Genomic DNA, 288,358 nt, shown 5'->3' with positions numbered 1-288,358 from the left:
AGATTCAAGAAAAGAAAGTTGCAAGAAAGAGTATTTCAAATGCTTGGATTTCAAACACCAGTGGATTACTTTGTCCTGGAGTAAAACCTACTTTATAGAAATCCATTTCCTCCTAAATAACTGGTGTAGGGAAGGAAAAAGTTGTCCTCAATACTCTTAGGGTCCTTGACAGGGTCTAAAAATTGAACTGACAAAGAGAGCCTAACAGGTGAAAAACATACAAATTTTTAAAATTTTATGTGACATGGGAGACTTTATAAGGAAATGACCTGAAAAAAACAGGTAAGCTTGAGTACTTTTATGCTAAATTGCACGAAGTGTGGACAGTTGTGTAGAAATTATGAGAAATTAGAGTATGAGTAAATGTAGTAAACTGGGGGAAACGCAGCAAGTTTGTTTGTAAGGATTCTTCTCAGCATCCCTTAGTTTTTGGATATAAGGATGCACCTTTCTTCCGAGTATAAGGAGGGCACTTCTCACATTAGGTTTTGTGACTTATTTCAGGGAAGAAGTTGGGGGGTTGTGGATGGCGGGGGATATCAGAGCGATCTTCCTGCTTCTGCCATTTTCTCAAACTCCTTCAGCTTAATTTATTCAAAGTGCAATGTTCCCAAATTTGGGGGTAATGTGCCCTGGACTCCATCACTGGCAAGTGAATTTTATGAAGAGGAAACCAATCCATTTTTCTGAACACTCATTTTGAGATCATTTAGGGTTTATTTTCCCAAAGACATTTATTTTTCAGAAGATTCTTTAGAAAGAAGTTCTTTGCATTTTTTCTAAGTTTTTGGTAATCTAGGATGGGCTCTGTCTTAGTCAGTGTGGGTTGAATAAAATAGCACATATTTTAAACAAATTTATTTTCTCCAAGTTCTGGAGGCTGGAAATCCAAGATCAGGATGCCAGCATAGTTGAGTCCTGGTGTGAGAGCTCTCTTTCTGCTTGGAGATGGCCACCTTCTAGCTGAGTCCTTATGTGACAGAGAGAGAATACTACTATCTCTTCCTCTTCTTACCAGGTACTAATCCCAGAAGGTCATGAGGACTCTACCCTCATGATCTCATCTAAACCTAAATACCTCCCAAATATTGCACCACAAATACCATTATACTGGGGGTTAAGGGACCAACATATGAATTTCCAAGGGACACAATTCAGCCCATAAAAGCCCCCAAATGTAAGATTTTAAAATATGGATCCACTTTGTACCCTGGGCAAAAAAAAAAAAAAAAAAAAAAAATTTCTTGTATAATTCTTTGTTTTTTAACATCTTTATTGGAGTATAATTGCTTTAAAATGGTGTGTTAGTTTCTGCTGTATAACGAAGTGAATCAACTATACATATACATATATCCCCATGTCTCCTCCTCTTGCATTTCCCTCCCACCCTCCTTATCTCACCCCTCTAGGTGGTCACAAAGCACCAAGCTAATCTCCCTGTGCTATGCTGCTGCTTCTCACTAGCTATCTGTTTTACATTTGGTAGTGTATATACGTCCATGCCACTCTCTCACTTCGTCCCAGCTCCATGTGTCCTCAAGTCCATTCTCTACATCTGCATCTTTATTCCTGTCCTGCCCCTGGATTCTTCAGAACTTATTTTTTTTAATTCCATATATATGTGTTAGCATACGGTATTTGTTTTTCTCTTTCTGACTTACTTTACTCTGTATGACAGTCTCTAAGTCCATCCACCTCACTACAAATAACTCAATTTCGTTTCTTTTTATGGCTGAGTAATATTCCATTGTATATATGTGCCACATCTTCTTTATCCATTCATCTGTCGATGGACACTTAGGTTACTTCCATGTCCTGGCCATTGTAAATAGAGCTGCAATGAACATTGTGGAACATGACTGTTTTCGAATTATGTTTTTCTCGGTGTATATGCCCAGTAGTGGGATTGCTGGATCATATGGTAGTTCTATTTTTAGTTTTTTAAGGAACCTCCATACATGTTCTCCATAGGGGCTGTATCAATTTACATTCCCACCAACAGTGCAAGAGGGTCCCCTTTTCTCCATACCCTCTCCAGCATTTATTGTTTGTAGATTTTTTGTTAATGGCCATTCTAACCAGTGTGAGGTGATATACCTGATTGTAGTTTTGATTTGCATTTCTCTAATGATTAGTGATGTTGAGAATCCTTTCACGTGTTTGTTAGCAATCTGTATGTCTTCTTTGGAGAAATGTCTATTTATGTCTTCTACCCATTTTTAGATTCGGTTGTTTGTTTTTTTGATATTGAGCTGCATGAGCTGCTTGTATATTTTGGAGATTAATCCTTTGTCAGTTGCTTCATTTGCAAATATTTTCTCCCATTCTGAGGGTTGTTTTTTTGTCTTGTTATGGTTTCCTTTGCTGTGAGAAAGTTTTTAAATTTCATTAGGTCCCATTTGTTTATTTTTGTTTTTATTTCCCTTTCTCTAGGAGATGGGTAAAAAAGGATCTTGCTGCCATTTATGTCACAGAGTGTTCTGCCTATGTTTTCCTCTAAGAGTCTTATAGTGTCTGACCTTAAATTTAGGTCTTTAATCCATTTTGAGTTTATTTTTGTGTATGGTGTTAGGGAGTGTTCTAATTTCATTCTTTTACATGTAGCTGTCCAGTTTTTCCAGCATCACTTATTGAAGAGGCTGTCTTTCCTCCATTGTATATTCTTGCCTCTTTTATCAAAGATAAGGTGACCATACGTGTGTGGGTTTATCTCTGGGCTTTCTATCCTGTTCCATTGATGTATATTTATTTATTTATTTATTTATTTATTTTTGCCAGTACCATACTGTGTTGATTATTGTAGCTTTGTAGTAAAGTTTGAAGTCAGGGAGTCTGATTCCTCCAGCTCCATTTTCCTTTCTCAAGATTGCTTTGGCTATTCAGGGTTTTTTGTGTTTCCATACAAATTGTGAAATTTTTTGTTCTAGTTCTGTGAACAATGCCATTAGTAGTTTGATAGGGATTGTATTGAATCTATAGATTGCTTTGGGCAGTACAGTGATTTTCACAATGTTGATTCTTCCAATCCAAGAACATGGTATATCTCTCCATGTGTTTGTCTCATTTTTAATTTCTTTCATCAGTGTCTTATAATTTTCTGCATACAGGTCTTTTGTTTCCTTACATAGGTTTAGTCCTAGGTGTATTATTCTTTTTGTTGCAATGGTAAGTGGTAGTGTTTACTCAATTGCTCTTTCAGATTTTTCATCATTAGTGTATAGGAATGCAAGAGATTTCTGTGCATTAGTTTTGTATCCTGACACTTTACTAAATTCATTGATTACCTCTAGTAGTTTTTGGGTAGCATCTATAGGATTCTCTATGTATAGTATCATGTCATCTGCAAACAGTGACATTTTTACTTCTTCTTTTCCAATTTGGATTGCTTTTATTTCATTTTCTTCTCTGATTGCTGTGGCTAAAACTTTCAAAACTATGTTGAATAATAGTGGAGAGGGTGGGCAACCTTGTATTTTTCCTGATCTTAGAGGAAATGTTTTTAGTTTTTCACCAAGGAGAATGATGTTTGCTGTGGGTTTGTCATATATGGCCTTTATTATGTTGAGGTAAGTTCCCTCAATGCCTACTTTCTGCAGGGTTTTTATCATAAATGGGTGTTGAATTTTGTCAAAAGCTTTTTCTGCATCTATTGAGATGCTCATATGGTTATTCTCATTCAATTTGTTAATATGGTTTATTACATTGATTGATTTCCATATATCAAAGAATCCTTGCATTCCTGGATAAACCCTACTTGATCATGGCATTTGATCCATTTAATGTGCTGTTGGATTCTGTTTGCTAGTATTTTGTTGAGGATTTTTGTATCTATCTTCATCAGTGATATTGGTCTGTAGTTTTCATTTTTGTGACATCTTTGTCTGGTTTTGGTGTCAGGTTGATGGTGGCCTCATAGAATGAGTTTGGGAGTATTCTTCCCTCTGCTGTATTTTGGAAGAGTTTGAGAAGCTTAGGTGTTAGCTCTTCTCTAAATGTTTGATAGAATTCTCCTGTGAAGCCATCTGGTCCTGAGCTTTTGTTTGTTGGAAGGTTTTTAATGACAGTTTCAATTTCAGTGCTTCTGATTGGTCTTTTTATATTTTCTATTTCTTCCTGTTGCAGTCTCGGAAAGTTGTGCTTTTCTAAGAATTTGTACATTTCTTCCAGGTTGTCCATTTTATTGGCATAGAGTTACTTGTAGTAATCTCTCATGATCCTTTGTATTTCTGCAGTGTCAGTTGTTACTTCTCCTTTTTCATTTCTAATTCTATTGAGTTTTCTCCCTTTTTTCTTGATGAGTCTGCCTAATGGTTTTTCAATTTTATTTATCTTCTCAAAGAACCAGCTTTTAGTTTTATTGATCTTTGCTATTGTTTCCTTCATTTCTTTTTCATTTACTTCTGATCATTATGATCTCTTTCCTTCTGTTAACTTTTTTTTGTTGTTGTTGTTCTTCTTCTTCTAATTGTTTTAGGTTGTTTATTTGAGATGTTTCTTGTTTCTTGAGGTAGGATTGTATTGCTATAAACTTCCCCCTTAGAACTGCTTTTGCTGCATCCCATAGGTTTTGGACATCATGTTTTCATTGTCACATGTTTCTATGTAGTCTTTTATTTCCTCTTTGATTTCTTCAGTGAACTCTTGGTTATTAAGTAGTGTATTGTTTAGCCTCCATGTGTTTGTATTTTTTACAGATATTTTCCTGTAATTGATATCTAGTCTCATAGTGTTGTGGTCAGAAAAGATAATTGATACAATTTCAATTTTCTTAAATTTACCAAGGCTTGATTTGTGACCCAAGGTATGATCAATCCTGGAGAATGTTCCGTGAGCACTTGAGTAGAAAGTGTACTCTGTTTTTTTGGATGGAATGTCCTATAAATATCAATTAAGTCCATCTTGTTTAATGTATCATTTAAAGCTTGTGTTTCCTTATTTATTTTTATTTTGGATGATCTGCCTATTGGTGAAAGTGTGATGTTAAAGTCATCTACTATGATTGTGTTACTGTTGATTTCCCCTTTTATGACTTGGTATTTGCCTTTTGTATTGAGGTGCTCCTATGTTGGGTACATAAATATTTAAAATTGTTATATCTTCTTCTTGGATTGATCCCTTGATCATTGTGTAGTGTCTGTCTTTGTCTCTTGTAATAGTCTTTATTTTTAAGTCTATTTTGTCTGATATGAGAATTGCTACTCCAGCTTTCTTTTGATTTTCTTTTGCATGGAATATCTTTTTCCATCCCCTCACTTTCAGTCTGTATGTGTCCCTAGGTCTGAAGTGGGTCTCTTGTAGACAGCATATATATGGGTCTTGTTTTCGTATCCATTCAGCCAGTCTATGTCTTTTGGTGGGAGCATTTAATTCATTTACATTTAAGGTAATTATCAACATGTATATTCCTATTACCATTTTCTTAATTGTTTTGGGTTTGTTATTGGAGGTGTTTTCCTTGTCTTGTGTTTCCTGCCTAGAGAAGTTCCTTTAGCAGTTGTTGTAAAGCTGGTTTGGTGGTGCTGAATTGTTTTAGCTTTTGCTTGTATGTAAAGGTTTTAGTTTCTCTTTCGAATCTGAATGAGGACCTTGCTGGGTAGAGTAATCTTGGTTGTGGGTTTTTCCCTTTCATCACTTTAAATATGTTCTGCCACACCCTTCTGGTTTGCAGAATTTCTGCTGAAGGATCAGCTGTTAGCCTTTTGGGGATTTCCTTATGTGTTATTTGTTGCTTTTCCCTTGCTGCTTTTAATATTTTTTCTTCATATTTAATTTTTGGTAGTTTGATTTATCTGCGTCTTGATGTGTTTCTCCTTGGATTTATTCTGTATGGGACCCTCTGTGCTTCCTGGACTTGATTGACTATTTCCTTTCCCATATTAGGGAAGGTTTCAACTATAATCCCTTCAAATATTTTCTCAGATCCTTTCTTTTTCTCTTTTTCTTCTAGGACCCCTATAATTCGAATGTTGGTGTGTTTAATTTTGAGCCAGATGTCTCTGAGACTGTCCTCAAGTCTTTTCATTCTTTTTTCTGTACTCTGCTCTGTGGTAGTTATTTCCACTATTTTATCTTCCAGGTCACTTATCTGTTCTTCTGCCTCAGTTAGACTGCTATTGATTCCTTGTAGAGAATTTTTAATTTCATTTATTGTATTGTTCATCTATGTTTCTTTGCTCTTTTGTTCTTCTAGGTCCTTGTTAAAACTTTCTTGTATTTTTTCCATTCTATTTCCAAGATGTTGCATCATCTTTACTATCATTACTCTAAATTCTTTTTCAGGTAGACTACCTATGTCCTCTTCATTTGTTTGGTATGGTGGGTTTTTACCTTGCTCCTTTATCTGCTGCGTATTTCTCTGTCTTCTTATTTTGCATAACGTAACTGTGTTTGGGGTCTCCTTTTCGCAGCTGTATGTTCATAGTTCCCATTGTTTTTGGTGTCTGTCCCCAGTGGGTAAGCTTGGTTAAGTGGATTGTGTAGGGCTCCTGGTGGAGGCGACTGGTGCCTGTGTTCTGGTGGATGAATCTGGATCTGGTCTTTCTGGTGGGTAGGACTGCATCTGGTGGTTTATTTTGGGGTGTCTGTGACCTTATTATGATTTTAGGCAGCCTCTCTGCTCAGGGGTGGGGCTGTGTTCCTGTCTTGCTAGCTGTTTGGCATGGGGTGTCCAGCACTGGAGCTTGCTGGTTTTTGAGTGGAGCTGGGTCTTAGCATTATGGCAGAGATCTCTGGGAGAGCTCTGACCAATTGATATTACATGGGGCCAGGAGGTCTCCGGTGGAGCAGTGTCCTAAATTTGGCTCTCCTGCATCAGAGGCTCAGTCCTGACACCTGGCCAGAGCAACAAGACCCTGTCAATCACACAGCTTAGAAGAAAAGGGAGGAAAAAAGAAAGAGAAAGAAAGAAAGAAAGGAAGGAAGAAAGAAAGAAAGAAAATTAAAAAAATAAAAAAAATTATTAAAGTAAAAAAAAAAATCATTAAAATAATATAGTAATTAAAAAAAAGAAAGAGAGCAATCAAACCAGTAAACACATCCAGCAATGATAGCAAGCTCTAAAAACTATACTAAAAAAGGACAGACAGATCCCTAGGACAAATGGTAAAAGCAAAGCTATACAGACAAAATCACACAAAGAAGCATACACATACACACTCACAAAAAGAGAAAAAGGAAATATGTATATATATATATATATATATATATGTGTGTGTGTATATAAAAAGGAAGAGAGCAACTAAGTCAATAAACAAATCTACCAATGATAATAAGCTCTAAATACTAAACTAAGATAAACATAAAACCAGAAACAAATTAGATGCAGAAAGCAAACCCCAAGTCTACAGTTGCTCCCAAAATCTACCGCCTCAATTTTGGGATGTGTCGTTGTCTATTTGGGTATTCCACAGATGCAGGGTACATCAAGTTGATTGTGGAGACTTAATCCTCTGCTCCTGAGGCTGCATAGAGAGATTTCCCTTTTTCTTCTTTGTTTGCACAGCTCCTGGGGTTCAGCTTTGGATTTTGCCCTGCTTGTGCATGTAGGTGGCCCTCTGGCATCTTTTCTTCTCCCAGACAGGAGGGGGTTAAAGGAGTGGCTGATTAGATGGCTCTGGCTCACTCACCCTGGGGGGAGGGTGGGGCACGGAATGCAGGGTGAGCCTGTGATGGTAGAGGCCAGCGTGATGTTGTACTAGTCAGAGGCATACCATTTGTTCTCCCAGGAAGTTGTCCCTGATTCATGGGACCCTGGCAGGGGCGGGCTGCACAGGATTCTGGGAGGGGAGGTGTGGATAGTGACCTGTGCTTGCACACAGGATCCTTGGTGGCTGCAGCATTTCATGCCTGTCTCTGGTGTCCGCGCTGATAGCCATGACTCGTGCCCATCTTTGAATCTCGTTTTAGGCAGTGCTCTGAATCCCCTCTCCTCACGCACCCCGAAACAATGGTCCTTTGACTCTTAAGCAGGTCCAGACTTTTTCCCGGACTCCCTCCCAGCTAGCTGTGGAGCACTAGTCCCCTTCAGGCTGTGTTCTTACAGCCAACCCCAGTCCTCTCCCTGTAGTCTGACCACTGAAGCCCAAGCCTCAGCTCCCAGCCCCCAACCACCCCAGTGGGTGAGCAGACAAACCTCCCAGGCTGGTGAGTGCCGGTTGGCACAGATCCTCTGTGGGGGAATCTCTCTGCTTTGCCCTCTGCACCCCTGTTGCTGTGCTTTCCTCTGTAGCTCCGAAGCTTACCCCTCGCCCAACCCCCGCCTCCACCAGTGAAGGGGCTTCCTAGTGTGTGGAAGCTTTCCCTCCTTCACAGCTCCCTCCCACTTGTGCAGGGCCCGTCACTATTCTTTTGTCTCTGTTTTTTCTTTTTTCTTTTGCCCTACCCAGGTATGTGGGGGAGTTTCTTGCCTTTTGGGAAGTCTGAGGTCTTCTGCCAGCATTCAGTAGGTGTTCTGTAGGGGTTGTTACACATTCAGATGTATTTTTGCTGTATTTGTGGGGAGGACAGTGATCTCCACATCTTACTTCTCCACCATCTTGAAAGTCCCCCAATGTTCCATATATAATTCTTACCTGTAGATTTCTTCACAGAGTATAGCTATCAACAGAAAAATTTAAAAAAAGGAAGTATAGCCTATATGGCCCATATCTTTTACCTTATTTTTCTGCTTTAGCCATATTTCTTTGACTTATACCAAGACTTTACCTTTCTTTGCAAGAATATCCCTGTCCATATTTGAACTCTCTGTTCTAGAATGTTAACTATTTCTTACGGAGCTGGCAGACAACACCACAGAATTTAGGTAAATGCAATGTACTCTGCAGCTCTGTCATGATAGGGTCAACTCATCAGATCCAAGGTAGAAGCTACAGGCATCCTATTCTCTGTTAAATTTCCCTCAGAGAGTTTTTGCAAATCTTAATTATTTACAACCCAAGGATTACAATTTTCCCCACAAATACTGTAATAATAATATACATATTTATTGAGTTCATACTATGAACATATTCTATTCATTTACACAAATATCTCGTTATACTTTATAAAAGTTCTACAAGGTAAATATGTCCTTCAGTTTTCAAATAAGGAAAATGACACTTGGAGAAATTTCCCTAACCAGCAAAGATGGTAAGTAAGTACTTCAATAGTAATTTGAACACAAGACTAATTTTCACCCATGCCATTGTCACCCCTGTTGTTTCTACCATAACTGAGTAATTCAAACAATTCTACAGAGAAAAATGTGGCACTGAAACTTAGAGTTACAGACTTGTTTTTCAAAGCTAACTCATGAGCTTAGCATCTTTTAACACGCTTTGAAAACAAAAGATGTTTTGACATTATTTTAAAAGATGGTATTCAATAAGAATTAGGACAGGCTAAATAAAAATGAATCGGGAAAAGTTAAAAGTATTTTTATTTACCTAAGATTTGACCAAAATGGCCTTAATGTTTCTCTCAGCTTTACTTTAGTGAGCTTATCATTATAAATTCTTTCTCTAACACTTTGTGATATATGTAAATCTCTTTTAAAGGCTCTAGCCAGTTGTACAACCCAGGAATTTCTTTCTCCAGGACCTGAGAGCCATCCCTTTGAAATGTATTTATCCAGAAATATAGAAGCTGTATCTCTCAGTCTCTGTGGAGGGTAGGAGCCTGACTTTGATGGGTGCCAATTAGCAAACACAGATGGCCTAATCACAGAGAAAAACAGTTGCAAACTCAGCAATAACTTAATATCACACATCCCATTGATCAACTTCCATTCTAATGTTCCAGTACTTTTCCACTAGCTCACCCCAGTGATGAAAAAAAAAAAGAACAAAACCCCCCTTCCCTTTTTGTCAGCAGTGTTCAGCCTGAACCCAACTCTGTCTTTTCTCTCCTATTGCAATAGCATTGAATAAAGTCTTTCTTGCCTGTCTAGTTTTGTCTGGTGCAATATTTGCTTTGATAGATTATATGTGCAATTAAGGAAAACAATTTTCATTATGATAAATCCTTTTGAATTTGGGATTGATTGATAATGAATTAGGTGAAGTGTCTCAACTATCTAAAATGAAATTAATTGATCTTAGTAAAAAATTTCTGAATGTATATCCATTTCCCAATGACTTCATTTTTTTTATTTGTTTACTTTTTCCATAAGAACTGCTCGTTACCTAGAAATAGAGCCCCTCCAAACATGTTTGTAGATGAATTCAACATATGTGGATCATGGTTGCTTGGACTTAAGGACATTTAACCAGAGATAGACCAAACAGATTCTCTTTTCTAAAGAATTTTAAAAACATAGAATATTAATTTCTACAAGCACTAGAGCCCATAACTTATAGAACAAGGTCTGTGAACTATCAGCTAAATACAATATACCATGGACCAAAGAGAAACAAATTGGAACAAATCATAGGGAGCTGGCACGATATTCTTTTGTTGCAGAGAATTATTAGCAGTGATTTATGTAAGAAGTATACACTTTTGAGGACCCCACTAATAGTCTTCCACCTAGAGGACAGAGTTAGAGCAAAAGTAAGTTACAAAAAAGGCTAATACCACCCCAGCCGGCTCAATCATGCTGGCTGGATTGGAGGTGAAGCAATTTCATCATGCAGTTATACTTTCTTTATCCTGATTCTGGTTGTAAACTAAGAAGGCAAAGTCCTTTAAGGAAACTGTAAGTCTTTACAATTTCACATTTGTAATCAGAAGTGACATGGCAATGCAGAAAAAATATGTGCTGAGTAACCACAGACAAAAGTCCTACAGTAGTGTCTCATTATTACCAGTGTTCTCCATGAATTAGATGGGAATACCCAAAGCTGAAGTTAAAACAGAAATCTAAGGTTAGGGTAATTTTTATGATAACATTGGTAAAATAGTTTCAACAAAATCAGAGAGAAAATGTCCTAAATTGAAGTTTTCCAACTGTTGACTGCTGAAACAAGTCCCTGTCTCCTTTCTTTACTCTCCTCAGGGAGAGAACTGCTGACTCATAAAAATAAAGCATGCACATCCAGTCCTCCCACTCAGGTGCCAAAAAGATTAAGAGTCTCCAGGTAAACAGAGAAGAGATGCTTTTTGAGGCAAATAGTAACCCAGATGGAATTAATCTCATCCAAAGAAAATTTGGCAACAAAACAAAAAATCAAAACCAAAGCAAAGAAAAAGGTAAACTCTACTCCTACCAAATTTTATATATATATATATATATATATATATATATATATATATATATATATATATATACACACACACATACATATACATATATATTATATATGGAGAGACTAATGTATAAATATGTCTATATAAAGACATAAAAAATAATGAAAGCCCAAAGCATGAAAAAGAATAGGTAAGAGGACATTTTGAAACTGAAAAAATAAATAGACTATAAATATCTTTTCAAGAGAAGCATATTCTTCCATTTTATAGTTTTAGAATAATTTACTTACCCATTCTCTTATATACTATGCCTTTTAGATTATACTGGCATTTGTTTGTGTATTCTATTATAAACATAGCTATACTGAAGTTATTTATGTGTACATTTTTGCATAGTTCTGATTATTTCTTTTGGATATGGTCCCAAAAGATAAATTAGTAGATAAAAGATGTAAATCTTTTGAATTACTGATACTTTGTGGCAAAATGCCCTTCAGAAATTATTGTCTACCACCTGTATAGAAAAGTAGCTCTTTCATTGAACTCCTTCCAGAATTGACCATTTAAAAAAATTATTCAATATTTATTGAGTACCAAGTATATTTCAGATACCATGCTAGGTTCTGGGGCTGGATACAAAGATGATCAAGGACAACATAGAGGTAGTGTGCCCTAAAATAATAGGTCCAGGAACTATATCCAGGCATGAATAAACATGAGATTTACAGCATTGACCAAAAAGTACTAAAATAAAATGGATAGCACTATTTAGGATAAAAGTAAAAGAAGCTGTCTCTCTGTTCGTGTCTTTGCTAAGCAATTCCAGAAGATATGTACACATTCTTCTCTGTGTGGGGTAATGGTTAGTAAACTTCTATTGCTGGTTCCCTTTGGGAAACAATGTTATTTTCATAGGGAAATGGATCCCAAACAATCAAATTCAAGGTGAACAAACAAGGAATCTCAATGGAAATTGCACTTGCCTTGTTCTCACAGAAGGAAAGGGTTATCATTTACTCCAGTGGGCAGGAATTATCCTTTGAGGGACTGTAAAGATAAAAGGCCTCATCCAAGAGTGTTTCTTCTCCTGTCAAAAAAGAGCCACTCTATATATAAAATCTGAAATTAATTCTTTCAAGCAATCTTTCTTTAAACTATGATCAACTAGCAATTTAGTAAAATAATAAACTAATTTAGAGTAAGTAAAAATGAAAAATTATTTTAAAAACTATTAAAGTGAATCTGATTGCCTGGTATGCTCATACCAAAATAAGTCTTACATAATATCTGGGTATAGATTCTCATTCCCTTCTGTGCATTTACTAAATTTATGCATCTCAGCCATAAGGCATGGGTACAAACAGGTCTAAAATTAATAAGGAACGTTGGAAAATCTTTTAAACTGAATTTTCTCCATTGTTTCCCTTAGTAGTCTAATAGAAATTAAAATTTAAAAAAATAAAGATTATTAGTGAATATGCTAAAAAACACATAAGGATCCATTTAGGGTTAATATTTTATTATAATCAAGGTTTGAATCAAAGTTTATTTTCTTATTGTTTTGTTCTGGTTTGGGTTTGCATATGGATTTCCAACAGTTCCAGCACTACTCATTTAATGTTTCCATTCTCCACCAAATTGCCTTTGCATCTTTCTTGAAAATCAATTATATATATGTTGACCTATTTCTGAACTATATTCTGTTCCATTTATGTATTTGCTTACCTTTAAGCCAATGCTATACTGTACTATTTACTGAAGGTTGACTATTGAATTCAGATAGTGTAAGAACTTCATATTTATCTTTAAAATTTGGCTATTTTAGGTTATTTGCCTTTTCATATAAATTTTAGAATCAGTTTTTCAATTTCCACAATATTGTTCAACACTAAAAAGAAATTAGCTTTCAAGTCATGAAAAGACAAGGAGGAAACTTGAATGCGTATTACTAAGTAAAAGAAGCCAATGTGAGAAGGCTACATATTATACGATTCCAACTATGTGGTATTCTGAAAAAGGCAAAAACTATGGAGACAGTAATATGACTAGTGGTAGCTGGGGCTTAAGTGGGAGGGAGCAATGAATAGGAGAAACCCAGAAAATTTTTAGGGCATTGAAACAGTTCTGTATGATGTTATAATGGCAGATATACATCACTATAAATTTGTCCAAACTCAGAGTATACGACATCAAGAATCAACCCTCATGTAGTTATGGACTGGGGTGATAATGTTATGTCAGTGAAGGTTCATCAATTATAATAAATGTACCACTTTGGTGGGGGATGTTGATGATGGGAGAGGCTGTGCATGTGTGTTCATCACACCCAATTCCTCATTTAATTTTCACAGACATTTCATGTAGTAAGTGCTATTTTTACCAACATATTTTTTAACAGATACCAAAGATTAAATTTAGTTCATTAATTAAAGATGGTACCAGAGGATATTACAACAGATTCAAAACAGGATAAGAGAATACACACATATGTAGGCAGTCAGGGATATTGAAATAAATGTGTTAACATATATATAAACCTGTTTTGGAGGGGAGGGAGCAACCGTATCTGCACTGGATAAAATTAATTTGCATTTCTGTGAACAAGAATCATTTCCACTACTATCATTTTTCTATAGCTTGACAAAACATAAAAATGTTCAAAGAAGATGAAAGGCACAGATAACACAGAAGGGTACACTAGATACTAAGTAATCTTTTTTGCCTATTTCAGAGTCTTTCACAATTTTTCCTGACAGTACTTTGAGGTGTCTTCTATCAGTCAGTCCAATCATGAGATGGAAATCACACAGTAATTTGAACAAGAAAAGCTTAATATAAGCAATATTTAACTACAACCAGGACTGGGGTAACAAAAGGTTGACTAGTAAGAGCAATTCAAGGGACTCTAAAGCATATAGGAAGACCAGCTATAAGGAACAGCTACAACCCTGGGACTGAGGTAGGCGCCCACCCCAGGGCTGAGATCCTGATTGTGTTGGAGAGGGCACAGCTTTGACTCACTAGGTGGCACAGAAGCCATCATAATGCTGGTTGGCCAAATTTGCTGGAAATGCATCCTCTATGGGGCTAGGGAAAGTTATTCATGGGAGGTATCTCACTGAAGGCAATCTGCTACAAAATCATCCAAGAAGGTGCCAGGGAAGCTTCTGGCCACCTGGTGCTCTTGACTGCCACAAACCACAGGAGCAGGACACTGGAAAAGGCACACACTCTGGAAGAGCCAGGACCTAATGGATCCTCCTCCAGTGTCCACTTTAGAACAGTAATCACTCCCCATTTCCACTCAGTCTACTGACACAAGGACAGTCATTCCCCCTGACACAGGCCAAGGAAAGCTTGTCAGAATCCAGGGTGAGTGAGCTATGCTTCACAAGGGCCTAAATTTCTCTAAAGAGCTGCAAACTAGCTGACCATCCTCAAATACTCCAAGCAGCTCTCTGCCTCAAGCCTTCTCACCCCTTCCCCTACCAACACATGTTTTGAGCACATAATACCCACTCAATAATTATACATTAAATTGGATCAGAAATATAACTCTGTGTGTGTGTGTCTGTGTGTGTCTGTGTGTGTGTGTGTGCGATATTACGTTATTTGTATATCTCCAATTTCTGTGTTTTGTTTAGGAAATGGGTGGGTAATTGTAATTTTCATGCAGGCCTACACAGCTTGCATTCAATATGTAATTGTTCTATAAAGTGAGTTCCTGTACACAAAGATGAAGAGTTTCTTAATCAAAAGCTCTGGGGATAGTAAAAACAGAGGAACAAAAACAGAAGAATAAGCCAAATTGATACTAAGTCAGGAAACCAGATTCAAAGCAGCCACAATGTATATGTATGTTAAATCATCATATTGCACACTTTAAATATATACAATTATATTTGTCATTTATTCCTCAATGAATCTGGAAAACTAATTTTTGATTTTAGAAAATATACTTTTCCAGAAATAATGTTACTTATGTTAAAATACATCAATTTATGATTGTCATTTTTTCAAAGAATCAATAATTATTTTAAACTGTAAAAAACAGAAAACCAAAAAGTCACATGGTTCAGAGAATTAGAACATGGAATAAAGGTTCATTGAAATAAGAAAAGAAGAGCAAAATGATATGATAAAAAGTGAAGAGGAAGCTAAAGATACTTTGTTCATAGCTTGAATGATAATAATAATACGAGTAAACATTTATGCAGCCCTTATTATGTTCCATGCATTTTTTTTAAAGCTCATTTAATTCTCCCAACAGTTTTGTGCAGCAAGTACTATGATTATCTCTGTGGAAGAGAAGAGGACAACAGATACAGAGGAAGCATGGATGACTGATGATTATTAATTACACTAAAACCTCCCACAGAGTGAAGTATTGTCTATAAATAAACAAAGGTCTTTGAGTTACTGATATAATTTAATACCTTCAGTGTTATCCAATGTCTTTGTGAAGAAAAACAGATACTTCTATAATTAAATGAAATCAATTATAGTGCTTTATAACAAGAAATTTTACTCAGAAAAATTAATACAATACTATAATGGCCAAATAACAACTCCCACTGCAAAACACTAAGAACTAATAAATGCAGAAAAATTACACACTTATCTATATACACTGGTTTACATCTTTCCAGAAAGTTTACCTTTATACAAACACTTTACCACTTTATGAATATGAATTTTCAATTAAACATTTGGGAGAAGTATTAGGTTTTCCATTCACTGCTCTATAGGAAATAAGTCACTGATGGGCATACAAAAAGAACAAAAACTATTTTAAAGTAACTGCCATGCCTGTCTCTTCAGAAAACTTTTACTACTACACTGAGTCACAGTTTAATTTCTTTGGTGGAAGAGAAGCATTGGGGTGATAATCACAAAGGTTTTCCAAAGCAAACTCTTATATATTAATTTCTTTTCACATATCATCTATTAGCAAAGCAAGGTTCAAGAAAGTTTTTTGAGATTTAGGTTTTCATTTAGAAAGTTTCCAAAGAGCTCTACAAACATACCCTCCTAAGTCTGATGGATCTTTACTAGACACGGAAACAATACAGTGTTTTTCACATCCTTCTATGCTAAGAGTTTAGGGCACAGGGATCATTTAAACCATAAATCCTTACATGAAGTTACTTATTCTAAATAATTATTAGACTTCATTTCTTCTACTGGTTGTTGAACACTTAATAAAACTAGTTGGAGATACAACAATTCTCTATTTCTCCTTCGGTTTCCATGTTATTTTAGTCTACATGCAATAGAAAGAAAGAATATATAATAACATTTATCACAATACTTCATTAAGTTGAACATATGTTAGCAGAGCACACTGCCATTTGTGGGGGGTTTTGTGTGTATGTGTAAAATTGATGCTGCCCCCTTCACTACAAAATATCTAGTAACTGAAATTGCAGCCCTGACTGAACAAATGGACTTATTTTAGCTTTACATTGGAAGGAAACAAGCCTGCGCATTCTCAATTCACAACTCCCTTTGGCTAAAAGGCCCAGACTTCACAATCAATGCATTATTTTGGTTTATATTGCTCTTTTTTCAGTTATTGAAGGTTTGATCATCACAGCACATAAAGAATATATTATGTTAATTTAAAGCTAAGCAACTGATGTACTAACTTATCATTTTATAAGGGTAAGCCTGACACTTGTGTGTCAGGCTTTGGAAAGTTGTGGCCATCTGGAGTAGCAGCATGAAATTTGGTCTCCATATTTGCATCAATGCAAAGGTTAGCCATATTTTCTCTTTCTAAACTTCCTCTCACAGGGAATTAGGCATACACATTTTCTGTAATCTTTTCACCTCTCGTGGTATGCATACATTGTAATAACATATGGGGGAAACATGATAGTCAAAGCAATTATTTGCGCTTTCTGTCTTCATGGGCAATCCAAAGGGAAGTAAGAAACATTACAGAAATATCCACAGCATACACTTCTTTAGCTTCCTGGCTATTTCCATGCAGTCATCTTGCTGGTATACTGCTATGGGTCAAATACTTTGAATTTCAATTAGTTAGAGCAATGCTTCTCAAAATATCTGTGGTAAAGGACCATTAAAAATATATCAGCCTCTCAAAACTGATACATTATGAATTATAACAAAAATAAACTACTATTTAAGTGGAAAACCTCTACAATACAGGCTCTATTTTGTTAGCATTAGATTCAACAGACATGAAACTATTTTGTCAGAGTGCTCTAAATATTTCTAGATGCTTACTTTCAATTTGGGCATTTACTTCAACTTTCTTGGTGTGTACTGGTATCTCACTGTGGTTTTCATTTGTATTTTCCTCATGACATATTGTTAAGCATCCTTTAATGTGCTATTGGTCATTTGTAAATATTTTATCGTTAAGTGTCTATTCAAGTTGTTGGCATATTTTTTAAAAATTGATTGTTTTATTATTGAATTATGTTTTTTATACAAGTACTATGTCAGATACTTATGCTGTAAGTAAGTTTCCCTGTTAGTGCCTTGTCTTTTTACTTTCATAATGATGTTTTTCACAGAGCAGAAGGGTTCTAATTGTGTTGAAGTCCAATTTGTCAAGTCTTTATTTTAGGTTTTTTCTTTTTTGTGTCCTAAGAAATGCTTGTCAAGCTCAAGGTCAAAAAGATTTTTTCTTATGTTTTCATCTGGTAATTTAATAGTTTTAGGGCTTGTATTTAGGGTTAAAGTTCATATCAATTTAAATTTTGTGAGATAAACATTGAGATTCACTTTTCTCCATACCTCTATCTAATTGTTCCAGTACCACTTGTAGAAGCAACTATTATTTCCCCATTTTATTATGTCAGCATTTTTGTCAAAATCCAATTACCATATACGTGTCTGTCTATTTCGAGCTTTTTATTCTATTCTGTTCATCTATTTGTCTCTTCCTTTGCCAAGATTAGATTCTCTTTATTAGTATAGCTTTAAACTGAGTTTTTATATCAGGCAGTGAAATCTTCCAAATTTGTTTTTCTTCTTTAGAATTGTTTTGACTATTCTATGACATTTACATTGCTATACAGATTTCACAATCATTTGTCAACTTCTATAAAATAAACTCTTCTGGGATTTTTATTGGTCCTGTACTGAATTTATAGATCATTTAGGGAGAATTGACAACTTAATATGAGTCCTAGTCTGTGCACATGACATGTTTCTCTATTTGGTAGTAGTTCTTTAATTTCTCCCAACACAGATGTATAGTTTCAGTGTAGAGGCCTTGTACATAGTTTGCTAAATTAATACCTAAGCATTCTCTAACTTGGATGGTATTGTAAATTATATTTTTTAATTTTAGTTTCTAATTATTCATTTCTAGTATAAAGTAACACATTTTATTATTGTATATAAATCATGTATCCCTTTACCTTGTAAATTCATGTTTCTTATTTCTAGTAACTTTTAATAGATTATTTTGGATGTTATATACATTTAATTACTGTGATTACTGTGTATTGCTGCCATATCATGCTTCAGTGAAAGACTTCCCACCCAAATGCTGGGAATGTTCTTGGTAGTCAGTGTGCAGCTATCACTCTTTCAGAGAGTGCCTCAGTCGAAGGCAGCAAATTTGCCTGAAGATCAATTCCTTCCTGGATCAGTATAAAGGTTTGTCTACCTTGTCCCAACTCTAAAGTGGCATTCTAACTCCACAGATTCCATGGGGTTACTTGAAGCTTTGTTGGTTTTGTATCTCAGCATGGCTTCTCCCTCTACCCAATATTGCTTCTTTATCCTCCCCACCACAGATATTGATTACAGAGATGTTTCTAAATAAAATCCCTACTTGCTAGTCTCCATCTCAGAGTCTGCAGGCAATCCAACCTGCAAGAGTGATCTTGTTTTCTATGAATTGAGGCTTTTCCTCTTCCTTTCTAAGCTTTGTGCCTTGTACTTCTTTTTCTTGCCTTATTGTACATGCTAGGACAGCTAATGTTGACTTGAAGTTGTGAGAGGAAATATACTTGTCGGTTTTTAGCAGCTTCCCTTTACCAAGTTAATCAAGTCCCCTTATATTGTTTATTTCCCAAGACATTTTATCATAAATGAGTTATTCAAAATATGTTGTTTAATTTCTAAATATTGGGGATTTTCCAGGTATATCTGTATAATTTATTGAGTGCTAGACTTGATGAATGTTATGCTGTTGAATGTCTGGATGTATTTTCTTCCTTTAAAATGTGTTGACTTTTGTTTAGACAGCCAGTTCCTTGTGGATTAGCCAGGGTTTCAAAGCCTTATTTTGGAGGTCTGTTATAGAGGGGCCATAGCTTTTCCTCTAGGGAAAGTTTAACCTTACTATGAGATTATAATCTTTCTACAGATTCTACTGAATTATCTTAGTATTTAACATTTTTTCTCAATCTGCTTTGTTGGAATTCAAATGCCTACCCCATGTTGTGTGAGTTTTGGGCATTGCTCACCTTATAACTTTTTAGTTTTCCATTGACAGACCGTATGGAGATTCTCCCTCTGAACTTACGGTCTAGGTTTCAACAAAAAATCAAGGCTACTCCATTCAGATTTCTGGACTTCATTCTCTGCTTTGCTTTGTTTTCTTGGTACTGTGATCTGTAAATTATAGCCACTTCAGCCTCCTTCAACTTTATTTTCTGTTTCCCCAACTCAGTAAGATCACACTGTTATTCATTTCCCTTCTCTATGTCTGGATTTCCCCTCCCTATGCTACAGAATAGAAGTACCTCCAGGCAGAAAGCCAGTGATGTTGTAGAACTTCTTCCTAACCCCAAGAATCACAGTTGTGTAATGTCTTTTATCCACTGTCTGTCTGAAAGCCTGAAAGCACTTGTTTATATGTGCTGTTCAATTTCCTAACTGATAAAGGGAATGTAAATCTGGTGCCAATCATTCCATCAAGGCAAGGAGAGAAAGTCTCTTTATATACTTTTAAAAATATATTCCTATGGGAGCTAAACACAGACACAGACACATATTACTCACATACACATGTACACACAATGCTTGAAAACTCTCTGGCTCTCAAAAAAGAAGCAAGAAAGAAAAAAATATAAACATACAGCAGTGCTAGAAATTTTTTATTGAGTAAGAGTTCTGGAGACACTTAGACTTGAAAAGATGAAAACTTGGAATTTGGAAGAAACACAAAATTATATCTGAGATTAGGGCAATAATTTAATTTCTGGGAAATGTTCTCAGATATAACTATCAATGTGTGATAAAGTTTGTGTATATTTCTAACGGAATGAGGAAGGTCATGTATATCGTACTATATTTGATAGGGATTTAGGAAATGGAGAGATTGTTGGGATTTTTGTAGGTATACAAAATCAATTCTTAACTCAATGCTTAATTCCATCAGTTCCTTACTCAAAGTCTGTAGATTAATTTTTATAATAGCTATCCTCACTGAAGTTTAAGTTACATACAAATTTGATTCTTAAAAGCAATATTGGGAAGCAAAGAAGATGAAAAGAAAGTTTCATCTTCATCATTATCATTATTGTTATTATTACTCTTATCTAAATGTCGTGCCTTAGTCCTTCTTTACTTTTTCCTCACCCTTCTCATAACCCTCATAGAGCTTTCACACTCATTTTATTTTTAACACCTTTGACAAATTCTAACTCTATGAAGAGAGAGAGAGATACAAGAGTTATGACCCTTACTCCCAGAGTCTAAAATATAGTCTACTTGAAAGGACACATAAAATAACTCAAATGTTAGATTTTTTAAAAGCTGGCTTTATTTGGTTTCCAGCTGAGTTCTTCAAGTGGATCAGAGAGCAGAAAATTAATTGGTGCTTCTCTGAACCAAATAGTAGTGCCTATGGCTAGTTGCCCTTCCCAGATCCTTGTAGCATTGGGTCTTATAATGCTATTATGTGAGTGTTCTCTGGTGGTGGCTGTCCTGTGTTATAAACTGATTTTGATAGCAACAATCCCTGATTCTTCAAAAGTCAAGTTTCAGACCTCATATATTTTCTGACATTGATGAAGAAAAGCTTCAGAGAATAGTCATGAAAGGATTTTCATTTTTAATAGCATATTTAGAGGTTTGATACCTAAAAATATAACTAAAACAATAATTGCCAATCTGAGGACAAGGCTGTTAGAATAAATTTTGCATATTTTACACTAAGATAAACAAGAAAACCAAGCAATTTTTATTTAACAAGCTATCCAAATCTGAAGCTAAGACTAGGATAATATAAACATCCACAGAATAGTATTTTTATGGCTCCTCCATAACCAACTCTTCAAAAATCTTAGCCATCTCTCAGAAATCTGATGCAAAAGCTCTGAAAGTCTTTTGAGTTTCTTGAGAATGGGGCTGGAGAAGGAAGGGGCAGTTGTGTCATATCTGCTCTAGAAACTGCTTTTCATAAAGTTATTCTATTCCTTATAATAACTGGCCTTTGGCACAAATTCCATTTTTACTTAGATAAAAATACCACAAACCTATAAAATATATAAAAAGTAAAATTAGGAGATCTGTAAGTTTGAGTAGAATTATACCATCATTATGAATATATGATATCATTTTATGTCTTTATATTTAACTGGAGGTATACTCTGAATAAAACACATTGGAGAATAAGAACAATAATTTACTCTCTAAAATTGTCTGGGAAGTCATTACTTGCTGTGGTACCCAGAGAATTTTATCTTCACCCTCTTCAGTTCCTCTAACTCTGAATTTGTTTGTCCTCATTCTTTTCCTTCTTCAGAATTCTCCTGCTTCACTTTGGCTGCTGATTTTCACTATAGTAGTCTTGCTGCAACCAAAATATTCTGTTCACTATTCCCCTGACCCACTTCAGTTTTGTCCCTAATATACTATAACTTAGTAATACTCTATTTATGTAATTCTTGCTTTTTGTCCTAAACCAAAATAAATCCAATATTTTTCTTATGATCATATGCAATCTACCCCAGTTTAAATGAATTGGCTAACTTCTGATCACCTCTAGCATTTATACATAGAAAACTGTTTGTGTTATGAATGGATATTTACAAGCTGTTGTTTCAAATCATGGAGATCAACCATTAAACATTTAAGTATTTCTTTGTTCTGTCTCCACAAATCTACTGTGTTCTTTAGAGAAGGAAAAAATAGCCCTTAACTCTTTTACTCACATTGCATACTTTGAAAAATCATTTTCATTTGATTTTTAAAATATCTGTTGCATTTTTATTTTCCCCCATAACCCTAAGGCAGATTTTCTTTAATTAATGTTGAATTATGAAGAAATTTGGGGTTCATTATAGTTGTGACTAAATAAAATGATATGTAATAGTCCAAGGATTAAGGATACTTAATCTCTGCCCTCTAATATCTAGCTTTGTTTCCTGAGCTACTAATGGAAATTTTATTAAGAAACAAGGTGAAGAGGTACAAAGGAATATTTCATCACCCACAGGGCTTTAAATCCAAACACATATAGAGGTTTGTTGAGTTACTTAAAGAAGCCTTTTCTTCTTGAACTGTCACGTTCATATAGACTAGAATAAAAGCCAGCAGAAAGGTTAAATTTTCCTACTTCCAACCTATTCTCAAAGATAATATGGTGTTTTACCAATTCAAGACAAGAGAAGGTATGATGGATGAGAATGTAATTACGAAGTCAAGGGAGAAGTGAAAGGGTTGGTCCCAAAGCTTCAATAAACACGGTGTATGCCACTTACTCCAGGTCAAAGTCACAGCAAAAATTGCAACAAAGCTAAACAGGGAAGAAAGACTTTTTTCAAGGTGATCGCACTAGGAGAGAGAGATCCATGCATAGTCTGAGCTCAGCTCTGCTGAAACAAAGAGTGGGAGAATTTTTAAGATCTGGGGTTGGGGGAATTGTAGGATACCTGCAATTGCTAATTGGACTTACCCAAAGAGAAAGTAAACTTCCTCCTCTCTTTATGACAGGAGATAATTTTGTAACCTGGAGCAAAGCATCACTGAAGTTAGGCTCCTGACCTCTCACAGAGACTGGGAGGTCAGAGTAGTATCTTCCTTGATGATTACATTTCAAAGGGATGCCTCCCATGTCCCTGAGAAAGATAGTTGTAAGTTGTAAAACTGGCAAGAGACTTAAAAAAAAACCCAAAAACCTACATTTCAAAGGGGCAGAGAAAAATTGACAATGAAGTAGATGTACTAAATTTTATAAAGTAAATGCTCCAAGAAAAAGAAGGAGAGAAACCTCTCTGGTTATGCTATCTGGATACTCTAAGGACTGGCGTGGGAAGGAGTTCGGGGACATAGAGGCACGAAGAAGTCTATTTAACATTTAGTCAGGCTGAGGGAAATGTTAAGGCCATCTTGGTCATAAGGAAGAGCGACCTCAGAGATACCCCTGAAACTGTCATCTTAGCCATATAAAAGTAGGAAGAACATCCAAAACATAATAATTAGATATGACATTTGCCTCAAATTCCAAAGTAGAACTGTAGAAAGGTTGACTGAATATCATATATAGCTTTTTCTCACCTGGTTGTAAACACAGGAAAGAGCTAACAATAAATTTGTACCCTAGAGATATGATGTAAACTGGAGAACAATAAAGTTACCGTCCTAGAGACAAATACTTTTTTTCCTACTGTGAAATAAAGTTCATATTTTATAGCAAGACAAGAAAAATTTAAACCTAAAAATTCTCTGCCCTTTGGCCTCCTCTCTCTCTCCACTATACATTGTGTATCAGCATTATGCATTGACCAAACCTTCCCCATCAGCAGGAATACCTGCTCAAACATAAAGAGCAATATTCTCCCAGGGTCAACAAGACAACTCTTTAAAAGATAACATTCCTTCTTGATCATGTAAGGGGTCACATGGCCCACCACAATGGCGCTTAGATCTGAATTATGTAAAATGTCAATAGTACATTATCTGACATACAGCCCTCTGTCTCAAAACAATTTATATTAGCTGTGTCTTGACTTCTAAAGATGTGGAACAGTTCTCAGAGCCTTCTGAGATGGTCTTCCTGGGTTATTATTCTCAAATTCGGCTCAAATAAAATTTTACAATTCTTTCTTAGATTGACTGATAAATTTTTTGTTGACACTACTCATTCTCATTCTTTCACACTTCTGTTGAATTTAATATCTATCTTACATATAGATAAATCTTCATTTAATTTAAAATATATTGAACTCTGAAATATGCTGGGCACTGCACTGGGTATTTGGAAATCAGAGATAAGTAAAAATTAGTCTTTGCTTTTTAGCAGTTTAAAATTCAGTGGTAGAATTCCATAAGCAAACAGTTAATTATAGTATCATGGGTAAATACTGTAAAAGATATAAGTACTTATTGCTAAAATGTTCATTTAACTTAGCTTTACTTTGGGAGAAGGGTAGGTCAGAAAAGACAAAGTGAATAACACTTGAAACACACTTCTAATGCTATCATACTTTGCTCAAAAATCCATTAAAACTCATACTCTAAAATGTCTAAACTCCTTAACATATCTTTCAACCTAGCATCAATTTACCTTCTCACACCCTGTCCTCCAGCATATTTAAACTGCATTAAATCAACTCCATAGGCCTAAATAATTCCCACAGCTATAACTTTATTTATAACATTTCCGTCAACTAGAATACTCCTCCCCCTTCTATATATCCAAATTCAACCTCTCCTTCAAGGTCTAAGTTCACATCTTCCAGGAAATGGACTGGAGAGCAAACTTAAAATGGTAGGAAGACAATCCTCTACTTGTGCTTTCCACTGACCTTAGTATGGTGCTTATCTTTTGGTGAAAATGCCCTATAACATATTTTTTGACTAATTCAAGGTCTAAGTAGCCTCCATCCCTGTGACTTAAGTTGGAAAAAAGACCTCTTTTATATTAAAATTCTGCATTAATTTCAATAGTATTATCAATAGTACTGATTTGCTCCAGTATAAAATATTAATAAATAAATGAATACAAATTACCATCTATTTGAGGGCAAAGTCATGATTTTATTCCTTTTTTTAACTTCCAAGATTCTGTCAAAGTAGCTTCTATATTGTAGCTTTTCAATGAACAAGTGTTAAGTTAATGTTTTCTCTCTTTATATCTCTATTTCCCGCAAATTTTCAAAACTGCTGTATCCATAGGTGTTAAATAAGTGATTTTTAATACTAAATTCTATCCAGCTCTGAATTCCTTGAATGTTATTCTGAGGATATATCTAACCTTTTTTTTCCTCACCTCTTCAATATGTTGCTCTCAACTTTGTCACTTCTCTGCTCTCCGATTTTCATAATTAAATAATATGCTAACTCATACGGTGTTATAAATTTATCCTCAAGTATTTTGCTTCCTAACATCAATTCTAATACAAAAATAAGAAATTTAAATACATGAGATTTGAAGGAAAAGACCAGAGGAACACAATTCCTCTGTGCCTGCCCTAGACAATGAAATGCACAAATTAACTCTACTCTCCAACACCATCTTAAGTTCATCTTCAGCAGCTGACCTAGCCAACTTCCCCAAGGAAATGGAAGCATTCGGGTGTGAACCTCTCTCCTAACAGCTTTATGCCCCCCCATCCTCTTTTTGCTTTAACTCCTTTTTTGCTGACTCTTAGGAAAAAAAAAAACTGATTTCTTTTTTTTTTCCCCCTCCAAAGACCTTTTCTTTGTACTTCAAAGATCTGTCTTAAAATTTTCTTCCAGGTTGGTTACTTTCTTTTAGATTACTTCCATTTTAAAAAGAAAAAAAAAAGTCAAATGGTTTATAATTAGCCCTAATAAATTTCACTTCTCTCCTTCCCTTCTCTGTATAAGTATCTTAAATAAACATAGGCTTTCCCTATGTTCTTCCTCCCCTTTGTATATGCTAGTCGACTGACTTTAATCTCCTTCCTTATCAGTTACACTGGTGAACCTTCTCACTCTAAAGCCACCAACAATTTCTAATTACCAGACCTTTGGAATCTTATGTCCTATTCAAAAACTGTATCATTTGACATTGTTGTCTGCCATCTATTCTTGGAATTTTATTTTTTATGTTTTAAGACAAAATTGTATATTTCTGTTTTCCTCTGACTCTTCCATCCTAATATTTTACTTTGTTGCTTACTCTTACCTTTTACAGACAGAATCTCTAAAGGAATGGATTTTGGTAAAGGCAATGGGTGTGCATAACAGCTTGGTGCTTGCTTTTGTTTAGTCAACCTTGGCAGGAGACAGAATTATAAGTGCTAATTGTGTTTCTTTTAGAGTGAGCTTATTAACTATCTCTTTTACCACTTACTAGCTCTGTAAACTTTCCTTCATCTGTAAAATGGCTATAATAGTAATAACAAAAACATCTCCCTCAGAGCCGTTTGTAAGAATTACAAAATAAGCCATGTAATGTTTTCAAAACAATGGTTAGAATATAGTAAACATTCAAAACATTTTGGCTATTATTAGCAGTAATAAGACGTGAAAAGTGGAATGGAAGATAAGTGAGTGTGTGCATAAGACAATTATTTCAAACACTCAGAGCACTTTGTTATCTCAGTTTTTTTACACTAGAAAATTTGCTCAAATCATTTCACACCTTAGATTAAGCAGCTGCTTTAGAGAATCATCTAGTTGAAGGCCTCCCATTTAAAAGAAGATGGAATTGAGGTTAAAAGATTGAAAATGTAATGTCTACATCCCATAGGTAGTTCTGGAATTTTTCTGTGTAATATTCCATTAGATGGAAACTGAATACCAACATGTTCATGCTTAGGTACTATTTTAAAAGTAAATATATATATATATTTAGAGGGTTATTATTTTGGGTCAATGTATACCTCTGAGTTTATGCACTAAAGAAATCTCTAACTTGTATTTAAATTTCACCATTTCAGAAGTTTTGGTGGGACTAGTGGGGGAAATTGAAAAAGCTTTAATTTACCGATACATATTGAAATAAAATGAGAAATACTGAAATAACTCATGTTACAGTCTTTTATTTCGAGTCTTCAATTTTTACCTTCATTCCATATCCATAGGGACTAGATTAAAAAAGAAAGTTCAAATGATTCACCTGAGAGCAACCGGATAAGCAGCCCTCATTCCCAGAAATTTCTGAAGATCCGTGTATTTGCATATACTTGGAAACAGTGAGACCAAGGCCAGGTCCACTTCCTATTGTGGTAGTTCTTACGGGTGTCACCAACAGCCCAGATAGTGCTGCCAATCATTACAAAAACCTTGGGATGGCTGATTACAAGAACAAAAAGAGAGTTTTTCAGTGTTTCTTTTTGGTTTGTACTTTCTAACTACAAGGTTTACCTTAGGCTTTTTTCTGGGAGGGTTATATCCTTAAGGCCAGGTCCAGCTGCCTGCCTCTATCACAGCTGACAATTAAAATTTCCTCTGCTGGGGTGAGATATCATTGAACCTAGCACCTCATATTTCTCTTATCTTCCCTGCATATGTCCTAAGAATATGCAGCACCATTAGTAAAATTATCTTTTAAAAAGTTAGTAAAATGCAGGAAGGAGAAAAGAAAATGAGTTTATCTTGAGAGTCTTGGCTTTCATTGACACAATCTGAATATATTCCCAACCAAATTGTGTTGTGTTGTGGTGTTGTTAGTTTGAATTTGTTTTGATTTTCTTTCTATGGGGGTGGGTGAGGCAATTATTACAGTACTCTGCTTTTCCAATAAGGGTTAATACTAACCTTACAGAAAAAAGAAGGTAAAATATAGTTATTCAGGATGATAAATTATGAAAAGATACATGGGTTTTGCTAAGAACATTATTCAGATATTATATTTTATCATTTTCAAATAAATAAGAAAGTACAGTCAAATCTTATTGGGAGATAAAATTATATACAGTAGTGCCCCCTTACCCAAGGTTTTCTTTCCATGGTTTCAATTTCCTGCAGTCAACCATGCTCCAAAATTATTAAATGGAAAATTCCAGAAATAAACAATTTTTAAGTTTTAATGTGCGTGCTGTTCTGAGTAGTATGATGGAATCTTGCACCTTCCCTCTCTGTTCCACCCAGGATGTGAAGCATCCCTTTGTCCAGTGTGTCCACATATACTACCCAACCATTAGTCACTTAGTAGACATGGTTGTCAGATTGTCAAAGTATTGCAGGGCTTATGTTCAAGTAACACTTATTTTACTTAATAGTGGCCCCAACTACAAGAGTAGCGATGCTGGCAATTTGGAGATTCTCCTACTGTGACTATAAATTAAACTTTATCATAGGTATGCATGTATAGGAAAAAATCATAGTGTATATAGGGTTTTTGGTTTTTTTGTTTTTTTCTTTTTTTGGCTACGCCATGCGGCATGTGGGATCTTAGTTCCCAGACCAGGGATTGAATGTGCACGCCCTGCAGTGGAAGCATGGTGTCTTAACCACTGGACCCAGGGAAGTCCCAAGGGTTTTGTTCTATCCATGGTTTCAGGCATGCATTGGGGTTCTTGGAACATATTCCCCATGGATAAGTGGAAACTATTGGATTGCTACTGAGCTTGTACTGTGAAGGGGAGCTTCACCAGCAGTAACCTGAAAATGACTTCTGGCAATATTCATCTATCTAAGTTTGGCTAAAGAATTATAAAGTATTCTTAGCTAGTTAGAAAAATAGTACTTTAGGGCTTCCCTGGTGGCGCAGTGGTTGAGAGTCCGCCTGCCGATGCAGGGGACACGGGTTTGTGCAAAAATAGTACTTTAAGACAAATTAACTTATTAAACTTGGTTTAGCATTTAAAACAAAAAGCTGGCCTCATGTTAAATTAAAGGAGTCATAAAATAAAAGTTAGTTTAAAAATTTATATGCTAATATTATTCTAATATAAATCTACAATTAATAGGGTAAACTTTTACTGTTGAATGTGAAAGTTGTGACCGTAGCTGCCAAATGCTACAATTCATTAAAAATTAGTATTGACATGTATATTTAACTCATAGGTATAAGAAGGAAAGAATCATGTTTTAAATAGACCACGTCAGTTTTAATAAGCAATCTCCTGGATAGTTGATATATCCAACAGTTTTTGTCACAACACTCCTGGGAATTTGAGATAATAAATTGTGCTTTATTTTTCTTCGAGAGTACACTGATAATCTCTGAGAATTCAAATATTTTATCTTTGTGATATCTTTGTAATGCTCAATAATTAGCTTCTTTGACCTACATTCACAGTACAGAGAATAAAAGTATGGTATGAATAATTATTTATTAATAATATAACTTAAATTAAGCACAGTTACTTTTTCCCCAAAGATGTCTTTCTTAATCTTTGATGCCTTTGCCTTCTATCATAATTGCAAAACAGATTTTCTCATTATACTCATCTGCCTATCTGCAACCCATAATTTTCTAGTCTTGAACAAATGCATTCATTATCAACACTAAAACTGAGTATTAAGGGAGAGATTCAAAATGTGGCATTGATATAACAAAACTTGATTTTCATTAAATCATGATAACTTCAATGGAAGGATTAAAAGTAATTATAACCTAGCAAATCTGTTTCACCAATAAGACTATAGAGTTAATTTTATATCTCTTCCCTGAGTCATAACTATTCCTTAGTTCTTCAGATTCTTCATAATAAAATGTTTTCCCCAATCTGTTAGTGGGTATCAGCAGAACAAAAGTGCTGAAATCTTTGTATATGTATAGTAACATTGAGTTTAAATATAATTTAAAACAATAGGTGGTAAGTGTAAAGTTATATTAGGAAATCATCAAGTGGAGTCTGTAATACTGACAACATGGTGGTATATGGTCACACTCAAGGACCTCACCATACTTGAGTCTGATTGTGATTAATCAACAAAACCACCTTTTTCACAACTCTGATTCAATTTTGGAGAAGTTTGAGAAAAATATAAGGATTATGAAGGAACATTTGTTTCATTTCAAAAAGAACTAAATCTGAATGCTTAAAAAGAAAAAAAGAGTAAAAAGCAACTGAAGCCAAACCTTCTTATCTAATCCTGTCATCATCACCCATCCTGTACCAAAATGACAGAAAGAAGCATTCAGACTTATATTTATGGTGAAAGAAGAAAGGCAAGACAAAAAGAAAGGAAGGAAGGAAAGAAGAAAGGAATATAGGACAGAGTTGTCAGGCTAAAAGTCTAGAGACATGAGAGAAGAGATAATTTTGGAGAGTCTTAGAAGTGTCTGTTTCCATGAGTTTTAAAAGAAGACAAAAGCAACTGAGTGAAACAACACATATTCAGTAATAATATTCAAATAGGTAGAAAAGAACACTTTGTACTTCATTTGAATAAAGTAAATAATTTGAAATTCATATAGACCTTTCCACAGACATCGGATGTGATAGATATTTGAAAATGTCATTGATAGAAAATAAATAGCTCTGACTTACGATGAGAGATGCTCACAAATGTTAGGAGTCAACCTGATGATGAGGAGAAAAGGAATGGAGATAGCTGGGTGAGGTAACAACAGTCCTTTAAGAGAAAGTGAGGCAAGCCTCTAGCATCATCACAGAATTATAGCACTGCAAGGATTACTGAAGCAGAGGCACTTTACAAACCTGTCAGGTGGTAGGAATAAGAAGCACAGTTGGCACTGGTGAACACATTTTTCTGGAAACATTCTAGATACCTGAATTAGAGTAAAAAGACTATATCTTAGTTTTTGGCAGAGTGCTTGTGCAATCTTCCCTCTAACCACCTCATACTATTTCTTTAGTGGATTTTTATTCGTTAGGAGGCTGAACCAAATAGAATCTCTCTGCCTGCACTGAAACATGTAGGTTTTATTAGACATAATACCTGCAAAAGGGCTGGAAACATTTTGTTCTTTTCTAATCCACCAATTTTTTAATCAACAAAGAAGTTTTGTATCCTAACAATGTCCCAAAAGATGACTCCTTTGGTAAACAAATATTAGCTTTTTTTTTTCTTACATTGCATTTTGGAGGTACTCTTTGGTTTTGCAGTATCCATGTTGAAAAAGTTAGTGAGAAATTTCTCATTTAAAAAGTGGACCACAGATCCAAGAATACAACATACACTACTAAATAAACAACATTATTCTTTCTCTCCATCAACAATTATCTAGTTTATTCTATATACAAGGCTCTGGGCTTAGTGTGATATCAGGCAATACATCATCCAGGATAGTCTAGGTTATGCTCTGTTATCAAACAACTAAGCAATCCAAGTGGTTTAAAATAACATTAGGTTGTTGTTTAATCCCACTGAGCACCGACATCAAAAAAGGGGAAAGTGCTCTATGGAGTCCCATATCGGCAATTAAGTGCTTGGTCACAGAAGTGACCCACATCACTTCTGCTCACAGGGCACTGGTTACAATTAATCACATGGCCACAACAACCACAAAGGGACCAGGAAATGCAATATTACTGTGGCATGGATGGCAGAAAGCTGGGAATATTTGTGTCACAGCACTCGTGATTACTACAACAGGACTGAACAAAGTCGGTTTATTCTCTGTCTTCCTGAAATTCACAATCTACTAGAGAATTCAGAAAATAAATAGGTAATCAAATATGTCTACAGTTCTAAATCATTGTGAGTACTGTGAATGAATGAAGAGGGTTTATTATTAGAAAATAATGGATGAGACACTTTAGCTAATATCTCTTAGAAAGTGGCATCTAATCTGAAATCTAAAGCATAAAAAGGAGTGTATTGAAAGTCAGCAAGAAATAGGATCATGTGTCATAAGGCAATGATCCATGTAAGATGTAAAACATAGTAGTAAATAGTTGATATTTAAACTAAACTTTAAAATACTTGAGATTTAAAATAAAATGACATGGGAGAATTTTAAGCATGTGCATTAGATATACAACTTGTAGATAACAATATCCAAGAAAATGTAACATAAAAAAGATTTGTGGGTTGAAGAATTAAGAAGCTCAATGATGTCAGGGTTCTGAATAGAGCAATTTATATTTTTCCTGGATTTTCCCTTATAGTAGAGGCCATGCTATACCACCCAGCATCTCCTATAAGGGCTGAATGACTTATTATTCCAGCAGATCACCTGTATGCTCTCTCTGGCAATGAAAACTGCTATCAGTTGAATACAACCATGTTGCTTAAGGTCCTAATACACTCCTGGGGCAACCTATGTCCAATGAATAGTTAATACATGAGTATGAAGTCATGGCCCCTTCTCTCCAACTCGGAAAAGTATGCATGGCTATTCTTACTGTCAAGATCCCAGTGGGGTTGGCTGAGGCTTTGGTTGAGATTGCAACACACCTGATTTTCTCCTGTGATAAACCATACTTCCTCCCCCTCTGCCACAGTGCTGATTCTAAGAGGATTTCCCCCAATTTTATTTTTCAACAAAATTTCTGTATGCATCTCTATCACAGAGTCTGTTTACCTAGGAATCTGAACTTTAAAAACTGGTTCCAATGTTAAGAACTGTGAAGGTTATGCGATTTTTTAGCCTACCTGCAAACAAACCATCTAGCTTGCCTAAATTTGATGGATGTTGGCAGAAGACAGAAGAGGACTATGACAGACACAGAGGGCAGTTTATTACCCAGAGTAATAATAATAGTCAGATTAACATTTGTGTTGATTCCCCAAGCTCAGGTACCACAGGGTTACACAATGCCGGATGATGTAGTGCATTCATAGTGATGTGCATTACAGGAAAGGAAACCAAAGTTTAGTGTACCCAAAACTTATAAATGGACAGTTAGCCTGACAAGGCTTTGCCACAGGAAAACAGTATCTTTATATTAGTGGACAGTAAACAAACCTTCCCTTCGCTCCAGAGGGAGACACTATCTCTATTTTAAAGGGTATTTTCTGTATAAGCATTCTAGAAAACATGGTCTGAAACAAAGGCAGTTATTGGAGAGTTGTATCCACACACAAGGAGGAATTCTCAGAAAATGGTAAAAATGGGTTTTCAGAACTGGATATTCCTCCAGCTGGCTGGCAATGATAATCACAGCACTGTGCATAAAAAAAAAAGTGCAATTATTAAAATATTCATCAGTCATGAACTGGGACGTTATATTTGTAAAAGGAATTGTATTAGCCAGTAGAGTGTATTAGGTGTTATAGAAATGTGGGTGAGATATTAATTATAAGGATAATGGAATTAAATATTTTTTGCTCAGAGCACTTAATTTTCTAGATAAATACAATAAAAGGCTGACTGTGATAAATCTAAAAGTTAAATGTGTAAAACTCAACAATAAGTAAACAAACAACTCAATTAAAAAATGGGCCAAAGACCTTAACAGACAACCCATCAAAGATATACACATGGCAAATAAGCATATGAAAAGATGCTCACATCATATGTCATTAGGGAAATGCAAATTAAAACAACAATGACATACTACTATACACTTATTAGAATGGCCAAAATCTGGAATACTGACAATGCCAAATACTGATGAGAATATGAAGCAACGGGAATTCTCATACATTGCTGTTAGGAATGCAAAATGGTATAGCCACTTTGAAACACAGTTTAGTTTTCTTACAAAGCTAAATATATTCTTACCATATGATCCAGCAATCATGTTCCTTGGTATGTACCCTAAGGAGTAATTGAAAATTATGTCTACATAAAAAACCTGCACATGGATTTTATAGTAGTTTTATTCATAATTGCCAAAACTTGGAAGCAATCAAGATATTCTTCAATAGGTGAATGGGTAAATAAACTGTGGTATATCCAGACAATGGAATATTATTTAGCACTAAAAAGAAATGAGTTATCAAGCCATGAAAAGGCATGGAGAAATCTTCAGTGCATACTAAGTGAAAGAAGCCAATATGTATGTGATTCCAACTACAGTTGAACTTTGCAATGTCAGGGTTAGGGCTGCCAACACTTTACATGGTTGAAAATCCACATATAACTTATAGTTGGCCCTCTGTATACATGGTTCCTCTCCATCAGTGGTTCTGCAACCACAGAGTCAACCAACAGTGGATCATGTAGTACTGTAGTATTTACTATTGAAAAAAATCCACGTTAGGTGAACCTGTGCAATTCAAACTTGTGTGTTCAAGGGTCAACTGTATATGACATTCTGGAAAAGACAAAGCTATGGAAATAATTAAAAGATCAGTGGTTGCCTGGGGTAAAATGGAGGGGGAAGGATTAATAGGCAAAGTGTAGAGAATTTTTAGGGCAGTGAAAAAACTATGTATGATATTATAATGATGTATGTACATCATTATACATTTATCCAAACCCACAGTGTACAATACTAAGAGTAAACCATGGACTTTGGGTGATAATAATGTGTCAGTTTAGGCTCATCCTTAGTAACAAAGTTATCATTCTGGTGAGTGATGTTGGTAATGGAGGAGGCTTTGTGGAGGCAGGGATACATGTGTAATCTCTGTACTTTTCTCTCAATTTTGTTGTGAACCTGAAACTGCTCTAAAAATTAAAGCCTGTAAACAATTAATTGTGGCTATCAGAGAACCTACTCAGCAGCTATAAAGAGACTCTTATCTCCCTTCAGTAAGCAGGCAGAAAAAACTGAGCCCTGATACTTAATCATAAGCGTAATGAGGCTCCTAGACACATCTGCTATGCCAAGATCAGGGTCTTGATTAGGAAAGAATGAGATACTGTGATACATCATTAAGGTATCTGAGCTGATGCACTTGAAAACTGTGAATTCCCAGATCCTCCTAAGCCGGCAAAAGTAGTCTACCCCATCTACTAAATTTTGATACTTCTCCTTAGTTGAAAATTATGCAAGACAATACATTCTTTGACTTCCACAAACTGTCTCTATCTTCCATTCTAACATTTAAACCCGTGGCTAAGGTTAAGCTGCAGCCAGGAAGGTGCTGAGACTGTTAAAGGAAGAATGGAAGAAAAGGTACTGTACCCTGAAACAGTGAAGTGTATAACCTACGTGTGCAAGCTGGATCCAGGAGAGCACAGCATACAGGGCTATATTCTGAGGATGCTGAATCAAATGAGCAATGGCTAGAAGGTAAGTTTGGCTAAGGGAAAGTTTATCGATGGGAGAGCACTTTCCTGGAATTCATGATTTATTACTCTGGTAAGAACCCTGGGAAGTGGCACAAACATGGTACTCATATGTCTCCTGGAAGACTGGAAAATTTTATCAGCTAAACTAAGTGAATTAGAGATTCTAGAACTGCTGTAATGGAGAGGAACAAAAGACTCAGAATTGAGCATGCTAGATTGCATATGCTTATGTAAAGCTGGAAGATTTGTCAGAAAAATATTTTCACTGGAGGACTTGGAGGACAATCCTTTTACCAAAGCAGTAACAGTTGAGAGAGACAAAAGCATCACTGAGAATCTACTTTGTTGGCTTGGAGGAAAGACTGTATAGATAGAAACTGAAGATGGGGATTTAAGGTTTAATTTGGAGGGATATTCAACGGATATCACTGACAGATCAGAAACTGTGATAAGGTGGTGAGGATGCATATATTTTCAATCAAAGCCAAATATTTTCTTGGAACAGTTCAGTTCATAATTTTTGCCTTTCGCTGATAAAAATATTTTCTTGTCACAAGAATAACAGTAGTAATAATAATGCATAGATTCACACTTCAAGACATATCTGTGTTAGGAATTTACATCTCATGTCCAGGTCAGAGTCTTCTTTCATGAGTTATTCAGGTAATTAGTTTTATGGACTATTGCCTTGTTGGCATAGCACTCTTTTCCAGTACTCCTGATATTATATGTGCCTATAAATTATTTTATAAGCAATGTTCTCACTCATGTTTCTGTTAAGAAATTCCATTAACAGGAAATAATATAAATTAAGCAGAGAGCCAGGAAACTTACACTAAAGACCAAATTCTCTGTGCTGACCAAATCTCAAACTGCTCGTGTCCTTTACCTTGCTTACCATGACTGAAAAGATCAGAGACCCAGGTTATGATCAAAGCTGGTGGTTCCTTACATCTACTGCTTTAATTCCTCCTCTAAATGAAAGTTCATGCCAATGTTAACAAAAACTGTGACTTGTCAGATTGATGTCCATTTATGATCTATTTAAATTCATCTGCAGAGTTTACCTTTTTTGCAGGATAAGTGACCTACAAAATCATTGTGAAACACCCAAAATGGTCCATGAAATGTTGATTGTACAAGCATACCTCATTATATTGCAGTTCACTATATTGCGCTCTGCTGATACCTTGTTTTGTTTCGTTTTGTTTTGTTTTCTAATAAATTGAAGATGTATGGCAACCCTTCATCAAACATCTATTGGCACCATTTTTCTAAGAGAATTTGCTCACTTTCTTTCGCTGTTTCACATTTTGATAATTCCTGCAGTATTTCAGACATTTTCATTACTAGTTGTATTTGTTATGGTGATCTGTGACCAGTGATCTTGATGCTACTATTGCGGTTGTTTTGGGGTACCATGAACTGTGTTCATATAAGATAGTGAACTTAATCTATAAATATTGTGTGTGTTCTGACTGCTCCACCAACTGGTCATTTCCCCATCTTTCTCTCTTTTTCTCCCCCGGTCTCCCTATTCCCTGAGACACAACAATATTGAAAGTAGGGCAATTACTAACCCTACAATGGCCTCTAAGTGCTCAAGTGAAAGGAAGAGTCAATCTATGTAGCAAACTTCTTTGTGGTATTATTTCAAGAAATGGCCACAGCCACCCCAGCCTTAAGCATCTATCACCTTGATCAGTCAGCAGACATTAACATCAAGGCAAGACCTTCCACGAGCAAAAAGATTTTAATACGCTGAGGGTTCAAATGATGGTTAGCACTTTTTAGCAATAAAGTATTTTTAATTGAGGTATATGCATTGTTTTCTTAAACATAATGTTATATAGTGTAAACATAATTTTATATGCACTGGGAAAACAAAAATTTCATGTAACTCACTATATTGCAGTATTTGCTTTATTGCAGTGATCTGGAACCAAACCTGCAATATCTCTGAGGTATGTATGCTTGTACTTCATTATAACAATTAAGCTTCATGGTTAACTGAGCCATAATTCTACTAGATCATAAGCTTTTAAACTTTGAAATCCAAGTCACTCGATAGCCATAGCTTTCAAACAAAATCAGATTACAAAGTAAATATCTTATGTGTATTGACTTGGGCAAAATTCTATTTACTCAAATAAGTGACCAATTAACCAGTGAAAACTACAGTTTTTGGTTTTGAGAATGAATGTAAAATGAATGTGCTATCACAAGATGATGTTTTAGGAAATACAGTGTACAATTATATTGGCTGTGGTACACTGGCATCTGGGCCTGAAGACTGATTTTATCAATTGCAAAAAGAGAGAAAAGCAGCTTCCAGAATTGCTGGAAGAACTATGAAAAAAATAAATCATTATTTTGAGTTAGCATTTAAAAGATGTCTGAATATTTATTATTTTAAAAATGTTGGGAAGTTACTAGAGCAAAAACACATTATGCTTTAACATAAAACTTGAGTTTATGGAAAAATTACAAAATCAGACTGAGAATTTTAGAAAACAACCTTTATTTGCCAAATATTATGTTGGCATCCTAAAGAAGAAAATATAACAAAATTTCTAGAAAATACCCTAAGATTTTAATTAATTTATACCTTTTATTGATATATAGTTCTACCTATCTCTCATCTATTATCTGTCTATCTATCACCTGTATATGACATCATAGCGGATTTTGGGGAAGGCAAACGTCATTTACCTCATGTGCAGAGAAATGAATATTATGAGTATCTCAATACTGTTAGTCTTTTTCTGCTCACTCACTCACTCTAGCTCTGGGAAGGAGGAATTAATTGGCATCTAAGATCTCCAGAAGGAATTCTGTACTTCACTGTAGAGGAAACCTGGCATTTGCCAGGTCTGCCTGGAAAAGAGTAAGGAAACCTTTACTTCTGTGGTTTTGTATTAAGATGTTCATGTTTGCCAAATATTTAAGTAATGGTCTCCAACTGTTCTATCAATAACAACATTGACACAGTAATTTGATCTTTACCTGTGTATCTCCTGAGTCTTTTACTCAGAGTTCATATTCTTGAAGAAGATGTGCTACAGATCAAGTCCTATAATGGTGACTAGGAATATGGCTGCTAAACAACTCAGATGGCTAGGTACAAATCTTAGCTCCACCACTTTTAGACCTGTGAATTTGGTCAGTTCACTTATATAATTTCTATTAGTTTCTCAATATGCAAAATGAGATTTGAATACTACCTGATACTCCCAGGTACATAACAAGAGCTCAGTAAGTGTTATCTATATTTATACCAATAAAGTATGTTTTATGATGTCAAGTATACATATTTAATATTCACAAATTAAATTAGATTTTGTTATACTTAATATATCAGGGAATGGACTACATTCTTCAAAATGTAATTAACATATGGGATAAAAACGATTTTCTAGATTTTTCCAATTTATTGAAAAGTGAGCTGAAACTGATTATCAGTAATCTTCAGTTAAGTTTGCACAGTATTTAAAAGGTAGGCAAATATAACTCTCTGGAATTAGATTGACATAAATGAATAATGCTTTCTAGTTAAAAGTACTGTAAAATGAGAAAATCCAGTTTACCTCATCACTTTGTGAATTTTTTGAAGAGGAAATGTAAATTGATCTTTCTCTCTAAAACAACAAAAATGCTTTAATAAATTGAATGTGTGAAAGTTCTGAGGTTTTAAATAGAACATTTTCTCAGTAAAATCTACTAACATCATCAGTTTCACACAGCAGAAGGTAGTTAAGATATACGCTAATCATGTTTACAATGGCAGTCTTAGGAATTAATGTCTTCCAAAATATTTTTTTTCAAATTTTGAATGTTTTCATGGAGGGCTGACTGTATTGCTAAATTTTAAAATATAAGTTCATACAAAAGAATAAGTGTAAAACATTTTTTAATTAACTCATTCCAAAAGAGCTAATCTATTTTTCTAAATGCTGTTTTTAATTTATACTTTATGCTTTGTGGAAACTGTCCATATTTCAACATTATTGAACTGAATTCTTTTTCATTCATTATGAAATGAGAGAATTTTTTTTAATTAAATTTTTATTTCCTGGAAATTTATAAGGTATTTTATCTCCATGCCCTTTTAAACTTGTACTCAGCTTATTTGGAGAAGTATGTAAGACATTCCCCCTCAAGCCCTCTGGCCTCATTTAAAGACATTATTTTCTCTCGGGAATTCCCTGGCAGTCCAGTGGTTAGGGCTCTATGCTTCCATTGCAGGGGGCATGGGTTCGATCCCTGGTCAGGAAACTAAGACCCCACAGGCTGCTCAGCATGGCCAAAGAAACAAAACAAAACAACAACAACAACAAAAAGTCACTTTCTCTCAGTTTCAAAGTTATAGCAAATGTTTCTGGAATCAAAGTGTGACAGTTAATGTTAATAAATTAATATAACATCTTATCTACCTTAAAATTAAGAATAAATCAAATTCTCCAATATATTATCTCATGGCAAAAGAACCTTTGATAATTCTACACTATCTTTCTAATTGAATGATGTGATTGTATCATTCATAAAGTTTTATCATTAGGATATATATTTATCATTTTATATATACACAATCTATGTAATGTGTTCCTAACATACATGTTGAAAATCTCCAATATAGTTTTTATCATATGGTTGTTCTAGAAATAATTGGCTAATTCAATAAATACACAGTTTTGCTTCTGAGTGATTTTGAGAAGCTATTAGTAAGTCAGCACTTCTAATGAAATCTATTTTAAAAATTCAGAGAAATAATCTTTTTGAGAACAGAAAAATCAGGAATGGGCTAAAGCTGCAGAAAATTATGAGCCATGGAGAGGTAATCTGAACTCAGCCACTAATATTGCCCTGGAGGTATTTCAGTTACTAGATTAAGATACAAATCAAAGAACCCAAGATAGCCCTTCTGGGGACAGAAAAACCAGCAGAACTTCTGAAGGACACATGGGTGAGGCACTACATAATCTGTTTTTTTCCTAGGACATCTGCTGAAGTTTTGGGCTGTGCAACTTGAGCAGGAAGCTAAATTCCTAAGTGAAAAGGTGTTGAAAAGCAAAGAAGAGTTATTTGCTTTTTTATGAAACAAAAATCCAGAGGGACCATGAAGAACACTCAGGACTCTAATTTGAGAACATGTAAGAGCTAATAGAAATGTCGAGGTAGCATAAGCATTACCAGAACAGCAACCCAGCTGAGGGTGAGCACAGTCCCTGACTAGGTAAAAGATATTGACTACTACTTTATCACTCTAATAGAGGGAAAATTATATTCTCTCTGGAAGAATTTAACATCATTTGGGGTCTTTATATTTTTTATACAAAAAATACTAAGTCAATTTAAAAAAGACATCAGACATGCCACATGACCAAAAATCATAACAAAAATGAGGCCCCAAAGAAAAATATTTCCAAGGATTATCCAGATATTAGAGATTGGTGACAAAGTCTTTTAAAGATCTATGTTATATTTAAGAAAAGAGACCAAAATATGGAGAAAACAATTGAAAAAACAAATTTTTTCCATAGAATTGCATAACAAAAAATTAAATAGACATACTGAAACTGAAAAATCAAACATTTGTAACAAACAATCTAGTGATAGCTTTCACAAAAAATTAGTGTTGACCTTAAAAATAAAACAGTGAGTTATTTTATCAGCAAAAATGGGTTAATTCAGGAACAGCAGAGGAATTACAATTTGGGACATGCAAGCTACAGCAAAAGCCATAGGCAAGGCCAACAAGCAAAGGAGATGAACATTATTTTATAGAGAAAAAGGAAGAAGTCGGGAGGGGTTGTTTTGAATGAAAGAGCATTGAGGAAATGTGAGAGTTCAGGGTGATAATGGTTTCTCATAGGCTGGGCTGCTGGCATAGTCAATTTCTTGTAGTAGATGCAATGTACATCTTTTCCCGTTTCGGCCTGTAACTGATGATTCTTTCCTATTGATGATTCTTTTGTTAGGGTCTGCAACTGGCAATTCTTCCTGTAATCAATATCGAGTGATACTGCAGAGAGCTCCCCCTTCTGGTCTCCTGATTCCACTTTAGTGGGATTTCCCTTTATTAATTTTCACATTAGACACCACTGAAGTCAGAAATAGCTAACTATAAGATATATCAATATCAATCATATAGACTGAAGCACAGAGGGGTGAATGAAAAATACACAAAAATGTTTTAAAACCTTGTGGGACACAAGGAAAAGTTCAAAGATACATGTAATTGGAACCTCAGAGAAAAAGAAGAGAGTGAATGGCATTAGACATTATTTGAAGATATATTATTTTAAAAATTTTTTCAAAAACTGTCAAAAGGCCGTAAGTCACAGATTCAGGATATTCTGTAAATTGTAATTGAGAGGAGGAGGATGAAGAGCAGGAAGAGGAAAAGGAAAAGATGATGAGAAGGAGGAGAAGGAAGAAGAAAAAGAGGAGGAAGAGGAAAGAGAAGGGAGGGAGGGAGGAAGGAAAAACATAAAAGGAGAAATAGTAAGACATTAATTTGATTTTTCAGTAGAAATAATGGAAGACATGGACAATGGAATGATATCCTCAAAGGTCAAAAGAAAATAATTATTAAATTATAATTCCACACTCAGTGAAAACATCCTAAAAGTGATGACAAAGTAAACACATTTTCACACAAACTGAGAATTTATTGTCAGAAAAGAATGTAAAATGACAGACATAAAACTACAAAGGTAAATCAAATGTATATTTACTGAACAAAGCAATAATGGTTATGTGTTAAAAATATAACTCTCTTGATGAGAACATTCTGGGAAGGTGGCAGAGTAGGAAGCACCAGAAATCTTTCTCCCCAACTAGACAATAATGGCACTGGCAGAATCTGTCTGATGTAACTATTTTAGAACACTGGAGCCTATTGATGGTCACCACTTGCAGATCATGGCTTGGATGGTAAATTGTGGCTAATTTACATAAATTTTAGATCTTAGTACAGTAGTACCTACCCATCCCTCACTCCTTAGCTCTATGACAGGCTCCTGTTCACATGTTCCTGGAGCAGTTTACATACAGCATTCAGAAGTCAGGGTGGGCACAAAGGATGCTGTCCTCCAAAGATTGGAGATATGGGCTGTGATACCTGAGTGCTGCTTCTGATCACAGACATGAAGACACAGAAGTGGCCAGCCATTGTTGTCACACCTCCACTCATGTTTCAAGCCCCTCCTTCTGTGGTTGAAATGACTTTCACAGAATTTAAAAGGGCTGGCACATTTTGTCCCCCCCCACCCTTTATTTTTCTAATTTTACCCTTTTGGGAGCCAAATATTGAAGACGAGGACATCAAAAGCAACTACATATTAGGGGGAAATTTAACACAAACCATGCATGCCCAGAGGAAGGTGCAGGCTCAGAAAAGACCTGAGAAGACCTTGAGATTACACCTCATACTGATCCTCGATACAGAAACAGCCTACAACAATCAAAAAAGTGAAAACAACAACAAAACCCAGCTAACCCTGGGGAAGGGAGAGACTTTGATTTCCAAAGCTGCTACATTATTTGATTCAATTATTTGATGTCCAGCTCTCAACCAAAACATCGCAAGGTATACAAACAAACAGGAAAGCATGGCTTATTCAAAGGAAAAATCAATCAACAGAAAATGTCCCTGACAAAAACCTGATGGTGGATCTACTTAAAACAACTATCTTAAACATGCTCAAAACATTAAAGAAAGATAAAGAGAAAGTCAAGAAAACAATTTATGAATAAAATGGAAACATTGACAAAGAGACAGAAAACCTAAAAAGGAACTAAAAATAAATTCTGGAGGTGAAAAGTATAATAATGAAAATGAAAAATCCACTAGAGGTATTCAAAGGCAGATTTGAACAGACCAAAAAAGAACAAGTGAACTTAAAGATAGCATGAAAATGAAAAATCCACTAGAGATATTCAAAGGCAGATTTGAACAGACCAAAAAAGAACCAGTGAACTTAAAGATAGAATGATGGAAATGATCAAATCTAAGAAACAAAAAAAAAAAAATAAATTGAAGAAATGTGAACAGAACCTCAGGGACTTGTGGGACACCATAAAAGAGATGAATGCACACATTGTCAAAATTCCAGAAGTAGAAGACGGAGAGATGGGGGCAGAGAGAATATTTGAAGAAATAATGGCTGAAAACTTCCCAAATTTGATGACATGAACATAAACATCTGAATGTTTCTGTGAGAGTGTTTTTGGATGAGTAATATTTAAATTGGTAGACTGAGTAAAGCAGAATGACCTCCATAATATATGTGAGTCTCATCCAATTATTTTAAGGTCAGAATGGAACAAAATGTTGACCCTCCTCCAAGGAAGAGAGAATTCTCTCTTGTTCTGACAGGCTTCAAACTGGATCACTGGCTCTTCCTGGTTCTAGAGCAACCTGATGGCCTCTGAACAGGAACTGAGATATCAACTCTATAGATTTTGGGTTTGCCAGCGTCCATAATAGCACAAGCCAATTTCTTATGTCCTATTGGGTCTGTTTCTGGGGAGAATTCTGACCCTAATACATTGGCAGTGAATGAGTCATTATCTTGAAAGTTGTGGAGAGTCTGAGGATAAGCATTTAATCAGGTATTCAAAATCAGAATCAGAAGTACATGGTGATTAATTTTCTTTGCTTTCAGCATAAGCAGATGATACTTAACCCATTGTTTTCACATGTACATCATGTGTGCTTCTTCAGTCAGCCAAACCACCCAGGAATTCTCAAATATTCATCTTACTCTTTCTATGGTCCATTGTCATATTGGGAGCTCATGGTATTTTGCTTTAAAATCACACCATACTGTATAAGTTTAGCATGGAAAAAATACATTTAGGACAAGATAAAGATCATGTGAGTTCTTTGAAACATGAAAATAGTGCATGAGTACAACAGACTAAAGAATCATACAAAGATATTTTTATTTCAGTTTTGGTTTATGCATACACAGAGTATATTTCAAATATGTTTTTAAAATAATATTCTTTGTCTAGAAACTGCTGTGTTGAGAGAATGAGTAAATTTTTTGCCTGAAACTGGAATGATAAATATTACTTTTTATAGTTTTTTAGATTAAAATGACATAAAAATATCATTCAAAACATGGCATAATTTTTCAAAATCTGTTAGTGTAAAACGTTTTTAACTGAATAATCATCATGTCAGATAACACATAAATTTGTAGACAAAGGATGCATAGAAATTAAAAGCAAAAGGAGAGAGGGGGAAATGGAATTTAAATGTTCTGATATTCTAGCATTATCAGAAGAGTGATAAAAGTAACAATATTTAAACTGCAATTTGTAAAGGGAGCATATGGTAATATCTAAATGAATCAATAAAATAGGGCTTCCCTGGTGGCACAGTGGTTGAGAGTCTGCCTGCCGATGCAGGGGACACGGGTTCGTGCCCTGGTCCGGGAAGATCCCACATGCCGCGGAGCGGCTAGGCACGTAAGCCATGGCCGCTGAGCCTGCGCGTCCAGAGCCTGTGCTCCACAACGGGAGAGGCCACAACAGTGAGAGGCCCGCATACCACAAAAAAAAAAAAAAAAAAAAAAAAAATCATAATTAACAACATAGGGAAAAGCAGAACAGTAAAAATAATTCATTAATCAAAAAGAGGCCAAGAAAGAAAAGAAAATTGAATACAAAATAATAGCAAGCAAATAGTAGTATGGTAGATAGAAAAGTAAATATTAATTACTTAAAGTGAAGAGACAGAAATCTTCAATTAAAAAAACAATTTTAATGCTGTTATGTCAACTTCATGTTAGATATCCTCATTCCCCTTTTTGCAACTCAGCAGTCAGGTATCTATGGACTTCAGTACAACTCTGTAGGTGTCAAAGACAACTTTGTAGGTATAAAAAGGCTTCTTCCATTTTTAGAATCCTATTTTAGTCATTCCTCTCTAATAGCTTTCCCATGAGCCTAAATTCCAAGGTTCTACCAATTGAGAATGGACATACATGCAAGGAAAAAACGGTTAAATAATTAGAAACTTCTTCATACAGGTATAGAAGATAAATATATGATTATTAAAATTAATTAATATACTTTAATTTTATGAACTCATGTTCATAAAGCTATGAACTCATCTAGAACAAATAAAGCTATGAACTCATCTAGAACAAATAAAGCTGACTTTTTATAAACCACACAGTATGCCATGCACTGTATGAGGAATTGGTGTCAACACTGGGATTCTTGGCCTTTGGGGAAGTTGACCTATTTTTCATATTTCAGGACATGTGAAAAAAGGAATGTGTCTTGCGTTCCAGAGACAACCTTATATAGGCATTGATTTTGAAGATCTAGGAGTCATAAATTACCTATAACTTGAACACTACATACAGATTTTCCCCTCGCTAATTGCTTTATTATTTATGTATTTGTCTGTTTTTGAAATAGGTAACCCTTCTTAAACATTTTTATCCCATAAAACATTTTAAGAACTGCTTTTTTGGGCTTCCCTGGTGGCGCAGTGGTTGAGAGTCCGCCTGCCGATGCTGGAGACACGGGTTTGTGCCCCGGTCCAGGAAGATCCCACATGCCGCGGAGCAGCTGGGCCCATGAGCCATGGCCGCTGAGCCTGTGCTACGCAACGGGAGAGGCCACAACAGTGAGAGGCCCGCGTACAGCAAAAAAAAAAAAGAATTACTTTTTCTTGAAAAATTCTGAATAGCCAGCAATGCTAGGTCAGCACTCTTTTACAATTGCCCAAAGGGGAGTGTCCCTGCTTCTTTAGAAGGTCAATGTGCTTTGCCATTAGCCACACCCTCCTGACTGCCTGTGTTCTCTGATAATGAGACCAGCCAAAAGTAAGCTGTAATTTATCATTTTGATTGCTTTGTTGTTTGTCATAAAGTTAAAAATTATGTAAAACACATTTTTCTTTTTATATATGACTACAAAACATGGGAAAATAAAATCTAGCCCAATAGTGGGAGAAATTTCAAGAATAATCCAGTCCACTTTTAACATGAATTTTACCTTATCATACACACTTGAGTTTGTTTATTAATATAATATCTAACTTCCTTGGTTTTCTGAATACTTTTTTAAAGTCTAATGTTTGGCTGTTGATTCTTTTATGTTAATATTTGTAAGATATTTTCTATAAATAAGCAATCTTTATACATTTTCTTTTCCTTCTCATACTACATCATGATTGTTATTTGATTATGAATAAATGCATTTGACTGAGATTAGCGACCAGTCTGAGAAGGTTTTGAAAGGACTGGAGTGAAAGGAGTGAAGGTTTTACCACCTTAGGATAAATCATGTCTTAGGTAAGATGGGTGATTTTGAGGCAAGAGATAGATGGGCCCCCAGGGCACACAGTTGGAATTTGTTCCTTGTGAACTGATACTCCAAGACGAGAAAAACAGGACAAATAAGAGAAGAGGCTGGGCCCAGCCCAGGTAGAAGATAAGAGACCATATATTCCTCATTCTCGAAGTCAGGAGACCTTCCCAACTACACAGGCACAGAAAGGCTCCCTGGAGGTCAAAAGAGGAGTGATGCCAAGTGATGTCAAGTTTACCCATAGACCTCTTAGGTAGAATCCATCTTGGCTAAGAGATGTGCACGCACACACAGGGGATGATCCTGAGATATACCAAATATGGACTTTGAACCAGGCAAATCAAAATGATTGGCCAAAGGAAACCCGGAAGAAATGCCCCATATAAGTGATTCAAACTGCCACAAGGGCGCGACTCTCTCTCTGAGCCCACCCATGTGTCTATCACATGCACTGTACTCTTCTTTTTCTCCTAATAAATACTTTGCTTGTTTCACTACTTTCCGTCTTTGTGGGAATTCTTTTTCTGCAAAGCCGTAGGGCCAGGGCCTTGTCACCATCCACTGGTCTAGTGGCTAGGATTCAATGCTCTTATCACCGTGACCCAACCTCAATCACTGGCCAGGAACTAAACCCTGGTTCAAGCTGCTGCAGGCTGAGGCCACCCGAGATTAATTTGACAAAGTTATCAATTTTCTTTGAAAATGTAATATCTCTGAGAAAAGACAGTAAATAAATATATAGAATTGGTCACAGCAATCATCTACTATTTAAAATACTACAAAAGCAATTGCAAACTGGACAATAGTAAAATCACAGAAAACTTCAGGTCCTCATGGTTTCGGCTAAAGGCTTACATAAAGTAGATGGATGTTTCAGTAAACGCTGGAGTTATATTACTGACTATTCCAGAAGAATGCAAGGGATAGATTTTATTCAGAACAGTGAAGAAATACAAGGTTTCTTACGTCTTAAATGCTATTGGAAAAAATATGTTTGTCATAACAAAATCTGAATTGTTTTCAAATAGGTAAATATATACTCCCTGTATAATATTTATAAAATTTTTAAAAGTAGATATGTATGTCAAACGATGATAAATATGAATGAGAATTCATCTGATTATAAAAATCTGTGAAGTCAGTTGTAAACAAATTTATTTGCAATAGCCTGTTATTTTTGTTGAAATAAAAATTGGTAAGAAGAGACATACTCTATGGCACAATTATACAGGTATTATAATTATATATTATATATATACTATAATTATACAGGTATAATAATTCCATAATACTACAGCTTTAAATAGTAATTCTCTTTCAGTTCTGTATAATCCAGAGGATTTGGGGCCTAGAAATTCACTTTTTTAAGTTATTTAGTCAAAAGAAGAAATCTTTTAAAGAAACGATATTATTTAATCAATAAATATCCACATAAGAACATCTCTATTAAATTTTAAAGCTATAGCTTAAACTAAAAGATTTAAATGGAATGGACAAAACAATTATTTCACTTGAAGCAATTAAAATATTTGTCGCATGAAAAATTTATTACAATACTAATTTGCTTAAAATGTTATGTGAGAATGAGGCCAAAATTCAGGCTGTCATTTAATTAAGGTCTTTATTCATAAAAATGGTAAAGTTGACAACTTGAAAAGTAAAGCAAAAACATATTTTAAAGGCCTGTTTTTAAGAGTGAAACAGGGCTCTATATAATTTGTCATGAGTTAGAATGAATAAAGCCTTCTCTCAGTGGAATTAGCATTTCAAATTTGGTATACAAAAGAAAGTATTGTTAGTATTTCCTTGTGCCTAGCATGATTCCATATTCTTTCTCTTCCTTTTTCTCTAACTGGAAAGTGACAATGGCCACATGTCAACATAAAAGTAAACCTAGATTTACTGTACAGTTATCTAAATTATAACTAAGTAATTAAAGCAGCTGTTTGTCCTGAAACTTCATATGTGCGAATTTATATAGGTAAATCAACCAAGGATCTTAGTAAATATTTAGGTTTTGTATTTTAGGTAAGAATTAAGAATTTGAAGATATGTGGTTTTTTTTAGAAGATGTTGGGGGTAGGAGTTTATTAATTAATTTATTTTTGCTGTGTTGCATCTTCGTTTCTGTGCGAGGGCTTTCTCCAGTTGTGGCAAGCAGGGGCCACTCTTCATCGCGGTGCGCTGGCCTCTCACTATCGTGGTCTCTCTTGTTGCTGAGCACAGGTTCCAGACACGCAGGCTCAGTAGTTGTGGCTCATGGACCTAGTTGCTCTGCGGCATGTGGGATTCTCCCAGACCAGGGCTCGAACTCGTGTCCCCTGCATTAGCAGGCAGATTCTCAACCACTGCGCCACCAGGGAAGCCTGAAGATATGTGTTTTTGTTTTTTCTTTCTTAACCTACTGTTACTTTTCATTATCCCTTTAAAGTGATTATTTGGTTTGGACTCAGTCAAGGGAATGAACATCACATTTATTCCCTTTGAAATCCATATTTTCTTTGATAAAGGGGAATCTACCATGATATTACTTCACTTATAATGTCAATTATTTTTTTTCTGTTAAAATTTACACTTTAAAGAAGAGTCTTTACCACCACCAAGCCCAGTCTTCTTAATTCTCCATTTTCAGACCCATCTGTAAGCATATAGCTACCTTAAAACCAGAGTATCTCCATCTTTTCAACAATACTTAATGAGCTATTTGTGTGGGTAACTAAAAGTTATGCTTCTGCGACACTGTTCTTTGTGAGCCTAAGATATGTTTCTGGAGGGAGTTGCATGATTTCCTTCTCTGGATATTTAAAAAATGAGATAAATTCTATGGTTTCTGAGTGATTGGAATATTTCTGCTCAAGGGCAAGAAAATGAACTCTGTGCTTTTTAAACTTCCTACAATCCTAGCAATTCTAACTTTTGAAAAAGTACAATCAACTGTATTCATTAAATCAATAGTTATGCAATAGCCCGCAGCACTCCATGTTAATCAGTCACTTTAAAGGGCTTGTTCTCTGAAAGAACAGATGTATTTTCACATTTGTTCAATTAACTGCTTTCATGATTTTGTTCCTTCCACTCCTTTCCCCCTCTGCCCTCCCTCCATCCTTTCCTCCATTGATTTCTCCCATCCTCTCTCCAGGCTTTTATCCTACTTTCATTCCTTTTATTTCTTTCTTGACTAATTCATGGTTCTATCTCATTTTAAATTAATGAGATTAAAAGTTTTATTAATTTGAAACATAACCTACATATTTTAGAATGTTTTGAAAATATTTAAATGGAATTTGAAATATCTAGTTATATTGTTAATCTTTCATTCACATTTAAATCTAATTAAGGGGGGAGATTTTAAAACTTCAGGTATGTTATGTCAATCTTAGACTGATGAGATTTTCAAAAATGACTTTAAGGATCACATACATGAAAGAAAGTTATTCACATTCAGGATGATGGTACCCTCTGGATTTATAAATTGCTATTCAATTAACTGAGATAAGGCCATTGTCAATTGAATTTACCCTACCTGATATTAAAATAAAATTGTATTTATTCTCCTCCAGTAGTAGTCTTTTCTGGAATTCATGATTTAATGTTTTCACTGAGTCCTCATGTGGCAGAAGGAGCAAGGGATCTCTCTGGGGTCTCTTTTATAAAGGAACTAATCCCATTCATGAAGGCTCCTCCCTCCTAACCTGATCATCTCCCAAAGGCCTTACCTCCAAACACCACCATGGTGAAATTAGGTTTTCTTTAACACATGAATTTGGGGGAAACATAAACATTCAATCTATAGTGTTCCATCCCTGGCCCCCCCAAATTCATGTCTGTCAGCCCATTAGGGCTGCTATAACAAATTACTACAGATTGGGTAATTTATAAGTAACAGAAATTTATTTCTCACAGTTCTGGAAACTGGGAGTCTGTGTTCCCTTATAATTATTTTATTTCTGTAAATTGCTTAAATTATTTCTATAAAGAAGTAGTGTCCCTTTTCATTTCTGATTAATAATTTGTATATTATTTTTTTCTTAGTCAATCTAGCTAAAGCTTAGTCATTATTATTAATCTGTTTATAGAAACAGCTTTTGGTTTTGTTGAGTTTTTCAATTGTTTATCTATTTTGTATTTCACTGATGTCTGCTCTAACCTTCATTATTTCCTTTCTTCTGTTTGCTTTGTTTTAATTTACTCTTCTTTTTACACTTTCTTAATGTGACTGTTAGGTTATTGCTTTGAGGTCTTCTTTTTTAAATTCCATTTTAATAAAGGCATTTACTACAATAAAATTCCCTTTAAGCATAAGCACTGCTTCTGCTGCATCCCATATGAGATGTTACACTGTCTTCATTTTCTTTCTTCTCAAAATATTTTCTAATTTCCCTTGTTATTTCTTCTTTAATTCATTGGCTATTTAGGAGTATGTTGTTTAATTTCCACATATTTATGATTTTCCCACATCTTTCTGCTGTTGGTGTCTTATTTCATTCTGGTATAAGAACATACTTTGTATGATTTTAATCCTTGTAAATTCATTGAAGCTTATTTTATAGCCTAGGATAAAGTCTTCCAGAAGAATGTTCCATGTGCACTTGAGAAGAATGTATCCTCTACTGTTTTTACATTGAATCTTCTGTAAATGTCTCTTAGGTTTAGTTAGTTTACAGTGTTGCTCTTGCTTAAGTTTTCCATTTTTTTGTTGACAGACTGCCTAATTACTCTATCCATTCTTAAAAGTGGGGATGTATAATCTCCAACAAACACTGTTGATGGTCTAGTCCTCTCTTCATTTCTGAAAGATTTTGCTTCACGTATTTTGGTGTGTAGATGTCAGGTAAATATGTTTTAAAATTATTATATCTTCCTGATGGATTGCTCCTTTTATTATTATAAAATATTACTCTTCATCACTGTAAAACTTTTTGTTTTAAAATCTATTTTGTCTGATATTATTATAGCCACTTAGGTTTTCCTGTGCTTGCTGTTTTCACAATATTTTTTTTCCATCACTTTTTCTTCAATTTACTTTTATCTTTAGATAAAGTGTGTCTCCTGTGGACAGCATGTAGATGAATCTTATTTTGTCATCTAGTCTGACAATCTCTGCCTTCAGCAGAGATTTAATCTATTTATATTTAATGTTATTATCGATATAGTTGAATTTACACCATCATTTTATTTTTTCCCTATATGCCTTGTATCTTTTTCATCCTTCTATTCTTCTTTTATGATTTTCTTTTCAATTAAGTATTTCCTAATGTAATATTTTAATTTCATTAATGATATTTTCTCAATAATTTTCTGAGTTTTTTCCTTAATTGTTGCTCTAAGGCTTACTATATACATTTCAAGCTATCAGAATCTATAAGATAAATCACAATTCTAGTAAGATATATAAATGTTACTCCTGTATAACTCTACCCACTTTTTCTTCTTTTTTTGTGGTATTATTATACACATTATATCTATATACAGTGTTGGGTTACAAACCCTACATTCATTGTTTTGTCTATTACTTGATATAATTTTGTTTTTTTAGGAAGTTGAGAAATGAGAGCATGTATACATTTGCAAGTTTTGTAATATTAACCTTTCTATCTACTGTTTCTTGTCTTTTTTTTGTTCCTATAGGTTTGAGTTACGATCTGTTGTCTTTTCCTTAGCCCAGTAGAACTTTGCTCCCACCCACTTACTTTGTGATATCATTGGCAATTACACTACATTTCTAAATGTTATAGGTTCAATAATTATATACACATTGCTTTATACAATTAAAAAAATCAGTTTAAAGAAGGTGAAAAATTATGCATTTATACTGTATTTTATATTCACTTAGTCTTTAAATATTTGTGTGTGTTTGTGTGTGTGTGTGTGTGTGTGTGTGTGTGTGAATTCTAGTTACTGTCAGGAGTCACTTGCTTTCAGCCTGAAGAAATGCTTTTATTATTTCTTGTAAGACAGTCTGTTAGAAACAGCTTCTCTCCATTTTTATCTAGGATTTTAAGTTTTTATCTTTATTTTTTAAAGAGTTTTGTTGAATGTAGTATTATTGGCTGATACTTTTTTTTTTTCCTTTGAGAACTTTGAGTATGTTAAGTCACAACCTTCTGGTCTCCACAATTTCTGATGAAAAGTCAGCTTTTAATCTTATTGGGGTTCCCTTGTAAGTGACTAGTAGATATTCCCTTGCTGCTTTCAATATCTTTGGCTTTCAACATTCTTAGTATGGTGAGTTTGTTTATGGGCCGTTTTCTTTTTATTCCACTTAGAGCTCACTGTTGTGCTTGAATGTGTAATTTAATGTTTTCACCAAACTGGGGAGATTTCTGAACCTTATTTCCTCAAATGTTTTGCATGCTCCTTTCTTTCCTCTCCTCTGGCACTCCAACTACATGTATATTGGGCACTAAATATTATTCTAAATTTCTTTGTGTCTCTGTTCACTATTTTTTTCATTATTTGTTATGTTTTTCAAATTATATAATTTCTAGCAATCTATCTTCAAGTTTGCTAATTCCTTCTTCTAGCTGTTCAAATCTATTGTTGAAACCCCTTTATAAAAATTTCACTTTAGTTGTTGTACTTTTCCACTGCGGAATTTCCACTTAGGTTTTTTTATATTTTCTCTTTACTGATTGATAATCTCTTTTTGATGAAATATAGTCATCTTACTTTCCTTTCCTTCTAAAACTATGCTTTTCCTTAGTTTTTGAAAGTATTTATAATGGCTACTTTGAGATCTTTGTTAAATCGAACATTTGATTTCTTTCATAGAAAATTTCTGTTGCCTACTGTTCTTTCCTCATGTTTAATTCATGCTTTCCTTCTTATTTTTATGTCTCATAGTTTTTGATAGAAATTGGACATTTTCAACAAGATATTATAGCAAATCTGGGTATTGGTCCTCTCTGTACTCCTCTAGAGCTTGTTTGTTTGTTTACTTATTTGTTTATTGACTGTCTGGATTATTTTATTGAAGTATATTTGCTCTGTAGTATAAAATCTCTGATATTGCTCTCCAGAGGGTGTGGTCTGGGAATATGCATAGTCACTTTAAGATGACAGCAGCTTTAGTAGGGCTCCTTTTGACTGTCTCCTTCCCTCATTACATCCACTAATTGTTGACTGATGGCTCTGTCTATCATTTTTTTAAAAACACTGCCCTGGTGTATAAATTGATTCACAGACTGATCCCATTAAATTTGAGTGCCTTTGTAAGAATGGCTTATTGATACCAGTGTTTGAGATTGAAACATTGCTCCCATTGTTTAAAAATAAAGATCAACACAAAACCTTCATATTCATTTTATAAAAATTATCTTTTAGTTCAGAATGATTCATAATATATTTGAGAGCACATAATCCTTTAAAAAGATGATTAGATAATCAATCCACTTAGATAAAAGTACATGACTTTTTGGTTTTCCCCAATTTTTTTTTTTTTTTTTTTTTTTTTTTTTGCGGTACGCGAGCCTCTCACTGCTGTGGTTTCTCCCGTTGTGGAGCACAGGCCCTGGACGCGCAGGCTCAGCGGCCATGGCTCACGGGCCTAGCCGCTCTGCGGTATGTGGGATCTTCCTGGACCGGGGCCTGAACCCGTGTCCCCTGCATCAGCAGGCAGACTCTCAACCATGGCGCCACCAGGGAAGCCCCTTCCCCAATTTTTATAATTTGACTTTCACGTAAAGCAAATGACTGCTAACCATTTGCAACCTTATTTGACAAGTTATTCATATTTTTATATTATTAATTCGATTATTTACATATGTATTGACTGGACTTTGCTTTAATATATAAGGTGTACATTTACAAGTCATAATTCTTACAAAATGTAAAATTACTTTGGAATATATATTTTTCTTTTAAATAAGATTCTAAAGTGCTCATTAGTATCCCTGAAAACTTTAGCATATGGAAAACACTTTTTTACTCATTGTTTAATATGAAATGTCCCATAACACAGCAAAGCCTAATTGGCTATAAAGCCAACTTTAGAAACAAAACAAATTTATAAAAAAAAATAAGCATTCTTAGTTATATGTAAAACCTTATATTGCCAACATCCCATTTTTTGTATTTATATCCAGACTTAAAACCTTAATTTCTACTGTCTAAGCAAAGGATATAACTCTCTAAAAGTATGAGATAATTAAATTGCTCCTGACATCCAACTCTCATGACAGTAGTAGGAGATATTCCTCTGAGAAAATAACTTGGAAATTTTTTGGTAAATGTTACTTTTGTGTGCAAGTGTAGGGTTTATTTTTCAAAACAAACTCTCATATATTAAAGGTAAGTATTTTAATTATGCTGTAAGATTGTGTCTCTGGATGTTATACTGTATGCCAATATTAATACGGGGTGAATTTACTTTAACCCACATAGCCAATATGTGTATGTTTAACTACAGATTCTACACTAATGCTGATGCATTTTGGTTGTATGCTGAAAAGAAAGATAATGTCAGAATAAGTTAGAACAGATGATAAAAGGAAAGAACTGACACCAGTCACCATGGGAAACAGTGCCATACTATAGTTCCAAGTGTTGGTTTATCAAGTTCTTACAACTGAGACCCAAACTGAATAGACAAGACAGGGAAAAGGCAGGAGAGTGAGGAATAAGTAGGTGTTTTCTGATTTTGCTTTATTTTATTTTCAGGAAGGAACACTATTCATGGAAGTGTACCATGGGTATAAATAAGTTCTAGAGATGGGGCCACAAAGAGGTAGGTAGAATATCTGGACCCTAGATATAGGATGAGTATTTATTATTGAGTGTCCTGGATGTAACTGCTATGGAGCAAATAGGTAAGATTATGTGAACTGAGGTCTATGACGGTGCCGAAAACCAATACACAAACACCACCTAGATAGCAAGTAGAATAAGAGACTTTTAGACTTTCAGATGTTATAAAATAAAAGCAGTATGAGAGATTATATTATCATATATATATATATATATATATATATATATATATATATATATATATATATATATATATAAATTTCCTCTTTGATTTCTTCAGTGATCTCTTGGTTATTTAGTAACATATTGTTTAGCCTCCATGTTTTTGTGTTTTTTACTTTTTTTCCCTGTAATTTATTTCTAATCTCATAGTGCTGTGGTTGAAAAAGAAGCTTGACATGAATTCAATTTTCTTAAATTTACCCAGGCTTGATTTGTGACCCAAGATGTACTCTATCCTGGAGAATGTTCCATGTACACTTGAGAAGAAAGTGTAATCTGTTGTTTTCAGATGGAATGTCCTATAAATACAAATGAAATCTACCTGGTCTATTGTGTCATTTAATGCTTGTGTTTCTTTATTAATTTTATGCCTGGATGATCTGTCCATTGGTGTAAGTGAGGTGTTAAAATTCCCCCACTATTATTATGTTACTGTCGATTTCCTCTTTTATAGCTGTTAGCATTTGCCTTATGTATTAAGGTGCTCCTATGCTGGGGCATAAATCTTCATAATTGTTATATCTTCTTCTTGGATTGATCCCTTGATCATTATGTAGTGTCTTCCTTGTCTTTTATAAAATTCTTTATTTTAAAGTCTATTTTACCTGATACTTTAGCTTTCTCTTGATTTCCCCTTGCATGGAATATCTTGTTCCATCCCCTCACTTTCAGTTTGTATGTGTCTCTAGGTCTGAAGTGAGTCTCTTATAGAAAGCATATATATGGGTCTTGTTTTGTATCCATTCAGCGAGCCTGTGTCTTTTGGTTGGAGTATTTAATCCATTCACATTTAAGGTAATTGTCGATATGTATATTCCTATTACCATTTTCTTCACTGTTTTGGGTTTGTTTTTGTAGATCCTTTTCTTCTCTGTGTTTCCTGCTTAGAGAAGTTTCTTTAGCATTTGCTGTAGAGCTGGTTTGATGGTGCTGAATTCTCTTAGCTTTTTCTTGTCTGTAAAGCTTTTGATTTCTCCATGGAATCTGAATGAGATCCTTGCTGGCTAGCGTAATCTTGGTTGTAGGTTCTTCCCTTTCATCACTTTAAATATGTTGTGCCACTCCCTTCTGGCTTGTAGAGTTTCTGTTGAGAAATCAGCTGTTAACCTTATGGGAGTTCCCTTGTTTGTTATTTGTCATTTTTCCCTTGTTGCTTTTAATAATTTTTCTTTGTCTTTAATTTTTGTCAATTTGATTACTATGTGTCTTGGTGTGTTTCTCCTTGGATTTATCCTGCCTGGGACTCTCTGCACTTCCTGGACTTGGGTGGCTATTTCCTTTTGCACATTAGGGAAGTTTTCAACTATAATCTCTTCAAATATTTTCTCGGGTCCTTTCTCTCTTTCTTCTCCTTCTTGGACCCCTATATTGTGAATGTTGGTACATTTAATGTTGTCCCAGAGGCCTCATAGGCTGTCTTCATTTCTTTTCATTCTTTCCTCTTTATTCTCTTCTGGGGCAGTGAATTCCACCATTCTGTGTCCAGGTCACTTATCCATTCTTCTGCCTCAGTTATTCTGCTACTGATTCCTTCTAGTATATTTTTTGTTTCAGTTATTGTATTATTCATTTCTGTTTGTTTGTTTTTTAATTCTTCTAGGTGTTTGTTCTTTAATTCTTCTAGGTCTATGTTAAACATTTCTTTCTTCTTCTCGATCTTTGCCTTAATTGTTTTTCTGAGGTCCTGGATCATCTTCACTATCATTATTCTGAATTCTTTTTCTGGAAGGTTGCCTATCTCCACTTCATTTAATTGTTTTTCTGGTGTTTACCTTGTTCCTTCATCTGGTACATAGTCCTCTGCCTTTTCATTTTGTCTATCTTTCTGTGAATGTGGTTTTTGTTCCACAGGTTGCAGGATTGTAGTTCTTGCTTCTGCTATCTGCCCTCTGTCCTACAGCATATATTTTTTAATCAAATATTTTCTTCTGCAAAGTAGTCATCATGTAAATCTATACAGTACTTTTTCCAAAAATGACCAGAATCTCTTTGAAAGTAATTTTTCTATGGAATTTCCCTCTACACTTGAAACACTGTTTTAGAGTGTAGGTTCACTTTTTAGTATGCTTTTTTTAAATCATGAAGCAACATGGTGATATATTTAAATAGTGTAACCAGTTGAATCCTGTGTGATAAGATGGTTTTACAATTTTTAAGTTCTTAAATTCTTAATTGGGACAGGAGAGTATGAGTCATGAAACAAATATCCTATGTCTGTTGTAGAACTGTAGAAATTATATCCCCAAACATTTTACAAGGGGGAGTATGATGAGCATCAAAAGACAAAAAGTGTGATAATCTCCAAGATTTCAACTCTGGAGAGTTATACAGATCCTGAGTCCTTTAGCTAATATTGTAAAACAAAAATCCAAAGTCACTTGCTTGTTTAAAACCTTTCCAATAATTTTCTATTGTCCCTAAGAGAAATTCCCAAATCCTTAAAATTACATTAAACACCCCTTATCATATGACCCCTGTCTCTCTATTCAATCACTTGCCCTTATTGGTCTATAGGACCCAGATACACTAGTTCTCTCCTGATTTTCTTTAAGATATTCTGTATTCTCTCTCCTCAGGTTTTTTAACCATGCTATTTTTTCCTTCTTGAAACATTCCTCCATATTTATTAGCTATCATCTATTCATCTTTCAAATCAGCTTAATTATTAATTTTCTATGTAGGCCTTCTGTGATCTCAGACTAGGATACATTTTACTATTATACATTTCCATAGCAGTGTGGACTTCTCTTTAACACCCATCATGCTAAAAATTCCCATTTACCTGCTAGACTCTCAATTCCATGAGGACTGGAAAAGCAGCTCTTTTATTCACTGTTGTATTTCAAACTATATATTCCTCCTATCATATACCCATGTATTTGTTAAACTGAATTGAAACTTTTATTATGTATATGTAGTGCATTACAACTACCACCTACTCAATGAGATTTTTCTTGATTCTTATAAACAGAAATTATTTCTTTCTAATTTACATAGTTTGACCTTCTCTCATGGCAATAATGCTGCTTCTTTAATAAGGCAGTGTTTTTAATAATAAGGGGAATAAAAGAAGAACTTCAGTTTTTTAAATGCATGCTTGTGTCAGATACTTTAATTATGTTGTTTCATTTAATCTTCCACAAAGCCCATGATGTGAGAATATTATCCATAATTTTCATCCTGATTATCAAACAGCACAGCTATTAAATGGCACACAGGTTTGTATAACACCACACATTATGCCACATTTTCTCTTCTTTCCTCTTCATGACAAGTCTGCCAAATTATGGAGGAAGTAAACATTTTCATTTGCTATGATTTCTGCTATCTATTGCTGCATAATAAACTGTTCACAGTGACATGAAACAAAAATCCCCATTTTATTAACCTTACAAATTTTGTAGATCAGGGATTTGAATATGGCAGTGACGTTTTTGTGGTCTGCAATATCTGGGGCCTCTGCAAAGTCCTGGATGGCTAGGGATGAGTTGAATGTTGGGAAACAGAATAATCTGGAAGCTTCTTCACTTACATATTTGGCATCTGGGCTCAGATGACTCAAAGGCTGGGCTCAAAATGGTTGTCCAAGAGTGTATGAACATAGCCTCTCCTTGTAGCTTGGGCTTCCTCAGAGTATGGAAGCATAAAGGTAGTTGGGCTTTCTACAAGGCAACTGAAGGCTCCAAGAGTGAGTCTTCCAGTAAGTAGGTATATGACCTTTTATAACCTAACCTCAAAATTCACACAGAATTACTTTGGCCATACTCTATTGGCTGAAGCAATCACAAGCTGGTCTGACTTCAAGGGGAAGAGACACGGTACTTACTTCTTGATGTGAAGATTTTCAAAGTATTTGTGGCTCTATTTTAAAACCTCCATTAAGTATTTTCCCTTGTAAAGAGATATTAAAATTATTTTAGCAGTAGAATCAGGATTTGAACAGAGCTTGTTAATATTACATGTGTATTTTTCTCAGCTTCCTTGTCATTATAATCTTTTTGAGAAAGGATATAAGGTAATGACTATGTTTACTCCTCCTCAAGTTTCCTGTAATATATAACTTTTAATTTTGTCAACAAATAGTTACAAAGGAAACTAAAAAATTAGTTTGTAGAAATCAGAAAAAATATAAGTTTTATGTCCAAGGTATAGATAAGACATTCAAATATGAATAAGATTTGGAGCAACTGTTTAAAAAATTAAGTCTTCTAATTTTGTAAAAGGAACCAGGATAACTGTCTACCAATCACCCATTAAATCTCCTCCTTATGTTTAATCTAATGGAATATGTAGCGATCTATATAATCCCTTTGGATTTCAGAGTGAAAATGGAAAAAGAGAAAGCATTTGGGGAAATGGATGGTAGAGCAAACTTAAATTACTATAAAAATAGATGATTCATTACTTGAAAAAGGAGGGTATAGTTCACATTTCTAATTTCACTAGTTCTTTGGTACCAAGACTTAGATTTAAGTGATTTTAAATATGGCATATTTAGATTGATCTCATAAGGATGTTATATGCAGAGATGTTATGTAGTACTGTGCTCTTGGTTTCAGAAAAATATCTAACTGGAGCAAGCTTAAGTTGGGTAACTGTAGTACTTCTAATCCTTTTAAATACACTGTAAAACAATTTCTGTTGAAAATCAGAGTTTCAATATTTAGTTAGATTTTATTTATATTTTGGAAATTTAAGGACTCTTGACTCTCTTTAAGTAAATTATAATTTAATGAAATTTTAGTTACACTCAGCAGTGTAGTTACATCTTGATTAAAGTTATTACAAAAGACATGTAATCACATCCTCATGATCTTACTCACATTTCACTGGGTTAAGGATCAGTTGATTTTATTGTGATTACCCTTCAGGAAAAGGAGTATCACCTACATGCACTATGTTATTGTCTAAGCAACAGCTAGGAGCTTGATTTGCATGTTTTTTCTGTATGAGAGTATTACAGTGTAATTAAACGTATTTAAAATTGAAATGTAAGTTTTCTTTTCTGTTTTTCAATATGGTCTTTCCTTGAAACTGACCTTACTAAATAGCAGAAAAGATACTTCTAGTTGGTTATTGGAAAGTAGCAGTTAGAACAATTGTTTTTGTGAAATTTTGTGAATAGCATTTATCTCTTCCAGACTTGGTCAAAGTCTAGATACTTATACCTTAAATTGGAATTGGTTTAAAAAATTATCTGAACAATGCTAATTGCATACTTTCCATGTCTTTTATATTATAATTGCCACTGCCCATATCTGGTGTTTCCACACTAGAAAATACTTAGAAGTCAGTTTAAGGTAAAATATCCTTTTCCAGAATTCTCATTGTGTATATCTTCCTGTTTCACTAGAGGCTCCCTCTTCTCTCTTTTAGGTCATGTCTCCTGGATTTTTACTACAGCTGTTTATATTTCATTCCCCTCTGTGGTCTTTGGAAATGTGTTCTGACTGTCTTACTGACCTCTGTTGCCACCCAGCACTTCTTATCCCTGAATTGGTGTTCTTGATTTCATGACCACCCAGAGAACTCTATGTAAGGCACTCACATATATTAGTTTTCCCTATTTCACACTCAAAAACTTCAAATAATACAGCTCCCTCCTCTGTCTCTTTGTACTAGTAAGGATAAGGACCTAAGACTTTTAAAAACTAAGCTCAACCACACTTCACTGTAAACATAAAAACTATAGTGTGCAATGATTGTGGGAAAGATAAAACATGGTCAGAATGGAGAACTTTCACAGTACAATGTGTCATGTAAGTTCACAACAGTTATTCTACTAGTAGTTCATCTGCTTGACAGAAAAGTGTGATAGAAGAAAACTAAACAGCTTAATTCTCATGATTTCTTGTATGCCATCATAAATATAAAGTCCTTCATTTCTGTTAAATAGGAAACCACTGATGATACCGCTTACTGAAAACCATCTGCCCCTGTTCATCTAGATCAACAAACTCTGGCCAATTTGCATTAACACAAGCTCATATTTCTGTCTTTGCCAATGTTTAACAATGTCAGTTGATTTTACCTCTACTCAGGCAGCATAATATACGAAATTCTCAATGACTTCTGATTTTCTGGGAAGATAATATTTTTATTCTTCACAGAGTCAAAAATACATTACGCATGTTATGATCTGTAAAATATCTGCACTAAAATTGTTTCAGTTTCATATATGAACACTTCTTTATGATGGTTATCTAATAATCTAAAATATTTATATTTCAATTAACGTTTTACTTAATACGTTGTATTCATTCCTCATAATCAATCAAAAAGAAGATAATACCTGTCTAAAAGAAGCTTAGCCGTGAATTATGCATTTGGAGCCTAAATGAAACAATTCACTAAGCAATGAGCCTTAGATGTTAAAAAAGGACATTAGAACTACACTGTGCTCTCATCCTGTTTACCTAGGATGAGGGGACTCTGCACTGGTACCGCCTGAATTACACAGATGCAGATGATAGATAGCTAGCTTGCTAGCTAGAGATTTTTTTACAGAAAGCCACCTAATGTGAAGGAAATTCTTAGTTTCCAGTTGGCATTTCATAAGATTCTTTGCAAATAAAATTATACTGGGGAGACCTTCAAGATGGCAGAAGAGTAAGACATGGAGATCACCTTCCTCCCCACAAATACATCATAAATACATCTACATGTGGAACAACTCCTACAGAACACTGGCAGAAGACCTCAGACTTCCCAAAAGGCAAGAAACTCCCCCATGTACCTGGGTAGGGCAAAAGAGAAAACAGAGACAAAAGAATAGGGATGGTACCTGCACCAGTGGGAGGGAGCTGTGAAGGAGGAAAAGTTTCCACATGCTAGGAAGCACCTACACTGGCAGAGACAGAGGTGGTGGGGGGAAGCTTCGGAGCCACAGAGAAGAGCACAGCAACAGGGGTGCGGAGGGCAAAGCGGAGAGATTCCCGCACAGAGGATTGGTGCCGACCAGCACTCACCAGCCTGAGAGGCTTTTCTGCTCACCAGCCAGGATAGGTGGGGGCTGGGAGCTAAGGCTCGGGCTTCGGTCGGATTCCAGGGAGAGGACTGGGGTTGGCTGTGTGAACACAGCCGGAAGGGGGCTAGTGCTACACAGCTAGCTGGGAGGGAGTCCAGGGAAAAATTCTGGACCTGCCTAAGATTCAAGAGACCATTGTTTCCGGGTGCGTGAGGAGACGGGATTCAGAACACTGCCTAAACAAGCTCCAGAGACGGGCGCAAGCCACGGCTATCAGCGCAGACACCAGAGATGGGCATGAAACGTTAAGTCAGCTGTTGCGGCCACCAAGAAGCCTGTGTGCAAGCACAGGTCACTATCCACACCTCCTCTCCCGGGAGCCTGTGCAGTCCGCCACTGCCAGGGTCCCGTGATCCAGGGACAACTTCCCTGCGAGAACGCACTGCGCACCTCAGGCTGGTGCAACGTCATGCTGGCCTCTGCCGCCGCTCCCCCCAGCCTGAGTGAGCCAGAGCCCCCGAAGTAGCTGCTCCTTTAACCCCGTCCTGTCTGAGCAAACAACAGACACCCTCACGCGACCTACGTGTAGAGGCGGGTCCAAATCCAAAGCTGAACCCCAGGAGCTGTGCGAACAAAGAAGAGAAAGGGAAATCTCTCCCAGCAGCCTCAGGAGCAGTGGATTAAATCTCCACAATCAACTTGATGTACCCTGCATCTGTGGAATACCTGAATAGACAACGAATCATCCAAAATTTGAGGCAGTGGACTTTGGGAGCAACTATATATATATATATATATTTTCTTCCTTTTTCTCTTGTAGTGAGTATGTATGTGTATACCTCTTTGTGTGGTTTTGCCTGTATAGCTTTGCTTTTACCATTTGTCCTGAGGTTCTGTCTGTCTGTTCCATTTTTTTAGTATAGTTTTTAGTGCTTCCATCATTGGTGGATTTGTTTTTTGGTTTGGTTGCTCTCTTCTTTGCTTTCTCCGTTTTTTTTATAACGTTTTAATTAATTAATTTATTTATTTATTTGCGGTATGCGGGCATCTCACTGTTGTGGCCTCTCCCGTTGCGGACCACAGGCTCCAGACGCGCAGGCTCAGTGGCCATGGCTCACGGGCCCAGCCGCTCCGTGGCATGTGGGATCTTCCCGGACTGGGGCACGAACCCGTGTCCCCTGCATCGGCAGGCGGACTCTCAACCACTGCGCCACCAGGGAAGCCCTAATTTTTTTATATTTAATAATTACTTTTTATTTTAATAACTTTCTTTTCTTTTCTTTTCTTTCTTTCCTTCTTTGTTTTTTCTCCCTTTTCATCTGAGCCGTGTGGCTGACAGGGTCTTGGTGCTTTAGCCAGGTATCAGGCCTGTGCCTCTGAGGCGGGAGAACCAATTTCAGGATATTTGTCCACCAGAGACCTTCCGGCTCCACGTAATATCAAAGGGCAAAAGCTCTCCCAGAGGTCTCCATATCAACGCTATGACACAGCTCCACTCAACGACCAGCAAGCTACAGCACTGGACACCCTATGCCAAACAACTAGTAAGACAGGAACACAACTCCACCCATTAGCAGATAGGCTGCCTAAAATCATAATAAGGTCACAAACATCCCAAAACACACCACCAGACACGGTCCTGCCCAAGAGAAAGACAAGATCATTCCTCATCCTCTAGAACACAGGAGCCAGTCCCCTCCATCAGGAAACCTACACAACCCACTGAACCAACCTTAGTCACTGGGGGCAAACAACGGGAACTACGATCCAGCAGCCTGTGAAAAGGAGACCCCATACACAGTAAGTTAAGCAAAATCAGAAGACAGAGAATCACACAGCAGATGAAGGAGCAAGGTAAAAACCATAAGACCAAACAAATGAAGAGGAAATAGGCAGTTTACCTGAAAAAGAATTCAGAGTAATGATAGTAGAGATGATCCAAAATCTGGGAAATAGAATGGAGAAAATATAAGAAACGTTTAACAAGGACCTACAAGAACTAAAGAGCAAACAATGATGAACAAAACAATAAATGAAATTAAAAATTCTCAAGTAGGAATCAATAGCAGAAAAACTGAGGCAGAAGAACAGATAAGTGACCTGAAAGATAAAATAGTGGAAATAACTACCACAGAGCAGAATAAATTAAAAAGAATGAAAAGAATTGAGGACAGTCTCAGAGACATCTGGGACAATATTAAACACACCAATATTCGAAATGTAGGGGTCCCAGAAGAAGAAGAGAAAAAGAAAGGGACTGAGAAAATATTTGAAGAGATTATAGTTGAAAACTTACCTAATATTGGAAAGGAAATAGTCAATCAAGTCCAGGAAGCACAGAGAGTCCCATACAGAATAAATCGAAGGAGAAACACCAAGACACATATTAATCAAACTCTCAAAAATTAATTACAAAGAAAAAATATTAAAAGCAGGGAAAAACAAGAAATAACATACAAAGGAATACCCATAAGGTTAACAGCTGATGTTTCAGCAGAAACTCTGCAAGCCAGAAAGGAGTGACAGGACATATTTAAAATGATGAAAGGGAAAAACCTACAACCAAGATTACTCTACCCAGCAAGGATCTCATTCAGATTCGATGGAGAAATTTAAAACTTACAGACAAGCAAAAGCTTAGAGAATTCAGCAGCACCAAACCAGCTCTACAACAAATGCTTAAGGAAATTCTCTAGGCAGGAAACACCAGAGAAGGAAACAACCTATGATAACAAAAACAAAACAATTAAGAAAATGGTAATAGGAATAAACATGCTGATAATTACCTTAAATGTAAATGATTAAATGATCCCACCAAAAGGCACAGACTGGCTGAATGGATACAAAAACAAGACCTGTATATATGCTGTCTACAAGAGACCCACTTCAGACCTAGGGACACATATAGACTGAAAGTGAGGGGATGGAAAAAGGTATTCCATGCAAATGGAAATCAAAAGAAACTTGGAGTTGCAATTCAATATCAGATAAAATAGACATTAAAAATAGACTATTATAAGAGACAAAGAAGGATTTGTCCTTCTAATGATTTGTCCTAATAATGATTAAGGGATCAATCCAAGAAAAAGATATAACAATTGTAAATATTTATGTACCCAATATAGGAGAACATCAATATATAAGGCAAATGCTAGCAGCCATAAAAAGAGAAATCGACAGTAACACTATCATAGTAGGAGATTTTAGCACCCCACTTTCACCAATAGACAGATCATCCAAAATGAAAATAAATAAGGAAACACAAGCTTTAAATGATACATTAAACAAGATGGACTTAATTGATATTTATAGTACATTCCATCCCAAAACAACAGAATACACTTTCTTCTCAAGTGCTCATGGAACATTCTCCAGAATAGATCATATCTTGGGTCACAAATCAAACCTTAGTAAATTTAAGAACATTAAAATTATATCAAGTATCTTTTCCGACCACAGCGCTATGAGACTAGATATCAATTACAGGAAAAAATCTGAAAAAATACAAACAAATGGAGGCTAAACAATACACTACTTAATAACAAAGAGATCACTGAAGAAATCAAAGGGGAAATTAAAAAATACCTAGAGACAAATGAAAATGAAAACACGACAACTCAAAACCTATGGGATGCAGCAAAAGCAGTACTAAGAGGGAAATTTATAGCAATACAATCCTACCTTAAGAAACAAGAAACATCTCAAATAAACAACCTAACTTTATACCTAAAGCAGGTAGAGAAAGAAGAACAATAAACCCCAAAGTTAGCAGAAGGAACAAAAGCATAAAAATCCGATCAGAAATAAATGAAAAAGAAATGAAGCAAACAGTAGCAAAGATCAGTAAAACTAAAAGCTGGTTCTTTGAGAAGATAAATAAAATTGATAAAACATTATGCATACTCATCAAGAAAAAAAGGGAGAAGACTCAAATCAATAGAATTAGAAATGAAAAAGGAGAAGTAACAACGGACACTGCAGAAATGCAAAGATCATGAGAGATTACTACAAGCAACTCTATGCCAATAAAGTGGACAAACTGGAAGAAATGGACAAATTCTTAGAAAAGCACAACCTTCCAAGACTAAACCAGGAAAAAACAGAAAATATAAACAGACCAATCACAAGCACTGAAATTGAAACTGTGATAAAAAATCTTCCAACAAACAAAAGCTAGGGCCAGATGGCTTCACAGACGAATTCTATCAAACATTTAGAGAAGAGCTAACACCTATCCTTCTCAAACTCTTCCAAAATATAGCAGAGAGGAACACTCCCAAACTCATTCACAAGGCCACCATCACCCTGATACCAAAACCAGACAAAGATGTCACAAACAAAGAAAACTACAGGCCAATATCACTGATGAACATAGATGCAAAAATCCTCAACAAAATACTAGTAAACAGAATCCAACAGCATATTAAAAGGATCATATACCATGATCAAGTGGGGTTTATCCCAGGAATGCAAGGATTTTTCAATATATGCAAATCACTCAATGTGATACACCATATTAACAAACAGAAAGATAAAAATCATATGATCATCTCAGTAGATGCAGAAAAAGCTTTTGACAAAATTCAACACCCATTTATGATGAAAACCCTCCAGAAAGTAGGCACAGAGGGAACTTACCTCAATTTAATAAAGGCCATATATGACAAACCCACAGCAAAATTTGTTCACAATGGTGAAAAACTGAAACCATTTCCACTAAGAGCAGGAACAAGACAAGGTAGCCCACTCTCACCACTATTATTCAACATAGTTTTGGAAGTTTTAGCCACAGCAATCAGAGAAGAAAAATAAACAAAGGTAATCCATATCAAAAAAGAAGAAGTAAAACTCCCACTCTTTGCAGATGACATGATACTATACATAGAGAATCCTAAAGATGCTACCAGATTGAATTTAGTAAAGTTGGAGGATACAAAACTAATGCACAGAAATCTCTTGCATTCCTATACACTAATGATGAAAAATCTGAAAGAGAAATTAAGGAAACACTCCCATTTACCATTTCAACAAAAAGAATAAAATACCTAGGATTGGGCTTCCCTGGTGGCACAGTGGTTGAGAGTCCGCCTGCCGATGCAAGGCACATGGGTTCATGCCCCGGTCCAGGAAGATCTCACGTGCCGCGAAGTAGCTGGGCCTGTGAGCCATGGCCTCTGAGCTTGTGCATCTGGAGCCTGTGCTCCTCAATGGGAGAGGCCACAACAGTGAGAGGCCCGCGTACGGCAAAAACAAAACAAAACAAAACAACCTAGGATTAAACTTGCCTAAGGAGACAAAAAACCTGCACACAGAAAACTATAAGATATACAATGTTCTTGGATTGGAAGAATCAACATTGTGAAAATGACTATACTGCCCAAAGCAATCTACAGATTCAATGCAATCCATATAAAACTACAAATGGCATTTTTCATAGAACTAGAACAAAATATTTCATAATTTGTATGGAAACACAGAAGACCTCAAGTAGCCAAAGCATTCTTGAGAAAGAAAAACAGAGCTGGAGGAAACAGGCTCCCAGACTTCAGAACTATACTAAAACCTACAGTAATCAAGACAGTATTGTACTGGCACAAAAAGAGAAATACAGATCAATGGAACAGGATAGAAAGCCCAGAGATAAACCCACGCACATATGGTCACCTTATTTTTGATAAAGGAGGCAAGAATATACAATGGAGAAAAGGCAGCCTCTTCGGTAAGTGGTGCCGGGAAAACTGGACAGCTACATGTAGAAGAATGAAATTAGGACACTCCATAACACCATACACAAAAATAAACTCAAAATGGATTAAAGACTAAATGTAAGGCCAGACACTATAAAACTCTTAGAGGAAAATATAGGCAGAGCACTCTATGTCATAAATCACAGCAAGATCCTTTTTGACACACCTCCTAGAGAAATGGAAATAAGAACAAAAATAAACAAATGGGAGCTAATGAAACTTAAAAGCTTTTGCACAGCAAAGGAAACCATAAACAAGACAAAAAGACAGCCCTCGGAATGGGAGAAAATATTTGCAAGTGAAGCAACTGACAAAGGATTAATCTCCATAATTTACAAGCAGCTCATGCAGCTAAATATCAAAAACACAAACAACCCAATCCAAAATTGGACATAAGACCTAAATAGACATTTCTCCAAAGATATACAGATTGCCAACAAACACATGAAAGGATGCTCAATATCACTAATCCTTAGAGAAATGAAAATCAAACCTACAATATGGTTTCACCTCACACCACCTCACACTGGTCAGAATGGCCATCATCAAGAAATCTACAAACAATAAACGCTGGAGAGGGTGTGGAGAAAAGGGAATTCTCTTGCACTGTCGGTGGGAATGTAAATTGATACATCCAGTATGGAGAACAGTATGGAGGTTCCTTACAAAAGTAAAAAAGAGAACTACCATATGACCCAGCAACCCCATTACTGGGCATATACCCTGAGAAAACCATAATTCAAAAAGAGTCATGTATCACAATGTTCATTGCAGCACTATTTACAATCGCCAGGGCATGGAAGCAATCTAAGTGTCCACTGACAGATGAATGGATAAAGAAGATGTGGCACATATATACAATGAAATATTACTCAGCCATAAAAAGAAACGAAACTGTGTTATTTGTAGTGAGGTGGATGGACCTAGAGTCTGTCATACAGAGTGAAGTAAGTCAGAAAGAGAAAAACATATACCCTATGGTAACACATATATATGGAATCTAAATGGGAAAAAAAATGGTTCTGAAGAACCTAGGGGAAGGACAGGAATAAAGACGCAGGAGTAGAAAATGGACTTGAGGACACAGGGAGGGGGAAGTGTAAGCTGGGAGAAAGTGAGCGAGTGGCATGGACTTATATATACTACCAAGTATAAAATAGATAGCTAGTGGGAAGCCGCCACATAGCATAGGGAGATTAGCTCAGTGCTTTGTGACCACGTAGAGGTATGGGATAGGGAAGGTGGGAGGGAGATGCAAGAGGGAGGAGATATGGGGATATATGAATATGTATAGCTGATTCACTTTGTTATAAAGCAGAACCTAACATACCATTGTAAAGGAATTATACTCCAATAAAGATGTTTAAAAAAAAGGGGGACATTAAAAAGTAAACAATTGAGAAAAAACGAAAATGAGAAAAACAATTGAGAAAATTAAAAATCCTCAGTCATAGATATTTCACGATTGGTACTGAGAAACTGGAATATATTTGAACGAAAAGTCTGTATTAGGACACCAGATTGGAACTAAAATTTAAAGAAGGAAATACCGTGTTGTGTAAAAATAAGACTTATTTTTCCCCAAAATGTAATCTTTCAAATCAGTGACTAAATGTATAGAATAAAATCTGGTATGTCAACTATACTCCAATATAAAATAAAAATTAAAAAAAATAAAGAGTTGTTTCCATTAGTTTAAAAATAAAGGACTAACAAGTTTATAAACATTGCTCTATGTCTAGAATGATCCTGAAAAATAAATTTGATTCTCTTTAATCACTGATGTGTGGAAAAGGTATACCTTTGATAAAGATGGTTAACTTTTCATTTTCTGTATTTAAGGCAGTTTTACTTACACTTTGGTTTTTTAAATAATTACCTTCACAGTATTTGTCATGGTCTCATCCTATGATTATTTTATATACTTAGAAGTTTCTTTTTTCAACTTATTTTAATAATAAACTTTATATTTTCATGAATTAAAAATAGATAAATTAATTAAAAATCTGTTGAAACATACTTTTCTAATTGATGAGAATTCTGTTCTAAAAAGAAAGACTGGGCTGCAAAGTAAGAAAAGAAAACATCAAATCTCTTTCTTATGTTTGTTCAAGCAGAATTTACCTCTGTGACTCATATAATTTTTGATATAATTATGTATAGGTATATTTTGATACCTCAAAGCATCTAAAAAGTTCCCTAAATGGAAATCATTTTAGATTAAACATAATTTTAATGATCAGGTTTGTTTTTTATATTTACATGCAAGCTGGTTTATATTTCACCAAGTATCTTCCTCATGAAAGCAAGTTTTCTTATTTTTATTTCATGGATCACACAGAAATTCATGCTAGACAATGAAAGGAGATCCTGCTTTTTCTCTCCCTTCTCCCTTATAACCAATTTCTTCTGTGTTTTATTCTACCTTTGTTAAAATGGTTGGAAACAGAGAGAATTACAAGAATAATTACCGAGATATGTTTTCTGAGCCTCCAGTTTACCTCTACATTCACCTCACCACTCTCTTCTGATTCCCACACATTTGTTTGTAATCGCACAGAGCTGTGTGTTAATGTGAAGTCTAACATATCACCTACCTAGGGTCTGTAGGACATCATACCATGTGCTGGTTCACAGTGTTGTGAACATGTTGCTGGGTTATGATATTTAAAAAATTTTTCATCTTTCATAAACCGTCAAAAGCAAAAATATACATTATACATTTTTGAGATGTAACTGTTACATTTTCTTACAAATATATGCATGGTAAAAATTAATGTTATATTTTATGAATTTCACCCACCAAATATGTATTGGGGTGTGATTACTCATTGCCCACTCTGCCTTCAGATCACATTCCTCACCAGCCTGTTCCAGAATCAAGACACACACAGGTAGCTGATTGTGACAATCGTTGGAACTCTGGGGTGTTCAATTTGATGCAATCAGATTACCTTGGGCGTATACTTCTTTTGATTACTGGTAAACTCTCTTTTAAAATGAGATGTGAAATCATACAGGTATCTATCTAAACTCTACACAACATCTTTTCCTGGAAACGCAAATCCTTAGAGCAGCATGTTACAGGAAGCAGAGGAACTTGCAGGCCAATAAACAAATTAAAAACACTTCTTCTTAGCATTACATTTTGTTACTAACAAATGCATGAATCTACTTATGTCTTTATATTTTATGTTTGTACTCTAAAAAAATACATTCACATTATTACCGCTATTTCCTTGTCCTTTTTTCTTAATAATGCCCTCATCTTCATTATCAGGAATGAAAAAATATTGGTGATCCCTAACACCTTTCCAGGCAATATAAATGGCAGCTAGGACAATATGAGATACTAAATAATGATTGTTAATAATTAAAAAGATGAAGTATTTGCTACAGGCAAGTTGCACGTTGATGGCTTACCATTGTATAAATATTTGAGTTTTTTATGAAATAATTGGTATCCATTTTGAAATGTACTATTTTGAATAAAATATATCTATATTAGTTTGAGATAAGCAGACATTTGTAATGACACTGGGCCTGGCTGAGATGTTATGTTCATATTATTATCATACTGTCTGATAAATTGAGGATAGGAAAATCAACATACCCTATCCTTTCCCTCCCACACAATTTTATGTTGCTGGGTGTTAACATTTCTGGTAAATTAGTCTTATAAAATCATTTTTCATTTATTTCTAGAGAAAATATACACAAAAGTAACATATATTTTTCTTTAAAGTACCAGGGGTTTCTTAGATATCTATAACCATGTGTTTGTACTTTCCATCAATTTCCAACACTTTTTTAGGAAATAAAAAAGAAATATTTGTGTGAAAGTCATTACTCCCTTTAATTATTAGATGGTTCTATTTGACTTTGGCATAAATAAAGTTGATTGTTTTCATTTTCAGTGTACTATTACATAGGAGTTTAGCAGAGATCCTGGAGCAACTATGGCCTTTGAGAGGGTGAAATCAATGACAGGACATTAGAGCAATCAACCACTGCTGTTTCCTTGCCAAAGCTTCTCATCATTGAAAAAAACATTTTTTTTTTTTTGGCTGTGATTTGAAATCCACACAAGAGGTACATAAAAGAACACCAAAAATTGAAGAACAAAAACAAAACAGTTGAATGCACACCTCAGCAAACAATGTTAACAGTGTTTGTAGCTCAAAACAATCTCTATGCAGCCTGCAACTTCAGAGTCCCTTTAATATATTAAAGCTTTCTTCTTAGGAAAGGGGCCTTGATGCTTCTATTATGCATTCTTATTGCAAAAAACTTTTCAAATATAGGAAGAGGAAAGGAAGAAATATTTTTTGAGCACCCATTGCAAGCTGGACATTGTCCTAGGCACTTCAGAGAGGCCATCTTGCCCATATTTTTGGAAAACTAACCCATATAGAAAATAATGTTTGTAAGCTGTGAAAGATACCTTTCATTTGCCCCTTCAGATACATGTCCCACATTTTTCCACTCTGCCTTATTTACCCAGAAAGCTGACTTTTATACATTTTATAGCTTTGGGTCCTTTGACTTCTGCTTGGTCTCCAGCCAATGGGGAGCTCCAGCAGGAGATCTGAAAGATGAAGCAAGAGGTCAGGATACTATTCCTCTTCTCTGTTTTTGTTTTTTTTCTGAAAATAGCTGCATCCTTCAACCACTGATGCAAAGAAAGCAGTCTCTACAGGATGTTTTACTTCTGATTTTGAGTACTGCTCCCTCTACACTCTTTTAGACTTAGTGGTGGTTAGGAAGTGGCTGCTAGAATGTGACAGGTTATTTTATTATTGTCTTTGGTCTCTCTCCCACCTCTAGCATACCCACACATTTGTAAATAAACCCTGCTTGAATTATCCTATTCTCAGTGTACTGTCAGTGTGTGTTATGGCCTGACTTATGTGTAAACTATTATGAGTCAGTAAAGCTTGACTCAAACACTATTTCCACATCTTATGGAATAGAAAATTTGTCCCCAAATTTCTATGAATGTTAAGGGTCTTGAATTCTTACCTTATCTCTGGATTTCTGCTATTGCTAAATTAATTTATTTATCATATTACTACTAACTTATCCCAGGTGTTATAGCTCACTAAGTTGACTGAATATAGTTTTTATCTGATTTACATATACTCATTCACACTCATGCACAGACACACATGCATGAACACACAAGATTTTGTGGTTGTAAAAATTACTAAAGATCAGAGGGATGAACGCATAGGAAAGATGTCATATTTACAGAAGTAACCACAATTGGAATATCAGAGATTCCTCTTGTAAACTCCTTTATCTATTCTGTTATTGAAAATTTTTACTCTTGTAGTGTCCCAAACTCATACTACCTATCTATAGCCATTCTTTCTTTTTCCTTCATATATTCTGTGCTCTTATCTAATATTATCCCAGATCTCTTCCTGTTTCTATTCCCAGAATTTCAAAAATATCTTGTCTCTTTTATAGATAAGAGAAATTCAATGTTGTTATTTTGCATATCTCTATTTATCAAGTTTTTCAGCAAACTGAAAATATTGTCTATGCAACAGAACCTACTTTCCTGAAAAAGACTTCTGTGTATATTGTATGTATGTAATATCCTATGACACATATATGATATTCATATGTATGTTAAATAGGTATATGTGTTTGGTTATCATCTATCAACTGGTTACTTACTCCTATGATAAACTAAGGGGTTTTACTTTGAGAAAATAGGTAAAATCATCTATTTTGAAAATTTGCCTGCCTGTCTTACTCTGCTTCACTTGAATTCTATTTGAACTTCCAACAGAAGATGGCAAAACACATGAGAAAGAAGGAGAAGCACAAAATAGCCTTGCAAGAAGTATAAATTGAATTCATAGAAAGAAAGGAGGCTGTATCTGGCAACAGGATGCTCAGAGAACAAGGAGAGAATACTGAGTCTTGAGCATTCAGTCTCCCACCGCTCCTCTAGACTGGTATCTTCATTTGCTTCGGCTGCCATAGCAACATGAGGTGAATGGGAGACTGAGTGTCTTAAATGACAGATATTTATTTTATCGCAGTTCTGGAGGCTAGAAGTCCAAGATCAAGGTTTCAGCAGGTTTGGTTTCTTCTGAGGCCTCGCTCCTTGGCTTGCAGGTGGCCACCTTCTTCCTCACTGTGTCTTCATACGGTCTCTTCTTCTTATAAGGACACCACCAGTCAGACTGGATTAGGGACCACCCAAACAGCCTCATTTTAACTTAATTTTCTTGCTGTGTTCTATGTGGTATCTCTCAGTCTATGTACTAGTCTATTTCTCTTATAAGAACACTATTCATGTTGAATTTGGACCAATCCATGTGATCTTATTTTACCTTAATTACCCCATTAAACGCCTCCTCTCCAAATACAGCCACATTCTGAGATACCAGGATTAGGACTACAACATATCAATTCTGGGGGGACACAATTCAGCCCATAACATGTGACTTCCAGGCACTCAGCTTTAACGATATTGGTGTCTTCTGTTCATTTTGAATCAAGTCCTGATGATAAGTTTAATTATCCTATTTTGGTTTAAATGCTCATCTTTAAACCAATTACTATGGTTGGAAGATGAAATACAATATTGATAAGGTCTTGATCATGTGCTAACCTCAGTAATCAGGGAATGAATATTTTCCTATTAAACATCAAAGACGAAAAGATTTAAAAGGGAAAATCACCATATTCTTATAAAATTGATGGATTAAAGTAGGCTAGGCAGACAACAACAGCAGATGTCTACTAAAATCCATCCCAATCACTGCTCAGAATCAATATAGATATTGGGACTCCAATAATATACTCTCAAAAATCCTCTGGTCTAATATAATGCAATTATTTCACATACATTTTATAACATATTCTACCTTCATCTCCATAACAGAACATCCACAATTTCATCTAGTCTTCCAGATGCAGCTACTTATGACCAAAACCCTAAACTTAGATTATAAATTTAATCGTAGCACATTCAACATTCGAAAGCCGATTTCAAAATAAGCTATCTGGAGTGAAGTCTTCTATTTGGCAAAGGGAGGAAGGGGAAAACACGTGGACTAATAACCTTTCCTAGTATAGATTATATCCTGCTTGAAAGGGTTGATAACTCCTTGCGTATTTTGTTTCTTGATCAGCCAATATGGTAGCCCCTGAGTCTGCTCTCTGAGGAGATTCATCTTGCCTTTGGTTTTTATTGATTACATTTTAGAAGGTAAAGGGAAGGCTTTTCTTCCTTTATGACTTTTCTTGCCATACTTTAGTAACTGTGAAGTAAAATTCATATTTTATGGCAAGACAAAAAAATGTAAACATAAAAATCTTATCTGCCCTTTGGCCTCTTTCTCCCCACTGCGCATTATGCATAGAACAAACCTCTCTCATTGGCAGAAATACCTGCTCAACCATGAAGAGCAATATTCCCTCAGCATCAACAAGACAACAAGATTACCTACCACTTTGTACTTGCAAATCTGGATTGTGTAAACTCTCAATAGTAGATCCTTTAATGTACAACCCTCTGTCTCAAAAAACTTATATAACTGTGCTTTGATTTCTAATGGGCGGAACAGATCTTGGAGATTTCTGAGATGCTGTTCTCGGGTTATAATCTTCAATTTGGCTCGAATAAAATTTTCCATTTCTTTCTCAGATCAATTGATTAACTTTTCATCAATATAACCAACAACCTTAAGTTTCTGATTCTAGTACTGGAATTTGTCTTAGAAGTGAGAAATAATAGGCTTTTGTTGACCAGATTTGTGGTTTCTCTTAAAATTTAACACCTTAAAATGTAGAAGTTCTGACTGTTTGATTTCTGTTTGCCCCATTATTTAATACCAGAGGTTTTATTGAGTCGTGGTTTCTGACTATAAACCACATCCTGGTGGTTTCTGTCTCTTAAAAAAATGACTAGGTACTCAGGGCATCTCTCTATCCTTCATTTAAATAATCTACATTTTTCTTTGTCCTGCAATGATGTGAAATATTAGGCCAGAGGGAGAGGTGCAACTAATTTGTCCCCTTGCCCCCCTACTCCTTCCCAAAAGCTGGCTCTTTAAAGTCTGGGTAGTTGTCATTTTGTGAGGCACTGGTGTGAAGTTACCAGAAAGAATTGATAAGGAGCATGACTACCATATTTCCCCAATCCCAATTTTCTTTTGGGCTGTGTCTGTATTCTCCCTGAATTTCCTTTTACAACCTTTAGTTTAAAATAGAGAATTCAATTTTTGCAACCTTGTGAGGTACATGGCTGTCAGACTTTCACTTGTCTTGGTTTGGTTTCATCTCTCTTGGCAAGCATATTTTTTCCATTTCATTTTTACAAATAGTCTGATATAACAAGACACATTAGAACATCTTTATAAGTAGGAACATGATCTGATATCTAAAATTTTGCAGGTGACTGTTTAATAAATGATTTATATCACTTAATAGGTATTGTCAACTTCTTAGTTGGAAATAGAAGATTACTTCCTGCCTCATATCCCACCTCTAATTAATTAGAATTAATCTAATTCTACATGCTAGGGTTTATCACTTGCAATCCCTAATACCAGGTACAACTGAATCTTTCAGAACATATGGTAGAAATATTACTCCAATAACATAATAACTAGCATATAACCAGTATGTGCTAGTAAATATTTATCAGCCAGCTCTCAAAAAAGTGCCAATATATACTACATCAATTTATTATAAGTTTTACTAATACAAAGATGCATAACACAAAATTGACAAATAATGACAAAGTATATGTGCCTTTTTTTTTGTAATTCCATATAGCCGATTGATTTTCAGAGAGAATTTTTGCAGATTTTTGCCAAGTCTTTAAATCCATAGCTAACTGGTTGCAATTGAGAAACAACTGTTGTCCTAAAATGAATGTTGATTGCTACTTTATAATAATACATAAGATGAATGAGAAATTTAAAAAGAAATATTTAGGAGCTTTAATCATTCACCAATGACATGAATAAGCACTGTGCTTAATCTCATAATAATTTTTGAATACTAGAATAATATTTCTATAATACATTGGGGCTATTCACAATGTAATGACTATAGACACAAAACAATTTTGAGTATAATCTGCATAGTAACATATTCTTCATTAAAGTATTAATTCCAGAATACCAACAAAACAATAAATCAAGCAGTGTTATGCAGTGCTTGTCTATTTCGGTGGTGTAAATGTCTATCTACTTCATGACTGAATTACAAGCTACAACCTCAGGTCACTAAACATGAAATTGGAGAGAAATGCATATTTGCTCACCATCATATAGGGTTATCACAATACAAACACAATAGGCATAAATAATTTCAATAGCATAGATAATAGTAAAATGCAGCTTAATAATTAGGAACCATTAGTTTTGAGAATTTATTGCCTTTTAAACATAATTTATGTCATTATAAATTAATATACTTTTACTGTTAATAGTTGCTATATTTAACAGCCACATCACAAAATTCCTGAAAATTTAATAGTTGGCTCTTATAACCTGATATGAGACAGCTCAAGAACATATAATGAAAAAGTCTAGGCTTATTGTTACTTTTAGAGAGCACTTTATTTCTCTCATCTAGGACATCCAGTTGATTGATCAGGTTCACACAAACCTAACTGGCTGAAACTTAGAAATATGTTATTCTTAACAAGAAAACTGGGGAAAAGAAATGCTGAACATTTGTTACATGCATCAAAAACATAGTGTATTTCAGAATAAAATACTAATTAGTGATGAGAATAACATTTATTGAGCATTTAGTACATTTCAGACACTGTGCTAAATACTTTTTATGCACTATTTCTTCAGATAAAGTAACAGTACTTTGGCATTCATATTGCTTTTTCTCCTTACCTCTCTAGGAATATCTTTACATTTAAGATCAAGTAGCAAGTATGCTTTAGAATCTGGATTCCAATCTTGTCTTGATGACAGAACTTACATTTTATGTATAGAATCTAAGACATTTAGTGAACCCCATATTCTCAATAGTAAAAGTTCATTTTTTTTTAACCTGACACTTTTTTTTATGATGCAATAAGACATTTTAACTATAGGGCAAGACTGCTGATTGTCTTGAATGTGAGAATACGTAGAGGTACTATCAATCTAGGATAAAAAGTAGTAAAAGTGCTTCTAACGTAGGATGCCTTCTTTTGAAGGTAATGAACCTGAACAATAAATAGTAAGTTAAATAAATATAAATATGTCAGTAACTATGTTTTGATTCTGAAACAAGGAGATGATTAGAGTGGCACATTGCAAGTAATGGGCTGGAGTTAGGGACAAATGCAAAAATGGTAAAAAAAAAAAAAAAAAAACTTCAAGGAAGAAGAATTTTTAAAAAGCCACCTTTCTGTTTCTTCATTTTAGGTCTATTTGGCTTGATTAAGCTTTTCCTCCCAAGTCCATATACTCCAGGAAAACAGTAAATTTCATTAGATTTGCTCCTGATGTTTTAGAATTCCTCTTTAACTAGGAACTTTCCAGCTATTTTAAATATCATATAGAATCCCAGTATGGAACATATGTAACAGTCATCTGTTACAGCCTTCTTTGATTTTTTTTGGTACGCGGGCCTCTCACTGCTGTGGCCTCTCCCGCCGCGGAGCACAGGCTCTGGACACGCAGGCTCAGCGGCCATGGCTCACGGGCCTAGTCGCTCCGTGGCATGTGGGATCTTCCCGGACCAGGGTACGAACCCGTGTCCCCTGCATCGGCAGGCAGACTCTCAACCACTGCGCCACCAGGGAAGCCTTTCTTTGATTTTTTAAATTAAATTTTCCATTATTTTATATGTAATACAAGTTCGGAATAGTAAAAAAAAATCAATAAAGATAAGCAAATGAATGAAGTCATTTCCAAATCAAAATAATCACCCGGATTCCTGCTATATAAGGATAATTACTGTTACACATTAGGGCCATGCACTGTTGTGGGGGCAATTAGCTTCTATGCCCCAAAGTTTCTTTCTGATACTCTAAAATTGTGACACTGTTACATGTAGCCCTTGGCCTGTGATTCCAAGTCTTTTCTTTATTGTATTATTCTCTCAAATTCTTAATATAATGCTCAATATTGTCTGAAGGAAGAGCTTGTGGGCTAGGAATTTGGAAGCTTACATTATTGTCCTAGTTTACCAATCACAGTTATATAACCTTAGGTCACTGGATGTCTTTAGCTATATATTATCATGGATGAAATATAGCTATCAACATATTTCAAAGCATGAGTTATAATGGGAAGAAAATCAGATGAAGATGAAAGTCATTTAAAAGTGTTAAAAAAAATCAAAGGGCAACAGAAGAGAGTCTATGGGGAACAAAGGTATACTATATTCTTTTTAATAATTACTTTAAATATATTACATTTTATGATACAAGACTTATGAGTTTGCTCAGATTATATCTACCTGATGGAGATGCACACACATATCTTTTCAATTTCTAGTTTAGGAAATTTTCTTTACTTACACCTCTTTAAGTGCATATTCACTCCAATATAAAATAAACAAAATGATACAGCAGACTCAACATTTTTTAAAATATCTAGTCCTAACATTCTATAGTTCTTCCAGATCTGATTTTTAATACCTGATAATCAGTATTTCAACTAATGGCAACAACATAGTAAATTTATTTTTAAAATTGGCCTTCAGTGGAAAGGATTGTAGAGCTTTATTTTTCAACATGTAAAATCAGTCTAGACATAGATATTTGCAGGTATTCTAACAGATGATCTAGCCATTAATTTTCTGTTCTGACTTATCGCAATCTTTTTTTGGATCTGTAGGATAGAAGATACTTGTTTACACTGAACATGTCACCAAACAGTATAATAGTTTAAGCTAAAAGTAGTTAGGAAATGCATAGTGACTCACAATGCGTTTGAAACAAAGTTTATGAAGCCTGGCCCTTGGCTAATAGAAACATTTCTTCACTTCTGATAATGTCAGAATAGATAGGCAATCCTTGAACACATACTGACTATAAGAATGAATTACCCCAAGTGAAAATTGTCTCAATGCTTACTTAAGTATATATGGTAAAAATTCTCAGGCAAGAAAAATTGCAAAGAAAGTCTTGGGTGAAAGAACTGAATATCAATATCACAATGAAATCTACAGTTTACGACTTCCAAGTCAGATCATGTAGCAGGACCTGCTATGTTTAAAATGATTCTTTGAACTTGCTCATATATTCTTAGCACTGAAATAAGCAGTCCTCTTACACCTATAATTTGTTGACATAACTAAATCACCCCAATAGCCAAACTTTAGATGGAAGCTTTCCATTTTCCTATATACTTGGAAAATCCTATATACTTGGATTTTTTCACTTGTATTTGATAACCTAAACCATTTTACTTAGAATTCCCTGCTTGATATTGTAAAGAATTTACTTTGAGTTTTTTAAGCCTTAAACTGTTCCAACCTGTCACCTCTAATTACGGTAACATGTAGGCGTAACAGGACAGCCAACTAAACTAGGTATGACATACCAGTCCTACAATATATCAAATTTGATATACTACCTCCTTTTACTTTATATTATAAAATAACTTTATTTCACTTTTTCATAATTTTTATCTTCTTTTCTTTCTAGATTTAGTGATACATAAAAAATATCATGGTTTAAAATTAGTGGCATAAGGTCTAAGGACTTGAAAAAATCAACAAATAGAACAATATATCCTTAAATGTACAGATTCATTTAAATATATTTATTAATACAACCACTTAGGAAGACTCGATTTACAAAGCATCTGCCAGATATGGAAAGCTGCTGCTTTGTAGCAGCTTAAGCTTTTGACCTTGATTAACAACGCTCTGGGAAACCAGTCATTAGATCCTAGTGGAATAATGACATTAAAACAATTTAAGTATGAGATTGTGTTCATATGCACATCCCCTCTCCCCCAAGTCTCTGGTAGAAAACAAAAAATGTGTTAATGTTCTTCAATTCCTTACATAAATCCAATCTATTACTGTGTATTTTCCAATGTCTGTATACTGCAGTGATTAATTGCTTATCTGGCACTCCCCCATAGTGATGCTTCTGTAAAATTCCTGAATAAATGTCTTCATAATGTGTTCCTGCATTCTGATTGCAGTTTCTGTTTGGCCCTTTTGATTTTGAGATTTGAGTCTGTCACTCACAGCCCTCAGAAACAAACATAATGATTATTTTCTTTTAAACAGAGTAGTTAAGATCTATTCCATATAGACCCTTGGGAAAAGGGCGGACTTTGTATTTATTAGGCCTAATTTGAGAGTTTATTGAGTCTGTTTTAAAAAAAGTCACTAAAAACCTTGAAAAAATGCCTGAATATCATGGAAGGAAATTTCAGTGCTATCCTGGGGCACTGCCTTATAGACACACCCACAGATAAATTATTTTCTTCCTAAGCTTTGCAATGTGCAGTTACAGCGCATCTGTAGATTTCTCTCTGCAGAAATGAAAACTCCAAAGATTAGTTTATTGCCCTATAGGATATTAACCTGTTTTATATTTTACCTAGTCATCTTATTTTAACATTTTCCCCCAAAATATCTTTATATGCAGTTCTACAAAATACCTTTTGAACCAGCTTTACCTTATTTTTGGTTCCTTCATAAATTAATGAGTTGAATACAATCTTTAAATGTGCTTACAGTATGTTTGTGGGAGAGTCGTATTTTTAACTTTCTGAAAATAATACCTTGATAATTCTGCTAATTATGATAACTGGGATTACCTGAAGCTTTTATCCTGTTTCTTGTGTTATATATAAATGTAGTGAGATCAGGTTTACTACTGTGAAAAAAAATGAATATACAAAGTAACACTGCATTTATAAAATATTGAATACATACAATATGTGTACTAGGACTAAGCATTTTGGTATCTGTTATTCAATTTCTTAAATTTGAGGAAATTGAGGCACAAAGACAAGGAGTTAAAGGATCAGGTACAGGCACCATATGAATAATAATTGTCAAGAGTTTAATGACAAATGCAAGCAATGAAGAAGACACTTGACCTAAGTGATGGGCAAGGTAAACAAAAACACCTAGAGCACACTGACGGTGCAATAGTTTTCTAGAAATGCAGCAAACCAAATCTTAATAACATAGACATATATTAGTGTCCATTATTTAAGTATGATAAATGTTTAAGAAAAAGTTTAACTTTGTTTATATTCACTGTCTACCATCTGTATTAAGATTAGAAAACAGAGAGAAAATAAAATATAGGTTGGAGGATTAAAGCATTTTAATAACCCAACCAGTTCCATATCTATTTTTCTGAGATAAATATGTGGTGTCTTCTCCCTTGAGAATTTTCTGTTAGATTCAAGTTACTGACTATTGTTGACAAGTTCTTGTCCTATTACAATAATAGAAAATTTCTACTTTTGGTTCTGACTCAAATAAGAGATAGAATGAAGTGATTATACCTGAATCTTTTTTTTTTTTCATTCTAATTAAACTTTGTAACATGTAGTTAATTTATTTCAAGAAATGCATGTGGAGGGACTGCTTAGGGAGGTGAAGTGATAGGAACTAGTCATAAAAATGCCTAAAACCTGATCACTTCATTCAAGAAGCTCCATAAAATATAAAGTAAAAAATAAGAGATAAAACCTGATAAAGAACATTTATAGATATACTGTTTCATGTAAAATATGAAATGTTCTAAAAGCTGGTTAAATGGAAATGGATTTATCTATAAAATGACTCTAAGAAAATATGTCATTACTACTAAAAATTAGGTAAATAATAAATTTATATTACAAATGATACTGTGTAATATCCCCCACCAACCATAATTCCTCAACTTCTAACTTTTCCATTTCTAAAACTAACAATCCTTCCATTTCCTTGATGTTCTTGGCCAATGCTTCTCATTTAAAGCAATAAGCATTCAACAAACAGCTAGTGGACTATGTTACTGATATGAAGGATACAGATATGGTTACTGCCTTTAAAATTCCCAAGTCTAACTGAATAGACACCACAGACACAAAGCAGTTCTAAATACTATACCACTCTTAGTAAAAGGCAGTTATAATTTCATAAGTGTAACATCCTTTCCATTGATGTAAATATGGAAATCAGGTCACTAGTACATTCCTTCTAAATCTTCTTTTACTCATAAAATATAATTTTATTAGGAATGCTGACCACATTAACTGCCTCACTTTTCTATTGGGAATGACTTTAGATGCAAAATGTTTCTTAAATGAGGTTTTGTATTTATCTCCCAATACATCTCAAGCATTTTAAAACATAAATAGCCCACAAATACAATTTAAGTTTATGGATAGCAGGTTTGTAATTTTGATTTCCAACAGAAAATGCTGTATCCTAATTTACCTGGAAAAGAATAGCAAATTTTGAGATAAAAATGTTTTCCTTTTTTATTCAACTAGTTACAAATAATTAATGGCTCTCATAACAATTAAGTAAAAAGTATCTTTTGCAGTATATAAGATCAAAATGATGTACATATAAACATTACAGATAAGTCTTAAAAGTTTATAAAATATTCTTAGTAGCCAGTTTAAAGTTAAAATCTGTCATAGCCAAAATTATACCAGTGTAGAGGATCTAATAAAATAGGTCTGGTTAAGTAGTCATAAGGGTTTATAACAAATAGTATAAATTGAAACAGATCAAGTATGAAGTCCAAGGGAATGATCTAATGCTCTGAAGTACTGGCAAATTTCAAAGACTTAGCGGTTACAAAAATAGAAAGGGGCTAGTGAGTAGTTCGAGATCAGTGGGTCCCTCAAAAGAGTCATGACATATATGATAAAATTACTTTACAAAGGAAAATGGAAATTTCCCAGAGATTATCACCCTATCCATATTTTCTCTAACTAGTGCACAAGTGACCTCCCAAGGGAGCACTTATTAACCTTTTCTCAACCTGACACTTTCTCAAGTGACATATACAAATCTGGTGTTCATGTATACAACTGAGGTGGCAGGTAGATAAATGAGACCTTTAATGATATGAGATTCCTGTAATACTTATTCCACTGCAAGAAAAAGCAAAGCAAGTAAGAGCCAGGTAGCTGGTGTTGAGATTGAACATGACTGTGAGAAAGGGTTACCATGGCTTACCATCTGCCTCTCACTCTTTCATTTCAACATGTATTTATTCATCCACTACTATGTTAATTCACTGAACTAGGTGTCAGAGATAAAATAATGAGAAAGATAAATGTGGTTCCTGCTGTCACAGTGTATTCAGGTAAAACATAGTCAATAAACAAGCAATGCAACAAATAGCAATGATGTTTCAATGGGAAAAATACAGGTTAACTATGGCAGCATATTTAGGAACAAATAACTTTCTATGAAGAATTTTGGAAGATATAACTATTACATAAATAATTACTCATCACATTAAACACACTCAATTATACATTTATATTATGTTCTACATTCCTATACTACAATTCATATATTATACTTATCTTCTTTACTCTCTACAATATGAGTTTAACCTGCTGTAAAATCCCACTGCTCGCATTATGAAAAAGAAAAGAAAAATGTACACATACATACGCATATACGTATCTACATTTATATGAAAACTTAGTCTCTAACAGTTTAAAAACAAATTCATGTTACTGACAATTCCAATGTTCTCTCAAATTAATGGCCCCTGTTCAAAAATCATAGGTAGATTTTCAGTCCTAAGCAAATTTATGATGTACATTCATGAATTTTTCTTCAAATCAATATTTTATGCCCAAAATAGAATGCTTCTTGGAGAATAATTAAAAGAAGGAAATTCATTGTGTAACACAGAAAACCAACAGTTGATTGAGACAAAGCAATTGTTATATGCATGAGTTAAAATACTTAATTGTGTTTGGATCCTATCTGAGAACTAATTTCCTCCTTTTTTTATTTTGTTTTGTTTTCATTCGGGTGAGCCCCTTGAATGACAAAGGCACATTACACAAATGTTTTACAGTGACCAAAGGCATTTATAAATTTATGTAAATCTGATTACACACTTCATAATATTATGAAGGATCTGTATGTAAGATTCTTATTAATTTCCCCAGAGCTCTTAATGGCAACTTAGGAAAAATCAATTAGAACAACCATATTTTAGTAAAATTGAGTCAACGAACAAAGACTACCACATATTTAAGGGAAATAAGGGCAGATGAAAGCTGTTCCCAAGGAATGGAGTAAGGAGAGTTTGAGTCAGTGGCAGATGGAGGAGGAGGAAAAAATAAGATAGAATTGGTGATGTCTGTTAAAATAGTCTTGCAAGAGTAATTTACACACCATGGATGAACAACAATTTATTCCTGGAAAGCGCTTGCTGCCGAGGTCATGCTAATTCTTAGTTATTGAATAGATTTAGCTATTGATTAATCAAATTGCTTTCAGGAATCTTATTCTGCTTGGATTGTAAAAAGTATCCTATTTATGCAAGCAAAGTCCATTTGCTTCAAGGACATTACATCAGTTTAGGACATTTGGAGGCCAGTATCCTTGGAGACAAGGGCATTCTGGAAGTCAAATGCTTTTAGGGCAATCATCTCAACTAATAGGATAATTGTGTGTATTTCTTCTATGTGACTTACTATTGGTATTCACTTATATTTCTTTCAGGTCTGAAAGGCTCCTAAGAATATACCAAGTTAATTAGCATTATCCTAATTCTAATATTAATCTATCTAAATTGATGTTCTATTTTACCTCAAATAAGGTATTTATCTATTACCCATATTTTTTTATCCAGTTGAGAGCTCCTGTCACCCAATGTTTAAAAAGAGATTGTGAAATTCCCCTGACTCTATCCCCAAGTTTTCAAGGGATCTTGGCTTACCTGTTGAATAATCCTCAGGTTTCTCTGAGTATAGCGTTTTCATTTTCTCATTCTTCCCATTAAAATCCTATCCTCTTCATTCACAAAGGTGGGCATTATCTCCAACAAATGATAAATAATAACAACCCTAGAAACAAAGTGTAAAATAATGATTACAAAGCATTTTATGATCTTTCAATTTTTCCTCACTTCTATAGAAAAAATATAGTCAAACGCAAATAAGAAAGAGAAAAGAAATGGACTTTAATATATTTTCCAACCTGAGATTATTTCAAGACTTGAGGGAGAAGGGGAGGTTACAGAAAATAATTTTTTTAAGGAAAAGGACAATAAATGTAGGAAAGACATTATCAAAGATCAAAACAAAACAACAAAAATACATCAGGCTTTTTGTTTAAAGGGATTCCCATAAAAGGACTTTGTATCAGAATGGAAATGAATAAAGCTGACATGAAGTTAAAATCAATAATAAAATATTAGAGCTGGAAAGACCTTAGGGAACATTTAATAAAAATCCCATTATATAGATGAAAAACAAATCAAAGCTCAAAAAGCTTAATTGATTTGCCTAAGGTTACATCACTATGGAAATTCAGAGCCAGGCTCATTTCTAAGACCAGTGCTTCTCCAACCAGAGATTAATAAAAGGAAGAAAGAAAAAGAAAAAGAATGAAATGCAGACCTTAGTCTTTGATTCACCTGGAGGCTCTGATTAAGTTGGTCTGGGATGAGACGTTAAATACCTTATGTTCTTGGCTAACAACACGGAACCATAAAATGGAAGAAGATGACATATTCACTGAAGTGATAGAAGAAGAAAGGACAAAAACAGAGACAAGAACTTGTTTTGGATAATTTTCCCTTAATGCGTGTCTTTCTCTCTCAGCAACCACATGCAGAAGGATGGCTGTGTCTCCATTAACGCTCAGGTATTTCTCTATTCTTTGGGCAAGTTTACCTCAAAATATCTTTAATAGACTGTCATATCAAAATCACCAGACAGGTGATCATACCCATTCCTAGGATTGTCTCAGTATGACTTAATTAAAATATTTTTGGCTAAGGCCCTGAATTCTGCATTTTAAACAAATTCCACTGTGACTCTTCACTATGTCACTTGTGTAACTGTCTCCTTGAGTGCAGGGAGGGCATGCTGCTTTACTTTGTATTTGAAATGCTTAGTGCAGATTCTGGCTCTTAGCAGGTACTCAGTAAATACGTGATGGGTAAATGATTAAATTGAATGAACATTAAACTGAATTAAATTTCAGTGTTTAAAAAATTAATTTACACATGTCAACTACTGGACATGAATATTCGTGTTCTTTTTGTTCCTTATTTTAAGAAAGAGTTGGCTTTTGCATTTTTCTAAAAATATCAGTTGCTGTGCTGGACTCTATAGAATCAGAAGGAAGTCAGCTTGGGCATATAAAAATGACTATTTCTAAAAAATACTCTTTCTAAGATATCAAGAATACATTGTTAGAAGCCTGTTTTATCTTTGAAAGCTATTAATCATATAAAAATCTCCAACAAAAATATCTAAGAGATTTTAATAATTAAAATAAAAATACTAATGATACTATGAGTAAAGGTGTAATGTACTTGAAGGTTGAAATAAACTTGAAGAGTTCAGTTTCTGTATACCTTTTGCTTGTTTCAAGAACTATTTTTGCAAGATATTGACTAGGCTGCAGAGCTAACCCACATAGAGATGTTATTAATATGCAGTCTTTCTACCTGAAGCAGTTTACATATGCAATATACAGCATCTGGACCTTGTAATTGAATATTTGAAGTTTGCTGTGGTTGGGAACTGCATATGGGTCAGTAATCATTATCAAGACACCACCGTTCATAGTACACATATAATTAATCTACTCATTAATTATAGAAAAAGAGTCTCAGAGAAGTCTAGCACACCTATTTCTGAAACAAATATTTTATCCTTGAGCTGTAAAAGTAGCGTCTACACTAGCCATTGCCTTAGATTATTGTTAGCAATTTATTTAGGGAGCTTTTAGAACAAGGTCCATAAGAAGAGTCAATATAAAAATCTTTCAGACACAGGACCCATCATATATACTCACAGAGTTTAATCACTTTCTGATTAAATCACTGCTTTGGATCTTTATCTTCTGAAGTTAATGTCAATAACACTTTATTTTTAATTTAACTAAATTCAGCCAACTGTAGAAGAAACAAATCATGCTCTTTTTTATTATTAGTTTTGGTAGACGGTTGCCAGGGTGAAATTGGTAATTAGGGAGAGTAAAATATTCCTTAAAAGTTTTTTTTTTTTTGTTATACATTAGCAAGCCCAGTTTGTTTAATGGAAATACTTTATAGATGCTTAAGGAAAAGAAAAAGTCTGTAAATATATTTTCTCACTTTCTTGGCTCATTAGCTCACCTGACCTAACCATTTTCTTTCCCAATTCGTCAATCCCACTTTTTGCTATTTTTTCCATACTCCTAGCAATTCATCTTCATGTTGGACTGACTTATATTATGACCTACAAAACTCCTTGTAGAGAGACCTACAGCATTAATATGAGAAAGAGGTTAATTGCGTAAGAAAAATGTTAATCCTAAAATAATAAAATATAATCAGATATTAGCTCCAGGTAGAGACAGAAAGGACGGTTTAATAGAGTTGTTGTGAAATGTATAGAGAGCTTAAAGAAGATGAACAGCTGTTTGCTATCTTCACTGAAGCTAGAAATAACTTAGGCTTAAAATGAGAGACATGAAGAAGAAATTTCGTCCGCAGATTTCTAATGAGATTTCTAGTCAGAGAACCATGCAGTCTATAGAATTTTATTTCTTGTTAGATGCAGAGAATATGAGATAATTTAAGGACTATTCAATTTAGAGGTAGGAGGAAAGATCAATTGATGTTTTAAGGTTCCTCTTTTTCTAATGCCACATTTTCCTGACTACTCTGAGCCTTAGTTTTCTATTCCTGAGCCCCTCTGCTTTGAAATTATAAAACACCACACAGATCAAGGCTTAAACTTCTAGCTATTTGGGCCAAGGTCCTGCAGAGGGTAAGCAACAGCTAAGAAAGCTGAGTTCCTGAAGTTTTAGAACTGTCACTTACATATCACAATTCAATCCAGTTTTAAGTGCTTGTAAGAAACATTTGCTTCTTACTTATTATCTAGACACTAAAATCCTTTTTGATATCATTGAGTTACACTCCCAACTATCAAGTTTGTCCCTGTGTCTTTGCTGCATGGTCATTTATGACTTTTTGTTCTCCATACTAAGAGATGAATGTAGGACAGTGTGACAAGTGGTGTGAAAGTGTAGAGGTGGTGGGTGGAAAAGAGCATCTAGGCAAAGGAAACATTTTGAATAAAATCAAAAAAAATGTTTCAAGACTTTTAGAAGGTTATAAGGAGAAAAAAAAAAAAAGGAAAAGAGATCACAAAAACCCTGTATGATAAGCTAAAAAGTTTCATGGATAGTTCTCTAATTTTAGCTACTGATATATATTCTTTTCAAAATAAAGGTTTTGCGGAAGTTTAAACGGAAATTAGATAAACAAAGAGATGGAATTCCAGTTGAAGAAGCAGTAGGGAATCTGGAGATTTTAATAAACGGCTTTAGCATCCAATCTCAGCAGATGCTAAAACTGTTTCATGAAGCCATTTCGATTCACATAATCAGTTTTCAAACCCTAGCCCTCAATGCTAAAAGCAGGTTTTGAAGTAGCAAAAGAGCACAATCAGATTTACATCCTCACCTTTACATATGACAACATATGGTTGTTCAGACCATATCAATATAGACCATCAGTGCCCTCATTATGCCCTCTGACTTAAACCAGCTACCATCACAATACCACAGAATGCCAGTAACTCCAAGAAAAAAGAAAGCAGGTGGTACTCTTGTTCTCTAATTAAAGGTAGGGGGGAGGGAGAGAAGCAAGTACCACTCCCACTCCAAGTATGTGCAGGGCTGGATTAAACCAGTATAAGATTTTGTAAGGTGGAGGATTAATTCATAACACCCTGTTATATCTATTAAATCAATGAAAAATAAGTCAAGATTTATTTTAGCTTTCGTTATCCTTTTCTTCTCGAAATACCTATCTCTATCATCCCTACTATCTCACTATTATCGTACCTATCCCTTAAGTTTCTGTTTTTATTATTCATTCTTCTTATTTTATTTTTTCCACCTTTCTCTCTCCTTCAAGGTTAAACCTTCCTTGAAGGACAAGGATCATAACTGAATGATATTTATACCTATGTTAACTAACAGGTAACAACAGATATTAAGTATGAACATAGCATGGAAGACTCTTTAATAGTGGAGAAACCACACACATCAGTCCAAACAAAGATGCACAAAGAACTTACATTTTCACAGCTAATGTCCCTTATTAATAAATACAGAATTGAATGGGTTTTTAATCATTTTGCTTTTGAATTATTAAAAGTATAATTTTTCAGTTTTCATTTTCAAAAGTCTATTTTGTTTGATTTTAATCATCTTTACTCCATCAAAAAGCTCACTAATACTAGGAGTTTAGAATTTTGTTAAACTAGTTGAGATAAAAAGCCCAGTCAGAATAAAACACTAGATCAAATGAAAACTAGAACGAAGTTTAAAATTGTTTTAATGTCTGTTCACTATTAACCAGCAAAAACAAACAAAAAACCCTGTGGTAGATAGCATCATTGTTCAAAATGACTACTGCTCTCCACTAAAGTGGTTCATATATTTCTGCCTAATACCATGTAACGTTCACTGGCTTCATGGGGAAAGAATATACTTCCCCATCCCACTGTTGTCAGTCTTGAGCATATTACAAAGTTGGCACATTAATCTGTTCAAGCTGCTGTAACAAAATACTGCAGACTGGGAAGCTAAAACAATGAAAATTTATTTTCTCATGGTTCTGGAGGCTAGAAGTCCAAGATCAAGGTGTGGGCATGTTTGTTTGGTTTCTAGTGAGGCTTCTTCTCTTCCTGCCTTGCAAAAAGCCGACTTCTTGCTGTGTCTTCACATGATCTATCTTCTATGTGTGTGCATCCTTGGTGTTGTTCTGTCCTTACAAAGACATTGGTCATAGTGGATTAGAGTCCCACATTTATTACCTCATTAACCTTAATCATGTCCTTCAAGACCCTCTCTCCAAATACAATCACACTGGGAGTTAGGGATTCAATATTTGGCGGGGGGCATAATTCAGTCCATAAAACTTGGGTTAATGGAAAATGAGTGAAAGTAACATATGCAAATTCCGAGTAAATGATTGAAGAGCCACTTCTTGGTTCTCCTATAGCTCTCTCCTCTCTACCATGAGGTCAGCATGTACTCAGAAGTATAAGGTGTATTATTGCCTCTTCACCCTGGGCTCTGGATTAAAGAGAACATGGAACAGAGCAGTAGCCTATTTGTAACTAACATGTAACAAAAAAATAAAAAAAGTAAAACTCTCCCCCCACTGCCATCTCAGTTTCTTTGACACCACAGCTTAGCCTGGCATAAACTAATGAAGAAATTAGTACCCAGAAATAGAAAACTTTTATTTAATAATGAGGCTTTTGTTTTGGGGTCAAGCTCCAGGCAGCAAGGATTTTATTATTAGAAGCTGAATGAAATGCAGAAACAAACGGTTTGGTAAAATTATTTAAAAGGCAATTGATTAAGCACATGGACATGATACTAGCATACCACTCACCTCTTCAATTATCATTACCTGCATTAGAAAAGGTACTACAAGAAAAAGATGAGGTAGAAAGGAATTAGCCAGTTAACAAGCAGAATTAAAAAGAAGAAAAAATACAGAAATTCTGGACTTGCAGAATTACAACGATATGCCTTTCTTATATCCAAATTCTAAGAGACAAATTAAAATGTGCCTCTTTTGGCAAAGGCCAATTAGGACTCAACCTTTAGTGAAAAATTAAAAGTGTAGCCTTCATATCCTTGTTGAAACCAACCAATCACCTAGTAATTCCTTTCTGTTGGACAAAAAGGCTCAGAGAGAAGAGACTAAGGATATACCCTTACTTGAAAGCCTGATAATGTAATGAAACTATAATTTAATTTAGTGATAGACTTGCATATAGAAAAGGATCATGGATGCACCTGCAGGTACAGTAAGTTGACTATAATAAAATTATTTTTTAAAAGTCCATTACCGTTTTAGAAAATTATACTGCCAATAGAGGCACCACCCTGAATTAAAAGAGATCAGGGGCTTCCCTGGTGGCGCAGTGGTTGAGAGTCCGCCTGCCGATGCAGGGGACACGGGTTCGTGCCCCGGTCGGGGAAGATCCCACGTGCCGCGGAGCGGCTGGGCCCGTGAGCCATGGCCGCTGAGCCTGCGCGTCTGGAGCCTGTGCTCCGCAACGGGAAAGGCCACAACAGTGAGAGGCCCGCATACCCCCCCCCCCAAAAAAAAAAAAAGAGATCAGAATAATTTGGGACTCAAAATGACTTTTGGCCCCCTTCAGATTTCTTTAAGAAAGATAAGGGGAAAGGAATACTTTCCCAGAGGTTGTAATCAAGAGCTGTGGAAAATAATGGAGAGGGGAGATACTGCTGGGGATTTTTGAAGAAACATTAACACCCCCAACAAGGTATCAGAATGATCAGATGTACTCTGGGCATTCTAGTCTACTATTTTGTGAATGGAAGTTTGTGAGTGTAATGGAGTGTGTGTGTGTGTATGTGTGACAGAGAGAGAGAGAGAGAGAGAGGGGGTGACAGAGAGAGAGAGGGGGTGACAGAGAGAGAGAGAGAGAGAGAGAGAGAGTAAGAGAGAATAATTATTTTAAAGCAGACTTTTTTATTCTTTCACAATTTTACTGTATAGTATGTATGTATGTATTGTATGTACTAGTTTTCTGAATTATTTCAATTTTACTGTCACTGTAGATTTTGTTAAAATTGTTCTTTTCCTTTTTCTCTTCCTCTTCTCTTAACCTCTCCAAACTTCTCCCTCTCTCTCTCCCTATCTCCCACCTCTTCTCTCTCATATAGATGACTTTTAGTAATACAGAAGGAAACATGACTAAGTGTTTCCAATGGCTTGTACAGTGCAAGTAACCAGTTTAGTTTATAAATGGGTGAATAGACAATGACCTCTGTGGAGAAATCTAAAGGAGAGCCCAGGTAGAGATCACTGTCCGTACACAGTGAAACTCTTGTTAATCCTTCCATGGAATGTCACTTTTGTTGTTGTTTTGTTTTTGCTTTTAGACTGTTTAATACCTGCTTGATTTTCAGTTGTAGCAAACTAATATTTGGATGGCCTTGGAAAATAATTAAGATTTTTATTATAACTTTAAATCTTTGTTAGATTTAACAAAGTGTAAGACTCTTCAAGAACACGAGGAAGGACAGTGTGTGGGGTGTAGGGCACAGGACACACACACAAAAAAAGAAGGAAGGCATGAAACAGAATAAGGAAGTCTATGTACATCTTCACCCTCATCTTTTTCCCTGGAATATGTTGATACACGTACATTACTAAATTCCCTTGTTTTGGGAATTGTGCATATTTGGAGCCTACTTTTCAGTTTCTCATCCTCTAAAACCACTTACAACTTAAGATTACATTTTTCTAAATACATGATATAGATACTGAAATCAAAATCTAAAATTTTCTGGTGTTTCTCACATTCTAAGTATTTATTGTTTGTTAACTTATATCAACATCATAGTGGTGTTTATTTTATTGTGCTACTGGAATAGCTTCTTAGTATATGATGGCATATATTTAATATTGCAGAACATTGTTTTGCTAGATATCACACTGCTGAAATTATGCTTATGGGGAAGTATTAAGCAGTCTAATCCCCTACAGCGAGGAGACTAATGGGAGTTCAAAGAATAAAAACATATTACATCGCAGTTCTCTGCTACACTAAGTGCATCTGAGAATTATTCTTCAACTACTCATTGAGTAAGTTGTTTATTGTTAGGGGCCTCTGTTGAAGAGGTGAGGAGTGATTGTAATTGAAGGCGTTTATCTTGGAAGGTTCTGGGAATTTGGGAAAGAAAAGGTCCCAGCGCTGAGCCAGTGGGGAAGGAATTCAGTGATTGGAAGGTAGCATAATGGGAAATAAGTTAAAATGAAGGAGACAAAGACAACAGAAGTAGGGACATGGAATAAGCTTTGAACAATTGCTAGGAAAAAACAAGCTAGGCTTTGTACTGATGTGCCTAAACAATGTGCTGCAAAATTACAAAAGCAGCTTGTTTATAGATCACACAGGGACTTTAAGTGATACGTAGCAGAAGCAAACTTGATAAGGCAAAAATATACACTACATTTTTTCCTACAATTAGTTTCAAGATTGAATCAGACACCTATCCTACAAAGCCGAATAACCACATACTTTAGTTCAAGTTAAATATTTATTGATAACTTATTGTATACCTGTTGGAAATTATAGTAAATGAAAGAATAAGTAAGACAGACTCTGAGTTTCAGGAACCTGCATCCTGACTTCTAGGGACAGGTTTGGGTGACCAACTGTAAACAAGGTAAGCCAAGTGCCGCAACAGAGATAAAGAGACAACATTAGAGGGATCAAGCAGAGGAAGCCAACATATCTGGTAGAAATGCTCAAAGTTTTATTGGCAGATATGTCATTCAATATGGTCAATAAAAGAGGATAAAATATTGAAAAGTAGAAAAGTAGAAATGATGTCTGCATATTCTACGCAGGGAAAAATATTTAAACAAAGTCTCAGAAGTTGAAAAACATAGGACATATTAGTTCCAATTTGTCCCCCCCATAACAAAGCCTCCCCCACTTATACACATACACACACACACAAACAGGTTGGGAAGATAGACTGGGATTTATATTTTCTCTTTTATTACTATTTCCCAAATTAATAATAATAAACTCTACCCTCCTGAACATATAAAACAAGTTGGATCAGTAAAAATTCACTCTACTCATTACAATGACTGTGCATTTATTCTTTTATTTATTCAACTAACCAAAAGACATTGAGTACTTGCTATATTATTGGAAATATATAAAGTGTTGGCATGAACAAAATAAAGTCCTCAGCTTCACTGAGCTTATATTCTAATGAGGGAAATAGAACAGCTGGTGATGGGGGAACAGGGCTACTTGAGAAATACAGAGAAAGTTTTTCTGAGAAAATAACAATTAAGTGGCAATCTATAAAAATGTGGTGAATCAGTTATGGCAAGAGCCAAGGAAAGAACAAGTCAGAAATAGGGAAGAAATGCAACGTTGCTAGTGTGAGAACATAGTCCGTGGTAAGTCACAGGCAACAATAACCCTGGAAAATTGATCACAGAAGTGGTCACAATACCCCACTAGTCACAATACCCCGCTCTCTCTGTCTCTGTCTGTTGTGATACGATATTCCAACTCTTTCCATCAAGTTGTGGAGTCTTTTTCTCCTCCAAAGGAGATGACTCTGGATTGACTCTGTGACTTTCATTGTACAGAAGAATATGGTAGAAATGACTTTGTGCCAGTTCGGAGTCCATGCTTTGACATTCCAACGCATGTTATTGAGAATCCTACCACCATAAGAACAAGTCTGAGCTAGCCTGTTGGAAGATAAAAAATTTTTGTGGAACTTAGTTAACTGCAGCTCATTTGTCACAGCTAAGTGCCAAGGCCAACCAAGCTGAACTGCAGTTGACCTCTTAAATGACCATGAATGCTTGACTGAGTCCAGCCAAGATCAATCAAACTTGGTCTAGATCAACAGAATCACATAGCCAACTTGTAGAATCTGCACAACAATAAACTGTTGTTTAAGCCACTAAATTTTATGGCAATTTATTATTAAGCAATAGATATTTGATATAATAGCTTAAGTAATAAAATATATTTAATGGCCCATTACAAGAAATTTCAGGTTCGTTTAGATGCTTACCATTGTCATTAAGGGCACAGATGTTTTCTGTCAGTTTCAGCATATTGGGTTTTGCTATTGTTTATTTTTTTGTCCTTAGGCTGGTACTCTTATAACTGATACATTTCAAAACATTATTTCTTTTTTTTTTTTTTTTTTTTCGGTACACGGGCCTCTCACTGTTGTGGCCTCTCCCGTTGCGGAGCACAGGCTCTGGATGCGCAGCACAGGCTCCGGATGCGCAGGCTCAGTGGCCATGGCTCACGGGCCTAGCCGCTCCGCAGCATGTGGGATCTTCCTGGACCGGGGCACGAACCCGTGTCCCCTGCATTGGCAGGCAGACTCTCAACCACTGCACCACCAGGGAAGCCCAACATTATTTCTTTATATAATGATATTCAAGACAGGAAGAAAAATATTATTTTCTTATTCATATTTTACTTAGGGGGAAAAATTCCCACCCCAAAGTCCCTCAGTATACTTCTTATACCTTGTTGGCCAAAATTGGGTTACCCACCCTGACTGCATTACATATAAAAGAAATTGAAAGGAAATTAACAGACTTGCTTTATTATGATTTATTCCATGAACATGTTGCCACCCAAACAAAAGTGAACATCTAAAAGTTAAAGAAGGTTAAGAAAGCAGATAGCTAAACAAAGTAAGAATACAAAAAATCAAAACTTTAAAAAAATATTTTAAGAATTTTTATTGGAGGAGAGTTGATTTACAATGTTTTGTTAGCTTCAGATGTACAGCAAAATTAATCAATTATGCATATACATATATCCACTCTTTTGTAGATTCTTTTCCCATATAGGCCATTAGAGAGTATTGAGTTCCCTGTGCTATAGGGTAGGTCCTTATTAGTTATCTATTTTATATATAGTAGTGTGTATGTGTCAGTCCCAATCTTCCAATTTATTCCCCCCCACCTTACACCCTGGTAACCATACCTTTGTTTTCTACATCTGTAACTTTATTTCTGTTTTGTAGATAAGTTTGTTTGTACCAATGTTCATTGCAGCACTATTTACAATAGACAGGACATGGAAGCAACCTAAATGTCCATCAACAGAAGAATGGATAAAGCAGATGTGATACATATATACAGTGGAATATTACTCAGCCATAAAAAGAATGAAATAATGCCATTTGCAGCAATATAGATGGACCTAGAGATTATTATACTAAGTGAAGTCAGAAAGAGAAAGACAAATATCATATGATATCACTTATATGTGGAATCTAAAAAAAATTAACACTTTAGAAAAAGTTTCTAGTAATTAGTAATTAGTAGGCAGCATGTCTGAAAAAGAATAGTGAATAAAGGGAAAGTGGTTTAAGATAAGATTGGGGAAGAGGGCAGGGTCCATTTATGTAAGAGGTCATGGTAAATATTTTGTATTTTTTATGTGTAAAGGAAAGTTATAGCAGCATTTATGGTGAGTGGAGAATGAATCTTAAGTGAGTAAGTATAGGAGAGTGGAAATAAAGAAATCAATTAGGAAAATATTTTCCTAAATTCAAGTGAAAGAGTAGACTAGTGTGACTTGGGCTAGAATAGTAGAAGCATAAATAGAGAAAGTGTATGGATTCAGGATGAATTGAGCAGAAGTGGATGGATTCCTGATGAATTTTATGGGGCTATTTGCTAAAAATCACTTTCTCTGAAGGAAACAGAGCACTTCAGATTGATTCCAATGTTTGCATCACTGGAGTTCATGGCCTAGCCATTTCCTAAAGTAGACTATACTGGGACAAGATTTGGAAGAGGGAAGGAGTGTTTTGAATATGTTAAATTTAAAGTATCCATTAGACATTCAGGTGAAGATGGTCAAAAAGCAATTAGATACATAAATTTATACCTGCTGAGGATTTAGGACTGGAAATTCCAATTCCATACTACTTATATATCCAAAAGAATTGAAAGAAGGGCCTTGAACAGATATTTGTATACCAATATCCATAGCAGCATTATTCACAATAGTCAAAAAATGAAAATAACTCAAGTGTACATGAATGGATAAAGAGATAAACAAAATGTGTGGTGTATACCTACAGTGGGTTATTATTCAACCTTAAAAGTGAGTGAAATTCTAAACTTGAAATTTTGTCCTAAGTGAAATAAACCAGAACTGAGGACAAATATTGTATGATTCCACATAAACGAGGTCCCTAGATGAGTCAAATTCAGAGACAGAAAGTAGAATAGTGATTACCAGTTTCTAGGAGAAGGGAGGAATGGGGAATTATTGTTTAATAAGTACACAGTTTCAGTTTGGGAAAATGAAAAGTTTTGGGGTTAGATGATGGTGATAGTTGCAAAACAATGTGAATGTAATTAATTTCACTGAACAGTACATCTAAAATTGATTAAAATGATAAATTTATGTAATGTATATTTTAGCAGAAAAGAAGGTAACAGTACAAACTATCATGGGATGATTTTTATTTGACATTATTTTTCCTCCTTACTCTTTCAAAGTTGAAGTGGGCTTCAAATTTAATGTTATTACTATTATTAAAACTAAAACATGATTGATATATCATGGAGTCAAAGAATATACCAAACAAAATAAAACTGCCTTGAAATCTAAGCACTCCCCAAAGAAAAATAGAGTTTGGACTTTTTCTCTCTTGCTATAGTTCTTTAGTGTTAATTCATCCTGTTACTGAGTCTTATCAATTCTATTTTCAAAATATTTGTTTTATTCTATATTTCTTTTCTAATCTCATTTAAATTATAGATCACCATGAAACCACTGATGTTATCTTATTGAACCACTCACTACTGAGAATCACCAGTTTATAAAACCTAAAATGGCTGGAATCACAAATGGTTAGTTTATCATTGTATCTGCAGTGCCTAACACAACCTCAATCACATAATAGTTGCTTAATGAATATATGTTTTAACAAATGAACTACCACATCAGTCTATGGGCCTACTTACTTGTCCTGGTTTTATTGTTCTCTCCCATCAAAATATCTTCCTTCTTCCTTTCAAATTGAGTTTTTGTGATAGAAAAGAAAAAAGTTGGGGAGGGTTGGGACAACCTCCCAAAGTTGGGACAAAACATAATACAAAAAGATAATTAGTGCCCAGTTGAGGGGTAGCAATAATTGGGATCTTGCTGAAAAAATACATGGAGCATTTCGGTGGAATCACACACTACAAAACCAGAACAAAATCTAAGACTAAATTAAGAGAAGTAGATTTTCCTAAATATGAGAAGTAATAGCTCCACTTCACTGTACTCTGTCTTAATAAGATTATCCAGAGTCTTTGTTCAATTCTAGGCACCATATTTGAAGAGAGGCATTGACAAAATTCCTGAATTGAATGGAGATGGATGTATTTGCACAGTTCCAATTGAGTTTGACAAGCAGGAAAGTGATGTTTGCAGAGCAGAGAAAGATATTTGAAATCCAGAGGAGTTGATTACAAAGATGACCCCAAGAACCGAGGTGAATGAGGCTGTACATATGAGATGCAACTTTCCCCTGCACTTTCAAAACTGGAATATTGCTTTGATTGTTCTGACAAAGTACAGTCATCCCCAACAGTCTTTAAAATTTCCTATTAAGATTCATAAAGTCTAGGATGCTGGTAAGCACTTATTATCATCTTGTGATCATTTTTCTGACAATTCCACAACCCTCACTCACCTGCCCAGCCGTATTATCATTCAAAGTCCCATACTTCTCTTCTGCATAAGCAGTTAATAACTTGCTCTGCTGCATACAGCCATTTGTAAATTTCCTCATCTAATATTATTTATAATTCAGTAGTAAAGAAATGGTAAAGTCTCTGGACATTTTCTAAAGTTAAATTAAGAGAATTTTAGTAACTTATCAAGGAAAGAAACAGATTTGACAAACTTTCTGATGGTTAGACAGTGTGTGATATATTATGTTTGACACTTCGGATACAAATTTTAAGAGACACATTGACAAATTAGAATGTGTCTGGAGGAAAAAAATGAAAAGATGTTGAAGTGTCTGGAAGACAGGACATAAAAGAAATGACTGATATTTTATATTAACCTTGAAAAAGGCCACACAAGTGGCATTAATAGAAGTATTCAAATATTTGAATGGTTATCTCATAAAAGGGAATCCATTCTCTTACTTCTAAGTAACATACTAAGAACAATGGTTGAAAGTTATAAAAAAGATGAATTTGGTTCAGAATAAGGAAGATGGTTTTAACAGTTATGATTTTCTAAAACATTTAGCCTGCTGAAGGAGTGAGTTCACTAAAAATTCAAAATTTTAATCATTGACCAGATTACTATGTATGCACTATTATGAGGAACATAGTTCAAAAAGGATTATAAGAGGGATATTGGAGCATGTTTTATTATATATTTTACTCTTCCTATAACTCCATGAGGTAGGTATTATTATTTCTGTTTTGTGTAGAAAACAAAATAGAAAACAGAGAGTTTAAGTAACTAGATGAGTTTATACAGGTAATGAATGGTAGAATTTGGTTTCTAGTTGAATTCTATATGATCACAAAGCCTTTCTTTTAATTCCCTAATATAAAGCACTGGAAAACAACAGAAAGTACAGAGACAAAATGTCAATACTAGTTTTCTCTGGGTAGTTAAATTTTTTTAAAAAATGATCATTCTTTACTTGTGTGATTAAACTCTACATAATAAGTATTTAATATGTTAAAACAATTATGACTATTTTGAGTTTTAAAACAAATGGGAAGAAGACCATATTTTCAATTAAAATCTCTTTTAATTGTACATCTTTTTAATTTCAGGAATATTTCCTTCAAATAAATTTTAGTTGAAGCCATGGGCCCTTATGACTATTAAGAGGTCCAGGTATATATATATTTTTTCCTTTTTTATTTCCAATCATAATCAGAAGCATACTCTTTTGTTGATATCCTTTCTTTTTCTTGTGTTTAATAAACTTTATAGGGCATCCCTGGTGGCACAGTGGTTAAGAATCTGCCTGTCAATGCAGGGGACATGGGTTCGAGCCCTGGTCCAGGAAGATCCCACATACTGCAGAGCAACTAAGCCCATGCACCACAACTATTGAGCCCAGGTGCCACAACTACTGAAGCCCTCATGCCTAGACCCCATGCTCTGCAACAAGAGAAGCCATCACAATGAGAAGCCCGCACACCACAACAGTAACCCCTGCTCGCCACAACTAGAAAAAGCCGTGAGCAGCAACGAAGACCCAACGCAGCCAAAAATAAATAAATTAATTTAAAAAATAAACTTTATATATCCCTTGTTCTATTTATTTGTTTGTTTTATTGAAGTGTTTTCTCTAAATGTGATCCTTTTTTTTTTTTTTTTGCGGTACGCGGGCCTGTCACTGCTGAGGCCTCTCCCGTTGCGGAGCACAGGCTCCGGATGCTCAGGCTCAGTGGCCATGGCTCACGGGCCCAGCCTCTCCGCGGCATATGGGATCTTCCCGGACCGGGGCACGAACCCGTGTCCCTGCATCGGCAGGCGGACTCTCAACCACTGCGCCACCAGGGAAGCCCTAAATGTGATGCTTTTTTAAGAGATGTTGAAGATTACTTATGTCTGTTCATGATGCATCTGGGAATTCTAACATTTTCCCTTTCACATACCCGGCTAGTGAGTAAAGCAATTTGTAGAACTTATATCCCAATTTTCAGTGACTGGCAGACATTCTTCTCATGAAGATCTGCTATTTTGATAGTAGTGAAAGAAACTTCATCTACTTCTGTTGCCTGGAGATGACATTTAGCTCAGATGTAGTAAGTGAAACGTCATATTTTTTTTGCATGCACTGCTTTTTGCATTCTTCCTGCCTCTGCTCCTGACTACTTGCCTGGAGGCAACATCAGTGAGATGGTGATAGCTCACACAAGCTTTCAAGAGCCCACTGAGTGCAACTCTTCCTAACTCCGTGTTCATGGATGACACACTCACTTGAAAGGGGACATTGTGGGAATTTACAATATGGAAATAAGCAAACACCATAACAGAGGGCTTGTATTTCTGGAAAGACAGTTAAACATTCACCCAGACACTACTGGGTGAATGCCTTATCTTACCTCCTAATTAAGACAAATGAACAACTACGTATAAGAGAGTTTATCTTCTGAAATATGCAAGGCATAGTTCTCATTTAATCTCTGTATAAATGATAGAACTAAAACTTCCCAAATCAATAGTTTGATTGTGAATCTTAGTTTATGTGCTATTATAATCATATAGACTTTCAAGAAAAAGCTGAGAGGGTAGAGAGTGGGAGTGGATTTAAAGAATTTATTTTCTGGAATTTCTAGCCTAGTATCATTTTTACCTGAAAATTTCAATAAAAAGCAAATATTTTAATGCATTTTTCCTATAATTTATTTCTCAATATGAAATGATTTGTTATAATTGTCCTTGCTCAAAATGTAAATGTAAAAGTGTTGCTATGTAAATTAAGATTGCAGACAACTTAAAGTGTATTTATTTTTAACTTTTAAGACACGATTAATACCCACAATCCTATGCTTTCTAAATAATATGAGAATCCATTCATATATTGATTGAATGTCTAATATTATCCAGACACTCATCTTAGTGATAGGGTGGGGTACAACAAACATTTTGGCCTTCATAGGGTTATCATTTCTGTTCAGAAGTTTTCAGTTTAGATCATTACTTGTTTCATTTTGTGCAAATAACTTTACTTCACTTTTTATCTACCTTTCTCCAAAACTTGATTCTGCTGATAGCATTTTGTTATTGACAATATTTTTCATTGTTTACATCCTACCTTGCTTTAGGCAAAGGCAATAAAGAAAGCATCAGCTGAATCATCTTAAAAATATGAAGGAGTATCTCTCCCCAAACTTTCTGCCATGCAACTTGCTTCTACCTAAACTTTTATGAAAAATAAATGTACCAGGTAACATGTACACACATATGCATTTATTCATTTTTGTTTTTATCAGAAAAAACAAGAATATATGTGAGGTATAAGTACTAGCAGTTTCCTCTCTATCTTATTGTTTTGCAAGGATCGTTGGTTGGTGCCATTGGGCTTTGAATCCTTTTTTGAGGTCAGGGATATTATTGGCTACCATGCAGATATTTTCACGTGGGTATTCTATATTCCTGAGGTAATTTGTGTGTGTAAGTATGTGTGAGTGTGCTTAATGATCAAGGCATAAAAACAGGAACAACATTAATTTTACTGTAGTTATACTGAATTCAAAGGGTAGAAGTATACAAAATTAAACCACTCTCTGATGACACTCTGATCTGAGCACATTTTAAATAGGAATGTTAGAAAAATTTAGTAAAAAATATAGCATATCAAAACTGTTTAAGTGATCCTCCCGAAAAAAATAAACATAGAAAAAGTAAAAGAAATATGTAGGCATCACAAAAGAAGGGTGAACATAACAGCAACAGATCTGTGAGCTTATGGGCTGACAATGCAGGGCCACTGGTCAGTTTGGGAGAGAGGGTAGGAGAGAGTGGGATAGGGTTTAAATTTAATCTCTAAGGAAACAGATCAGACTTTGTGACTGTGATGTATCGTGAAAATCAAGACCTTGACATGGCAGTGGGACTTTTGAAATATTGCACCTTCAAGAAAAGGAGAATTGGCAAAGGTTTACATGTTGGTTCAGGGAGGTCGTACAGCATTTGTCTCTGCTCAAAATCTGGATATATGAATAAAAATCTGTTGTGAGAAACAAAGAAACAAAAACATTTTTTTGCTAAGTATGGGGTTTAAGTCTAAGTTACAAGCCATCTTGATGTAGGGAAATACCAGTGAAAATTAACATAAAATTCAACCTAACAGTGATACTTCTAAGGCATCTGGCTGAATAAATGAAACAAAGTAAAACAACAACAAAATCTGTGAAAGGACATATCCACAAACTGAGCCACATTTTGTTCCTTTGTGGAAAAGAAATATCTTTTTTTTTTGCGGTACACGGGCCTGTCACTGCTGTGGCCTCTCTCATTGCGGAGCACAGGCTCCAGACGCGCAGGCTCAATGGTCATGGCTCACGGGCCCAGCCGCTCCGCGGCATGTGGGATCTTCCTGGACCAGGGCACAAACCCGTGTCCCCTGCATCGGCAGGCGGACTCTCAACCACTGCGCCACCAGGGAAGCCCAAGAAATATCTCTTAAAAATGAGTTCACATTAAAAACTTATGAACCAACATGAAGCAGAATCAGTAAGGGCAATGACTAGGAAAATTTGCACTGCAATTCTCAAAAACATAAGATAATGGAACAATACAAAAGTGACTATAAATTATATCTTGTATCTTATGACTTCTTATCACCATCACTACTACAATCCATTCTATGCAACTATTATCTTCTATCTCAATTTTAGAAATAAAACCTAGATCATTTTACTGCTTCCACCAGTGTCCACTACGAAGTGTTCTCACCATTGCAGGCAAACGGAACATGCTAAAATCCAAGTCATTTAGCCCCTTTGCTCAGAACCTCTCATTAGTTTTCTAGTTCACAAACAGTAAAGCCCAAAATCTTTGCACTGGCTCAAAATGTCCAACATGGTATGCCCCACACCTCCTGCTTCACTGATCTCATCTCCTGTTTGTCTTCCCTTCACTTGCATCCCTCAAGCCACACTGGCCTCCTTGCTGTTCCTTCTATCCCTCAGAGGACAGAATCTCTCTTAATTCCTTCAAATGTTTACTCAAGTGTCCTCTTCTATGTGAGGACTTTGTTGTTACCCAATCCAAAACTGTAACCCAACTCTCAATGTTCTCCTTCTCTCTTGAGATTTAATTTTCTCCCAATATGTATCACTGTCTAACTCTGTATCATATACTTACTTATTCTTATTTTCTGCCTCCTGGAATCTATATTTAATAAAGGCAGAGTATTTTTTTTGTTTGTTTTTTGGGTTTTTTTTTTAAGCTGTTTGCTGTCTGGTACCAACAAGAAAAAGCCTAAAATATTTGTGTTCAATATACTCAACAAATACACATGGAAACTGTAATTATGCAAAAGTGTATAAACCATTACAAAAACCATTAAAAACAGTCATATAACAGATATAATAGCAAAATAAAATAGCAAAATTAAAAAATAATAAAGAATAAAAATAAATATGTAAAAACAAAATCAAAAAAGTTATGGATCTTGAAATGGAGAGATTGTCCTGGACTATCTGGGTGGGCCCAATGTAATCACATGCTTATAAGTCAAAGAAGGAGACAGAAAAGTTAGACATGTGATGATGGAAACAGAGGCCCAGATGATAAAATTGCTGGCTGGAAGGAGGCCACACGCCAAGGGAAACAGACAGCCTCTAGAACCTGGAGAAGACAAGGAAATGGATTTTCCCTTAAAGTCTCCAAAAGGAACACAGCTCTGCTCACAAGTTGATTTTAGCCCACTGAGACCTATTTTGGACTCCTGAACTCCAGAGAACTGTAAGATAATAAGTTGGTATTGTTTTAAACCACTAAGTGTATGGTAATTTATAATAGAAGCAATAGAAAACTAATACAGTATATGATAAAAAGACATTATAAGTCAGTAGAAAAGTGATGAGCCATTCAATAAGTTAAACACTCCTTTGTGAAAAGCAAATCTTCAGAATTTTTTAAATTATCATAAAAGATCTTGATGACATCTCGGCACAGAAGAGTTTCTTAAACAGGTTACAGAAAGTACAATCCAAAACACTAGATATTGATAATCACAATTCTATTATAAAAAGATAATATCTGTATGTCAAAAGCCACCATTTGGAAACACAAAGCCTCAAATGAGCTGAAATAAAATATGTAAGTACATGGATTTTGTGTCACAGCTGAATTTCAAGGGTGTTAACAAGATCTCTATTCTCTGGCTCAGCTGGAATTCCAAAAACCTCTAGAAATGCTCTATCACTCTCAGTCTCATACTAGCCACTCTTTGCTAAGACCTACAAACACTAAACCCAGCCTTTAGGCAAGAAATGACAGAAAACAACCCTCAACTCCCACAGAATTCTTTCTACTACCACCCTTCTTTCCAGTGTCATACTTCTCAGATCAGCCGTGAATGCTGTTCTCTGCCTCCTTTGCTCAGTGGGCCCATTTTTCCTGTTGGACTCCAGCTCACTGCACAGAATTTGGGAAATATTCCTAGCTAGAGAGGCAAGAAAATGTAGGTTTTATTCCATGAGGTGTCTTTCTTTCAGGGATCATAGTCCTACCCTGCCTTTGTCCAATGACTAAAAACAGTTGCTTTATATATTTCTTCAAGTATTATAGTTGTTTATGGCAGTGAGGCTAAGTCCCTGCAAGAATTTGCTAGAAGCCAATTTATTCATTTCTGAAAATATTTTCTATAGACTGTAAACAAATATTTATTTATATCTACTGTGTATGAGGCTGAGTATTAAGCATGTGGAGATATAGTGGTAAACAGCACAGACATGCTTCCTGTCCTAATATAATTTTTCAACTAGTAAATTCAACACAATTATAAAGATATATTCATATAAATTTAGTCTCAATGAATTATTTTGTTATTCACTGATGAACAGTGTCAGTGGTTCATATGATTATCTTTCAATTCTTGAAGAGAATGATTGATGCCAAATATTTACCTGTCAGATTCCCCACCTAACAAAAGCACTTAAAAGAAATAATTCCAGAAAGAAGTGTTATTTTGTAATTAGGCAATTTATATATATATATATATATATATATATATATATATATGCTATTTTTCTAAATGGTTCTTAGTACTAATCCACAACTGGATAACACACACATTAATAACAAAAATTCATTTTTCAAACTATCATCTATTCCACCATAAATAATCAACATCAATATTTATAATCATGTACACAACCTTTTTTAAATGTTGTATTTACTTAATTAAATACATAGCCTTTGTTCAGGAATGAAAGTTTCATTTCATAAGCCAGGCATACGGTTCATTTATTTCACTGAATGGAAGTATATTATGGACATTTCAGTGAAAGAACAAATATTCTATGTAGTGCAGGAGAAATTAATCATAAACATGATTTCTATGTAAAGTATTCCCACAGGAAATCCTGTAAGACTTGCAAATTTTAAAAAATAACATATTTCATCTAGGGAACACTATCAAGATTAATTGAATGGGAATATCCAACGTTAGGACTGCAGCAGAATCATGACTTAATTAAAATAAAAATCTCATGGTGTCCTTCAAGTGACACATAAAGAAATATCAGTAGAGAAGAGTTTAGAATTAATTAAATATCACAGTGAATAATAACTCACATATGCCTATAGTAAAATAAGCTGCAGGTTAAGTTAAGCAAGAAGAAATCAAGGATTTTGCATACCTATGGATAAAGGAGACATTTGATATTTGGTATATATTGTGGGAATATTTTTATTGAAACATACACAATTGTTTCTTTTTAATTCATGCCTAATTATTTTACTAATGGTTATAGAAATTTTATATTCCAGCATTAGTCTTAATTATCTCCATATTTTACACTGAGGAATACTTGAAGCAAAAGGGATTAGACAATACACAAAGTCATATTACAATCTTATTTCTGAGTCTTGGTCTGGCACAAGGTTATGTGACTAAATGTGAATGCCCTTCACAGTTTCCAACAATAGAATCTAATTAAGCAGCTTAATCAATGTTTGACCTTGGAAAAAACAGCTATTCTACTTACCAGCTACATGGAATTCAGCAAGTTAGTTAATTTTTCTGTTTTGTTTTCCTCATCAATACAAACTAAATGATGTATTTACATTACAGGATTAATGAAAATATAAAATAAGAGAAATAATTAAAATATCTCATGTGTTTCTCTAGTTGATCAATATCCTCCCCACTACTCTTCTTTCTCTTTGAGATGGTTCTCTTTTGTGAAAAGAAAGAGATTTGAACTAGAATCTCTCTCTCTCTCTCTCTTTCTTTTTTTCTCTTTCCCCCTACACAAATACCTACAACCCCATCACAGACAATATATTTAGACATATTTGGATATATTTCACATCTAATTTTATTTTTTATTACAAGACTAAAGACCTGCACTGCTGCCTGTGTTTTTAATGAGCCAATGATTTAAATGTAGACATGTTTTTGGCTATAGTCTTTCTTGGCATTCAAATGTCATCTTTGAAACTCCAAAAGAGTTTTTATCCTATTAGCTTGGCACCTTCTCAAAGGGAACCCTCTGCTTTATCCAGTCTTTTTTCTTTAGTCCTCAAACCTGCAATTCTTAATTCCCTCTGTGCATCCCTTGTTTTCCACACCTGTAATATTCAACCACCTCTACTCAAAGGAATTCAATTCTACATTGCCTCAGGGTCCAGCTCAAATTCTATTTTGATGGATTGCTAGTACCTACTGATAGAGATGTTCACTTAGACATATTCCAATTATATGCCCTACTTCTCTAGGACTGAAGTATGTAAGTCCCTTGAAATAAGTCTATGAGTTAGGGTCCTTTGCTCTCAAGTAACAAAATTTAAACTCGATTTAATTTTTAGTAGAAACAGATTTTTTTGGAAATACATTAGGAAGCATATAGGATTTATTGGGTAGGTTTCTAACCTGGAAACAGGTTAGAAAACAGAACACGCACTGCCTGACTCTCTTCAATGCAGCACTACTGCGTGATTTTATTTTATTTATTTTTTTACCTTCCCTTCAATCTCTAAGGTAAAAAAGTCAGTGTTCTGGGGACAGGGCAGAGGGAGGGAGTGTGGGCCTAGTCCATTTAGCTGAACTTGGATTACATTCTCTCTATTTCTCTATTTCATCCTGTACCAGGATAATGAGAAGACACTGCTGACCAATGTAGCCTCCAGGCCTTTTTAGACTTCTGAAAGGGTAGGGTAGAGCCACTTTGTTTACTGTTTCACCAAGACTGCATACAATATCGGGAAGAAAATTACCCCCAAAAAATTCATGTGCTGTTAGGGAAAGGAAACCCATGCCAACTACTTAAAACAAAACACCTACTAAATGTAAGAGGCAGATTCTTTCTGTTTCACGTATTGAGTATTTCATCAGTGCTACAATCTGAACGAGATGACTTCCCTGCATTGTTATTGATGAAACCACTATTTAATATTAAGTGCACAGACAGTGGCATGCTAAGGGAACCTGGAAAAGAGGTCTTAAAATAGGCAGGGGTACCAAGCAACACTTCTTGGTGTTTTATTATATTACCTAAAGGAATTATTATATAATACTCAATCAGTTTATTCTTAACAAGTCAATGGATCTATTTATTTGAGAAGTGTTGATTAGAAAGCATATAATTTGTTCAGTTCACATCAACTTAGGTTACAGTCAGATATAGTCAATAGGACCTTACTAATCTAAGAAGATATACTTATTTCTGCTACATCAATTTGTCTACCACTACCAATACTCATAACAGCTACCTTATTCATATAAGCTATCTGTTATTATAGATGAACTATTTCAATTTATATTTAATGCCAAACATTTCACAAGGGTATTACATGCCATAACCTCTAGCCAACTCCAGATATGTCCCCAAAATTCTCTTCTCTTCTTCCTTTACCAAAAATTGTCCTCCCTACTGAATCACCTCTATCAGTGGATGGGATAGCTGAGTAATGGCCACGACAAGATGTCTAAGTCTTAATCCCCAGAAACTGTGAATATGTTACCTTAGATGGAAAAGGAGATTTTGTAGATGTAATTAAGTTAAGGATCTTGAGAAGGGGAAATATCCTGGATTATTCAGGTGGGCCAATGTAATCACAGGGGTCCTTATAAGAGGGAGGCATGAGATCAGAAGGAGAGAAGGAGATGTGATGATGAAAACAGAGGACGATTTGCAGATGCTATGTTACTGGTTTTGAAGATGGAAGAAAAGGCCAGGGGCCAAGGAATGTAAGGGATACAGCTCTAAAAGCTGGAGAAGATGAGCAAATGGATTCTCCCTCAGAGACTTCAGAAAGAACCAATCCTGCAACACCTTGGTTTTAGCCCTGTAAGACTTCCCTCATCTGTCAGAGCAAAAGTAAGAATAGTTGAAAAAGTGCCAAAAATGTGCTTTGGTTCCTACATCCTTACTTCTCTGAGCTTATCTCCTACTATGCCTCTACTTACTTATTCTAATTCAGCCCTGCTGGTCTCCTTGGCCTTTGTTGAGCACACAGCATGCTTCTGTCTTAGGGATGTTGCACTGCCAGTTTTTCTTCCTGGTATAATACCCTGGCAATACCTACATTGCTATATTTCTTACCTCTTTCAAGCCTTTTGTCAGATCTTATCTTGTCAATAATTTTTATCCTGGCCATGGTATTTTATACTGCTCTCTGCTGCCTCAGTTTCCACACAGGCAGTCTTTATTAAAATATTTTTTGTATTAAATAGTGCAAACATACAGAAACAATTCTTACTATGGAAGTTGTTACCTTAGAGAAAATTATAGTTTAATCAATTGAAACATATACCAAGTGTGGTAATGGTGGAATGGTACAGAGGGACCTAATCTGGAAAGCTCTTCATAACAACTTAAGTAGATTCATGAGTAAGTTAACCCATTCATAATCTTCTCTTCTCAGAAGGCAATAAGATGCATGTGCAAGAAGGAGCAAAGAAATAAGAACATTTCCATTATGGAAATTTTCCATTTAAGTAAGCAATGTAGAGTGAAGTTAAAAAGCTAAAACTAGCTAGTAGGTAGGAGAATCAATTATTTCCATATCTGTGTGACTTCAAAAAGGCATCTAGTTACAATTGATGAAATATAGCATCATTAAACTCTAAATATTTTTATGATAATGTTAATTTGGGGTATATATATTATACATACATACGTAAAGAGAATCATATATTCTTTTCCAAGTTAGATGTTGAACACTAAAAAACATGAATAGTTTTGCTATATACCTAGTTTGAAAATCCATTACAAACTATCAAGTAAATAATAACCCTCTTAAATTGCCTGCAATTAGGCATTTACACAATAATCCATGATGACTCCACTGTAATCTTACGTAGGATAGAGTAGCAGTGATTAGGTATTTACATAATAGTATATATCAGCTCTGAAGAAACCATCACAGACTATCAACTAAATAAAGCAGTGTTTTGAAATCTTTAATTTACTATTTACTAAATTTTGTCAACTCTTGTAAATACACATAATAAGCATCCTTATCTTTTGATGCTAAGCAGTGTAAAACTGTGCCAAATGTCCAGACCACAAATTTATTCGCAAACCTCTGCTCCCCCCACTTACAAAAACACGCATTGAGACAATTCTCTAAACTCACTTTCTCCATGTCTTCATTTCCAATTATTTTATTTAAGTCTGTAGATATATTTTCACGCCTATTGTTCCACTGAACTCAGTCTTGGTAAGATCTCCTCTTGTCAAACCCAGTGCCTTATTCTTAGCTTTAATCTTACTTAAACTATCAGCAGTTAACACATCTGATTCCTTCTCGATTCATTTCATAACTGGTCCTTTGAGATTACGTACTCTTCTATGCCATTGCATCTCCTTCCAAATACAATTTACAGACTTGTCCTCTCACTTGACTGTGTTGCAAAGCACCGGGGTTAGTTGTAAATTCTTCTCTATCTTTAGTAACCCAAGACATCTTATCAAATCCTTTGAATTTAAATACCATTTATACTTTTGCAACCCAAGTTTTCATATCTGAGTCCTGGATGTATGTAATAACTGCTTACATTAAATCTCCATGGTCATGTTTATTGGATAGCGAGGTATAGGAATTAGGGATAATTTCTGCCCCAAAGAAGGCTAGTAATAGAAGGTAATTAAGCTCTGGGATTGATATGAAGGTCCTATTTGTGAGAGATGATGAGAATAGAAGGGATTTGGATTCCCTTTCTTGCACATTATGTTCATGTTAAGTCCATGACCTCTTAAAACCCTAGGCTGTCTCATATCTGACAGAAGGGCATGAGTGTCTCTTCACTCATGCCCTTCTCTCTAATCTGAATGTCCTTTCCATCCTTATCTTACCAATCAGGCTTCTAATGACTCCATGTCTTTGAAAGTGAAGTAGGAGTGTATAAAGCCTAGGAACCAACTCTGCTGCAAATGTGCAGTGATACAGAGGTAGTGTATGTGGAACAGAGAGTGAGGAAACTAATTATTTCCTTCAACTTTACGTATATTTCTTTTTTCATCTTTCTTCTGTTCTATTTTTTTAGACTTATTTAAAATTGACTTAGTAATCAAATGAAATTCAATTAGATGTATTGTCTAAGCAATTTACTGACATACTTGAGACATGGGGAATTGATATTTAGTATTCTGAAAGGCTGATTCTGATTCCAAGTAAGACTCATCTAGATTAAATACAGAACTCAAATGCTAAAAACATTACACCTGAGAATCACATTTTCATATTCATAAATTAACGTAAGCTTTCATATATTTGATATTCTTTAGACATTTTCTATTCTCAAGTCTTTGTTAACCCTGAATGGATATTCATATGCAACCACATGATTTAAAATACTTAAAATGCTTTTCTGATTATTCAACTTCTTAGTATATATATACTTAGAAAATATGTCTTGAATAATTTTCTATGTATTTTCAGACACATTGTGTTGGTTTTCAAAGTAGTTTATTAGGTTAAATTGATGCTCTATTAGGTTCAATATGCACAAACCCCTAACGATTTAATGACATTTGCTTATTAACTGCCTAGAAAAATTGCAGATTTTTTAAAAGGTAATGACATGCACATTGAATTTAGTTAAAATTCATTAAAATGATTATAGATAATTGTAAGACATTTTATCACACTGTGATAAAAACAGAGGTTACTGTTAAAAGGTGTAAAATATGGTTTTATTGTACCAAAATGCTGCAGTAAAAATATATTATCATAGTTCCCCAAGTATTTTACTATCTAAAATATTGAAACTATTTTGCCTTTAACACGTGTATATGTGTGTGTGTATACATACATATAGTTAAATAGTCAATTACATTTTATAAAAGGCTTAAATAAATGATTAGATGTATTTTCTATTCACCCAAATATTTGATTTCCAGAGGTCAGCCTACTCTTATGTAGATCCAGATTTCCATTTCATATCACTTTCCATCTTCCTGAAGAAATATTTTATAATTTTCTGTTGTATGTCTGCTGATGATAAATTCTCTTAACTCATGTTTATCTGAAAAACAAAAAGCCTCTTCCAGCATGTAAAAGATTTTGTCCCATAGGCTTCCAGACTGAATAGTTTCTGATGAGAAGTGTCCTATCATTCATACATGCACAGTGTGTCTTTTTTGGCTGTATTTTGGATTTTCTTCCTTTTACTGGTTTATTAGCAATAAGATTATAATGTGCCTGGATTTTCTTTTATGATTCTTTGGCTTGAAATGTGTAGGGTAAAATTTCAGAATGCACACTACCTGATTACAAGACTTACTTTAAGGTTACGGTAAATAAGACATTGGGGTACTGGGAAAAAGATAGATACATAGATCAATGAGACAGGAAAGAAAGCCAAAAGTAGTCCCACAAACATATATGGTTAACTGAATATCAACAATGTTGGAGGAAGAAGAGCCTTTCAACAAGTGGTGCTGAAAAATTTGGATAGCCATATGCAGAATTAGAAACAACTCATACCTCACATTAATTCAAATGAAGTAAAAGTCAAGTAAAAGTAAAAGTCAAGTAAAATTCTAAAACTATGTAACTTCTTGAGGGAAACATATGAAAATATCTTTTCAACCTTGGATTATTCAAATATTTCTATAGTCTGACACCATAAGCATGAGCCATTAAAGAAAAAAGTTGACAAACTGGACTTCATCATGGTTTAAAACTTCTGCTCTTGAAATGATACTGTTAAAATGATGAAAATAGAAGATACAAACTGAAAGAAAAAGATTACACACAAAAATCTAATAAAGGACATGTATAGATTATATATCTGTATATATATATATATATATATATATATACTCAATAATAAGCAAAGATAAACAAAAATGGACAAAAGTTTTAAACAGGTGCCTTCACAAAAAATATGTACAGATGACAAGTAAGAACTTGAAAACATACTCTTCTCTAAACTAAATGACTAGTCATTAGAGAAATGAATATTCAAACCAAAATTAGATGCACACCTATTAGCTGGTCAGAAAAAAAAAATGTAATAAAAAGCTGACAAGAAAGCTAATCAGCTGAAACTCTTACACATTGTTGGAGGGAATGCAAAACAGTGAATCACTCTGAAAAATAAATGTGCAGTTTTTTATGAAGTTATGCATACACTTTCCATAGAGCCAATCTAACCTAGTCCTGGGCATTCAGGCATTTAGCCAAGATAAATGAAAAATTATGTTCACACCAAACCTCTACACAAATGTTTACTGCCACATGATATATGATAACTAGTATCTGGGAACAATCCAAATGCCATTCATTCATTGAGTAATTAAACTAACTCTGGTAAATTTATAAAATGCAATACTTCTCAGCCATAAAAGGAAAGTACTGATATACGCAACAGCATGTATGCATGTCAAATACATTACATTGAGTGAAAGAAGCCAGATTCAAAAGAATACATACTATATGATACTCATATAACATTCCGGAAAATGCAAAATTATAAAGAGAGAAAACAGATCAGAGGTTGCCAGGTACTGATAACAACTGAAGAGGATTGATAAAAAGGAACAAGAGGGAGTAGCTTGCAGGTGATGAATCTATTCTACACCTTAATTGTGATAGTGGTTATATGATTGTGTTCATTTGTCCAAATTCATAAATATACCCTAAAAATGTTGAATTTCACTTGTATATAAATTATGTCACTAAGCCTGACTAAAAAATGTAAGAAACATTTGGCCTGCTAGGTGATTTACTAAATGATCATAAGAAATATGGATAATTTCAATTACAAAAGTAAATAATTGTCAAATTCCCTTTATTTACAGGCGTAATTGCAAGGAACAAGGTAGTGAGCTATAACGTGGGTAGAAATAAAGAGGTAACAGGGGTTGTGAGGAGTGGAGGATCAACAAGACACTGAACGTCAAGCTGAAGAAAATCTATCAAAAAAGGAGTGATGGCACCATGGTTTAGGGGTCACACCTCAAGTGAATATGGCCACATTAAATATTTTTTCCCATAGTTTTATCCCTAACCTATCTTTTCCATTTTTCTTTTGCTGGATGATGCCTACTATCTTTCTAAAGCCTTATTTCTAGTTAGCCTGCCTCCCAGAGGTACTGGGGATGTTTGTCTCTTGTTCTATTTCTCAGCATCAGGATCAGGAGGTACCAGAATCAGCCTGTTGTAGCCTGTAGTGTCTGAGAATGACTGATTGATGGAGAGTAGTGTCCTTCCTAACTACATTTATCCCGAATCCTATCCCAGAAATCATACTGTTCCCCCACCTCCTCTCCTCTCCTCTCTCTCAATCTTACTCTCTTTTGTTTTAATTCATAGATCGAGGAGCTATTTCTAGCCAAGATGAGGTAGCCACCACTATATACCTAAAACAACTTACATGATATAAGTGGGACAGTAGGAAGAAGAGTTATAATTCTAGAAGTTTGTATGTGATTTTTAAATTCTTTCTCACTCTGACATTGCCTACTGGCAGCTAGCTTGTACCTTGATGTTGGAGAATGTTGTTGATAACTATTATACATTCTGGCTGAGCTGACTTTTTTCTGTATTCTTTAGGTAGACAGACACTCTTTGACATAGCCATGTATTGTCTCTGCCTAGTTATTCTGAAAAATCTATATTTTCTATTGGCATTTGCCAAGAATGAGTGTACTGTTGTTTTGTTTTTTTTTTCTGGAAATTATAGGACCTCCTAAATCTGTCTCTCTCCATAATTATTGGAAATTTTATAGTGAATTAAGTTAGTCAAAGAGAGCTCAGATATTTTGCCTTCCATGGTCTTTTTGAGGACTAGCGATAAAATATGAAAGATACTAGTCACACTGACTTTGCTAAATAACCTTATTTTTGTTATTTTTAATAAACATTATGAAACATCACAAAGAGCACAAAATTGTGAGCCAGATGGCTCTAGACTTGAATATCAGCTCCTTGAGTTACTAGTTTCATTACACTTGGAGTTTTTGTATTCTCATCTCTAAACTAAATATCTAATAATTATTTCTGAAATAATTATTTATAGGCAATATATATGCAAAACACATAATGGAGTTCTCAGCATATGCTATGCACCTGAGAGTTATCATTTTCTTACCTTTGCAGTAAGCAATGTTGTTTTTAGTAATCAAACTCTTGTGAAGAGAAAAAGCTTAACAGTCAGTTCAATTTGAATCAGTCAAAATTCTAAATAGCTTTTGCATATACTGCATTATAATTAAATTTTTATATTTCAGGTTTTATTCTTGCTTTGTGTTTTTCATAGCTAATATTTTTATTAAAAGTACCTTTGTTAACTGAATCATTCTTTAACTTGTATTTAGTTTTGCAACAGTAAGTGGGCAGAAACTTTCTTCCTTGTTTTAAATTAAAAACAAGCATTCTGACATTACTGGAAGAGGAAATGTCACAAGAACACAAAAACAACCATGACCTGGAGCATCCAATGAGGTAAAAATGGTATTAAAGAAGATTTTTATTGCACAGATTTCTAAAGGCTGGTGTGATCTTTGTAAGAACCCTACTCAATTGAGAAATGCTAAGTTTATAGTACACACTCAAAACCATAATTATTCAGTTCCCCCTGTCCTGCCCTATTAGAAACTATCTGACAGCCATCAAGGTTGGAACAGTAATGCATTGTCATCAGCCATACATTATTTCCTACAAAATAATTTTCTTCATTTAAATATGTGGGTACAAGAACAAATTCATTTCATTTCTGCTGACCTAAATGCAAAATGGAATTTATGAAAATGAAGCTCATATTCCCTGATATTAGCTCAGAGAATCTAGTTAACTGAATAACTACTGTATGCATATTCTCATTCCAATACAATGATTTGAATTTGTTACATAATATCCTAGCATTTTATTTTCTAATTATATATATGTACACACACACATATATGTGACTTAAAAATAAATTGAAGAACTCTGCCATAAATGTGGCAAATCTTATTGTCTGAAAAACCTGTGTTTACACATTTTGTGTCAACAAGATTGAAATTTACTTACATGATAAGAAAGTGACCAATGAAATGCAGGTGGCACTAACAAGATCTCTGAATGCTATCTTGCATACTCAAGCATAGCCTTAAGCTTGAAAATGTATGACTGAAGGTAGCCCTTAATTACTAAAATTTTAAACATTGTCACCCTAATTAGATAAAATCATTTTGGATATGTGATGAAAGTATTTTGTACAGAAAGTATTTTTTGCTGATATTTTAACTTTCAAAAATAGAATTTATCAAGATATATGCATTTTATAATACCACCATTCTGTATGCATGCTATAAATTGCTTCAGCACAGGGCTTCCCTGGTGGTGCAGGGGTTGAGAGTCCGCCTGCCTATGCAGGGGACATGGGTTCGTGCCCCGGTCCGGGAAGATCCCATATGCCGTGGAGCGGCTGGGTCCATGAGCCACGGCCACTGAGCCTGCGCGTCAGAGCCTGTGCTCCACAACGGGAGAGGCCACAACAGTGAGAGGCCCGCGTACCAAAAAAAAAATAAATAAATAAATTGCTTCAGACAGATCTTTTCCATAAAGATGTTGTCAAAGCAATGTTAATATGCCTTGCATAATTCAAATTTTCAGAAAACCTTCAAACTGCAGGGTTAAAAAATTGAACATATCAGTGAGAGTATTAAAACATTAGCCCATCCACAGGCTTATGTAAGATGTTATTTAAGACAGATTTATTATCTTAAAATTATTATATTTCTTATGGTGTGTAGGGTTAAGTTCTTAAAATACTATATATTATAGTCTTCTACATCTGATAAAAGATGTGTGGGTAATAATCTAATCTCAAAGCAGGTTCTTCAGAAGTTTTAAGATATAATGCTCCAGATAGTTCTAAAAGCTAAAACTCTCTCCCAGTGTTTACACACTAAATTACTAGAAGTATGACATATTTTACTTATCTTTTTAAAAATGTTAACAACTCATTTAGTATGTGAATTGAATTGAAAAGACAAGCAAATTCGTACCATAAGCTGCCAAGGGTAGGGTTTTCATGATGGCAGTGGACATCTTCACTGCCAATTATCCTGGAAAGCAGTATGGAAAAAGGAAAGGAACCACAGGAATCAATCATCAAAGTAGAGGGAAGGAACAATATATGCAGAGGTTTCTTGGAGAATGTAAAGGTTGACCAGCTCAGAGCACGCTGCCAGTGGGGGAGTATTATAGACAGTTCTAGTCCCTGCAACATGGAGGGCTAAGTCTGGAGGCTTCCAGAGTTACAGTGAGGATATGTTTGGACTTGTGCAAAGACATTTAGTACTTGTTAACTATTTTTGTGTCATTATTTCTTTCCGTTATCTCTGAACATAGAGCCAGGTCAAATTTTTTTCTGTTTATTTCATTCCAAGCCTTTTTTTAAAGTCATACTAAGGGGAATTGAGGCACAAACCTGTCTCAAGATTTTATAGGAGGGGAGACCCAGGATTCCTTTCCTGAGTTTAGAAGAGAAGTAACAACATCAGAAGAGATGTGGAGACGACTGTGTACAGTGGAGTAATGCTCTCATGAAGGTACTGGGAACAGAAAATTGCCCTCATGGCTTGAGGAGGCCTCTGTAGGAGGAGGTATTTGCAGGTGAAGACACAGAAAACCTATTTCTAAACCTTAGAAAAGACCCTAAGTAGTGAACTGGGATATCTGAAAGGGAGTCTTTATTTGTGTTAATGTAAAAATCTTTGTCATGTACAGATTGATTACATTCTATTGGTTGTATTACATATAAATAGAAATGTGATTTCTACTTGAAGTCTATACTGTAGTCACAGGATCCTGGTAGTCTACAAAACTGTCATGTCAAGTTTGAAGTTTTTCCTGTTTGTACACAGTGCAAACCTTAATTTCTTCAAAGTCTACTTGTAGAATTTATAGATTGCTCTTTTAAAGCACTGTGTTAGTTTTTATCTTAATTTCAAGTTTGAGATTTTCTCACTTCAGTTCATTTGCATGAGAAGGATCCACATCCCACATACATTTCTGTTTTATTCATTTTCACATCATGTAAATTAGGCCCAAAATATCCTAATTTTTGATGGAGTTTAATTATCTATCAGATTTAACATGTGTTACTTTCTTTGGGTGCAATAATTAAAGAGTGGTACATAGAAGAAAATGGCTTATGGTTATTTCTTCTGTTTTCTAGAATGACAAATATTGCATTCCATTATAAGGACTATAAAAGTGATATTCAGAGGGAACTGATAAGATATGTAAGACAACTTAACATTTTCCCAGGTGGGAAATAACTGAAGGAGTAGGATAGTAAACTGAATAAAAGGGTACTCCTGAGGAGTCATAAAAACTGTACCAAATATTTAAAAGTGTATTTATCTTTCTGATTTGTCTGCATGGTTCCAATATAACTACATCTGTGAAGCAAATTGTCAAACTTCAGTTTGAGAGAGTTAGGTACCTCATTTTCTATTTGCCTCTAGTAATTTGCACATAAAACTATGGTATCCGATTTTGTACTTACTGTGTTTGTCTGTGCGTGTGTGTGCAACTCATTGAATTATGAATTATGACCTTGAGGTTGGGAACCTCATCTTGCATACACACACATACAAATGACTCAGTGCTAGAGATTGTTATAGCATCCTCCTCCATGCCATAATTATAATCACCATCAACATCATCATCATCATAACAAACACTAATAACACATTCTTTGTATGATGTGTACTGATGGTAGTCCTTTACATGGGTACCTCTAATGCTTATACAATCCTGCAAAGAAATACCATTTTACCTATTTTCTCAATAAAGAAATTGAGCATTGGTGTACTTATGCAAGTTCCCAAAAGCCACATAAACACAGGTTTGAATATAGGGTAGTAACAAAGCACATGGTAAGCTTTCCAATGCAAATCTGGTCTACAAAGCTATAGATATAATTTTCAGTAAAGGTATTTTATTAAAAATCAATGAGTGGAGAGGGCAGAGAGCAGAAGCAAGAAGAACTACAGTCCTGCACCTGTGGAACAAAAACCACATTCACAGAAAGATAGACAAGATGAAAAGGCAGAGGGCTATGTACCAGATGAAGGAACAAGATAAAACCCCAGAAAAACAACTAAATGAAGTGGAGATAGGCAACCTTCTAGAAAAAGAATTCAGAGTAATGATAGTGAAGATGATCCAGGACCTCAGAAAAAGAATGGAGACAAAGATCGAGAAGATGCAAGAAATGGTTAACAAAGACCTAGAAGAATTAAAGAACAAACAAACAGAGATGAACAATACAAAAACTGAAATGAAAACTATACTAGGAGGAATCAATAGCAGAATAATTGAGGCAGAAGAACAGATAAGTGACCTGGAAGACAGAATGGTGGAATTCACTGCTGTGGAAAAGAATAAAAAAAAAGAATGAAAAGACATGAAGACAGCCTAAGAGATCTCTGGGACAACATTAAATGCAAAAACATTCGCATTATAGGAGTCCCAGAAGGAGAAGAGAGAGAGAAAGAACCCAAGAAAATATTTGAAGAGATTATAGTCGAAAACTTCCCTAACATGGGAAAGGAAATAGCCACCCAAGTCCAAGAAGCACAGAGAGTCCCATACAGGATAAACCCAAGGAGAAACATGCTGAGACACATAGTAATCAAATGGCAAAAATTAAAGACAAAGAAAAATGATTAAAAACAGCAAGGGAAAAATGACAAATAATATACAATGAACTCCAATAAGGTTAACAGCTGATTTCTCAGCAGACACTCTACAAGCCAGAAGGGAGTGGCATGATATACTTAAAGTGATGAAAGGGAAAAACCTACAACAAAGATTACTCTGCCCAGCAAGGATCTTATTCAGATTCGACGGAGAAATCAAAAGCTTTACAGACAAGCAAAAGCTAAGAGAATTCAGCACCACCAAACCAGCTCTACAACAAATGCTAAAGGAACTTCTCTAAGTGGGAAACACAAGAGGAAAAAAGAACCTACAAAAACAAACCCAAAACAATTAAGAAAATGGTGATAGGAACATACATAGCGATAATTACCTTAAACATGAATGGATTAAATGCTCCAACCAAAAGACAGAGGCTAGCTGAATGGATACAAAAACAAGACCCATATATATGCTGTCTACAAGAGACCCACTTCAGACTTAGGGGCACATTCACACTGAAAGTGAGGGAATGGAAAAAGATATTCCATGCAAATGGAAATCAAAAGAAAGCTGGAGTAGCAATACTCATATCAGAAAAAATAGACTTTAAAATAAAGAATGTTACAAGAGACAAGGAAGGACACTAAATAATGATCAGGGGATCAATCCAAGAAGAGATATAACAATTATAAATATATGTGCACCCAACATAGGAGCACCTCAATACATAAGGCAACTGCTAACAGCTATAAAATAGGAAATCAACAGTAACACAATAATAGCGGGGGACTTTAACACCTCACTTACACCAATGGACAGATCATCCAAAATGAAAATAAATAAGGAAACACAAGCTTTAAATGACACAATAGACCAGATAGATTTAATTGATATTTATAGGACATTACATCCCAAAACAGCAGATTACACTTTCTTCTCAAGTGTGCACGGAACATTCTCCAGGATAGATCACACCTTGAGTCACAAATCAAGCCTCAGTAAGCTTAAGAAAATGGAAATCCTACCAAGCATCTTTTCTGACCACAATGCTATGAGATTACAAATCAATTACAGGGAAAAAAATATAAAAAACACAAACACATGGAGGCTAAACAATACGTTACTAAATAACCAAGAGATCACTGAAGAAATCAAAGAGGAAATCAAAAAGGAAATGAAAAAATACCTAGAGAAAAATGATAAGGAAACATGATTATCAAAAACCTATGGGATGCAGCGAAAGCAGTTCTAAGAGGGAAGTTTATACCTATACAAGCCCACCTCAAGAAACAAGAAAAATCTCAAATAAATAATCTAACCTTACACCTAAAGGAACTAGAGGGAGAAGAAAAAATGAAACCCAAAGTTAGCAGAAGGAAAGAAATCATAAAGATCAGATCAGAAATAAATGAAATAGAAGCAAAGAAAATGATAGCAAAGATCAATAAAACTAAAAGCTGGTTCTTTGAGAAGATAAACAAAATTGATAAACCATTAGCCACACTAATCCAGAAAAAGGGGTAGAGGACTCAAATCAATAAAATTAGAAATGAAAAAGAAGTTACAACAGACGCCATAGAAATACAAAGCATCCTAAAAGACTACTACAAGCAACTCTATGCCAATAAAATGGACAACCTGAAAGAAATGACAAATTCTTAGAAAGATATAACCTTCCAAAACTGAACCAGGAAGAAATAGAAATAAGAACAGACCAATCACAAGTAATGAAATGAAAATGTGATTAAAAATCTTCCAACAAACAAAAGTCTGGAACCAGATGGCTTCACAGGTGAATTCTATCAAACATTTAGAGAAGAGCTAACACCCATCCTTCTCAAACTCTTCCAAAAAATTGCAGAGGAAGGAACACTCCCACACTCATTCTGTGAGGCCACCATCACCCTGACACCAAAACCTGACAAAGATACTACAAAAAAAGAAAATTATAGACCAACATCACTGATGAATATAGGTGCAAAAATCCTCAACAAAATACTAACAAACAGAATCCAACAACACATTAAGAGGATCATACCCCATGATCAAGTGGGATTTATCCCAGGGATATAAAGATTCTTCAATATATGCAAATCAATCAATGTGATACACCATATTAACAAATTGAAGAATAAAAACCATATGGTCATCCCAATAGATGCAGAAAAAGCTTTTGACAAAATTCAACACCCATTTATGATAAAAACTCTCCAGAAAGTGGGCATAGAGGGAACCTACCTCAACATAATAAAGGCCATATACTACAAACCCACAGCAAACATCATTCTCAATGGTGAAAAACTGAAAGCATTTCCTCTAGATCAGGAACAAGACAAGGATGTCCACTCTCACCACTATTATTCAACATAGTTTTGGAAGTCCTAGCCATGACAATCAGAGAAGAAAAAGAAATAAAAGGAATACAAATTGGAAAAGAAGAAGCAAAACCATCACTGTTTGCAGATGACATAATACTATACATAGAGAATCCTAAAGATGCCACCAGAAAACAACTAGAGCTAATGAATGAATTTGATAAAGTTGCAGGATACAAAATTAATGCACATAAATCTCTTGCATTCCTATACACTAATGATGAAAAATCTGGAAGAGAAATTAAGGAAACACTCCCATTTACCACTACAACAAAAAGAATAAAATACCTAGGAATAAACTTACCTAGGGAGACAAAAGACGTGTATGAAGAAAACTAAAAGACACTGATGAAAGAAATTAAAGATGATACCAACAGATGGAGAGATATACCATCTTCTTGGTTTGGAGAATCAATATTGTCAAAATGACTATACTACCCAAAGCAATCTACAGATTCAATGTAATCTCTATCAAATTACCAATCGCATTTTTTACAGAAGTAGGACAAAAAAATCTTAAAATTTGTATGGAGACACAAAAGACTCCAAATAGCCAAAGCAGTCTTGAAGGAAAAAAACGGAGCTGGAGGAATCAGACTCCCTGACTTCAGACTATACTACAAAGCTATAGTAATCAAGAAAATATGGTACTGGCATGAAAACAGAAGTATAGATCAATGGAACAAGACAGAGAGTCCAGAGATAAACCCACACACCTATGGTCAACTAACCTATGACAAAGGAGGCAAGGATATACAATGGAGACAAGACAGTCTCATCAATAAGTGGTGCTGGGTAAACTGGACAGCTACATGTAAAAGAATGAAATTAGAACACTCCCTAACACCATACACAAAAATGAACTCAAAATGGATTAAAGACCTAAATGTAAGACTGGACAGTATAAAACTCTTAGAGGAAAACATAGGAAGAACACTCTATGACATAAATCACAGCAAGATGGTTTTTTGCTCTACCCCCTAGAGTAATGGAAATAAAAACAAAAATAAACAAATGGGACCTAATGAAACTTCAAAGCTTTTGCACAGTAAAGGAAACCATAAACAAGATGAAAAGACAACCCTCAGAATGGGAGAAAATACTTGCAAACGAATCAACGGACAAATGATTAATCTCCAAAATATATAAACAGCTTATGCAGCTTACTATTAAAAAAACAAAGAAACCAATCCAAAAATGGGCAGAAGGCCTAAATAGACATTTCCCCAAAGAAGACATACAGATGGCCAAGCATCACATGAAAAGCTGCTCAACATCACTAATTATTAGAGAAATGCAAATCAAAACTACAATGAGCTATCGCCTCACACCTGTTAGAATGGGCATCATCAGAAAATCTACAACCAACAAATGCTGGAGAGGGTGTGGAGAAAAGGGAACCCTCTTGCACAGTTGGTGGGAATGTAAATTGATACAGGCACTATGGAGAACAGTATGGAGGTTCCTTAAAAACCTAAAACAGAACTACCATATGATCCAGCAATCCCACTACTGGGCATATACCCTGAGAAAACCATAACTGAAAAAGAGTCATGTACCACAATGTTCACTGCAGCACTATTTACACTACCCAGGACATGGAAGCAACCTAAACACCCATCAACAGACGAAAGGATAAAGAAGATGTGGTACATATAAACAATGGAATATTACTCAGCCATAAAAAGAAACGAAATTGGGTCATTTGTTGAGACGTGGATGGATGTAGAGACTGTAATACAGAGTGAAGTAAGTCAGAAAGAGAAAAACAAATATCATATATTAACGCATATATGTGGAATCTAGAAAAATGGTACAGATGAACCAGTTTGCAGGGCAGAAATTGAGACACAGATGTAGAGAAATAACATATGGACACCTAGGGGGGAAAGTGGTGGGGGTGGTGGGGATCGTGGTGTGATGAATTGGGCGATTGGGATTGACATGTATACACTGATGTGTATAAAATTGATGACTAATAAGCACTTGGTGTATAAAAAATAAAATTCAAAAATTCAAAAAAAATCAATGAGTGACAACAAATTTTAAAAATGCACATTGTTTCAATTGTGTGCTTCACCCAATGAGATCCTCACTCAATGATATTAACCACTATGTCCTTCTTTGTGACTTTTCTCCAAAATTTTTGTTAATTTTATTATCTCATATTTGGATCTGTGTACTTCTTTTCTGTGTATTGCGTCTCTAAATGTATTGATGTTGGTAATATATTCTCTTTTTATACTGTCTAAATATAAATTACTTGAACAAATGTAGAATCAATAAATTTGTTGATTTAATACTTTCAAACTACTAGAGTTAACTTGCCCTTCCTTAAAAGACCGAGTTGGAGTAAATATGCACGTTTAGAGTACAAGCCATGAAAATAAACAGAGCAGGTTTTCTTGGATCCAAGAATATTGTATGACATTCCTTTCTTCTTCCTTGTCTTTTTCTCTCCAATTCAGAGTCAAATTTCTGCTGAAATTATAAATCTTTGCAATTACATATATTTGTCTTTCTCATTTACTGCCTCTCAATGTCTGGACAAATGAGAGAGTTAAAATACCTTACCTCAAGAAACTCAGAGACGGGTTACTAAAATTCAGACCCTCTTCTCAAAGATCCTCAAGGCCATATTCTTTTCTTTACATCATAGTATGTTGAAAGCTTACCGAAAGGTTATGAAAATTGACTGTAATGGTTCTCATCACTGATGAGAAAACATTATTTTGTTTAGTTGTAAAACCATATTAACTTCTACTCAGTTTTTGGTCAAGTTATCAAGTACATGTATTGAAATAGTACTTGTTCTCACCAGTGTCTCCTTCAGAACAGCCCTGTGGATATGCACTAGTCTCATTTCTCTTTTTAAGTCAACATATTCTTCAGTATCTGAAATCCAGGTATTTTTAGCATATTACCAATATCAACAAAATAACTTATTTCTCTATGTCTCTGCTCTTCAATTCTGTTACTCTTTCTCTTTGAAAGACATATACTGGAACTGTGTAATGTAAAAATAGTTTTAAGATAGTTTTTCTTGTTTTATATATTTAAAATATACTTCAAGGTTTCATGTATCTGTGATGAGATTAGAATAAAAAATGATGACAGACACCTGGTTTATATTTGCAATTATAAACCACTGCTTCTATTTTAATGTGAGGATAATTTCACATGGGATTCGGCTCTTTCAAATATCAGATCCAAGTTTGTTTTTTTTTTTCCCTCTACAGATAACACAACAACAACATTTATATTTTTATTTCCTTAGAGAGATATAATAAAAAGTCAAAAAATACTGTCTTACTTGAACAATAAATGCACATTATGCCAGCTGGGATTGTCTGCGGGGAGACAAAGTGGGTCAGTACATTGTCTCATCAGCACTTCTGTTCTCCAGCAAACCCACCTGGCTTGGCTGCAAAGGAAACAGACTAAATGCGCCTTTGGTAACAAATTCCATTACTAGCAAGATAACTGTTCAATTTTGTGGCCTAGTTAATTATATTTGCAAATTTAATATTACCACTTTTAGCAAACCTCTTTTAGAGGGCTCTTTCATTGATGAGATATTTGTGATCAAGAGGCAGTGTAGGGATAATGGGATTTAGAATCAGGCAGGTTGTGAATCCTGATTGGCCTACTTATATTCTCAGGGTAGCCACCATGCTAATTTACAATAATTGCCATTTACTGAATAGTAGGCATATGGCATGTATTGGATAAAAGTTTCACATGCATTATTTCATTTGTTGTACATCCATAATGTAATACAGGTTTTAGTATCTCTCCCACTTTACAAATTAAAAAAACAAAAAAAACTGAGAGTAGTTGAAATGATTGTGCAAAAACCCACAGATGTCAAAAAGCTAAGGAGAGATTTAAATTCTGACTCTCTGACCCTACTTTCCTCTTTAATAGAAGTAACATTATCACATATACAACTTCACTGGTTTCTTTAACAGAAGAAGCAATAGAAATTGGCTTGATATGACTGCATGAATGACAGCCAGATAGATAGATAAATAAACAGATAGGGATTTTAATTTTTTAAATCTTTCCTTTCCTTAGGATAATTTAGAACAGGTAGCTAAGCCTGTGATAAAGCACTATCTCATTGAAACAACCTTATTATTTTATGACCTTCAAGACAATAGCAGTTTATTTCAGCACAATTCTCCCAATTTATTGATAATGTAAATAAAGACATATATTATTAAAGTATAAGAGAATATTTGGAAAACATTTTTAAGGGACATCTATTTTTACCATTATATCAAATTATAAATATTAATATATCAAGCCAATCAAAATTATAAAATATTTTCTAATATCTAACATAACAAAGTAGACAATAAAGTATTCACAAGAGTGAAAGAGAAATGTCCACACAGAAATCTGAAATTCAAAGCTTGATTTGCTGAACTATACTACTAAATTGGCCTTTAAGTATAGCCCTTGATGTTTAGAAAACTAAATCAAATTCGGCTTCTCACAAAATTAATCAACATATTCATATTCTGGGAAATTATACCAGGAATGATGTAAGCTGTTTATAATTTTATGAGAATACTTATTACTGCTTCTAAGGAAATCCGTTTTTCATTGAAACAATATCCTGTTTAAATTTTCATGAACAAATTTGTATCTATTGAAATAGTTCCAGTCTTTAAAAAAAGTTATGATTTTTACTTGCAGTTGGATTTGTATTTTGAAAATGCATGCTGATTGATATTATTAAGATTCATCATTCCGGAACTCCTTTCAAAATAAGTATGTGTGACTACAATTGTGTATAATTTTTGGCTGGGTAACAAATTTATGTCATTGAATTTTTTTCTAAATTTATACTGTTACACGTTTGGTTTCATTGCTGACATTTCTAGCAATGGAAATAATTATTCTTCCTTTAGTATTTTATAAAAAGTGAAAATAATTGTCTTTATTTTTGTGTTCCAAGTGTGAGGCAGAGTTATTTCCTAAAAGCACCTGATTTGTTTTTATCTATGGAATAGCTCTATGAGGAGAATGGAAAATTAAGGTAAATCTTTTGATTTGAACGAGAAAGATTTCATATATCTGAAATTTCTGATAATTAAAAGCTTCATTTTCTGACTTTTTATGTATAATGCCACCATTTTCTGACTTTTTATGTATAATGCCACTAATTGTATAATTGTCTTTATACAATGCCGTCTCATTTTTAAGGTTATGTGAAATAAAACTCATGAATTATGAGTTTTAAACATAAATACTACTAAAATCTTTTATAGCATGTGGTTTAATATTGTTCATCACCTATTACATATCTTTTATTGAGTTATATAACTTTTTCTTAAAATTCTCATGACTAATGAATGATTTGTTAATTTTCTAAGATACAGTTATAGTTTATATATTTGAAATATATTTATATGATAGTAATATCATTTGCAAATAACACTAGGTATTATAATATAATAATATGACCCTGACCTCATTCTAAAGTCTCCAGCCCTCTATTAATCTCATGATGATTAAACAAAACAAATGGCAGGTAGCTATCGATCTGGACAGCAGTTGGTCTGGGCAGATACAGTTGAGAATTTTTTATCATAATTTTAGTTGCCACAACTATGTGAAAGAAAGGGTCTCTAAACTCTGGTAGGTATGCAATATTAAGATCACTACCTCCAGACTGCTACTTCAGTTCTTTTAAGACATCATTGTTAGTTCTATCTTCCTAAATGTCTGCTTTGAGCTCTTCCCTTGCTCAAAAGTCTTTAATTCAATAAATTTTCAACTCTATGACATTGGATTTCAAGCCATCTTGTAGGGCCAGACAGATTCTAGCACTTGACTTAGGTATGAGTCTGAAGGCCAACCCCTAAGATATCTTTATGTTCCTGTGCCACAGAGAATGTCTCTTCCTGATGAGATGAAGAAATTGGGGCTGTAAGATCAACTACTGGAAAAAATATTTAGAGATTCACTGATGGAAGAAGAAGAGGTAACAAAAGATGAAATTTGAAAGCATTTTGAGCCTATATTATCTGTGCAGAGGTATGGAATAGGGATTTAGTAATATAGACAAGTTCCAGAATCACCACTGTGTGTGACACCAGGATGTGATTTTCCTAAATCTGAAGGCTCCTGTATGCCTCTGCTGAATTTCAGTTATTCAGTAAATAGTCAAGGTTAGGCAGCTTGGACAGCTCCCATTGGTGATTGTTCCTACAGTAAATTAGTATCATCCAATCAAATATTCCTATCATCTGGAGGGCCCAAGCTATCATTTCATTTCCAAATACTCTCTCCATCCCCCACATAAACCTTGGTCCCAGGAACTTAATATACATACTACCTCACATAGAGGCTGAGTTAACTACTATGACTCCCTAGAATGTGATTGTCTTTTTCCATGTATTGCTTACCTCTTATAATAGATTGTATTATGTTTTTCCCATGTCAGTGCCTTATTGAAATCAGACTGATTTTAAATTGTTTTGGCAAATGAAATATGAATGAAAGTAACAAATACCAGATTTAAGTATTACTGTTGATTTTTATCCCTGCTTTTTCCCTTATGCAATGTAGCTGGCGATGTTTCAGATAAGGTCTACTTCATTAGCCTAGATCCTGGAATGAAGGATAAGTACGTTGAGCAAGACTACAGCTTTCCCACAGTGACATATAAGTTAATTAAACTTTTATGGTTATAATCCTATGAGATTCTAGTACTGCTTGTTACTGTAGCATAAGTTAACTAATGCTGACTCATAGATCCATTACCTCAATTTACTAATTTTAGTTCTCATTGGATTTTTATTGCTACAAACTAACCCACACGATTTAACCCATAATTTTAGCTATAATTAGCTTGCAATTGTTGAGTTTTGCTACTATTTAATTGTCACAACAATGTGATTTGTTTTATATACTCAAAACTAAGGTTTAGGTATATAATGTCATATTCCAGAGGTCACAAAATTACTACTTTATAGAGCTAGGATTTGAATCCAAATTTAGGTAATGCTAACACTATGAGATTTACTCTCTCATACATACAGAAGATGTTCAAGTATTTGTTGAATGAAGGAGAAAACGAGCGACTGAATCATTTAAATGCTGTTGTACTAGGAACACAAAGAATAATATACTGCTCATATAGCTAAATAGCTGATAATCTGCAGAGGAAGACAGAAAGTAAATTTGCACTTGTAATAAAATTGTAGGAGGGCAATGATAGCAATATGAACAGAGTTCTAAGGGAAACCTGATCCAGATACCTGGATGATTTCATACATGATGTCATTTCCTTAGTCTTCCCAGTAATCTCAAGGAGTAAGGCATATACAACTGTTTCCTAAGAATTCAAGCTGGTAAAAGTTTTGTTGTTTTTTTTTTGGAAATTTTTTAAAGAGTTCAGCTATAAATATGACAAAATCAAAATTCAAATTACTAAAAAAAATCATGTTCAGTTATTCCCTCTGATAGCCTGCTAGAGTTCTTTGATGAATAGATTCTGAGGTTTGGGTGATTCAAAATGTTTTATATACTTAGTTCATTTTTCCACAGTAACTTTCAACATAGTCTGAGAAAAATTGGGTAAACCGTTTGCTCCCTGCCCTGGCAACTTGCATTCAGAGTCAATTCATGATGAAGGCCAGGCAGAAAAATCACAGCCTACTCCAAATAGATGTGAAAGTACCTTGTAAACTGTCGAGTATAATTCTTTGGTCATTTTGTATTTTTATTAGCCTTAGCCTGAGAGACCAGAATCATGAACAACTCATGATATTGTAGAAGAAGGCAGAGTAGGCTAAAATAGATTTGCTTCTCCTGCAAGGTCTGACCAGCCCCAGTTACAAAGATTCTTAAATCTCAGTTACCCATCACAATTATAAGGGCAAAATATGACAGAGGTATAGGCTCTCTTTAGTTTTTTTAAGAGCTTTAGTAAAATGGACTGTATAAATATTAAGTATTTATTATAAAATGTTATAAAACTGTGTTATTTGCATAAATAATGAAATATTGATAATGCAGCCAATAAAATGATTTAGTATGCCCTTAATTTACTTCAGTGAGTGAACGACAAGCTTCTCCCCTTAGGACAATTCAAGTAGCAAACTGATGGTGTGCAATGCATTTCATGGATCAAGAGATAGTATGAGTCATATAAGCACTACTCTCAGAAAACCTTCTCTGGAGAGTTAATTTATATTCACTGCACCAAAGTTCATATTGCTTTGAGTTGGCAAGTAGACCCTCACATTTTTTCCTCCAGTATATTCCACCACCATGAATTCTAAGTTAAAGCTGATTTCTAACTATGTGCAGATGTTTGCTCATGAAAAGGTATATCTAGAAAAAATCAGAAGTTGTAAGCAATACAAAATTTAATAATATTGTAATATTACAAAATTTAATAAAATATTAACTCATAATTAGATGATATACCATTTTAAGTCAGCAATACATTACGAGATTACTATATTAAAAAAGGACTCTCAAAATGTATCTTTCTCTTAAAATAATTGATAATACAAATTCAAGTTGCTTTTGCAAGTATGTAAATTATGCCTAGGAAATAAAATATATGCTTTGGGGGAAGAAATTAACACTTAAAGCCCTTTATTATGTTGCAGAGAATGTTTGCTAACTTGGATACTAATTGCAATGCTTGTACAATAGTCTGGTAACATTAGTAATCATCTCTCATATTTACACAGAGCTTTATAATTTAGAAAGATCTTACGCCTGTATTACTTCAGTTAGTCTTAATTGAAACTTTAGGTATGGATACATATTTGACATATATTTCAAAATTAAAGTTGGCTTTTTTAAAGAGGAGAAAACCATTGGTCTCTTTGGTTTCTCTGAGCCTGAAAACTACCACACTATTGATTCCTGGTCTATTTTCAGGAGTCTCAGGTAATACATTTATTTGATTTACCAATACAGGAAAACTACAGAAAATAATAATAGTGATGATAATACTAACAATAATAAAAAATCACTTTATTCTAGGTACAATGCTAAGAACTATACAAGAATTAGCACATTTCATGCACATTAAAAACGCATGAAATAGAGCTAGGGACTATTATTTATCCATTTAATGAATGAGGACTCTGAAACTAGGAGAACACAATTTTTTCAAAAACTCAGCTAATAAAAACAGAAATGCAATTGGAAATCCATTTCTCCTATTTGTAAATGATTAAATTATTACATTCTTATCTGTAAATTAATAAAGATGAAAAAGTACAAAAATAAAACAGTAATCAAGATACCCTGAAACTCTGCAATATACTTCTTAAAGGTAGTTTCTTTTAAAATGTCTAATGAGCACACAGGCTTTTCCTTATGTCAGCACTCTTACAACACTCATCATGTCAGATCATTATTTTAGTGGTCAGGTCTTTTGACTTCTGCATAGTCTAGGGTCCATTTCTTACCAAATTTAAATGATGTTAATGGGTCTTTTGTGATAGTGTTCTAATTTTAATGGTGCTAGCTTAAACCAGAGCTTTCTAAGCAAGTTAGACTGGGCTTAATTATTCATAAAGCTTTTCAAGGAAAAACACTAAGTTTAAATGACTTCAGAAAAACAAATATTTTATGGAAGTTAGTGTCTCATTATTATTTTTATAGCATTTTTTCAGAACATTGCAAAGAAGAGACTCTCTTATTCAATTAATGGTTTAGTTCCTCAATAAAGAGATTGCTTTTCTTCAGTGTAAAGTAAGTTCGAGGCAATAAAAGCACATGAGACTGAAGTGACATCTTGGTTGTATGAACAGCTAAATATTAAAAGGCCCAAGAATATATTTTTTCTATAAACTACTTGTTTCGTATGACAAAAAATAACACCTATTGCAAAGAATTTAGAAACCTTAGAAAGGTAGAGCAAATTATTCCAAATGTCACTCCTGAAATACACATGGTAATCAACACATGGTTGGTTGCCTCTAGTTTTTTTCCTTATAATTTAAACAATTAATATAAAACAAATAATAAAAAATAATAAATTGTCTTATACTTTTTTTAACATCTTTATTGGAGTATAATTGCTTTACAGTGTTGTTAGTTTCTGCTGTATAACAAAGGGAATCAGCTATACGTATACATATATCCCCATATCCCCTCCCTCATGTCTCCCTCCCACCTTCCCTATCCCACCCTTCTAGGTGGTCACAAAGCACCAAGCTGATCTCCCTATGCTATGCGGCTGCTTCCCACTAGCTATCTATTTTACATTTGGTGGTGTATATATGTCCATGCCACTCTCTCACTTTCCCAGCTTACCCTTCCCCCTCCCCATGTCCTCAAGTCCATTCTCTACATCTGCATCTTTATTCCTGTCCTGCCCCTTATACCAGCTTTTCCTACTTTACTAAGTTTTTTTTTTTTTATATATTAATGGCTTCATGCTAGTGTACTCTATGGGTAAATCATCATCATTTAGTACAGTTTTTTTTACTATTGGACACTTGAGTTGTTTTCAAACAACTGTAAAACCTTAAACTTATCTTTTTATTTTCTTATGATATAGTCCACTTCCTAGGTTAAATCTATGCATTTTTAAGCCTCCCAATACATAGTGGGGAATAGCTTTTCAGAAAGATAGTTTTTATTTACAAATAACATTTTAATCTTTTAAGTAATATTGTACAAATTACGTAAAACATTTTAACTTCTGGCAACCTCTGTGAGACAGAGACTTGTCCCCCTCAACCAATCCAACTCCCACCTGCAAAATCTAGGACCTCCATTAAATTGGTATTTTCTATCTATATCTGTATTTTACTTTGCTCCAAGCTGTGCAACCTCGCACATATGTGTTCTTCACAAGCAAAATGGAAGGAAGGTATTACCATTGGCCTATTATTGTCAAAAAAACCTGACACTCAGAGTTTAATTAACTCTTCCTAAGCCACACAACTAGCAGTATATGCAGCTAGAACTGGATCTATGACTTTGTCCTCTACAATATATCGAATGTCCCAAACTGCATCGTCTGACAATTAGGAATCTGAATATAGGTGTGTGCACACACAGAGAGACTACTGAAAACATGTGCTATATGGGTCTATATTATTCTCGGTGTTAAAGGTGTATTTTTCCATTTGTCACCACTCTGATGGTATCTCATCCAGTCTCAAGTAATCAAGAATATCTATATGGTCTCTACTACCTAACCTTTCTTGTAAACTCCAGACTGTTGTAACTTCTTTTTTTTTACGATTTTTTTTTTTTTTTTTTTTTTTGCGATACGTGGGCCCCTCACCGTTGCGGCCTCTCCCGTTGCAGAGCACAGGCTCCGGACGCACAGGCTCAGCGGCCATGGCTCACGGGCCCAGGCACTCCGCAGCATGCGGGATCCTCCCGGACCGGGGCACGAACCCATGTCCCCCGCATCAGCAGGCAGACTCCCAACCACTTGCGCCACCAGGGAAGCCCTGTTGTAACTTCTTAATCAATCTATCCACTTGGATATCTTATCATCATTTTAAACTTCATGTGTCCAAAACTGAGTTCCTGATCTGTTCAGAAACCTCTCCTACTCCATCTTCTTTATCTTAGTTAATAACTACTTAACTTCTATTTGTTCGGGCCAAAAACTTTAGTCATCCTTCATGCCTCCTTTTACTTTCACCTTGAATATCCAATTTATAACTAAGTTCTGTTGGGCTTTTTCTTCAAAATATGTCAATAATCTAACCACTCCCTACCACCTTCCCTCCTAGCATCCTGATCCAAGTCTCTGTTGGTTCTGACCCAGACTACCCTAATAGTCCCCAAGTGGTATTTCTGTATTGACTTATCTTCAAGTATATTCTCAGAAGCCCAAGTGATTCCTATAAAATTGAAGAAAACATTCTGCTGCATGAAACTTTACAATGACTTATAATAAAGCTATGAGTGGCAATAAATTCTGATTTGCTAACCTGACTTCTCGTCACTCTTCCCCTTTATCTTGTGTTAAAGTCCAACAGATGTCTTTTCTTTTCCATGTGGAGAGGATGAGACTTTAGCTAAAAGGGATCTTTATGAATACCTAAAATATCCTCTCCTTTACTCTGCAATTACCCTGGCTGTATCTTCTTCATAGAACATGTAAATCTATAATTACCATGTTTATTCATCATTTGTTTATTTATTATTTTTTCTCTGTCTTGAACAGCCAATATTTTAGCTCTTACTCCAAGTGTGTCTCAACCTTCCTTATCAGTATAAGGTAAAGAGAGGGCAGTTTAGTCAGCAGCATTCCATAACACCTATTATTCTCTTTTACCTCTACAACATAAAAATTCTCTCCCTATCCTGGAATCTAGAAACACATGAATGCCAGCTGAAGAGGTTGAGGTAACATGAATCTGCTGATATGTATTTATTTTTAGGGACCATAAGTTCTAGAAAAACTATATATAATTTTAGGTTCAGTTTAATTTATTTTTACAAAATATGAAACTAGATTTCCCCCAAGCATCTCCATTGAGCATTTTACTCTGTTATCTCCTTAAGGGGCTATATTAGGTCATCCTTTCTCATCATGCTATTTTATTATTAGAAAAAAAATCATCGTTCTAATGATGATTTGCTGATGCTTAGTACGTTTAATAAGACCTAACATGTTGTAGGTAGTACTCATTACTTTCATTTGTTCAACAAATATTTAGTGAATGTCCACTCTGTGCCAGGAACTGTCCTATGTTTTGAGGATACAATGGTCAATAAGACAGCAAAAAATAGTCCAGCATCATGGACCTTAATTTCTGGTTGTGAGGGGGTGGGAAAGAAAACAGTCAATCAGTCAATAGATAAGATAAATAAATAAATGACATATTAAATAATGAGAAATACTAAGTAGAAAAACATAGCAGGAATGAGCATAAGGAGTGTTAGGGGAGGGGTGCCGTTAAAAGTAGGGTTATAAGTAAAGGCCTCCTTGAGAAAGTGATGTTTGAGTAAAGATCTGAAAGAGGGGTGTGAGCAAGCTAAGAAAACACTTTGGGTGGGGAGGGGGAGAGAACTCCAGACACACGGACTACAGCAAGTGTATGCAATCAATGGCGTTGGCTGTGGATGTGACTGGGTGTAACCTAGGATTAGCAGTGAGGCCACTGAGGCTGGGGCAGCATTAGCAAGAGGAGAGCAGTAGGAGATGTCGTCGTTGTTTTCAAAACTTTGGCTTTTACTCTAGAAGTGATGGGAAACCCTTAGAGGGATTTGAGTAGGAGTGACATGATTTGACTAACAGGGTCACATACATTTTCATTGACTGCATAAATAAACTGAATCTATTAATCAGTTGTTCATAATAGATAAAGGACTAGTTAAGGATAATAATAAACTAGTTAATAGCAAGCCAGTACCAGAACTCAAATCTGGTTCCTATTTTTATCCTGGTGTCAAATTGACTAGTATTTTCTTTTATCCTCCTGTAATCCACACCATATCCCCAAATCTCTAAGGGCAAAACAAACTAATTTACATTTTATTGTGGTGTAAATGTCACATGCTTTCAAAGCATGAGCATTTACAGACACAGAGATTTTATCTTTTGAAAAATCCCAACAATGTCTTCTTCAAATAAATAATCTTCCTGAATATTGCTATTTGTCCTTTAAAAATAGAATTTTATGTAAGAAAGATTTTAGAAATATGTACAGTATGATAAAAAGAAAGTGTCATACAATTCAAAATAAGGAAAATCCCCTTGCCTAAGACTGCCAGAAAACCCCAGTGTCTTGGCAGGCTAGAAACTAGCCTTTGGAGACTGCAATTATTGACCCTTATTTCTGAGAAGCAGCATTTAATTGAACTCCTCTTACTAACTCCATTTTCTAGAATGAACAGAGGCCCTTTTGCTTAGCTCTAGATGAACATTATCAAAATGAAATGCCATTACTTAGGCACCTCTTGCAAGCATTTTGTTCGCCTTTATTGGTACTGTAGTTCATATTTAAATCTTTTCATCTGTCATTTTCATTTCTTAGGGCAGGGCAATCTAATGTGTTTGCTCTTACTCTACAATCAGCATAAAGCAAGTTTAGTAAGCAGTAAAGCTATATTTGCCAAGGAAGACACTGGATGAGGATGTTGAGTCCTATTTACATGTACTATGCCTGCCAGGACACATGGTAGAGAAGATAAAAGTAAATTCTATTGTTCCATAATCATTAAATCCCACATTTGTCACTGAACATGCAGGGCAAAATGCACGGAAAGCCCTTGGGTCATTGCAAGTGGAAAGATTCCTAAAACTGTAATGCTACCTTTATGAACAATAGCATCATGAATTTTAGCATCGCTCTGAATGGATTTGTAAACCTGAGACTTTTCAGTCTAGTCTAGTTTCGTTCCTTATTACCAATTGCTAAGGTCTAAATGTTTTCACTCCGCCAAAATCCATATGTTGAACACTAATATCCAATGTGATACTATTTGGAGATGGGGCATTTGGGAGTTAAGTAGGTTATGAAAGTGAAAACCTCATGATGGCATTAGTGTTCTTATGAGAGGAATAGGGAAGTTCTCCCTCGCTCCTACTGCCATGTAAGGAGACAATGAGAAGATAGCAGTCTATGAACCAGAAAATGGACCCTCATCACATCGTGAATCCACTGGTGCCTTGATCTTGGACTTCTAGCTTACAGAACTATGAAAACTAAATATTTGTTGTTTATAAGCTACCTAGTCTATGATATTTTGTTACAGCAGCACAAACAAAATAAGACATCAGACTATCAACTTTTTGTTCATTTATTCAGTCTTAAAAATTCTTTCATTAAAAATGTTTCCTGAACATGATCATATAATCATTAGGATATTGTTGATCATATTATATATCTCCTTTATTTTGTTAATGTGCAAATTGTTTTGGTGTTAAAATTTTAAACCAAAAACTCACACATTATATTTTGGCTTTTTAAATCTTACTTGCATGTCTATATTCTGTTGTATTAATGATCCTCCTAAATCAACAGTGCCTTATTTTATTATTTTTACATAATTCTGGATTTGATTTACTAATATTAAAAGGAATTTTGCATTTATTTTTCTTAATGATATTGACGGTCAAATTTTTGTTGTTATTGTTAGATAATCCCCAAAAAATGATTATGGTAGTCTCCCCAAATGAGGTACAGTGTAACTGCTCTTTTTTTATCCCCCTCTGGAAGTTTTAACGTAATATTCAACTTTTTTTCCTTTCGGTGTTTGGGTAAATTCATCAACAAAGACATTTTGGCTTGGATTTTTCTTCACGGAATGTCTTTAATTAAAGATTAAACTGCTTTAGTACCATTCTACAAATTGAATGCTACTATTTATGTCAGATTTCATAAATGGAATTTGTCCATTTCATTTAAAGTTTATAACTTATTGGTATAAATAATTTAAAAATAATACCCCATTATTTTCTTTTTAACATCTGAAGCATCTTAGATGGTGTCTTCTATTTTATTTCTGACACTGTGCTCTTAAAGAGGTTTCTTTATTTTCCTTGGTCAGTTTTATGAGAACCCTTTCAGTCTCTGGTTTTCTTATCTGTAAAATGGGGAAAATAGTAATCATTTCATAGGAATGGTGTAATGAAGGAATATTACTTCAATGTTAAAAACTTAGGACAGGGCTTCCCTCATGGCGCAGTGGTTGAGAGTCCCCCTGCCGATGCAGGGAACACGGGTTCGTGCCCCGGTCCGGGAAGATCCCACATGCCGCAGAGCGACTGGGCCCGTGAGCCATGGCCGCTGAGCCTGCGCGTCCGGAGCCTGTGCTCCGCAACGGGAGAGGCCATGACAGTGAGAGGCCAGCGTACCACAAAAAAAAAAAAAAAAAAAAAAATTAGGACAGTTCTTAGAACTTAGCAAGTTCTCAATACAGGTTACCTGCTGACTAATACTTCTATTATTATAAATTCTTCATATTTTTATAATCTTACTAGGTCCTTCTGCAGCATAAGACAAAGAAGAATACACATAGGGTGGGATAGGGAGGGTGGGAGGGAGACGCAAGAGAGAGAAGATATGGGGATATATGTATATGTATAACTGATTCACTTTGTTATAAAGCAGAAACTAACACACCATTTAAAGCAATCATACTCCAATAAAGATGTTAATAAAAAAAAAAAGAATGCAGAATATTGGTGCTGGTTGCAAATCAGCATGAGGATGAGGCCAATTCATAAAGAAGCACCAGTGCCTCAGAAGGTTTTTCTTAAAAACCTCTTCAGCTACTGGACAGCTTTTCAGTATTGAGCCCATAGACAATGAGGTGAGGCAGTAGAGTTTGATGAGTCAAAGAAGTACAGCAACCTCATTGTGGCCCGTTAGTGATGAAGACTATCTGTCTCCTCTCTACTTCTTTCCCACTATCAAGTGTTAGGGAACAGAAGAGAGGAAAATGTGTGTGGGAACAGGTACTTACTCCTACTCCCAATAATTCAATTCATTCAAAACTACCTTGCTAGCTTGAGGTAGTGGGAGTGGTGAATGGTTTTCAATATGACTTAGTTTTAATAACCAACCAAATAAAAATAGAGAATGGGATTCCTGCCCTTAATAAAAAGTAAATAAAGAGTTACAGAATCTGATTAAGACTTATTGTATGGGAAATGCAGGTTTTAATATACATCTTGGTAGGTACAGTAAATCAGGCAGCTAAATACAAAGATAAATGGAAGACAGATATAAACACATACAAATAAATACACACATACTTGGGGAGGTTAGGGCAATAGTGTGGGAGAGAGGGATAAATGAATTAGTTAATGTTGGTTGTTGTAACAAATTTTAAAATAGTAATGAAAGATTATCATCATTTAATTTCAAAATGAGTGTTTCTACCTTCCAGTGATTGATATTTCAAATCTCTTCCATCTTATGCCTCCCCCATGTCCTAGGAAACATTATTATAATTTTTTTTTTTTTTTGGCCACCAAGTACTGATTTCACTCCTCTTCTCATACACAAAAAACATACTCTTGTATCAATGGTGTCAACCCAAGTCCAATGCAGTCATTGCCTCCAGCTTAAAATCCTAAGTTACCATGTGATATATAGTCTTTTTTTCTTCCAACTGCTTATATCCTATAATTTATTAATTCTCTCTATTCCATTTTTTTCTGTTTGAAAATTGTCCAGTTCTGCTCTGTTCACATGGAAATATGTAAAATATGACAAAGTGAAAGGAAAAGTCAAAGTGTATTATCATACCAACTGCACCTCTTGGAGCTATAAGCTCTGTGTACTGTCCTCTATGTCACTGCAGGTAACAGTTTTAATAAATATTGTACCACTGCATATAATAGTTTTCCACCTCCAGATTCCAATATGTTTCTTTGCCATTATCTATTGCAAAGCCAATGTCATATATTTTAGGAGTTATTTTTATAGCTCTTTCTCATCTATTTCTTTATTACTTAAATTATCAGAGCAGTAAAACACACACAACTCTGTAATCTCTTAGATCAGTAGAAGTATATTTTCCACTCATATAAAGAGCAAGGGGATGTTTCTGGTCAGCAGGTTGTTCTTTTCTGTGCAATGATTCAGGATCGTTGGTTATCCTCCTTTCAAGGCTCTACCATTTCATAGGTTTAATGGTTTCCAGTGGAATGGCAAATGAGAGGTGACAACGGACTATGATAAATGTGACAAACGTTACTTCCACTCACACTCCTTTGGCCAGAACTCAGTGATGTGACTTCCCAACCGCAGGGATCATATGTAAAAACAAAGGAGCTGAGAAATGCAGATGTGTTATTTTTGCAAGGCAAAGACGAAAACGAGTTTAGTGAATCATTAGCTTGTCTTCTCACAATATACTAAGAAGTTAATCACAATATACTAATAAGTTAAGTTCTATTTGTGATAAGTTTTGTTCTGATATCATCTAGCATGAAATTTCTATAAAGGCAGAAATCATATTTGATTTTAATATAAGTCCTAGGAGTTAGCCTGTGTTATAAACTATGATAAAATCATCTATTTAATTAATGATTATCCACTAGGTAGTTGGGTATAGTTATGTTTTAAAATTGTCATTAGTGAAGAACCTTAAGAAAAGTGGCTATTATCTGAAGTAAATGCTTCAAAAGAAAGGGGTAGGAAAACAAGGCTTTCTAAAAATAAAAGGATCATGGGACTAGAGACATCATTAAGAGTGTGATGATACATGGATCACTGACATGGAATTAAGAATTTACCTAAAGAATTGCTGGGGAAGATGGCAGAAGAGTAAGACGTGGAGATCACCTTCCTCCCCACAGATACACCAGAAATACATCTACACGTGGAACAACTCCTACAGAACACCTACTGAACGCTGGCAGAAGACCTCAGACCTCCCAAAAGGCAAGAAACCCCCCACGTACCTGGGTAGGGCAAAAGAAAAAAGAAAAAACAGAGACAAAAGGATAGGGACGGGACCTGCACCAGTCGGAGGGAGCTGTGAAGGAGGAAATGTTTCCACACACTAGGAAGCCCCTTCGCGGGCGGAGACTGCGGGTGGTGGAGGGGGAAAGCTTTGAAGCAACGGAGGAGAGCGCAGCAACAGGGGTGCAGAGGGCAGAGCGGAGAGATTCCGCACAGAGGATCGGGGCCGACCGGCACTCACCAGGCCGAAAGGCTTGTCTGCTCACTCACCGGGGCGGGTGGGGCTGGGAGCTGAGGCTCGGGCTTCGGTCAGAGCGCCGGGAGAGAACTGGGGTTGACGGCGTGAACACAGCCTGAAGGGGTTAGTGCACCACGGCTAGCTGGGAGAGAGTCCGGGGAAGAGTCTGGACCTGCCAAAGAGGCAAGAGACTTTTTCTTCCCTCTTTGTTTCCTGGCGCGCGAGGACAGGGGATTAAGAGCGCTGCTTAAAGGAGGAGCTCCAGAGACGCGCGCGAGCAGCGGCTAAAAGCGTGAACCCCAGAGACGGGCATGGGACGCTAAGGCTGCTGCTGCCGCCACCAAGAAGCCTGTGTGCGAGCACAGGTCACCATCCACACCCTCCTTCCGGGGAGCCTGTGCAGCCCGCCACTGTCAGGGTCCCGGGATCCAAGGACAACTTCCCCCGGTAAACGCACGGTGCGCCTCAGGCTGGCGCAACGTCACGCCGGCGCGACGTTACGCCGGCGCGACGTCCTGCCGGCCTCTGCCGCCGCAGGCTCGCCCCACACTCCGTGCCCCTCCCTCCCCCCGGCCTGAGTGAGCCAGAGCCCGCGAATCAGCGGCTCCTTTAACCCCATCCTGTCTGAGCAAAGAACAGACGCCCTCCGGCGACCTACACGCACAGGCAGGGCCAAATCCAAACCTGAGCCCCTGGGAGCTGTGAGAACAAAGAAGAGAAAGGGAAATCTCTCCCAGCAGCCTCAGAAGCAGCGGATTAAAGCTCCACAATCAACTTGATGTACCCTGCATCTGTGGAATACATGAATAGACAACGAATCATCCCAAATTAAGGAGGTGGACTCTGAGAGGAAGATTTATGATTTTTTCCCCTTTTCCTCTTTTTGTGAGTGTGTATGTGTATGCTTCTGTGTGAGAATTTGTCTGTATAGCTTTGCTTCCACCATTTGTCCTAGGGTTCTATCCGTCCGTTTTTTTTTTGTTGTTGTTCTTTTTTTTTTATAATTTTTATCGTAATAATTATTTTCTGGTTTAATAATTTTATTTTACTTTTTTTCTTTCTTTCTTTCTTTCCCACCTTCCCTCCTTTAGACAACGAATCATCCCAAATTGAGGAGGTGGACTTTGAGAGCAAGATTTATGATTTTTTCCCCTTTTCCTCTATTTGTGAGTGTGTATGTGTATGCTTATGCAAGAGATTATGTCTGTATAGCTTTGCTTCCACCATTTGTCCTAGGGTTCTATCCGTCTGTTTTTTTTTTTTTAATTTTTTTCTTTTAAAAAATATTTTTTTATTTTAATAACTTTATTGTACTTTATCTTTATTTTATTTCACTTTATCTTCTTTAATTTTTTCCTTCACTCCTTCCTTCCTTCTTTCCTCCATCCCTCCCTCCCTCCTATCTTGCTTGCTTTCTATCTATCTATTTTTCTTTCTACTTCTACTAATTCTTTCTTTCTACTTTATCTCCCTTTTATTCTGAGCTGAGTAAATGAAAGGCTCTTGATGCTGCAGCCAGGAGTCAGTGCTGTGCCTCTGAGGTGGGAGAGCCAACTTCAGGACACTGTTCCACAAGAGACCTCCCAGCTCCACATAATATCAAATGGCGAAAATCTCCCAGAGATCTCCATCTCAACAGCAGCACCCAGTTTCACTCAACGACCAGCAAGCTATAGTGCTGGACATCCTATGCCAAACAACTAGCAAGACAGGAACACAACTCCACCCATTAGCAGAAAGGCTGCCTAAAATCATAAAAAGTCCACAGACACCCCAAAACACACCACCAGACGTGGACCTGCCCACCAGAAAGACAACATCCAGCCTCATCCACCAGAACACAGGCACTAGTCTCCTCCACCAGAAAGCCTATACAACCCACTGAACCAAACTTAGCCACTGGGGACAGACACCAAAAACAATGAGAACTACGAACCTGCAGCCTGCAAAAAGGAGACCCCAAACACAGTAAGATAAGCAAAATGAGAAGACAGAAAAACACACAGATGATGAAGGAGCAAGATAAAAACCTACCAGACCTAACAAATGAAGAGGAAATAGGCAGTCTACCTGAAAAAGAATTGAGAGTAATGATAGTAAAGATGATCCAGAATCTTGGAAACAGAATAGACAAAATGCAAGAAACATTTAACAAGGATCTAGAAGAACTAAAGATGAAACAACCAATGATGAACAACACAATAAATGACATTAAAAATACTCTAGATGGGATCAATAGCAGAATAACTGAGGCAGAAGAATGGATAAGTGACCTGGAAGATAAAATAGTGGAAATAACTACTGCAGAGCAGAATAAAGAAAAAAGAATGAAAAGAACTGAGCACAGTCTCAGAGACTTCTGGGACAACATTAAATGCACCAACATTCGAATTATAGGGGTTCCAGAAGAAGAAGAGAAAAAGAAAGGGACTGAGAAAATATTTGAAGAGATTATAGTTGAAAACTTCCCTAATATGGGAAAGGAAATAGTTAATCAAGTCCAGGAAGCACAGAGAGTCCCATACAGGATAAATCCTAGGAGAAATACACCAAGACACATATTAATCAAACTGTCAAAAATTAAATACAAAGAAAACATATTAAAAGCAGCAAGGGAAAAACAAAACACACAAGGGAATCCCCATAAGGTTAACAGCTGATCTTTCAACAGAAACTCTGCAAACCAGAAGGGACTGGCAGGACATATTTAAAGTGATGAAGGAGAAAAACCTGCAACCAAGATTACTCTACCCAGCAAGGATCTCATTCAGATTTGATGGAGAAATTAAAACCTTTACAGGCAAGCAAAAGCTGAGAGAGTTCAGCACCACCAAACCAGCTTTACAATAAATGCTAAAGGAACTTCCCTAGTCAAGAAACACAAGAGAAGGAAAAGACCTACATAACGAACCCATAACAATTAAGAAAATGGGAATAGGAACATACATATCGATAATTGCCTTAAATGTAAATGGACTAAATGCTCCCACCAAAAGACACAGATTGGCTGAATGGATACAAAAACAAGACCCATATATTTGCTGTCTACAAGAGACCCACTTCAGACCTAGAGACACATACAGACTGAAAGTAAGGGGATAGAAGAAGATATTTCATGCAAATGGAAAGCAAAAGAAAGCTGGAGTAGCAGTAATAATATCAGACAAAATAGACTTTAAAATAATGACTATTAGAAGAGACAAAGAAGAACACTACATAATGATCAAGGGATCGATCCAAGAAGAAGATATAACAATTGTAAATATTTATGCACCCAACATAGGAGCACCTCAATACATAAGGCAAATGCTAACAGTCATAAAAGGGGAAATCGACAGTAGCACATTCATAGTAGGGGACTTTAACACCCCACTTTCACCCATGGACAGAGCATCCAAAATGAAAATAAATAAGGAAACACAAGCTCTAAATGATACATTAAACAAGATAGACTTAATTGATATTTATAGGACATTCCATTCAAAAACAACAAAATACACATTCTTCTCAAGTGCTCATGGAACATTCTCCAGGATAGACCATATCTTGGGTCACAAATCAAGCCTTGGTAAATTTAAGAAAATTGAAATTGTATCAAGTATCTTTTCTGAGCACATCGCTATGAGACTAGATGTCAATTACAGGAAAAGATCTGTAAAAAATACAAACACATGGAGGCTAAACAATACACTACTTAATAACGAAGTGATCACTGAAGAAATTAAAGAGGAAATCAAAAAATACCTAGAAACAAATGACAATGGAGACACGACGACCCAAAATCTATGGGATGCAGCAAAAGCACTTCCAAGATGGAAGTTTATAGCAATACAATCCTACCTTAAGAAACAGGAAACATCTCGAATAAACAACCTAACCTCACACCTAAAGCAATTAGAGAAAGAAGAATAAAAAAAACCCCAAAGTTAGCAGAAAGAAAGAAATCATAAAAATCAGATCAGAAATAAATGAAAAAGACATGAAGGAAACGATAGCAAAGATCAATAAAACTAAAAGGTGGTTCTTTGAGAAGGTAAACCAAATTGATAAACCATTAGCCAGAGTCATCAAGAAAAAAAGGGAGAAGCCTCAAATCAATAGAATTAGAAATGAGAAAGGAGAAGTAACAACTGACACTGCAGAAATACAAAAGATCATGAGAGATTACTACAAGCAACTCTATGCCAATAAAGTGGACAAACTGGAAGAAATGGACAAATTCGTAGAAATGCACAACCTGCCAAGACTGAATCAGGAAGAAATAGAAAATATGAACAGACCAATCACAAGCACTGAAATTGAAACTGTGATTAAAAACCTTCCAACAAACAAAAGCCCAGGCCCAGATGGCTTCACAGGCGAATTCTATCAAACATTTAGAGAAGAGCTAACACCTATCCTTCTCAAACTCTTCCAGAATATAGCAGAGGGAGGAACACTCCCAAACTCATTCTACGAGGCCACCATCACCGTGATACCAAAACCGGACAAGGATGTCACAAAGAAAGAAAACTACAGGCCAATATCACTGATGAACATAGATGCAAAAATCCTCAACAAAATACTAGCAAACAGAATCCAACAGCACATTAAATGGATCATACATCATGATTAAGTGGGGTTTATTCCAGGAACGCAAGGATTCTTCAATATATACAAATCAATCAATGTGATAAACCATATTAACAAATTGAAGCAGAAAAACCATATGATCATTTCAATAGATACAGAGAAAGCTTTTGACAAAATTCAACACCCATTTATGATAAAAACCCTGCAGAAAGTAGGCATAGAGGGAACTTTCCTCAACATAATAAAGGCCATATATGACAAACCCACAGCCAACATCATCCTCAATGGTGAAAAACTGAAAGCATTTCCACTAAGATCAGGAACAAGACAAGTTTGCCCACTCTCACCACTCTTATTCAACATAGTTTTGGAAGTTTTAGCCACAGGAATCAGAGAAGAAAAGGAAATAAAAGGAATCCAAATCGGAAAAGAAGAAGTAAAGCTGTCACTGTTTGCAGATGACATGATACTATACATAGAGAATCCTAAAGATGCTACCAGAAAACTCCTAGAGGTAATCAATGAATTTGGTAAAGTAGCAGGATGCAAAATTAATGCACAGAAATCTCTGGCATTCCTATTCACTAATGATGAAAAATCTGAAAGTGAAATCAAGAAAACACTCCCATTTACCATTGCAACAAAAAGAATAAAATATCTAGGAATAAACCTACCTAGGGAGACAAAAGACCTGTATGCAGAAAATTATAAGACACTGATGAAAGAAATTAAAGATGATACAAATAGATGGAGAGATATACCATGTTCTTGGATTGGAAGAATCAATATTGTGAAAATGACTCTACTACCCAAAACAATTTACAGATTCAATGCAATCCCTATCAAACTACCACTAGCATTTTTTACAGAACTAGAACAAAAAATTTCACAATTTTTATGGAAACACAAAAGGCCCCGAATAGTGAAAGCAATCTTGAGAACGAAAAACGGAGCTGGAGGAATCAGGCTCCCTGACTTCAGACTATACTACAAAGCTACAGTAATCAAAAGAGTATGATACTGGCACAAAAACAGAAAGATAGATCAATGGAACAGGATAGAAAGCCCAGAGATAAACCCACACACATACTGTCACCTTATTTTTGATAAAGGAGGCTGGAATGTACAGTGGAGAAAGGACAGCCTCTTCAGTAAGTTGTGCTGGGAAAACTGGACAGGTACCTGTAGAAGTATGAGATTAGATCACTCCCTAACACCATACACAAAAATACGCTCAAAATGGATTAAAGACCTAAATGTAAGGCCAGAAACTATCAAACTCTTAGAGGAAAACATAGGCAGAACACTCTAGGACATAAATCACAGCAAGATCCTTTTTGACCCACCTCCTAAGGAAATGGAAATAAAAACAAAAATAAAAAATGCGACCTAATGAAACTTCAAAGATTTTGCACAGCAAAGGAAACCATAAACAAGACCAAAAGACAACCCTTCAAATGGGAGAAAATATTGCAAATGAATGAACTGACAAAGAATTAATCTCCAAAATTTATAAGCAGCTCATGCAGCTCAATAACAAAAAAACAAACAACCGAATCCAAAAATGGGCAGAAGACTTAAATAGACATTTCTCCAAAGAAGATATACAGATTGCCAACAAACACATGAAAGAATGTTCAACATCATTAATCATTAGAGAAATGCAAATCAAAACTACAATGAGATATCATCTCACACCGGTCAGAATGGCCATCATCAAACAATCTAGAAACAATAAATGCTGGAGAGGGTGTGGAGAAAAGGGAACCCTCTTGCACTGTTGGTGGGAATGTAAATTGATACAGCCACTGTGGAGAACAGTATGGAGGTTCCTTAAAAAGCTAAAAATAGAACTACCATATGACCAGGAATCCCACTACTGGGCATATACCCTGAGAAAACCATAATTCAAAAATAGCCATGTACCAAAATGTTCATTGCAGCTCTATTTACAATAGCCCGGAGATGGAAACAACCTAAGTGTCCATCAACAGATGAATGAATAAAGAAGATGTGGCACATATATACAACGGAATATTACTCAGCCATGAAAAGAAGCGAAATTGAGCTATTTGTAATGAGGTGGATAGACCTAGAGTCTGTCATACAGAGTGAAGTAAGTCAGAAAGAAAAAGACAAATACCGTATGCTAACACATATATATGGAATTTAAGGGGAAAAAATGTCTTGAAGAACCTAGGGGTAAGACAGGAATAAAGACACAGACCTACTAGAGGATGGACTTGAGGATATGGGGAGGGGGAAGGGTAAGCTGTGACAAAGCGAGAGCGAGGCATGGACATATATACACTACCAAATATAAGGTCGATAGCTAGTGGGAAGCAGCCGCATAGCATAGGGAGATCAGCTCGGTGCTTTGTGACTGCCTGGAGGGGTGGGATAGGGACGGTGGGAGGGAGGGCGATGCAGGAGGGTAGAGATATGGGAACATATGTATATGTATAACTGATTCACTTTGTTATAAAGCAGAAACTAACACACCATTGTAAAGCAATTATACTCCAATAAAGATGTAAAAAAAAAGAATATTGTAAAGCAATTATACTCCAATAAAGATGTAAGAAAAAAAAAGAATTTACCTAGATGATGAAAGATATTCATAAGTCAAGGAGGAGAGGAAGGGAATGAACAGGAATCAATGTTAAAAGAAACTGGAAGTCTGTTTACTCCATGTAGAGTTCTGTGTACCAATAATAATAATAATTGGTAATAATACCAATAATTATTCATAGTTGTTCATACTGTCATTGTTTTATATGCAGAAGTTATGACAGTCATTTAAAAAATACCACCCCCTCATAATGGTTGTTGTAGATCTCTGTATACAGGTTGTATTCAAGGAAAACCTTTGGCTGACTGATAATTTTTAGAAATCCCCTTAAGATGGAAAAAAAAATGAATGTAAAGATTAAATTCACATCAGCATAAACACTTAAAGTATTAGTTTGATAATCATTAGTGTTATAATTATATTTTGAAAAAAAGCATTTCAGTAGTATTAAAAATGTAAATACTGCGTTACACAACATGAACTTCACATTTTTCTACACTCCAAAGTTCAGAAAATCAGTCTTATTGAAAAGCATAATCACCTACCTAGTGCACCATAAAGCCTCATAATGAACAAGGATATTGTAATACACTGATTGGAAATAAGTCCCCTTATTAATGGGAGAAGAAGCAGGGATTTCATAGCTTTGGGAATTTTTATTACATTGAGAGTCTAGTATTACATTTTTGTCATATATATTTTAGTGTATCTTGGCAGCAAACACATTGTTTTATATAGAAAATTCTTTAGAAGACTTGACTTCAATTGAGGTGAAATAAAAAATGTACCTGAAGTTCATAGTGTCTGCCATGTAATTAGTTCCCTTGCTGCTGGCGTTGTAGGATGTGAAATTATGGTTCCTATACCTGCTGAATCAGCCTCTTCTAGTCCAATCTTAGTATTATTACTACTAGTATTTTTCTCTTTCTTTGGCTGTTCACAGTCCCATGAGGCTTCTCAATCAAGAGTCTCAATAGAAGACTGAGCAGTTCCATATGGCTGTGTGGTGGTGAATGTAGAAAGGGTTATTGGTCAGAACATTCAGGGAGAGGAGGTCTAATAGAATCTGTGCCTTCAAAGGCTATAATTTCAGTGATAATTAGAAGAAATTACAAGTGTAAGTCTGTTTCCAGTGGTATAATGTACTGTGTGTTTGAAACTTCCTCTAAAATAGTGGATAAATATCATTCAGGTTTGGGAGAAAACAAAACACCATAAATCATCTTGACTTTATTTGCATCTTAATATCAAGATTTGCCAGAAACTAAAATCAAGTTCTTAATATAGATGTTTTAAAAATCAAAACCAAAAAATGTTCTAAGTGTTTTGTAAAGTTTTATGGCAACATGACCCAGTGAAAAGTCAATAGCTGTGAAATCTAACAGCTGTGGGTTTGAATTCTGATACCTACTTTGTATATGAACTTGAACAAAAGAGTTGCTATTTATATACTTACTTTTCTCACCTGTTAAATAGAAATACAGTAAATAATTTACAGTATTTTAAACTATTAAAATAATATAATCTATATAAAACCTTCACATACACTACTAAGCATATTTCAGTTGCTCAACATACTGCAACGATATTTTTTGGATATTTTAAAATTCAAATGAGACTGGAAATTATTCAGTAAATCTTAGATGCCATCAAATGATTTTTTGAACTTTATGGATGGGACTGTTTGTTGCCAGCACCTTTGCTCCTAAGAACATCTAATTTGGAATCTCATTTTGTGGGCACTGATCCCTGCATTGGGTGCCTGTATTTTGGTTCACAAATTTGAGCTGAGGACCTATTTGATATAAGCCCCAATTCCTTGAATCCTAAGACAAAAATAAAAGTTTGAGCTTGAAATCCTATAATTCTGTTAACTGCAACTAAGAAAGGAAGGTGTTTGAAGAGACTAAAAGATTTGCCTAAGGAAAAACAAAATGAGAAAAGAGAGAAATTGTGAAAACAGCCATTCCCAAAGGAACAAAAGAAGGCAGAAAACTAAAAATGTATATGCAACATATTACAACGAATATTAATAGCCTAGAATAGGATCTTTAAGCAATGAAAGCCAATATTTTTGAGTTACAATTATCTTTATGATTTTCTGGGTTATTTTGTTCTTCTGGCCTAGGTTTTCTTTCTAAAATCCCACCTGTTTTTTCCACTTAATTTTAGAGTATCAGTTCAATTTGTCGTCTTAATTCACTAATGGGAACCACCTTATTCTCATTTATACTTAACTTATAGATGGTGTTTTAAGGGTTAAGAAGCCCACTTGTATATATTCTACTCTCATGGTTTTGATAAGCCAGTATATTTTCTGCATTTAATCCTATCATGAGGGTCCTACCCTCATCACCTCATCTAAACTGAATTCTCTCTGAGGGGTCCCATATCCAAACACCATCACAATAGGGGCAGGTAGGGCTTCAACACAGAATTTGGGGAGGACAAAATGAAGTCCATAGCACTCAGAGAAATTTATAGAAAGTAGGTTTACAGAATGTTTTCATGGAACCCAAAGAAAGTGAATTAAGTAGACATGTTTCATTTAAACCTGAAAGCTCTGAACAAAGGAAGCTATTCTCTTGTCTCACAGGAATTCTTGTCCCCTCACCTCCATTTCTCTTATTCTACCTGTTGTATCACCCTCTTACTCAAAATGCTTTTCTTTTGTTTCCTATGACAGTTTGCATATGACTCCTAAGAAACATAATCCAAGAAGGATACAGTTCTCTTGTTGTAACTACCAGAGGAATAAAACTGATTTCTCTATATTCTGAATCTTCTATATTCAAGCTACAAGTATTAACCTAGGCATCTTGAAGAGTAAATGTATTTGGGTTTGGTGGCACCCTTGGCCAAATCAGCAATGGTTGCGTGTATGAGGTCAGAAATTCCACATAGACAAAGGAATTTAAGATCCAAGAAATTAATTATAAATGTGACTAGTATAGATAATGTGCACATTACTTTTCCTTCTAATTTCAGAAGTGAGAATGAATTTTAACCAGCAGAAGGTTACAGATTTTGAGGTTCTTGCAGAGATCAGGACCACACACCACATGCATAAACTGAGGCAAAACTGTTCAAAAGGATTCACTTCCTATCTAATAAATTCTTAGATTCCTTAGATACAATCTTGTCAAAGCAACTCATTTCACAGCTGAAGTAACAGACCAGAGATATAAAGTGACTTGCTTGACGTTTAACGACAAAGTAGTGAAGAAGATGTGATTAGAACCAAAATCATGTGACACCAGGAATAACTCTTATTCCAGTATACCATGAGTGATGCTTAAGATGTTTTAGTCAAAGCATGTGTATATGTGTGTATCCAACTGAATGATTATGATATACATGCACACAGACACATATAATTCAGATAGATTAGAGATGTAAAAAACTTTTGCATATTAAACAAAATTTAGAAATTTACTGTTATCATCCTGTAATTGGGAGAGTATTCTGCTTATGATGGAAACTTTGGAATCATTTCTAATTTGATTAATTAAATCATATGTTTTAAAAGCTTTTATTGCAAACATATACTAAATATAAATAATCGATAAGAAATATAACGATAACATTTTTTAAAAATGCAACTAATACAACTAGAAAAAAAGGATTTCAAACTATTTGCTGAAGAGTTAATAATAATTACCTACAAGAATTCTGATTTTAAAAAAAGAACAGAACAAATCCCATTTTTAAAAATTGGGCAAATGGTGCGACTACAAAACCTTCACTAGAATGCAAATGGCCAGTAACTATATGAAAAAGTGTTCTCACTTGATAATAATTCTGAAAATGCCGAATAAAACAAATATATAATATTATCTATCAGACTGGCAAAAAATGAAAATTATTCAAAGTACCCAGTATTGAAAGCATCACAACTTCATCATATCTTTACAATAATAAGCACTGTCCTGATTTTAACAAGTGTTTTGTTTTTTGCCTGTTTTTGATCTTTATATAAACCATTTCTTTGTGTATAATAGCTGCTTCTGCTAAACATTATGTTAATTAGGTGTATCCATGCTAGTGAATGTGCTATGCACACTTCTATTGAAAATTTTAAGTCTTTTTTAATTTTGGATTTATTTTTTTTAATTAATTTATTTTTTTAACATCTTTATTGGAGTATAATTGCTCTACAATGGTGTGTTAGTTTCTGCTTTATAACAAAGTGAATCAGTTATACATATACATATGTTCCTATATCTCTTCCCTCTTGCATCTCCCTCCCTCCCACCCTCCCTATCCCACCCCTCTAGGTGGTCACAAAGCACCGAGCTGATCTCCCTGTGCTATGCGGCTGCTTCCCACTAGCTATCTATTTTACGTTTGGTAGTATATATATGTCCATGCCACTCTCTCACTTTGTCACAGCTTCCAATTTTTTGTTCTGAGAATAATTGCTATGATTTTTTTTGTATTAATACTTGTCTTTTGGTGCAGAAGTGCACAGACTTCTGCTGGGAATATTCATGTGAGTGAAACTGCTGTGTCAAGGGCTATGCATGTACACTGAGTTTTAATGTTTTCTAAAGTGGTTACACCAATTTTCACTCTCAACAACAGTGTAAGACATTTCTTAATGTGTCATATCCTTTCTGAAACTTTGCATTTTTTTAAGTATTAGCAATTGTGTTGTGTATGTGAGGATACTTAATTTTCATTTTAATTTACATTTTACTGATTACTGGAGAAGCTGATCATAATTTCATAATTTTATTGATAATTTGGTGAGATTCTCTTGTAAAATTCTTATTCAAGTCTCTTAATGACTTTTCTATTAGACTTTCTTTTATTCTATATATTTATTTCTCTATCATCTATCAGTCTATCTTTTTACATCTATGTATCTATAAAGCTTTACATAATTTTTGCTTTTTTTAAAAATACTTGTATTTTTCTTGTATGTGAATTTACACTGTACCTTTAAATGTACTTGTATTTACTTGTATTTTAATCTCTAAAGCAGTTTTTTGATGAACAGAAGTTTTTATTTGTAATGTGATATAGCCTTTACTCAACTTCACATTAGCTGGAAGTAAAGAATGCTACCACCTGTCTAAGTGTGACAAGTAGAAAAGTTAAAGCAGAAAGATGTAATAGTCTTAACCAATTGTCACAGATTTGGCTTAATTCACAAATTTTACAAAATGATATGACCACGTGACATATATTGGTAGTGCCCCTCCCACATCTTGGAATGGGTCAATGTAAGTGAGGGGTCCTAAAGTTTATGCTGCATTATTTCATGGTTACTGTGCCTCTTCTATACAATTAATGAATGTGTTTTGTTACTGTCTGTCTCCCCTACCAGAGTATAAACTCCAGATGATAAAAAATACTTTTATTTTTCCTCACCATTGTGTCCCCAAAGCCTAGAACAGTATCTGGCACAGAAGAAGCCCTCATAAATGTTGGTTGAAAGAATAAGTGCATGTAATAAACAATAAGAAATATGTACCAGAAACAGAGAGAACCCAATGGATGCAGACTAACACCATGCAGAATTTTGTATCCATGACTGATCATAGTACAATTTAAGTTTTTTTATAATTTTATTTCACTTTATGAGCTATTTATTTCACTATTCTCCTCAGTAAAAATGAGAGAATTTCACTGAAAGCTAAGCTCCCTTTTAACACTGTATTTCTTAATTCTTTGTCCTACCACCTAGAAGCTATGATACTCTGATTCTCCATCTCTTCTGGTGGTAAAATATTTTAAGGACCCCAAAATGTTTTATAGGGCACTGTAATGCAAATTAAAAGACATGAATGTCAATAAGTATATCAAAAAAAGTAGCAGTAAGTGCCTGGTACATGTTGAGTCTTCAATAATGGTAGTTAATTGGAAGTGTTACCAAAGAAATGAGCCAAGTACTGTTAATTAGTGATTGATGCTCACCTCAAAATAAAGTTTAAAGTCAATTCTGGAGTTTAAAGCCTTTCCATCTGAAGTCATAGTCCAAGAAGGTTTCCTTAAGGATATTAAGGAAAGAAGAGGAAGAAGAAAAGTTTACTTCAGCTTTGATAATTTATTTCCTGAAGCAGTCAGAAATAAAATAGCACAAGTTAATTTAATACAGTCTCTGATCTATTTTCAGGCATGAAGAGTCAGGTCATAAGAGAGTGAGGCAAAAGGAGAAAAAAAAATAATTCAGACCAACTTGTCTTTCTGCCTGAAGGATTGGATTTGAGGAAACCAGCTGAGCATATGTCTTTCTATATATACTTTGGAAAAGGAATAGGAATGGGGAAAAGACAGCGATTAGTCGATGGGAGTTTTACTGCAACATGATAGTAGTCCAAACTTCAAATTCGGTACTGTTTGGAAGTGACATATTGCCCTATTCATCTGAAAGTGGGGGAGAAAATCATATGCTTCATGAGAAAATAAATTCTGGATTAAAACCATCAGTCATGAATACCATTCAGGCATTCAGTTGCAAATAATGCTAACATTTTAGAGGTTGTTTTTATTGGGGGAATAAACATTTCTATAATAAATTCAATAGTTCTTATTAACTTCATTTAAATAACAATATGATTTATTTTAAAAGTACTCCTGAATAAAATTGATACTCTTTTCTATTGAGGTAATATTTCTTATACCTACTCTATGGAGTTATCAATATTTTCTTTCTCCATAAAGATGTTACTAATAGTCAGGACATTGGCACAAAATAGAATACATAAAAAGTGTAATGATCAGATAAACTGTTCTTAGAGCAATTATAAAGGCAGAGCCTTTATGAACCTATCTCAAACCCTCAGTTAGCTTCCTATAGTACCCATGATCATTCTGAAACATTCTAAGTATGATAATATTTTGTTTTATTTTGAATTTTAAGGTTTTTTTGTGACCAAAGAACTGCCTCATACATCCTTGAATCACTCATTAGCAAAGTAAAATAAATATTTAACAAATATTTGTTGAATAGCAATTCATAGTATATCTTTCCTACTTCATTCATTCATTTGTTAATCCAACATATAATTTTTGAACTTTTATTATTTGCAAGTCTTGATCTAGGACCCCAATTCTATGTATGTTATGCCGTTTCATTCTGTCTTTTATGTATCTTAACCTTACTCCCAGCCTCGTTCTTTTGTCTCTCCTTTCTTCATTTTACCTGTATATCTTTCTTGTAGTACTCTAATTCATGTTTCAGCTATATTTAACCTTCAGATAAATCCAACTGCTTAGATCTTAACTGTTTTTACTGTGTTTTTGTTTGGTCCAGAATTTACATTTTGAAATTTTTTTTATTTGAGTTTTTGCAGATATTCTCAAGTAATTATTTTTGTCAATAAATTTAAATTTTCAAAAATTACAGCCTGGTGTTAGCATATTGGGTAGGGAAGACAGAAGCCCAATATATGTTATGAGGTGCCTCTCTAGTGTGTTCTCATCTCCTAGAGCCATATGGAACACAATGTGATTTAATATCTCAATAGATTACTCTGCTATGCTCTTTTATCAGTGAACCATGGGACTTGGAAAAAAAATAACCTCCATTCCACTGTCTGTATCACTATGCCCTCTCCTAACTATGGAGTAGACATGTGCCCAAATACCTAGGTCTTTATTTCAAGCCAGATTTGCACCAAGACAATAATTTCCATATAAAAGCCAGTAGGGCTGCATGAATAATAGTCTCTCAAGAATATCTAAGGACAGTTTACACAAAAAATTATTTCACCTTCTTTTTATAAGAGAAGATTCACTTGGAAAGTCTCCTTATTCAAAATACTTTCTTTAGTTTGGATATAAGTATTTTTGTCTTAGATACAAGATACTATACCAGTCAGAGAGGGTACCATAAATCCCCTAATATTTCAGGGACCAGCAGAATTCTAATCTTTTCCCTGGGCTCTCAGAAGCAATTGAAATTTATCCTCTGGCATTTTTGCTATTAATCACATTGTACCCCTCCAACCTGACAACCAACCAGCTGCGTATCTCTCACTTTTTTCCAGTGTAATTCCCCTCAAGGATCCTAACTATGTAGCAACAGTGCTCTGAGGCAAGGGAATAGGAGTGTGAGAACAGAAAAGGCTGGCTTTCATTCTGTCTTTCTCCAGAGTATCTTGGATAGAAATACAACCTTTTAACAGATCTGACCATGTTCTGATTATAACACATTGCCACAGAAAGTTTTCTGTAGTTCACCTTAGTTCTGTCCCCATTCACCACTTTTACCATTAGTAAATTTTTACATGATTATCACTACCATTTATAGAATGCTTGCTATATGCCCAGCTTATAAGCAGTTGTCGTTATTTCTTTCAACATTCATAGCAGCTCTGTGAAATAAATATGACTGTTAATCCAATTATAAAGATAAAGAAACCAAAGTTAAGAGATATTTAGTATCTTATCTAAGATTACATAGGTGATAAGTGATGGGGACAGGAACCTGAGCTATTATCCATTGCACTAGATTGTACTTCTTCATCCTAATTTTTATCAAGTCACTAATACAAATTTGAACCAAATCCTGAATCAAAGGACAAAACAAACCACACTTATTACTTTGAACCTTTGAATAAATATACATATTTATTTTGTTTCTGAGCCATGATTGAATCACCCACTGAAATAGTTCAAGCCAGACAGAGACTTAAATATACTTCCTAATTTTATAGAGCTGGAATAATGAGCATCAAACTAAACCAACCTTATTTGGTCTATTTTTCTTTTTGTACTCCAAGTCCTAAGAGAAAGATTATTTTCAGCTGTATTCACAGAAAAGTAATTCTCTAGGAGCCTGCCAGTTCTAAACCTGGGAGCCCAGGAGAATCATGAAAGGTTCTTCTTCCCTCCTTAGCCCAGGAGCATATTCTGTTGTCCTTCCTAAGTTATAACCACAAACACAAGCTCATTCAGCACCCCCTGTTATTTTTGTTTCTTTAGATATAAGTACTTATTAAAAGTTTTAAGAACTTTGGACACCAACTCAGAAGGCTTTCATGTAAACATTCTATTACTAAACTTCCCCAGCTGCATATTAAAACCTTTGTGGTCCACAGAGGTATATCTGTGCTCCAGCTGTACTACGTAACAACAGTGGCAAATTTTGAGGTTTAATTAAAGAATACTTATCATAGCTGCATGGCACAGGAATGTTGGATGACAAAACCCTGGTGTTGTGAAATTAATTACATCACCATAGTGAACTCCGTGCATGTGGAAAACTTGAACCCAAAGAAACAACTGATTAACCTTCACAAACTCTCCTAAGGTAAATGAATTATTTTTTTTGTGTTCACAACAAGACTTCAAGTGGTAAGCTCTGAGTAATTTTTCCTCGTTATAACAATTGTATATGTTGCAGAAATAAATTAAATCTAAGAAATACTGAATGTTAACAAATGCAAACAATTTTGGTGAGCCCCATTCTTTAAATCCCTGAAAAAAGCTCTTTAAAAAAGCCTTAGTTACAATTTTTAGCTACTATTTATTTGACACTACAAACCACGCATACACTGAGAGCCTTGTCTTTTTTAATAGCAAGACATTTCTAATTTTGATGCCACTATCCCCAGTTTCTAATATGAAGCACATATTAGTCAAGCAACAGAAGTATGTAACTAAGTAGTTACTCAGTTGATAAGGGTGGAGTCAGGTTATGAATCCAAGCTCTATTAGTTGAATGTTATGAAGCAAAGTCAACAAGCAAACAAACCAGCCAAGTTTCCAGGAGAGAGAAGATGCAGGGGAACTTGATAAAGTATTAGTGATTCGATGTTTAAAGTGCTTGTGTTTCAGATGATTTGCTTGTGGTTGGAATTGTTTCCTATTGTATTTCCTTGGAAATCCCTTAATAATGTTTTAAGATCAGATGGTACACACAACAATGTCATATTTATTAAAGTTATGCACTGAAAAATGTATAATTCAAATGTGATAATTATTATCTCTGGACAACTAATAACTGAAGAGGTGAAAATGGTGATGCATAATGTTTTGGCAATAAGCTATGTTTTTTTTCACCTGTTTGATGAGTTACAGGAGTTTTAAACACAATGGAATCCTCAACATCACACAACACAGAAGACATTGCTATTTGGTAGAGTCAGCATCACCAATTTATACCCATCTTCCAGAGTTGATGGATATTTGTCTATCACCTTCTTTGGCTTAGCATTTCCTTTAGTTACAGTAATAAAGAATAGAATAGAATAGAATAGAATATATAGCTCACTGGTATTGGGCTCAAGGCCTTATTATTTCTGGCAAACAATAATTATGATAGCACATGGCTCAAAAACAGGGTTGACATGAGTCAGGTTTGTCCCAGGATGTCCTTAGTGGTTGTCGACAATTCCATTCTGATTGGTCAATGTTTATCCCTTAACTGATATGAAATATTCATACTACTACCTCTGCCTTTAATTATAGTAATTTGGAAAATACGATGCATACAATTAAGACTCTACTCTAGCATCTTCTCTAGACCTCTATCATAATATTTAACATATTGTTAGAAATTGTGTCTCCCTTTTCCCTTCCCATCATACTCTGAGCTCTTTGAGGACAGATGAAACATCTTATCAATGTTGTGTTCTTAGAAACACGCACAGTGCTTTTCATAAAGTACATGCTCCATAGATATTCCTTTGATTGGAAATTAAACTCCACAAGATTTAAGCCTGCCATAACATAGTCTATAGTGATAATGGTAACTCCAATTCTATATTTTTCTGAATGCAGAATGGCAGTCTGCCACTCTTTTTCTTTCTTTTTATATAGGAATATGATTTTAGAATATTATGAGCTTAAGAGATGGTGCCCTAGAGAAGTAGCAACCTGAAGATCAGTTTCCCACAGTGACGGGCCCTTCAAATGCTCTAATAATTGCTCACCAGGAGGCTGACTTTGACCACATACTCTAATCTCTCTTTTACCATTTGTTTCCATTTTCCTTTGGTCACCAAACTTTTTAAAAAAAATTATTTATGTATTTATTTATGCATTTATTTACTTTAACATCTTTATTAGAGTATAATTGCTTTACAATGTCGTGTTAGTTTCTGCTGTATAACAAAGTGAATCAGCTATATGTATACATATATCCGCACATCGTTTCCCTCTTGCGTCTCCCTCCCATCCTCCCTATCCTGCCCCTCTAGGTGGTCACGAAGCACCGAGCTGATCTCCTTGTGCCATGCAGTTACTTACCACTAGCTATCTACTTTACATTTAGTAGTGTACATATGTCAATGCTACTCTCTCACTTTGTCCCAGCTTACCCTTTCCCCTCCCCGTGTCCTCAAGTCCATTCTCTATGTCTGTGTCTTTATTCCTGTCCTGCCCTTAGGTTCATCAGAACCTTTTTTTTTCTTTTAGATTCCATATATATGTGGTAGCATATGGTATTTGTTTTTCTTTCTGACTTACTTCACTCTGTATGACAGATTTTAGGTCCATCCACCTCACTACAGATAACTCAATTTAATTTCTTTTTATGTCTGAGTAATATGCCATTGTATATATGTGCCACATCTTCTTTATTCATTCATCTGTTGATGGACACCTAGGTTGCTTCCATGTCCTGGCTATTGTAAACAGAGCTGCAGTGAACATTGTGGTACATGAATCTTTTTGAATTATGGTTTTCTCAGGGTATATGCCCAGTAGTGGGATTGCTGGGTCATACGGTAGTTCTATTTTTAGTTTTTTAAAGAACATCCATACTGTCCTCCATAGTGGCTGTATCAATTTACATTCCCACCAACAGTGCAAGAGGTTTCCCTTTTCTCCACACCCTTTCCAACTTTGATCATTTATATTTCCAATAAATGTCCAATTTATGACTTTTCAAAACTCCATCCTATTTAACTATGGAATTTACAAATGAGAATATAAATTCCTTAAGGATAGGGCCTTTGTCTATACACTTCATTTCTGTATAGCTCAGAGCTTAGGGCACATGTGGCACATGTAAATTATTCAATGAATAATTTATTGCAGGGTATTTGGTTTGCTAGGTTTTCCTATTAAGATATTTCTGATATTCCCAAGGAAACAATACCTTATTTCACAAATTCATACTTAGTAATTCCCATCAGAAATGTTGCTCGACTTCTCACAGCTACTGTTCACTGCCTTTCATCACCTTCTGTTATTTTGAGACTGATATCCCTCAACTGATACTACTCCACCTCTTTTCCTCAATCATGGACATAGACACCTCCTTCAAAACTGTGTCCTAGATACAGAGAACCTCAAGTTGTTAGAGGCCTTCAAAATTGTCTTTTCACTTTGAATTTTAAATAAAATGTATTGAGTTGTTTCTACATATTTACCAAAGAAAGGACATGCAGCCTTTATATTAAGAAATATATTCTTTTAAAATGTTGATTCATTAAATATACTGCTCTTGCATCCATGGGGCAAATGTGCATCACAAAAACACCAAGCCACAGAGAAGGCGAAAGTAATTAAATTTCACAGTCAACTTGAGATTGTATAGTAAGATGTTGCCTCTTGAGCTGGAGGATAAGATACATTAATTTCCCTAGAATTTTTTCTCTTGACCTCAAGGCACTTAAAACGACATTTAGAAAAAGAAACATAATTTGGGTAGCTGATGTAGTACTGCCCACCTATGCTCGGCACAGACAATTTAGAGCTAGAAGCTTTATAAACATGCATCAAAATCAGTACTGCAGTTTAAAGTCCAGGATGGAATGTAGCTAAAAGAACACAGGGAAAGAAGCATCTATTTGTTTTCTTTTTCTCATGTCTAAAAGACTGTATATGCAGAGACATTATTTTTTATATAATAGAATCATTGCCAAAACCAGGAAAAGCTGAACCTGTGAAGTTCAAAGTTAAGCTGCAGCAGTCTGAACCCTAAGGTCCCTTCAGAAATGTGTGTCTCTCTATAAGGTGGACTTGGCTAGCAAGGCCAGCACCTTTCTTGCTGAGGTCAAGCTGCAACAACTGGCATCCTGAGGATCACTGTTGTTAACCCTCTGTACTTTATTGAAACCCATGTATTTTTTGAGGTCCATGCACTTGCTTCAGATCTACACAACCCATAATAAAACGGACATCAGCCCATAAATAGAATTTTTGTAATTAGTTCCAGGTTGACAAGAACAGGTTCTATATGATTTTAGATTTAGAGTCGCATGCCAAAGCCTTGGGAGTTAAAAATTATCATATTGTATAACATACTAACCTGCAGAATACACAGATCAAAGACCCTCAAGAACTATGCTCACAAAGGGGCCACTAATTCCCAATTATGTATGTTGGCTACACTAGAAGGAAACCTCAACCCTTCCATCTATGTTTTGTTCTCCCAATTACTTATCAATATTCCCAACTAATGTGACAGATGTTGGGGAACAACTTGGCTCAATCACCAGCATACCCTTTTCTCACCTAAGTTCCTAATCACTTGAGAGAAAGACAAAGGCCTGTTGACAAAGCTCAGAGACATTTATCACGTTTTTTTATCTATAGACCTTTATATATCTACAGAAGTTTGATTCCTAATTTTTTTTTCCAGGAAACAGGCAGATTTACTTATCTAGTCTCAGACTATGCTAGACAATGCTAGAAGATGGGAAAGAAGTAAGACAAACCCAATTTAGATTGAGAAGTAGAAACAAAATATACAATTATCTAATTTTGCCCAAAGTAGATCTCTGTATGTATAGCTGGCTAGAGTGGGGGTAGTGCCTGGAGGGAGTTCTTTGGCACAACAGGCCTCAAACTTTTTGTCTCACAACAAAATTTATACACGTAAAACTTACATTCTTACACATTTATTCATGTGAACTATACATATTAATATTTACTGGTTTAAAATTAAAACTAAGAAGATTTAGAATTATGTATTTATTTTAAAGTAACAACAATAAACTCATTCTAACATCTTTTTTATACAAAACAACCATATTTTACAACACATAAAAGTAGTGAGAAGAGTGACACTGTTTTACACTTTTGCAAATTTTATCTGGTTCAATAGAAGACAACTGAATTCTCGTATGTGCTTTTGTATTCAATCTGTGATATGTTGTTTGGATTGAAGTATAGGAGCAAAATACATTCACATATATATGTAGTTGGGAAAAAAAGAGATATTATAATTGCTTTTTTTAGATAAAAGATATTCTTCTTTGATACTATGCTAAATACCAACAATATTAAAATTTAGATTTAATGTAAAATCTGGAACTCATATCAATGAACTTTTCTTACATTTGCATATTAAAATCTATTGGCTTATCATGCACTTAGAATAGACCTTGTGTCTATCATTATTTTGTGATATTATGTATTGGTCATCTTGAAAATATCTGTTCAGTAAGTTATGTGAACCTTTCAAATGTTGGCACATTTCATTACATAATATCAAAATATCACTTTCATTAATATTGCCACTGACCTCATCAGAAAAATCTTTATATGTGGGAAGATGTCAAGCTCATATTGGTTGATACAAAGCTTTAATTTTATCATTGGCAACAAATTATCATTTATTTACCAGAATTGTAGGCTCATTTCATTAATTTGATATAATATCTGTCCCATATCCAAGCCTGAATAATTTGTTAATAATTTTTTCAAGAAAATATCTATTCTATGAAAGAAGTAGCTAGTTCAGTTTACAAATCAAATAATTGCACAAGTGTTTTTTTTTTGGACAGCCATCAAGTGTGTAGCAAAAGTGCTGTTTGCATACTTCCCACTTATCATCCAGAATGTATATATATACTCAAAGGTTAAGAATTAATTAAAGTAACACTTAAAAATTCATCAAGAACATTCTTAAATGAAACTGCCATGTTATTGGTGTGTGTGTGTGTGTGTGTGTGTGTGTGTGTGTGTGATGGTGAAGAACACAATGATGGCTCATACAGCTTGATGACTATGCCTTGATTTATGCTAAGACGCTGTGGATTTACACACCATTGCTTTTGTCCAGTCAGTGTAAATTGCAACACAGTGTAAGAGAATAAAAACAGGCAAAGAGATTCTTAGTCTAGATATAGAAAATGTTTTAACTTCAAGATCTTCTAAAAGAGGCTCCAGGAACCCAAGGGGGCCACAGACCACATTTTGAAACCCCTGCTATAGAGCATATATGGACGGTGGCTTTGTAAAGAGGACAGCCTGCCTCAAAGTAAAATAAAATTTTAAGACACAAGCTGTAAATATGTTTTTAATCTCAATTTATCAAGGATTCAAGAATTTCAGGACTAAGAATGAGAATAAGTTACCCATCTTGAGGTGAGTGAATGAAATTCTGGGCTAAATTTAGCAGGTAATTGGGGCAGGAAGCCTGGAGAAGAAAACAGCTGAATTTAAAGGTTCAAAGAAAGAAGCCAAAGCCCAGAAAAATGTAAGCACTTTTCACATTATTGCTTTAAGCCACCTACTCATTATTTACATGTATCATTGCTTTACATAGAATTATTTTTCTTTGTTTTATTTTGCTTTCCACAACAATACAGAAAACCATTTCAGTTCAATCATTTAAGTAAGATAGTGTTGTCCACTGGATACTACTGAAATTTAGGCATGTATCACATGCACTCAGATATTTTAAAAATTTCAGAAGAACATGTTTTTATGGGAGGGCTGGGTTGATGGGTTTATCTCTTCCTTTCTGAATAATAATCAAGTCCTATCTCAATATGTCATGGATAGTTTTCCACATCACAGAATGCTCATTCTTTCTTTCTTATGGTTTTATATGAATTTCATAGACATATTTCATTTAAATTATCCAGTCTGGATATATATTTTTGGGTATATCCAAAAAATAGGGAAAAAAACATGAACAGATAGTTTACAATAGAAGAAATAAAAATGTTACCACACTTGAGATACTGTTCAACCTGAATAGAATTCAACATAAATTTAAAAACAATGAATGCTGTTTTCACTTATTTGAACAACTCTTTTAAGGCATAAAATCCTTTGTTAAGGAAGAAGAGGGAAGCGTTTGCTCTCATAAACTGATGCAAGGAATATAAAATTTTACAACCTTTTTGAAGGGCAGTGTTGTGAATTGTGATGCACATCAAAAACGTTGATATAGGGCTTCCCTGGTGACGCAGTGGTTGAGAGTCTGCCTGCCGATGCAGGGGACACGGGTTCGTGCCCCGGTCCGGGAAGATCCCAAGTGCCGTGGAGCGGCTGGGCCCGTGAGCCATGGCCGCTGAGCCTATGCGTTCGGAGCCTGTGCTCCGCAACGGGAGAGGCCACAACAGTGAGAGGCCCGCGTACCGCAAAAAAAAAAAATGTTGATATACATAGCCATTCGTTAGTCCATTAAATAATTCTTCAACAAATATGTATTGCTATGCTATGACTTTGTGTAGTAAGTGTACAAAACCATACTGTCACTGCCCTAATGGATTGTAAACTCCTGTGTAAAAATAATATGTACATGTACAACTGTATAATACAAATCATTATGAAGGATGCTCGCATGTCACTGTGATGAAGACAAGGAGTGTGGGGTATCTCCTTACAGAGGGTGTTCAAGGCAGGTCTCAGAGATCCATTTGATGGGAAGGAGCCAGCCACAGTGGAAAGGCTTGGGAAGATATTCTGGACAGGAGACACTTGTGCAAAGTCTCTAGGGTAGGAAAAAGCTTCCAGTTTTTGAGAAAGTAAAAACAAAATCAAAACAGAGTGGCTTTCAACTGCTTATTGTAAGGGAAAAAATGAAACATAATGAAATATAGGCAAAAATGAAAGCAGGTGTAGGCCAAGGTAAAGTGCTTGGGTTTTATTCTAAGTGCTGTGTGTAACCTAAGGTCTTCCTCCTACTTGGTCTCTTCTTGACTCTGAGTTAATAACTGTCTCCCTCTAGGAATGAAAATATTCTCTGGCTTTTGCCAAGGATTCTTAAGTTGTTTAGTTATTCTCTGACAGGTAAAGCGCTTTCCAGAGTCAATCACATGACAGGAAGATTGTGCCAGAATTTTATGCTTTATTCCTGCCCATATGCAATTTCTCTGTTGACACATCCAGACCACAATGTACCAACAGTCATTTCCATCTATGATCCATTAGCATCACATACCCAGAGATTTATTTTCTTTCATGAATTCATGTAGAGAGAAAAACTGATGTGTACAGAGATGGCATGATTCTGAACAGATCAGAACACGTTTGTCACATATTAGATTTGTGATTTTCTGCTGTGGCAGTCATGGGGGTGCATTGCTCAGAAGGTCCTTAGAGAATAACTGCTGTTCCCTTCAAAAAGTCTCTAGCTTCTGCACCTTTAGATCTGCCAGAGCATTTATGTCAAGGCCATGCCCAGGCAGCTTCTAGCCAATGACTGAGCACCATGGGGCACTAGAGTGTGACCACTCCTGCCAAATATGGGGCTCCTCTAATAAGAAGTCTTGGCTCTGCACTCTCATCTGTCTGGGTGAGACTTCCTCAGAGCTGCACTGCAGCCTGAGGCTTCTGCCTACATGATCCCCCTTGCTTCCCATTTTCCTTTCACAGGTATCAGACCTGACTCAGAAGCCTCTGCCTGTCTATATATGTTCTCTCCCCTTTTGCCTTCATGGACATATTCTCCAAGAAATAATTTGAAAAGTACTTTCTTCTTGGCATCTGTTTCTCAGAGGACCCAGTCAAACCCAGCTAACTCCAATGAATATATAAGCTAAATGCTAAAAACAGGAATCAAAAGCCTTTTCCATTCCTTTTTTGGAGGTAGGCATGTGCATACAATATAACTATGTTTTCAAATTTGATCCCATCATTTTTTAAATTGATGTGAATATAATACAAATGTTTGTAATCCTAACTTTCATCGTATTGTCGTCTTAATAGTATATACAGGTGTTTTGAGTGAAACTTGAGAGAAATTAGCTAAATAGTTATCACTTTTTTTTTTTTTTTTTTTTTTTGCGGTACGCGGGCTTCTAGCTGTTGTGGCCTATCCCGTTGCGGAGCACAGGCTCTGGACGCGCAGGCTCAGCGGCCATGGCTCACTGGCCCAGCCGCTCCGCGGCATGTGGGATCTTCCCGGACAGGGACATGAACCCGTGTCCCCTGCATCGGCATGGGGACTCTCAACCACTGCGCCACCAGGGAAGCCCAGCTATCACTTTTAAAATTAAAGAATTGCATTCATTTCTGATAGTTAATTGACACACCTTTCCCACAATGTAAGTACATTAAAAATATATGCCATTCTTTTGCATTTCAGCACTTGTTTTTTATTTCCTGATATTGGTATGCCAAGTATTTCTTTGAATATTAAATAGAATAGTTGAGTGTTTAGTAGAAGCTAAATTATACGGTACCATAATACACAGGGTTAGTGATCTCTAATATAATGACCACTTTACATTTCTTCCAAATAAGTAGAATGCTAGGAAATTTGGATAAGCCATAGAACATATTATGTAGAGAACATATTTATTATATAAATGAAATAACTTTTATCATTATTATTAAGGTTATGCATGTACCACTCAAGCCCAATTGTCCAAAGAGTAAGACCCACAGAATCCAACAGTAACAATTCAACAAATAATTATTTATGCCAGCCACATATCTAGGAGATGTGGGAGTGATAAAGGTAAGTAATCAAGCTGTAGTCTAAGCCACTTAAAATATAATAGTGAATATATGTAAAATGAAGGATAGGGTGTATCAAAAGGAATCATTGAATTTAGAAAATGCCTTTCAGGCCCAAATTAAAAATCATCTGAGGATCCTGGGGAAGGTTTCATGGAGCACTATCAGGAATACAGTTTCAGTGAAGTGGAATAATTCACATTGCAAGGGATGAGGAAGAAATGAATAAAGAGAAAATGCAGTGATAAAGCCCAGATAATTCTCCAATAAAGTGGTGGAAAAGATAAAGCATAAAATGGAGTGCCAATTTGTAAGGGGAAAGAGAAGTTGGTAAGTGTTTTGACTTTTAGATCCCAGGAATTTGCCCAATCCTTACCCTGACTTCATTTTACTGGTATAGTTATAGTTCATAAAGATTAAGTGACTTTCCCAGGTCATACGGCATGTTTAAGGTTAGGCTGATAATAGAACTTCTGTCTCCCATTTAATCTCAGTGTTTTGTTTTGTTTTTTTTCTGTTATACCATGCCGCAAGGGCCTAAAAGAGTACCATGCTCACAAGTTGTTATTTTTATTATAATTTTTATGGCCTTGGTATAATAGACAGTATTCTTGGTTCATCAGATAAGCATCTATTGATAGAATCCAACTATACATATTCCAAAATTAAACAGCAGTCCAGCTCCCTCTCATTCTTTAATACACAAGTTTAGCTCTTCCTTCAGCAATGTGTTTCCTAGTGAACCAACCTAGGTTTTCACGTTTCCCTGTTGTACTTGTCAGTTGTAGTTGATCCTCAATATTCCTGGAAGCTGGACATGAGGGAGAGATCCAAGTGCCATGATTTCTATAAATCCAAACGGTAAAGAATATAAAATTCCAGTGTAAAAAAAGGGGGAGAGGCACCAGGATCAAAGACAAAAAATGATGAAGAGGTGATTTTTTCATGTTCTTGCAAGCGCTGATCCCTACACTTTCAGAGTGCTCAGTGCAGTTACAATGAAAAGGGAATGCTATTTGGAGAGTAAATTTGGCTAGTAAAATCTTTGTGAAAGTCTCTAACTTTACCTGGGTTTTTGTTTGATTCATACCACATGGGGAAGGTCGTATAGTCATAAAATTTCCCAAGCTTCTGCCTTCAGTACTTATTGTCATTAAGCTATCCCTGAGGCCACAGACGCTCCTATGTTTATTTCCCAGAAAACATAAAACATTGGGTGAAAAAATTTTGAGTCATTTTTCTCTCTCTCCATCTATAAACTGATAGGAAAAAAGACAGGAGCAGAGCTGGAAATAGGGATGAGGATATAAAATAATAAATTTTGCTAGGTTTTAGTCATGTACTATAACAGTGGTCAAAATGAGTCTTGTGAGCGTTAGAAACAAGTTGGTAAACAGGTCAGTGGATCATTTGTTTAAAATACAACTTATTTTATTTCAAGGAAAAGGACTTTTAGTTTATTTCCTTAAGGTTAAGATTTGAGCATACATTTTTGAAAGAATGGGTTACATAAAGGAATATTTAAGTGTACATTATTTAAAAAACTGGATAGTTTTTGCTGGAGAAATTCATTGTGGAATTTCACAACTTAGAATCGTATTTAATCCTATTGGCCAGTATTCTTCTAAACTACAGATGCATTCTACATATAAAGAGAGTCCTCGTAATTTATCTTTCTGACCAAGAAGCAAGCACCACAAGAATATAGCCATTACTGGCAAGTGGCAGAGTATTCAGTGATGCCAGTATACATCTTAGCTGTTGTTATTATCTTAATATATAATAAATATCTATATCTACATTACTTGTGGATAGAGATCAAATGATTAAATTCAAAGATGTGAATCTATTCCAATTATCACTCTGGTATTTGTCATAAGACACTGAATTCTTATATTTATGTCATAAACATAATTAAATGGAAAAAATGCCATCTTCAGACATTTGGCAACCCATTAAGCCTCTCAAAGTTTTAATATCAATATCTCAAAATAGTAATAATGATACAAATTCAAAAGGGCTAATTATTTTGAGTAATTCCTTTATTTCCCCATAAAGACTAAGCCAATCTAGTCTTAGTGACGGAAGTGGAGTTTGCTTTTGACAGCCATACTCCTACAGGTAGATACAGACTCTGATAGCGAAAGTTAGTAACCTTACTTTTGTATGGCTTTAGAATTGACGACACAATTTAACAGGTGTAATCTCTTCTGATCCTTATAACAACAGTATATTTTCGGGATGAGGGAGCAGACTTAGCTATTGGTAGAACCAGGATGCAAACCTGTGTATTCTGAATCTGTGACCTGTACTATTTTCACTATAGCATAACAAAGGAAACAGAAGTAAGCTGTGATAACAAATACAAAGAAGATACATATGGATTTGCCAAGCCTAATTTTAAGCATGAACAAACCATGACCATAGAACAGAAAGGAAGTGGTAATTATAAGATAAGGCATATAAAACCTGATTTTGAGGTCCAAAAGACAAAACTTACTTCAACCATAAAGATCTTAAAATAATCATTAGAAGTTCAAGTTGAATAGATTAAAAATTTTGCTGATTGGAATCAAGCTTCGTGTCTTCATTGCCAACACAGAGGGATACACAAATATACGCAGGTATAAATGTGGTATTAAAAGAAAGGAAAGCAACAATTATTGAATACCTAGTATGTCCTACAAACTAGAAATTTTACATACAAATGTAGATTTTATCCATACAAAAACTTCTAAAAAGCATTGTTAAAAAAATTCACCCTATGTGGTCATCCATCATAGTTCCCATTTCTTCACTGAATAATACCATGAGGGTTATTTGCATAAGGTACCATGTATGCTGGAAATGAATATCAGTTCATGGGTGCAACATTCTCTCTGTATATATCTAGTGCATTATAGCTGTCACTTGTGTTGTTCATATTCTGTTTTTACTGATCTTTTATCATTCAATTACTCAGACAATTGTGGATTCGTCTATTTTTCCTCATACTTTTCTCAATCTTTGCTTAACATAATCCAAATTCATTAAAATTTTTATATTTTTCTCATAAACTGAATGCTATTATTTTGTCGTATGTAGCACTCTATTAATGCTGTCTTAAGACCTAACCTGCACTAGCTTTTTCTAATACCATTTGACCATTTTTTCATTTTTTTACTTTAACAAATATATATATTCTCAGCTATTTTACATGTGTCACTTGTATAAACGACATGTTTTATTACTTAAATATAACAAACTTGGTTTTAACTGATAAATTTAGTTCTGGTACACTTAATGCAATTACTGCCATATTTATGTATATATCTATAATTTTTTCTTTGAATTTTCTTTGTCCCACCTATTCTATATTTTTTCTTCTTTACTTTCTTATTGTTGACAGAGTTGGAAATTTTTAGTTTTATTCAATTCATATATACATACAGAGGACTTCACATAATAACTGTAAAGCTTGATGTAATATAAAACAAATCAAGATAATAAAAATATAGGTTAAAAAGAGAGCATTAGCAGCAGCTCAAAGAACACAATAATGCCTTTCTGTAATCTCTAACCTCTCTTTCTCCTTTCCTCTACAAAGATAATCACTACACTGACTTCAAAGACTATATATTAGCTTTGCCTGTGGTTGAAATTTATATAAATGGAATCAGAGAGCAGGTATTCTTTTTATCTGGTTAATTTTGCTAAATATTATGTTTGTGCAATATATTTGTATATTTACAGATAATGGTAATTAGCTTAGTGTAAAGGTTTTATGGAATCCAGTTAAACTTTTAACCCTTCTAATGTTTATGGATTTTGGATTGTTTATATTTTTTGACTAATATAAACATTGAACATAAACAAGAATATTATGAACATTCTTGTACATGGCTTTTGCTGCATAAACACCTACAATTTCTAGGGTAATGGTTCTTCACCAAGGGTGATTCTTGTCCCTTCCCTGTTGGGGACATTTGGCAATATCTAGTAACATTTATGTATGTGACAAATGGAGACAGTAGTTACTACTGGCATACAGTGGGTAGAAGACAGGGATGTGGGAAAACATCCTCTATTCACAGGAAAGCCTCTGAAGACAAATTATTCTACCCAAGATGTCAGTCATGACATGGTTGGGAAACTGCTTTAGGGTGTAAACTTATGAAGTCTTGAGACTTAGCAGATTAAGTCCACATACTTTATTCTTTCAGTTTATCCTGGCACAATTATGCTTTGTGTTTTTAGATAAAATTTGAATCAATGTTGATTTCCATTTAAAAATTGCTGGAAATCTAGTTAGGATTGTATTGAATCCACAAATCAGTCTGGGAAAATTTTGTTTCAAAAATTGAGTTGTCCAATCTACAACTTAGATTTTTCCAATTATTTGTTTTTAACAAATTCTCTCAATATTGTTTTTAAGTTTTCTATGTAAAGGTTTTGTATATTTACGATTAAATTTATGCCTAAATATTTAATGTGTTTATGATATTGTGAAGGTAGCTACTTTAAGTTCCATTTTTTAATTGTTTTTTATATTGGCCTTGCATTCAATAACTTTTATAATGTATGTATTAATTCTAATACCTTACTTATAGACCTTATTATATAGGTTCTTTTGCATCCTATGATGTTCTTATGTCACATATGAAAATGACAGTTTTACTACATCTTTCTCAATTCACATATTTTTTTTTGGTCTTGTTGTACCGGTTGTATAGTTCAGTAAAATATTCAATAAGCAGTTTTAAGAGTCATACTTCTTTTATTTTTAAGTATGATAAATGCTGCATATTATACTATTTCAGTATTTTATCCTTTTTTCTATATTATTCAACTTGAATATTTTCTTCTGACCTACAGACCAACTAACTAATTTTCTCCTTAACTGTGTGTAATCTGCGATTACACCATCCTTTGAACTCTTATTTCAAGCTTTTATATATTAATTTTTACTGTAGAATTTCCATTTGCTTCTTTTTATTGAATCCTGTTCTCCAAAGTTTTCATTTTTGCTTGTTAATATTTTTGAAGTCACTGAGCCTAGTTGATTTAAAGTTCATGATTCATTGCCTTTATCTGGATCATGTGATTTTTGTCTCCTCTTAAGCTTGGTTGGTTTTTCTATTGGTGACCATCACTGAAAATGTAAAATTGTAGAGATAATTTGAGGTTCTGTATGATGTTATCTTCCTTAAAAGCTTAATCAAATTTACTTTTGCTAGCCTGTTTGCCTAAGGGCAATAATCATTTTAATCAAGTAAAGGATTAAGTAATTGGAATTGAAGTGTTAGCCCCTGTGAGGACTGATCTGTTTCCAGTTCTCCCTTATTCCCATTGTCTATGTCCCCTGAGAACAATTTAAAATTTAAGTTGTTACCAGGGACTTTTCCCCATAACTGGATTAGTACTTCAGTTTTTTTGTTCTCTCAGCCCTGCAGTAGGAAAATGTTCTACAAGTTTCCATAAATCGTAAACACTTATGAAATGGCAGCATTTATTAGAGCTTGTGTTAATATTAGTATCAGACACTTCACAGGTACTTGTGGCTTACTCCTACTTAGATAAATACTGTGACTTTGACTACAAGACTTTCTCTAAGCCTTATTGAGGTGAGACTGTGCTGTTACGTTACGTTTCCTGGTAAAGACTATCTCAGTACTTGATAGGACTGAATCTGCATTGACAGGCATCACAGACTTCAACTTTGAAAAGCTTGGGGAAGCAGGATCTGACAAATGGGACAGGGTGGAAGTTGGCTTTTTAACATTTTTAATGTACATAGTTATGTAAATGCACCTAGTTATGTGTTAAAAAGCAACATTTTCTCTATTGAGTTCTCAGTGTTCAGAATAGAAACCAGAGCAAATTAAAATTATGTAATGAAGCAAAGATGTTTTTCTCAGCCAGGAAATCATTTGCCTTGTTTTCTTCCCCCATGATGATTCACATCAGAAGAAAAGATGTAAAAATGCTAATATGAAATTAGCCAATTAGAAACAGAATGTTGGAACCCATCAGTTTATGTGTGTTGCTTCCAGTTGCCTTCCTATTTATTTAAAAAAAATATTTTGGCATAGAAAACACTGTCATCTTCCTCCACTTGATTCAATCTTACAGTACTTCTCAAAATAAATAAATAAATAAATAAATAAAATGTCCTATACTTATACCTTAAGAAAGAAGCCAGTGGTAAAGCCTTGTCTTTATTCAAGCAATGATACAGATCCTTTAGATATTTCCAATATTCCCTCTTAAGCGAACTTGTTTTTCCTTATGATTTTTATAATGGTAGGTAGCCAAATTCTCCTAGTTATCCATAATTATATACTTAAATGGAATACATTATTTTATATATTAAAATTCCACGTTTAAATATCTATAGACCTTTATATTGATACCATATTGGTGGCATATGCCCCTCTGGTATAGTATGCTTATCTTGGTATCAGTTACCATCCATGTGTAGAGTCACTTCATTTTCTGTATACTGAGATGTCTCTTTGAGCTATTTATGAGCTTCTATTCCTACCAGTAGTTACCTTAATGTTTCAGGGTTGGAACACGTTTTTATTATAAGATACTGAATCTAATTCAAGTATGAGATAGATCATCTTCAAACTAATGAACTTGTGGTGTGGCACTTTTACAAAGGAGATAAATACAGCAAATATTTCATGTCTGTCATAGTCCACTATTTGGGCCATGGGTGTTATAGTCATCCTTTCTCTATTATGTCCTTTAAGAATTTACCACAGTGCACTTTACCTGACACTCCTCTTTGGAGTATTCTCAAATCTATATGACTGATGCCTCACATATACCTTAAATTCAGTTCCACGTTGCTAACTGCTTTCTATACTTGTCCATCTGGATAAGTGATTGCTACCTCAAGATCACATAACTTAAATCAAAGTCATCATATTCTCCACCACCACCAAACACAATCCAACTTTTAACTTTTGTGTTTCTAGCAATTCTTCCAATATTCACTTTAAGGCAGTAAACCTGATTGGTTTATAGCTGTGTGTGAGGCACAAACCGTTATCTAAAAGAGTGCGTTATCTATGTCTCTCATAATGCAGCATACAGTTTTAAGCCATAGGGTAAGCTTTGTCTCTAACTGAAGGGCCTGGAAAATAAAGGCATGCAATTCTTATTCTCTAGAGGATCTCTGGAATGTAGAATCTCAGATTTATCTTGTCATTGACACATGGTCCTTGAAAATCAAATTATTTTCAGAGTGTTTGTGGTACACATAAAAATGCCCAGGGTCCTTAAGGCACAATCATAATTAACCAGGTGCACTGGCAATTTTCATATGTGAGCAAGATCACAAGCTACTACACAAAGATTCACCATGATCTTCACTTGTCAGTGATCATAATGGCATAGAAGAGCTACCATGGACTCTAAAATACATAATGGAATTTCCTCCTCTTATTCAGGTAGAATGTGGTGTTTGATACAATTAGTGATCATTCACTGGCTGATCAAGATTTGATAGAATTTTCAGCATCATATATTTGATAATTTCCCTCTTTATTATGGCCTTACTTTCTGTAGCCACATGGAAATTACTTAGCATGAGTTTGTACTCCTATACTGATCTTTGATTTTTTTTTAATGTATATTAAAGAACATTGAGTGAAATTTTACTATGTACAAGGTTTCTTCCTCTAAGTGAATTTTCTCTTTTTAGCATATCTGATAGTAAATATGAAACAAAATTATTAATTCAGAGGTGATTTAGAAGTCATTGATTAACTATTTTCCTTCTAGCAGATTGTGAAAAGGTGTTATAAACTGGATTACAAATCTAGGTCTCTTTTAAGAATGTAAATCCAATCATGATTTAGAAGTCATTGATTAACTATTTTCCTTCTAGCAGATTGTGAAAAGGTGTTATAAACTGGATTACAAATCTAGGTCTCTTTTAAGAATGTAAATCCAATCATAAATCCAATCCAATCCAATCCAATATGAAACCAGAATCAATTTTCCTCTTCTAGAGTTTAATACAGTGTGTTATTCTGTCAAAAGAACACACTTGGAAGAAGAAACAGCTAAATTTATGTACTAAAGGAAATTTCACAGTTTATTTCTCTGAGTTTCAAATACTTCAATTTCCTTTTTTCTCCCCCCTGCCCCCCACTCCTGGTGATCGCAATCAGTGAAAAGTGCCAATAATAATAGAGGCATTTGCACTGCTGCAAAATTTAAGTGGAAACTCTTGCCAACAAACACCAGCTGTACTGTGATCTTTCACTGTTGACTCATTTCACTATTCAGCAGCTTCTGCCTTTCTATCCTAGCTTGGAAATATGTCCTGAGAATTTCAGATCTCAATACATATTTTAGAGTGCTTTAAAAATCATACAGTTGCCTTGATAAGGAAATTTTAGATAAGTAACAACAGAAAAGGAAAAAAAGTCCTCATAGTATCAGTTTAATTACTTCCACATTCAAAGCACAAGCAGATTTGTATGAAATCTGTAAGAACAATGATCACTGCTGCCAGACATTATTAAATGGTTGTGCACGCTAACCAACTCCATAAGATGTCGCTGCAGAACAAGCACCTCGGAGCACTGATAAATATGCCAAATGAATCTTAAAAAAAAAAAAAAAAAAGGAATTTTGATAATTTTTTAAAAATCAAGCTTTCTGAGAATTTTAATAAGTTATTGACTTTAAGACCCTTATTATAAGAAAAACATAACTAATTTCCTTCTACTGATGTCTTATTTGGTTTTTCACTGAATGTTTAGACATTTATTTTACAGCAGACCAGGGAAAACTTATGTTTGATTATAAAAACAAAGTATTTGTTAATTATTTTGAATTATTTTTTTAAGTGAACCATGTATTTTATAGCAGGCTTGAAATCTGTTATCACTTCAATCATCCAGAATTAGTTTATTTAAAAATTTTCAAAGGAAAGAGATGGCAGACTGTTAACAGTTTTAGAATCCAATGTATCTGACACCCTGGACTGCACTAGAGCAATATGATAGTTGCATGCTGACTAAAAGAAATGTGGAAACCATAGGCAGAGCACTTACAATATTTACTCCCAGGCTCAAAAGGTGTAAATTCTGCCATTCTCTAGGACCTACACCAGATCTCTGACTGTGAATCTTCTGAGCCTATGAGTTCCCATTATACTTTGAGGTTTGTTTTTGTCATTTCACATTCTCTACCTTGTACCATGGTTGTCTGTGTGCTTGGCTTTTGTTACTCAAGCTTCTTGACCACTTGACCGTGAAGCTTTTCATTGCCATCCCTGGGTTCTCTCTGCCATTCCTCAGGACTCCTAAGCGCTGCAGTCATTCCAAATAACTGCTAAAGGACCCCTGCCATTTCAGTGGTGTCTAAAAATGTAATGCCTTCAGCGGGAGCCTGTGCTTGGCTATGCCTGGGTAACATGAGAGAAAAAATGTAAAAGCCAACTCTTAATTTTCCATAGATAGTTAGGAAATAAGCCTAAGCTTCTGTCTCTAGGACATACACTTCCCAAAGTTCCCTACTGAGAAGATGTAATAAGAAAAGGCAAAATGAATAAGGGCTTACTTGATATCAGAGGACAAGGAAATGAAATAGGAATTTTTTGATAACTGTGTGGCTCTCAGGCTAAATGTCCCGCTAAGACATTTACCAGTCCAGAGGCTCTTGAGCAACTAGGGATTCTGAAATAAACTCTAATTAAGACTTAAGACTCTGTTACATGTTTTAGCCTTCCATCACAGTGTCTGGTATGATGGAGAAATAAAAGTTAACACTGGAATTTGTAAAAGTTAGATAAGAACTATGTCTTACCTCTTAGGTTTTTGAGGATCGCTTCAAATTTTCACACCCTGGATCTGTGGCCAAAGCTGCTAGTAGTATGATTGTGCTCAAACTCTAGCTTCTTGGAGGCAGTGTGAAAGGATATTATTCCCTTTGGAAAATGTCTGAATAGGCATTGAAGAATGAGGCACAGACCTATAACACTGCAGTAGACTGGGAATAGAAATTCAAAAATGTATCTCCTTAAATTCTTCTTATATTTGATAGAACTTGACCATTTAACCTAAAAGTTTTTATGGCCTTCATTTTAAACAGTACTTAACCACATATTTATTTGTAGATAATTGTGTACAAATGTTTAAGTTATTAGGAGATTTCAATTATGAAAATGCATTGTATTCCTATATAAAATATACAAATTAATTACAATTTAGACTTAGTGAGTTCTGAAGGTCAAACTCTTCCATAAGCACATGGTGGGGACTAATTATTTCAAGTGATTTGTTCAGTCTTCATTTTTCTCACTGGAAGAATATATAGAGAAAAACGCTTTGAAGTTGCTTCATTTCTAAGATTTTGCTATATATATTGCCTTGGAGAGAGAAAAAAATAATCATCTCTCCAATAAGACGTGGTAACACACAAATCATGAGTTATACCTTTTTGTCTTTTATTTAAAGGTTTTAAATTAATAGTCAATCTTTGATTATACAAATATTCCTCCCCTGAAAGGAGGGGATCCTATACCCCTTCCTTTAAACAAAATGGAGAAATAACAGTGTTACATTTTGTTCTTTAAATATAGGACTCATATATTTTTTTATAAAACTAAGAGTCACCTTAAAATATTGTTCAGTTTTTCAAACTAGAAAAGAAACTATCATCTAATGTTTCCTTATTCAGGCTATTCACATTTACACATCTCTATTTCTACCTCACACATCATTCTTGCCATGAAATAAGCCTTGTAAGTTTGCCTTCTTACTATATCTTATCTTATTTGAAATGAAATAAAATGTCATAGAGAGTTGATATAAAATATTAAGCAAAAACTAGTCTTCTAATTGCAGGGGAGAAGAGAAAAAACTAGCAAATAATATGAGTTGAAATTACTAGTGCATGAAGCACAGAGGTGATGCTGATCAGTTGACAGACCTCCAGTTTCAAAATGCTGCAGTGCATTCTTTGGTAAATTTAATGGAAGAAAGAACCAACCAACCAGAAGCAATTTAACACAGTCAAACAAATGTCTGTTTAATAGATGTTGGATCCTTAGAAAATGCTAATCACAATGCCACGTGTTAAGTTTTTGCAGAGTCAGGAGTTAACATGATTATGTTTCTCTGGGTCACCACATGTTGTCCTTGCCATCATCATTGTTTCCTGAAGAAATAAACTGCCTAAGGGTTACCACAGGCTGATAGACATAGCATGCCAAATTACATGCTGTATCACACCATCTGCCAAACCACAGATTAGCATGCCGCAGCACTGCAAAAAAAAATTCTTCTGATTTGAGTACTTTAGAGAAGACAGGTATTTTCTGATCCACTATCTGGAATTATTTTTATGGAACTGATGATAAAGTACACATGACAGGGTGTGGGTGCCAATAGAATCTTAATTAGGAGAAAACTCCAAAACCCCAGCCCTGAAGAGTTTACTAAGTTTAAGGGAAGAGAGTCTGGATTCAGCTAGTGGCATTTGTTCTATTCTCATTTTTAATTAGCATCAAGGAGTTTAATTAGAAGCATAGCATATGAGAATCACAGGGAATGCAGCAGCTAGAAGGGACCAAAGACTTCTCTGATGTAGCTGTTTCATTTTTCCCAATAAGTCAGGGAAGATGTGGGGGAAAGATGACACTGTCAGGGCCTAGCAAATGAAGAGCCCAGATGAAAACATGCACTTTTGTAGACCTGCTTGAAAAATGCATACACATGTAGAGAACATTTGTTAAACAAATATTTCTTTTACTTGAGGATTGTCCTTTATCTGCAGATTGTGGTACTGTCAATACTAAGCAAGGAAATCACACAAAGATCCTTATTAGTGTGCCATGTTTTCTATGTCTTCTCAGAACTTCTCCATAAAATATGATGCAACAAAATCAACAGATCTTCATCATTTATTTATTCAGTAAATATTTTTGAGCAACATCTATGCCAGACACTTATACTAGGTAGGAAATATAATGTGCAGGAGGAAAGAAATAGAATGTTCTGCACCAGAGAAAGAATTTCAGACTTAAAGAATGTCTAGATATCTGATCACATGTTCTACTTTAACTAATGTACCAATTAAACTCAGTTCTACGTCATGAAATCAAACTCCTCCCAGCAACTATTGACGTGACAATTCTAATAAGTCAATGAACTCTTAGGCAAAGAGCACTAATTCAGGAATCAGGAGTTCTGTATTTTTTTTTTTTAATTGGAGTATAGTTGCTTTACAATGTTGTGTTAGTTTCTGCTGTACAACGAAGTTAATCAGCTATATTTGTACATATATACCCTCCCCCTTGGACCTCCCTCCTCCCCCACCCCCCCAATCCCACCCATCTAGGTCATCACAGAGCGCCCAAGCTGAGCTTCCTGTGCTTTATAGCAAGTTCCCACTAGCTATCTGTTTTATACATGGTAGTGTATATATTTCAGTCCTAATATGTATGCTAGTCCTAGTTCTACTAGAACATTAACTTAATGAAAAAGATCAAATCTCTTAATATCAGTTCATTTGTCTAAAAAATGAAATTGGTTGAATCATATAATATTAAAGACTTTTATATCTCCAATGTTTGTTTTTATGAAATTGATGTGTTTATACTTAAACAAAGGAGAGCAGCCAAAGTGATATGCAAATGTGAGGGCTTTAAGGAGGGACTCCTTGACTTGACTTATCAGGACTTTCAGGCTCAAATCTCTTGCCAAAATAGTTCTTCTGTCCATATTCCTTATTCTTTACTTTGAGAGTATATGCTGAATGGTGTGCTCAGGAATTCTTTGAGTTCAATTTCAGATCTTGGGATATATTCTATTAAGTCAATTTATGCCTTGGATGAGAAGGTTCCTAACAGAATTACTTTCATATAAGTTTTTCAAATGGAAAATTAAGTGAATTTGCCAGATTGTCTTTAAATCAGGTAGATAGAAGCCAAACTTGAAAGTAATTCCTCATGTATTTCTAATATTTCTAACTTATAAAGTAAAACCAAAGATGAAACTGTCTTCTGTAATAAAAGGTAAGAAGTTAATTCAACAGAATTTATTGACTACCTGCCATTACTTGGCACTCTACTCAACACTGTGGTAAAAACAATAATTGTTAAGATCTATGGGGTAGAGATAATTGTTGCTATCTATATGTGTTTACTATATTTGAGGCACTGTTCTAAGTTAAATAAATGTATTAACTTATTTAATCCTTGCAATCTTATTGGTGTATGATGCTTTCAGTAGATGTTTTTGAAGCAGTATGGCATCATTAAAGAAATACCCAAATATCAAATGATTTGGGAAATTATACTTAATTCATTTGGTTGTTGTGTAAGCTATTCCCTGGAAACAGGGTGTTTGGGTTTTTGGAGTATTTAGAGAAAAATATTGTATTAATAAATTAAACAATGTGTGACTTTTATAAATAAAGCCATAAGCTGCATATGCTTAGAAAGTTAACTCAAATGTTCTATCTCCAATAGTTTTTGAAGCTATTATGTTACATTAATGCTATGTTTTTGGTTTATGAGCAAATAATGGTGTCAAGAGAAGAAAACAGTCAATAACTGATGAAAAAGTAAAAGTTGGAGGCATTCTTGTTTTTGTAGAAAATATTGTAAAGAGTTTATTAGATTTTTGACAACAGAGAGAATATAACAAAGAAACTTATTATTAGAAATTTTCTAGTTTAAAGAGTAAGAAGGAGGTTTAGAAGCATGAAAATAATTCAGGAAAAAAGTACTGAATAAAAGATTATAATAGAGACATTTAGAAAAACATTATGCTCAGGAATAATGCTTGAGTGATCTATATTTTAAAGAAATACAACCTTAAAAGTGTCTATAAGCTAAGCTCCCTGAATTTAAAAATCTTATGGAAAAATCAATTAGCATTCATTAAATACAGAATTAACATTACAGTAATAGTGGAAGAGCTGATTGAAAAATATCTGTCACATGAAGAGCACAAAGAAAAGAAGGAAAAATAATTTTTCCATTAAAACTCAATGTACATGTCAATTCCAATATTATGTAGCAACCTAAATGGGAAAAGAATTTGAAAAAGAATAGATACACATATATGTATAACTGAATCACTTTGCTGTACACCTGAAGCTAACACAACATTGTTAATCAACCACACTCCAATATAAAATAAAAAGTTAAAAAAAAAACTCAGTGTAACATGATGACATAAACACAACAAAAATTGAGGGAAGAAAAGCAAATAAGGGTTAGTGATGAAACAAAATTAAATTTAAAAATATTATAGAATAGGTATATTTTAAGCTAGAAATAAAAGGAAATATATCAAATTCTAAAATATTGTTTAATGAAAAATTTGAAAATAATTTAACACTAAAACTTATGCAATATCTTTGAAATTATTATAAACACAGTAGAGACTAAATAAATTATGCTAAACAATAAAAACAGGTAACTGAATTTGTCAGAATCTTTGATTGCCTATTTTTTCTGAGACCATAAAGAAATAGCTATGATGATTATTATGTTTCCCAGTAAAATGGAAAATTGATTAAAACTGTTAATTACTGGGAACACACACACACACACACACACACATATATATATATATTAGATGGCTCAGACTGCCATGACAAAGTATCATAGACTGGGTGGCTTAAACAACACAAACGTATTTCTCACAGTTCTGGAGACTATGAAGTCTAAGATCAAAGTGCTAGCAAATTCAATTTCTGGTGACTTCTAAGAGTACCAACTCTACTGAATTAGGGTTCCATCCTTACTACCTCACTTAATTTTTATCACTTCCTCCCAGGTCCTATCTCCAAATGCAGTAATATGGGGGTTAGGGATTCAACATGAATTTGGGGGGATACAATTCAGTCCATAGCAAAACAGAAACTTGGAATTGTATCAGATAACTTGATATCATGTGTGTCTTGACTCCTTTTCCACTTGGCCATTAAATCTTTTGATAAATGAGAAAATTAGAATTTACTTAGTTTTACTTGAAAATTTAGCTATCAGAAGAAAAACTATTTAGGGAAAACCAAGCTTACCAGTCAGTTTGATCTTTTTTGATCTGATTTTTAAATCTGACAATATTTATGTTGAAATACAAAAACTTAAATTTGCATAAAAACATTTTTTTGTATTTTATTCTAAGGGGAATGCTGAAGTAGATCACCATGTTTTATGGTAAGATGACGAGCAAGTTGTAATAAAACTTTCTGGTGGCCACAGCATCTATGGAAACGCTACTTCACAGTAATGAAAAGATAAGATGAAATAAAATGACTTTGCCCTATAAATGGTGAATCTAACCTTGTTTTATGAAGACAAACGTTGACCCCAAGAACTGATCAGACATCTTTAAATGAAGCAGACTGAATCACTCCTGGAAAGGTTCACTTGGATCACCTCAGCTTAGAGAAAAGAGTAATGGGTCCAGAACTCTGTAGGACATACCTACTTGAATACATAGGAAAGAAATTTAAATTATTCACCAATGCCAACCAAGTCATCAGCACACCACCTTCTCTGGAATAATTCAAAGTTTCAAATATGTCCCAGTTTCTCCCTTGCCCTATTAAAACCAGTTGTCGAAATAGGAATCAGAGTGATTGAAAATGGAAATCAGGTCCATGACTTTTGCTTTGACCTTTCCAATAACTTCTCATAAAATTCAAACTGTTGAACCTGATTTATAAAGCCCCTCATGAACTGGTGTATGCCTACCTCCATGAGCTTATGTCTTGTCACACTCTTATCCATTTTGCTCTGAATGCCACACTAGCCTTCTTAGTGTCCTTGAAGTTCATCACACTCATTTGCATCACAGTCTTTCTTGTTCAAGGATATTTGCAATGGCTTTTCTTTTTCTTTTCTAATGGTCTTCTTTCTGCTTTCTGTCTTTGACTGATGACTTCCTATCAGGCAGTTTCAGCCTAAATATCACCCCTTCAGAGACGTATTTCCTAATCAACAAATCTAAAGTATCACTCACACATCTTTATGCCATTTTTGCCATTTTAATTGTCTGCATAAAGATTAGCACTTTCTGAAGGATTATTATTTGTGTATTTGTCTGGATTTGTCGGCTTTTCTGTGCTAACAAACAATCCCAAGTCATGATGGCTTAGCAACAAAGGCTTAAGTTCTCTATCACATTACATGTGTGCTGTTGGAAGCTGCAGTTATGCTCTAGGCTTAGGCTCTATGCCAGTCTGTGACTAGGTTACAGCAGTGTTGCACAATTTATTTTATTCTGGGCCTCAGGTTGAAATCATACTAGTTATGCAGATAATTGAATTCTTGTAACAGAAGGAGAGACTTGTGACATCATTTAAAAGTTCTGCTTGGACATGGCACATACGTTCACTTATAACCTATTGTCCGGAAGAAGTCAGAGGTCATACGGCCAAGGCTAATGTCACTGGACAGCTATATGTAAAACAATGAAATTAGAACACTCCCTAACACAGTACACAAAAATAAACTCAAAATGGATTAAAGACCCAAATGTAAGGCCAGACACCATCAAACTCTTAGAGGAAAACACAGGCAGAACACTCTATGATATAAATCACAGCAAGATCCTTTTTGATCTACCTCCTGGAGAAATGGAAATAAAAACAAAAATAAAAAAATGGGACCTAATGAAACATAAAAGCTTTTGCACAGCAAAGGAAACCATAAACAAGACGAAAAGACAACCCTCAGAATGGGAGAAAATATTTGCAAATGAAGCTACTGACAAAGGACTAATCTCCAAAACATACAAGCAACTCACGCAGCTCAATATCAAAAAAAAAAGACAGCCCAATCCAAAAATGGGCAGAAGACCTAAATAGACATTTCTCCAAAGAAGATATACAGATTGCCAACAAACACATGAAAGAATGCTCAACATCATTAATGATTAGAGAAATGCAAATCAAAACTACAATGAGATATCATCTCACACCAGTCAGAATGGCCATGATCAAACAATCTAGAAACAATAAATGCTGGAGAGGGTGTGGAGAAAAGAGAACCCTCTTGCACTGTTGGTGGGAATGTGCATTGGTACAGCCACTATGGAGAACAATATGGATGTTCCTTAAAAAAGTAAAAATAGAACTACCATATGACCCAGCAATCCCACTACTGGGCATACACCCTGAGAAAACCATAATTCAAAAAGAGTCATGTATCACAATGTTCATTGCAGCTCTGTTTATAATAGCCAGGACATGGAAGCAACCTAAGTGTCCATCAAAAGATGAATGGATAAAGAAGATGTGGCACGTATATACAATGGAATATTACTCAGCCATAAAAAGGAACAAAACTGAGTTATTTGTAGTGAGGTGGATGGACCTAGAGTCTGTCATACAGAGTGAAGTAAGTCAGAAAGAGAAAAAACAAATACTGTATGCTAACACACATATATGGAATCTAAAAAAAAAAAATGGTCAGAAGAACCTAGGGGCAAGATGGGAATAAAGATGCAGACCGACTAGCGAATGGACTTGAGGATATGGGGAGGGGGAAGGGTAAGCTGGGACAAAGTGAGAGAGTGGCATGTACATATATACTCTACCAAATGTAAACTAGGTAGCTAGTGGGAAGCAGCCCCATAGCAGCGGGAGATCAGCTCGGTGCTTTGTGACCACCTAGAGGGGTGGGATAGGGAGGGGGGGAGGGAGGGAGATACAAGAGGGAAGAGATATGGGAACATATGTATATGTATAACTGATTCACTTTGTTATAAAGCAGAAACTAACACACCATTGTGAAGCAATTAAACTCTAATAAAGATGCTAAAAAATAAAATTAAAAAATAAAGTCAATGAAGATGAATACCATATATTTTTTCTCATGGGAGATGTAGACATGGCAATAAGAGGTAATATACAATCTTCTTAAAAGGAAGAGAAGAATAAGAAAGTGCCAACAATAATACAACCTGGGGAGAGAGGGGGAAGATGGCGGAAGAGTAAGACGTGGAGATCACCTTCCTCCTCACAAATACATCAGAAATACATCTACACGTGGAACAACTCCTACAGAACACCGACTGAACACTGGGAGAAGACCTCAGACCTCCCAAAAGTCAAGAAACTCCCCCACGTACTTCGGTAGGGCAAAAGAATAGGGACAGGACCTGCACCAGTGGGAGGCAGCTGTGAAGGAGGAAATGTTTCCACACACTAGGAAGCCCCTTTGTGGGTGGAGACTGTGGGTGGCAGAGGGGGAAAGCTTCGGAGCCACAGAGGAGAGCACAACAACAGGGGTGCAGAGGGTAAAGCAGGGAGATTCCGCACAGAGGATCAGTGCTGACCAGCAGTCACCAGCCTGAGAGGCTTGTCTGCTCACCTGCCGGGGCGGGCGGGGCTGGGAGCTGCGGCTCGGGCTTCGGTCAGAGCGCAGGGAGAGGACTGGGGTTGGCGGTGTGAACAGCCTGCAGGGGTTAGTGTACCATGGCTAGCCAGGAGGGAGTCCGGGGAAAAGTCTGGACCTGCTGAAGACGCAAGAGACCTTTTCTTCCCTTTTTGTTTCCTGGTGCGTGAGGAGAGGGGATTAAGAGCGCTGTTTAAAGGAGCTCCAGAGACAGGAGCAAGTCGCGGCTAACAGCACGGACCCCAGAGACGGGCATGAGATGCTAAGGCTGCTGCTGCTGCTGCCACCAAGAAGGCTGTGTGCGAGCACAGGTCACTATCCACACCTCCCCTCCTGGTAGCCTGTGCAGCCCACCACTGACAGGGTCTCGTGATGCAGGGACAACTTCCCCGGGACAACACACAGCGCACCTCAGGCTGGTGCAACGTCACACCAGCCTCTGCCGCCGCAGGCTCACCCCGCACTCCGTGCCCCTCCCTCCCCACGGCCTGAGTGAGCCAGAGCCCCCGGATCAGCGGCTCCTTTAACCCTGTCCTGTCTGAGCTAAGAACAGACGCCCTCCAGCGACCTACACGCAGAGGCGGGGCCAAATCCAAAGCTGATCCCTGGGAGCTGTGTGAACAAAGAAGAGAAAGGGAAATCACTCCCAGCAGCCTCAGGAGCAGTGGATTAAATGTCCACAATCAACTTGATGTACCCTGCATCTGTGGAATAACTGAATAGACAACGAATCATCCCAAATTGAGAAGGGGGACTTTGAGAGCAAGATTTATTATTTTTTCCCCTTTTCCTCTTTTTATGAGTGTGTATGTGTATGCTTCTGTGTGAGATTTTGTCTGTATAGCTTTGCTTGCACCATTTGTCCTAGGGTTCTATCCATCTGTTTTCCTTTGTGTTTTTTTTGTTTGTTTGTTTCTTTTCCTTTTTAAAAATTTTTTTTCTTAATAATTATTTTTTATTTTAATAACTTTATTTTATTTTACCTTACATTATTTTATTTTATTTTATCCTCTCTCTTTCTTTCTTTATACTTTTCTCCATTTTATTCTGAGCCGTATAGATGAAAGGCTCTTGGTGCTGCAGCCAGGAGTCAGTGCTGTGTCTCTGAGGTGGGAGAGCCAAATTCAGGACACTGGTTCACAAGAGACCTCCCAGCTACATGTAATATCAAATGGTGAAGATCTCCCAGAGATCTCCATCTCAACACCAACACCCAGCTTCACTCAACGACCAGCAAGCTACAGTGCTGGACACCCTATGCCAAACAACTAGCAAGACAGGAACTCAACTCCACCGATTAGCAGAGAGGCTGCCTAAAATCATAATAAGTCCACAGACACCCCAAAACACACCACCAGACGTGGACCTTCGCACCAGAAAGACAACATCCAGCCTCATCCACCAGAACACAAGCACTAGTCCCCTCTAGCAGGAAGCTTACACAACCCACTGAACCAACTATAGCCACTGGGGACAGACACCAAAAACAATGGGAACTACGAACCTGCAGGCTGCAAAAAGGAAACCCCAAACACAGTAAGATAAGTAAAATGAGAATACAGAAAAACACACAGCAGATGAAGGAGCAAGATAAAAACCCACCAGACCTAATAAATGAAGAGGAAATAGGCAGTCTACCTGAAAAACAATTCATAAGACTGATAGTAAAGATGATCCAAAATCTTGGAAATAGAATAGACAAAATGCAAGAAACATTTAACAAGGACTTAGAAGAACTAAAGATGAAACAAGCAGTGATGAACAATACAATAAAAGAAATTAAAAATACTCTAGAAGGGATCAATAGCAGAATAACTGAGGCAGAGGAACAGATAAGTGACCTGGAAGATAAAAGAGTGGAAGTAACTACAGAGAAGAATAAAGAAAAAAGAATAAAAAGAACTGAGGACAGTCTCAGAGACCCCTGGGACAACATTAAACGCACCAACCTTCGAAGTATAGGGGTTCCAGTAGAGGAAGGGAAAAAGAAAGGGACTGAGAAAATATTTGAAGAGATTATAGTTGAAAACTTCCCAAATATGGGAAAGAAAATAGTTAATCAAGTCCAGGAAGCATGGAGAGTCCCATACAGGATAAATCCAAGGAGAAACATGCCAAGACACATATTAATCAAACTGTCAAAAATTAAATACAAAGAAAACATATTAAAAGCAGCAAGGGAAAAACAACAAATAACACACAAGGGAATCCCCATAAGGTTAACAGCTGATCTTTCAGCAGAAACTCTGCAAGCCAGAAGGGACTGGCAGGACATATTTAAAGTGATGAAGGAGTAAAACCTACAACCAAGATTACAGTATCCAGCAAGGATATCATTCAGAATTGATGGAGAAATTAAAACCTTTACAGACAAGCAAAAGCTGAGAGAGTTCAGCACCACCAAACCAGCTTTACAACAAATGCTAAAGGCACTTCTCTAGGCAGGAAACACAAGAGAAGGAAAAGACCTACAACAACAAACCCAAAACAATTAAGAAAATGGGAATAGGAACATACATATCGATAATTACCTTAAATGTAAATGGATTAAATGCTCCCACCAAAAGACACAGACTGGTTGAATGGATACAAAAAAAAAAGACCCATATATATGCTGTGTACAACAGACCCACTTCAGAACTAGAGACACATACAAACTGAAAGTGAGGGGATGGAAAAAGATATTCCATGCAAATGGAAAACAAAAGAAAGCTGCAGTAGTAATTCTAATATCAGACAAAATAGACTTTAAAATAGACTATCAGAAGAGACAAAGAAGGACACTACATAATGATCAAGGGATCGATCCAAGAGGAAGATATAACAATTGTAAATATTTATGCACCCAACATACAAGCACCCCAATACATAAGGCAAATGCTAACAGCCATAAAAGGGGAAATCAACAGTAACTCATTCATAGTAGGGAACTTTAACACCCCACTTTCACCAATGGACAGATCATCCAAAATGAAAATAAATAAGGAAACACAAGCTTTAAATGATACATTAAACAAGATGGACTTAATTGATATTTATAGGACATTCCATTCAAAAACAACAGAATACACATTTTTCTCAAGTGCTCATGGAACATTCTCCAGGATAGATCATATCTTGGTTCACAAATCAAGCCTTGGTAAATTTAAGAAAATTGAAATTGTATCAAGTATCTTTTCTGACCACAACGCCATGAGACTAGATATCAATTACAGGAAAAGATCTGTAAAAAATACAAACACATGGAGGCTAAACAATACACTATTTAATAACGAAGTAATCACTGAAGAAATCAAAGAGGAAATTAAAAAATACTTAGAAACAAATGATAATGGAGACATGACGACCCAAAACCTATGAGATGCAGCAAAAGCAGAGGGAAGTTTATAGCAATAGACTCCTACCTTAAGAAACAGAAAACATCTCGAATAAACAACCTAACCTTGCACCTAAAGCAATTAGAGAAAGAAGAACAAAAAAAAACCCAAGTTAGCAGAACGAAGGAAATCATAAAGATAAGATCAGAAATAAATGAAAAAGAAATGAAGGAAATGATAGTAAAGATCAATAAAACTGAAAGCTGGTTCTTTGAGAAGATAAACAAAATTGATAAACCATTAGCCAGACTCATCAAGAAAAAAAGGGAGAAGACTCACATCAATAGAATTAGAAATGAAAAAGGAGAAGTAACAACTGACACTGCAGAAAAACAAAAGATCATGAGAGATTACTACAAGCAACTCTATGCCAATAAAATGGACAACGTGGAAGAAATGGACAAATTCTTAGAAATGCCCAACGTGCCAAGACTGAATCAGGAAGAAATAGAAAATATGAACAGACCAATCACAAGCACTGAAATTGAAACTGGGATTAAAAACCTTCCAACAAACAAAAGTCCAGGACCAGATGGCTTCACAGGTGAATTCTCTCAAACATTTAGAGAAGAGCTAACACCTATCCTTCTCAAACTCTTACAAAATATAGCAGAGGGAGGAACACTCCCAAACTCATTCTACAAGGCCACCATCATCCTGATACCAAAACCAGACAAGGATGTCAAAAAGAAAGAAAACTAAAGACCAGTATCACTGATGAACATAGATGAAAAAATCCTCAACAAAATACTAAAAAACAGAATCCAACAGCACATTAAAAGTATCATACACCATGATCAAGTGGGGTTTATCCCAGGAATGCAAGGATTCTTCAATATATGCAAATCAATCAATTTAATACACCATGTTAACAAACTGGAGGAGAAAAACCATATGGTCATCTCAATAAATGCAGAGAAAGCTTTTGACAAAATTCAACACCCATTTATGATAAGAACCCTGCAGAAAGTAGGCATAGAGGGAACTTTCCTCAACATAATAAAGGCCATCTATGACAAACCCACAGCCAACATTGTCTTCAGTGGTGGAAAACTGAAAGCATTTCCACTAAGATAAGGAACAAGACAAGGTTGCCCACTCTCACCACTCTTATTCAACATAGTTTTGGAAGTTTTAGCCACAGCAATCAGAGAAGAAAAGGAAACGAAAGGAATCCAAATCGGAAAAGAAGAAGTAAAGCTGTCTCTGTTTGCAGATGACATGATACTATACACGGAGAATCCTAAGAATGCTACCAGAAAACTACTAGAGGTAATCAATGAATTTGGTAAAGTAGCAGGATACAAAATTAATGCACAGAAATCTCTGGCATTCATATACACTAATGATGAAAAATCTGAAAGTTAAATTAAGAAAACACTCCCATTTACCATTGCAACAAAAAGAATAAAATATCTAGGAATAAACCGACCTAAGGAGACAAAAGACCTGTATGCAGAAAATTATAAGACACTGATGAAAGAAATTAAAGATGATACAAATAGATGGAGAGATATACCATGTTCTTGGATTGGAAGAATCAACATTGTGAAAATGACTCTACTACCCAAAGCAATCTACAGATTCAATGCAATCCCTATCAAATACCGCTGGCATTTTTCATAGAACTAGAACAAAAAATTTCACAATTTGTATGGAAACACGAAAGACCCTGAATAGGCAAAGCAAACTTGAGAACGAAAAACGGAGCTGGAGCAATGAGGCTCCCTGACTTCAGACTGTACTGCAAAGCTACAGTAATCAAGACAGTATGGTACTGGCACAAAAACAGAAATATAGATCAGTGGAACACGATAGAAAGCCTAGAGATAAACCCATGCACATATGGTCACCTTATCTTTGATAAAGGAGGCAGGAATGTACAGTGGAGAAAGGACAGTCTCTTCAATAACTGGTGCTGGGAGAACTGGACAGGTACATGTAGAAGTATGAGATTAGATCACTCCCTAACACCATACACAAAAATAAGCTCAAAATGGATTAAAGACCTAAATGTAAGGCCAGAAACTATCAAACTCTTAGGGGAAAACATAGGCAGAACACTCTAGGACATAAATCACAGCAAGATCCTTTTTGACCCACCTCCTAGAGAAATGGAAATAAAAACAAAAGTAAACAAATGGTACCTAATGAAACTTCAAAGCTTTGGCACAGCAAAGGAAACCATAAAGAAGACCAAAAGACAACCTTCTGAATGGGAGAAAATATTTGCAAATGAAGCTACTGACAAAGAACTAATCTCCAAAATTTACAAGCAGCTCATGCAGCTCGATAACAAAAAAACAAACAACCCAATCCAAAAATGGGCAGAAGACCTAAATAGACATTTCTCCAAAGATATACAGATTGCCAACAAACACATGAAAGAATGCTCAACATCATTAATCATTAGAGAAATGCAAATCAAAAGTACAATGAGATATCATCTCACACTAGTCAGAATGGCCATCATCAAAAAATCTACAAACAATAAATGCTGGAGAGGGTGTGGAGAAAAGGGAATACTCTTGCACTGCTGGTGGGAATGTGCATTGGTACAGCCACTATGGAGAACAGTATGGAGGTTCCTTAAAAAACTAAAAATAGAACTACCATATGACCCAACTATCCCACTACTGGGCATATACCCTGAGAAAACCATAATTCAAAAAGAGTCATGTACCAAAATGTTCATTGCAGCTCTATTTACAATAGCCAGCACATGGAAGCAACCTAAGTGTCCATCAAAAGATGAATGGATAAAGAAGATGTGGCACATATATACAATGGAATGTTACTAAGCCATAAAAAGGAACAAAACTGAGTTATTTGTAGTGAGGTTGATGGACCTAGAGTCTATCATACAGAGTGAAGTAAGTCAGAAAGAGAAAGACAAATACCATATGCTAACACAGATATATGGAATCTAAGGAAAAAAAAATCATGAAGAACCTAGGGGTAAGACAGGAATAAAAACACAAACCTACTAGAGAATGGACTTGAGCATATGGGGAGGGGGAAGGGTAAGCTGTGACAAAGTGAGAGAGTGGCATGAACATGTATACACTACCAAACATAAAATAGACAGCTAGTGGGAAGCAGCCGCATAGCATAGGGAGATGAGCTCGGTGCTTTGTGACCATCTAGAGGGGTGGGATTGGGAGGATGAGAAGGAGGGAGACACAAGAGGGAAGAGATATGGGAACATATGTATATGTATAACTGATTCACTTTGTTATAAAGCAGAAACTAACACACCATTGTAAAGCAATTATACTCCAATAAAGATGTAAAATAATAATAATAATAATACAACCTACCACACATAATGCATTAGCCACTTAAATCAGGGCCTTCTTGTTTTTGATCAGTGCTCTAACTCCAGAACCCAGCAGTATCTGACATACGTGTTCGTTTAACACATATGGGGAATAAATAATGAGTGAACACATGAATATCACTGTGTTTCCATCATCCTGCAATCCATCAACCCATCGTCCCATTGCCAATTAGCTAAAGATCTATAGTGGCTTAATGTTCTGCCTTACTGATACAAATACTCTTTACTCCCAATTGGAGGGTGAAAAGTATGAAGAGCAGATTTTAAGCTGAGAAATTTAGCTAATCTTGCTGTCACCTTATTGCATGCTAAATGGCCAAGGTGGTAAGTAAACCATCACAAACAGATAAGCATTAAAAATCTACTCTTTTTTTTTAACTGAAAAACCAGGACTATAGTTATAGCCATGAATTATCAAGCTCTTACTGGATGTTACACACTGTGTTAAGTATTTTTTCTATGTTGTCTTATATTGTCTTAACAATTGTTTGAGATGTATTAGGCCCATTTGGGAGAAAAGTAAATCAATGAGCCAGGTGCACAAAACAGACAATAAGAGATCTGAACACAGATTAGCTAAAAAAGATTAACTAAAAAAATGATTAACTAAAAAAGAGTGCATGTTCACTAATATGTTCAACTGCTTACCAATAAATATTTAGCTTACAACATAAAAAGAAAATGATATATTTAATAAAGATGCTGATTATTTTTAATGAAAAGAATAATGACTGTATAACATTGACAAAAGTTAAGAATTCATTTCTCATACTTCATTGAAGTATGAGAAGTCAGCTGGACTTGCTCATGAATATGGTACTTGCTTATATAATTATACTTCTGAAGCTCTACCTTGGGCCAACAAAGTCATCATCTACCTAGTCACTATCTATTCTTTCTCAGGTCTAGTGTCTTCAGGAGAAACCTAACTGCCTCTGAATTACACATATTTGATTAGGTATAAACTTAAGAACAAAAATAGAAAGAAAAAGATGAACACAAAGCAAAGAAATTTTCCAATCTCATCTCAACATAGTAAAAACTTCTGAATATTTTTAATTGCTGCCTGGAAATAGAATGTAGTATGGCTCAAAAAAGACAATATTTAAATTCTGTAAAAATAAGAACTAACTCCTTCTTTAGATAAGTTGAAAATGTTTATGCTGTAAACAAGGTTGTCAGCATTTTTTACACTTTTGAATACAGATAGACAGGTGCACAACTTCTCTCAGGATTCCTATGTGACTTAACTCTATTAAATATTAAACTCACCTCTCTGATTTGTCATTTCAATGACTTATTTGTAATGTGAGTGAATAGGAAAAGTAAAGAGTTCCTCCTAACTTCTCTCTTTTGTGTTGAAATTTGTATTGAAAGCTAATGTTTTATTAACTGGAAATAATGACGATTTATTGAAAGAAATCATGGAAATGTGAGTTATTGGGCTTGTAGTCAATAATGGGAGTGGGTCACTTTTGTTTGAAATATTAGGAACCCTAGTTAAAGAAAATATTCTATGATTCTGTTAATGGAGAGAGAAATCTATAATGCAGGTCAGTGTCTAGTAACTACCTTGACATTTGACAAGTAAAAAATTACATGACAATTTTCTGCTCATCTAAATATTTTAAGACTCTTATTTTTCAATTTTTTTCCAACTACTGTTTATTCACAGATGTTTGTAAGCAAATTGGCATCAAATTCTTCCTCCAAAATATTAGCATTGGTCTTTTAAAAAAACTTAAAGTGTTTCTAAATTGGGCTTTATTCATATATACATGAACAAATATGAAGAAAGGGAGATGAGAAACAAACATTTTTGAAACACTGTTACAAGCTGGGAACTTTTGCAAATCCTACATCATTTACTCTTTTAAAAAAATTCTCATGGGTAGGTATTTTTATTTTATTTTTATTTATTTATATTTTTTAACATCTTTATTGGAATATAATTGCTTTACAATGTTGTGTTAGTTTCTGCTGTATAACAAAGTGAATCAGCTATACGTATACATACATCCCCATATCCCCTCCCTCTTACGCCTCCTTCCCACCTTCCCTATCCCACCCCTCTAGATGGTCACAAAGCACCGAGCTGATCTCCCTGTGCTATGCGGCTGCTTCCCACTAGCTATCTGTTTTACATTTGGTAGTATATATATGTCCATGCCACTCTCTCATTTCATCCCAGCTTACCCTTCCCCCTGCCCGTGTCCTCAAGTCCATTCTCTACGTCTGCCTCTTTATTCCTGTCCTGCCCCTTGCAGATGATGAAAATGAGGCTCAGAGAAGTAATGTTATGGGAATACAATAACACTACTCTAATCAAGTCTCAACATTTCCTGTCGACAAGCATTTTGATGGCCTTAGGAGGAATAAGTTGGTACTGTTTTTAGCCCTTGCTCCAAATCATCTGTGTCATAGCAACCAAGCTTACTATAAGGTGTTCACAGAGAGCAAAATTTTCTTTTCAATGTTTCAGAGAAAATAAATTATGTCTTAATCTCTCTGGATTACAATGAAAATGCATTAGCTACATTTTACCAAAGAAATATGGTTCATAAGTATGACAAAGATGCCAGTCTTAATTGATGATAAGTAAGAAAGTGGAGTAAGGAAGAGAAAGGCGAGTTGTACTTTTTTATCATTGTTGAAGTGTTGAAGTTATAGTGATGAACTACTATAAAGCTTGGAGTAGACAAAGACATTGAGCAAGGCTTTGAGGTCATAGCATACCAGGAATGCTAAAATGACATGTAACAAACAGAATGCCAACACATTTTAATGCCAAAGTGCTGGCACATAAATGTGCTGTGTATAGAAACAAGGAAGAGAACTTCTGGAATGCTTATCGCTTACATAAAAGAGAATGTTTTCACTCATGAGACCAAAGTGGAACATCCTTTTCCTCTATCCCCAGAGGTGGAGTAGATGGGAAAGTTACAAATCATTCTTTCAGTTTCCCCAGGTCTTCTGAATAATAAGCAGTACTATAAATATGCCATTACAGCTTGGCTTTTTGGGTTTTAGCATGAGGTTATTCCTACCATATTAACATTACACTTTGGAATATGGTCTAGATGGGCTCATTACACTAGTATATCTTATATGATATTGCCTACACAACGATCCTAACATGCCCTTCTTTAACTCTAGAATGGTTTTTAGACTTTTAATGGCAAACATTTAGACTTTTAATGGCAAACATTTAAAAATATGTAACTAATTTGCCATCACTTAATCATTTGCCTCTTTCTTCAATTATATGCAGTTTCATTTCTCCTGAAGGTCACTTTAAATACCACTCTCATTCATTCATTCGGCATTTGTGACCTATGGTAGAGATAAGTACATAAATAATTTAAAATAAGGTTTTATGTTACAAGTGCAGATGAGAGATAGAAGCCTTATCCTCTCCAAAAATATTGAAAGAAGTATCTTTGCCAGAGTGAGTGATTAGGAATGGCATCAGCAAAAAAGTGGTGTTTGAACTGAAGTAAAAAAGGGGTATGATATAAAATTGCAATGACAAAAATAAAAAGGTAATGCATACAAGTGAGAGTGTTGCCAAAGCTCAGGCTAACAGAAAGAAAGCTGAGGAAAATGTGCATATCAACCACGTGCTGGGCTTTGACTGAAATAAGGGAACAGTGAGAGAATGAGACGAGTAAGAATTGCAGACTGTGGAGAACCTAAACCCCTAATTATATCTCTATGACATTAGTTTTACCACGCAGGATTTGAAGCAGGAAAACCACGTATTGTTGGATTTCTGTGAGGTCTTTGAGTCCAGAAGTTAATTGGCTAATTCCTTCATTCAGAAACAACAGCAGTAAAATTATATGTTCTTATATGGGCCAGGTACTGAAAGAAAACACACAAAAAATGATATGATTCCTGACATCAAGGCAATCACAAGAGGAAAGATGGAAACAACTGCAATGACTACTAAATGTTTCCTAGAAAGAATGAATAGGAACTTAGACACGTAATACACCTGTGAATACTAACCATGATGGAGTCAAGTGGACTCCAATTTAAGTAATAAGAACCTATGATCAGCCTATTGCAAAGAAAAGCAAAAAGAAAGGACTATCAGTGAAAAATTCTGATAAGTCAATTAGCAGATCCTAGCAAAGGATAACATGTGCTAAAAGTGATTCTACAATTCTCAACCTAGATGAATGTACTATATTTGTACACAAACAAATATACTTTTCTGAATGATGAAAAGGTACAAGATATATGCCAATTAAGGTGTGCTATAAAATGAAGACAATCATTGAGATGTTTGAGAAATCAAGACACAGCTTGTTCTTCAATAAGGACTTTCAGAGGGCCTGAGAATGATGAAACAGAACTAGGAAAAAAGGGAACATGTAAGTTGGGTGATAAACTATTTTTGAAATGTCAGAGTGTGTCCTTAAAAGAGGTGGTTCATAAAATTTGGTGTGTTTCATAATAACCCTAGGAAAAATATAAAGGTCTGGCTATACCCGCTTGGAATAAAGGTCACTAGGTTTTAGGTAGAATTTGACCACTTGTATTTTGACTAGTATCCTCCAAGGAACCCTGATGCATTCTAAGTATTGAGATCACTGTCCTATTTAGATGTCTATATATAAGTACATGGAATAGACATATAAGTGCATGGAATAAATGACAAGGGAGGAAATGTTGAAATAAAGTGTAAATAATCAGACAAAAATTTCAAAGAGTTAGAAAGATTTCTGATACTTCTTACAAGGAAAGGGAAAAATTTGTGAAGGGCTCTGCAGTGCACCAAAACTATAGCCTCGACCTTGCATTTTGAGTAGCTGTGTGTGTGCGTACACTTGTGATCGCTGGGGCTTTCCATCACCTGTATAACCTATTAAATTCTACTGCAAAGTATGTTTCTCAGGGACAGAAGTTAAATATTTCTTTAGTGTCTACTAATTCTTGGCAAAGTGCCCCAAATCAATAAGCATTGGTTTAATGGAACTGAAACCTACCATAATGGTTCCAACCAGAAGGCTGAAGCTAGTTGTATAATTGAATTTTGATTATTGGAAGAGATATTTTACTTGCCTTGCTATACATAAAAGCAAAACTTTAAATTTTATTTTAGTAAGAAAATTAATATTCAAAGTCACTAGCAATTTTTAGTGATGTGGAAATCAAGTCAATTAACAATGAACTTTTTCATTCTGGAACATATCCAGAATCATCCTCTGGTTCCATACATTTAAGAAAATCATCCACTCATGGTTCTTGGATAACTCATTTGATACTAGTAAAATACTTTCCTCATGAAGGAAGAATGAGTGTTTCTGAGTGAGATGTTATTATTATAAATAATTATGTAGGTTGAGCAGAAAAGGAGGAAATATGTTTACCACTTTAACACAGGTCAAAGCCCTGGACCTTAGATCTAAGAAGCAGCTGCAGTCTATGAAGAAAGAGATGGGAGGGGAGCAGGGAGCAGACTGAAAGTCCTAGGACCAGGAATGTAATTAACGTAAAGAGAAAATGGCGTCTGACATCCAATTTTGTAACTTCTCTATGTTTTCAATTTCCTATAATATCCTCATGTAGTTCTGTGTTGTCACTGACTTAGGGAATAAAGGAAAAGGCTGTGTCCATTTTCACAGGCAAAGGATGGGCAAGAAACTACAAACGCATGACTGGAGATAAAAGAGACAGCCTGAAATAATGAAGAAAAGCTTGAATCAAAAATTCAGAGGAAGATACGACAAGTGACAACTAAGATGTGTAAGTGTTCCCTAGGGGTTCTCATGAATATTCTGCAGGGTAGATCCTGATGCAACAGATTGAAGGCCTTATTTAATTTAGATATTAAGGTACAGGGTATGCAGAAACTTTGGGACATGGGATTTCACGATTTCAAATGTCAGGTGAAACTACCACTTTCAACATATTGCTGTGTACACAATTTATGGACAGAAATTCAAAACTATACATATCAAGAAGCTAAATAATGCTTCCAGTGTGAAAGTTCAAATAGCCAGCATTTCTTCACTAAGCATTGATTGACTCTGTTCTTAAGTTGATAGAGATTTGGAGTAGTTTTGGCCAGTAACCTCCTTCTCTTACCTGTCTTACATAAATGTCAAATTGAAAGAAGTGTTAAAAGAAAACATTTTACTGGAAACTCTAAGATGACACATTATAACCTACTAAAATAAACATGAAAATAATTTCCTGAACTTTGTTAATTGTAAGGGAAATATTATGATGACATGTAAATTATATCTAATGCGTACAGTTATATATACATGGGACAGAGAAGTAGGATGTTTGGAAAGTAATTTGTTAGTTTGATTTTTTTATAGGTAGCTAATTCAAATGTCATTTTTAAAATGTACTTTGAAACATTATACAATTTATCTGTAAAAATAAAGTTAACTAGCCAGTTACATCTATACCACATCTTATTATTATTGTATTTTATATTCTCCATATAAAAGTAGCACAATTATTTAGAAAAACTACTAAAAATTTTAACAAGAGAACTGTTGATACTTAAAGTTCTACTGAGCAGAATAATCACTGGCCAAGTTCATGTGGTTATTTCACTTCAGTCATTTATCTGTTTATTTTTATGTAGTTTGAGATCACTATATTTTTCAGATCATTTTCTTTCAAACTATCATCTAAACCACTAAATATCTTATAATAATTATTCTGATAGCAACATACCTCCTCATTACATGGTTAAAGTATAACTTAATATCCTTTTATAATTGGTTTTCAGATGGAAACTATCTGAGAAATGTATGAATAAATTAACAATTAAACCAATTGCTTTAATTAGGAATATATTAACATAAGATATTTTTTAAAACTTTAAAAATCTGATTTCTTCAGTTAAGTATTTGAATGAAAATCCCCAATGAAAGTCAATGATATACAATCTATTTATAAAATATAATTTATTACATATAAATATTATTAATATAAATATATATTTTAATATATATTTATTTATAAATATATATTAATATAAATATATATTTCATATACCCTGATCCAACTGGATAATAATTTGGTACATTAACCTTAACACTGTGGGCATTAGAATGCTAATATAAATGGATATCCAGACCAACTGTTAGTACAGTATAGTATATTCAACATGTCTCTGTAATGGGGTTACATTAAACAAAACAAAACTAAGTCCTAGCCATTTTGATTGGGTATAATGAAGCTGAAATAATACAGGATAAAATGCCTCTACACTACACCTCACTGTGCTTCAGATCATTTTACTGTCAAGGACACATAATAATAATAATACTTACTGTCAAAAATATACAAGTTTTGAGATTCTGCCCTACTTTCAAGCTAACTGGTTGTTCTGTCACAGTGTCATGGATCCTGGTAGAAGATATGAGACTCCTGGGTGGAGTTGAAGAATGGTTTATCACTCATGGCAATAGCAGTAGCTGGATTATCAACATTTTTATGCTGATTCTCTAAGTCCCATTTCCCATAGCGTTACGCAAAGATGTTCTGATGACACTTGTATACAGTGTGTTGTACTATGGGAGAGGACCCCTGCTTTTAGGTAACCTGAATCTTTTATAATAGGCTATAAGCACGCTTGCCTCTTTTGCTCTGGGAGGAGATATTATCTTTATTATATGGGACAGTAAGCCTTACTATCTCTTGTTCTGGAGGAAGGGACTGTATCTTCTGAAACTGCTCTACACAAATATCCTTGAAAGATAATCCAAAGCCAAGGACGCTTATTTGCAAGATAGGCAAGAACTGGATACCCATGGAAAACTGTTTCCTAACGTGCTCACCTCATAGATTTTCTATGAAGATTGAGTTTGTGGGTGCATGTATATTTTTCATTTTAATATTTCATATATATAAGCATACAATAGTATTTTAACTATTATTTTCCAATTTATTCCATAAACATTCTGAATTTCTCTATAGTGTAAGGCAATCTGATAGGTATTTGAGATAAAATATCAAAAGTTTATTCAAGAATTGTAAGCTCAGGTTTCAGTCAAATAACCACGTTAAGCAAATAATTTAGAACTGATTAGGATGACCAGTTTTGAGTATAAATTTCAAGTGTAATGACCTAGTCCCTGGTGGCCTGTGCAAACTACATTTGATTGGAAGATTTGCTTAAGGAAACTATATTCGATTTGCGATCTGAAACATGAGAAGAACTAGACAAATGACTTAGGGAATGGGGAACACTACAAGTACAGAAATCAAAAGTTTCTAAAGTTGAAAAGAACATGGGAGCCTTGAGAAATAAAAGCAGACAGATGTAGCTTGAGTGTAGGAACCTGTAAAAGAGAAGTAGATTTTGAGGCTGGAGAACTGGATCAGGCCAGATAAGTCAAAGCTTTTTTGATTATGCTGGTATTTTGGTATTGATTCTATGTGCACTGTAGTGGTATAAGCAAGAGAAGGCACAATTTTTGTTCCATGTCAAACAACCAGGATTGCAACTCAGCCAACTGTATTTACTCAATCACTATTCTCCACTCTTCACAGAAAACTGAGTGTGTAACAAACCCTGGCAGTTGAAGTAACTATGTTCTCCATGAATAATTTTAACACAATTTTCAGACAAGTGTAAACCCAAGAAAATTGGGGAGAAGAAAAAAACTGTAAAGAACTGATTATTTCCTGTGACTGCATATGAATTTTGTCATTAAAAAAATGGAAGTTATAATGTTTTCTACTTGGAAATTGTGAATTATTTGAAAAAGAAAAAAAGTGAAGGCTCTATTTTGGTGAAGTACACACATGAAGAAAATGAGTTTTATCAACTGAATTTCCCATTTAAAACTTCAGTTGAGAAGTTAAAGAACCATAGAAATTGCAAGCAGCCTGGCTGAGCAGGGTCATTATTAGAGTTAGGGCTTTGAAACATTAGCTGACTAGAGTAACTGTTGAACAGGCTGAGTTCTGAATTTGTTTCAAAGTCTCTGGAAGTCAAGGGAATTTTATTATATAAATTGAGGCCCACAGAGGATCAGTCACAACCTCCCATCCCCGCCCCATTATCCAAAATTTAATACCCTAGAGTAACATTTGGCAGGGAGTATAGAAGAAGAATATATAATTTAAATAAATAAGTGGACCTATCATAACTTGAATGTAGAGAATGAGAATCACATGTAATCCTCCCAGAGGTAAAATTTGGAAATTTTTTGTGTTATGTAGCATTTTAAGAACAGAGAGATTAGGTTTCATAATCTTAATTGACAGACACACAATTTTTTTAAAAAAAAAAACTTTGTTTATACTTTAATTCTTCAACCAGGTATAGTAAGAATTTCATGACAACTAGACTTCTGCCACCATAACCAAAACCATTATGAAGATTAGAGAACGATAATAGATAAATAGAAAACCATGATGAAGTTATTAAAGAAAGATCGAGGACATGTTATTGAGGCTAAAATATCCCCAAATAAAGAATTTTGTAGTGCCATTACTTTTAGATAATATTTGTTTGTACCAACAAGATAAACTGTTCAATGTAAATTATTAAATAACTAAAAGGGGGGGAAAGCAACCAGCTAGCCATATTATAAAAAAAAAATGTGGTAATTTAAAAACCCTTTCAGACTTTCTAAGTTTAAGATCTAGTATATCTAGTATACATATCAATGTTACCCAGGATGTTCTCATAAACGTTCTCTGTAGAGTGACAACAAATCTTGCAATGCACAGGTACAATTTCCTGAATGATAATCTGTGGCTTGTATGCTCAAAGTCTCAAGTTTTGAATCAATGTCTCTGACACTTTCTTCAACATGGTGAAGCTATCAGTAATGTTTTTCATCCAGAAAGTGAGAACACCATTTCCCTTTCAATTAGTGCAACATTCAGAAGCCTGAATATATGGACTATGCCCTCTAGTATATTTGTTGAGAGCAAGTTATCAGAATGGACCACAGAGAAATCCTGGTTTGTTTTTCATCCGCATTCAGGTGACCTGATTTCCCACAAGCTTCTCTTTTACTAAAACCTTAAGCAACCAGAGAGTTCTCTAACTTGGCTTTAGCTGTGATGTTTCTGTTTGTATTTTCCATGGGTATTATGTTGATAGGATCAACAGGAGCTTAGACTGTGTAGAACACAAGAAAAAGAAAAGATCCTCAGAATTTATGTACATCATGGTGACCACAGTTAATAATACTTTATTGTATATTTGAAAGTTGCTAAGAAGGTATATCTTAGGAGTTCTTACCACAAAATCAAAATGAAACAAAAAGGTTACTATGCGAGGTAATGGATATGTTAACTACACTAATTGTGGTAATCATTTTACTATATATACATATATAAAATCATTACATTGCACAACTTAAATTTCTACAATGTTATATGTCAGTTATATCTCAATAAAGCTGGAAGAACAAAGCAAAACAAAAACAAAATAGCAGAATGTTAACCAACATAATCAGGAAGTATTTTTTTCTTATTCTCTTCTATAGGGTTTAACTAGCAGAGAATTTGGTGTCAAATACTGCATTTACAATAGGATACATTTTGTAGAAAAGAAGATAACACACATATCAGTTTAAAGAAACAAAAAAAAGGGAAATGCCCCCAAAATTGAGCTGATCATGTAGAAGACATTCAATCTAAATATTTTAAATGTTTTTGTTGTGTTAAGACATTGACATACACATGCATATGCATACACATGTGTGTATATTTACATGTATATGCATACATATATATGTTTGTATGTGTGATCTATACATTGTGTGTATAGGTGAGCTACTGCTCTGTCTCTGAAAATTACACACAGGATGGCAAGATACTCTTTGTAAAACAAGTGTGTAACCCTTGTTACAAGGGTTTAATCACCACAAACAATGTCTCTTTAAATCTGCTACTAACAGCACTTTGGTGTCTTTTATTAGAGGATGTATAAAAGACTCCTTTGAATTTTTAAAATCCACAACTGCTACTTACCTTACAAGTGTGGGTATAGCAATATTCTAACTGACCTACATTATCCAGATTACTTTAATATTGTGCAGTTCCCCTTCTTACTACTAAAAGAATATACCTGGGGAATGGAGTTGGAAGATTAGTAATTGCTTTTTATTCCTAGGACTATGGCTAATATATGCTTTCCTAAAGCATTCCATTCTGGACAAAACCTCTATGTCTGGGTGAAATAAATCACTAGCCTGCATTCCTCCTCAATTAGATACTTACATTAAACAAGGTAACCCATTACTTGCTACTGCACTGGGATACTCTAATCTCCCTTCACCAGGAGTCATAACTTTCCTTGGGACTGATGGGTCTTCAAAGATTATGTATTTATGTGTGTGATGGGAGCAACTAGCAGACAGGGCTTTCACTCCCTTTATATAAATAAAGTAGTCTGTGCAAAATGTACCAAACAAACTTTTTACTTCTGAACTCCAGTCTCACTTTTTTCATCATTTAAGTTTACTTTTTAATGGATTTACAGTTTTATTTCTTGTGTAGAGATGGTACTAGTAGGAATGATCAGTATGGGTGTGTGGGTGTGTATCTGAAATGAAATGGTTATTAATTCAGTGTTTTCAAAATGGCCCATAGATCAAAAGCAACCTGAGTTTGCAGTAGTAATCAGTATTTCTAGTATCTGGCTCTGTTTGGGTGACTGCCTTTTCAGTTTGGGTTCTATCCAGCTCTTTTGTTAAAAAGTTTCCTTGCTTGGATTATTTTGCCATAGATAGATATACTTGCATGGTGTTTCCTAGCCTACAGATATCCAGTCTTTCCTCAGTAAGTGGTCTGTTAAGAAATCTCTTCCATTCTTCCTGTCTTTAACTGTTTCATTTCAGATCACTACAGTGAAGAACCCAGGAATCAGATAGTTGCCAGTTCTCTATATGGAAGCAGCCAAGAATATGAAGAACAAATTAGTAGCCAGAAAACCATAGATATACTTTCACTGCCAGATATTTATTAGAACTTGGAAAGTTATATACATCAACTAGCCACATTTCTCTCATCTGCAAAATAGGCATAATCATCGTGCCTCTCTTGTTTCAATTATGACATTATAAAGAGAAAGTACACAATGAAAACTTACAAATAAAATGTGTAATACATCTAGCAAGAACCTAGTTGGTAGAAGACAAAGACTTTAGAATTATAGTGAGAAGAGCTCTGGACTGGGCTGGGAGACAATTCTCTACAGATCTGTTGTGTTTTTGCACCTCTTTTGAGCAAAGATATTGATTCCATTTGTATGAGAGAATCTTTTCAAGGATATATACATAGCAAACAACCCCAGAGAGTAGAGAGAATATCTTCCTACGGAGCAAATAATTGGTTTATTTAATGTCCAGTATAATAAAGATGTCTCCCTCTGGGAAAATAAGGCAGACTTGCTGCTCAATATGAGGTATTTGGCCCCCCTAAACTCTAGGCTCCTCTCCTATAACACAATGCCCTGAAGAAGCAGGTGTCATCTGGCCCTTTTCATGTCACCCTGTGGAAACTGGAACTCAGGGAACAAGCAAAATGCTGATGCTTTGGCTTCTGTTAGTGCTATAAACTTTCCTTCTTCTCCAACCCAGGAGTCTCCATACGTCTGCCAGCATCCATGAAACTGGAGGAGGCCTGCTTAATAGAGGGTAAGCAGATTAAACCTCCAAACATTCAGTTTTTGGCAGGCTGACCAGGAGGCCTAAACTAAACTTCAGTATTTGTGATCAGGATTAGAGCAACTCACTTAAACTGATCAAGTCTCAGGTTTCCCATATTATGACCTAATGTTTTCTAAATTATATCAAGTACTAAAGACCATAGTCCTAAAATGGGATTCTTGGAAAATAGGGGAAGAGATAAGAAGAGACAGAGTTGTATTTATTGAACTTTATTTTTAATGGAGTGGTTGTAATATCATTTAGCAGATATGTGACCTAGGGAAGTTGATTAATTAAATGATCAGATAAGTTTTTAAGTATCAAAGTGCTATCATTAGAGCTAAAGCTTTCCAATTTATTATCTCATATAGTTTATTTTTTATTATTTTAACATGTTTATTGGAGTTTAATTGCTTTACAATGTTGTGTTACTTTCTGCTGTATAACAAAGTGAATCAGCTATATGTATACATAAATCCCCATATCCCCTCCCTCTTGGGCTTCCCTCCCACCTTCCCTATCCCACCCCTCTAGGTGGTCACAAAGCACAGAGCTGATCTCTCTGTGCTATGCAGCTGCTTCCCACTAGCTATCTATATCACATTTGGTAGTGTATATATGTCAATGCTACTCTCTCACTTCGTCCCAGCTTACCCTTCCCCCTCCCTGCATCCTCAAGTGCATTCTCTACATCTGTGTCTTTATTCCTGTCCTGCCCTAGGATCATCAGAATCATTTTTTTTAATTTTTAGATTCCATATATATGTGTTAGCATATGGTATTTGTTTTTCTCTTTCTGACTTACTTCACTCTGTGTGACAGACTCTAGGTCCAGCCACCTCACTACAAATAACTCGATTTCGTTTCTTTTTATGGCTGAGTAACATTCTATTGTATATATGTGCCACATCATCTTTATCCATTCATCTGTCTCTGGACACTTACATTGCTTCCATGTCCTGGCTATTGTAAATAGAGCTGCAATGAACATTGTGGTACATGACTCTTTTTGAATTATGGTTTTCTCAGGGTATATGCCCAGTAGTGGGATTGCTGGGTCATATGGTAGTTCTATTTTTACTTTTTTAAGGAACCTCCATACTGTTCTCCATAGTGGCTATATCAATTTACCTTCCCACCAACAGTGCAAAAGCGTTCCCTTTTCTCCACACCCTCTCCAGCATTTATTGTTTATAGAATTTTTGATGATGGTCATCTGACTGGTGTGAGGTGATACCTCATTGTAGTTTTGATTTGCATTTCTCTAATGATTAGTGATACTGAGTATCCTTTCATGTGTTTCTTGGCAATCTGTATATCTTCTTTGGAGAAATGTCTATTTAGGTCTTCCGCCCATTTTTGGATTGGGTTGTTTGTTTTTCTGATATTGAACTACATGAACTGCTTGTATATTTCAGAGATTAATTCTTTGTCAGTTGCTTCACTTGCAAATATTTTCTCCCATCTGAGGGTTGTCTTTTCGTCTTGTTTATGGTTTCCTTTGTTGTGCAAAAGCTTTTATGTTTCATTAGGTCCCATTTTTTTATTTTTGTTTTTATTTCCATTTCTCTAGGAGGTGGGTCAAAAAACATCTTGCTGTGATTTATGTCACAGAGTGTTCTGCCTATGTTTTCCTCTAAGAGTTTGATGGTGTCTGGCCTGACATTTAGGTCTTTAATCCATTTTGAGTTTATTTTTGTGTACTGTGTTAGGGAGTGTTCTAATTTCATTCTTTTACATGTAGCTGTCTAGTCTTCCCAGCACCACTTATTGAAGAGGCTGTCTTTTCTCCATTTTATATTCTTGTCTCCTTTATCAAAGATAGGGGGACCATATGTGTGTGGGTTTATCTCTGGGCTGTCTATCCTGTTCCATTGATCTATATTTCTGTTTTTGCACCAGTACCATACTGTGTTCATTACTCTAGCTTTGTAGTCTGAAGTCAGGGAGCCTGATTCTTCCAGCTCCGTTTTTCGTTCTCAAGTTTGCTTTGGCTATTCGGGGTCTTTTGTGTTTCCATACAAATTGTGAAATTTTTTGTTCTAGTTCTGTGAAAAATGCCATTGGTAATTTGATAGGGATTGCCTTGAATCTGTAGATTGCTTTGGGTAGTATAGTCATTTTCACAATGTTGATCCTTCCAATCCAAGAACATGGTATATCTCTCCATATGTTTGCAGACCAATCACAAGCATTGAAATTGAAACTGTGATTAAAATCTTCCAACAAACAAAAGTCCAGGACAGATGGCTTCACAGGTGAATTCTCTCAAACATTTAGAGAAGAGCACACACCTATCCTTCTCAAACTCTTCCAAAATATACCAGAGGGAGGAACACTCCCAAACTCATTCTACAAGGCCACCATCACCCTGATACCAAAACCAAAGATGTCACAAAAAAAGAAAACTACAGGCCAATATCACTGATGAACATATATGCAAAAATTCTCAACAAAATACTAGCAAACAGAATCCAACAGCACATTGAAAGGATAATACACCATGATCAAGGGGGGTTTATCCCAGGAATGCAAGGATTCTTCAATATATATAAATCAATCAATGTGATATATTTCATATGGTTTATGACAAAAGCAAGTTTCAGACTTAATTCTATCACACTATCATTGATTCCCAAGGTGGCACAGAGTGACAAAAATTGTATTAAATGTTTTATAACTTCCCTGATCTCTGCCTGTTTTGTTTGTTTGTTTCAGTAGCACCTTGCATGAAAAGTACATTCCAAAAAATTACAAAGATATTTTAGTAGCAGGATCAGCCCATGACATGATCAATTTCAGGTAGCAATAATACTCAGAGTAGAAGGCAAAATAAAAGGAGAAACCTGAAGCAAAGAAAAGATTATATCAATAAGAACAAACAGCAAAATGGCAGATATAAACCCAAGCCTACTAATAATCACATTAATGTAAATTATTAAAACACCAAAATGATAAGGTAGAGATTATGATATTGAATAAAATGCAAGTCCCAACTACTAACTGCCAAAGGAAATCTACTTTAAATACAAAAACAGAAATAAGTTAGTAAAAGTCGTGTGGGGTCATCCCTGGCAGTCCAGTGGTTAGGACTCCACCCTCCTACTGCAGGGGGTGCAGATTACATCCCTGGTCAGGGAACTAAGATCCTGCATGTCATGTGGTGTGGCCAAAAAATAAATAAATAAATAAATAAATAATTTTTTAAAGTAAATGTCTGGTTACAAAAAGTATACCACACAAATACAAATCAAAAGAAAGCTCAGTTGCTTATATTAATGTCAGACAAAATAGATTTCAAAGAAAAGAATAATACTAGGGATAAAGAGTTATCTCACAGTGATAAAAGGACATAAGAAACATAACGTCATAATGAGGGCTTGACAATTCTAATTGCTTAGGTCTCTAACAACAGAGCTTCAAAATACATGAAGTAAAAATTGACAGAATTGAAAGTAGACATAAACAAATCTCCACTTATAGTTGGAGACTTTCACCTTCTTCTCCCATTAATTAATATTGCAAGCAGAGAGAAAAATCAGTTAGGATATAGCATACCTAAACAATGCTATCAACAAACCCAATTGTGACATTTATAGAACTCTCCACTCAACAGCAACAAAATACACATTCTCTTCAAATGCACATAAAACATTTTCCAAGAGAGACTATGTTTTGCACCATAAAATATTCCCAGCACATCTAAAAGGATTCAAATAATACAAAGTATGTTATCTGATCACAGTACATCAATTCTGTGCAAATTGATTTATAGATGAAATCTCAATCAAAATTCCAGAAGCCTTTGTAGAAATTAACAGCTAACTTGATTCTGAAATTTGCATGGAAATACAAAAGAGCTGGAATCATCAAGAGGAACTTAAAGAAGAACAAAGCTGGAAGACCTATAGTCTCTGATATCAAGATTTATAACGCTACAGCAATAAGGAAAATTTGTTATGGGTGTAAAGATAGCCAAAACTATCAATGGAACAGAAAAAAAGGAGCCCAGAAATAGACTCCTGCATATACGGAAAATTGGTTTTTGAAAAATGTAAAGTAACTCAATGGGAAATAGGTCTGTTTGAAAAGTGTTGCAAGAACCATCATATAGTCACATGCAGAAAATGAACTTCAACCCTTCCCTCACACAGTATAAAATATTAATTCAAAATGGATAATAAATCTAAATTTAAGAGCTAAACTATACTTCTAAAGGGAAATTTCTAAGAGAAGATCTAAAAAGATTTTCTAGCATAAAATTTTAGTGACTTTAAGTTTAACAAAGATTTAGTTAAATAGACACCAAAGGCACAAACTCTAAAAAAGAAATAGTAACAATAAACTGGATTTCTCAAAAGTTAAAACTTTTTCATTTAAAAGAAAAACACTATTAAATAAATGAAAACAAAGCTACAGATTGGGAGAAAGTATATACAAAAAATCTTTGTCAGATATATATTCATCTAGAATATGTAGAGAACTCATAATGTGATAACAAGACCAACAATCCAACTGAAATTGGCCAAAGATTTGAACAACTTCATCAAAAATGGGGCAGGGTGGGCAAAAGGGTGAAGGTGGTAAAAAGTAAAAACTTCCAGGTATAACATAAATAAGTCCTGGGGATGTAATATTAAGTATGGTGACTGTAGTTAACAATACTGTACTGTATATTTGAAAGTTGCTAAGCGAGTGGATCATAAAAGTTCTTATCATGAGAAAAAATAATTTGTAACTATGTGTGGAAATGGATGTTATTGTGGTAATCATTTTGCAATATATACACACATAAAATCATCATGTTGTACATCTAAAGCTAAAACAATATTATATACATATCAATTTTTCTTTAAAAAACAAAAATATTTAGGAATATAAAAATCTTAGTCATCAGTCACAAGGAAAGGTATGCAACATTACTCATTAGAAATGCAAATTAAAGTCTCATTAAGTTTCTACCACACATTCAATACAGTGACTAAAAATTAAGACTGAACAAAGTCAAGTGTTAACCAGCATGTGGAACAACTGAAAACCTCATACACTGCTGGAGAAAATGTAAATGGTACATTTTGAAAAACCTTGGTAGTTTCTTAAAGTTAAACTTACACTTGCTATATGACCCTGCCATTTTATTACTAGGTATTTACCCAAGAGAAATAAAAGCATATGTCCAGAGAAAGAATTTTGCATGAATGTTCTTGTGGCTTTATTCATAATAACCTCAACATGGAAATATCCACAGTATCTATCAAAGGGTAAGTGGATAAACAAATTTTGGTATATTGATACAGTGGAATACTAGTCAGTAATAAACAAGAATGAACTATTGACACATGCAACAAACATGGATGAATTTTAAGATAATTATACAGAGTGAAAAAGACTCAAAAATAAATGCCATATACTATGATTCTATTTTTATGAAAGTCTAGAAAATTCAAAACTAATCTACAGTGACAGAAGCAGATCAATGATTCCTTGATGATCAGTAAGCCTGAGGGGGAGTGGGGAATACTAGAAGGGATTGGACGAAGTAAAATTACAAAGTGGAAACAGGACGTTTTTGCCAGTGATGCATATGCTCATTATCATAATTGTATACTTCAAATTGTATACTTCCTCTATATGTTGTAGCCAGTTATATCATAATAAAGCTGTAGAAAAGGGAAAAAAGAATACTCTGGACATAAGTTCTTGTTAAAATCAAGTATATCGGGTTTCCCTGGTGGCGCAGTGGTTGAGAGTCCGCCTGCCGATGCAGGGGACGCGGGTTCTGTGCCCTGGGTCCAGGAAGATCCCACATGCCGCGGAGCAGCTACGCCCGTGAGCCATGGCCGCTGAGCCTGTGTGTCCGGAGCCTGTGCTCCGCAACGGGAGAGTCCACAACAGTGAGAGGCCCGTGTACCGCAAAAAAAAAAAAAAAAAAAATCAAGTATATCGCATTCTGAAGGGAATTGACTCCTGGACTATCTAGATTCTTTCATACTGCTCATACAGTGGTGAAGTATGTCTAAAATTATTTATGTAAGTTAACAGGGTCTCTAGCGTTGTCTAGAGATCAAGAAAGCTGAAGCATTTTTAGAATTTTCAGAGACATCTCTGAAGTATCCTTTTCAGATTAGAAGGCTTCAGTTGGTCACTAACCAGCCCTTGGATAAATATTCTCTTGGAAAAACAAAGCATCCCTATGTTACAGATTACAATTAGCTCATACACACCATATAAAGTAAATTATGAAACAACAAAATCACTCATGACCTAATTTATCTTAGTCTTGTTTTTCATCTCAGTAAAAAATAATGGTATCATTTACACTGCTGTAAAGATCAAGAGACAATGTATATAAAGAACAAAGCATAAGTACATAAGTATTCAATATTTATTTAATATAGATTGAAATGTTTTACTATAGCAAGGAAAATCAGCTCATGAAATAGTCACATTCTGACTTTGCCAGTTCTAGGAGTTTCAAGTAGTTGTCCTAGGATTGCTTCTGTGGCTTCAGTGGGGGCTATTAATAATCAGGAGAGGTATGAAAGTTTTTTCTCCTCTCATTCTCCTTTTCTCTGACTTGAGAGACAGTAATGCTCCTATTATATTATTTTCAAAAGGAGATAAGAGAGGCCATTTATTTTTATAGCCCAGTGGTTTTCAGCCTGACTGCACATTAGAATCAAATGGGGAATTTTTTGAATGCCTATAACTGGGTCTCATCTCAGACCTTGGAATTTGAGGGTGTGGCCTAGGTATCAGAATTAAAAAAAAAAAATTCCTGAGACTTTCTAATGTCTAGCAAAGACCAAGAATGATCAAGTAACACTTTGTTATATACTCTACTACCTCATGGAATTATTATTCCAGACACTTCAATGAAATTAGAAATTTATTTTTTCCAGACAGGGATATTTTATATTATTTATGTCTATATAAATATGTAAGTAAAAAAACTTAAAGTCAAATAAAAATGTTAGACTAGTTTTATAATATTTTGAATCATTATTTTTCCTACTTATAAACTGTAATATTCCTGACATGTTGTTCTTTCACTTTTGACTCTCTGTAAGTTACCTACGTGCTACAAAGAGTTAACAAACCTAATACATTGGATCCCTTTTTGACTGTATGTTTTAAACCATTTATTAAATTTATTAAACTGTGCTTACTGTGAGTACATCAAACCCCAAACTAAAATTAAATCAAGAGGTAGCAGATGCTAGCAATTCCACTTAATTGTCTAACAGTATATGCAGAGAGAGAAAATCTCCAAGGTAACTGAGACATAAAACCTCCCAAAGATCTGATTCTGTTGACTGAAGTCAACACCATGAATCACACAAATAAGAAAGAAAAATGAAAAAGGAAGTTATTTCAAAGAATAGTTTAGTGTAGGTTAGTGTAAAGTATGGTAATCATGATCTGTAGAAATTATCATTGATGTGCTGAAGCTTAAAGCCCAGATTAATGCTTGGGATTATGCTATTGATAAATGGATTCAATTTTACCCAGAACAGCAAAAATGCATACGTATACTTCTTTACATGTATTAGAGACTCTGCTGCTATTCATTTTGAAGAGTTTACATAAAGTTGTGGTCTAAAGACATTGTTCACTGGGTGTGAAGATACTGCGAAAAGTGACTTGGGTCTACATATTCCCACTCTCAGAGAGGTGAATAACTGCTTTCAGCAGTTAAGAGTACTATGAATTTCCCCTCTAAAAGAATTAAAAGCAAGCAAATTGCTATTTTTTAAAAAAAATGTCCTTTGCTCAATTAATAGTCAAAGCATAAAAAAAGATAGGATGTCCAGTTCATTTATATAATGGAGAATTGTAAAAGAAAGACTATACTGAGAAACTATGATTACTTCACTCTGAAAGAAAGTATGTTATACTTTAAATCTAACCTCAGGATTCCTGTAGATGAGAGATCATAATTAAAATTTAGTTGGCAATTTGTGTATAATATCCTTCACTTTGTCATTGCCTGGATATCTGATTCATCTCTTATTCTTTCTATACCATAGTGAGACACATACTGACAAACCTAGGCATTGTTATCAGTTTTTGCTGGGTAAGAAAACCATTCAAAAACCTAGTTCCTTGAAGTTAACAATCATTTCTTGAACTCTGCTTGGTTCTGAGAATTTGGGTTGGATTCAGTTAGGTAATTCCCTGCTGTCCTAAGCTGGCTTCATTCGTTCATCTGTGGTCAGCTTCTGGTCAGCTTCTATTCAGCTCAACAGATCTGTTTCAGGAAGTTAACTGAATGACAGCTGGGTAACAGGGGCCACTGGGCCACATGCCCTCTCTCATCCAGCCATCTAATCTGGTCTCATTCACATGACAAAATGTTCCCAAAGAAGCAAATATAGATGCTCTTCAAGTTGATGCATGCTTCAAAATTGCCAATTTCCCATTGGCTAAGGCCAGTCACATGGCCAGTGTAGGGATAAGGAAGGAGACTCTATCACTTGATGGAAGAGGAAAATTACAATCATTTTTAGAATCTTTCCTATTCTTACTCCTGGCAATCATTCACATTCCTTCCACATGCAAATTATATTCACTCCATCCCAAGATTCAACATTCTCACCCAGGCTTGGAGCCTAGGATCAATTGATGCTCAAATCCTGATACAACTTCTCTTCATCCAGGAAAACCTATTTGCTTATCACTCGGAGTACATTAACATCTTTCCCATTCCTAATAGTTCTATGCTTTTCTTTATTTTCCATTGGCCGTGGTACATTTTTAGTTATTTGAATACCTACTTTTATCCTAGAATGAGTCCAAAGGCAGGCAGTACAAGGTCAGTATTGCATATATTTCTACATAGCCAATCCCAAGGATTAGTTTTATATGGCAATGTTATATAAACATCTTTTTGAATTTTGAATAAAGAAGTGGTTGAATAAATGAGTGATAAGAATTGATAGCCTGATAATACAAGGAGGCATTTTTATATAATCTGAAGCAGGCTGTTTTTGTAAGAGTAATATCCAAAATTCAGCTTTTATGGAATCAAAAAGAGGTGAAAGCTTAACATAACAATATCCAAATGAATCCTAATTAGTGTATATCATGACATTTTCAACTTTGATTGGCACTGCATGATAACTCAGAAATTATTCATAAACTTATAAGAGGAAAGAGTTGAACAATTCAGAAAATACCAAAGGTCCTACCTATAACTTCTGATTTCTAAAGATTTTCTATTACCTTGATGTTATCATTTGGATCATTTTTGGTCATCTGCATTCACATAAAGTCTAAAAACAAATGTTAATGGGTAACACAGTAAATCTTTTTATTTTTATACTCTTGCCATTTAAACCAGAAAAGTCAGGAAGACTCAGGTTTATTTGAAAATATAGAGATTCAGAATTTTTTAAAAAACTGTGTAGATATTTTTAATATATAACATTGGTGGGCATTTCATTGTGTGTTAGTGCATGTTTACTACTATTACCAATGTTTTACCTATCTAGGAGCATCTTGCTAAGTGGGCACACTTGTATTTCTTTGTGTTTCTGTATTATCTTGATATTTCTATGGCCACATATAGGACGGTGTATTAATCTGTGCATAGTAGAATTAAGATATCTATGCATATATCATTTGTGTGTGTACTTGTTTATTGGGTATACAAGAGTTTGTCAAGGGATTGTAAAGGATTTCATAGGATGACACTATTTATAGGAGTACTTCAAACTTATATGGCTATAGGGTACTTTGTGGCATGTGTCTACTTATGACAGGAACATATAGTTGGATATACCTATGGGCCCTCTGTCTCTAAAGCAACTGTTTTGGTCAGTTGAGACACCTGGCTATCAGAAAGTTTTCAATAATTTTATTTTTTAAAGTGTTAAGATAACAGTGGAAAACAAATTCTAGAATGCAACAGATTTGTGTTCTATTTATTGCTTTACCAGTTCTCAGCAACTTTAAGTGAACTATTTACTAGATGTCAATAAATTAACCTCACATAAAATGGTTCTGTTGGATGGTCTCTAAATACCTGTGTTGAATACTGGAATCACCACTAACTGTATATATGACTTTGAGTAAATTATATCCCTAAATCTCAATTTCCTCATCTGTGCAATGATTATACTAATACCTACTGCCTACAGTGTGGGACAGTAACATAAAATCACATAAGGACTGCTTGAAGTAGCAAAAGTAGAGTGCACAGTGCTTGGCATGTAAAAATGCTGAATAAATCTTAATTCCATTTCCTTATGAATAGTAGAGTAAGAAAGAGAATTCAGATAACATTAGAGTGAGAGTATATACAGTGAGATTACAACACCAATGCAAACAAAAGGCTATTATGGATTACCAAGAAATGAGGCACAGTATTTTTAAAATACCCATCTTCAAAATTAAATTCAATGAACATGAAAGGAAAAATGATCATCAGAAACTATTTACCATATGCCACTAGTATCCTAATTACAGTATAAACTTTAAAAATCAGATTGACTTTCTTATTCTATTAAAAACCCAGAAGTAGATTCTGAAAAAGAACCCATCAATTCTTGGATGCTTGATGGCATTATTTCCCCCTGTATCCAGTTTGAAAACTAGGCTATTTATTTTTTCACTTCAGATAGTTTCTAAATGGTAAATAATATTATCTTATAATTTCTGTTATCTCCCATTATCTATTAACACCTTGAAAATGTCCCTTCTAAGACACTCCACCACTAATATTTTTAGAGACTATTTTTTAGAGAAATTTTATATTCACAGCAAAATTGAGGAAGATACAGAGATATTTTATAAACTCCCTGCCTCCACACATGCATAGCGTTTCCCATTTTCAACTTCCCTTTTCGGGGTGGTACATTTGTTACCATTGATAAACCTACATTGACACACCATTAATACATTAATATGTATATGTTTTATTAATTTTTTTATAATTTGGACCTCTTCATAGTTAGCTATGTAAGCCCTTCTCATTTCTCCTCTTATTTGTCAACTAATAGAGGTAAGCATTAAAGCACTTAAAATATTTATTTCAATGAATTGGCAGTAAACATTCCCTAAATCTCACTAAGAATTCTATGCATCAAAACAGCTAATTAGAGTATACACAACTTGTTGCTATAAGACATAAGCATATTGGATTAATTCAAAATTGATAGTGGACCTAGACCTTTACCTTCTTCCTTTTACTTTTTTTTTTTTTTTTTTTTTTTTTTTGCGGTACGCGGGCCTCTCACTGCCGTGGGCTCTCACGTTGTGGAGCACAGGCTCTGGACGCACAGGCTCCGGACGCACAGGCTCAGCGGCCATGGCTCACGGGCCCAGCCGCTCCGCGGCATGTGGGAACCGCCCGGACCGGGGCGCAAACCCGCGGCCCCTGCATCAGCAGGCGGACTCCCAACCACTGCACCACCAGGGAAGCCCCTTCCTGTTACTTTTTAAAGAACATGTGAGAAAATACATTCTAAATATTTCTTTTCCTTCATATATACTCTCATTTTCAGGTTCCATTTTATTTATTCAACTACATATTTTTTGTAAAGCAGTTAATTTACACATCCAACAGCAAGACCTAGCTCTCATGGATTTCTTACCCAACCCTGTCTTACTTTCTCATCTTCCTTAATGTCCTGTTGTAACAACTGACTTTTATTTAGTATAGTAAACACCATTTCTAATGTCATAGAAGAAATAAAGAACAAAAAAAAATCAAAATTAGATTCCTTCTTAACTTAGGTATAGCATTAAGTATTTTACGTATCTTGTCTAATGGTTATAGAAGTTCCTCTGAATAAAGAATGCAGAGTTAAAATATACTATTCCATTTCATTTTAAGGAATATGATTATTAGGTTAAAAAAATAGTCCTTTCTACACATGCTCATCCTTACTTTCTAAGCACTGGGAATTCTTCCAGATTTACATGGGTTGGAATTGCAAGGCTCAATCTCTAGAAACTTTACAGCTCCTATATACTACTGAAGCAAGTGAGGCAATAGCCATTATTAATGCTTTGCACAGTGACACTTGTGTTTGGGGACAGAAGTGGAGACTGATTCTCTACTCTAAAAAATAAAAAGTACTAAAAATCATAGTCAAACAAATATTCATTTCTTACTCTAATAATATGCATAAAAATAAGCCCAAAGTAATTACTTAGGTTGTATTTGGTGATATAAAAGTCTTATTATATATTTTAAAAGAAATATGAATACTAAAATGAGTGCTTTCTCTTTAAAAATATAACTTGGCCTTTATCAAAACCAACCACATTTTGTTGTCTTAATCTGAGAACTTTCCTTAATGTAGTGGTACCTAATTTAATTTTGTTTTCTTCATGCCATTTACTTACACAGAGCCCATCAAAACATTTATTAGCAATTCTCAATCATGAGGATACCATCCCAAGGGCCACTTAAAAGAATTTCCAGATATACTGAGTGACTGTGTATCAAATACCTCCATACATATTTACCCTTGACACAATTCCAACTACAAATATACCTGAATGTGTTAGGTAGAATCCTAAAGTGCTCCTAAGATTTTCAATCATAATCCTGGAGACTGAATAATGATGGTATATCACTTCCATGATTATGTTATACAGTAGAGTTGACTTTAAAATTGGTGGATAATCTAGGTGAGCCTAATCAAATTCATAAACCCTTTAAGAGCAGCGAGTTTTCTCTGGCTGGTAGCAAAAGGACGAGTCAGGGAGATTCCACGTGTGAATGGGATTTGACTCATCATCGCTGGCTTTTAAACGTGTCATTGGACAGGGAATGCTAGCAGCCTGTAGAAGCTGACAGCAGTCCCTAGCTAAGAACCAGCAAAGAGAAAAAGGATTTGATGTCCCCCAGAAACAAGGCTGCTGAATTTAACCAGCAACCTACATGCATGGAAGCAAATTCTTCCTCAGAATTTATAGTTGAGAATTCAGCCTGGCTAACACCTTTATTTCAACCTTGTGATAACCCTAAGCAGAGATCCCACCTAAACTATTGATCTACATAACTGTGAGAAAATGAATGAGTGCTGGGTAAAGTTGCTTGTTGTTTTGTCATTTGTTGCCTAGCAATAGAAGACTAATGTAATCTAATTTTATTATTTTCAAAATTTGGGGAACAAATCCTATTTTCCAAATAAAATCTTTGTAGAAATCAGTATGCAAAACTTGTATAAGCAGAGTTTCTCAGATTAAAAAGGTGGTCAACTCTATACATCAACTGACCCTAATTTTATCCCATATGGCCCCATCAATGAATCCCAGAAATCTTTGGTAGCCCAGTAGAATCCCCAAACACTAGAGTCTTATTTGAATACCTGAGCCAAAGAGCAAGGAGTTTCAAATGAAAAGTGTATTCTGTCTGCTCCTGGTATAGGATACAAATAACTCTTAGCCCCTTGGATTTGTCAAAATCTAGACAGCTTTTATCTATATCTTAATAGTTCCCACATCCAAATTCTGGCAACAGCCCTTGGTACTTCGGTCTAAACAGAAAATAGCCCACTGCTAGCTCTAAACTTCTGTCTGGCTCAAACTGAAAGTAAATATAAGAGAAAGCATATGATAACGTATATTTCACCTTGTAATGATTTCTTTCCAGGATACAAAGCATGCAAAAATACAATCTTCTCACACACTCCTGAAAGCCATGGACCTTTTCAGGAGTGACTTTCATCAGTTAAAACAAAAAACATAAAATAACAACAACACAACACTGAACAGCTATGTTGTAGCAGAGAAATCAACTGTGTGAACAAAGGATCCTCAAGAACCCAGATTTCCCAAGAAAGTAAGCAATTCTTAAAACTCTTCAATTTAAAGATATGGGCATGCCTTTTAGATGATACTCAGATAAATGTCTAAGTAGGATGATTTATTTTTACAATGATTATTGGGTCAGCTATTAGCATTTGACATTTATTGGCAAATATTCTCTAAGCTGAATTTGTACATGTAGAATTTCTCTTTCCATGTATAGCACATTTCTCTATTTTCACTGCAAGGTGCTTGTTGAGCTTCTCAAGTATAATTTCCAGGCAACAGATAATCAACTGAATACATTTAGGGAGGTATTTTCCCTGTATGATAGAGCATTGCTACATAGCAAAACAACACAGGGCTTGCTTTGGCATAAGTACTTCTTTGGCAGAAGTACTTCTTTGTGACTGCTCTTGCTTATAAGTATTTCTAATAGACCTTCAAGCAGATATTACTCATTTGTTTGGGATGGTTTTAATAATAATTACTCCCCACATGTGTAACGCTCCCTAATGCATGGTATTTCTGTACCCTTTTAATAATGTTTGAAGTAAGTAGATAAAATATCACATCCCTATTTTGTTTGGTCAGGAAAAACCCTAGTGTTTGTCCTTTCTGGTACACATTTCTGGGTTATCTGATTCTATCTATCAGTTACTGTCTTTGAACTCTACAGCTCTGTAAGTTGTAGGAAAAAAACTGATGGCAATGTCAATGATACTTGTTCACATAAACGCAAATGAGTTTATCCAATGAATGTAGTTGATCGTTGCCCTGTGGATATTGACTATTTTTGTATCTATTTGCCAATTCATTTCAGTATTCCTGATTGCCTATATACATGTGTTGTAGGAACTCTCCTTTGAATCAGTTGTAGTATCTTACGGGTTTCTTCATTAATTAATGATGGTATTGGTTTTCTATTCCTGTATGACAATTAACACAAGCACAGCATAAACAATACAAATAGATTATTTCATAATTTCTGTGTGTCAGCAGACTGGGCATGGCTTAACTGGGTGCTCTGTTCATGTAACCAAGGTACAGGCTCAGGTTGTGATCTTATCTGAGGCCCAGGGTCTTTTTCCAAGCTGTCTGGGTATTGGAAGAATTCAGTTTGTGATTATAGGACTCAGAACCTCAGCTCCTGTAGGTCTCCTGCTGTTCCCTGTCATGTGGCCCCCTCCACAACATGGGAGCTTGTTTCTGCAAGGCCAACAGGAAAGTGTCTTTGCTGCTTCTACTCCCTCTGACTTCTCCCATCACAGAATTTGAGATCTATTTTTAAAGGAGTTCACTTAATTAGGTTAGGCCTACCCAGGATAGAAGTTAGAGTGAGGAGTTATAACATACACCTAGTCAGAATTCCAAAAGGAGAAAACAGAGAAAATAGGAAAGACAGTATATTAAAAAAAAAAAAAAAAAGAAAAAAGGTAATGGCTGAAAATTGTCCAGAATTGTATAAAGCACCAATGCTCATATCTAGAAATCAATGAATTCCAAGTGAGAAAAAAGGAAAAACACATTGTTTCACATAATTTCTCATTATGATGAAACTTCAGGACACCAAACAATATAAGATGATTTGAAATGCAGTCAATAAAAGGTAACTACAAAGGAATGATAGACAAATTTAAAAGTAATGTCTCTAGGGCTTCCCTGGTGGCGCAGTGGTTGAGAGTCCGCCTGCCAATGCAGGGGACACGGGTTCGTGCCCCGGTCTGGGAAGATCCCACATGCCACGGAGCGGCTGGGCCCATGAGCCGTGGCCGCTGAGCCTGCTCATCTGGACCCTGTGCTCCGCAATGGGAGAGGACACAACAGTGAGAGGCCCGCGTACTGTAAAAAAAAAAAAAAAAAGTAATGTCTCTGTATAAACAATGTAAGTCAGAAAACAATGGAATGATATCTGTAAAGAGTTAAAAAAAAATTTCTGAGAAACTCTAAATTTGCACCAAACAAAACTATCCCTTAAAATGAGAGTGAAATAAACATTTAAAGATAAAAATTAGCCAAGAAAGGTTAACCTCAACATGTGGTCACTAACAGAAATTCTAAAGTAGATATTTAAAGAAGGAAAATCATTCCCTGATGTGGACTGAATGACAAAAACCAGATGGATAAAAACGGTAAATAATTAAGCAAATCTAAACTAATTGGCAGGATAAATTTTTTAAATGCCTAATTTGGGGTGATCAGGCAAAAATAAGCTAGAATTAACATATTGAACAGCAAAAGAATATAAGCAGGAAAGGTCTTAAGCATTCCAAGAGTCTTTAATTATTAGGAAGGTGGAGATACTAAATATCTTTAGAATTTTAGTGTGCTGCTTAAAATAGCAAGAGTATCTATCTAATACCCAAGATAGACATATAGCATGCAACTTCCAAACAAGTATAGGGGGCAAAAATGGGATGAGAAAGTTAAAAACATCAAGTCAGTATAAAAAATGACAAGAACAGAAAAATACACTAATGGAAAGCAGGTATTATGGTAGTAGAAATAAATGTTAATGGAGTAAACTCTATAGTTAAAAGAAAATATTTACAATACTGGTTTAAGTCTATGCTGGTTAAACAGAAACACCTGAAAAAGAAAGTTGTACATCAAAGACTGTAAAAATAGATTTTTCAAGTATGAAACATAATAATAGTTTACATTAATACCCAATATCATACAAAGGAAAACAATGTTGGAAATTAAGAGGATCACTACATAGTGATAAAAAATTCAACTAACCAGGAAGATACAATTTTCAATATGTATGCACCTAATAGTGTAGCTTCAAAACATATAAAGCAGAAAATTAAGAAAAAAAACTATAAGGAGAAATTGACAAATCTGTTACTAAAGTAAGAGATTTTGTCATACTCCCCATGGTAACTGGTAGATCTATCATACAGATATATCAGTAAGCATGAGAACATTTTAACAATTAAGAGTTTTGATCTAACTGACATAAACCATTGTACCCCAAACTGAGAGAATACACTTTCTTTTCATGCATAACTAGAATATTTTATGAAAATTGATCTCACCCATGTTATAAAGCATATCTCAATAAATTTCAAATAATTAGAATGAAATCAATGTGAACCCTGTATAAGGCTTTGGTGTGAAGCAGCCTCTCTTATCATTAGTACTACATAAATTCAAGTAGGTAGAGAAAAGGAGAAGACGAAATGGTAGATGGGATATTTATTGCTTTTTGACACCCTGAAACTAAGTAAAGTTGTAAAATTTGAATAGTAAAATTTGCTCAACTTTCCTGGGTCTGAAGGCCTGATATGAGGGCAAGTTTGAAGTGTAGAGAGAAAGGAGGTGTGAAATGCGAATATTCACTTTTTAATAGGAGTGAAATAAAACTAATATCATTCCTGTCTGGGCAAATAAGGTGACAATTTTCCACATACATTTCTAATACATCCTCCATAACTTAATCTAATAATGATGAAAAATTTGTGTATATTACTTTAAAAGTAAATTTATGATGTGAATAACTTATGACTATTATTTTTGATGTGAATGCAACCCATGTTTCTAGTCTCAAAAGCTATTTCTGTTCATAATTCTTGCCCTAACAATTGAATACAGTATATTCTCTTAATAATCAGGATCTAGCATAACTATTTATACACATATATCAAGTATTCTGGATGTACCTATATTATGTATATATGTATATATTTGTAAAAACATTCACAGTAATCCATATTAGTACACAGCTTCAGAGGCAAAGAAAATGTTACCTTCTTTTCAATTCTCAAAACTATTTCCTATGTGAAGCATCTTCTGATACCCTGGTGCACTCGTATGTTCATTCTCTTGAATTTTCAGTGTCATTTGTGCATATTATCATTGTAGAAATTTCCATGATGTATTTTAATTATTTGTTTAAATGTCTATATTCTCCCTGGGATATAATCTCTTTTTAATTTGGGGTCAAGTCTTTAGCTCCATTTCTGAAAAGTAAACCCAGTTCCCAGCACATGATACCCACTCCATTACATCTTTTGAAAAAACAAATTTCCTAAATCTAAAAAAGTATTCATGAGATTCTGGTATAAACGTCCAGTTCCTCTTCACTGAAGAACTTTTTAAAACTTGCAGTCAGTAAAATGTGTTCATCTGTTGCTGATTCTGGAATCTCATTTGGTCTGGATTTTATCTGCTTGTCTGTGATGTTGATGTGTCAATTGAAAAGAAAATATATGGTAGTTAGGTTTGCAAGGGCTTAGATTTCTAAGATGACTTTTCTGCTACAGACGCATAATGGTCAGACTTGGGAGTCAGTCTAAGTTTGAACTCTCATCACATTAGCTGTGTGATTTGAATTATGTAACTCCTCTGTAAAAGTTTTTTACTCATCTGTAAAAAGTAAAAATGTTTACTTTTCCTCATCTGTAAAAGTCAGATAACAATAACACCTATTGTATAAGATCGTTGTGAAAGTTAAAGGAATTAAGATGTGTATGTGTGTACACATACATCTAGATGTGCACACACATACATACCAGGCTGGGAACATTATATAAAATTTTGTTGTTATTATTATCAACCATGGTTTCCAAATTTTTATTGAAAACATTTGGTAACTGAGTTTTTTTTAATTTTGCCGATAGATTTCTGGTTCCCATAGTTTTCTTAGCCCACACTAGTCTACAATGAGCTGTTGTTAACTAGTTTAAGGTCCATATATTGTTTCAATTTATTCACTTGCTCATGGGTTAATCTTCAGTTTATTTAGTTCTGCAATATACTTTACCCAATGTCAGGTGTCTGCTTTATTTACTATCTAAAGAAGAATGTGCTTTTTTTCCCTATTTCACAAGCTCAAGTAAAGATGATTCAAATAAGTAGCCACTATATAAAAGGGCAGCATTTGCCATTTAAAGTAAATTACATTTGAAAAAAGCCAAAAATATTTATAATTAGATTAGCCTATGTTAATCTTGCTCTGCTTTGAAACCAGGGATAGCAACAAGTTCAAAACTGAATAAAAACAAAAAAATAAAAAACAATTACAGATGGATAAATGTATAGTGCTTTGGGAAGTATATTTAAAATATATACTAAAGAAAATGAACTTTTTTCCATATATTTCAAATCGATATTGTTCACAAAAAACGACTAACAGCAGCAAACAATATGTGAACAACATAGTGCACAGTTTTTTTAATCTTGTGGTACATAGGAATTCAAGACAACGTGGAGTGTATTTTCATTAAATTTGTAGCTACCTATAAACTACCAAGATTTCTTAAACCTTGATAAATATTCCCAACACTCAAACCTCCACTAAGAGTGATATGACATACTATTTTGTTTGTTTATGGTCTTCATGACTCACAGGATTCTTTAGGTCAAATGATTCCAGATAGGCTCCGGAACAGTTTCACACACACACACACACACACACACACACACACACACACAATGTATGTGTACCTATATACATGCATAATACCCATTATATATAAATACCAATACATTTAATATCTATCTGTATAAAAAAACTTTTGCAAATGTAGAAATTCTAACACAAAAGTCAAATGAGGCATATACCAACTAATTTCTTGGATTCAAGATTTACCTATCATTTAAACCTACATTTGTTAGTTAAAAACTCAAACTTCCTTTAAAATTATTCAAAATTTAAAACCTCTTCCAAAACATTTTCAGTGGTTCTTTTCTAAATTTAACCTTAATAAGCTGAGCAGTATTTTTCTGTCATTCATTATTTGTGTTTATAAATTCCATCTTAAGAAAATATAGTGCTAATGAATTCACCAGGCAATGAAATATACCACAAAGAAGTAATGTCTATCATTTCTAAAAGCCCTTTTGTCAAGAGAATCCAAGAATGCTCAAAATAGCAGAGAAATTTTCTTAAGAAAATGGCCCTAAAATTTAAGAGTAAGTTTTCCTGATCTACAAATAGGGAGAGTCATTTCAAAACTATGCTGGAAATTCTCTTTCTTTGGACTTCTCTCTCTTTGCTTACTCTAGTTACTACTTTTCTCCTACATTTTTTTTTTTTTTTTTTTTTTTTTTGCAGTACGTGGGCCTCTCACTGTTGTGGCCTCCCTCGTTGTGGAGCACAGGCTCCAGACGCGCAGGCTCAGCAGCCATGGCTCACGGGCCTAGCCGCTCCGTGGCATGTGGGATCTTCCCGGACTGGGGCACAAACCCGTGTCCCCTGCATCAGCAGGCGGACTCTCAACCACTGCGCCACGAGGTAAGCCCTCTCCTACATTCTTTATAAGAGTCATTTAAATGTCCATGTGCCTCAGAAAAATAAAGCATCACAAAATTGTGTTTTTTTTCCATTATCTAGACTATTTTTATCTTTCTATAGAAATTTGGAAAGCAGAGTTATTATTTTTATCCAGACCCCCGAAGTCATCATGATAATAATCTCAAACACAGTCCAAGCATGTTAATAAAATTTACTTTTTTTTCATGCAAAATGTAATATTTTGCATAGCAAAGATTCCAATCCCAGATTTCACTAAGACAACAAAATACACAGTTTACAATTACTAAATGACATTTGGAACTTTGCAGCTTAAAATTTTAACAAACATTATGAGGCTTATGTTTCTTTTCTAATGAGGACCTACTGAAAAACAATATATTTTCATATGTAAAAATATTTAAATATAAGTCTATCTGAAGTAGGAAATATCGTAATAATTTCTCAATCTTCCTACAATTCCTGTGGCTACAATATTCTGCCTATATATATGAAAACTTGAAGATAGTCTCGATATAATTTTTACTTAAAGACATTTCTTTTTTGTTTAATTTTACTCTTAATGTTATACTTGCTCTCCAAATGGACACCTTACCTTCATCTTTGAAGCTAGCAACATCACATCTCTCTGACCATGCTCCTGTGGTTACATCTCCCTCTGATTCTGACCTCTTCTTCCACCCTCTCTCACTTTTAAAGACCCTCATTGTGCACACCTGAATGATCCAGGCTACTCACCTTTTTTAAGGTCAACTAATTAGCTAACTTAATTCTGTCTGAAACCTCAATTCTCTCTTGACCTGTAACTTATATTTATGCATTCTGGGGATTACAGTGTGGATATCTTTGGGTGATCACTGTTCTGGCTACCACAGTTAACTAATTAACTAGTTAATTAGTTAACTAGTTAACTAATTAACTAATGTTAATTAGTTCCATTCTATAAGTACTCTTGAATCTTTCTCTTCCTTCTATATCCTCAAGCATCTTGATTCAGCTCTCACCTTTCCACTGTAAGCACTTGTACTGAGATCACCAGTGACTTCAAGTAACACGTTCATAAGACACTCTTCCACCCTCATATTGTTTTATGCACCTGTAGCATATGAAGCATGGAACTCAAGGAATTCTTTTCAACTTCCTTATTGAATCTGTCTCCTACCCTGCTTTCTGTGGAAAGTCTTCTTTGGTTCTTTCACCACTCTTGAAGTATGAGAGAAATGATAAAAAAAAAAAAAAAAAAAAAAACCCTTTTTATAGAAGATGAAGTTACCTCAACCTTCAACTCTACTGTATTTCCTTGCTACTTAATATTTTGAATTCTGGTATGAAAATATTGCATGATACCTGCATCTTTGCCTGTGCATATCATGTAGTTCTCCTATAGTGGGTGTGTACACGTGTATTTCATTTGATGTAATCAAATTTTAAGTAAAATATTGAATATTTGTTAAATTTTTTTTAAAACTTTCTGATTTTAAATGCAAAAAACCCATTCTTCTTTTCAGATTCCTGTTGATATGCCCTCCATTTAAGTATTGGTGCTTCTTCAGTGTTCTAAAAGTGAACTTCTATCTTGTGATTCTACAATCTCTGGGCACCTATCTTCATACTTGTAACTGCATATTTGGGCATCTCTAGTAAGCATTACAATTGTTTTCCACAAATTGAGCATTTCTTTTTTTTTTTTTAACATTCTTTTTTTTTTTTTTTTTTTGCTGTACGCAGGCCTCTCACTGTTGTGGCCTCTCCCGTTGTGGAGCACAGGCTCCGGACGCACAGGCTCAGCGGCCATGGCTCACGGGCCTAGCCGCTCCGCGGCATGTGGGATCTTCCCGGGCCGGGGCACGAACCCGCGTCCCCTGCATCGGCAGGCGGACTCTCAACCACTGCGCCACCAGGGAAGCCCAAATTGAGCATTTCTTTACAGATATTCCATAGGAGTTTTATAAATAAATGCTGGAATTTGTTAATTACCCTCCAAATCTTTTTTCCTCCTTATATGTACCACCTTTGCTTAGTAACGTCAAGATGCTCCAATTGACCCTTAACAAAACATGAAATTCATTTTGTCTTGAACTTTCTGTATCTGCCTCCTTCTTGATATATCTCTAAAAATCTCATTTATAACATTTTAATACAACCTGCGTGTTTTAGTCTATGTTCTTTATCTTTACTGATTTATTTTGAGCCTTCATCATTTCTCTCATAATTTATTGGTTTTCTTTGCCTTCAGTCCTCCTCATTTTATACTTAAATGTTCATACATGACCATAGTAGCATCTCTAAATTACAGTTCTAATTACATCATCAAACTGTTTGAAAACTACAGGGAAAAGTCATGGTATATGAATGTTTTCCAGTCCAGTTTTGTTTTCCTTTCTGGCCCTTATTTCAATCACTCCTCTTGGTATTTCCTTGCTTCAGTCTTGTGAATTACTTGGAGTTCACAAGTGGGCACCATATATTTTACAGTTTGTTTCATCTTCTGTAAATCTGTTCTTTTTAAAATACAGTTCCAATCTTGTATCCTATGGAAAAACTTTCCTGAATGATTTATGAAAATTTACTTAACTTCTCCTCCAAATTCCTCAGCTGCTTTGTACATTCTCTTTTAGTATTGCAGTTGGTTTTTTTCTACTTCTAGAAAATCAATTTTGTGATGAAATGGATTCTTTCTAACTCAAAAATTTAGTGAGGTAATTAATGTTAAAGACTGGATCACTGAGTATTTGTTGGATTAGTGATTTTTATTTCTTTCTTCCACTACAACAGTGGGGGAGAAAAGACCTGATAAATGGTCTTGCAGAATAGAGAATAAGGATGATGGTATCTTAAACCACAATTGTCTTTCTTCAATTCTCATAGCACATGGCTCCAGTATCAATGACTTAATTCAAAACCACCAGCCTTATCAAACCTATACATTTTTTAACCTGTTATATTTTAAAATGTAAAGTTCTATACAGTAGTGGTTCTCAACCAGGGGTGAATTTGCCCTCCTCGGGGTATTTGGAAATGTTTGGAGACATTTTTCACAGTCACAATTGGGAGGATGCTACAAGTGTCTAGTGGATAGAAGCCAGGAATGCTGCAAGAGATTATTATCAGCCCAAAATGTCAACAGTGCTACTACTGAGAAACACTACTCTAGAGTAAATGATGTATCTTCCTAAAGGCAAAATCCATATCTATATGTCTAAACAGAATGTTTAATTAACTTGTTTGGGTACTGAAATACATGCGACTTTTTAATTCCGTGCTATTTTTATACAGTTATAAGAATAAAAGTTCCGTTTTCTTTCTCAAAGTAAACTAAAACATGATCTCCTCTAGAATATTACATCTGTCATTTTATATGCATATGACCTATATATATTCTACCACTTTTCCTTAATTTTAGTGCATGCCTTTTATAGACTGAGCTTTATTTTTAAAAATTAATTTGGAAGTTAGCATCCAAAATGTGTTCATTTGTTTCAAAATAGAAAACACACACACACACACACACACACACACACACACACACACTTACACACACATTATGCCTTAAGCTGTCTTTCAGAGATGTTATAACAGCATCACATAAATGGAAATTAATTAGTACTTTGTTCTGCAGTAGACGTTCTTTTGTAAGCTGTAAGTAGGTATCATTTCTTCTACTAAATATATGATAAGAAAGAAGAAACATAGCCTTTTCCCAGCTTAGGAACAATAGAATGATAGAATAGAACACCTTACTCCAGTATATAGGCATGCATATATGTTTTATTTAAAAGTGTCCTATATATATTACTAAAAGTGACAAATGCAATGCAGAAATACTATGGTGAAATTTAATAAAATGTTAAGAAAATAGAGAGAAAGATTAGGATTTGCTATCCTCTTCAATGATTTATGAGGCCTGTTTATAAAAGAACTTGCAGATTTCCTATAGCACACACAGCAGCACAGATACTACAGCTTGATATACCCTGAGAACATACTGACCATCTATACTACAAGGTAATATCCAGTATTAGTTTGCTCATTTAACAAGATCACTTATTGTTATGAGATTTAGCAGATAGATAAGCCGATCCCGACTTTTATGAGATACACAGTCACATATGTAAAACAGACAAGTCCCGTGGTAAATGTTACAGATACACACGGGAAAGTGTGGCAGATGCTGTAGATATCCTGCTTCCAAAAGCCATTAGCTCCTTATTTCTTGCTATAAGAAGGTGGCTTCTGTTCCGGAATTGATGGCCCATGCACTCAGGGAAAGTGGTCCCCTCCCCAGCTCCTGGAAGGAATGTTAATTAGGCAAAGCCTGTAATAACTATGCTTTTCCTTTTTCAAGTGACTGGCTTAGCATGGTCACGTGATATAGCTGTAATGAATAAGACAAATATGAAATTTGCTTTTGAAGACCTTGGGAAGGATTTTTCCTGATAAAAAGATATTGGGGCAGGGGTGGGGGCTGTCTCTTTTACCCTCTGCCAAGTGGGTTATGTGAGGGCATGACAACTGGAACTGTAGCAGTGTTGCAATCATTAGGGCATCAGCCCAAGTTTGAAAGTCAGAATGCTGAGGAAAAGAAAGAAAAGAAAGATGAAAGATCCTGGCTCTTGATAAGCTGGTTCTATCTTACACAAGATTTTTTTTTATCAGCTTTTCTTTTAATGCCAATTATAATTGTATTTTCTCTTTCTTACTGATATCTTAACTGATAGAGAAGGATACCTAAGCAAAGCTGGAAGAGATCAGGTAGGACCCCCCAAAGTAAATACAATCTACCTGCATCATCAAACGTCTTCCCAATACCTCTGAAACTTCGTGTTCTCTATGATCACTGTCCAAAGCAGAGATTCAGTAATTGGAAGTGAATAATTGGCATGTATTTGGGACAGAATGCAATGTCATAATTCATGGAATACATTCAAAATCAGAGAAACTATGATATTGGGGTTTTCAGAACTCAAGAAAAAAGAGAAATATTAAACTATCCCATATGTGTAATCACAGTTAAAAGTCATTTTAAATAAGATTTATCAAGACTGATAACAAAAAGTGCTGCTTCACAAAGGTTGTAAACAGAATTACCAAGAGATCTTGCAGCTACTGCCTAAAATGCACCTGAAACTTGATTATATAACTTTGTTTCCTGGAACTTTCCTAGCCATGAAGTGAGGTGCACAGGAGGATGCAAGAGATTGTGTGCAATGAAGGAGAGATTTAGACTCTAATCCTACTGAGTATGCTTACAAAAATTGCTCCAGCTATTCAGCCATCCCTTCTTGCACCCTAACAGAGACTTTTATATTCCTTTTATATAGGAATATTTGAAGGCAAAAGGCAAATACATCGTTCCCCTTCTTTGTGCATGTCCTTACAGCCTGATAGTATGACTTGAGCTGCTTTAATCAACCTAGATGCTTGAGCTCCTTGACCAACTGGTCCTTGTACCATCACTACAGGGTCCGGGTCTAGTTTCTAGCAAACATGCAGTGACTAATGTGAGATATTCCCCACTGATGCTGTAACTACTATATGAAATTAACTCATTAATACTATGAACATATATTTTGCAATCCAAGTGAGGATGTGAATGAAATAAGAGCTGAGCTGATGATAATTTATGTGGAATAACTGGCATTACCCAAGACTGTCCAGGGTTCTTCTGCCTATCTGGGAAGTGTTTGTATCTCAAGCCCTAGTGCTGCTCTCTCAACTTCACAATTTTTCAGTTAAAACAAAACTTTTTTTCAAAGCTGTATTCTGAAATACTCATTAAGTATTAGTAAGTGTGTGTATTAAGTTTTAGTGGTAGTCAGCATTTGGAATGGTCAAGACTGATTGGAATTCTTGGGAAAGCTTTATGGAAGAGGTGGAATTTGAAATAGACCTTGAAACATCTGCTGGGCTGGAGGGGTAGAGGAAGGATCAGTGATAACAGTGTGGAAACAATGCAAACAAAGGGAGGGAAAAGGAATATTATTCATATTATACAAATCAATTCAAACTGACTAACAATATGCATTACCTTCATAAAAATGAATAACAATAACCACTTATTGATTTACAATGTGCACAAGACTTTATATACCTGTCATTTGGTATTTATTCAAATAGAATAAATTCTACCAATTCTTTTTCATATGTGGACAGGTTATGATTATTCTCTTAATTATATTTAAAGAAATAGGGGAAAGGATAAAACATTTAAAGTGATAGAAATTTAGTAATGCAGGCCAAAAAAATGTTTTATGAATTTTTAGAGTCCTTTTAGCCAGTGCTCCTTTTACTCTGTAGCATCTCTTCTCTAATGACTGGAAGATAGTATAATAATTGTCTCTTTGTGGCTGAGAAAAAATGCTGAAAATAATTCCATGGTTGTTATAAGACTGAAAAAGGAAAATGTGGGATCCATGAAAAGAAACCATGGAGGGTTCAGGAATAGAACTGGCTGTGAGCCAGAATGAAGTTTTGAAAGCAGAGAGGGCAAAAGGTGGGTACTAATATTCTGTAATTGTGGCAATAAGCTTCTAATAACAAAAAGTACACTGAAAATTTTGGGTATAGAAGATGAGAATATATCCATTGTCTATTTAAATGAAGAGCAATTGAGGATGCAGCTGTTTAACATGAAAAATATAATGGTCTAGTGAACCAGAGTCTAGCCTGGGCTCTACTCCAGTTCAGCTATTGAATCTGGTGGACCTTAGACAGATTGTAGGAGACTAGGAATTGAAGATGATTTACTGGCTCCTTGCCCACTTATTTCCTCTGTAGCCCTTGGAAAAACTAAAAGTCTGCTCTCAAATGTTATTAATCTCCCTTGAAAAAGCTCTGTGACACATAGAATATAGACGGACAAAGGGCCAAAGCACATCGTACAGAACAAATAAGAACATACATAGTAAGGAGAAAGGTATATCAGAAACTAGCTGTTTATCAGTTTAAAATTGTGAGCACCAAACTCTCTGCTGAATCTGTTAAAGTGTAATGATAGGTTGCACATAACTGTGTACCCTCATCTTACTGGTTAACTCATGACTGGACAGCATAAATCCCTTATTTTCAGATGCACAAGGAAAATGATATTGCTTGCATGACCAATTTTGTGCTTCATTGCTCTTAATTGCGTCCTTAAGCTTCACTCTTTGAAAGCTTACGTCTTAGAAAAAATGGTCAAGGTGTGAGATTTTGCAGAAAAGCAAAAGCAAAAGCAAAAAAAAAGGCCAAAATCTGAAGAAGAGAGAAACAAAAATATCTGCTGCTAGAAGGAATTACTCACTTAAAAACACAAGTTCATGCATTGGAATTAAGTACAAGCATAGCCTATAGGCAATTCAAAAAAAGTTTTCATTACACAGAAGAGTAGTTGAAATAAGTAAAAAACTGCCAAAGTCAGTAATAAATGCAAAGTGGTATAAATCAGCTCAAGAGGGAACTAAATCAATTTTTAGAAAAGAAAGAAGCCAGGACTACTGCCTTGATTCTTACAGCAGGAAAAATATCTACATCAACTTCTTCAGGTTATTGCTGAATTTGAACCATTCCTTATTATAGCTAACATAATTTATAATCATTTAGGACTTGATTTTAATTCATTATATATGCTAAATAAAACTATATCCTTTTTTTTTTTAACTTAACCTAAGTTATCTGAGGTAAGAGACTCTGAGTAATTATTCATTGTTTTATTCCTATACCTAGGGTAATGCTTAGCAAAGAAAAAACCCTCAGTGTTTGCTTATCAAATGAAATAATGAAGAAATGAAGAAAAATACTCACCCATGACTTATGAGGTATTTGACCAGAATATTAACTGATCAACGGTATTTGGACAAACTCTAGCTCACAACAGCAAGGACCATATATTACTGTTCCGGCAATATGTAATCCAGAGTACAGTGGCACAAGACAGATCTTATTCTTAGAACTGTCATCTCTTTTATTTCTGGTTTGTCAGTTCTTCTTGTTTACCTCTGCCCTGCTTGCTTCTATAGTAGTTACTCTTTTTTTAACTTTCTCTTCCTTTCTAAAAGAATTGGGGTAGTAATTTTTGGTTGTCATCAATGCTTGCTGACATATTTCTTTAGTGAGTATATGGAGTAGACAGATGGGCACTAGGTACCATGCTTTCATTGAAAGCATTTCTATGCTTTGGGATGACCTCATTGCCCAACAGAATTAATGATCTTTTATAAGTTCCTCATTTGCTACTTACTTGAGCATTAGGAGGAAAAGAGCCCAGGAAATTCTAGGGGGCCCCTTTTAAAATCAGGACATAATGAAGATCTATAAATGTGTATGTTCCCTGGCTCCTCCTAAATAATTCATTTTTAAGGTAATTTCAAAATGAGGTTGGTTTTACTTCACACTAATTAATTTCCAGTTCTTTTTTCTTCTATCTTATATGCTTTCAGTTTAATGAATTTAAATAGTAGAGAACTGTCTATATTTATTTGTAATATTTCCTGGTATAAATTTTATTACTCAATTTATTAACAGTAACTGCCACTTTACATTGTAGAGAATCTAGTCTGTGTTTGAGGGCATTTTGGGCTAGTTTATTTTGTTAATGCATAAACTTTAGCAGTGTTATGAGTTTAGATATATGTTCAACTCTTTAGAAAACTGGACACTTTGTTCCCCTCCCCCCGCCAACTGCCTAAGACTTGAACAGCAATTTTCTTTAGATTATATACATTTGATAAAATGACCAAAAAGTCAATTCTATGAATATAATCCATTAATGGTACTAACCACACTGTAAAAAAATAAGAAAAAATAAATAAAAACTTAGTGACTATTCTTTTTACTTCTTTTTATGAACACATTTCTAAGAAATAACAATAGATTAATTCTGGAAGCCCAAAGAGGTTATCTCAATCGCTTGTCCCAACAAAATTTGTGTTAAGGTTTGAGTTGACTTTTCCAGTTCTTTTTCATCACAAAAAAAAGCATTCATTACATTACTTTTGTGTTAGTTTTAGAACTTTTTAGCAGAAAATTTACAATAAATATCTTCAGGGAATATAAATTCTAAGATTATTCAACAACTATATTACTGATATGCTTGAAAAGAATATAGAAATACAATTAAAAAACACAAAAATAATTAAACCAATATTTTAATGATAAGAATACAACAAAAGGATAATCATTTTTGACATGAGTTTATATATATATATATATATATATATATATATATATATATACACACACACACATATATATATACACACAAATGATCCTATGATGACCACTGGAAGTATGTGACAGCCCCAAAATTTAAAAGGTGTTATACATAAATTGAATGAAGTACTCCTTTTACCCACAACATCTTAGCTTCATTCATTGTACGACATTGTTTATTCTGTGCTTCAATATGTTAAAAATCAAACTTTTAAATATTAAACTCTCCAGTGCTTGGGCCAGCATATTAAATGTCAAATCCTGGTTGAAACCACTGTTTGGATAGCAATTAACTAATATATTTTTCTCTTCATTATACTTTATGTAGCTCTTCCCTGCTGTAGCATTCCAAATTTTTAGATCAGACAGGAATTTCAGAAAGCATTAATTTGAAGTTTTATTTTGTGTGTTTTTTCTATTACTCTTGCCCACCAGATTTCATTCTCAATCCTCTGCCTGGATTGTCTGACTGCTATACTGGCATCATCTGGATTCCTTTGCGGGAAGGCTTTGAGTTGGGTTTCATTAATGAGGCAGAGGTCAAGTTATTTCTCCTCCAAACCAGGCTTGTTTCAACTGTGTTTCCTATAGTGGCTGTGTCCTTATAATAATAATAATAAATATAATAATATAATAAATATTAATAATAATATATAATAATAAAATATAAATATATTTTATTTATATATAAATATATATTTATATAATATATATATTTATATAATATATTTATAATATATTATATATATAATATAAATATATAATATATAATAAATTATATAAATTATGTAAATATATATTTATAAATATATAAATTTATATATAAATATGTTTATATAAATATATATTTATATAAATATATTTATATAAATATATGTTTTTATATATATAATATATATATTATATATAAATATATAAAATATATAATAATAATAATAAATTATATTGTGTCCAATATAATTTATTGATGGAATACTTCTTTCACTACTGCCAGTCTCTAGAAAACTCAGTCCCCTTTGTTGCTTTCCTAAAGTTTGCTCACACTTCTGTAAATAATCTCTTCATTGAAATCCTTTCAACTGAACCATCTGAGTGGACAAAATCCTGAGAGACAGAGTAGATGATTGAAAATATACCAAGAAGCACAAGCTCAGATGGAATTTTGGAACCAGACTGATCATCTCTTAGTTGAACACATGGATGATATACTTGTTTGGGAAAGTGGAACAGTGATAATCTGTTATTCACTGACACCAGACTTACCTAAGTTTTCACTCTTCCTGGCTGACTGGCCACATAATTTGCAGCCATCAATGCAAAATGAAAATGCCAGCCTCCCTATTTAAAACTTATTGAAAATTTCAAGACAATAATGACAGAGCATTAAAACAAGTGCTGAGTCCTAGTAAGTACAGGGCCCTGTGGAAAGACATAGGCTGCAAGGCTTTAAAACTGCCTCCAGGTGAGTATGTTGAGTTGGAGTATTAATGGAAGGCAAGGGTTTGTGTGATCAAGTGTTGATTCAGTCAAGGGTGATCAACATGAAAATTATAGAGATTACAAAACTGTGAGGTAGAATGCCTATCTCTGTGCTGGGGAACTTGCAAAAAATAATAATAATAATTTAAAAGGCCTTTAATTCTTAATTGCAAATACATGTGGGAAAGCAGAAAGTGTCCATGATAGTCTTAAAACAAGCTCATATTTCATAGATTCAAGAAAGGCATGCCAAAGACTTGACTCTAAATCAGACTGTGTAGGTTAAAAGTTGCAAGGCCATATAAATGAGCAACTTCCAACTCCAAGTCTCTTAGGCTTGGAATAGGACACTGGTTGGGGATAAGTAGGATTTGAGGACTTGGGTTGGGGGCATTTTGGTAGATACAAACAAAATTGGGCATCTGTTCCTAAAATATTTTTGAAATCCACTTTCAGCAGAAGAAGCTCTTCTACTGTCTAAGGAAACTAGCATTCCCTTTTGTAAAAATTCATTAATGAGTTGATCTGGAATAATTTCTTCCAAGGGGATGCTTATTTTCTTAAAATACTTCCCCACTATCCATCAGTGTCTCTGGACCCAAACTCCAGGCTAAGAAATGCAGTCTCTACAGGAGGAGACAGCCTATGCACCAAGTAAAATTGCAAGATCTTACCATCTCTAAGGGTATTAAATCTAACAGGACCAAATTTATCAAAACAGAGGTTTTAATCCAGTATTTGTCATTTAATATGTTGGCCCAAGCACTCAAAATTGTACTTAAGAGTTTAATTATTTTCCATATTGAAGCCTGGAGTAATCAGCTACCTACAGTCAATGAATCTGAGATGGTAGACTTCTTTGCGTACTATATAGGAAGGAGTCTGAAAGCTTAGTGAGATGGCCATATTGTAACTGATGTGTCTCAAACATTAAGAAATATGTTTTTGTTTTTGTGAGGAATGCTATCATCCATGTAAAGATTTGTAGTGAGTGTCCTCTGTAATTTGGAGGTGACAATTGGCAATGATATCATAGAATTGGGCTCCCCGATTTCAATAGTAATAATGGCATCTCTGAATGATGGAGGCCATTTGGCAGTGCTCAATGGACAAAAACAGGAGGGAGTAATTACCGTAATAAGCCTCATGGACTTCATAGTTTTAATCAGATTATTTGAACCAACTGAGCTCTACAAAGAAACAGTATAGGGGGGTTCCTTTTTTGGCACACTTTCTCCAGCATTTGTTATTTGTAGACTTTTTAGTGATGGCCATTCTGACTGGTGTGAGGTGATATCTCACTGTAGTTTTGATTTGCATTTTTCTAATAATTAGTGATATTGAATATCTTTTCATGTTCCTGTTGGCCATCTGTATGTCTTCTTTGGAGAAATGTCTGTTTAGGGCTTCTTCCCATTGTTTATTGGGTTGTTTGTTGTTTTGAAATAAGCTGTATGAGCTGTTTGTATATTTTGGAGATTAATCCTTTGTCAGTTGCTTTGTTTGCAAATATTTTCTCCCATTCCGTAGGCGGTTTTTTGTTTTGTTTATGATCTCCTTTGTCATGCAAAAGCTTTTTAGTTTGATTAGGTCCCATTTGTTCATTTTTGTTTCTATTTCCATTACTATGGGAGACTGGTGCAAAAAGACATTGCTGCGATTTATGTCAAGGAGTGTTCTGCCTATGTTTTCCTCTAAGAGTTTTATAGTGTCGGCTCTTGCATTTAGGTCTTTAATCCATTTTGAGTTTATTTTTGTGTATGATGTTAATGAGTGTTCTGATTTCATTCTTTTACATGTAGCTGTCCAGTTTTCCCAGTCTCTTTTATTAAAGAGACTGTCTTTTCTCCATTGTATATTCTTTTCTCCTTTGTCATAGATTAGGTGACCATAGGTGCATGGGTTTATCTCTGGGCTTTCTATCTTGTTCCATTGATTTATATGTCTGTTTTTGTGCCAGTACCATACTGTCTTGATTAGTGTAGCTTTGTAGTATGGTCTGAAGTCAGGGAGCCTGATTCCTCCAGCTACATTTTTCTTTCTCAAGATTGCTTTGGCTATTTGTAGTCTTTTGTGTTTCCATACAAATTGTAAAAGTTTTCTTCTAATTCTGTGAAAAATGCCATTGGTAATGTGTTAGGGATTGCATTGAATCTGTAGATTGCTTTGGGTAGTATAGTCATTTTGACAAAATTGATTCTTCCAATCTAAGAACATGGAATATCTCTCCATCTGTTTGTGTCGTCTTTGATTTCTTTCATTGGTATCTTATAGTTTTCTGACTACAGGTCTACAGGTTTATTCCTGGGTATTTTATTCTTTTTGTTGCAGTGGTAAATGTGACTGTTTCCTTAATTTCTCTTTCTGATCTTTTGTTGTTAGTGTATAGGAATGCAAGAGATTTCTGTGTTATTTATTTTGTATCCTTCAACTTTACTAAATTAATTGGTTAGCTCTAGTAGTTTTCTGGTGGCCTCTTTAGGATGTTTTATGTATAGTATCATGTCATCTGCAAACAGTGACAGTTTTACGTCTTCTTTTCCAATTTGGATTCCTTTAATTTCTTTTTCTTCTCTGATAGCCATGGCTAGGACTTCCAAAACTATGTTGAGTAACAGTGGTGAGAGTGGACACCCTTGTTTTGTCCCTGATCTAGGAGGAAAGGCTTTAGTTTTTCACTATTGATAATGAGCTAGCTATGCGTTTGTCATATATAGCTTTTATTATGTTGAGGTAGTTTCCCTCTATGCCCATTTTCTGGAGAATTTTTATCATAAATGGGTGTTGAATTTTGTCAAAAGGTTTTTCTTCATCTACTGATATGATCATATGTTTTTTATTCTTCAGTTTGTTAATATGGTGTATCACATTGATTGATTTGCATATATTAAAAAATCCTTGCATCTCTGTGATAAATCCCACTTGATCATTGTGTATGATCCTTTTAATGTGCTGTTGGATTCGGTTTGCTAGTATTTTGTTGAGAAGTTTTGTGTATATATTCATCAGTGATTTTGGCCTGTAATTTTATTTTCTTGTGATATCTTTGTCTGGTTTTGGTATCAGGGTGATGGTGGCCTCTTAGAATGAGCTTGGGAGTGTTCCTCCCTCTGCAATTTTTGGAAGAGTTTGAGAAAGATAGTTGTTAGCTCTTCTCTAAATGTTTGATAGATTCACCTGTGAAGCCCACTGGTCCTGGACTTTTGTTTCTTGGAAGATTTTTAATTACAATTTCATTACTTATGATTGGTGTGTTCACATTTTTGATTTCTTCTTCATTCAGTCTTGGAAGGTTGTACTTTTCTAAGAATTTGTCCATTTCTTCCAGGTTGTCCATTTTATTGGCATATAGTTGCATATAGTAATCACTTATGATCCTTTGTATTTCTGAGGTGTCAGTTGTAACTTCTCCTTTTTCATTTCTAATTTTATTGATTTGAACCCTCTCCTTTTTTTCTTGATGAGTCTGGCTGAGTGTTTATCAATTTTGTTTATCTTCTCAAAGAATCAGCTTTTAATTTCATTGATCTTTGCTATTGTTTTCTTCATTTCTATTTCATTTATTTCTGCTCTAATCTTCATAATTTCTTTCCTTTTACTAACTTTGGGTATTTTTGTTGTTATTCTTCTTTCTCTAGTTGCTTTAGGTGTAAGGTTAGCTTGTTTATTTTGGATTTTTCTTGTTTCTTGAGGTAGGATTGTATTGCTATAAACTTTCCTCTTAGAACTGCTTTTGCTGCATCCCATAGGTTTTCGGTCATTGTGTTTTCCTTGTCATTTGTTTCTAGGTATTTTTTAACTTCCTCTTTGATTTCTTCAGTGATCTCTTGGTTACTTAGTAGCATATTTTTAGCCTCCATGTGTTTTTATGTTTTTTTTATAGTTTATTTCCTGTAATTGATTTCAAATCTCATAGTGTTGTGGTCAGAAAAGATGCTTGATACAATTTCAATTTTCTTAAATTTACCAAGCCTTGATTTGTGACCAAAGATGTGATCTATCCTGGACAATGTTCCATGTGAACTTGACAAGAAAGTGTATTCTGCTGCTTTCAGATGGAACATCCTATAAATATAAGTTAAGTCTTTGTGGTTTAATGTGTCATTTAATGCTTGTATTTCCTTATTACTTTTCTGTCTGGATGACCTATCTATGGATGTAAGTGGAGTGTTAAAGTCCCCCACTATTATTATGCTACTGTCGATTTCCCCTTTTATGGCTGTTAGCATTTGCCCTATCTATTGAGGTGCTCCTATGTTGGGGGCATAAATATTTACAATTGTTATATCTTCTTGGATTGATCCCTTGATCATTATGTAGTGTCCTTCCTTGTCTCTTGTAATATTCTTTATTTTAATATCAATTTTGTCTGATATGAGTATTGCTACTTCAGCCTTCTTTTGATTCCCATTTGTATGGAAAATCTTTTTCCAATCCCTTGCCTTCAATCTTTATGTGTCCCTAGGTCTGAAGTGGGTCTCTTGTAGACAGCATAAATATGGGTCCTGTTTTTATATCCATTCAGGCAGTCTGTGTCTTTTGGTTGGAGCATTAATCCATTTATATTTAAGGTAATTATCGATATGTATGTTCCTATTACCATTTTCTTAATTCTTTTGTGTTTGTTTTTGTGGGTCTTTTTCTTCTCTTGTGTTTCCTGCCTAGAGAATTTCCTTTAACATTTGTTGTAAAGCTGGTTTGGTGGTGCTGAATTCTCTTAGCTTTTGCTTGTCTGTAAAGCTTTTGGTTTCTCTTTCAAATCTGAATGACATCCTTGCTGGGTAGAGTAGTAATCTTGGTTGTAGGGTTTTTCCTTTCATCACTTTAAATATATCCTGCCACTCCCTTCTGGTCTGCAGAGTTTCTGCTGAAAAATCAGATGATGAACTTAGGGGGATTCCCTTGTATGTTATTTGCTGCTTTTCCCTTGCTGCTTTTAATATTTTTTCTTTGTATTTAATTTTTGTTAGTGTGGTTAGTATGTATCTCAGCATGCTTCTCCTTTGGTTTATCCTGTATGGGACTTTCTGTGCTTCCTGGACTTGGGTGACTATTTCCTTTCCCATATTAGGGAAGTTTTTGACTATAATCTCTTAAACTAGTTTCTTAAATTGTTTCTCTTTCTCTTCTTCTGGGACTCCTATAATTGGTATGTTGGTGCATTAAATGTTGTCTCAGAGGTCTCTGAGACAGTCCTTATTTCTTTTCATTCTTTTTTCTTTACTCTGCTTCATAACAGTTATTTCCACCATTCTATCATCCAGCTCACTTATCTCTTCTTCTGCCTCAGTTATTCTGCTATTGGTTCCTTCTAGTGTATTTTTCACTTCAGTTGTTGTGTTGTTCATCAGTGATTGCTTTTTCTTTAGTTCTTTTAGGTCCTTTTTTGTTAAACATTTCTTGTTTAACAACAAGAAATCTTCACAATCCATGCCTCCATTCTATTTCTGAGATCATGGATCATCTTTACTATCATTACTCTGAATTCTTTTTCAGGTTGATTGACTATTTCCTCTTCCTTCATTTGGTCTTGAGGGTTTTTACCTTGCTCCTTCATCTGTCACATAATTCTCTGTTGTCTCATTTTGTCTAACTTACTGTGTTTATGGTCTCCTTTCTGCAGGCTTCAGGGTCATAGTGCCACTTGCTTCTGTTGTCTGCCTCCTGATGGGTGAGATTGGTCCAGGGGCTTATGTAGGCTTCCTGGTGGGAGGGACTAGTGCCTGAGCTGTGGTGGGTGGAGCTGAGTCTTTTCCCTCTGATTTTCAGGGCTGTGTCAGGTGGTGTGTTTTGGGGTGTCCATGAGCTTAGTATGACTTTAGGCAGCCTGCCTGCTTATGTGTGAGGCTGTGTTCCTGTCTTGCTGGCTGTTTGGCATGAGGTGTCCAGCACTGGAGGCTGCAGGCAGTTGGGTGGAGCCGGGTCTTAGTGTCGAGATGGATACCTCTAGGTAGGTCTCTGGACCTGCTGTGAGCACTGTGGGGCCAGCTCAGACTCCAACCTGGCTCAACTCCCACGTGTACTTGCTCCCCAAATCCACAGCTGATAAAGCTAGATCAGTCTCAGTTGTGGGAACACTCATTGTCTCTTCAGATATTCTACTGATGCAGGATTTACCAAGCCAATTGCAGGGATTTAATCCATGGCTTGTGCAACTGCATGGAGAGATTTCCATCCTCTTCCTTAGTCACACTGCCCCTGGGGCTCAGCTTTGATTTTGGCCCCACCTCTGCGTGTGTGCCACCCTCAGGCATCTGTTCCCCGCTCGGGAGAGAGGCAGCAAAAGCAGAGGCTGACTGGGGCACACTAACTCACTCAGGCCGCAGAGGGGTACAGTGGTCACAGCTGGGGTGTGCACAAAGTGCCTGTGGTGGCGGAGACCAGCAGGCAGTTGCAACATACTGGGGCATGCTTGCTGTGGTGGGAGTCCCTCCCAGTGCTTGCAGAGGCAGTGGCTGGCGTGTGGGGGCAGTGGCAGCCCTGCCCCTTGTGCACCATTCAACAGTGGTGTCCTGGGCTTCTTCCACAAACTTTCCCTGCTGTGGAGCTCCTTACTCCTGTCCCTTCAGGCTGTCTTTTCATGGCTAACAGCTGTCCCCTCCCTGGGTCCACGCTCCAAAACCCACTTTCCAGACCCAGTCCCCCTCTGCAACAGGAGACACACGACTCAGGCTGGGATGTGCAGGACTGTGGCACAGACCACGTGCACAGTTCTTACTTTGTCCTGCCTTCCACAGACCATCCGCTGCGTTCCCCTTTGATGCCCCAAAGGTCCCTTTCTGTCTCAACTGATATCTGCACCGTGAGGGGGTTTTTCTGAGTGGGGGAAGCTCTCACCTTCAGATTCCTGCCAGCATTGCTGGTCCCTTTTTTGAGTCCTCTTTTTTCTTTCTTTCATCTTACCCAGTTGCAAGGGGATTTTTCTTGTCCTTTTCAGTGTGTGAAGTCTTCCACTAATGTTCAGCAGGTGCTATGTGAGAACTGTTCCATTTGTAGATGTATTCTTGATGTACCTGTGAGGAGAGATGAATTCTGTGTCCTCCTATTCCACCACCTTGACTCCTCCCCTTGCATCCCATAGTTTTGGGATTGTAGTATTTTCATTTTCATTTGCCTCTAGGTATTTTTTTTATTTCCTCTTTGACTTATTCAGTAATCAATTAATTGTTTAGTAGCATATTGTTTTGCCTCCACATGCCTGTGCTGTTTGCAGTTTTTTCTTGTACTTGATTTCTAATCTCGTAACATTGTGGCTGACGTAGAAGAAGCACTGTATCGCTGTCACCGAAAGATCAACAGTAAATATGGCACAGTTATTTTGGAAGAAAAGGAGCCTAAAGATATGAAAGAAATTTTGTTACAATAGTAAATCTTTTTGTAAGGTGATTAAAATAATTTATATTCATCACTATTAATATGAGTTATTATATGTGTTATACAGAAAAGAAGATTGTATTTAAAATAAGTTAAATAACACACTCAAGGTCCCACAGCAAGTAAAAACTGGAGCCAGTATTGGAAAACAATTGGGTCCATGTCCAAGGTCTCTCTTTTTACCCTTATATTAGATAATTTGTCATAACACATTAGAATTGTTCTATACTTCCCTAGCATATGTAACACATACTTTTAATATTAAAATTTTAATCTCATTGTTAAAATTCTATACTACATCTATTGCAAAAAATGTGGATTGTGCATTAGTGTTAAATTTATATTAATATGCATTGTGAGCCTAAGCAAATGGAAAAATCAATAAATGCCAGTGACATACTATGCACTCTACAAGGCAAGATTAGGCAATATTTACACCATATCAACCACCCTGTGGGGAGGAAATCTAAGCCAATATATGACTGAATGCTTAGTGAACATAAAATGCATTATAAATTTTTAAAGAAGCATTTTGAATTATAAGAATATTCAGTAGAAAATCATGGGGCATATGGCTAACAGTGAAAGGTAAATTCTTACATTTGTATATTTAGGGTTGGACTGGATACAGATAAGAACTGCAGCAGAAATACAGGCCCCCAGCTTTCCCAAAGGTCTTAGAAAATTATTTTCAAATTCTGTATTTCAGGAATCCCTTCTCAAAATAATCTTCCTCTACCTGACCTCTGTCACTAATGCTTCACAGTGTTGAGTAAAGGAGCAGAATTTTATTCTATCATCACGGGTATAAGAGAGTATAGGGTAACAACAGAGTCCCTGGAGTTTAGGTTGTCTGGATTAAACAAAGTTGCACTGTTTACTAACTGTGTTACTCTGGGCAACTTACCTCAATCATCTGTGCCTCAGTTTTCTGGTGGGCTGAAAATGGCATGGTAATAATATGTGTCTCATAGCTATTATCTCATTAATGTTAAATTAAGAAACCTCAGAGAAATTTAAACGACTTAAATTTTCATATTAGCATGAATTAATTTTGGGAATTACTTTTCTGGGAGCAAGTTTTGCTCAGAGAAAATGCAAGAGTCAGAAGTGAAAACTTTTGTTTCTGAAGTTAGAGGATATTAGAGGAACATTTAGCACAGAATGGATCCTAAAGATGCTAAAAGGGAAATACATACATACATATGTAGTTACATAGTTGTTGCCTAACAAGCAACCATAGAATTACAGTGTCATACAATAGTAAATACTTATTTCTTGCATATTTGTGTAGGTTAAATGATCTTGGTTGGGCCTGGTTGGATTCTACTGAGTTTAACTGGACTCTCTCTTGCGTCTACAAATGCTGGGGATTTAGTTCTAGTCAGGATTTGGCTGGGGTACCATATCTGTAGTACCATGTTTAACTCCTCCTATGACCTGGTGGCTAGCTCAAGTACGTTCTTTTCATGGAGATGGCAGAAGTGCAAGAGGAGAAGCCAGATCTCACAAGTGCTCTGTCACATCACATCCACTGAGCTTCTCATTGGTCAAAGCAGGTGTAGTAGATTGAATAGTGTCCCTAAAAAATATGTCCACATCCCAGAACCTGTTACCATGGGCATATTTGAAAAAAGCATCTTGCAGATGTAATTGTTAAGGAAGTCAAGATGAGATCATCCTGGATTATTCTGCTAGACTCTAAATCCAGTGACAAGGGTACTTATAAGAGAGAGAAGAGAGGCAGACCTAGACACAGAAGAGAAAGCCATGTGAAGACAAAGGCAGATATTAGAATTAGGCAGCAACAAATCATGAAATGTCTGCCAGACATGTCTTCCACACTACCAGCTGTGGAAGAGTCAAGGAATGATTCTTCCTTAGAGCCTCTGGAGGCCGTGTGACCCTGCTGATATAGTGATTTTGGACCTTTGCCATGCAGAACTTGAGATAATACATTTTTGTTGTTCTAAGCCACCAAGTTTGTGGCTATATTACCACAATGACACTAACTCAAAATGTGTTAGTTGCCACACTAACTCATTTTGCACTGTTAGTTTTGTACAGCCCTATAAAACTAACATAACAGGTAACATTTTTGAACTTAGATTCAAGTAGTTAGGAGAGTAAAGCACTGTTCACAGTGAACATGGACTGCAACATTACATGGAAAAAGGCTGGATACAGAGAGGTTTGAAAAACTGAGGTAATTAGTTCAATCCATCACATGTACTAGGACTCAGTGCTCACTCCCAAAGAAATAGAGAAGGCTCATGGCAGTTTTGTTTTCTAAGAAGTTCTATGAAACATTAAAAATAAATCACTATCCTATACTCAGATGTTATATCACTTGATACTATTTTGATTCATTATGTGTTTGGTGAAAGACTTAAGGGGGGCCCCTATAATCCCTACCTGCTGGTGATCACGTTTGTTTTTTTTTTAACCTTAACCTCTTTGATTGTGGGTGGGATCTGTGGCTTGTTTCTAACCAATAGAAAATGGCAAAGGTGATGACATGTTACTCCCACAATTACGTTACCATATAAAAGACTTCATCTTGCCAGCAGACTTGCTCTAGAGATTTCTCCCTTGCTGGCTTTGAGGAAGTAAGCATACCTGTTAGGAAGCTCACAGTCAAGTTGCTGAGGGTGGCCTCTGGGACCTGAGGGAAGCCATCCTTCAGCCTGCAAGAGGCCAGGGGAGTTCTACAGCCTCATGGAAATGAATTCTGCCAACAACCTGAGTGAGTGAATTTGGAAATGAATTTCTCCCTGTTGAGCCTCAGGTGAGAACATAGTTTGGATGACACTTATGTCAACCTTGTGACATCCTAGCAGAGGGCCCAGCTAAGCTGAGCCTAGATTCCTGACTCACAGAAACAGTGAGATAATAAATGTGCACTATTTTAAGCATCTAAGACTGTAATAATTTATTAAACAGAAATAAACAATATAACATGAAGGGCTTCCCTGGTGGTGCAATGGTTAAGAATCCACCTGCCAATGCAGGGGACGCGGGTTCGTGCCCCGGTCTGGGAAGATCCCACATGCCGCGGAGCGGCTGGGCCCGTGAGCCACAACTGCTGAGCCTGCGCGTCTGGAGCCTGTGCTCCGCAAAGGGAGAGGCCGCGACAGTGAGAGGCCCGCGCACCACGATGAAGAGTGGCCCCCACTTGCCGCAACTAGAGAAAGCCCTCGCACAGAAACGAAGACCCAACACAGCCAAAAATAAATATAAAAAATAATTAATTAAAAAATATATATGTATATAATATGAAAAAGGTCACTTTCAAGCTTATTAATCATGTGTTATTCTCAATATTTAGTGAATAAATCCAACATAAGCCACAGTTCTAAGATCTCTTTATTTCTAAATCTGGCACAATAATTTAAATGAAAGGGACAGTGACAAACTTTGTGGGTATACAGGAAAGAATCATTGTAGTACAATATTAGAAAACTGCATACTGTGAAGAAGGGGGTTTATTTAGGCTAGTGACCAAAAGGGTTGGATAAAAAGACTAGCTCTCTTCAAAAACCTGGAGAGTTTTCAGATGGAAGGTGGTAGCAGACTCATTTTGCACTGCTGTGTATCACAGACATGACTAGCAAGTGGAGATTATAAAAATGCGGTTAACTTTCTAAGTCACTGGATGTGGGTAATTAGAGAATTGGCTACCTGGTAGAATGGTGAGTTTTGTGTTCCTGGTGAAATTTAAGCAAAGGTTAAATGAAACCCTGTCCCTCATTATGTGGAAAAAGATAGACAGATAGATAGATAGATAGATAGATTTATATGCATTATTACATAGATAAAGTCTATTGCCCAAGTTTTTCTCTACTTTCTTCCTTGAGTCCTAAACATTTTCAAGTGTTTTTTTCATACCAACATCTTGCCTTGCTGATGAAAGTACTACAAGTGGTGTAAACTGCTTTGCTAAAAGCATCAGAAGCACACTATGTACCACAAACAGGAATATGTGATAGCCCCTTTATCAATCAATCCCATTCCTCTCAGTGGCTGATATATTTCTTTTCTAGACTAATTTGTTTGTTGGGTGATGAGTGAATTACAAGCAGCACACGTTGGAATGCTTACTCTATCAAAACAGAAGTCAGCTGCTTTCTACAGCAATGGCTCATGCCAGCTGGCTAAAGAATGGCATTGGTTCCAGCTGTGTTTTGATGCTACACATTTCATGCTTTACAGTCCAATCAGATGCACTGGCACTGAATGAAATGGGTCCAGAAAATACAAGAAAGCATGAAATGAATAGAAAAAGACGATAATGCTATGTAGTGAAATAAATTCTAGTCAGGATTCGAGTTAATTGATCACATTACACACAGATATTCATAGTTAATACTGTGAAAGCATTATTTCAGTTTCTATAAAGTCTTTCATATGTAGATATCAGTTACATATATATGTGTGTGTGTTTAAGTGTATATACATATATATATACAGATGTCCATGAACAAGTTGTGTTCATAAAAGATGAAAAGATGTCATCTTTGGATTTAAGTTTCACTTGTCTCATTTGAATTTTGCAAATACTTTTGGTATTTTTTATTTAGGATTTAAATAATGCATTCAAATTTTAATTTGTTTAATCTTATAAAAACAGTGACTCTTTTAGATTTTTGAGTAAGTAAATATTAATATAAAGCATATATGTTCACCAAATCTCAACTCTCAGTTCCCTAATGTTTCATTCATTTATTCAAATACTGAGCACTTACTATCTGCCCAGAACTGTGGATATAAAGTGAATATGTTATAACCATTACTCTTAGGAAGTTACAAGCTGAGAAGAAGCAAAGGAAAAAATACTAATAATATGTGATAGGTGCTAGAAAAGAGATTTTCACTATATGGCAAAGGCTCAAAGGAGGGAATAATCGACTCTCTCTGATGGGACTGGTGAAAGTTGCTTAGAGAAAATAAAGTTTTGTCATGCCCTTGAGCATGAATAACTGACCAGGGAGAGAAAAGAAGAAAGGCAGGAAGAGATGCAGGCCAAGCAGGCAGCAGAACAAATGTTTAGAGGTCATAGTCATTTAGAGGTAGGTAGAGTGAGTGAAATGGTATGTCTACTTGCCCAGGGAGAACTTTTGATGTAGTTCTGAATAAAGTGGAGAAAGATAGAATATGAATGGGAAGGGTGGAGAGAACAGAAAAAAGATGAAAGGAAGAGGAAGAATAAATAGACTATACTAGAATGTGAGCAAGTGGAAATGAAGAGAACTAAGATAGAAGGGGGAGAAGAGTCAGACAGGTGTACAGAGGTAAAAAAAAATTTCTCAATTTCATGAGGCATTTTCTGCAATTACTATAAAAGAGCTATATAGTCATATGTTTTGTGTTGTGACTATATTTTTATGTGGTCTTTTTATATTAAAATTGAATCATTAGAAAAAGAACACCTTTTAATTTCTAGGCTTAATTTGATAGTATCCCCTACTCATATTTTAGGATTTTTAAGGGAACTTTTAACAGCTCTGTCATTTATCGTTAATGTTTAGCCACCCATTCATTTACTCTTCTATTATATAATGTCATCAATTCATTTACAAATGTTTTATGAGCCCCACTGAATCTAGGAATAACGCCAGATGCTAGCAACATGTCAGTGAACAAAATGGTCCAAGACTTTGCCTTCTAACTAAATTGCCTTTCTAACTAAAATGATAGCAGACTTATTAAGAAGATGCAAATTAAGAGCACAAAATTTCAGACCTTTTTGCTTGCCATTTAGAATTGTCATCACTTCTTGTTGTATTTACTTTTATGGGCACTGGCTCTTTACCTCAGATGAGTTCTGCTTTGGCCAAAATGACCACATTCCATCTTTGTGAATGTAAATTCAGACAGTTTTATAAGATGGCTTTGTGTGTTGATTCCCTTTGTGATTTATTTTGGGCCACTTTGCCAAGGCCTTTAATTGAGTAAAATTTGTATCCTTTTATTTATCTAGTTATAATAATCAGTACCCTTAATTTTTAAGCCAACTTTTCTACATAAGCTGCCATAGGTGGGTAATGGCAACTGAAAAGCTATAGAAAGGTGGGAGTAATTATTATGACCTGCTTGTTATCAGAACAAATTCTATTACTCCTCAGAGAAAGTCCTGCCAATCCAGCAACATCTCTTTCCCACTGGGAGGGTAAAGTTCCTCATCCTTTTCTCCTGCCTCACATTTACTCTTGCAGCTGCATTATTGGCCAGACCTGATGTTTTTCTCCTGACTGCCAAATGGTTAAGAAACCACAAGCAGGCTGTTTCCTTTTCTGGAGGCAAAATTACCATACACAAACATCCGACTCAGGATAAGTCAATTACCTTGGTCAATTGATTTACAATTTAACTGGCGCAAGGTTTTGATAGAGATATTAAAAGGGAATAAATTTATAACACCGACATAAAGCCCAGAATTCACTGCTTCTGCCAAGAGCAGCCACATTCTACACTCCACCGGGCAGGTTAATTCAGCCTTTTGGCTTATTGGATTTTTTCTTTTCCAATAGTTTCACATATGTTTTTGGGGTTTAAGTAACCTTCTGCTTAAGGCCCCATATCTCCAGTAGAGTACAGCCTTGTGTATATGACAGCAGCAGCTCCATAGTCTGCTGGGTGTGCTCTGGAATCATATTACCCCATCTCTTCCTTTGATTCTTCCTATTCTCCAGTAGGTGGTAGACAAACAGTACGGTGACTACTTATTTAAGCTGCCAGAAAATGTGAGAATAGGAACCAGGGCATGTTTTTCCCCAGGCAAGAAACATCAGGATGTATTAGGCTGTTGCTGCTTTCTTCCTAACTCTTGTTCTGGCCATCAAATCGCCTTTTAAAAATAATGTAACAAGTCACATTTCTGTAAAACATTACAAAGCCTGGTCCAGAAGCATTATTTTTTTTAAAAACTGTTGTAATAATAAAAGTAGAAAATAAGTAGTTTTCTTGCAGATTTTTTTTTTTATGGTTCTGGGAAAGGCTCTGGAAAAGGTTCTTGATTTTCTAGATACTTTGAGAAAATCAAGTAAAAGAGACACAATGCTACACAATAAACTGCAAGCTACTGTAGACCAGGTCCTTTTTCTAGAATCTTATCTGTATTCAGCAGAAGTTAACAATGCATGACAGAAAGAAGATGCTTAGTAAATTTATGTCAAGTTTATCTCCTAAATTTTCTTGCTAGGATTTGAGAGAGAGAGGAAAGAGAGTAGGAGAAGAGAAAGAAAGAAAGAGAGGGAGGAGAGAGAGAGAGAGAAGTAGGCATGACATTTGGGGAATGTGATCATGGATTGTCCTTAAACTAAACTTTACAGTATTACTATGGAGCATGGAACTTTAAAATTGTCCAAACTGGTGACAGATCTTTTTTCTCATGGGGAAAAATAAACAGGGTCACACTCTTCTTATTAAGAAGAGTAAAACAAATCAAACCACTACCTTTTTGGTTAACACATTACATTAAAAGAATCTTGCTTGATATTGTATATTAAATCATCATGTAACTTTAAATTACTTGAGAATATAAGGAATAAGTATCTGAAAATTTTTTAAATCAAATATTTAAATAATACACAAAGATGAAGTTTGATAACTCTAAAAATATTCCCCTACATTGTGCTTTTTCTGTAATCAAGGTAACTAAAAAGTCTTACTTAAAATATAATTATTATTAAAACTCAAAAACAAAACAAGCAATAATTGGCTTGGCCATGGTCATTCTTTGACTGCCTGTGTAGAGATGTGCTCTGTATTCCAAACCTTTAACCTCTATTCACAGTCCTCGTGTCAGTTACTTGATTCTTACTTACTTCTTTGTGTCCAAATTTAACCTTAATTCACATGTTTGCTTATGTCTTTAGACCCTATTTCTACACATGGATCCACGCCCCAATTTAAATACCCATATTTTATTCTTGGCCTTATGTGACCTGAGAATTTTCTTGCAAATATTATGCACTTAATAATGCCCTATTACATTAAATTGTATTGATTTTATTTCTCTCCATGCTGTCTTACAAAATTGGACCTGAGTCCATCTTACCTTCTCTCACCTTATCTTTTCTTTTGATTGTTTACTGATATTCTAGAATGTGACCTGACTTTGTCTTCAGGACTTATAGTACCTCCATAGCAAATTTAAATGTTCCACCCATTTGTTTAGGTTCTCTATTCTATATTCACACTATTTATTCCATCTCTAAGATATGCCACACCACCTTTCCCCAAATGCTTTTAAGTCCATGATCCATACGCCACAAATCAGGATATATAAATGAGAAATGATCCTGTCTGAACTTAACTTTGGCCAGTCATAATGGAGACAGATTTAAAGACAGGGAGTTTCCTTAAGACACTTAAGTAAGACACTTAAGATACTCGGTTTTCCTTAGTAAAAGCGGGGCATTCTTTAATAGCCTAGTGTTTAATTTATCCTGCTGTTCTAATGGATATCTAAGGCCCTCACCTTGACAGAGGGAAGGAAAGTAATGTAGATGACTTAAGAGCAATAGCATCTGTGGCAACAGGATTGAGGGTGATTATGCTGAAATTTACTGAGCCTTGTGATCCTAGAAAACACGAGGATTAATGAAACTCTGTCACCTTTTCATGTTCCCAGCCATGGCTTACTATAAAAAGAAGCACTCTTCTCCATATGACTTAGATAAAATTCACAAATGTCTCCTTTGCTTACCTGTAACAAGACCAGACAGAGATATGAAACTTCCCATTCATTGCCTTATAAATGATTAGCTGAACTGCTTTGTTTCCACTGATTAGTCAGAACTAAATGCTTGTCAACTGAACTTTGGTTAAGATTCTCTACCACCCTCCATATCCCTGAACTCTGACCCACTCTCAGCCTAAACATATAGCAACCCTTCCATAAGACCCTCTTGAGAGTAGGCTGGCTTTCGGTGTAAAACAGTCACTGACCCACCATCCAATCACACCATCCTTCCTCATATCACATTCCCAAACCCAGTTTTGTAGTCTTTAATACTCTTCTTTGTAAAGCAAAAGCCCCTTTCTATCTAATCTTTGCAATGCTGGCAAATCTCTTGGTCAGAACATTCTTCCTATTGCAATAAACTCTCTCCTCCTATTCCTAGAGTTCCTTTCCCCTGTTTTGCAATAAGCCTTTCCTAAGGAGAGATAAGTCTCTCCTTATCTAGGTCCTGAATTTGTCCTTTATTTGACATATTCTGGTGCTTGGACTGAGATTGGGACTTACCTATGGACTCCCACCATCCCCTCATAGGTTATGGTACCTTGTGGGTCTTTTAACTCCTCTGCTGCTAGGTGATTCTCAGATCCTTCATTGAGTTCAATACTCAAACCAGTGTGCCAGACATATTGTCTGTTGTAGCATGGTAAGGAGTTATTTTAATTTTTTCAGACAAAGAGATTATGTTTTTTCCCTTCTCTGAAGCCTCTTCTGCTTTTCCTAGGTTCCCCATACCTGAGGACTGTGCAGGGCATTTCCTCCTTTCCTTTGACCTCAGAGATTTCCTATGGGGTTCCCTTGGCTCTCTGCCCCAGGGATTGTGTGAGGAAATTAATCAAGTAGAATTCTCCCCTAGGTTCTTAACAGATTTTTTTTTTTCATTTTTCTCTTCTGTGTAAATCCCATGGGTAACTCTCAGTCTTCTTCCACTGACTGTATGCTTTGCTATTACAGCACTAATTCAGTCTAGTATCACCCAGTAATGGTAAACTTTTACCAAAGGCAATTTAGAACTCAAATAGCATCTCAGGGAAACCTGGGATATCCCCACACTGGCTCATCTAAGCCTCTCTCTTCCCATCACCCCTCCCTTCTCTCTCCCTCTCTTCTAAAGTCAACATAGAGCACTGGAAACTCTTTTGATAAGACACAGAATCTTTACCCTCCAGGCAAATAACTCAGAAGGTAAAGAAAATCTTTTTACAAACTCATATTAAGAGGAGACCAGTAATCTAAGAAAATTTTAACAAAGAGAAAACAAAAGTCAATCTTCCATCTTTCCTAAAACTACCTTGAATCCTTTTATCTGACCCTTTTAACACCTCAACCTACTCCACCCCTCTATCCACCCTTACCAGACCTTTCCCTTCCCACTCCAGCCTTTCAATTCCCTAATGTCATTTAAATCCTCTTCTCCTATTCAACCATCAGAGGCCGAAACAGGTGGTTGGAAACAAGCTAGATGTTTGACACTCAGATGGGCTTTGGAGACACTCAGATGGCCCCTTGGTTTCTCCTCAGTTCTTTGTCTATATTCTCCATAAGAGAATCATCATGGCAAATGAACTCTTAATGGTTTTTCTCAGCAGTTATTGGTCAGGAGCAGGTAAAATCAACTTGTGTCATCTTCCAGAGAAACATTACTTGTAAAAATGTACAGGTGAGGAAAGAACGAGTCAGCTCTTCCATATAAACTAGTAAATTTTGTATTTTCTCTTGTTTATGACTGAAACATAGCTAAGATTTTTAAATTGAAACTTAAGCTATTTTTGTCTGTGTGTCTGTATATATGTACACGTAGTATATTCCTACCTTCAGAGAGTATTACCAAATTATATCATATAAATCCTATCAATGAGCTCTATTAAATAGCACTTATATAAACTTAAAATCCCCAGAAAGTAATGAAATTTAACTTACTCTGAAAATTTTTATTCCAACAATTAGGTTGTGGAGTATGTTAGCTTGCACATAGTTTTCAAGATTTTTCAGTAATTTAAAACAGACTTATGCTAAATTAAGTATACACAGCATGTAGGATATGTTTTTATTAAAGAAAAAAAAGTGTATTTTTTTTCCTAAAGTAAATTAACTTTATTCCAGAATGAGAAAGATGTAAGTGTAGAAAAATAGCCAAATGAATATGGAAAGTTATACAGGGTTTGCAAAAAGGGAATTTTATTTGTTATGGTAAATGTTAGCTAGGTTTTCATGGGTTTATTCTCAAGATTTTAAAATGAGATGAAATATGAAATATTATACTCATAAAAAATTGATTTTTGTTTTCTCTTTGTTAAAATTTTCTTAGATTACTGGTCTCCTCCTAATATGAGTTTGTAAAAAGATTTTCTTTACCTTCTGAGTTATTTGCCTGGAAGGTAAAGATTCTGTGTCTTATCAAAAGAGTTTCCAGTGCTTTATGTTGACTTTATCGTGTCCTTGATTATTTAGAAGAACAAAGTCTTTGCACTTTCAAAAAGAAGCTAACGTTACATTACCTCTTTATTTACTTTTTTTTTTTTTGGTGGTACGCCGGTCTCTCACTGTTGTGGCCTCTCCTGTTGCGGAGCACAGGCTCCGGACGCGCAGGCTCAGCGGCCATGGCTCACGGGCCCAGCCGCTCCGCGGCATGTGGGATCTTCCCGGACCGGGGCACGAACCCGTGTCCCCTGCATCGGCAGGCGGACTCTCAACCACTGCACCACCAGGGAAGCCCGCTTTATTTACTTTTAAAGTCTTTTACTGTCACTTTGGTGATCCAATTTAATAACTTTTGTCATTTTGCATTCCCAAAATCAAATCTTAAATATTTTTTGCACCTAATACTGTCTTTGAGATTTCCTAGAGGGCCCCTGGAAAATCACAGAGGATCTGTTCTTCTATTTATAAAAAGAGAGGTGCTAAAAATGATTAGGTTTATTTGATATGTTATGAGATACATGGGAAGTGTCATCATATCAGAAGAGATGCTTAACCTTCTTTAGGTTAAATTTGTATGTGTAAAATATTGTTAAATATAAACATTTCAGAAACTATACGAAGTTCCTAGAGATATGGCAATGTCCTTGCTGTTCATGATGTTTTTATTTGAGTCCTGATGCTGCTTTGCCTGATATTAGTCAACAGTATAGTGTTATCAATCATAATTTCAGTTTTTTAAAAAATGTTGTACACCACAGAAGCAACAGATTTCCTTGTTAATTGCCTTATTTTTGTAATAAACTTCCATCATTCATTTTAAAACTTTAGTAATCTGCAGACAGTTTTACTCTAATATCTCCACGATTGTGCTTGTAATCAACCATAGGCCAGAGTGCTTCATCTTCAACAAAAGAGGGCTTTGTCAGAGACCCATGGTAAGGACTATGGCAGGTAATTTTGGGCACAGGTTTCTGATGACACTGCTTAAACAGCTTTGAGATCCTACCACTGGATGGAGTGAGGATTTCTAGAATTCTAATTGAGAAGCTGATGGATTCATTAGACTGCCAACCCAAGATGGTTGAAACAAGAATTGATTGAACAGGACTAAAAGAACTGAAGAGGGATGATTATGGGTTTCTTTTGGAATATTGCTGATGCTCAATTTTCCAGAAAAAAGAAACTTTTCTTTTCTCTTAAGCTATTTATAGCTTATAAGAATTTAATATGCTATGCTTTTTGTAAATGAGAATAAAACATTTGTGCTTTTCTCCCTGCCTGATCCCTCCAGAATTTGGAATTTCTTATATTCTTATTTACATGGCAATATAATTATTTGCATGCGTTCAACAAGGATCTGGACTCCTTGTTAACTGAACATAATTGGAAACATTGGTTATATAACAAAGGCTTTGAGTGGAATGTCACATTTAAGAATGATACTTGATTCAGATATGACTGGACACTTTAAAAGAACTAATAAGGTTGACGTCATGGAGTAAATGCTTACAAATTCCCTTGGAAAACTGGCCTGGTGCCTGGTTTACAAACTTCACAGTCTTACAGATGATTAAGGAAATTAACTCCCTGGCAGGCTGAGGGCTTGTAGGATATTTTGAGTTCATTAAGAAGAAAGGAATTTATCAAAATCAGTAGGTACTACAGGAAAAATTTCCTGGTAAGTTCTTGGCTTGACTTCCTAGCCTCAGGAGACTTAAAAACCCAATCTGAGATCCTTTATGAAAACGTCCCACAAAACAAATTTATAAAAGCCTGTATATTAAATTACCATTCTTGTAGTACTTATGTAAATAATCAGGCCAAATCTAATGAAATCAGCCTTATTTTGTGATCAAAAATAATCTTTCTTTGGTATTATCTTTGATCAAAATGGAGGTGACTAGAAAGAGAAATTTTGTATGTCATTGGATAACTACAGTACATCCTAGTGGATTATCAGAGTCTGGCCCTATTTATTGTTTTTGAGCTATTTTTCCCCCCTATGTAATTTTCAGGTAACTGATAGCATTAAAAAAATATATTGTTACCTACCTATTAATTGGATTGAATTCTGTTATTTTGGACAGTGTCAATCCTTACCAGAATTTCAAATCTTCCAGTTTCTTTTAATATCTGGCAACAACTCTCCAAACAAACATATCCAATTTTTCTCCTTCCTCCTAACTTAATGACACTGAGAACTAAAATCTGACAGTCTAAATCCTCATTGGAATTTTATGTTGCCTGTAGCTCATCTTTTTCCCCAGATCTGAAGAATTGTGACATAAGGCCCAATGACTTGATATATACCTGAAAGGACTCATTACTTCAGCTGACCATGTGTGGGCTGGATTTTTCCCTGGAAGAGCTGCTGCCTGGGTCACTGAGGGAGTCTGTTAAATTCTCAGGTCATGCACGCCCTTATATTCCATGGCTGTGGAAAATATCACTAAGAGCTTCAAACTCTTAGCTTTAACAACTCAACAAGCAGTGCTGCATAATAAAAATATTTTAAGCCACTAACCTCTTGAACTTTAATTAAAACTTTTATGTTAATATTTCTTTTTTTTCTGTATGCAGGCCTCTCACTATTGTGGCCTCTCCCGTTGCAGAGCACAGGCTCCGGACGCCGAGGCTCAGCGGCCATGGCCCACGGGCCCAGCTGCTCCGTGGCATGTGGGATCCTCCCGGACCGGGGCACGAACCCGTGTCCCCTGCATCGGCAGGCAGAGTCTCAACCACTGTGCCACCAGGGAAGCCCATATGTTAATATTTCTATTTGCATTTTAGGCATCCCTCTATTAAGATGCACAAAATAACTGGCATTTGTCACCACTTCTTAGTAGATGGCTCAACTGATTTTTCAGAAACAATGTTAACAAGAATCTTCAGAAAACTATTTCTTAGACTCTACTTTGCCCCACTTGAGAGATCTGTGACTACTCTGAGTTAAGCAATTAGTACGTATCATTAGGCTTGTAAAAAAGGAGGGACTGACGAAGTTGGAGTTTATCCAAGCCCTGTGACTCTGGAAAACAGGGAAGGTTAATGAAATCCCCTTACCCTTTTATGTTTGGAAATGGCTTACTGAAAATAAACATTCTTCCTCTGATGACTTAGATAAGGCTCAAGGGTGCCCCCCTTGTTTACCTATGACAAAGTCAGACTCAGACCTATAAATACCCTTTCTTTGCTTCATAAATGAATAGCGGAACTGTGTTGTCCTTATTGATCAATCAAAACAAAATCCCTGTTAACCTAACTTTGGTCAGATTCCTTTCCTCTCTCAGACCCCTGAATTTTGACTCACTCACAGTCTGAACCAGCATACAACCTCTCCTTAATTACCTACCACTTCCCCAAGAATAGGCTGAATTCAAGGTAAATCATTCTCTGGTCTACTACCCCATCATGCCACCATTGCTCATCTCACTTCCTCAAATCTGGTTTTTTCTAGACTTGGTAACTCCTCCTTATTAAAAAAAAAAAAAAAAAAAAAAAAAAAAAAGGCCTTTTCTTTTCTGCCTAACCATTAAGAATCTTCTACATCTCATGGTCAGTTGGTCAGTGCATTTCCCCTATTACAATAGTCCCTTGTCTGACTCTTGCAATCATCCTTTGCAGTATAGTTTCTCCGTACTTAAGTCTAGAGGTTTTTTTAATTTGAAAAAGGAAATGTAATATCAACTAATATTAGGATTGTATATGGCTTCCAATTGACCTGGCCCAATGGTTTTTGAAGTTGTTGTAACTGCAAAATTCTTTGAACAAATAGTGAATACAGGACTTCAGTGTGTAGAATATGCAATAGAGACTAATCATATGTGGACTTTAGGTTCCAAATCAGCAAAAAAAAAGTGAATTTTGAATAATCAAAATTATCATAAAAATCACTTATGAAAGTCTATTCTTCAAGTCAACACATAATTTCTTAATAAACAACAGAGACAAATTTTGCCATATCATTGGATAAGTACTATTTCTTTGTGCACTAGTGGTTGGCTTTAATTGAAAAGCCATATAAAAATATGTATTTTTTCAAATTCTGGAATCACACTTGCTGTAAGATACCACAGAATAAACAGGACACAGAAACCTAGAAAAATAACCTTAATCAGTATCTCCCATTTCACTCTGGGTATGTGCTCATGAATACCTAAAATCTAATTTTTAAGAAGCTAGATGCATGTTGAGGTGGCAAAGCTGTTTTGTTGAAATGAGGGTGATAGGTTTACAGTCTCACCCACTAAACTTTCCGGCTTCCCCTTAACTCCTAAGAACCCCTAAATTCTATTAAGCATTAATTCATACCCTCTGATCTAGCACAGCCCCCATTCAATAATCTGACACTATATTTCAAATCTGGACACAGAAAGCATTCTCACTGCTCCATGAGCACACATATTCAGTTCATGTGTTACCTTTTTGAAGTAACATGAGCTTTATTACATATAAAACTCTTACATTGGTGCTGCTTTGGGGCCTGTTAAAAACTGCTTTAAACAAGGCCTGGAATTGTCAGGTTATTCTGAGGAAAGCCAAGAGCCCTCAGAATCAGAAATAGGTAGAGGCTATATTGCTCCTTTTGCATATCTTGCTAGGAGTTGACATACTATGTTGAAAATAAGATTTTTAAATTTTTTAAAAAAATCTGTTAAAATAACAAACATTAATTAAAAACCAAAACAAAAACAGCTGCTTTATCTTTTGATATAAACTTAAGGAAGTCCCTGCTTTCTGCCCATAGCATGGTGACAAGCAATTTTCATTAGGCTGAAGTTCCAGGGCCCTGAACACAAGAAACTCAGAACCTAGAACATCACTCAGAAGGCTATTACTGGTCTCACTGAACTCATACCCTGTTTGTAAACTAGGACCTGGATCATCTTTCTAGTAAATCTTATAACAATATAGTCTTATCAGTGGAAAATAGTTTCTAACATCCCTGCCATTATGCCATGTAGTAAATTCCTAGACACAGATGTAGATCATGATATTTAAACTTTTTCCTATCTATCCTGAACTAAGACACCTGAATAGGTCTTTCAGAAACTATCTAACCATTCCTGAATTGTATCCTGATTAGGATGCTTCTAATGCTAATTTCCCTAGTGTATAGAATAAAGCTTATTTATTCAGAATTATTTGAAAGTGACCCAGACACAGTCAAAACAACAGGCCCAAGGAAAAAGTTAACAGTTGTCCCAAATGCCATAGAATTACTTTAGCAACCATAGAAGCATAGATTTAAATTATATTTAGAAAAACATTTAGTCTAATTCCTTCATTTATTGACTTGGTTATAATCAAACATACAGTCTTCCCTAGAGTAAGGCATGACGTCTAAGTACCCAGAACTTCTTTCCAGTAATCATCCAATGCATAGGTTAAATATCTTGTTTCTCACACCTTGTTTTCACCCTCAAATCCTATAGGTGTTTCTTTTTTAATTCCAAAATTAATTTGTAAGAAAATTTCAAATTTTTGTAAAATAAATTAATGGAAGTTGTAATAAAAAATTACAAGCTTACCTCTATATTTCTCACTAGTAATATGATCCTTTAAGAGTCTTAATGAGTTTTCAAGAATTTTTCCCAGTCTTTTGCAAAGTATTAACCATTTGTAAGAAAAAAAACATAATGTTGGCATATTATATTTTATGAGTAATTAAATTTTCAATTTTCATTATTTTCATATCTTGTTTGGACATTTAATTTACCCTCTATTTTTGATTTGTTACCATTTATATTCGCAAGCTATTATATGATTTCTGAATATTGTATATTTGTTCTCATTGGGTTCAGGAGTAAGTATCAAGGATACTTTGTTGATTAAGTGATGTGAACATTAGTTTCTATTTCTATCAAATAAATAGCTCATTTTAACTTAGCGTATGTTGTTTCATATTTTATATTCCACTGCAAGAATTAAGAAAATAATTTCTTAATAGCTAAAATAGCTCTCTTAAATATATAGATGTTGATTATTCTAAAATGTCAAAATTTCTATGAAATTTTCAAAATATTTTGTACTAAGAGAATAGCAAATGCTACAATTTGGAGGTGGGGGGAATAACGTAGTCTGCAACATGTCTCATGAACACTGTTTATTCCTAAGTAAACATGATTAAAACAAATTTATGAATATTTTAACATTTATAATGCAATGATGTTTTGATCTGTGAGCACAAAAAATTTCAGTGCTTGATAAGGCAAATATCGCCTGGGAGACTATTTTTTTTTCTTTTCCTATATTCATTATTCATTATCAGATATGTAAGATCAGCATGCTTTGAAAGGGCTCATCATAAAGTGTCAAGGCACTAGGTAACAAATCAATGGTTGTTTACATGACTGTTTTTCCCTGAGGGAAAATATATTTTGATTTGGAGACCTAACTTCATTATGCTTCAGTACATACTGAGTGAAAAACACTATTTCTGTCATTAATGTGTTTATAAAAGCTTTTCGTTGTCTGCCCTGAAAAGTCATTCAGTTGAATTTTTTTTTTTTATGATGTATTGTCTGGCAGTAAAAGCTAATGCGCTCACAAGCATTTGTAGACTTTCAAATTTTTACTAAAGTTTTGAAGAGGAATACATCTAACTATATTATTATTATGAATTATTATCATACATTAACCAGACATGGATATGAGTTCAATTTTTTAAAACTAAAAACACCGGTCTCTCCTCATACAGATTTCACATTGTTCAAGGAGAGTTTTCAGTAGTTTAATTTCACTACAAGGTGATCACTGCTGTTTGATATTTTCAAGCTCTGCTGAGTTTTCCTGTCCATTATTTTGTTTCTATACAGATATTTCCAGAGAGAGTAGCAAAACAATTAATATTTGAGCTACAATTGCTACCATATTTTACCTGTAATAAATAAGGTAAACTTTAAAAAATTTTTTGTTAATTAATATTGATTATCAACACTTAAAATATATTTACTTTTTGTAGCTATTTGTAGGTATACACTCTGTCACTTTAAAATATTTCAATATGTACAATTACACATTAAAGTGTGCGTTATCTTAGAGCCTATTAAAATATTCTGAAACCGTGTCTACAATCTGCACAAAGATAGAAATCACTAAAGTTTCAGATTCTTGTGTTTAATTGGAAAGGATATGTAGCATATGTAAAAAATTAATGAAGAGAAACCTCAGTTAAATTTGGGAAACCTTCACTTGCAATGATAACAGAACTCAACAGGAAGAAGAAAGACTCTTCTTTCCTCGCAGGACTCAGCCAGTGAAAAGCCATAGACTGTTTACTCTAGCTCTCCCAACCTCCTTTTCCTTTCTGCAAAAGCGTTCTCCATCTCTTGCCCTTTGGGAACTTGCATGTGACTCACCATGGTTGCAGACACTGAATTACAGTTCTTTGCTGATCCCGTTTCTATTTTTTCTGGACAAATATCTGCCAGATTATTTATTCAGGCCAACACATATTAAGGAACATATATGAAGTGTCAGATACATAATATTAAATATATTTAAAGGTATTTTCATTCTTAGGTTTAAGGCACTTAGTGAACCATGTTATAATCTAGATAAACCCTTCTTAATATGTACGGCACTCATACACACTTCTTTGTGATACAATTTCAAGACCACAATATCTTAATCACTTGTAGCTTTGGTCACCTGATTGGAATAGATGTTTTCTCAAACCATGAAGCATTAGGAAAGGGGAGAGCATGCACTCTGTTGTGGAAGCAAGTGCCACTGAGCATGAAAGCTTAGGGTTCTTTTTTTTTTTAATTAATTAATTTTTTAAAGATCTTTATTGGAGTATAATTGCTTTACAATGGTGTGATAGTTTCTGTTGTATAACAAAGTGAATCAGCTATACATAAACATAAATCCCATATCTCCTCCCTCTTTTGTCTCCCTCCCACACTCCCTATCCCACCCCTCTATGTGGACACAAAGCACGGAAGCTCAGGATTCTTATTTGCTGTAATGGGGAACTTTTCTGTGGTTGGTTGCCCTAGGGTTGTTGTTTTTCATATCCTGTCTGTGATTGGCTATAAGCAAATGAGAAAACCCTAAGACGTTAATCATTGGTTTGATTAGTGCTGATGCTGACTCTGCTACCCACACCTATCTTGCTGTGTTTTGAATATGCAACTTAGAGAACCCCAATAAATGGGGCACTGAAAAATGCCCTCACCAGATGTAGGTAGCTCTCTTGAGTTGGAATTGAAGAGGTGCTGTCACCAGAACTGGAATTAAAGCTAAAATTCATGTACTCTCATGCTCTAAGAGTGAGGGGTAATTAGAGTTTAAAATATTCTTTTTCAGTAGTTGCCCTTAATAATCTCTAAGCCTATTACTTGATTTCTACATACTTAACCTAAGCACATTATGTCTGGAAAGAGGAACCTACTTACATTTCCTTTTCCCAATTAGTTTGTAAATTCCCTGACTGCTGAGGGCTGATCTAATGTTGCTTTTATACCATTCTGTTTAATCAACATAATTTATCAAGAAATATTATTTTAACTGATGTATGGTTTGGCCAATATCTTTTTGCCATGTGTTATATTATAGATTTTCTTATATTAGCCATATTAAGGATGCATCTGTTTTGATTCACATTATCTTTTATTATATTAAAGGCTCAGTCTTAATTGTATTATTTTGGGAAGACCAAAGAACTTCTGCCATGACAGACTAAAGATTATAAACCCAAGGACGACATCAAAAAGCTATATATTTTAAGTTTAATCTTCATTATCATAATTCATTTTCTAAATTTAAAAAATTTGAGCCATATTTCTATCTTGCATTTTTCAGACATTTGAACACAGTAATAAGTACACATACACATTTTTAGAATTCTTGTAGGATGATTAAATGTAATCAGATGGATAATGAAAAGCTGCCTAATTTATTCTTCATGGCATATGAGAATTTATGGATTTTTAAGGATTAATGTATATAAATTCTGGATGAGACAATCATCTTTGCATCCATCTTTCTTTTGATCCTATAGAAATCTTAAAACTCAATAAATATTTAAAAATAGACTGTGAATGAGTCAGCTCTCAGAGTGAATACTCAAGTCATCTCACATTTATTTATATACAAAATCTCACCTCTGACATTTTATGGAGATAGAAATTCATATGAAAGCAGCTATCTGTATTTAACATACAGTATTTGTGAGGTAGTATTCTAGGTAATACCACATATTATCTTCACTAAAGTTCTGTAAGTTAAGTATTTTAGTGACAATTTACACTTTAAAAACTGAGTTTTAGAGATGTTAATACAGTTTTCAATGTTACATAGAAACTAGTGAAGATAGAATTTTTGTTCAAGTTTAAAACTCAAATAATTTATAATAAGATATACATTTTATCTCACAAGTAGATTATAAGCTAATAGTTTTAGAATGTGATCTTATCCAGTTTCCCATCTGTATGACATCAGTAATAAGCAAAGTGTTATTCAAATAATCGGGGCCTCAGATAAGGAATTAAAAAACAACAACTTTGTTTACTGAAGATTTCCAGAATATGAGCTCCATGAAGTCAAGGCCTTGTTTTGGTTCTGTTTTGCTCCATATGCATAAAACATGGCCTAGTACATATTAGGTACTTGATAAATATTTATTTCAAGAATGAGTAAGGCCTAATTTCTAAGGAATCGAAGTTGGAAAGGTCTTTTTAAGCTTTTAGTCATTGACTTCTCCAAGATTAAGATTTAAGGTAGAAATATTACATATATCCACAGTTCTAGATATATTTGCATATTTAATCTCATTTAATCTTCACAATTATGTGAGAGCAAATATAGGATTCAACATTTTACAGGGGAGAAAACTGAGTAGCAGATAAGAGAAGTGAAGATCTCTTACACATAACAAAGCTGCATCCATTACAGTCTTGCTTGTCAAAACATCACTGTTGTCATTTTTCTTGAAGTCAAAAGTTTGAATATTGTATTATTTCAAATATACATTTGCTATCCTCACATCTGCCTAAAATATTTTCAACTATAATGCCTATTTCATTTTTTGCAATACTTTTTTATTCAATACTTTGAATACTTTGATTAACCTTTGAACCTTCAAAAATAGATTATATTGATCGTACTTAAAAAGTTTCTGAACATTGACCAGTGTGCATGTAGTTGTCAAGAAGGCTCTTCTAATTGTACACTTTTTCATTCCCTAGGCAATCTCAAAATAAAGTGTCGTTTCTGCATTTCCAGTCACGGAAGTAACATTCCAACCACATAAGTGACATTAAAGTTATATATACATATATATTTACACATATACAATAAAGTTTTATATATATGAATTTTGTGTTTATATAATATATAAATATATAAATCCATAACATATAATTATATATAAAAATTTATATATTATACTTATATATAAATATAAACTTATATGTAAATATAAAATATATATGACAAATTTGTATATAAGACTTTATGTATATACATATGTGGGTGTAGAGATATATATATAAACATATATATAAATATAATTTACAAATATATAAAACATATATATAAATATATAAAACTTTAATGCCCAATAGTAACTTTACTGAACTTAAATGTTCAAACTTAGAGTAATAATTGAGTTAGTAATGTTGTTTATATTTCTCCCTTCCTTATTTTTAATTAAATTACCTTGAAATTTTAAAGTGATAGATTCTTAACCTCTCAATAATCAGAGAATATGACTCTTTAATCTAAAGACACCATAATAAATCTGAATATATTAGCCTAAAGAGGTATGGTATCACTTTTCTTAAGACCAAATATTAATAGTTTTGAGCCAGGGAAACAAGGCTCCAGACTCTTTCCTCATCTTAATATCTTCAGGTACAGGAAAAAGTCTTTGATATATCTAGGCATTATTTTATTATCAAAAGTAAAATAGGGCCATGAATTTTCATTACATAGGTTTGTTACATACGTTAAAAGAGATTTGTGTGTTTCATTTGGACTTGGAGCAGAAAGTGTAGATTTATCACTTAAACAGGGTCTTCCTTGTGTCAAATATGTTTTGGTTAATTTCTTTCCTGCTCCTCTTTTTCCTTTATCAATTTATTGTATCTCAACTTCAACTTTACCCTTCAATATCTGCTCTGGAGTAAAGGCTGGAATTCCTTTCAGAATTTCTCCTTTAAAGCATGCACATGTCACTTTCATAGTAGAGGGTACTGGAGAGACATTGCAGGAAGAAGGAGGCTTCTGTAGCAGGTTCCTGCTGCTGCACAATTGGTCAGCAGTATGGATGTGAAGATGGTCAGTGGTGCTCTGGTCCAGCCATGGTCCCTCGGCAATCTCAAAAAACTGGCTCAGACTGATGACCACCTTTCTGTGATCCTCTCAACAAGAAAACTGTCACTCTAGACCTCGTGTCAACAATGGTGTCTTGACTCTCTCTACATGGCTACTGCCCTGGAAATCTGTCTTCTGAGGCCTTTCCAATGTGGACATAACAAGTTTCAGGCCATCAACTTCAGAGACATGCCAACTTCCTGTTGATAACCACCCAATTGGCAGCAGCTCACCTATACTTCAAAGGATTGCTTCCTGTTTGCCTAGTGACTGTGGACATACTCTAGCCTGGGCAATCCGGTGAGCTTCATGACCATCCAGTGGGCTGCAAAAATACCCATACCAGTAAGGAGTGAACCCATCTTTTGGAAGGGCTCCCACCTTCCACATTTGTACTTTTCCGAGTATCCTCCCTCATCCCTGGACTGCCCTTTAGAATTATCTTTACATCTAGTTACTCTACTATTAAAACAATACTTCTTTATATCAAAACTTCTCCTTTTAAGTCACTGATGGGTTCTGTGCCCTGATTTGAACCAGTCTGGTTTTTGGCAAATTTCCCTCCATTACTTTGAGCAGAATTAACTACTCTCTCTTCTGTATATTACAGTAGTTTGCTTATACTTTCTTGTATTATCATATTCACATTGCAATTCTCTGTTTACTTGTCTGTTTTCTCTCCTAGAATGTGTGATATCTTTAAGTCAGAGATATGTTTTCTATAGTTATCTGTATTGCCTGTCTTTTTCCTTGTTTAATAAATATTATTAAGTAACTAGAGACATGAATAGGCTGAAAATTCACATAGGATTGTACAAGTCCAAATATATTTAATACGTGGTGTACAGAAAGATTACATTTTACCTTGGAGCAAGCCATTTAAGGGAGTTTATGAGCCCAAGCAGTTGTAAATATAGACCAACAATAATGAGAAACAGAAAAATAGTCAAAAAATTCTGTAAATTATTTGCTATTTTTTCTATATTAGCTGGTTGGGCTTTGGCCTCAAAGTGAACATGATTGCTTATATATGTTTCTACACAAGAATTAGTTACAGAAGTCAAAAAATCATATATTCCTTTTGGCTCTGTGCCAAAATATTTGGTGCTTTATATATGGTATATACTTTAAAGTCAGTTAAATGCTACGGATGAATACTGTTTTACCAACATAGTCATCAATATAACTTCAACAGCATCATTATGTATTACATATTCTAAAGTTATTGTTAATGATCACTAATCACTAATTTATATGTCACAGATAATTAACATACATTCCCTCACTAGAAAAGATGTAACTAACTTCAGGATAAATTTAGTATCTTCACACACGGAAACATGACTTTCAAGCAAATAAAATTATTCCAAAGTTCATAGCAAAGTTCTTTATCACTTCTCTGTGAAAGTGGTAAAGTAAAAATTTATTGATTTGAATTTTCCTTTTCACTTGAGGAAGTAAGTATGATAATGAGATTACCAATAAAATCTCTCTACATTATGATCATTCTGGGTATAAATGAGAACTGAGATGTTAAGTGCTGTGTAAATTTAAAGACTATCAGACTGAATAGCAGAAAGAAATCTAGTCTGGGAATCTAAGGATGTAGAATTAACTGTCTTATTTCTCACTTGAACATTAGTCAGCTAGTGGTCTTGGACAAGTTATTAAAACTTTCTGAGTGACTTATGGAGGTTGGAGCAAATAATCTATGAATTTCCTTCCAGGATTATTAATTATTTTATTCTTTTCAAATCTGTAAAATCAGTTAATCACCTACAGTGAAGAAGTTAATGTTATTTTTTTCACAAAGAATGGTTCATTATATTACCAAAAGAGCATGTACTTCAGATTAAAACATCAATAAATGATGCATTTCTTTTTTCCTTTCCTCTTTTCTCCTTCCTTCCTCCCTTCCTCCATCTCTCCTTGCTCTCTCTCTTTTTCCCCCTCTCTCCCTTCTTCTGAATTGGATAATTTAAAATAATAAAAACTTGAAAGATCTGTGAACAGACAATGCAGACACATGAATTTAGTACATCTGATTTCTCCCTGTTACATGCTGAGTCATGTAACAGGGAAAAATCATGAGAATAATTTTGTCAAAATCTCTCCTAAGCATAGACATTTTATAGCATAAATATTTAACAACAGAGTTGAGTTTGTTTGTACCAAAAGCAAGAATGAGAGTTTAGAAATTACACAACTCCCATTATTAAAAGGAAGCAGTTTTAATAATATGCTATTATTTTTTTCTGAACTAAATCAGAAATATTTCCTACAAAAGTCTTTATAAAAAGTTTGAGAATAACAAAAAAATATTGAAAAATATCCATTAGAAATATTTGGAATTTAATTAATGCTGAAGACATTTTTAAAATGAGCATATCAATTCAGTGCAAAAACCATAAGCAAAATTTTAAATCATTGTTTTGTGAATAAAATATTGTAGAGATCATGCATAATATTGGGTAAGAATATTACTTTCTGGAATCTAAGATATAACTAGGTAGAGTTAATGAATATAATGCAGAAGTTGTAAACCCAAATGCCCATAGAAAACAAGCCAGAACAACATGTCAACATGTCAAATGTTGTCAAATGGTTAGGTGTATAAACCAGTGCTGTGTGTGTAGCAGAGACTGAGTGGACCAGGAGAGCACAAGTTCATATAGAGAGGGTAGCAATAGCCTGACTCCAGATAATTTGTGCAGATGTGACCTGGTCAGCTTTTAGAAACAGCTTGGACAAAAACATAAATTATATAAAATATTTTAACCAAATTAATAATTGTAATAATAATTCTACTTTATTATATTTAAGTAATTTACAGTAGTTTACACTTTAACCTATATCAGCCCCTGCTTTGGAGCAAAAGTGTGAGGTCAAAAAAAAAATAATATTACTGCTGCTTTACCATAAAGGAAATTAAATGAACTTAAAAGAGTTGTTCAAAGTCAGGCCTGGGATTTAAATCAAGCTGCCAGGGCCCCCTAATCATGCATATCCTGTTATATCACACAGTGTTCCCTGGTTTGGACTTAGGATTTTACAAATATCTATCAAAAAAAAAAAAAAGCTGCTGTCATTGTTTAAATTTTGGCCCACACTGAGGATATAATATCAATAAAAGACATGTTCCCCATTAACAGGTCTTAGAACACTGGTGAAGAAAAATTATACACAGAGAGAATGAAAACAAAAAAATACCAAAGAATATGCAATTATGGAAGAATTTTAGGTATTATAGGCAGATATATATATATATATATATAGAGAGAGAGAGAGAGAGAGAGAGAGAGAATAAAAAGAAAAGGAAAAATCCTAGATAACACATTAAAGTACAGCTTCAAATGTGTGGCATATCCTCATAATGCCATTAATCAGCCACAGCAGAGGGACCCACTTGTTGGGCAGCAATGAGAAACTGTAAGCTCACATTATGGAAAGAAAGAATGAAATGGGGGAAAGGAGGAATGCATTCTCCACTTCTTTTTGCCTGAGGAACCTCACCATTACTATAGTCATCAGACAACACATTTTAAGATGTATTGCCTCCTGGTACCTGGTATATATATAATGAATGTCCTTTTGCTTTGCAAGAACTATTTCTGTTATCCAAGAGCTTGCAATCCATGAAATAGGTCTCCCTATATCTATATTCCTATGGATAGGAATAATATAAATTAGAACTTGATGAGAAAATTGTCTTCTGAACTTACCAATAAAAGCAGAGTTGCAAAGTAGTTAAGTGTTGGCTCTTAAGAGAAACTTCAACATTCTAGCTATGCTACCTATTTGCCAGTAGCTTGGGCAAGTTTATTCATTTTCTGAGCCTCAGAGATGGGCTTAGAGATGTCTCAAGGATAACATGAAATATACCTATTTAGAACTTAGCACAGTGAGACACCATAATACATAGTGTCAGATAATGTGGAGGATGTTCTGAGGACTCCTTAAGCCCTTTCAAAATGGAATGACATCTCCCCTGTTGCTGCCTCACATAGCTCAATGGTCAGACTTCTCCGATTGTCCTCAGCTTAGAAGAGATGCCTCGCCTAGGTCATGCCCCCTTTCTGAATGAAGGCAGCCGAATCCTACGACTACTTGACACAAGGATATAAAAGCCTGGTTCCACGGCCTCAAAAGGCAACACTGTGAAGGGCCATCCCAGCTCCAGAATTCTATGGAAGCTCAGCTGAGGCCTTTGTTGAGACTACAGTGCAGCCCAATTTCACTTTCTGTCCAGTCCTGTTTTCTTCCCTTTCCCAATAGGTCTACATCCTGAGAGAGTTCCCCAAATTACTTCCTGTAAAATGATCTCTGTCTCAGAAATTGCTCCCCCAGGAACTTGACCTAAAACACATAAGTTTCACATTTTGAGTCTCAAAAATTGTGTACATTAACATAATTAAAATTTTTTAAAATTAATTTTTACACTTGATACATTTTTTAACATCGTGTCTTTAAGGCATGAAATACTATATTCATTTCTTTATCTGATAGTCTCATTTTATGACCAGAATTCTTTGGAATATGTGATATTTTATACACTTATTCTTTTAGGTCCATAAAGCAAGACTACTAGTACAAACTAGCCCCAAGGCTCCTTTTAAGGCTGAATTGGGAAAATCAATTAAGTACTTAAACTGCCCTTGGAATATCCTGAAATATTCATTTAGAATTTAGTAGTTCAGACACATTCTTTCTTCTGCTTCCCTTTCATAAATATCTATAACATTTCTTCTAAAAATATTTTGAAGCTAATATTCCTCTTACGCCAATTTGTTCATGTCATTTTCTGATTCTAATTAGAAATAAACATCTAGACTTCTGGTTTCAAATAGGAAATGTACAAATTTTATTCAAATATTGATACAAATTTCTCTGAAAAAAAACACATGACAAAATGTCATAAATCAGTAGAATCATTCAAGCACATTAAATTTATTCTAGGATCCAGACACAAATGTAAGAAAAATTTCTACAGACTCTCAAATAAGGAACATGATTAATTAGTTCAACCTATTTAGTGAATTGTATTTACCTTAAAAGTTGGATAAATTGCCAAGTTTTTAAAATCAAAAATACTTTAGTAAAAATTTTATTTTTTGTATTCTCTAACAATAAACTGTTAGAAAGTTGTCCCAGAACTGTTAGTGTTCTCAGAATATAAAGATCTTTTTTCCTCAAACTGGATTCTAAACATTCTGCCTGTCTTGTGTTTGTGAATTGAACAAGCATGCTTCTGCCAAAACAATGTAAAAAAGTATATTGAACATTTAATTGCATATATTTTGTATTTGTTATTTAAAAATATATACTTGTTCATTGTAGAATAATTAAAATTTGAAAGAAATATAGTTCAAATTATCAATATATACAATACTCTTTTAATATATTTGTATATTAAAACAAAATGTTTAATATATGTGTAAATTAAAATAGTTCTGAGGAACTATTTGTAGATGCTTTTCTGTTTTATGTAAATAATTCAGTCCTTTGCCCTATTAAAAAGTTAATGCTGATAGAATGATATGCTAATTTATATTTGCCAGTTGATATAGTCCTTTCAAGAGCACTGGGATATATAAAATCTCTTAGAAAACTATTGATAGCAGTGATTTTTGCTCATCTCAAGGTTATTCAATTAATTATCTGTAACCTTTGGTCTTAAATTTCCATTTGTACTCTGGCAGAACAGGATTTTATGTTGACTATTAACAGAATGAGTTTAAGGAGAAAAAGACATATTCTTTTTCTGTTAATTTAAAAATTAACAGAATTACTTCCTACAAAGTTCAGCAATTAGTTTTTATGTCTACATAACAAAATGAGACTGAGAACTTGAGACAAAATACAATATACTTTGCTGAAGTGTGTTTTAACTGATAAAATATATTAAGGTTGATAAACATGTTTTAAAGAAATATATGGCGACTATATATCCAGAATAACACTTCCAAATAAATTTTTTTTAAAAGGCTGAGATTTTACAACCAGAATTGGAACACATTTGGGTTTGTAGCCCAAAATGACACCACCTGTATTGTCCAAAAAGCCTCAAACAAACTAAGCGGACCTAAGTTTATGTTGCCCCCAAATGACAGGAAGACATAATGTCAATTACTCTCTTTAGGCTTTAAATATTACCCAAAGATAAAACTTCAAGGAATATTAGCTTCTTACCTTTTAAAAGAATGTACATAAAGAATTAATGCCTCAGGGATAAAACAGAAGAATTAATAAGCAGAGGAATTCAATTACACATTTTTTTCAAATCTATCATGTCTGGAATATAAGATAGCTATGCTTAATACATTTAAATTTTTAAAATTAAGCTTGAAAACCAAGAATATTTAAACAAGAAAAAATTATATAAAAACGTAAATAGTATATAACTGCCCCTATAAAACTTGTAGAATCAAAACTATTAAGTAAAATGTGAAATTCAGTGAATGGGTCAAAAAATCAAATTTAAGTTAAGAAGACAAGTAAGGTGTGGAAGCTACATAGGAAAAAAACTAAGATAATGCATCTCAGAGAAACAAAGTACAAATGAAATAGAGGTTCAGGACTTGCAGGATAGCATGACAAGGTCTTAAGTAGATATAGCTGGGTTTTCTGAAGGAGATCACAGAATGGAGAAAAATAGAATATTTAATGATAAAGTGGCTAAGGAATTTTTTAAATTATATAAAGAAACTAATCCTTTAATTTAGGAATCCTAAACTATCCGCCGTAAAACTCAAACTTTAAAACATCAGAATGAAACTGCAGAATTCCAGAAGAAAATATCTGAAACTAGAGTAGGAAAACCAGCAAAAACAGCAATACACTACTTCCAAATATGCACTCAGGCTGAAAATTAACTATGTAACACCAACAATGACATCCAGAAAACCTTAGAATAATGTCTTTACTGTACTAAGAAAATATTTTTGATCTAAAATTCTAATTCTAAAAAAATTATTCTATAGCTAAAGCAAAATAAACAGCAGATTAAAACAGACTAATATAAAAAGAATTTCAAAATACATTGATTAAAAATGTATAAATAAAAAAAGATTAGCTCAGATAAAAGATCTGAGATGATAAAAAATTAGCAAAGATTCTGATTTACATGAGTATATTTAAATAAATCTTGTATAAATAAATGTAGTAATATATAAATTTTAAGAAAAACAGAACAAAACTTTATAATACTCTATTAAAGAAACATTTTATGAAGTACTTGTTTCATTTTATATTTCTACCAGCAATATATGAGTTTCAATTGCTCTGCATTCTTCCAGTAATGGGTTTAAAATTTTGCTTTTCAAAAATTTCTGAGCAGTTGTAATAGTTACATAGTGGTATCTCATTTTGGTTTTAATTCGAATTTTCCCAATGTCTAACAACTTCGGATATCTTTCCATGTTCTCATTTGCCATTCTTCTCTCTTCTTTGTTGAATTTTTTGTTTAAATAGTTTGCTTATTTACAAAAATGGGCATTAAATTAGGTTTGTTTTCTTGCTGAATTTTGAGAGTTCTTTGTATATTGCAGTCACAATTCCTTTTTCAAATATATTTGCAAATATTTTCTCCTTGTCTATAGCATGTCTTTCCATTTCCTCTAGAATATGTTTCAAATCCATTTTTATTTTTTATGGAGTCTAATTTATCTATTTTTTTCATTTTATGAGTTGAGTTCTATATAAAAAGCCTTGGCCTAACTCACTGTACACTGTTCAATATTATTTTTTTTAGTCTGTGTTCTCTCTGTTTCAAGTGACCTAATTTACCCTTTGTTGGTTATCTAATCTGCTGATAATGCCATCCAGTGCATTTTTATCTCACAAACTATATTTTTCATTTCCATAAGTTTAATTTTTATATATCTTTGATGTCTCTCCATAATATGGTCATGATATTTTTCTATATTCTTGAATATATAAAAAATATATTTTTTAAACTGTTTAAGGTTCTTGTCTGTTGGTTCTAACATCTGTTTCATTTCTGGGTCACTTTTTATGATTTATGTTACTCTTCATTATAGAGCAGATTTTCCTGGCATGCCTGACACTTTTTTTTTTTTAATTTTATTTTGTTTTTCTTTTCTTTATTTTTTTATACTGCAGGTCCTTATTAGTCATCAATTTTATACATATCAGTGTATACATGTCAATCCCAATCTCCCAATTCATCACACCAACCCCCCCCCCCCCCCGCTGCTTTCCCCACTTGGTGTCCATAAGTTTGTTCTCAACATCTGTGTCTCACTTTGTGCCCTGCAAACCAGTTCATCTGTACCATTTATCTAGGTTCCACATATATGCGTTAATATACGATATTTGTTTTTCTCTTTCTGACTTACTTCACTCTGTATGACAGTCTCTAGATCCATCTATGTCTCAGCAAATGACCCAATTTCATTCCTTTTTATGGCTGAGTAATATTCCATTGTATATATGCACCACAAATTCTTTATCCATTTGCCTGTCAATGGGCATTTAGGTTGCTACCATGACCTGGCTATTGTAAATAGTGCTGCAATGAACACTGGGGTGCTTATGTCTTTTTGAATTATAGTTTTCCTCAGGGTCTATGCCCAGTAGTGGGATTGCTAGATCATATGGTAATTTTATTTTTAGTTTTTTAAAGACCCTCCATACTGTTCTCTGTAGTGGCTGTATCAATTTACATTCCCACCAACTGTGCAAGAGGGTTCCCTTTTCTCCAAACCCTATCCAGCATTTGTTGTTTGTAGATTTTCTGATGATGCCCATTCTAACTGATGTGAGGTGATACCTCATTGTACTTTTGATTTGCATTTCTCTAATAATTAGTGATATTGAGCAGCTTTTCATGTGCTTCTTGGCCATCTGTATGTCTTCGTTGGAGAAATGTCTATTTAGGTCTTCTGACCATTTTTGGATTGGGTTCTTTGTTTTATAATATTGACATGCATGAGCTGTTTATATATTTTGGAGATTAATCCTTTGTGGATTAGTTTGAAAATATTTTCTCCCGTTCTGAGGGTTGTCTTTTCCTCTTGTTTATGGTTTCCTTTGCTATGCAAAAGCTTTGAAATTTCATTTGGTCTCATTTGTTTATTTTTGTTTTTATTTCCATGACTCTAAGAGGTGGATCAAAAAAGATCTTGCTGTGATTTATGTCAAAGAGTGTTCTTCCTATGTTTTCCTCTAAGAGTTTTATACTGTCCAGTCTTACATTTAGGTCTCTAATCCATTTTGAGTTTATTTTTGTGTATGGTGTTAGGGAATGTTCTAATTTCATTCTTTTACATGTAGCTGTCCAGTTTTCCCAGCACCACTTATTGAAGAGACTGTCTTTTCTCCACTGTATATCCTTGCCTCCTTTGTCATAGATTAGTAGACCATAGGTGCGTGAGATTATCTCTAGGTTTCCTATCTTGTTCCATTCATCTATGTTTCTGTTTTTGTGCCAGTACCATATTGTCTTGATTACTGTAGCTCTATCATATAGTCTGAAGTCAGGGAGTCTGATTCCTCCAGCTCCGTTTTCTTACCTCAAGACTGCTTTGGATATTTGGAGTCTGTTTTGTCTCCATACAAATTTTAAGATTTTTTGTTCTAGTTCTGTAAAAAATGCCATTGGTAATTTGATAGAGATTGCATTGAATCTGTAGATTGCTTTGGGTAGTATAGTCATTTTCACAGTATTGATTCTTCCAATCCAAGAACATGGTATATCTCTCCCTCTATTTGTATCATCTTTAATTTCTTTCATCAGTGTCTTATAGTTTTCTGCATACAGGGCTTTTGTCTCCCTAGGTAGGTTTATTCCTAGGTACAGTATTCTTTTTGTTGCAATGGTAAATAGGAGTGTTTCCTTAATTTCCCTTTCAGATTTTTCATTATTAGTGTATAGGAATGCAAGAGATTTCTGTGCATTAATTTTGTATCCTGCAATTTTACCAAATTCATTGATTAGCTCTAGTGGTTTTCGAGTGGGATCTTTAGGATTCTCTATGTATAGTATCGTGTCATCTGCAAACAGTGACAGTTTTACTTCTTCTTTTCCAATTTGTATTCCTTTTATTTCTTTTTCTTCTCTGATTGCCATGGCTAGGACTTCCAAAACTATGTTGAATAATAGTGGCGACAGTGGACATCCTTGTCTTATTTCTGATCTTAGAGGAAATGCTTTCAGTTTTTCACCATTGAGAATGATGTTCGCTGTGGGTTTGTTGTATATGGCCTTAATTATGTTGAGGTAGTTTCCCTCTATGCCCACTTTCTGGAGAGTTTTTATCATAAATGGGTGTTGAATATTGTCAAAAGCTTTTTCTGCATCTATTGGGAGGACCATATGGTTTTTATTCTTCAATTTGTTAATATGGTGTATCACATCGATTGATTTGCATATATTGAAGAATCCTTGCATCCCTGGGATAAATCCCACTTGGTCATGGTGTATGATCCTTTTAATGTGTTGTTGGATTCTGTTTGCCAGTAATTTGTTTAGGATTTTTGCATCTATATTCATCAGTGGTATTGGTCTGTAATATTCTTTTTTGTAGTATCTTTGTCTGGTTTTGATATCAGGGTGATGGTGGCCTCATAGAATGAGTGTGGGAGTGTTCCTTCCTCTGCAATTTTTTGGAAGAGTTTGAGAAGGATGGGTGTTAGCTCTTCTCTAAATGTTTGATAGAATTCACCTGTGAAGCCATCAGGTCCTGGACTTTTGTTTGTTGGAAGATTTTTAATCACCATTTCAATTTCAGTGCTTGTGATTGGTCTGTTCATATTTTCTATTTCTTCCTGGTTTAGTATTGGAAGGTTATACCTTTCTAAGAATTTGTCCATTTCTTCCAGGTTGTCCATTTTATTGGCATAGAGTTGCTTGTCGTAGTCTCTTAGGATGCTTTGTATTTCTGTGGTGTCTATTGTAACTTCTCCTTTTTCATTTCTAATTTTATTGACTTGAGTCCTCTCCCTCTTTTTCTTGATGTATCTGGCCAATGGTTTATCAATTTTCTTTAGCTTCTCAAAGAACCAGCTTTTAGTGTTATTGATCTTTGCTATTCTTTTTTTCTTTCCTTCTATTTTATTTATTTCTCCTCTGATCGTTATGATTTCTGCCCTTCTGCTAACTTTGGGTTTTGTTTGTTCTTCTTTCTCTAGTTCCTTTAGGTGTAAGGTTAGATTGTTTATTTGAGATTTTTCTTGTTTCTTGAGGTAGGCTTGCATAGCTATAAAATTCCCTCTTAGAACTGCTTTTGCTGCATCCCATAGGTTTTGGATCATCATGTTTTCACTGTCATTTGTCTTTACGTGTTTTTGATTTCCTCTTTGATTTCTTCAGTGATGTCTTGGTTATTTAGTAATGTATTGTTTAGCTTCCAGGTGTTTTTATTTTTTACGTTTTTTTTCCCCTGTAATTGATTTGTAAGCTCATAGCGTTGTGGTCAGAAAAGATGCTTGATATGATTTCAATTTTCTTAAATTTACTAAGGCTTGATTTGTGACCCAAAATGTGATTTATCCTGGAGAATGTTCCATGTGCACTTGATAAGAATGTGTAATCTGCTGTTTTTGGATGGAATGTCCTATAAATATAATTTAAATCCATCTGGTCTGTTGTGTCATTTAAAGCTTGTGTTTCCTTATTTATTTTCATTTTGGATGATCTGTCCATTGGTGTAAGTGAGGTGTTAAAGTCCCCCACTATTACTGTGTTAGTGTTGATTTCCTCTTTTATAGCTGTTAGCAGTTGCCTTATGTATTGAGGTGCTCCTATGTTGGGTGCATATACATGTGTAATTGTTATATATTCTTGTTGGATTGATCCCCTGATCATTATGTAGTGTCCTTCCTCATCTCTTGTAACATTCTTTATTTTAAAGTCATTTTATCTCATATGAGTATAGCTACTCCAACTTTCTTTTGATTTCCATTTGCATGGAATATCTTTTTCCATCCCCTCACTTTCAGTATGAATGTGTCCCTAGGTCTGAAGTGGTTCTCTCATAGACAGCATATTCATGGGTCTTGTTTTTCTATCCATTCAGCAAGCCTGTGTCTTTTGGTTGGAGCATTTAATCCATTGACGTTTAGGGTAATTATCAATATGTATGTTCCTATTACCATTTTCTTAATTGTTTTGGATTTGTTTTTGTAGGTCCTTACCTTCTCTTGTGATACCCACTTAGAGAAGTTCCTATAGCATTTGTTGTAGAGCTGGTTTGGTGGTGCTGAATTCTCTTAGCTTTTGCTTGTCTGTAAAGCTTTTGATTTCTCCATAGAATCTGAATAAGATCCTTGCCAGGTAGAGTAATCCTGGTTTTACGTTCTTCCCTTTCATCACTTAAGTATATCATGCCACTCCCTTCTGGCTTGTAGAGTGTCTGCTGAGAAATCAGCTGTTAACCTTATGGGAGTTCCCTTGTATGTTATTTGTCATTTTTCCCTTGCTGCTTTTAATAATTTTTCTTTGTCTTTAATTTTTGCCAATTTTATTACTTTGTGTCTTGGTGTGTTTCTCCTTGGGTTTATCCTGTATGGGACTCTCTGTGCTTCTTGGACTTGGGTGGCTATTTCCTTTCCCATGTTAGGGAAATTTTCGACTATAATCTCTTCAAATATTTTCTTGGGTCCTTTCTCTCTCTCTTCTCTTTCTGGGACCCCTATAATGTAAATGTTGTTGCGTTTAATGTTGTCCCAGAGGTCTCTTAGGCTGTCTTCATTTCTTTTCATTCTTTTTTCTTTAGTCTGTTCCACAGCAGTGAATTCCACCATTCTGTCTTCCAGGTCACTTATCTGTTCTTCTGCCTCAGTTAATCTGCTACTGATTCCTTCTAGTGTAGTTTTCATTTCAGTTATTGTATGTTCATCTCTGTTTGTTTGTTCTTTAATTCTTCTAGGTCTTTGTTAAACATTTCTTGCATCTTCTCGATCTTTGTCTCCATTCTTTTTCTGAGGTCCTGGATCATCTTCACTATCATTACTCTGAATTCTTTTTCTGGGAGGTTGCCTATGTCCACTTCATTTAGTTGTTTTTCTAGGGTTTTACCTTGTTCCGCATCTGGTACATAGCCCTCTGCCTTTTCATCTTGTCTATCTTTCTGTGAATGTGGTTTTTGTTCCACAGGCTGCAGGACTGTAGTTCTTCTTGCTTCTGCTGTCTGCCCTCTGGTGGATGAGGCTGCCTGACATTTTTGAGTGGAATACTAGGATATTTTAAGTTTATGTTGTTTTATACTATTATAAAATTATCAAAAATTACTTTGTATTATACTGGATGTTTTTGTATTCCTATTAATATATATTTTGAAAGACTTTGGTCCTTTCGAGACTTGCTTTTAAACTTTTTTAGGTGGGACCAGAGCAGCCCTTATTCTAGGTCTAATTTTGTGTATTAATAAGGCAATCTTATTTTGAGTAGTTCATTGAATGCTCGGTATTAAAAGGTTTTTCTGTTCCAGTTGCTGAAATATGAACTGTCCCAGCCCTGTATGAGCTCCAGACATTGATTTATCTTCTCCTTTTCAGTGGTTCTTTACCCAGCCTCAGAGACTTTCTTCATAATCTTGCACTGATCAATGTGCAGTTGAAGATCCAAGGGGTAACCTCTAGATTTCCAGAAGTATTTTGCTTTATGCAGCTCTCATTTTTGTTGATCTGCCTTGAAAATACTAGTAACTTTGGTCTCTATGAATTCTATTTCAACGATTCATGTTAGGTCTTCCACTGCACACCCTCAAACAATTACCTGGAAACTCTCTTCAGGCAGTAAGCTCAGGCAATTGTTAGGGCTCTGCTGATTTGAATCACTCTTTCAGGGATGACTGTCATGTGGCTGCCTATTGTACAATGCCTAAAAAACAGTATTTCATATATACTTTGAGTATTTAAGGCAAGAGTGTAAATCCAATCCTATCTCTTCATCATTACTACAAGTGAAAGTTTGGTACTTTTAATTATATTTAAATTTCCAAGTGTTCATTTCTTGTATATAAAAATGCAGTTCATGAAACTGTGTTATCTCACTTTATTAGATCTAATAGCTTCTTTGTAGATTCCTTGTTTGTTATTTTATAACGAAAACCATGTTGTCTACTAATAAAGACAGTTTTATTAGTTTTATTTTATTTCCAGTCTGTATGCCATCTATGTTTCTTCTAGCCTGATTCTTGGCTGGTAATTCTAATACTGTGTTGAAAAATAATTCTAAGAATAGATATATTTGCATTTTTCCTATTCTTAGTGGAAAAGTATGCAGTCTTTCACCTTCATTATTATGTGACCTGTAGGCTTTTCATAGATACCCTTTATCTGGTGGAGAAAGTTCTCTTTTAGTGTTATTTTTTCTGAAATATTTTAATTGTTTTTTAAAGTCAGAGATGGATATTAAATTTTGTCAAGGCCTTCCCTGGTGGCGCAGCAGTTGAGAGTCTGCCTGCTGATGCAGGGGACACAGGTTCGTGCCCCAGTCTGGGAAGATCCCACATGCTGTGGAGTGGCTAGGCCCATGAGCCATGGCCTCTGAGCCTGCGCGTCCGGAGCCTGTGCTCCACAATGGGAGAGGCCACAACAGTGAGAGGCCCGCGTACCGCAAAATAAATAAATAAATAATTTTGTCAAATGTTTTATCTAAATCTATTTACTTGGATTTATTGCAATAATCATATGAATTCTCTTATAGTGAATTATACTGGATTATTCAAGAATGTTGAACCAATTTTGCACACCCATAATAAACCCCAGTTGTTCATGGGGCACTAGCTTTTTTTTTATATAGCTAGGTTTGATTTTCTAATATTTTGTTAAAAATTTTTATAACTTCAGGAGAGATATTGGTTAGTACTTTTCTCTTTATGCTCTCTACTGGATATCATAAGGAGATATAAGTACATAATGTTAGTTTCTAAAAACGGGTTGTAAAATATTTCCTCTTCTTCCATATTCTGAAAGAGTTTGTGTGGAATTGGCATTATTGTTTCCTTAAATAATAGAGATCACCTGCTTTTTCTGAAAAAGAAGTTGACAAGCTGATTGAAAAATTTATGTGAAAGAGGAAAGGGCAAAATATAGTTGAAACATTCCTGAAGCAGAAAAACAAAGTGAGAGAAATTACACTTATCTAATAATATAGTTATGAAGACAGGAAGATATCAACATTGAAATTTAAATATTAAAAAATACTTTGTAGGGCTTCACTGGTAGCGCAGTGGTTGAGAGTCCGCCTGCCGATGCAGGGGACACGGGTTCGTGCCCCGGTTCGGGAAGATCCCACATGCCATGGAGTGGCTTGGCCGGTGAGCCATGGCCTCTGAGCCTGTGTGTCCAGAGCCTGTGCTCTGCAACGGGAGAGGCCACAACAGCGAGAGGCTCGTGAACCACAAAAAAAAAAAAAAAGCAATATAAAATCAAGAAAACAAAAACATGCATATGTGGACTCCTAAATTATGACAGAGCAGATATAATAGATTTGGGGGAAAGAGTGAACTTAGAAATAAATTGTCTGGAAATGTCTGAATGACATTATAGATAAGAGCAATTGAAATATATCTCATACTATGCAGAAAATTTTATCCCATTTGAAGTACAAGGCCCAAGGTGAAGGACAAAATTATAAAATTTTCAAAAAACAAAATAAATGATTATTTTTATTTCCTTAGAATATGGATGGATTTCTTAAATGAGACATGAAAATGTCAAAACATAAATAAAAAGACAAATATCTTGAACTAACTTAAAATTAAGAACTTCTGTTTATGTAAAGACATTAAATGATGAAAATTTTAAAAAATAAAAAGGAAACTTGCAAAAAAAACTGGGTAAAGATATTTACAACATGTACAATGGACATAAGAATATATTATGGAACAGTGTAAGTGAAAGAATTAAAATTTGTGTCAATATGGATGAAACTACAGAAGGTAATATTGAACAAAATAAGCAATTTTTAAAGTATACATCTTGCAAAAATGTACATTATCTAACTTTTATCTAGTCCACTAGGTACCATAATGGGTATATGACTTTGGTTATATCAATATTCTAGATTATATATACATGCTGTAAATGCTGTGTATTAAATTATTTTTAATTAAAATATTTAAAAAAAGGTTCATTTTCTGCCCATGTTGATTTTCTTTTTTTCCTTTCCAAATAAATTTTACGAATGTTATTAATATCGCATATGTTTTTAATATGTAGACTTTACCTTCTTCTCATTATCCAAGTTACTGTATCAAGCCTTACTTTGCTGTTTATCCAATTGATAAAAATACATTTAAAAAGTTCTTTTGAGGGAGGGGCAAGATAGGGGAAGGAGATTAAGAGGTACAAACTTCTAGGCATAAAATAAATAAGATACAAGGATATAATGTACAGCACAGGAAATATAACCAATATTTTATATTTTACAGTAACTTTATGGACTATAATCTATAAAAATAGTGAATCACTATGTTGTATACCTGAAACTAACAAAACATTGAAAATAAACAATACTTCAATAAAAAAAAATTTCTTTTAAAGTTCTTTTGAGTAACTACCTTGTAAAAAGTCCTATACTGGGATTAGAAGGGGACATAAAGAAATATAAAATGTGATTTTTTTGCTCTCAATATTCACAAACTTACAAAAATAAAACTTTAGCATCCTGATATATCTTGCTAAAATGGCTTCATGTTATTTTTGTTATAGCTTAAAATTTGCTTTCTAGTTATATATGGAACACTAAACCCAGATACAATATAGTGCAAATCCCAAATACTTTTAAGCCTCATAAACCCAAATAAAACACCCTCCCAAAAAAAGGACAGCAAAAACAACCAACCACCACTGTCAATAATTTGTTACATGTGAAAACAATCTTGTCAATTTTCAATTTTTAATTATCAGTTATATCACATAAACTTACTAGAGGGATTATTTAATTACTTGCAGACGCTCCTTGCTCTCACACCAATCCTGGTCTCTGTGTCCTTATCTTTCTTTGGTCTAGTCTGCCTGTTCTGAACTCTTATCCTTTGCAATACCATGGATTTGCTACTGGCCTCTCTAGAGTCTACAATTAGGCAGCCTCTTTCCCATGCTCTACATTATTTGGTCTATAAAGCCAGCTAAACAAACTGAAAAATCAACAACTCTTCTTAAGTCCATCAGAGAAGTGAGGTCACAGGGCGAACTGCTGCCCCTAACAATTAGACAGACAGACAGACAGACAGGCAAATATCTAACATCAATTGTAAGAATGTCAACTTAACAGAGCAAAAACCCACAACCAGAAACTTCAACATGAACCAGTGTCCCTGGGAAGGGAAACATGAATTACAATTGATGAATTGCTGAAGCATCAGAGTGGACAAGTCTGATAAAAACTCCAGGGGGATCCAGTCATTCGGGGAACCCCTACATTTTTGAGTTTTACCTTTTGGAGTTCTAAGTTCTCCTTTGTGTTTCTGGCAGGGGGAGGGAAAAAGGAACTATGTTTTAATATGACAGGGCATTCTGTTTTTCTCAGCAAGTTCTGCCCTCAGGAGAAACTATTTTACCAGCAGCTAACCTGCTAGGGTTCCATCAGAGCCTAATCTAACTGAGGGAAAGGAGATACCCAACTTCAGCCCACTCTTGTCTTCCATGTGTTGGAAGAGAGATACACAACTCCAGCCCCCTCTGGCCATCACCCATCCTGTCTCACCTAAGGGTGGGAGTAGGGGAGAGAAAGTAAGAAGCACTAGTGAAGTTCATAGTCCAGGAGCACAGGTTCGTCAAAAGACTAAGACCTAACCATAGGAATATAGAATTCTTTCCCTTCCCCACATCTTACCAACACATAACTGAAGACATATTTACCACTATTTCATTTACCCAGTTATTTTTATTCCGTACATCACGTATGGCTTTCAACAAAAAATTATAGCGCATACTAAAAAGAAAAAAACAGTTTGAGAAGAAAGAGCAAGCATCAGAACTGGACTTAGATATGGTAGGAATGTTGGAATTATCAAATTAGGAATTAAAAAAAGAACTATGGTTAATATACTAAGATTTTAATGGAAAAAGTAGACAACATGCAAGAACAGATTAATAATATAAGTAGGGACATGGAAACGAAGAATACCTTTGATGGGCTCCCTACTAGACTGGACACATTGAAGAATGAATCTCTGAGCTTGAGAATATGACAACATAAAATTCCAAAAATGAAAGGAACAAAGAAAGAAGACTGAAAAGAATTTCTTTAAAAACCAAAATAGAATAGAAAACTGTTCTAAGAATTTTGGGTGCAGTTACAGAAGGTATATGGTGTACACATAATGGAATACCAGGAGGTGAAGAAAGAGACAAAGGAACAGAAGCATTATTTGAGACAACAACACAATAGAGAGTTTTTCCAAATTAATGTCAGATCCCAAAACACAGATTAAGGAACCTCAGAGGACACCAAGAAGGATAAATGGCAAAAAGCAAAAGACAAAAAACAAATACACTACACCCAACACCAAGGCATATAATTTTCAAACATCAGGAAATCAATTCTAGAGAAAATGTTTTTTTTTTTTTTTTTGCGGTACACGGACCTCCCACTGCTGTGGCCCCTCCCGCCATGGAGCACAGGCTCCGGACGTGCAGGCTCAGCGGCCCTGGCTCACAGGCCCAACTGCTCCACAGCATGTGGAATCCTCCCGGACCGGGGCATGAACCCACGTCCACTGCATCGGCAGGTGGACTCCCAATCACTGCACCACCAGGGAAGCCCAACAAAAAGTTTTGAAAAAAGACAGAGGAAAAGCACTTTACCCACAGATGAGCAAAGATGAGAATTACATCCAACTTTTCCTCAGAAACCACATAAGCAAGAATAGAGTGAAGTAAAACATTTAAAGTGTTGAAAGGAAAAAATACCAAACCTGCAATTCTGTACTCTGCATAATCATCCTTCAAAAGTGAAGGAGGAATAAAAACTGTCTTACAAAAACAAAACTTGAGTAAATTTTTTGACAGCAGATCTACTTTCTAAGAAACATTAAAAGAAGTTCTTCAGAAAGAAAGAAAATGATATGGATCAGAAACTCAGAACTACATGAAGAAAAGAGGAGCATCAGAGAATGAGTAAGTGAAGGTAAGATAATTTCAAACAGCAAAGTTTCTCAGCGAGTAAGAAAACAGCAGTCAATTTCAAAAGGAGGTAGTTGTTAAGGCACGTCATGGCTGTAGCATGTCCGTGGGAGAAACATTGTTTCCTGTTAAATCTGCAGCTAGATTTATCCATCTTTTATTCCAGTGAAATGAAAGGTAAGACAAAGGTTTAGCATCAAGCTAAATTTTTCTCAATCTCCTCTTTTGGCCAAGGGCTGATGTCAGCCTGTAGGACATTATTTTATGCAATGCATATCTTCCATTGTCCAGGTTCCGTACAATAGATGGCTGCCTGGGGAAGTGGACTACAGCCAATCCTTCACTTTTTTTTTGTAATATAAGCTATTGAGATTTGATATGATAATGGCTTTATAGTAACACTTAAGACTCTGCAGATCACATATCTGAGCAGAATAAAACAGACAAATGTAAGAAGAAATATTTGGTCAGAGATTATAGTATACTTGATCTCAAGATCATATAGGCTAATATCATATATAATCAGTGTAACAGTGTCAGCCGTACAAACAAGATTTATCATGAAGATTTTTGTTAATATCTGAATATTCACATTCAACTATAGTAAATTATTCTAGATATGATTTGTAGTGAAACTCTCCTTGTATGCTTCACATATTGAAACTCTACCACTCAATAGACGTTTAAATGTTTATTTTTCCAGAAATGAAATGCAACAATAATCGATGTGATTACGTATATACAATTCATCAAGCTATACACTGTAGATTAATTTACTACACTGTATGTTTGCTACACTTCAATTAAAAAGTTTTTTCAAAAAAAAAAAAAAGAGGGACTTCCCTGGCTGTTAGTGGTTAAGACTCTATGCTTTCAATGCAGGGGGCGAGAGTTTGACCCCTGGTCAGGGAACTAAGATCGTACATGCCGTGTGGTGTGTCCAGAAAAATAAAATATAAAATAAAATAAAATAAAATAGTAAAATAAAGTAAAATAATAAAATAAAATAATAAAATAAAAATAGAATAAAATAAAACATCCACAAATTCTTAAAAAAAAAAGGCAGAAAGAATGCCACTGAGGATAATTTCCTTGCCCAAGGTTATACAGCATTTTATTATAAGAATAAAATGTATCAAATATTTTCATGAGACTAATTTTGAAAATGTATTTATCTTTAAAAGCTCTTACCTCTTTGTGTACATAAATGTAATAACAAAAATAATAATATTCAAATATAAGTAAATAAAGATGTAGATTAGTGGTCATTCAAATTTTAAGAAAAAAATGATAACTGGCTAAGTAGTTGCATTATGATTTGAACCCAGGTTGCCTGAATACACAGCCTACACGTTCAACTACTAAGATATATTAAATGAGTACAAAATATCTAATTGACTGTCTAGTTGACTGAATATCTTACACATTGTCAGCATTTTGGAAAAATTGGCTTTCCAGTGTATTAGGCATTAGATAATAGCCCAAATTCATTGAGAGGGCTAAAAAAAAGAGATCTTATATTTAATGAAAAAAATATGAAAAGGAAGCTTGATATTTCTCAACGTTTTTATGATTCCCAAAGGAACAGGTTACTAAGAGGAGAAATGAGTGCCCTTAAATATTTGAAGTTTCACCAAATGCCAAATGAGGAAATACTCTATCCCAGCCTGTGGTTGGTAAATCACAAAACATCACCGCTTCTGTGGGGGACACATACTAATTCTCAGGAACAGGCAGCATTTTGATCTACTGCCTTTTTTGCTTAGTCTGAAATTGAGGACGTACACTTGGACATACACTTTCTCTTAGTGACATTATTAGATTATGTATAGACTACTGAAAAGTTTAGACTCAGGGTGGACTAGTGAGATGGTTAATTTTATGTGGAAGCTTGACTGGCCATAGAGTTCCCAGACTAAACACTATCACCGGGTATGTCTGAGCAGTGTTTTGGGATGACATTGGTATATGAATTGGTGGTCTCAGTAGGTAGATTGGCTTCCCCAGTGTGGCCCAGCATTATTTGATCCTTTGAGGGCCTGAATAAAAATAAAGATGGAGAAATTTGTCAATTTTTTTCTGCCTCACTCTTGAGCTGGGACATCTCGTTTCATCTACTCTGGCCCTTGGTCTAAGATTTACAATATTGGATCCTCTGCTTCTTAGGCCTCAGACTCGAACTAGAAATATACCACTGGCTTTCCTGGGTCTCCAGTTTGCAGATGTCAGATGATGAGACTTGTCAGTCTCATAAGTTGCCTTATATATTTGTATAAATATTACTGCTCTGTTTCTCTGGAGAACACTGACTAATACAACTAGATATCCTCAGACTCACATCCCAATCTGTACCAGGAGAAGCTGACCAATGCCTATCATATTGCCTTCTCCAACTCCACACAGCCAGCATCTAAGGATCCTGAAGGTGAACTCACTGCTGACTGGAAGCTCTACCCAGTCAGATAGATATGGGATAGAAACTGGAAGTTATTTGCCAGGAAGGATGATTCCATCATTGTTGACTGGAAGCTCATTCCCAGTGATGGGAAAAATAAAGTATGTTACCATTTCCTACATCCCACAAGGCTCCTCATACTGACAATTTTTGGAATGAAGGCCCGAGTGTTCACAGCCTCTTCCTAGCTTCATTCACCATCCTTTCAAGTGGCCCATGGAACCATGAAGGTCCTCTATGGAGAAAGCTACCCACACACATCTTTTCTAGACCAGGGTCGCCAGCTTCTAAGGGTAGCACATAGGCTCTCCTTTCATCCCTAGTGTGGAGGGGCAGGGTATGAAAAGAAGACAGGTTATATCCTGACGTTTCCACCCTCAGCCTCCACTAGAGTGCTGCAGAGTGAGGTGGCAGTTGTCCTTCGTAAGGCAGGATCTCAGACCCTAACAAAACACACCTCACTAAAAGAGTCAGCTTTAGAGAAGAGAGAATGACTATAGTGGATCCAGCCTCATCACTATCATTTGTGAACCCTGGGCAAGAGTATATATAAATGGAGGTCCACATATATTCTTTTCATTTTAACCAGTATCAAATTTTCATTAATAAATAATATGACATATTGCATATTTTCACAATCTATTTAAAAAAAAAGTCAGTCAATTCACTCATTAAAAAATCATCAAAAGAAAGAAACAAAACAGAGTTCTAAACAATCCACTCAAGCCTCCAATGAGTAAGTCAAATAATAAAAATAATTGCAAGCACACCCCCAGTGACGAAGATTACTTAATAAGTATGACCCTCCACAATTCTGATCTTGCTAGACTACGAATTTAACCTACTTTTACTTGTTCATTAATTGGTACATAATGGTTTTGTTCAACTTTTTTAGTCTCTTCTTTTCTAACCTTAACTAGGGAAGTAAAGGGAAAATACTAATTTTCTCCATGACTATCATAGAACTAAAATAAAGAAGGATTCAATTTTGTGTATGTCTCTAGTGCAGTAACTGAAGTACGATCTTCTAGAGGATTTTAAACTCAATATTATATTGTGTGCAGCTATTCCATTTTGTGGAATATTATTAGAATGTTTTCACCTCAAAACTTTTAATCAT

This window comes from Tursiops truncatus, chromosome 5 (assembly GCF_011762595.2).
Source record: "Tursiops truncatus isolate mTurTru1 chromosome 5, mTurTru1.mat.Y, whole genome shotgun sequence".
NCBI classification, from domain to species: Eukaryota; Metazoa; Chordata; class Mammalia; order Artiodactyla; family Delphinidae; genus Tursiops; species Tursiops truncatus.
This window is presented reverse-complemented; position numbering follows the sequence as displayed.